Raw genomic sequence first — 288,358 nt, forward strand, 5'->3', positions numbered from 1 at the left:
GTGCTAATTACTGATTATATTATATTATTCTGAGAACAGCTGTACAAGTACTTTTGTGGAAAGTTCCAGAACTACAAAATGCTTCTTTTGGACACGCTGTCATCGGTTCTGTGTGCATTTTATCCATTACGATCCGTACGCACGCAACAATATTTTATTGACGTTGGAAGAGGCCATTTCATTCGAAAACAAATTATCCCTTTTTGCTCCAGATTTTGAAAGAGAAACATTAGTTCATTTTCCAAGCCTGCTGAAACATCGCCAGGAAAATAATTCGATAATTTACTATTTCAAAACAACAATTTTAAATATGCTTTTCGACGGAAGTTTTAGGAATTTAGATATAGTATAGCGACGTTAGCCTTTGTTAAATAACCTCCCAGTGCCGGCGTCCATATAAGTGAATTTTTCTCCCTTTAACCCTTTGCGGCACAATGTGTTCGGTCTGGACACAGCTAAAAATTTCCTTCTATAGGCACAGAAAGATACAATGAAAAAGGTTAGGTTGGGTTAGGTTATTTAATTACGGCAAAGCCTCGAGGGCTATCTGCCTAAGGGGAGGGATGCCTTCGTGGAGGACTTTCTAAGGGAAACTGGCTCATATACACGTTACACATGGGGAAAACCACGAAAACCCCATGCAGCCAGCCCGAACCTTCTTTCGTTACTCTGAACCTTCTTTATTTATAGTAGATGGCAGCTCAACACAAACCAGTCCATATATTTTAGCCATGTTTAGTTTTTTTCAGACCCTCATTTTTCAAAGAAATCTTCCAGATTTTTTTTAGGATATAAAAAGAATTGTTTGAAAAGAAATTTCTATGTTATTTTTTTTTGGCTATATGCTAATATCCTTATTCTATATTAGTTTTAAATTTTTACCTTGAAATCTTGCCTAAAATCAAACGGCGAACCTTAGGTGTGCCCAGACCGGGGTTACCGATAATGTAGGGCAACTGAGAATCTTTATTCTTTGTTTCTCCGCATCTCATTGGTCAGTTCATTGACAACAATGCTCGTTTCAGCACTCTTTTCGAAGCTATATTCAATCAGTGTGCCACATTGGGGACACCCACAAAATTAAAACAATGAGTGCTATCTTCACAAAATTTTACTTGTGTACTCCTCTAGGCCTAATTAGACTGCCTAACTTTTTTTTTTTTTTTTTTTTTTAATATCAAAACTCCGACTTTTGAAAGGTAGCTCCGGCACGCTATATTTATATAACTCGATATATTTATCCGTATTTTGACTCTGGCGCCTTTGATATGCAGTTGTTTTATTTCAAAAACAAAGAATTGTGGAGCACCAATTTTGAACGACTTAATGCTGATGTGGAAAAAAACTGGAGAAAAATAAATGCGATTTAGTTCAAAGAAAAAGTGGTCTACTTTGAAGACCTGGAAAAGGAAGTCATGATAATTTTTAATGTCTGAAACACTATTCCTGACTCATTGATCAGTTACAAAAACCAGCATTTCTAGGTACTGTTATTTTTTCACAATGTTTATACTGGACGACGAAAAATTTCGTGCGTTTCGAGCCTATTAGCCCACTCGAGCTACTAACGGTCTTTTGGGCTAAAAAATAGATAAAAAATTTCTTTTGCAACTTAAATAACTATTGACCATTACATACTACATTGGATTTCATATAATATATCCCTAACTTGTTTGTTTACACTTCTTACACACACAATTTAACCATTTCGCAAGCTAAATTGTATTTGATTATTTTCGGTCTCTTACAAGGTCGGCCGATATTTACCGGAAATGTCCGCAACTAACTTGGGAATTACATTTGTTATTACATTTCCTTTACTCAAGGGTTCTAGGGGTCGGATAAAAATTACTGAAAGTCGTAGAACGAGTCTGACTGATTCGCAATTTTATTTATTTACTACTTTTTTTAAAAATTATTAACACATTGACTGCCGCGCGCATTTTACGTGGTTTGCCCATGACGCCAACTTGAAATTTTTATTATGCGATGTATATTATGTTGAAATATTATCTACAGAAGATAATGTGAGTTATATAATCGTGCTTAATGCATTTTTCGTGCTGGGGGTCACCGGTAACCCCCCGAAACTCTGTAGACCATTATAGCAATTTATAATTTAAAATTTTCCGATTTATTACTCTTCAAACCATTATAGTAACAATGGCACTATTTAAAAATTTATCAGTATCGATATTTACTCTAATTATGTGTTTTACTATTGGTCGCATCGCCGGTCATCGGTGGCACCCACGTCGTTGTAGCCAAGTCGAGTGGAGGTCACCGGTGTCAACGTGTTAAGTTATTAGAGCTTTTACTTAAATACACGTTAGCGTTTTCAGTTATAGGCATAGCATACACTTCTAATTACCTAATAGTATTCGCATTCTAAAAAACGTTTAAACTGTTCCCTAATTTAAAACAAGTAATATAAAACCATTTTTTTAAATCAATTCCTACTTAGGTCAACATAGAAAAATTTTATTTTAGTTACTTTTTATTAACATTTTTTTCATTTCTAATTTACGAAGCTGATGGTGGTCTATAATTTATCATTCTATCCATTTCTTGTAATGCTTCATTATTGCAGGGACCCTTTCCAGTGAGTTTTTTTCGCGCTTTTCTTTAGTTCCGATAAACAGGAATAAATAAGTAGGAATTGACCTTTTTCTTTTCAATTCTTTTTTCACATATTAAATATGTGAAGAAACAGTATTAAACAGTTATCCACTACAAGTTAAAAAAATGTATTTGATCTTGAGTGGATGAATAAAAAGTATTTTATAAACGATTGAACATTTGAGCAAGATATAGGAACAACAGTGTGAACTAATAGTAGGAATTTAAAAATGAAAAAATGTCTTTTATTACTCGCATGTAATTTATAAGACAATTTATTTTTTAATAAGTTTTATTACAAATGAGTCAACTTTCAGTAGATAAAGCTTTTATACGATTTAAACCGTGACGAAATGAAATTTTTTCATCCGATCGAAAAGGATCATGACCAAGAATCATTTCAGAAACCCGTTGGAAGCGACCATATGCCTTCGTTCTGTAAACGAAATTGTTTTCTCCCTAATTTTGCAAAATGACATTCAGTAAACTGATTTAGGATATCGAAGCATTCCCAGGATATCTCATTACGCTTGACGAACTCCTTGCGTTTGTTTATTTAGTCAAATAAATCGGATCTGACTACCAGTCTTCAGCGGTCTTATCCGCTCTGCCACTAGTGAGACAAATTTAGGTAAAATAAAACTTCAAACATACTTTGGCTTCCATAGAAAAGTTCTACGAATTTCAAAGAAATTATGTTAAGAAAAATTATATGAAGCCTTGTTCTTCACAAATGCTTGATTCTGAAATTTGACAACATGCATTAAAATTGTTGTTGTCTTGTTCAAATCATGGAAGAATGGTCGCCAGAGCATCAAGGAAGTCGGACTTCTACTTCCACCCCAGTTTTGAGGGAGAACAACCCGGGGAGGGATAGGGTCCATGGGTCTCCCACTACTCTCCCCTACCACCAAGCCATACGACAGGACATTCGGTTCGCTATATATCTGGAGTGTCCGCAAGCTGCCATGCCTTCTCCGGGACTCGAACCCGGGCTCTTCGGTGTCGCAGTAGGCTTTTCTACCCACTATACCGTCTGGGGGCTTCATTATAATTCTGTTATTTATATAAAATCCAATTATTATTTATCTGCTTAAGGAGCATGATTTGGGCAAAACAACGTGATATATTTTTGCTTTTTTAATAACAGATGATTTTTTTCCAGATTTTTTTTAGTCCAAAGGGATTTGAATCCCGAAGGACTGTTAGTTTCGTTTTGGCATTTTGCGTCGGACTCATAAATGTCGGTTCACTTTTCAAACTGTTGCCACAAAATGTTAGAGTCCTGCATTATATTTGAAGAAATTAAATAATGAAAAATCTGCATAAATGTATGTATATTTCTCGTATTGTGATAAAACAACGGTACATAGAGTCATCTAATTTTGAATAACGTAATCCTCCAACGAATATGAGCATGTGGAAGACCAAATTTGAAATTTGAAATTTGTTTTATGATCGATTTCCTATTTTTTAAAACTTTGACGAATTTTTGATTAACAAACTCAAGGATTTCAAAGCGAGCAATGGCAACGTTGTGCAGAAAAAACATTTTTATCTCCAGCGCGTGAGTCTCTGTATCGGAAATTCTAAAGATATGCTCGTTTTAAAACTATTTTGCGATATTGCTGTTGCACTGGATCTTATAGTTTAAGTGCGAGGAACATGATATTTAATAAAGAAAGGTAACACACAAAATGTTAAAAAACGCCCCTTTGGACGTAATTTAAAATCTGAAACATTTCAGATTTTTTTTTTTTTTTTTTTTTTTTCAAAACGCACGGAGGTTTCCTATAAAACCAACTTCAATCAAGGATTTAATTTTGCTTGATTTTAAAATGAAGTTATTGTTAAATGATTCTGCCGATTGCACTCTTATAGAAATTCCAGCTAAATATAACTTAATTCTATAACTTCAAATTTAAGTCGAACTGAGGGACTCCTAAATTACATTTACGGGTGCATTGTAGTTAAAAGCACACAGCGGGGGGGGGGGAACTTCTATATCTCTCGTTCTACTGGACTGATTGACGAAATGAAATTCACTTTTGTTTTTCATGTCTCGAAAGCGCGACTTAGGATATGTATTAGATTTATATACAGCATTGTACAAATTTAGGTATTTTGACACAACATCGAACTTTTTCTGAAATGACGTGCCAATTTTTTTTCCATATTTCGATTTTACGACTCAAATTATGCCAAACTGCCAAGTTTTGTAAAAATCGCACGAGTAGTTTTTAAAAAATTAGCTCTCAAAATTTTAGCTCCTCCATGTTAATTGAATTTGACATATATTTGATAATACCTCTTTTTTTTCTAAACTTATTTGATTCTTCCTTTCACATTTCGAAGTTTAGGTTCATTCCAAATAAAATTCGACGAATTTTTTCTGATTTATTTTTAAAATTTGTATTTTAAAATAATTTTTATAAACTTTTCGAAAACAATTTTGAATTATAACTTATAAAATTTTTAATATCATCTTAAAGTAAATGTATTTCTAGGCCAACCTGCAAAATATTAAGAGTTTCTTATTCAAAATTTTCTAAGATATACATTAATTTACATATTAGCGCATTTTGAAATTTGGCATATTTGTTGTAAGCGATAATAACGCCAAATGTGGTTTACGCAGTTTGTTAAAATTATTTGAAAGTATGACCTCTTTTTCCGGTCTTCTACAATGAAAAAGGAAAGGAAAATAGGTTGCAATAAATTAAGAAATTCATCAAGTGAATTATTTTTGGCACAAACTGAAAAAAATACGCCAAGTTAAATCTTTGAGTTTCTCCATAAATTTGTCACCAAATTTGACAAATCTTGGCAGTTTGGCATAATTTGAGTCGGAGAATTGAAATATGGAAAAAAACAAATGGCATGTCATTTCAGGAAAAGTCCGACTTTGTAACAAAATACCTATATTAGAACAATGCTGTATATAAATCTAATATATATATCTTAAGCCGCGCTTTCGAGACATGGAAAACGCAGTTTAAGTTTCGTCAATCGCCCAGTAGAACGGGAGATAAAGAACTGTCCTTTTTTATTTCCTTGTACGAAGTAAAAAGGAAGTATTGTAATCGCGAAAAGTTTCAGGCAGCATATTTCAATGAAAATATCCATTTTGACCGCTATCGAATGCAATTTAACGATGTTTTTGAGTGATATCTGTACGTAAGGACAGAATAAAAGACTCGTTTCCTCCAAAAAAATTATAAAACTGCTTTAAAATTAATTCTGAAGAGAATTTTTCGTGGCGTCTGTACGAACGTATGTACGTACGTATCTCACATAAGTCAAAAACGAGTAACGTCAGAACTTTGAAATTTTGTATATAAGAATACTATAACATGTAGATGTGCATCTCGTATTTTGGTTGCAATCGGCCGCACCAAACGTATATAAATATATTTATATATATATATCCACTCTGTTACCCGGCTCAGTGATCTCAGTTTCTTTTATATGTTTGTAAATTGTACATTTTTTGCTTTACAAATGATTGAATTATGTTGTTTTTATCTTCCGGTTAAGGTTTTTATGCCTTTAGTAAATCTGTATGCAATATTCTTAGAATTATCAACAATTTTAAAGTTGTTTAAGTGCCGCTAAGCCTAATAATTTTTTTGATGGCGGCTATTGCTTGTTTACATTCGAAACAGCAGAGTAGTGGATTTGTTGCCAACCTAGAGTAACTTAGCATCGCAACAACAAGGATAACGCCTTCATTTATTATTGTCAATTAAATTATGCTTAATCCTTTCTGGAATTTTTTGGAGGAAGTAAGTGTTTAAGATTTACTTCGTAATTTTTAATATAGATATTTTGAGTTTTTATGTATTTTTGCCTTCTCGTGAAGTGAGAACTGAATTAATTAAATGAGAAATACTCAATCGTCTGTGAAAAACTGTTTCTTTTTTGTTTTGTTTGCTTAATTTCTTTTATACATCATTCTAGCTTTATTATAGTATTTGAATATAACATGTGGCAACGATTACATAATTCTATTCCTCAAATGATATAAATTTTGTGCATTCTGAGTTATAATATGAGCGAAATATAATAATAAATAAGTGAATCTAGCGCCAGAGTGTCGCTATGGTCAACAAATATTAGAGTGAATTTTAAAGAATGCATTTATTCTATTGTGGTTTATGCGCTGTCCGCGAAGTAGATTTAATTCAATCCAATAAGTTTAAATGAAATGCAAGAAAAAATGCGTATAATTTAATATTCAGTACAGGGAAGTCATGTGGTGTACACATCAAGATTTTTTTTTTCGCTGTGTATATTAATTACGTCACATTTAAACTCAACCGTTTAGTCCTATTTTAATCCAATACTTCAACAGGATCGCGAGAGATTAAATAAGAGAACAAGTACAGGAATAAATCCCCACTGTACGCATTACAGTAGCAATCAGGCAAAGTTTATATAGCAGAATTCCGTCGTATTTGTTAAGCTCACTCAGCCACTGTAAAGAATAAACAATATAACTGGTGTTCTCCGATAACCAAGTTGTCAGGAATGAAGTCTTTCTACAACTAAGGTGTCGCAGTTAGTCCTCATCGATGTTTTGTCCAACACGTAGTAACCAGACGCGTAGTAACGAGTCGGACGTGAAATGCAAACGCTGGACGGAGCAACTCAGAAAGAGGCCAAGGACTTCCACATTGCCTAACCAGGTGTAGCAACTCTTAATGTCGGAAGGAGATTTTGTTTCTTTTATTCTTTTCAGAGGTTAATTTACTTCGAACTAGGCGGAAATGTAGCAATTCATTTTAAAGTGTATAGGAATTCGATAGGAGGAAGTTCATAAACGCCTCACAGTTAACAAACCGGCAAATGCCGTGAGAGCAGGTAACAGTTTGGATAAAAACTAGCTTACGGCAAACAGTGGAATCGGTCGCATCTTTTTACTTTTAATCGAGTTCACCATAAGTATTTCTTTTAGACAGGTGGACCTCTTTTCCACCAGTAAAAGCGATAACATAAAAATATAAACAAAGAAGTTCACATTGTTTTTAATAATTCATTTTGTTACAGTGATAAGAAATAAACTACTGTAACTTGGAAGATAAAATGAAAGGCAGCGCATTTTGACACTTTCTCGCCCCCCTTCCTGCTGGACATGATTTGAGCAAAGAAAAGCTGGCAGTTTTATTTTTCCGGTTCCACTTTACGCTGAAAGAGAGCAGGTTCATTCCTAATTAAATGCAGATAATAAGGCGCAGTTTCTTTACATCTCGAAATTTAGGGAAAATGAGATTTTATTGATATTTCCAGTAGTCAACTTAAAATACAAATAAAACACTGTCGCTATTCACCAAATGACCAAGCACTGTTGTTGTTGTTGCTAATGCTCCCTTGTCAACCTATCCTTAGCCCAATTCCACGAAATTCCTCGTGGCAAGGTGTATGGTGTGTGGTGTATTTTAATTATGGCAAAACACACTAGGGCTATCTGCCTAAGGGGAGGGATGCCTTCGTGGAGGACTTTCTAAGGGAAACTTGCTCGTATACACGTTACACATGGGGAAAACCACGAAAACACCCATGCAGCCAGCCCGTTCGCGAGATTCGAACCACGGACCGAACTACCAGTATTCAGCGACTTTACCGCTCGGCCGCTGGTGGGCTCCCTCGTGGCAAGGAGCGCAAGTTTACACCTTTTTTTTTCTTTCTTTCTTTTTTTTTTTTATTTTAGGATCTGTACCTAGGCAGTCTCAACCACGGGGGTATACAAATTATCTTCACAGGACTAGAACCCGAGTATTGTACTCAGGTTGGTTCAGGCTTGGCAGGGACCGTACTGGTGCTGTCGTGTCTGTTCCTTCTCAGCTGTGGTGGAGCTACATGGTGCATTTGTCGACTGAGTTCCCGGGGGTTTGACCCCATTCAGTTTTCGTGGCGGGGACTGACAAAGCGGACAGAGCACCTTAATACAATGTGGTTTTGCTGATGGAGTGGTGCCCGGAGGCAAGGTGACAGCGTTTTAAAATTAGCAGCGAAGCGTTCTGGCCAATGCTTAGTAAAAGCCGGACGGGGACTGCAAGGGTTGCGCCTGCGAGAACGAGGTCCCACGGGTGTTGGATATTTCAAACTCTGAATGGGTCCCGTATAATGAGGACCTGGGATGGAGGTCCTTCACCCGGTGTGTCTGTCGTTAGCAACAGTCTTGAGCACCTTATAGGAGACAGTACGATTTAGCTCAGTTCCACCCCCAATTTTGATGGACAGCACACCAGAGGACGGGTCCGAGGGTTTCCCCACACTTATTTCCCTACCAACAACTTCTCTAGAAAACTTTCGGCTCGCCCCATATTTAGAGTACCCCCATGGTGCATGGATACTATACATTTACAAGCATCCATACCTTCTCCAGGATTCGAACCGGGACCTTTCGGCACGGCAGTCAGTGACGTAACCTTATACCGCTTGGGCGGCGACCAAACATTAAAAATGTTCACTTGGGAGTACGTGTTGAAAAGGAAATATGCTGATATAAGTTTAGTGAAATTGAAGGACATGAAAAATATAAGATTTCTTTTTCAGTACTGTTAGAATCTCAGCAGGATAAAATTCAATGGCTAAAATAATCCAACACATGTAGAATTATATACGTTACCCTTTTTATTTTAATACACGTAACTCTAGCTTTACTTAGGAATGAATCTCACTTAGAATGTAACATAAAGATATTGTTTCTTCTTCCCATTTCTATTTATGTTGTCATTTGAGATTTAACGTAATTAGTACCAAAATTTCAATTTCAACATTTTTACACAAATTATGTTTTTTAACGATCTTCCTATAACTCCTTTCGTTTCTCAAACACCTTTCCATGTGGGAAGGGGAGCATTTTTATAACTTATAATGAAATGTATTGTGGACCACCTTATGCTTGATCCTTCGGAAACAATTTTTTTACCATATATTACTACAAGTATATTAAAAATTTTTTAAATACGATTAATTAAGCTTTATTTAATTTTCACTGGTATCGAGTAATTAAGGTAATTAAAGAAATTTTATGTTGTTTTAATAATTCAAGGCTATTAGAGTTATATAGTTTTCAACTTATTTACTAAAAATTACTTAAATATTGGTACAAGGGTGAACCATCCGATTCTAGCATAGATTAACGTTTGTATGTATTGCTCGTAAGAATCACCGTAGTCGTAGCGCTTTAAATCCCTCTTTGGTGAAGACTGAAGTGGAAAATCTGTAGGTAGGTAACCGATAATAAATTTTATAAAATGCCAGTTTTGGGAGAAAAAGTTATAGACGATTGCCATGTGCATTTTCCAAACTCTGAGATTTTCAGCTATAGTGTAGTATGCACAGTTCATTTGAATTTTATTAAACAAAAAGGGCTATAGTCTCGAAGCACGATTTTGCGTTAATTCACCTTAAATGCCGTCGAATGTAAATATTCTGTTTCACTTTTCATTCGAGTCTGTTACCATTCGGCAAAATGTAAGATATTTATCATTCAAATTTAATCTGTGCGTCACTAAGTTATTTAAAAGTAATAAATGTAGTTATTGAGAATGCTATTTTTTACTTTTAATCTGATTAATTTATATAAAACGCAGTTAATTCATGACGTATCTAATTTTTAAAAATTCAATATTTTTACATAATTATATTATATATAAATTTTAACAAACACGTATAAAAGTAAAAAAGCAAATTTAAAGCCTAAAAAAATTTTTAAAATTATTTAAAAAAATGTGTAAACATATAAAAGATTAATAATAATAAATTTTTTTTAAAAAATTTGATTTTTTAAAAAAAAAGTTTAATTTAATACTTGACTTTACTTGCTTGTTTCTCAAAAGACTTCATTAGTTTTTTCCTTTTAAAACTTTAATTCTTAAATGCTAATTTATAAGGGTACCACTTTATTGGTATTTCTTTTGGGACATTCTTCACATTTTACTTTTGGTTTTGACTTACCCTTGCCTGCATGAATGACGAAACACGAATTGAATGATTGGAGAGTTAGGTTTGGAGGTAACATCCCCTTGATAAGTCTGTCTCCTGCCTGCTCAACAGTCATTCACTTATGCATTTTGAAAAAATTGTTGGGATTAATTTTAATTTGCTAAATTAGTGAATTTATTTTCATGGATTGGTTTTGCACTTGATTTGCTTATGCTTCTGAATTTAAATGATATTGTAGATTAGTTCAAGAGTTAAATCTTTTTAATCTTTTATATGTTTACACATTTTTTTAAATAATTTTTAAAATTTTTTTTGGCTTAATTTTTTTTTTTTTTTTTTTTTTTTTAGTTTTGGCTTTAAATTTGCTTTTTTACTTTTATACGTGTTTGTTAAAATTAAAATTTAATTTGTTTAAGTTTAAATTTCATTCCTTGCAGCAATGGCGCAAAGAATTATTTAATTAAATTTGTATTTAAATTAAATTTATTTAATTAAATTCAATTTTTTCTTATGAAGCAATTACATCATATATATATATATATATATATATATGTAATAATAAAAGCAAAGGAAAGGAAAAACCGGAGCAGTGTCGATGCGTGATTAGACCCCTACTGAAGAAGAATTTTGATTGCGTAGTATTTAAAGAACTTGGCAGTCGAGGCAGTTTTAATTCCATTTTTATTTCCAACTGATATTTGTGGCCACAATCACTTGGCACTCTAGTCGTGCCTTTCCACAGAAGATTTACATTTTTGATATTGTTGGGATAGAAAGCAAGCCAGCGAAATTACATCTTAGCACAGTAGAGAGCAAAAGCTGAAGTGCGTAGTTATGAAAGCTGGAAGCACGCGAAGAGAAAAGTTTTGGTTTGCAATTTGGTGATTGGTCGAGAGGGATCTGCATTATGGGTTAAGTAAGATCGCATGATTAATTTGAATGACGCAGTTTAGACTTAAGCGCTATTTTTAGTACAGATAGAGGAAGTTCTCAAATGAAATAGAAAATAATGGAAGTTATAGTGAATTAAGTTTAGAAGTTTGCTTTCATATTTTTTATCTTACATATTCCCCCCTTCTAAAAGAAAAAAGCGTAGCGACAGTGAAGCCTTTTTAAAGAGAAAGAGTTAAAGCAATAATGTAATGTAGAGTTAATGTAAAGAAAAAAAACAAAACACATAAGTCATCAAATTTTTGTTCTGTAAAGTATAATTTATAAATATCAATTTTTTTTAATAAATTTTTAATTTTTAGAGTCCTATTGAATTTTTCAGCATTTCAGTGCAAAAGTCTTTTTGTTTGAGAGTTCACATAATCATAATTCTTCAGGGAAAGTTCTTGTTATCGCAGAATCATTACTTATAATTAAATATAATGCACATAAATATTTATGATATTAATTTTCATATTGATAAATTATATTTTAATACCATATAATAATAGGACTAAGCTTCAGAAATTATGGTTTCACCGTTATCATCTTTCATTTACAATTCCTGATTTTACCAAACTGGAAGCCTCGCAATACTTCTAAACAAACATATCCATCAATAGGGCTGTCCTCTTGAGCTAACCAGTGTGTTCTCTGCACTGGTGGCCAGGGTGCCTAGGCAGTTACTTGAAAAGGCCTCCGTTCCTTGCATTAAGGTAACTGGCCTTTGAGAACTGCACTAATACATTCCATAATAAAAAAATACATATAATAATAATAATAATAATAATATAAAAAAAATACACACACACTCATAAAATGAGAGCTTCCAACACTATTTGACTTGAAGAGGGTGAAGGGAACAAATGTACAGAGGTAATTACAGGCCTCTGTTGAAGGAACCAGTACACCCTCATCATACTATACTTAACACACAATAACCCATAAATTTTAACATGCATTTACCATAACTTCATATTACATATCTGTAATAATTTCACTTATTTTTTTACACCTTCATTTTTAGAATAATTATAAAATTCGTATTGAAAATTCTCAACAAAATTTCAAAAACATAAAAACTTATCTTCATATCCTTACCTATGAATAATTTAAATAGCTTAAAATTCGTTACTTAATTTGCTCACACATAACTATGAAAAATTAGAAAAATTAATGAACAAGAATTTCAGATTTTCTCAAAACAAATTGCAGAAATTTTAACCAAAGTTGAAATGAAAACTATAGAATTCGCAGCACATTAAATAATTTAGTTCCTGAGCTAGGTTCACACGAATGTAATAATTTTTGAGCTGCTGAAAAAGCAGAAGTGCAAATAATTTTCTGTCGCACATACTTGCAAACACTAACTCAGATCGACCTTGAACCCGCTGTAATGCTTAATTCCTAAACGGTAATTCACTGATGATTTCCTAGGCATTCGAACTTCTCAATTTATCGAGATATTACTTTCAATCTGTAAACACTACGCGTGATTATTTTTTGAAGCACTTGCAAAACACCACAGCAGAAGATTGATCTGTTATTTTTTAAACACTGAAAAAACAAATTTGATGATTCACTTCTTTCACATTATCTTGGATTTATCACAAAACGATGATTTGAAGAGCTCAATTAAATTTTCCATTGAGGTTTCAGGCTGCAGGAAACTATCCTTACCGGCTTAATTGTAATAATAAAAGCAAAGGAAAAGACAGAACACTGTCGATGCGTGATTAGACCCATATTGAAGAAGATTTTGATTGCGTAGTATTTAAAGAACTTGGCAGTCGAGGCAGTTTTAATTCCATTTTTATTTCCAATTGATATTTGTGGCCACAATCACTTGACACTCTAGTTGTGCCTTTCCACAGAGGATTTACATTTTTGATATTGTTGGGATAGAAAGCAAGCCAGCGAATAGAGTGATCTAGAAATGACGCAATGCAGAGAAGTTATTACGATTTTAGAATGAAGAGGAAGAATTAATGTTTTTAGTTATTCTGATTCATATAATTTTATCTTACATATTCCCCCCTTCAAAAAGAAAAAGGTGTAGCGACAGAGAAGCCTTTTTAAAGAGAGAGTTAAAGCACTAGCAAATAAAAAACAAACATAAATCATAAAATTTTGATTCTGTAAAGTATTATTTATAAATATCAATTTTTTTTAAATAATTTTTTAATTTTTAGAGTCCTAATTATTTAATTAAATTTGTATTTAAATTAAATTTATTTAATTAAATTCAATTTTTTCTTATGAAGCAATTACATTATATATATATATGTATACTTTTCAAATATACAGAAAATATACAGCGTGTCCGAATCAAATGTACATACAGTCTGTCTGTTGCCATAGAAACGAGCCTTGACCCATTTTCCGTAGGGGTGTCCTGAAGATGAATGATAAACTCTTTCCCCTCAGCCAACCGCCCACCAGCGGCCGAGCGGTAAAGTCGCTGAACACTGGTAGTTCGGTCCGAGGTTTTCCCCATGTGTAACGTGTATATGAGCCAGTTTCCCTTAGAAAGTCCTTCACGAAGGCATCCCTCCCTTTAGGCAGATAGCCCTAGTGTGCTTTGCCATAATTAAATACACCACCCCTCAGCCAACAGTCGCCAAAAACAAAATAACAGTAAAGCAACTCTTGGTTCGCCCCTATTTGAAATATATTAGCCCTGTTGATGTAGCGACCGCCACCCGCCAGACACTGTGGCGGGTGCTCTTCTTCTCATAGACAGACAGTATATAGCATGCAATCTCAGTTTTCGATGCAGCACACCATGAACAGTTGATCCTGGCACAGATAATTCAGAAGCTGCCTGCCTGGTCGACTGACGAGGACTCCGAACGAAAGCTTGTTGAACATCTTCCACACGTGAATCAAAATGTGAACGCCGATCACCTCCGGATCTTTTCTGTACACTTCCCGTTTCGAGAAACGTTTTGTGCCACTTTTTTATGCTCTTAGCCTGGGGTGGATTTCTTTTATAAACTGTTTGAAACATTTTTTGTCACTTTTACTACGTATTTGTGTTCTGCATACCGGAGAACAGTTTGTGCTTTCTCTTGCGGTGACGCTATTTTTTCGTTTGCCGGCTCAGCAAAAGCTCAGGTGTGTCAGACGCGAGAAAAAATATTTTCTCCAAACTCTACGAGTTCAGCTCCCACATGTGGCCACTATCACCCTCGTAGCACTAAAATTTTGTTTTTAATCGACTGTTCAAAATGAGTAAATTTGATTCAGACACCCTGTATAACAAATATAACAGTCAGTGTAAATACTCATCTAGTATCCTATAAAATATTTCGCTATTCCACCTGGGCCATCTTGGTAATCTCTACTGATACACTTTAAAACAGCCCTTTTGTGCAATTGTTAGAATCTGAACCCTCAGATTTTTTCGTGTGCGATTTAACTTAACTATTAATGTATCCTAAAATGTGTAGGAAATAGTATGTAATATGGTGAAGCATTCCGTGCGTCTAAATATCTAAATATGATATATCCAATTGTGTTGGTGTCACTATCACGTATGCTTTGTATTGGGAGAGATGCTGAAAATCATAATGTAACATAAACAACACTTCCTGAATTCAGGAATTAGGATAAGTCCCAGCTCAAGAATTTTCAACGCTCTAGTGTATCAATACAATCAAGGCTAAAATTTAAATGAATGAATGAACAAAGGCCACGATTAGCATTGGTTATTCTGAGCTATTTACCTTAATGTAGGCTAAGCTCACTATAATCTGAAGTACATTTAGAAACATAAACAATGCTCCCCCTTTCTTATTCTCCTGTAAATCACGAGTAACCGAAATCACCGATACCGAATCTGTGAATAAATTTAGTGCATTTCTTGTAGAATACGATTAAGAAGTAGCTGAGGGCTTTCTTTTCTTTAAAGATCTCTACATACGATTAAAGGCTTTTTCCCACGGAAAGTTGGAAACATTTTATTTATTACTAAATAAAATTTTACGAAATCAAAGAAATTTCTGTTGAAATTATGGTTCACTTTCACAAAATAAGTTGCCCCAGCCACTCACTCTTGTTTAGGACTCCGGTAAACTCCAAATAGTTACAATTTACCCCATAAACTGAGAAGTACTAAAAGCAAGCTTCAATTTAAGCAATTTAAGTGTTTCAACCTTTATAAATACTACATTAAAAATTAGATGATTTAATTCTACGAAAGAAACTAGTAAAATCTACTTATGATAGTTACGATCAGTATAGTAAAGTACAGACACCCTTTCCATTAATACATGATATATTATATTTTTCTTTACCAAAGTAAACTCTGAAGAAGAAATGAATAATATAAACTTGATCAAAGTGAAAGGTATGATGTTTTAGATCACAAACTTAAATAAGAAAAGTGATTATTTTAATTGGATATTAATGTGTTCAGACGGAAAAAAAAAATTCAAAAGATTAATAAACAACAGAGCTTTATTAAATATTAAAACAGTTCAATTAGAATATTGTTTTACATATTACAGTTCATTAAAAATGTAGAATATGAATATGACAACAACAAAATATAAAATCTTATTTACATCTTTCAAACTGCCTTTTTGACATTATACCAGATTATAATTCCCATCTCATGGTCATATTTCTACTTAATGCCTAAAAGTTGCACAAAAGCATCAAGACAAAACATAAAGCATATTTTATGATAGAAATTAGATACTATTTAAAACACGGATTAAAATTCTTGTTAATGTATCACAAAATATGATCACATAACAACTTTGGTATACTCTTCATCTTCATTAAGTGAACTAACAATTTTAATTTCTGTGCCACAAAATATGACATCTATACAAGTTTGTATAAATATTATCTTCATCTGTAGTGTTCTGTTTCATATATCACAATGTTCCCAACGCTGAAGAGTTTATGTACAATTCAAATGTGTGAACAAGGCCTGATGAACTCAGGAATGGGTTAGCAAGAGTACCATGGTCCTATGATATAGCTGTAGTTTCTGTAAGATTTATTTATGGGTTTAGAATCTGGATCTGTTACTTCAGAGTCACATACTGAATTTTTAGTCACTATATCAAAAGCTTTGGGGCAGGGACTAATAGTACAACCTCTATCTTGCTCTAAGTGCTATATATCTGTGAAGTCGGTCTGAAAAGTATCCGATCTTGAGCGTTTTCGTGCCGACGTCACTGTACACAGTGAAAGAACACAGATTTAATTGCATATTCGAATTTTTTTCTCCCCACTTCAGACTTTTGCCGGTTGTTACTTGCTTCCAGCGGAGTGAGGTGCTGTTCATCTTTTTTAACTTTAAGATGACTGAATGAGTTGAACAAAGATAACGTATCAAAGACAATGCAATCACTAAGCCTTTTGTCAAAGCCTTGGTGATTCTGAAAGCAAAACAGATTAGGGAGTGGTTCAACCAATTCAAAAATTGGCCGCACATCAGTAGAGAGTGACCAGCATTCTGGGAGTCCACAGATCACTCACATCTGTTGTTGAGACAGTGGAAAATATGGTAAAGGGATATCATCGTATGACCATATTGCCGAAGAGGTAGGGATTAGTAAAGATTCCAAGCATGCTGATGTGAACATGTGCAGAGTGACTGAGGTATTTGGGCCTAAGAGGTTTAAGGTCAAAATCCCGTCTTATAAGTAACATACACTGAAGTGCCACTGAATTAGGGATAGCTAGTCAATAACGAGTTGGGCCTTCATAATGGCTGCCAAACGACGAAGCATAGATTCAATGTTTCTGGAAGCATTCTACGGGAATGGCTTGCCAAACATCGTGTAGAGCTATCTATAATTTAGGAAGAGTCGCTAGTGTTGTGTGATGAGGTTTCAAACCTTTCTCCCAAACGTCTGAAAAGTGCTCAGTAGAATTTAAGTCAGGGCTTTTAGGTTTATGACAGAGAAGTCAGAAGAATGCTCATCCAACCAGGCAGTAGCCAACCGGGACCCGTGAGAGGTGCAATTATCTTGCTGGAATACTTCATTTCCATGTCCAGAGAAACATAAATGGATGGCGATGATCGCCCAGCAACTCTACGTACCGAATCATATTGAGGGAGGTTGGTACAAGTACCAAAGATCCCAAACACTGCCAAGAGAAAACACCCCAGACCATGAATAAGCCACTATGGCCTTGTACAGTTCCAAGCTACCATGCAGGATTCATGAGTCTGATGGCATATTCTTAGCCTTCCATCGGTGTTAATTAGTCGGAATCGAAACTCATCACTCCAAGCTACACATTTCAAGTCGACTACAGTCTATTCTCTTGCCCAGGCAAGAAGTGCAGATCGATGGCATGCATTCAACAAAGGTACTCTTGTGGATCTACGGTTTCCGAAGCTCATATGGTGAAGGGAGTGTTGCACGAACCTTTACTGACTGTACGACTGTAGCCCTGATTCAGCTGGGTGGTAATTTGAGATAATGTTTGGCTTCGTTGACTGTGTTTGTTCTAGGTTAATTGCCCTTTGAAATTTGTCCGATCGCTAGTTCTTTTTCCCACCACCCGTGTATTCTCGGTATACGCTTGACTCTGTTGACCTTGAAAATTCTAGCATGCTGAGGATTTCGGAAATTGAATAGCCCACGAGTCGAGTGCCTACTATCTGTCCGCGATTGAAGCTGTCTAAATCAGAAGTTTTTCCCATACTGGTAATTGAAAAAACTGATTAACAACAACCATAGTACTAGCTATACGTGGATTTACCACAATTTCCTCACGTGAGCACAGATGCGGCGCAGCGCTATAAAATTTGCATAGCCATGTCTATCCCTAATTCAGTGGCACTTCAGTGTATTTCTTCTGGCCAAAGGTTGAATACTTTTTAGACAGCCCTTGTATACTGGATATGATATGATTTATTCTTTCTTCCTCTCAAAATGACAATTAACAAATTCGGCACTCTTACAGATTCATTTCTCAGCTCAACAGCTTAACTTACTTGTTCCTCTGGATATTGAAGCTTGCACATACGCCCTTTTAATGCAATATGTATGCTATGTACATATGACTGTATTCACCTCATGCAACAAATCCTCCAAATACATCAAAGCTTCACAAACTTACCTCTCAATATATCAGGACTCACTCATGCTGTAGGTGCACTTCTGAATATCACGCTGTGCACAGGGAAGAACTCAGTAGACTATTTGTTTGCATGCAGAACAGAATTTAGTGCCCAAATCCTTGTGCTTCAGACTATACAACCCATAAAACCTGCTATTCAATATTCAGCAATGGAAACTTGATGACCCATTAATATACTGCCATCAAAAACAACTTGCAAACCACTTAACATAATCAAAAAACAGATTTTTTACTATTTGTTGCACTCTGATGTTTTCTTTTCCATTTATTTACATAAATATTGTATAAAAATATACATTTAGTGCAAAGAAAAAGATAAAGATAACGGAAGAATAATTAGAGATTAAATACATAAAAATAGACAGATTTTAAGGTTTAAAATTATAATCCAACTAAAATTGACAGTTTTATATACAGAAAACTGCAAGGAAGCTAAACTGGAATGGAAGACACTTAAAACAAACAGGCATATTCATTTTTCTTAAAAAGGCTTTCTTATCCATCAAACTCTTCTACTTTATTCAAAGAGATTAACAATTATCTACCTGTTGTTTTATACCTTATCACATAAACACATCCACCTCTCCCACATATGCAATCTTCTTTTTATCTTAATAGGCAAGATTGTGTGTCTCTATTACTTACCTAAATTAACAAGGTTTAAATCCAACTGGAACCCAGTTCTGAAAAATCTCAAATTTTGAGCGAAATCTTAATTCCAGTTGCACTGCAGCTCTGAATGAAACAATATCTAATAATGTCAAGTACAACTTAACTGCAGTATTTGCAAAAAATTATGTTATTACTGCAACATTTTATTGAGAAGGTAATAAAACTGATATTGCTACTAGATACTGAGTCTATTTTTCATTATTTCTACAAAGAACAAAATTGTGGGAGGGGGTTTTATGAGCTATATTTGTTTCGTCAAGAGGACTAAGTGGACTAGAAGCCAAAAAATAACTCAGCATCTTTTACCTGATTGAAAAGAGTACTGTTTAGAATACTCACCTTTTATCTTTTTTATTCTCGATACCATGCTTATTTTTGCTCCTCATCTTACATTTGTTTTATATTTCTTTCCATTTTGATGACACTGACAGATGTGTATTTATAGTCAGCAGAATATATTCACTGATAATATGGAATAATATGTAAACAACTCAGAAAAATAAAATGAAGATATATATATATTCAAATGAAATGTTTACTAGTTAGTTAAATATAACAGCTATAGAGCTTAATTTTAGATAATAAATGTGATTACAGGTAGTGCACAATGTGATGCTACAGTTAAATGCTTAATGCATTTCAAAGCAGTTATGTAACTTAAAAATCTTGCAGCCAATGCAAGACAATGAATTAATGAAGCAGAAAATCACCATGCTTTCTTTGCATTGTAAGTGAACAAATCTTTTTTAAAAATTGTTTTATTAATTTATTCACTTTTTATTTTTTAAATTTTATTCACTTCTTTACATTAATTATTAGTATACATCTTTACAACATTTTATTTACTTAATTTACATTAATCCTTAGTATACATCTTCATAAGTTTACTTATTACATCTGATAGACTATCATATTATTCCAGCTGTAATTTTACAAATTAATTCCTGTAAATTAGGACTGCTTACGTAGAATAATTTCAACTCCTGAAGACCAAGCTGTTATCTTTTAAAACTCATCCAACCTTTCATGTTCTACTCACATAAATGTATAAAGTATTATTAACTCCAAATAAATTCTGAATTTAATTTTTGTAACGTGGCATTTTTTTTTTTTTTTTTACTTGAGCAAGGTTATCAAACAGTTATTGATACATAGGCTGACAGAAAAGCTTTGAGACAGCCACTGTTTCTCCTTCCAAATATTAAATATGGCAACCTAATGGTTTTCCTGAAGGTTCACTAGCATGTTTCAACCTACAATTAGACAACCATGGCCTTCAGTATCTGCTTACACTGAATGGAAGCACACTGCCTAGTACATTTTGTTGTGGCAGATGACAAAGGTACACTGGGAAAAAAAAAAAAAAAAAAAAAAGGACAGATCCATATCTCCCATTCTACTGGGCCAATTGACAAAATTCAAACTGCGCTTTTTGTGTCTTGAAAGCACGACTTAGGATAAGATATATATTAGATTTACTTAGCACTGTTCTAAGATAGGTATTTTGACAGAAAATCGAACATACCAATTTTTTTTCCATATTTGATTCGATGACTCAAATTATGCTTAGATATTAAATTTTGTAATTTTTGGTGAGATGTTTTAAGCAGAAATTTTCAAATTTATCTTAGCACATTTTTTTTTTCACTTTGCACCAAGAATAATTCACTTGGCAAACTTTTTAATGTATAGAAACCTATTTTCTTTTCCCTTTTGCTAACTGTGCATGAGCGGGGGGGGGGGAATGCATGGTTCATTCTTTCAAATAAATTTAACAAAGTGCATAAAGTATATTTGACTTATAATTGTTTATAACAAATATGCCAAATTTCAAAATGTGCCAATATATAAATTCCCCTATATGTCAGGAAATTTTGAATAAAAAAACTCTAATTTTTTGCAGGTGTGCCTAGAAATATACCTACTTTAAGATAATTTTAAAAATTTTATATGTTATAAAATAAAATTTTTTTGAAATTTTTTTTTAAATATTTAAAAATACAAATTTTAAAAATAAATCACAAAAAATGGACGAGCTTTATTTGGAATAAACCTAAATTTGGAAATGTTAAAGAAAGAATTAAATAAAAAACAGAGAAATAAATAAATATATACCAAATTCAATTAAAATGGAGGAGCTGGAATTTTGAGGACAAATTTTTTAGAACTACTCGTGTGATTTTTACAAAATTTGGTACTCTGGCATAATTTGAGTCGTAAAAACGAAATATGGAAAAAATTGGTATGTTTATAAGGTATTTCTCCTGCCTTTTTAACGAGCATTCGTGGTGTAGTGGTCTGCACGCTCAGCGGGTAATTGAAAGGTCCGCGGTTCAACTACATATTTTTCAATCTCTCTTGTTTCCAAAAAATCCTAATGTCTCTACAGTGGCCCGAACTAAAATGGTGTTGGATGATGATTCTCCTCAACCAGGATTTGGCGACTGGGTCCCCTAAAAACCCCAGTTGCCCTTTAAAAGGGAAAGGTATTTTACCACCTTCTTAACGAGCCTTTGTGGTGTAGTGGTCTGCACGCTCAGTGTGTAAGTGAGAGGTCAGCGGTTCGATTCCTGGCGAAGGCATTGCATATTTTTTAATCTCTCTTGCTTCCAAAAAATCCTAATGTCTCTACGTGTTATTTCAGAAAAAGTCCGATTTTGTGTCAAAATACCTATGTTAGAACAATGCTATATATAAATATAACACATATCCTAAGTTGTGTTTCTGAGACATGGAAATGCAAGTTGAATTTTGTCAATCGGCCCAGTAGAATGGAAAATACAGAACTTGTCCCCCCCCCCCCAAGTTTTTTTTTGGGGGGAGGGACTCGGTGTACCTCTATGATTATATGAAAGAGATGTGTGGTAATTTTGCATTAAGCATAGGAAGAACTATAATGAAACACTTGAAATTTTATGCAGAAAATGATGGAACACATAGCTGTGCTTCAGCATTTTGATGCTTTAGTGGAGACACTTCAAAGAAAACATGAGAGTGTTACCTTTATTGTACTGAGCCCACTGCAACTTCTGACAGGCCATTCACTGTCATTATGGATGCCAACATTGCCAAATCACGGGCAGACACAGAGCTTTGATTATTGTGCAAGCACCTTAAAAACTATTTGCATGTAGCTATGAGGAAAAAAAAAAGACCATACTTGTTCAAGAAATAGTCATTCTGCTCCATTACAATATTTGACTGCATATTATTGCTGTGGTATCAGGAAGACTGTCTGAACTTGATATTATGGTAATACAGTACAAAGTCCGAAATCCAGACGTCCAATATCCGGAGTCATCTAAAATCCGGACCTCAAAACCACCAACAACACTGTCTTTACACATTTGATTTCCCTCTCCGTGCATAATAAAACATCTGGTGAGTCCCAATTCTTAATTTCACTTAGACACTAAATAATACCTTGTATTTGGAGAAATAATCCTTTTAGCATAAATTTGTACGATCAGTACTGCTTGGCACACATCTCAAACCGAAACATTCCACATATATACATCGTTGATCTGACGCCAAGCTGGCGAATCATTATTTATTATACTTTCCTTCCATCACCGCATGTTTATCAACACATCACAATTTGAGTAATGACTCATGTAGTGATGCCTAAACATTTTTTTATGCTAGTAATTGAATAATAAAGGAATAAGGTAACCTTTTATGTTGACATTACGTTTGGTGATGATTACAGATTTAAATGCGCTAAAAAATGTTGATGAGGAAAAATTTACCCAAAATTTCTTTCCATATCCTAAAAATAGATTTTGTTAATGATACTCATAGACCCAAAGATTACATTTAGGTCTATTTGAATTAAGAATAACTGATTTGTTATTCACATAAAACCAGAACCAGCACCAGAGCTTGTATTGCCTCACCGGATTGCAGAATTTAGGATTCACAGAGAGTGTATCAGGTGGGTAACATATATAGCACCAGCCCTCAATAATGCCGTGTAGAATTTATTTATTCAGAACTCTGATAAGCCTTAAGCATGAGCAAGAAATAGACATAAGTATAATAAATAACTAATACAATTCAGGCTTAATTGTCTCAGTGCGTGATAGAAGCAAGATAATATTTAACAGAACAACTTTTTGTTAGTCGCCAAGTTCATGATGCAAGGATAGCTAAATTTGATGATGAAAGCCACTAATTTTAAAGGTTTTCAGATATCGCAAAACAAAGGTGAAAATTTCCAGTTAACGGATTTTGTAAAGAAATGTTGAGAAGCGGTAATAAATGAAGATGATATAAAAGAAGTTTTTCACTGTGATGACAATGCTTCTCAATCATCAATCAATTAATAAATGGCAAAATCTGTAGTATGACTCTAGATCCAGAAAATACTGCTACCGATAGTGAAGAAAGTGACAGAGAAGTTACTGAAAATGAAAAAATTGACAAGTTAGTCGGAATTCTCGACACACCAGTTACAGGACTTCAACAATGTAACTAAACAAGAGATTATGTCTGTCTACAGAATTAAAGAGAAAGTATTAAAACAAATAACGAAGCAACTTAAACAACTTACATTGAAAGAAATGTTTAACCAATAAATATTATGCTTTTTTATGTAAATTTTAATACCCTTTAGATCATAAGTACTTCATTATTTCATAAATCATGATTTCATATTTTTAATTTATAATTTCTACATGCCATCTTACTAGATTTAAACTGATGATCTAATATCCGGAAAAATCTCAAATCTGGAATCGCCGAAATCCCGATGAGTCCAGATTTTGAACTTTGTACTGTATAAGAATTCCCCACATATAGCCTAGACTTAACGACACGACTGTTGAATCTTTCATCCTTGAAAGGCAATTACAAAAGAAGATCTTCTCTTCAGATGAAGTGAAAAATGCCATACCCAAAGTGCTAATGTGAATGCTGTAAAACAGTCTACTTATATTATTTTAATCATCAGTAAAAATATATCTTAATGTGAAGCACTCAAATTTAGAGGAAAAAATAATGCCCAGAGTCATCTCATTTTACACAGGAGAATCGATGTCAAACTAGCCCACCAGCGGCCGAGCAGTAAAGTCACTGAACACTGGTAGTTTGGTCCAAGGTTTGAAACGCCCGAATGGGCTGGCTGCATGGGCATTTTCATGGTTTTTCCCATGTGTATACAAGCCAGCTTCTCTTAGTCCCCCACGAAGGCATCTTAGGCAGATAGCCCTCAAGGCTTTGCCATAATCATATAAACCAAACCAAATTATCTCAAACTTTTCAGTCAGCTATATAATAGCAAATACTCGATAAAATCAGAATGAAAGTGTTAGTGAATAAACATTGGAAACAATATTATAGCTTATTTTGTATGTTCTTATTAAAATACTGATAATAATTCAGAGAAAATTAAAATAATCATCACTTTTTTTAATTAAAAAATGATACAATATCATATTATTTACCAATATTTCTCTAAAAAGGGGGAAAAAATTAACCCTTTGCAGTAATTTTCAAATTTTCATGTCACTGTTATGCAAATGAAACTGCAATTAATGTGTTTTCACATGTACAAAACTTGTACAGTTATTAATTGGGAATAAACTGGCACGGTTACTGCTAGAATGACTGTAAATATTGATCAATATATATTTTTACTTCCAAGAAAAACAAAGCATGAAATAAACACTATAATGAAGTCTTTATAGATTGTTGGTGGTTGTAGTGATTATGAAGAATTAAACAAATATACATTTACCTGACACTGATAATGAAACATAAAGTGATGATACTGAAGAACATTTTAGGGGAATAATAAGTGATTACAATGAACCTTCTGGAAACATAAATTCAACATGAAAAGATTCAACTTGGAAGAAAATCAGTAATGTACTTGAAATAAAGGAATTTAGAAAAGAACTTGGTATAAATAAATGCTTGTTATGATTCTGTGCACACTATGTGCTAATCCAAAGGTTATTAGAATTTTTTAAAAAATGTTGAAAATGGACTTTTGGGAAATGTTATGAACAGAAATAGGTATACAAAACATGAAATATAGAGAAAAACATCGTTCCAGCAAGAAAACAGAAGGGGAATGGCTGTACTGTTAGCAAAATAAAAAACAGATTTCTCATTATCCATTATTATATCACAAATATAAAAATGTTCTGGTCAAAAATGTCAATAATAAATATATCAATTTTTCAAGACTACGTTTCTCAGATGGTTTTCAGCTATAACAGATTTCCTGCACTTTAAAAATTAGAAAAAAGTGAACAGTAATGATAAAACGAAAAAGATTTCAAATGCATTAAATTACCTGAATGATAAATTTAATAATTTTTACCCTCCAAAAGATATGATATTGAAACATGAATCAACGACGAAATATAATAAAAATCAACTATACCTTTGTGTTGTTTTTTGCTTCCAAGTGAGGAGGATTGGAACAAAATTTTATAAACTGTGTCAGTCACAGCCATGATGCAGCAGCAAATTAAAAATATACATTAATCAGGAATGAATTGGTGATTTGCCCACATCTGAGAGTATTGTGATGGACTCATGGCATATATTAGGGAAGGGATACACTATGTATTTGGACAACAATTCCCCAATCTATTATTAACCGCTTCCCAGATTATCTCGAGTTATCTCGCATTCGCATATATTGCAGTTAATTATTATCCCGAGAAAAGAAGAATTTGTCAATACGATTTGTTATATCATGGTTTTACTCGGTCTGGAGGAAATGAAAGGAAATATTAAGCTTTGACTGGCAGTTTGCAACGTTTTGTTGGTTTTATGGTTCTTTTGACGGGATTGGTCACGTGTTTTCCCTATTGTATAGTATACGTCGGCTTCTGGATTAGTAATGTATAAAGGATAGTTGCATTGAAAAAAGTGAAATAATGGCAATAAAAAATCAAATCCAACGAGACAGTATACACTGTGCTCATGTAAAAGAGATTCCAGAGGTAAGCCAGTAAGAAAAAGAAACCAGATTACCAGTGTACAAAATGTCAGGTATCACTTTGTGTTGTCCCTTGTTTCAAAAACTATCATAGAAAGACTAATATTTAACTTCTTTTTGTTTGCCTGAGATAACTCGGGATAGTAAACTAATATTAAAACTAAGCGCTTTTACACCTGTAAAAAATTAAAAATTCAACTTAAAACCTACATATTTTACTTTGTTTCGTTCCCTCGTATTTAATAATAAAATAAAAAATGTGATGATTTTTTGCAATTTTTTTCAAAAAAATTTGTAAGAGAAGAAGTTAAAACTGTTGAAAATCAATACAAGTGCCATAGGAACAACTTTTTAAAACTGAATCACACTACAGAGGGTTACATAAAAGAAGAGGCAAAATAGATAAGCAACACATTAAACTGAAGTATTGATGTTTTTTAAATGCAAAATATCAATGAAACTTCATAAATTTTTCTATTTTATGAGTACATAATTTATAGTCTAAAGTAATATTATTACTTTTATTACAAACTTCTTCATTTTGACAGCTCACAGAAAATTTAACTTTGTGAAAGATATGAATCTTTTATCAGTCAATTCAATATTAATAATTCTGAGTCCTAAAGTTTAATATCCATTCAATCTACATATTAATACTTTATCAACTGCAAAATGATTTGCAATATCTGCTTTGAACTGACAGAAATAACTAGGAAGGGAAATTGTCATTTTATTATACACAACAAACTGAAATAATAATAATAATAAAAAAAAAAAAAAAAAAAACGAAACTCGATAAAGTGTTTATTATAAAAAAAATAATTTTTTGTTGCAATATATATTTAATGCTTATCTTATATAACATGTATATTTGATTGTTATGCAATAAAATAAAATATCCTACAACTGACATAATTTACAGTTATTTTAAAATAAATTTTCTGTTAAATCTCACAGTTTATGAACATGTATGGCCAAGACACTGCCCTGCTTTTATACTTAGAGATAAAAACATTACTAATATATGCCATTAAAAACAAATGTGACACCATAAATGAACTTAATTTGTCTGCATAAATGAATTTAACTTATCTTTCACTTTTTTCAACACACACTTCATTTTCTCATATGTACCAGTTGAATTAGGAAGATTTTCAAAACTCAGATGAGGTGACACATTTTCAGAAAATCTTTCATAATCTGGTAGTTTTGAATATGAACTGTGTCTTGAAAGGGAAGGAGTGCCCAACATTACAAATTTTGATTTATTGGACTTATTTTCTCCTTGATCAGGTGAAGAGTATTCTGGAGTACTAACTTTTGTTTCTATTCTATCAAAATTGGAGCTAGATTCACTAAAGCTTGATATATCATTGCTGTTTTCTGGTGTAGCAACAGATTCAAGGAATTCTTGGGTTTCATTCTCTTTTAATTTTACAATATCTTGTGGTATCATAATATCTGTAACTAACTTCGAGCTCAGTTTCGTATCATATGAAGAAAAGCCCAACTCTAACACTAGCCTTTTTTTCATCTCTTCCAGTTCAGTCAGAGACGGAGAAGATGTTCCAGAAGAAGGTTCATCAAAATTCTTGAGCTTCAATGTTTGTGGCAGATGTGCAGGTGAATTCATACTAGATCCAGTCACAGATGCATTGGAGCACTCATGGCTGTCCAAATTATTTACATTGAGCAAAATTTCATTACTGTCATCAGATGGTATTGGTGGTGGGGCATCATCTGGAAGTGGGGGTGGCACATCATCATCTGGTAGTGGAGGTGGCACAGCATCATCTGGTGGTGGTGGTGGAGGAGGAGCTTCTGTTGGTAATGGAGGTATAAACTCTGCAGCACAATCTGATGAATCATCAAGTACTCCACCTCCTGAATTTAGATTAATATATTGATATAAGTAAATACATATGCCTATATTCAAATTATTAAATAAGACCTGGAATTTAGCCTAATTAATATAATTATTACAAAAAGAAAAAAAGTATGTTTCAGATCCTTTGACAGTTTGTAGTATATTGCAATGACTTATATTCAAGAACACGTTTCTTCTTCCTTTTATATACTAATCACATTTACGAATATAAGAAATAATAGTATGAAAAAGATGCAAATCAAAAATTATTTGTACTTACAAAAGTAGAGTTAGTAATGTAAACATTGCTAAATATTTAAAATATGCATATCAGCCAGATGAAATACCTTAGCACTGTATAACATAATGACAAGAATAAGCATTCTTGAATGAAAATGATATGCTAATAAACAACAAAATATGCATTATTCAAATTCCATTATACTTCAACATGGTCAACATTAAAAACTCAATAAGAAAAAAATCTAAAATACGAAATGAATTATGAGGTAAGCAATCACTTTATAGAAATACTCTTTGGCAAGACAGACAAGGCAACTTCTTTGTCAAAGACGTTCTAGTTAGAATTGTTTCTGAATTATACTATTTCCACAAATACTGAACTCACACAAGGAGATTGATAAAACTGCTGCAATTCTAGATCTTCTTATAAAACTGTTAGAATTTTGGATCCTGTTGATTATCTCAAATTTACAAACAATCCAAAATTTTAACATAAACCCTAGCAGAAGATATATTCAGAATTTCTACTTTTTGATATTAAAAATAGAATTTCTAAACTAAAATATACCAACATAAAACTGGAATTGAATTAATGTAAAACTGGAATTCAATAAAATAAACTAATTAAAATAAAATGTACCTAGATCTTCATCAACTTCCATATCTTCTTCACAACGCTGTATTTTGGATTGATTACCCTCTTGTAATTTTAACTTTCTTTTCCACCGAGGGCGAACATCCTATGAAAGAATAATACATTTCAGTATGACTTTGAAATATTTATATTTTAGCATATAAGTATGCATTAGGAAGCATGAAATTTAAGATAATGGAGAAATTAGTTAAAAAGTAAGTTTGCAAAAGAAACTAAATAAGACAATATTTACAATTTACTCTACAATTAATATTTTAAAATTCAAAAATACAAACTGAATTTTTAAAAGTTCAAAAAATTAAGTAAATGAAGAAAGATAACATATACTCACCTTCAGAAATTTCAAATCAATCATATAATATTTGTGGAAATTACTTACAGAAAAGTTAGCACAGTACAGTCTGAAATCCAGACATCCACAGAACTAGCCTTTCCTTGCAAAGTCTAAGAACCCAGAAAAAGGCAAGCATGCAATAAAAGAAGCTTTTCTTAAGAGTTATTAAGATTCCTATACATCAGTTTCCAATACCTGCTGGATAGGGAATAACATTGTGGCCAATGACAAAACTTGGTTTATATCATACTGGCATTAGCCATGACCACACTTTCAGCTTTTGAGTGGTTGAGGGAGTTAGTATTTTTCTATCTGATCTAAATAATAAGTAAAGCCACAAGATCTAACCATTTGGAGTGCAATGTTGCTCGTACTAGTTTTTTTGTTTGTTTGTTTTGAATATCTACAGGAAAGGGAGGAGAAAGAATTGAATTCTGAGGAACCTAATTTCAGTTAACATACCAAACTGCACTCTCTTTCCTTAACTTTCTGATTTGAAGCTGTTATTATTATATTCGGTTTATTATTAATTTTTTATCAAAATTACAGTTTTTGTAAATGATAATGCCCCTATTTCACGCATTTGCCAAAACTGTACATCTGTCAATCAGCTAATGGACATTGGAATTATATAAAGTAAAAAAACTGATTCCGAAGTAAGACCATCCATGGATTCTAGAAATATCTTAATGCAAAATCTGATATATGAGGCATTGCAAAATCATGGGAAGATGCACTTGCAGATACTTTTAAAAATGCTTGGCACAATTTATAGTTAGCTACCATATTTATAATGAAAATGAGAGCTGCAAATCTGAAGATTTTCAGATTATCACAAGAAAAGGCAAAATTTTCCTATAAATGAAATAGCAAAAGACTAAAATAAATAACAAATAAAGATGACATAACTGAAGTATCGCATTGTGATGACGCCTCAAATCATCAATCAATTAACGGAACAGTGAATATTGGTAGCACGGTTTTAAATCAAAAAAAAATATCACTATTTGGGTTTCAAGTCGCATTTTAATTTCATGTGGTGGTAATTCAGGGGGTTGGGGGCACTTCCTTTATGCAAAATACCTTTTTCTTAAATAAATATTAAGGAATATTTTCTTTTTTACAATTTTTTATCTAAATTCTGCAAATTTCCAAAATCCAGAATTGCCCAAGTATTGGTGATTCCTGATTACAGATTTTGTACTATATATTATGATATAAACACTGATTCTATTCAAACTATTTCTTTTCCTAAATTTGATGCAAAATTTGTAAGTTGCTACTGTTATGCTTAGAAATTTACTATAATATTCTGAAAATTTGAACAAATCTGTATTGATTGTTTATATGAACTGTCATTAATAAATCAATCAATAATAAATTACTCATCATTAATAATCATGATTACATGAATGACATTATTGTCATTAATAATCAATTAATAATAAGTTATTTTAATTCAAAATATTATTTTGAATTAAAATAACAAATAAAGCAATTGCCTTCAAGTACTCTTAATGCACTTAACCACACAACAAACAATCATTTTAACATATATACAACAAGAAAACTTCCTTTTAGATTCCTAATTCTAATTACAAGCAGTTTTAACTCAGAAAAATCAATATTTTTCCCTCCCTACTTTCATTATAACTACACATTTTTATGAGAAGCAATTTGATAAAAATATAATTTAACTGAAAAAAAAAAAAAAAAAAAAAAGATTAATTGTAAATGTTAAGTAGCAGTGACCAATTAATTTCATTCTTTAGGTATATGCAGATGAAAAAAAAAGCATGAAATTATATATATATATATATACACTTTTAAATGCTTACTGTATCATTTTTATATGTTGGAAGTGCTCATTGATGATTATGAGTACATAAACATAGTTTATTCTACATTGCTACTCTAATATTCCATATCACAGTTATGATTAATAATAATAATAGATACAGTTACATATATAACATATTCCTTTTTTAATAGAAACAATAATAAAATATACATATTCTTTAAAATAATGAGGTTTTTTAACAGTCCTACCAGATCGAGTAATGTAGCTATATCTATTTGCAAAATTTAGTGATACAATACCTCTTTCAGTATTTGGTAGCACAACACTTCTGTTAGGTTTTGAAGAACTTACAGGTACATCTAAATGTGAAGTACTCATACTAATCTCGGGTTTATTCACATCTTCATCTTCATAACTTTCATTTTCATAGTTGTTTTCCATTGCAATCTCTTTCTGATTAGTTCCTTTAAGAACGTCTCTTCGGTTTCTCTCTACAATTCTTCTATCTATTCCTATAAAACTGTATGAACATGGTCTTTCTGCTTTTTCTATAATTTTCTCACTTTCATTTAGTTCTCCCCCTTTCTCTTTTATGTACACATGATGTCATACCTTCAGTGATTTTAATGGTCTTGTATTCCTATCATAATAGCTTTTTTTTTTGTAAGGTTTGTCTCTTCAGTAAATATTGTTTATGGTCTTCATATTGTTTACTTTGGATGAAGTTCTCTTTTACAGGCATCAATGCATTTACTTTTTTTTCAAACATTAATTCTGAAGCTGACTTGATTTCATCTGAAATAGGAGAGGCACAGTATTCCAGTAATACTAAATATGGATCCTTGTTGTCAACTACAGCTTTTCCTAACATCGCAGTTTGAATATTCTTTCAAACATTCTATTAGATTGTTAGTAATTTGGACTTGAAGTTCTGGTTTTAAAATTCCATCTTCTTGCAAATTCTTTAAATTTCCTGCAACTATATTGTGGACCATTATCCGAATATACTATTTTCTGAATACCATGTGTTGCAAAAAATGATTTCAGTTGCTTTATCACTGCTACATTTGACAAATCTTCTAAATATCCAATTTCAAAATATTTGCTAAAATAATCTATAACTATTAGATAACCCCTTCCTTTAAAGTAAAAGAGATCTGTTCCCAATACTTCCCATGGACCATTAGGTATTTCTTTAGATATCATTGGTTATTTACTATTAGATTTTTGTAAACTTAAACATGTTGGACAATTCACTCACAAATCTTCAATTTCTTTTGACATTCCTGGCCAATATACAAATTCCCTTGCTTTGTTCTTGCATTTTACTACCCCTAGCTGACCATAATGAATTCTATTTAACATATCTTTTCATAAACTTCTTGGTACAACAACACAGGAATTTTTAAATATTAATCCATTTGCTTTTGATAGTTTTCTGAAGTTAAAATATGGTTTTACTAATTCTGGAACCATACATTTTTTTATCTGGTCAGCCACTTTTAATTAATTTTCTCAAAACTTGTAGTTCTTTATCTTTTTCTGTTTTCAGTTGAAAATTTTCCATTTTGTCTTTAGACATTGGTATACATTCTACAATCAATCCAACATGGGCTTCTATGTCACCTTCAAAGAAATCAGATCCTTTATGAGTAAACGATCTTGATAACGCATCCGCTATAAAAAGTTCTTTTCCAGGTTTATATTTTATCTCAAACTGATACAGCTGTAATCTTATACACATTCCTTGTAATCTTACTGGGTATTTATTTAATGCCTTTTTGACTGATTCCAATGGTTTATGATCACTGTAATATATTTTCCAAATATATACTGGAGAAATTTCTACCACACAAATACATCTAAGTTTCCTTTTTAATTTAAGCATGCCTTAGATGCATATGCTACTGCTAAATTATTCTGCAGTAAGACTGCTCCTAGTCCTTCTTGAGATGCATTTACAGATAAAACTATTGGCATGTTTAATACTGTAAAAATGCTTTATTTACTAAGACATCTTTTAGGCTTCTAAATGCTTTTTCATGTACTGCATTCTAGTTCCAGATAACTTGTTTTTTCAATAAATCTCTTACACATGATGTCAATTCTGATACATTAGATACAAATCTAGAAACATTTATAATCATTCCTAGGAAAGTGTCTAATTCCTTGACATTTTTCGGTGATTTTATATCTAGAATAGCCTTAATTTTGTCTTCATCTGGTTTTAAAACATCTTTAGAAGAGATATGTCCAATATACAGAGTATTAAATGGAGTACATTCACAACTTGAATCTGACAGTTTAATTTGTCAAAATGCTTTGTTTGGATCTAAAATACTATAAACCTTCACATTTGTCATTTGAGATGAAATTTCTTTAACGGTTGGTATATGATAATGCTTTCTCAATATATTTTGGTTAAGGTGCTGAGAATTTAAACACACTCTTAAATTACCATCCTTTTTTCTTACTACAAATAATTAATTCATAAATTCTGTAGGTTGATTAACTTTCTTTATAATACCAGCTTTTCCCATTCTTGACAATTCCTTTTTTAATGGATTTAATAAGCTAAGTGGAATTTTCCTTCAGGGCTCTACTTTAACAACAGCTTCTGGTTTTAATTTAATGTGATAGGTATATCCAGTTAAATTCCCAGTTCTTTTAAATAAATCTTGATATCTTTTAAAAGATTTTGGTCACTTTTCATTAGATTCAGAATTTACTGTACAATCCATTGTACTAGGTTTAATTTTTACAATGTAGATAAACCTAAAATAGCTGGCACAGTTTTATCACATGCTATTACTTGAAATTCTACATCATCCTTGTCCTCTTTCATTTAGAAAAGTGATTTTTCTTTTTACAGTATAAGCAAATCTTATTATATGTAGGAAAACTGTACAACTTATGAAAAATTCCACATTTTCTACACGGTTTTGGTTTATTGCATGTATTTTCTTGACAGTTTGATGAACATTTAGTACTCTGTTGCTTTTGTTTTACATGATATTTTTTTCTTATAAGGCTCACTTTTTTCCTCTAAATGTAGAATTTTATTCCTTTTGATTACTTCAATTTTATTTTCTTCAGTTAAACTTTTCAGTTGAAGTTCAGCTAATTCAGAAGCTTTACACATTTTAATACATTTCTCCAATGTTAGCTGATCCTTCCTTAACAATTTATCTTTCAGATTTTTAGAATTCCACTTACTATTCTATCTCTAATTAAATTATCTTTTAATTCTGAAAATCCACAGTTACTACTTAGTTTCTTTAAATCTGTTTAAAAATCATCAAATAATTCCCGTACATGTTGTGTTGGACAGAAAAATATATGTCTATCAACACTTTCGTTTGCTTTCGGTATTCAATAATTTTCAAAAGCTTCAATTACTTTGTCAATATCCTTCTTATCTTCTTCACTTAAATTAAAAGTGTTAAACTTTTCAAATGCTTCAGCAATAATATGCAATAAAATAACTACTTTAATTACATAATAATTTAGTAATATCTTTACGGTTATTCACAAGTGACCCTGCATTATTACCGAGATGTACTCAAACATTGTTTTTTCTACATTGCTACTCTAATATTCTACATTACAGTTATGATTAATAATAACAGCAGATAAAGTTACGTATATAACACTTACAGGTTTTGACATATGCATCTCTGTAGCGGAGCGTAACTGATGAAGCTGAAGAGGTGGCATACCAAGTTCCTGAAATTCCTAGAGAAAAAAAAAATACTATTAAAATTTATTAAATTAAATTAAATTAAAAAAAAAAAACCCACTCTTCACTTCTCTTCCCCCCCCCCAACAGAATTTTAGAATTTCCCACAGAATTTCCTTTTCTTTTTTAGAAGGTTACAGTTTGTTTACAGAACAAACTGATATACGAAAAGCAACAATAGGCATGCTATCCAATTTCTCTATATAAATGTATTTTCATGTGTTTTTGTTATTTTTCAGACTTTAATATATGCTATCATGACTGAAGTTACAGTTGTACATGAGATGCACTGGATATTGCTTTGCCAAGATAACCAGCTTTAAACTTAGTAGCTCTGGATACCCCAACATATTACAACACTACTCAAAATAGTACTGACTTCTCTTATGCAAAAACGTTAATATTCTGATAATAGTGACAGCTTGTAAGAGTTGTTATTTGACCATAATCCTGCACTAATATATATTAAGGTTGGTTTGTAATGCATTTTACACAAAAGAGTCATTATTACAAATTGGTCAAATTACACCAAAGCTCTAAACAACACTCAATACTTTACAACCATCTTAAAGACAAAAACTGGAAGCTAACTTTACCATTGCACAAGCATAAAATGACTGGGGAACATCTGAAATCTTCTCCTTCACATACTTGCTCCTTATGAAAAGCAGTTTCCAGATTAAAACAATGCAGTACCTATATCATGCCCTTAATGGGAATCATGCCCATAAAGGCTTTAATTAGAAGGAAACTGAGAAAACTGAGTGTTGGGCTGATAATTATGCATATCCAGTTTGTATTAACAATATATCTCATCCAGACATAAAGCACCTAGTGACACATACTTTTCAACTCAACATAATTATAGCTAAAGTGATTAATAATTATATAATTAATAATTATATTATCCTTTAGCTATAACATAATTATAGCTAAAGGATTTGCACTATACTGAGAAACTGAAGACCAAGAAAAGCCCCATGACTGAAAAACATAAGATGGATATAAATATGGGCACTATGATTTTTAGACTAATCCATAATACGCTCCCCACGACTGAAGAATATCATAAGATGGTTACAAATTGGGCACTATGCTTTTTAGACTACTCCATGTCATCCATGATATGTTGGAAATTAGATAATTTTCATAATTTTTCTGCAATTACAGAACTGTTGCTCAAATCAGAAAGAAACTTCTAGATGTCTGGCATCACACATATTAACTGGGTCTGATACTCAGTTGCCTGAGAGGTATATGTATAATGAGCAGTAATCTACACTTTGCCTTTTTAAGGAATTGAAGAATTAAAGGCCAGAATTTTAGCTCATTCTGGGTAGCATTTATTTTATTTTTATTTTATTTTATTATTATTTATATTTATTTTATTTATTTATTTATTTATTTTGTATGTGTGTGTTTGTGATTTTATCTCCACTGAGGGTTTTTGTCATTTTTAATGGTCTATAATCCAATATTGTGTGCAGTACCCCCAAAGAAATCTATAATTGTTCAGTTTGTTCTGTCATTTAAGACAGTGGTGATGTGTTTTTCTCATTTAACTCGTTCTTTATGAGAGCGAAAGATCTCTCCCATGAACTGTCCTACGAGTTAGATAGTTTTGTTTCCAATTGGGATTCATCAAAACATAGTGCACAACAGTATTACAAACTACATATATCAAAAGAAAAAGATGAACAATCAACTGATGAAAAAAAAAAAAAAAACTTGAAGATAATAAAGCAACCACCGTAAAAGCTGCTATCCACGATGTTGTTATACAATTATATGTAAATATAATATGTATCAAGAAACATATTCAACATTTCCTTTGGCTCCTAAATATTTGCTTATATTACCAATTTCTTAAGCACCATCTGAAAGGTCATTTTCAAAATTAAAATATGTGAAAAATCAATTATGCAATACCCTTGCATAGTCAAATTTAGAAACATTTATATTCATGAAATATGGAATTGATTTATTAAACCAAATAAAAAATTACAATATAGTTAATGATTTATCTAGATGAAGTGAACTTTTTTCTAAAAAACTATTAACGAAGTTTCCTTTCTTGTTGTTTTTAATAATCTTTCTGCAAATTTTTAATTAATATTTTAAAATAGTTTTAATAGATCTGAATCCGTTTTAATTTTTTATTATATGTTATATTTAAGGTTTTATTACACAATAAATTTTTAAAATGAAACAAGTGACTGAGATATGCATAAGTTTAAACCATTTTTTAAATTAAAAGTCTAAATATTCTATTTTGTGTCACATTAGTATTTATTGCCATTTTTAAATAAAATAGTTTGTATACTTGATACTTAATGTACATTCAAAGCAATAAGTTTTGATTTTTGCAACTATTTCTAAAGAAATAATTAGAATACATTGTGATTGTATTTATCTTTGCGACCAAAAGTTAACGTTGCCTGCATTGTAATCAATTTTTTTCTTATTTATTATTTTATAATTACATTTTAATTATCAGTTAATTAATTAATAACACTGAAAAACAGCAATTTTGTTGTCTTGTTTTTGACTAATTTTTAAGCCTCTGAATTCAAAAATAATGTCAGTTTTTGTCTATCATGTCAATTTTTTAAGCTACATGATACCCTATCTTTGTCTCAAAAGACATACAAAATATGCATATAAAAGAAATTAAAGGGAAAATACAAAGCTGTGTTGAAGTGGTTCGAGGAGCATAAGGATGAATTCCAATTAATTCCTGGCGACCTAACTAATATCTTAACCTGATAGAGCACATTTGGAATGTCATAGAATGGCAGTTCAGAGCTCAAACATCACCACGTCAGAATATCTCAATTTTTCATGACAGCTGCTTAGACATTAGGCATAAACTGTCTCCACTCATCTACCAAGAACTTGTGACATCCATGGCAAGGCGAGTTGCAGCTGTTTTTCAGGCCGAAGGTCGTACAATGCGTTACTGAGTAGGTAGTCATAATGCTTTGGTTTTTCAATGTACTTCTCAATATTGCTAAGGTCTTCGACTGCGTTTGGTTGAACAACCTCATATACAAATTCATAATGCTGATCTTCTAAATAATAGTTACAGGTGAGCATGGATGGATCACCATAAATTCACCACTGCTTACTAATTCTTATCCAGGGTTCATAGCCACATTTTAGTTAAAAAAATAAGCACCTATAAGCAATTTTCAAGCACATTTTAATAAAAAGAAATAAGCACCTGTCTAATTACATTATACACAACTGCATAACCTTAAAAATTAGACTCGTAATTTAAAATATGAGAAATGCAGTATTTATTAATTATCTTTCTGCAAATGAATAAGCATTACCTCAACCATGGAAAGAGAGAATAAGTTTACCTCAACCATGGAAAATAATTACTTTTTTAAAATTTTAAATAACAGTTCAATTTACAGAACTAGTTTACAATGAGAGGGAAAAAAAACTATGCAGAACTAAACTATATTACAAGATTTAATGATAAAATTTCAGTTCAAAATTGAGGAAATAAATAATAATAAGGCATATTTATTGTATTGGCTTGGAACTTAATAATAAATACAATTTATTTTTCCACTCATATTGATATTTAACTAATTTAAATCTTAATTCTGAACATTTTCTAAATTTTCATCGTATATCAGTTTTCTTTAACAGATATTGCAAGCAAAGTATTGGGTTGTTCAGAAAGTAATTTCGTTTTTTCCCGTCAGAGGACTACATTACATTTTTTCGAAACCAACTTCACACTTAAGCCGCATAACCATTATATGTCTTGAGAGCTGATATTACAAGGCTTGTGTGTGAAAAAGTTCTACTAATTCTATGCAGTAGTTTTTGGTTGGTGCCCTTTTAAATATGGAGAGCAATAAGCAGCATTTTCGTCATATTTTACTTTTTTACTTCAGAAAAGGTAAAAAGGCTGTCTAAGCGAGAAAAAAATTGACGGATGTGTATGGAGAAGGCGTGTTAACAGTACGCCAGTGCCAGAACTGGTTTGCAAAGTTTCGATCCGGCAATTTTGATGTCGAAGATGCACCACGGTCTGGAAGGCCGGTCGAAGCTGACAAAGATGCGATAAAGGCATTAGTTGATGCAAATCAGCGAATAACCACACGAGAGATCGGTGAGAGGTTAAATTTGTCGAATTCAACTGTTTATGGCCACTTGAAAGGCCTGGGCTTAACCTCGAAGCTCGATGTGTGGGTGCCCCATGTTCTTACGGAGCGAAATTTGTGTCGTCGCATTGACGTGTGTGATTCGCTCCTCAAACGTCAGAAAAATGATCCATTTTTGAAGGGGATTATTACTGGGGACGAAAAATGGGTCGTATACAACAATGTGAAACGCAAGAGGTCATGGAGCAGAAAAGATGAACCGGCTCAAAGCGTTTCAAAAGCCAACATTCACCAAAAAAAGGTGATGCTGTCCGTTTGGTGGGATTTCAAAGGAATCGGTTTTTTTTTTTTTTTTTTTTTTTTTTTTAGCTTTTACCGGACAATACAACTATTAATTCGGAAGTCTATTGTCATCAGCTGGACAAACTGAATGATGCACTTAAACAGAAGAGGCCAGAATTAACCAACAGGAAGGGTGTAGTGTTCCACCAGGATAATGCGAGACCTCATACAAGTTTGGGCACTCGCCAAAAGCTTTTACAGCTTGAATGGGACATACTGCAACACCCACCATATTCTCCAGATCTGGCGCTTTCCGATTATTATTTGTTCTGGTCCCTGCAAAATTTTTTGGATGGTAAAACCTTTACCTCAAATGAAGATGACAAAATGTGCACATACAAATGTATGCTACAGAGATCCCATAGGCAAAGCAGTCAAACTTCTCAGTGCTATATAAAAAGTGTGCTCAATAAAAAATTTACAAAAAAGCTCTTACATGAAACAAGACATTTTTTACATTTTGAGCACATAAAATTATTGCTATAAATTCAAGCCTCTCAATCAATAACAAGTTATTCATTTATAAGATCATGTTGCATCCCATTGTTACAAATACTTGTCCTGTTCAGAAATAGAAAATTAAAACTAACATTAGTTCATTTAGGAGCACTGAAATTGCTGCCATGTGGTTCTTTCAAAACTGCATAAAAAATTATGCACATACATGATTTTGGTATTGCACACATACATGATTTGAAGCTAAATGAACAGAAAAGTTTTATAACAACATTGGAAAAACTCAAAATGCAAAGCTCCGGAAACCTCCTTTCCACAAATCTCCCATTCAATCATACATCTTGCTTCCTTTCTTTCTAGGATGAAAAAAAAGTTATTCCGATCCATAAATGAAATTTTGGATTCATTTATTCAAATTGTTCAGCCAAATTTCATATCAAATTTCTTTGTGCTTTTTGTTTATTAGCATCCCATTTTGAAGGACTGGTTTTCATCCAAACACATAACAGCAACACTGCTCTTCTAAACCTTCCTTTTTTCAGAAGCAACATTCTTGATAAGAAGCTATGAAATTTACAGATTACAAATATTTTTATAAAATATTTTTTTAGACTTACAATTTAACTTCAACGAAGTAATTCTAGTTCATCTGCATATACATTTAAGCAATGATACGTAAAACTGAAACGTAGAAAACTAACAGATATAAAACTTAAAATCTATTAAAAATATTAATTTATAAGTATATGTAATACTAATATTTACCACATTAAGGACAAATGAAAAGTTTAACTTTATGCTTTTAAAATTACATTTTTCGCACTGCATTAACAATATTAAAAACTATAAATGAAAATTTAATTGAGTCACAAATATTAAAATGAATATAACAACCACAATCATTTCAGTATCATGATAATTTCTAAAAATGCTATATATGTATAAATTCCTTTAAAATACTGCTTAGCAGTTTGAGCAAAATGTTCAACATTAATATATGACAGCCTTAATTAATAATTTTGAATAAACATAAATAATTGGCTCCTCTACGCAAAGAAGTACAGTCTCTTTGTAGTTACGCACATATATACCATCAAATTTATGAAATCTATTACTAAGTGCTATTTATTCTCCGTATAAGAATGGCTGTGCTTACAAAGTAAATATGACAAAGGCAAAATTATAATAATCAGATGGCTGACTGAAAGCACTTTCAATGCAGCAAAATTTATTACACACTGCAGAATTTATGCAATATATACTACAAACACACACACACACATAAAAAAAAAAAAAAAAAAAAAAAAAGTGAGTCAACCATTATCATTCAATGCCAGAATAAAGCAAATGCGTATTAAAAAATTATGTTTGAATTGTGGAAACTTCAGATTACAATACAGCCCTTTGAAGCAGAATTTAGCATCAAAAATGTTTTTCAAAACTATTAAAAATAACACAAATGATAGAAATATTCCTTAAGATAAAAACAGTATGTACTGCTGTTAACTCATAGAACTAAATTCTCACTACTGAATAAAAACAAAAATTCAATTTTTATTTTAAAAGTTTAGAAAATTTTATTAGAAAAGTTCTTGCATATGTTTGTGCATTTCTTTTATGAATATAAAGGAAAAATTATTCTAACAAAATGCTAAAAAATGCATCATCATATAAATAAAAAATATAATAAATATCTAGGCTACAACAAAATTTAATCATCATAATTTGATTTTATTTGGGATGCAGATGATAGTGAGCAGAAGTAATCAAAATTAAAAATTTTGCATCAGTATATTACACAGTATCAGAAATTTATTTTACTTACTATATTAATGGCATCGAATAAATTTTTTTCTGAACTGTTATTAGAAAACTCAAACAAATTGTCTTTTTAAATGATTCATTTTGCTAGATTATCAAGTTATACACTTTTTTAATATCAAAGATAAATCACAGATTTTCACTTTAAGTTCCACTTGAGCAAGACAACTAATAATCCTGAGTATCCTCTCCTCTATTTTGGTTTCGTGGAAGGTGATCAGCTCTTTCTTTGCACTGAGTTCTCTGTTCAAATGTTATTGGGAAACTTAAGATCACATGAGACTTTTTTCACAGTATTTAAAATTTTTCTTGTCTAAATTTCTGTTTTGCTATTGAATTTTTTATTTGTATGCTTTGTTTTATTTGAATCTTATAGCTAAAGAACAAGCTACCAAAGGCTTTTGTGCAAAAGAAATAAACAATTTTTCTTCAATTGACAATAATATTTTCTTGTGTTCCTGTCTTTATTTGCAACATATAGAATTTTATCCCTTGCTAAAAATATTAACATCACTTTATAAAGTGTCAATAAATAAAATTCTCAGGTTAAAATTTTCAGTCTCATTTATCCTATATTACCTATATTGTCTTTTCTATCTTATTTTATGAAAGAAAAGCAATAATAATTTTTTTAATATTACATAACATCAGAGTAAATAGAAAACTTACATCAACAAAATGAGGAGGAAGTGGAACATTAAATCCAGGAAAATCAATTAGTTTATCAGGATCATACTGAACTGTGAAAAAAAAATAAACTATTAATAAAATTAATTTATAAATGTATGCTTGCATGCACATTAAAAATACCAATTAGTTTATCACTGAAAATAAAAACAGATATATAATTCTGGAAAAAAAAATCTGAATATACATTCGTTAGTTATCTCTAAATAGTAAAATATATTAAGAACAGCTATTAAAGAGAAATGAAATACTGTCTAATATGAGGAATTATGATTATAATGCTGAGATAAGAAAAAAGTAAGAACTTAAGAAGAATAAAAATGTTTAAAGTCATCAGTATATTTGTAAAATAACTTGATGATAACACACATACTTTGCACAAGCTACATGAAAAGCCGCAAATACATTAAATATGCAATTTTTAGTTATTCTGTTCAATATAAAAAAATATGCTCATTTCCCTTTTCCAATTTCAATTATTAAAAGACATTCAAAAGCAAAAATTTTTACTTCCATAAAAAGAAAAACTAATTATTTATTCATTAAAAACATGATATAACTTTCAAAAAATATGTAAAACTAAAGGATACATTTACAAACTTAGAGAATGTTCATACAAATATAATTTTCAAATAATTACTTCTGATGTCTGTAGTATCTACTTCACCATCTTCACAATTTTCTTCTGCGACAACTAGAAATGAATTTACATTGCATTTAATAACTTATATATATATATATATATATATTAAACATATGGAACAAATTCCGAAATCTGTGTTTATAAAGTGATATTCAAAACCTGGATCTCTGGAAGACAAGCCAAAAAATAAATAAATAAAATAATAAAATATCTTTCTCATTTTTTCTAGTCTAGGAACAAAGAATATAATACCAAAAGAATGCAGGCATGTCAGAAATGGGATTTTCCCCTTCTGCATGTCATTTTTAAACATCTGCTCACTAAGGATCACACAGTGGTCAATTACAATGCCTTGATAGACATTGTCATGATGTTAAAGCATTGTGGTGGAGTATTTGACTTCCAATGAGAATATTTGCATGCAGTATCCATGTTTGCTGCACTGTACCTGTGTGCACTCTTTATAGCACAAGTATATAGACTGAAACTTTTTGTTAAGAAACTCACTTGCACTTGTACTTCACTGTTTCTGCTTGTTCGTGGCCAACATTTGACAATGGCTTATCATCATATATTTAATTTTGTATTTCACTTTTTAATTTTAAAAGATTTAAACATTTTCATTTTAAAAGATATTTTACTTTTTAATTTTAAAAGGTTTAAAGTTAATTTTATTGTTTACTGTCTTCAGTTTTCTTTTTAATGAACCTTCTGGCATGTTTGGAGTATTATGTCACTAAACCATCACCAGATTTGGTGACCAAGAAAAATGCAGCATTTATGCATGGCTAGAGTGAAGTGCTCTAGCCAGAAAAAGGTGAATACTGAGATTCAATGGCAGCAGTATCTGTGCAAATGATTAAATTGTGGAGCTATAAATCTGGAATGTTTCAGTGAATGTACTTATTACTCAGTGTGTTGATGCTGATATTGGATTTTTTCCCAGGTTATCATGTGTTTCAGAATGCAGGTAGGACTGATTCACTGAAATTGATTTTTCTCCTATATTAATGGGTACAATATTCTTTTATATAGTGAATATTTTATATTTTCATTGATATGCATTTTCATTCTAGTGTGTGTCCCTAATAGATATGGATGTGTGATAGGTTTACTATCCTTTTACATTATGTTTTGGTATTAACACTTGTAATACATAGTTGTACGAAGCTGGTTATGTTACATAATGAAAATTCTGCTGATGACATTGCAGCTGAAAGTGCAGTGGCAAGGACACATGTTGCATGTTTTGCTAAAATTATTGCCTCTTTGGAAAACAAGCCCTGCCTTATGGTTTGTCAGATTGGAATTAAAGTTTTCCTTTTACAGCATAACTTCAGATTTAACAAAATTTAACCACGTTGTTACTGCTGTAGATTTTGATATACTTAATTCTGTTGGTGATATCATTTTAAAACCTCAAGCTACTGGAAAATACGGTATAGTAAAACAAAGATTAATTTAGTGCATTTTGAAAGCAAAATCTCGAAAACTCATTTTCTGTTACAAGGTTTAGAGCTTGGCGACCAACACTCTTCTCGGTTATTGGCTCATATGCACACTTTAGCAGGTTATACCTGCTAAAGCACACTAAGATCTTTGTGGCTTTTCAAGGCTTCCTAAGGCCCATATCACACATGCATTTGTTTCATACAAACAACTGTTTTGGACAATTTTTCTGCTTGGTTTACTACTGAAAAAAAGATGCGCAATTTTTCCTTCATTTCGAAAAAAATTGCAAGTTGTTTGTTTTCAACCAATGAGCTAGCAGCTTCCAATGCTATCAGCTTGTTTGTAATGGAGAACCAGTTTCCCCTTTACATGTTAACCCCAAAGTGATCTGTGGTGACTGGCTGTTCTGACAAAGCAAAAAAATTGTTCCAAACAGTTGTTCTTCCGAAAGAAACCGATGTGTGATTGCAGCCAAACACAATATATTTTAGCTGCTTTTGTCAAAGATGATTTCAGTAAATTGGCTATGATTGCTGATAAGATTACTGAGCTTGTATCTCATCCTTATGTGAATATAGCTATTGTGGCCCCTGAACAACGTGAATCTGCTACTACTCATTTGGAACTCCAGGTAGCACAACTGAGTAAACAAGTTAGTGAGTTGACCTCTACCTTGGGTCATAATTCTCACAGTCATAAGAGTAATTTTCAGCACTCGTACTGATATTTCCTCGCCTGTTCCTTTCACCAAAAGGGAAACATATAGGATAACTGCTTTCTGGCCAAAATAGCGACCGTTAGGGAATCGTATCTCTTGCCCAACCCCTCTTTGAAAACAAAATACTTCATTAATACTCATCCAGATATACTGGTATTATCAAAAAAGTATGCTCTGTGTCCTAGGCCTTCCCAAAATTTGGTTTTATTTGCCAATGGCAATAAATTCCTACATTTAGCACTATATGGCTTAGTTTGAATTTAAATTTACATTGTATTTTTACTTGGCTATTTGTTGAAGATATCTGTACTTCTTGGTGATTCTAAATTTGAAAGATTACTAGCTGAGTATCCCGAACTCACTAATCCATCTAATGTAGCCAACAATAACCAGAATTCAACAATTTTCCATTGTATTGAAACTAAAAGTCCTCCTGAGTTTTTTAAAACTCGTCATTTGTTACCAGATTAATTCCAAGTGTCAAGTCAAGCATTTGAACTTCTTATGTCACACAGAATCATTTCACTGTCCAAAAGCCCTTGGGCCAGCAATCTACACATGGTCCATAAAGCTAATGGTGACTGGCACCCTAGTGACGATTATTGCTGCCTATATGCTATGACTATTCCTGACCAGTATCCTATACTGCATATTCAAGATTGTACACAAATATTTTCTGGAAAAGATATTCTCTCAACACTTGATTTGGCTAGGGGAGGGGTAGGCAATCTGCGGTTTTTTTGATGTAAAGTTGTGGCTCTCAAGTTCCATATGAAAAAATTAATAATTTATTGTCAAACCCTACAAAATGAGAAGTTATATATTTTAAGCACCTATTGTTTTTACTTGAATTAATGTTTTGTTCTTAGAGATGAGACTATGACCATGTTTATCTTTCATTTTCTCAGCTCTGCCCCAGCATGGCATCTGCTAAAAAAAGAGAACTGAAATTGAAAACTGAGAATTCAATCAGGATTGGAGAGTCGTTTGCATTCATATGCAGCAAAAATGGCCGTTCGACTGTGCTGCAAACTGGATATGTATATCACTACAAAACATACCCAGTTTGCTGATAAATATCTAGCTGGTGATGCACGAGTAAAAGCTGTTGAAGAGCTCTTAAAAAAAAAAAAAGTCAAGTTCTATGCTAAGGAACTGGGCGCAATCTTCCAATAAGGTAAACCTGACAAGCTTTGCGGGGTATCATTAGAAATTGCAAAAAGAGGAAAACCATTCACATATGGTGAGAACGTTAAAGATTGTTTTATACGTGATGTAAAAAACTGTTTTGTGACTTTAGAAACAAAGCAAAAAAAATCAGATTTGCCATTATCTGCAAAAACAATACAAGACGGAACTGCTAAAATGTCTTCAAATATTACATATATGCAAGTGGAAGACATTCATCTGGCTTCTGCTTTCCCACTTGCTATAGATTATTATCTTGAGACATAAAAGACACTGCACAAGTTACCCTTTTTGTCAGATATATGTCCCCTCAAGGTCCAAAAGAAGAACTGCTAGGATTGCTACCGCTCTCAGGGCAAACTCGTGGAAAAGATATAGCAAATGCTGTGCAAAAATGCCTAGAAGACAATGGAATCAATATAAATAAAATTGTTTCTATAGCAACTGATGGAGCCAGAAGTATGACAGGAATACATAGAGGAGTAACAGCAATTCTTCAGAAGAAAATAAACCCCAAAATTCTAACTTTTCACTCCATAATTCATCAAGAAACGCTTTATGCCCAAACATTTCTGGCCGAAAAAGTTCAGGTGATGAACTTGGTAATTAAGATTATTAACAGCATCTTGGCAAACACACTCTACCATCGACAGTTTAAAGATTTCCCTGACAAAACAGATAACCAGTTTTCTGTCCTACTTCTGGACAAGAAAGTGTGATGGCTTTCCAGAGGTAATGTACAGCAATGTTTTGCTTTATGCTTGTGTGAAATAAAAATATTCTTCAATGAAAAAGTATTGACCATTCTGAATTGGAAGAAGACAAATGGCTGCAAAAATTCAACTTCATGTTTGACACCACAATGAAACTAAATGAACTAAATCTAAAGCTGCAAAGAGAGAGCAACCCAGTCGATGCCTTGCTTCAAGAAGTAGTTTGTTTCGAAAAAAATTACTTCTTGCTGAATACATGGCGAGTAGTAAATTACTTTGTTTTAGAAATCTAAAACAGTATCGTGATGAGACCAATGCAACTATTGACAAAAATTACTTCAGCATAGCTTTAGAAACCATGAAGCTTGAGTTCGCTGAAAGATTCGAGGAATTCAAAAGACACAAAAGTACTCTCATGTTCATAGTAAATCCTCTCAACACAAATACACGAGATCAACCTTGAGCCATTTGGAATAGATGTTGGATCACTTCAAATGCAATTGCTGAATTTGAAAACCAAAGACATGTAGAGTGGCAAGTTGGAAGAGTTGGAGGTTCAGAAATACATGCACAAGTGAACAGATCTAAAAGAAATCCTGTGAGTTAAGGCCCTTATATTCGGTGCATGGAATTGGTTTCCCTCAATGCTACAGTGAGGTGAAGAAGCTGGCATATGGGGTGCTGACAATCTTCAGGTCAATATATTCGTGCAAGCAAGCATTCTCTTGCATGAATATAATAAAAAGTAAAGTCAACTAACAAATAAAAATCTAGAGTCATGCTTGAAACTTAAAACAATAAGTTATAAGCCAGATCTAATCAAACTTTCAAAAAACATGCAAAGCCAATGCTACCTCCCACTGATGTAACTACACTCATGTCCATAAATTAAGGATAATGCAAACTCAGGCAAAGGAAGAGTTAGAAGCAAAACAAATTTGACTTATTTGTAAAGCTTATTTATTAAACAAAAGGTAAAGAGCAAAAAAAGATGCTATATGTTTGATATTATTAAAAAATTGCGATTTTTTCTCCCTGGAGCAAATTACAAAAAAAAAAAAAAAAAACCTATTTACAAAAAATCAATATTACATGGTTGGTATGATTGTTAATACATTGTATGTTTCCCAGACGATGCAATACAGTCCGTATAACGCCTAGGCATGCTGAGTATCAAATTATCGATCTGATCTTGGGAGATATTACACCACTCAAAAAGCAATGCTCTCCGAAGTTCCGATAGACATGTAGGAGGAGGTTGACGGGCTGGAACTCGTCGGCCAAGCATATCCCACACGTGCTCTAATGGATTCAAGTCCGGTGAGAATGCTGGCCAGTCCATACGAGTGATATCCTCCGATTGAAGGCATTCGCTTACGATGTTTGCACGGTGAGGACGGGCGTTGTCATCCATAAATACGAATTCTGCGCCCATGGAGCCCTGAAACAAACATACATGTTCTTCCAGAATGAAGTCCTGATAGATTTGTCTTGTCATAGTTCCATTTTGAACATGCAGGTCAGTTCTGGAACCTAGAATAATTCCACCCGAAGCGAGCACTCCTGCACCACCATAACGGTGTCGTTCAATGATGTTTTCTTGGTGGTAACGGGTACCTGGAGCTCTCCATATGAAAGTCCGGCGAGAATCAGACTGCAAGCTAAACCTGGACTCGTTGGAAAACATCACACAAGCCCACTGTTGCGGTGTCCACAATGCATGCTCTCTATTCCAGGCTAATCGCAGGCGACAGTGAGTTGCAGTAAGTGGAACGCATCTGACAGGTCTATGAGCATATAGACCAATCTGCTCTAAGCGTCTGTACATGATCTGCCTTGAAATTGTCGTACCAGTGGCTGAAGAGAGCTGACGAGACAGGTCTGAGGCTGTGCTCCGCCTGTTTCTTTTGGCAGTAACTGCCAAATACCGGTCCTCATTCGGCGTTGTAACTCTGGGGCGACCTATGCTGTAATGTCTACTCACATTACCATCATCTTGGAATCGTTGCCAAAGCCTGGAGATGACACTCTGGGCAATTCCAAGTTCGTCTGATATTTCCAGTTGGGTACGCCCACATTCCAGACGGCCGACAATTCTACCACATAAAAAATCTTCCAAATGCGTCCTTTGTGTCAGAACTATTCGGTTATTGCACTGAAATGCTTATAAAGCGCCTGCGAACAATTTTACTTCTTTGCCTGTATTCCTTATATAGCACTCTCTCAGAAGCTGTAACTCAAGCATTTTTTACCTAATGGATTGCTAAGTTTTGAGTTCCCACTAACATAAGTACCAATCAAGGCTTGTAATTTGAGTCCTGCATGTTCCCTACTCTTAGTAAAATTCTTTGTGTTTACTGAATTTGGACTTCTCCATACAACCCTGCAGCTAATGGATTACTTGAGAGATTTCATCATTGACTGAAACAAGCGGTAATGTGCCATAATAATATCCAATGGACAATGAGCTTTCAACTGTATTCCTAAGTCTTCGAGCAACATATAAAGAAGATCTAGGAAGAAATGGTTTATAAAACAACCATTCATCTTCCTGCAGAATTTTTGCAACCCACCAAAGTTTCTAATTCTTCTGATTCAATTTCATTTTTACAGAAGTTGTGTGAGGCAGTAAGAGATATAGCATTGGTATCTACATAAGCCCACATTGATAACAGGTATTTTCTGCACCTAGCTTTAGAGCACTCACGTGCTTGTGAAACATGATGCAGTAAAACCACCACTGACTTGCCCGTATGATGGATCATTTAATGTAATAAACAGAACTAATAAAAATTTTACCTGTCTTATTAAAGGAAGAGATTCTGTATTCTGCACTGATCACCTGAAAAAAGCATTTTTAGTTTCAGATACTGTAGCATAGGTTCTTGTTCCTGAGCAGACATCTACACTAAAACCGGATGGCATTATACCTCCAATGCGGACTACCTACTCATTCCAGTAGAAGAGCAAAGTTTAACCCTGGGTATCACTGATCCCTCGTGCCTTTGGCATGTGTGTGTGTGTGTGTTGGGGGAGTACTGTGGTGAAGTATTTGCATTCCGATGAGAATATTTATATTTTAACATTTGCAAGCAAGATACAGGTTTGTTGGGCTGTAACTATGTTCACTTGCTACAGCATGAATATAGAGACTTTATTGTGAGAGACTCATTTGCACTTGTACTTCATTCTTCCTGCTTGTTTGTGGTTGATATTTGACATCAGCTTATCATCACGTATTTAATTTCATATTTTACTATTTCATTTTAAACAGAATTATTTTATAGTTTTTAATGAACCTTTGGACAAATTTGGAGTATTCTGATGTTAAACCATTGGCACCGCATCATATTTTTGGCCCCTGAATGGTTAAAGGAGGCAGAGCTGGTAATACACATTTTGCCACCTGGTCAACCACTGCAGGTCCTGAATTCTGCTACCTTTCTAAATTCTAAAAGTTTTGCCACCCCTAAATTCAATGCCCAGTGTCTCTCCTATATTCTAAAAATTCAAATATACCTAACTTTTGCTACTTGTTGCTCCTCTAAATTCTAAAATTTTTGGCACCTCTAAATTCTGACTCCTACTTTGGGCCTGTGGAGACAGAGCTTAACATTTTTCTGCCTGGCCTAAACAGTAAATGCCAATGTTGCCATTTCTATATGCCAACTTATTTGATTTAAACTAATGATCTAAAATCCAGTAACTTCTGAAATCCAGAACTGTGAAAGTCCCAATGAGTCCAGATTTAAAACTTTGTACTGTACATATATAACACTCAGCCTTTAAAAAATAATATAACATTTGTAAAAAATTGCTCTCTATAACCTGAGATTTAAGCGATAAATATCAAAATTGACTAACGTGGATTACTTTATGGCAGAAGTATTAAATTTGACACAAAATGGTTTAAAATCAAATAAATCCTGCTCAATGGGGGAAAAAAAATTAGATGTTTATGTAAGTTTGTTGCATTTTGCATTAACAATTTTGTTTACTTTTACTCTGACGTACTTCATGTTTCAAAAATTATTTTTAACAATATAACACACTAAATATTTTTTATGCATTAAAAAAATCAAATCTTGCCACAAATTATCAGAATTTTGGTTGATATATACAGAATTTAAAGAATTCGAAATACAATGTTTTTATTGTATGATGTCTATTGTGCAATCAGCTATATTTGTTCATATGTTAAAGAGCTTTAAAACAAATCATCTAAATATAATTCATTGATAAAAAATTTATATTATTAAAAATGGATGCAATAATAATTTTAGCAGCATTAAAATTACCTACATATATATTTTGAAATGTAATTAAATAAAAGTTCAGTGGATTTACTTTTTACAATACAAATGCTTCCAAAGATAAAGTTCATTTGCACAACAAAACTGAAAAGAAAAACTGAAATATACCATTGCCATCAGAACCATACACAGTGATGCCAGAACTTTCAACTGCAGCTTCAGCTAACCACCCAGGTGGGTATCCTAGAAGTCTCATTCGATACACATACAAAGGAATTTGATTTTGCTTTAAATCCAGAGCTTCTCTCAAATCATCACTGGAAAAAAAAAAAAAAAAAAAAGAATACAGAAACAATAAGCTACAAAACAATAATACAATAATTTTAAATAATAAGAGGTCCATATCTTACATGTAGATATAAATTCATGTTATATTCAATTCATACTTTTTCTCAGTAACTATACTATTTCTCATTCACAAAGCCAGAGTTATAATTTTTATAGTTTACATACATTACATATCACTGACTTTTCTTTCAATGACTGTTTTTTTCTTAAATTTTCAAGGACTACCATAACAATATAAAAATTAACTATTAACACCATTGAATAAAAAGTTTGATTCATGTAAATAAATCACAGTTTAGTAATAACTCTATGTTTATTACAGATGTTTTATTATATTTGGTGTCAGAAATGAAAAAGTTTCTGCCCCATATATCAATGTTTCAATTTTATGGATTGTGCTTAATGTAGTTTTCCATGTTGTCAAGAGTAATCCATTAGAAATGTTCAACCATTTTCAAGAGGTTTACAGGACAGCATTTTAGTTTCATAACTTTCGCTTTGAATACATATTTCTTAAAATTTTGAAAAATTAAAACAGCGAGAAACAATTGAAAGAGCAAATATTACTAAACTAATTTCAAGAATTGATGTTGGTTTAACAGATGAAAATGTTGCAAGTGATATCTTAAAGGAACATCTAGAAGTTTTAATTGAAAAAAATGAATAAATTAAAATCCTTAGACAGTCAAATAATACATTATTCAATCAATTAAATTTCTCAAGTTAATAACCAAAACATATTCAGAAGAGCTGAAATATCGGAATTCATTTGAAAGCAATATTGATTGAAATGATTCACTTTCAAATGAAAAATTTGTCTGTTTAAAAACCTTCTTGACTAGGGGATTTTTAAATGTAGCACCTGGTTTTCAATTAACTGATAAAAATTAAGACAACTGTGTAAAGTTACTTAAAGATCATTTCAGTCCTAAAGATATCACTGATTAATTTTAAGAGTAAAATTTTTAATTAGCAAAGCATTAAAAATTTTTCAAATGTTACAGCTTTGAGAAGGTCACAATCCGAAAATTAGATTCAATGCAAAAAGATTAAAATTCCTACAGTCCACTTTGGATAATAATTGTCCTAAATTTATTGCCTGAATTTTTTTTTTTTTTTAAAGATTTTAAACAAAACACAAATTTAAAATGTGATGTTAAAATTTCCCATCTTTTTTCTTTTTCAAAATGTGAAATTGAATGTTGAGAATGAAAATTTTTTGTTTTACATAACTAAAAGGCTTCTCAATAAATTCCAATAATTACATCCAGACATCCCAATGTTATACTGTGATGGATTTGGTCATTTCTCTAAATTTGGTCCCAACAAACATAGAGAACCCAAATGTTTATCTTATGAAATTTCAGTCATAATACTCAGTGTGTTAATAATACTCAAAAGCAAAATAGTAAAAAAAAAAAAAAAAGAAAAAGAAAAAGAAGAACACTGTCACACCAATCAATTTTATGTGCCAAACTTTATCCATAAAGGTGATCCAAACTAATGATTGCTCTCACTGACAATGGAAGTGAAGTTAAAGCTATCAGTAACATTGTTTATAAAAATAGGAAATCCTTCCTTAAGCATATTTTATAATAAATTTGTTGACAGTAAGAAATTACTTATTGTTCCAGAATCAATGAAAACCGATATAATTAAGGATGCCCACCCTTGTAGACATTTCACTCCTAAATGAACTGAAGAACTTATCATACACAAATGTTATATACCTAAATGAAAAAATAGATAACTCTATTTCAAATTGTGTTCCTTGCATATTAATTAATCGTGAATGAGGAAAACAAGAGGGTAGGCTGCATTCTATACCCAAACAAGATATTTCACTTCATCATATTACTCTTCTTACAGTTTCTGGATTTACATATATTCCATATAATTCATGAAGTTATGCAATTTAGGAGCACTCAGTCCTGGATTCTTTTTAATATTCCTTAGAATAAAGCGTTTAATTCCATGAGATAACTTAGATGGTCTTCCATGTCTTTTTTTGTTTTGAATATGATTCTGTACCTTATAACGCTTAATAATACCAAAAACTAGAATCACTTAAATTAAGTTAAATAGGCAATTTTTCTAATAGGTTTCCCTTTCTTTTGATGCAAATCAATAACTAATCTGCAAATTTCTAACAATGTTTCCTTTTGTGACCAAGCCATTGCAAAAAGACATTAAAATAACAAATATTTTTGAAAAAAAAAAAAATTCAAACTATAAAAGCAAACAATTTTTAGAGTTTTGCCGAGCTTCTTTAAGCAAACTTATTTCATAAAATTTCGTGTCTTCATTTATTGCATATGATTTTAATTAGAAATTACGAAAATGCTCGATTAATTGTGTAGTATCTTTTTCTTCCATTTCAATCTAAAACACTATTTTTTAAATTTAGCATTTTGTTTTTCCAAATTTATTCAGTACAAAGAAATAGTTAAGAAAATATGTATTCAAAGGGAAAAAATTCTTTATTAGTTTACTGCAAAGCTTTTCTCCTATTAAGTAAAAATATTCTTGTGCCCGATCCTTTTTGTGAGACCCTGTATCTTGTATATTATCCGAGATGCACACAAAAGAATTATTATTTTAAAATCATATCACATTCCAACAACTTAAATATATATTACTAATTTTTTTTTTTTTTTTTTTTCAAATTTACAGTTTTGAATTAGTAGCAATGATAACTACATATAAAAAAACTAATAACATGCATATATGCAACATTACCTGACCATCAACAAGTATCTGATGCTCATATATTAGATAACATTTAATCACAGATCTTCCCTGCATATTAATTCATAAGTAACAAAAATTTTAAATAAAAATCAATAACTATAATACTAAATCTAGTTCCTCACCTTATACTTCCAGGTCTGAACCCAGCTTCCTTCTTCCCATGCACGTGGTAACGCCTAGAAAATATAAGTGAAATATTTTAATTTTAAGCAATAATTTTGCATAAACTAATTTAATAGGGCCTTAATCCCTTTACTGCAGATTGCAGTTTTGTTATGCTCAAATATAAGACTTATTTTTCTCCCTTTAATGACCTTTTAAAAATTGCATTTTATGCCCAGCTTAATGTTAAAAATACTTAGCTAAAAAATTTAACAGAAATGTAAATGAAGATGTGTTCTTGATTATCTTAATGAAATAGAACATCTTCAACACATAAACCTCATTAATGGGAATATGATGAAAGTGTAACCAAAGATTTTGGAAAGCTTACAGCCAAAAGAGTTAGCAAATTTTATGGCAGGAAAGGTTTTGATGGATAGCAAAATGTTTTGTCTGCTAATGCCAATTGTCAGTATAAATCTTAAAATGTTTAAGTAAAAGAAAGCAGGTGTTGGGTGATGATAAGCAGAAACATTTAAACTTAGATGTGTTGGGAGTCAGAGAGATCAGTCACCTCAGATGAAAGAAAATGCCTCTCAGCTTCAATTAAATATGGTACTACTAGTTAACAATTTTTCACTCAGATATCCAGATTGTCTTGAATACAATCCCATCAGGTACTTTGCTAGACACAGGGATGCAAAGTAGGTTTTTTTTTTTTTTTTTTTTTTTTTAATGGAATTTTATATATATATATATATATTAGAAAATATAGTTTATATGATGTTGCAGGATCAAAGGTGATTTCAGTGCAAGGAAAACACTGTGAATGCATAGGGCAAGAGACTTAATGTGCATACTCAAAATAAGCAACACAAGGTGTTACTTTTTGAGGGGGGTTAAGAAATTTGCAGGCAAATGTGAATTTGTGTTCAGATTTCTTAAAAACAGCTGGCATTAATTAATTTTCAGAAAAACTTGGTACAGTTGGACATGAATAGTTTGAAGAAGAAACAGACAGAGCCATTAGATTCGGACTTGGAGGATTCCCCTCATGGTGAAAAAATAAAATTGGAGCAGTTGGTAAGAAATTTTTCAGATTTATTTCATCACACACCAAAGTTAACACATCTGGTGAGTTATTCAATAGAAACAGGAAATAACACTCCATGTAGAGCAAAACCCTACCACTACACTGCTGACATGCTGAAGAACAAAATAATATTCCCCATGAGTAGTCCCGTCCCTATGCTAGTTCCGTAGTACTATGCAGAAAAAAGAATACTCTACTCCAACTGATTTTAAGGCCTGGTGATTCGTTATGAATTACGAAAAACTAAACAGGATAACAAAATATAAAGCTTACCCCTTACCAATAATTCAACAAATGATAAGGAAAATTAAATGATTATGACCATACTAGATCCCATGTTTGGTTACTTCCAGATACTCGTAAAACTTGAGCACATACCAAAAACTGCATTTTTAACCAAATCAAGGATTTATTCATTCCTCAGAATACTATTTGATTCAAGGCTCCCATTACATTTTAAAGGGAAATGGATGTAACTTCGAAGTCTGTAACTGGCAAAAATGATATTCATGTATGTAGATGACATAATAGTCACAAGCAACATAACTGATGAGCACATTAAGGATTTGCATGAAGTTTTTCACTTCTAAAGGAAGTAGGTTTAAAAGAGAATACAGCAAAATATAAATTTGTGGCAAAGAACTTCGGCAAGATATAAAATATCACAGAGTAAAATATAAACTGAAGATTAAAATTTTCTGTGATGAAAAATTATGTGCCAAAAGAGGTAGCAAAGAAACTGGCCTCATTTCTGGGCTTGTGCTCCTATTATAGAACATTAATCAAACATTTTGCTCCCCTAACAGAGTCTTTATTAAACTTAAAAAAGAAGACCCGATTCAATTAGTCAGCAGAAGTGACTACAGCTTTTGAAAAACTTAAAGCAGCAATAATCCAAACCCCACTCTTGAGATTTCCTGAAGCAGATGGCAAGCTGAAAATCACCACAGATTCATCTGATTTTGTATTAAAAGCCATGCTTATACAAAATGGATAACCAGTAGCATATTTTCACAAAACACTTAATCCAAATCAAAGTATACCACTACCAAGAGAGAAACACTAGCATTCTTGCTAACTTTTCAAAATTTATATTTTATTTTGGCAAGGAATCTGTTACCATACATAAGGGGCGATAAAAAAGTTTAAGTCTGAGAACATTGCTGCAGCATATATGCAAATTAGGGTGTCATTGACGTGAAGGTATATATATATATATATATGCATTAACATCTTGGCATGGGATTATTGTGGCATTCGTCTATTTCCAAAGAGTACCGCAAAATGCTCTAACACTAACAATAAAGACACTACTACAAATGCATCCAAATAGGACTATCATGCTGTTATTCTTTTTATGGCTCCCAAAGGACAAAATCTATGTTCGGTGCTGTTCATGATTCAACTCCAGATGCAAGTTGATCTAGAAGGCATACCACATACATTTCAGACAACAAAAAGCTGGTAGTTATGAGGCAATTAGGGCAGAATATTGCATATCCATTTTCTGAGTTCACAAAGGATCTCAACATAAGCTTCAGTAGCAAGCTATGTATTATCTGGCAGGAGTTAGGCTACTGTGTCCGCAGCCAATGAATATCCCAAGCATTAGATTCAAAACAAAAATCAAACCGGATGGCTGTTTGTCTGAAAAACCTGATGCATTTCAATGCTGAAGACAACACATTCCTGAAGCACATTGTTGCAGGCTACAAAATCTGGTGCCACCACTACAGACCTGAGTCGAAAGCATCGACCTTGCAGTGGTGTCATCCTTCATCTCCTCATCTCAAGAAGTTCAACAGCCAGCCACCTGTTGAAAAAGTGATGCATACCCTGTTCTTTGATTTGCAGGGATCATTGCTTATTGATTTAAAAAATCCAGACGTCTCCTGCTAGGGAACAGTACTGTGAAATGCTAGAGAGATTACAATGTCAAATTAAGGCAAAGCATCCAGAAAACTGTGGAAAAGGGTGATTCTGTTTCATGATAATAAATGTACCCATACCCCAAATGTTGTAATGCAGATGTTACATACACTAAAGTGGGAAACAATCAAATACCCACCATATAGTCCTGATCTTTCCCCATGTGATTTTCATTCCTTCGGTTCTTTAAAAAGTCCTTGAAAGTTTGATGGTTCTGGTTGGAAGGAGAAATGTAACAGGCAGTTTGACTTCTACAAGCAGGGGAGGGAAAAAAAAAAAAAAGGGAGTTTTACCTAAAGGGTATATTCAACCTGGTGAAGCAATGAGATGTCTGCCTAAATGCTCAAGGTGAATTTGTATGAGTGACATACCAAATTTGGACTGTACAGCCTGCAAACAGAATCTTTTTTATTGACTCTTATACATGGATCATGTTTTGATAATACATCTTTCTTCTGGGAAAAATTTGTTATCCATGCTCATAACATGGGCTTTTAAATTACAAAAGTATGACTTAATAATTAAACACCCTGGGGAAAGGAAATGTTATGATGGATGTTCAATCAAAGACTAAGCTATGTGACAAGGAGAAAGAATTAAAATGTGTTAAATGTTCAAAAATTAAAATGAATTCTAAAATTCTTAAATACTTCAGATTTAAGCAAAACAATAACTTCAGATTTATAAGAAGAATCAGAATTTAAAAATATCTATACTTAATTGATTGATCCTGATCATTTTGAACAATATGACATAATGGGAACTGGGAACACAGCTATCAAGATGGAAATCATTGAGAACCATATGTTTCATTCAAAGGAAAAAATAAGAGCAATGAATTATGGCCTGTTATCTCGGCAAGTTTAAGATGAACTAATAAACTATTTTACATGAATGCATGATGCATCATTGTGAGGCGGCTATCTTGAAATAAGAAAAGCAGTTCAAAGAGTAAGATAAGCTATTTAGTTTCTTCATTTATGAAGATTTGTAAGTGACTATATCAAGTCTTGTAACATTGTCAATTAGTTAAAAATTTTAATCATAACCAGATGAATACCTAAATAGTATAAAAGCCACATTTCCTAATGAAATGATAGGATATGATTTGTTAAACCCTTACCTACATACTGAAAAAAATAAAGACAGATATTTGTTCGTGATCACTGATCCTTTTTTGAACTATGTAGAATTAATTCCCTTTAAAAGAGAGTCTGCAAAAATTGCTGCACAATCATTTTTAAATAGATTTATATTAAAATATGAAGCTCCAATAAAAGAAATCTCAAACAGTGGTCTGCAATTTGTAATGAGTAAATAGAAACATCATTAAAATTTTCCATAGTTATGTAAGAAATTACCACCAATGATGGGACAGCTGTGTTAATGAACTTACTTTTGCATTGAGATAGATCTGCTAAACATGATACCAACAGTAAAACATCGACTGAGTTAATTCTTGAGGAAGTTGATTACGCCTTTCGATAAAATATTTTTTGAGGAAAAAGTCAGAAGAATTTAAAATGGAAGACGTTCAAAAATTGGTAGAAGAGATATCGTTAAATTTAGATATGGCCCATAAAGAAATGTTTGTTATGATAAGAAAAGGAATGAGAGCAACAGCATCTACATTGCAGGAGGGGAATCCAAGAATGATGAAAAGAATAAGGAATGTGCCATAGGTTCAAGGTCAAGCATCCTAAGATGTCACAACCACCTGAGTTACAAATAAAAGCAGTTTGAAAGATAGTGCAAGGAAAAGAGTTCTGGAGACAACACTAGCATGAAGCTTGCATTGACAGAGAAATGACTAGCCAGTTACCTAGAAAGCTACAGTGCAAAAGGCCACAGGACAAAGAACTATTAAGAAGAAAATTTAAAAGAACCAGTGATCATAAAAACACAGATGGACTGCAGATGAGATTGTGACAACCATGACCCTCAAAGGAATCTTCCAAGAAAGGGACCAGAACCATCAAAATATATCAAAGATCAAAGAAAATCAACAAGAACCAAGAACCGAATTGAGAAACACAAGAAGCCAGGAGATTTACAGGATAACCCTCCAAGATAAATTCAAGTGAACAGAACTGTGACCTATCCCTCATGGAATTTATTTGTGGGGGGGTCATTAAGGCCATTGCTTTCAATTAGTTTAAATTCTGGTGGGGGAAAATGTAACAATTCTATGTTAATTAACCAATTATTATAAGCTTAATGTTTACAACTTCTTTCTGTAGTTCTCAGCAGAATGCAAATGCAATGTAGTATGGGAATTTAACTTCTGGACAGGCATCTCATACATGTATTCCCTACAAACGTCTCTCATCCATGCGTTGGAGAATGAGCTTCGGAAATAGGTGATGCATATGTGCATTTTAAACAGACAAAGCTCAACTCTTTAAAGTCACCATGTGATATAAGCATTTGCATTTCTGATATCGATCAAATCCTTTTTTTTATTCTTTTTTCACTACTGTGCAGGGTCTTTTAGGGTTATTATGTGGGGTTGTTTTACACTTTGCATTGCTTTTAGATGTTTCACATACTTCTCCTTTTGTTTCGAGAAGCCCTGACTCCAGATTATTATGTTGAGAAAGCATTATTTATCAGAAGAAGGATACACTTGCATGGTAAATAAGCCAGCCAGTGACATGGATGAGAGTGATGATTTTTTTTTTATTTTTTAATGAAGTGTCAAAGAGCGATATTTCTAGTGAATCTGATACTGACATTTTCTCCAAGACTGAGGACTGAGCTCACTGAGTGCCTGTCTTCCACTTCCTGTAAAGATTTTATTACTTCTTCTTGTAAGTAGTTTTTCTGGTATTTTTTTATTAATTTTAAAGTTTATTAATGTATTTTGTCAATGAAAACTATGCAATAATTTGAATAGAGCTTCTGAAATTATTTCTCAAAGTAAGCCCTTTTTTATACATTTTCATGTAAAGTAAAGGGAAATAATAATTAAATGTTAAGTTTAACATATATGAAAGCTTAAATAATAATCTAAAGTGGTACCAAAAATAATAATGTTAGGACTTAAACTTTTGTTCTGTGTGTGATTTTTTTTATTTAATAAAATTAGGCTTAGTTAAACCCTGTCTTATGAGACAATTCGTTTCAACACCCATAAGTCCTGAGGTAACATTTTAAACAAAGGTGCACTGTCTCACATGGGTTAAGCAGAGAGCTTGAATGTTTTAGTGTTGGTACTTTTGGCAGCCTTGCTTGCAGTTTGTAATCTGCAAGCAAGGCCAGCTCCATTTATTTTGGTTTTAGCCATTTTACTACCCAAAGTTAAAACAGTACCATTAAAATACTTGAGTCAGCTTAGACCACTATGTGTAGTCTCTGATTATCTTACTTAAATTTAAACTTATATTATTTTAAATACTCACAAGTAGCAGAGTTTTGTCTTATAATAGGTGCCTTTTGTTAAATTTAAGGGTTCTAGTTTTATATATATATAATATATATATATATATATATTAACCTTCACAAGACTATGCCATTTTGATTCAGACTAGAGCGGTAACTATCTTGTCAGTGTAGCAGGATCTAAGGGATATTAATTTAAACTTCTACATTATTAGGACCATTAAAGGTGTGCATATAGAAAATAAAGATTTAATTTGTAACAGTCCTTAAAGTCTCTAATTTAATGATATTCTCTTTCTTGTCTTAAAAATAGTACTGTACTTATGCTGGAACTTTACAATGCATCATGGCATTTTATAACATGCAATACATACAATGCTGTTGATGAATAAATGCACACAGTGTGTGTGTGGGGAAGGGGGGATTGACAGCACAAAAATCAATACTTGATAACAGCATCTTCTTTTTTGGGGGGAGGGGGATTTAGAAACATTTAGTCAATTTCTACTCTTTAAACTGAACTTTCTTTGAATGCCACATTTCATTTAGGAAAAAAAAAAAAAAAAAAAAAATCAAAGTGTAAATTGAAATTTAGTTGAAGCTGGTAAATACAGTTGAACTGCCAGGCAGTTCAACTGTATTTACCAGCTTCAACTATGCTTAAAATAAAGAACTGACTGAGTTATTTACTGCTGCTACTTTATAATGACATATTTTGTTTTTTAAATACACATATACACTTCTGTGATGCTAAGCCAGAATTAAAGAATTTCAGTTATCCATGAATATATTTTTCTTGTACTATACCACTGACATTATCATACTTTTAACTAAAGTATTAAAAAGAAAATAGTTTTAAGATAAAGAAACACTATTTATATTATGCAACAACAATGGCTATTCATACAAATTTTAATGTGTTATGGTAAAAATGGTTTACTTAAAACAGAACTGATGCACAAATGTCAAAAAGAAAGAGGCAGAGTTTACATCAGTAAAAACTTACACAGTTGGAGGACAAAATGATTTAATCTGTCTCCTAGCTATATTCACTTTCCGATGATCAATTTTGTGTGGACATTGACCCACATTATGATCTCCTGAGCAATTAAAGCACACTTTTTGAAATCGTTTATTTCTGAAAATATAGGAAGATAATTCTAATTCCTAGCACAAGGAATACATACAAACATTTACATTTAAGTAAGAAATGAAAAGAGAATAAAACTTATTTTCATTATATTCAGTTTTTCAAAAAAAAAAACTTTCATTTGCATAAATGATGAATTTTTAATTTTTAAGTATTTCATAAAGAGCTTCCTTCAAGGCAAATGCAAAAAAATAAATAAAAATATGCAGAGATGAGAAAAGATTTCTTATCCGCTAAAAATCTCAGGAGCAGATGACTGACATTTAATTTAAATGCCCACCCAGAGAAATCATCAGTTACAATACAAAAGTCACAGGTGAGATCATAAGCACAGGGCAGAGTGGTGAATTACATACTTTTACTATGTTGCTGCATTTTAATGCTGCTCATCTTTGAATCTAAAATGTAAGTTTGGGGCACCTCAGAATTTAGGGCTTCTTGGAATGGCAGCTTGCATGATACAATCTCTGCACACACATGCACGATCTAGATCGATTTATTCATGGAATAAGGAACATTCAGATGATCCAGCTGCGAAATGTACACTTCGCAAAATAAAGGGGTCAGTTCTATATCTTCTGTTCTACCAATTGACGAAATTCGAATTGCGTTTTTCATGTCTCAAAAACGCAACTTAGAATATACATTAGATTTATATATATGGCACCATTTTAACATAGGTATTTTGACATAAAATCAGACTTTTTCTGAAATTACTTGTCAGTTTTTTTCAATATGTCGATTCTATGACTAAAAATATGCCTAAAATATGAAATTTTGTAAAATCTGGTCCAAAAATTACAAAGAAATTCAAAAACTCATCTTGGTGTATTTTTTTAGTTTTTGCCAAGAATAATTTACTTGCCGAACTTCTTAATTTATAGCAATCTATTTTTGTTTTCTTTTTTTCACTGTAGACGAGCAGGAAAAAAGTCATCGTTTATACTTTCAAATAATTTTAACAAAGTCTGTATTATCATTTGGCGTTATTATCGTTAAAAAAAAAAAAAAAAAAAAAAAAAAAAAAAGGCAAATTTCAAAATGCTCCCATATGTAAATTCACGTATATCTTAAAAAATTTTGAATAAAAAAGTCTAATTTTTTGTAGGTGTACCTAGAAATACATCTACTTTAAGATATTAAAAATTTTACACGTTATTATACAAAAATATTTTTGAAAAATTTATAAAAATTATTTAAAAATAAATTTAAAAAAAAATCCTTTAAAATGTGCGAATTATATTTGGATTAATCCTAAATTTTGAATTCTGGAAGAAGGAATCAAGTAAGTTTAATAAGAAAAGAGATATTAATAAAAATATATCAAATTCAAATAAAATTTTGAGAGCTAATTTTTTAAAAACTATTTGTGCGATTTTTACAAAACTTGGCAGTTTGGCATAATTTGAGTCGTAGAATCGAAATGTGGAAAAAATTGGCATGTCATTTCAGAAAAAGTCCGATTTTGTGTCAAAATACCTATATTGGAACAACCCTACATATAAATCTAATACATATCCTAAGTCACGGATTCGAGACATGAAGAACGTAATTTGAATTTTGTCTATTGGTCCAGTAGAACGGGAGGCAGAGAACTGTATTTTTTTTTCGCACTGTACATCCCTGAGTTCCCGTGTTGATCCTCCAATCACAGTTTGCTAACTAACAACACTGCTAGCTAAATCTGGCAGAATACTAAACAAGGTTGCTTCAGCAGTGGTCAGACTGTACCACACAGTCCAAAATTTAATTAATTTTAAAAATAAATAACAGCATCTTTACCACATAAAAATTACTGATTATTTTGCAGTTATTAAGCAGGTTCTTTCATTTCTCTATAAATGGCAATAATTTCATCCAATATTTATATCATTTCTACCTTTCATTTATGAAAAATAAACACACACGCTTTTAGACTATGTTTTACATTATCAAATACATTTTTAATTTAAAGAAGTAAATTTAAGTAATACGCCACAATTAGAAAAAGTAGGCAATTTGTAATATAAACTTACCTTTTAAATTACTAAAAAAAGTCTGATGTGAACAACAAGATTTCCTTGTATGACCTATTAAATTACACACATTTTTTGCTGCAGTTTATTTAAACTTATTTCCTTGAATTACTCTAATTTTTAACTGATCCCTCAAGGCAAACAAAATTACATAAAAAGTTGCAAATTTTGAAATTTAATATCCTGGTCAATTTTTATCATATGGGAGTCAAATGTCTTATAATTTCATTTTTTTTTTTTTTTTTTTTCATGAAAACTTTGCTAAATAGTATAGGAACCAGAAAAACCCATTAAGTTACATTTCATTATTTGTTGAAAATAAGTTTTTTTTTTTTTTTCTTTTTTCTTTTTTTAAATTCGACACTGCCAAAATATGAATATTTTCATCATTTAAAACACTTCTGTAATTGGAAGTATATGATATAGCAGTCCCATATATGAAATTTCCGTGTTCTACAGCTAATCCTTTGTAAATTATGCGAGATACATACACTGTAAATACTGTACATATGTACAGATGTCACAAAAAAAAAATCTGAAAGCTTTCAGATTTTATATCATGCCCAAAGGGGTATTTTTTCCTTTACACATACGTACATGTTTCGAGAGCAAAACAGCATATCTTTAGAATTTAAAATAAATAATCTGGCATGCTGGACAAAAATATTTTATTCCATACAGTTTATTGCCACTGCTCGCTTTGCAATCGTTGAGTTTCTTAAAAATTTGTTAAAGTTTTAAAAATATGAAATAGATAATAAAACAGATTTAAAATTTAAGATTCGGGCTTACAGGTACCAGTATTCGGGTGAAGGACTACATTATTCAAAATTTGATGGCTCTAGGTACTGTTTTTTCACGAGAAACATATATATATTGATGCGGGTTCTTCATTATTTAATTTCTTTAAATATAATATAGGGTGATAATATATGGTGGCAACAATTTGAAAAGTGATAGAGAGGATTATAGTGATTCGATGCAAAATGCCGTTTCGAGACCAATAGCCTTTCTGGGCTAAAGCCTCTTGGCCTAAAAACCTTTTTGAATCCATTTATAAAAAAGTTCCTTTATTTCATCTGTATATTCAGACATCATGTAAAAAAGTCATCCAAATGGACTTGGGAAGCATCAAATGGTTACATCCACTGAAATATGATACCCAAAATTTTTCGTGATTGAAGTATTTCTCTAACTTCGTACAACAAAGTAAGAATAAAACAACTGTAATAAATACCGGGTGGCCATAATTAAACTGACAGTGCTCAGAGTGTTCTGTAGCATGATCTATTTGCGAGAATGACACCACATTTTGTAGGAAGATTAAACAAGACGAGGAACGAAGGATTCCGCGAAAAAACAAATTAGTTCCAAAAGTCACCGCTAGAGGAATATTTGGCGCTGTGTAATAGAAAATAGAGTGTTAACAAATGCAAATTAATATGGAAATTACCTTTTATTTTGCATTCAAATGAGGTTCAATGTGGCTGCCGTTGTTGTGGACCACATATTGCATTCTGTGCACAGTATGCACAACAGCACAAAGTAACATGTCTGCAGGAATCTCCTGTACAGTCCGTTATATGTTATCCTTCAATGTAGCCAGGTCCTGGTCCACTCCTTGATAGACCTTGGGCTTAAGGTAACCCCGTAGCCAGAAGTCGCATGGGGTAAGATGAGGCGACCGAGGTGGCCATGCAGTTGGAAAGTAGCGGCTAATGACTCTTTATGTTGTGAATTTCTGTCGTAGCATCTGTTGCACCCGTACGTGTGAAGGGCCTCCACCTTGCATGAAAATGATTTCGCCCAGGCATTGTCTTTGCTGAAGTGCCAGAATGACAAAGCTGTTCAACATGTGGTGATATTTCTCTCCAGTAACAGAACAGATTTCCGGTCCTGTTAGGGTAATGTTCTCATAGAAGAATGGACCTACGATAAATTCCGCTGTGAACCCACACCAAACAGTTACCTTTGGTGAATGTAAGGGAATTGCTGTGACTGCAAGTGGTGGTTTGTCATCCCAAATTCGGCAGTTCTGGGTATTCACAGTTCCATTCAGGTAAAAGTGGGCCTCGTCTCCCCATAAGGTTTTCCACAGCTAAGCATCATCCACCTCCATTCTGGCAAGAAAGGTGAGAGCAAAAGTCAATCACTTATCATGGTCGGGGTACAGTAACTCCTGTACACGGCTGATCTTGTACGAATAAAAGTTGATAATCTTTAGTAAGATTTCCATACCGTACTGTAAGGCATATCCATATTCCAAGCTACTCCACGAGCACTAGAGGTGGCAGCAATATTGTCTGGTCCTCTGTCGACAATCGCCGTGGCAACTGCTTCGATTGTATCCTGTGGTACAGGTTTTCGTCCTCTGCCTGACTGAACCTTCAGAGAACCTGTTTTCTCAAATGTCGCAACCATTGCTTTTAGCCCATTAACTGACACAGGACCACTACCTTTGCGCATTTTTTTTGTGCGTTCTAAAAGCACGAAGAGCGGCTGACGCGTTGCACTGGTTGAATTTGAGGTAAAAGAATTTGACCAGTAATGCACGCTCGACTAAAGAAGGAGACATTGCATATAAACTTTCAATCTGATTGATTCGAAACGTAACACATTGCCTTTTAAAACCCAAGCAGTTGGCACTGTGCGAATGGATGTAACGTGAAATTTGAATAAAGAACTTCTTCTGCTCAGCATATGTGATAATGCAGATCACGAGACTTTATCGGTGTTTATGTAGATTTTACGCTTTTTTAAAAGTGTTGGCATATTGCACTTAAACTAAATCAGAAAATGTGAATAATAAAAGGTAATTTTATTCCATATTAATTAGCATTTGTTAACACTCTATTTTCTATTACACCGTGCCAAATATTTCCCTAGCGGTGACTTTTGGAACTAATTTTTTTTTTTTTTTTTTTTTTTTTTTTTTGCGGAACCCTTTGTCCTCCGTCTTGTTTAATCTTCCTGCAAAATGTGGTGTCATTCTCGCAAATAGATCGAGCTACAGAACACTGTGAGCACTGTCAGTTTAATTATGGCCACCGGGTGCATATGTAAAATATAAAAAATAGGACGTCTTTGCTCTATGCGAACCAGCAACCTTTAATTAACTTTCTGCAATTTAGGATCTTCTCCCTAGACCAGTACTTTCCAGAACATTCGAGCTTATTATGTAACTGCTTCTATAATTACAGAATTCGTGCAATTTTGCACCAGAAGCTCCTCTCTCCCTCTGCTAGTAAGATCTATGTTGTTGTGCTTCTCATCTTCCCTTTGTTAGAATAATTAGGACATCAAAAGCCTAGATTTTATCATATTCAGTTCAAAACACTATTTGATACGCAATTTGGAAAAGTTAATATAAAAGAATAATAATCTGCCGTTCAAATGGAATAAAGATGTGCAATTAAATGCTAAATCCTTCTGTGTCATCATTGGATGCCGCTTTAACACTCAGCCACAGCAATGCCCGGACTTTGATGCCAAGCCTCGTCATTCATGTCCACGACTGCTAAAATATCACAGCTTTATTAATTAGCCAGTAGGATTTTATTCTATGTTGGGAAAAAAAAGTCTTCTGGATTTATTTCTAATGCACTTCTAAATTCAAAAGTGGGTCAAGGGCATGGCAATTCATATGCAAACAGAATTTCCCTGTGTTTTGCTTTTCGTCGGCTACGAAAACGAAGTGTCTTTCAAGTGTGCCGTGGTATGCGTTACGTGTAAAGTGATTAGTGAAAATTTTTCAGAAAAGTGATTCAATGTGTGATTCAGATTAATATTTTGATATAATGTAAAAAAATTTTTAGTGATGATTTCATATTCAAGATTGGTGCTTCAAAATTGAATTTTGTGTAAACCGATTATTGGTGCTTATGAATACAAGATGGTACCGATATTGGTGCTTATGAATACAATTATGAATACAAGAGCTGAAGCCGCAATGTAAATTTATATTAGGAGATAATATAATCAATATTTCTTTAGTAAATAAATTATTATTATCTTACTTTGCAGCTTATTATGCAAGTATTAGAAAAACTTGTTTTCAAACTAAGTGAATTTTAAGATCATTCAATATATGTATATATATATATAGTATTATAAAAACTTCTTACATATACAGGTTAAAGGGGGCGACATCATCCGAGATGAGTAAACATAGCAGCAGGGGGGGGGATTTTCAGCAGTGAAAGGAAAAGGGATAATTACTTGTGAGCGGTATTTATACCTAGTAGATGCAGAAAGTACTCTAAGCTGCGACTGGTTAATTTTAAGTTGTAATGTAACATGGAAAAATCTCAAATTTGGGAGAACAGATGAAGGTAGGGAAGAGCATAAAATCTAGAACAGTTAATTATGAGGTTGCCAATCATTTCTTAAAGCAGCTATCATATTTTGTTATACCTTACATATTTATATAATACTTCAACATAAGAATAAATATTGTATTCAAATAACTTTAACTTGAATACAAGAACCAAAATCATATTAAATAACATATAAGAATAAAAATTGTATTAAAACAACTTTAATTAACTTCAATACAAGAACCAAAATCATACCAAAATAACAAAACAGAGAGTAATTTGAGAATATCTCTCTTATGACCATTAATTAAAAACTTTCCTTGACTAAAATGTATTAAAAATATATATATACCCCCTGCATTTTAAATAGTTTAGGTACTATGGTATTCAAATACCTCTTATTTTTGCCCTCCCAATCTCAGGGTGAAAACCAAAATATTCTAACAGAATTGTAATTTATTTTACAATTAACAAAAAAAGAACAATAACTATCTGGTCACACTTTTTATCAATTACAGACACAGACAAATACTACATTTTTTAAAAATATTTATTAATTATCAAGTTTTCTTACTTTCCATCAGAAGCTTCAGATTTAGCATCACTCTCATCTTTCTTATCAAGAATTTCATTAAAACTTGCTTCATACCTACAAAGGAAAAAAAAAATTAGGCATAATCTTCAATCAATGCTTTACTGCAGACACAAACTACTCATACAGTACAGTAGTTTACAACTAAAATAAACCTTGAAACAATACAAGATCATAAAAGTAAAATTTTATTAAAAGAAAAATAAATATTAATATTGAATTCATAGAGAAAAGAATATTCACAATGATCTTTACAGGACCTCAGCAAAATTTGCTTATAAGGGGGCAAGTTGGTGACCTTTTCTAAAAATATTACCAAACTTCTGATATTTATTGTAATTCAGCAAAAACTATCAACATATCTGTAATTAATCAACTACTGTTGATCGAAGTCAACATCCACTGATGAATGCAGGTTCTGTTATTAATCTGGTTTAAAAATAAGAAAAAACTTCATTACCTTTTCTTGTGTGCAAGGACTGTATATAAAAGTTACATTTTATAGTCTAACTGTAACTAAAGACTTAACAGATAAGTGTGCAGGGACTGTATATAAAAGTTATATTTTATAGTCATAACTGTAATTAAAGACTTAACAGCTGAAAAAATAACCTTCTTCAAGGAAATGCAATTTATTTTTTGACATAACATTAAACATTGAAAATGAAAAACAAATAGTTAACTGCTATTTCATAAATGTTGCAGCCTCTCTCTCTATTTCTTATTAATGGCTGTAAAATAAACTGATATGCCAGAGTGCCTAACTTTGCACTTTTCATACAAGCCAATACTTATCACGAACCTGAACTGTTAACACACTGTGTCTATCAAGACCCCCTCCCAAAAAAATTAAATTTTCTTACTAGTGAAACTATTGGCACCATCTAGTGAGGGAAAGAAATACTTCAAAATGAATACCTAACAATATCAAAAGAAAACAACTGAAACACAAATTAAAATTGTTAAATAAAGATTAAATGATACATTGAACATATACAATATTACATGATTCATTACCGTTGTTCTCCTCATGTACACAGTAATCTATTTCACTTGAAAAAAATCAGCGAATTGTACAAATTTGACAGTGTGCACTCCCCTGGCATTGTACACATTAAAAATTACATATATTATATTATAAGACATATTACTGTTTTTCTCCCCATGCACAAAGTGATCTGTTTTCACTTTAAAAAAAAAAACACGAGTTGCATAAACTTTGTAAAAAGATGAATTGCTTTGCACACCAATAAGTAAGGTTACGAGATTAAATTGCCAAATATGCATGCTCCTTATACTTCATTTTAACTAAAAATTTGAAAAAATTATATAAGACAAATTTCTTCTGAAGAAGAAAGAACTTGTCCATTTATGTAATAAAATATACTCAATTTTTTTAACTGAAATCAATAATAAAATTAAGAATGAATGTTGTCAAATGTTTAATTTCAAAGATACATGAATTTTTTTACAATATGCCAGGTCAGTTTAGTTTTCACCAGTATATCTGTTACAAGAAAAGTTCTAATGGCATGTACAACTTCACTGTAAAATTGATAGTCAATATGGCTCCCTCCCCTCAAAAGGAAAGTACAATGAATTATTCTAGAATAGGGATTCTCAAGTGGGAATGATTTCATAGCTTCAGGGGAGGGAATGCAGTTAGCCCTTTAATTATCTGTTAAGTCTTTAGTTACAGTTATGATTACAAAATACAACTTTTATTAAAGTTTTGGTATTTATCAGCATTTGCTTTTTTGTTTAATTCGTGAACAAGTTAAAAAATAGTCTAAATTTAAATGAATTTATGTATGCATATTTCAATGTTGGAAAGGAAAGGGGAATGATCTTTTAACAGTCGTGACAGGAGTATACAGAGTAAAAAAAGATTAAGAACCACTATTCTAGAAGATAATATTCTTTATGTGAAATATTTTCAATATGGAACTTTAAAATAACTACAGTACAAAGTCCGTAATCTGGACGTCCATTATCCGGAATGATCTATAATCCGAACCTCAAAGCCACAAACGTTATGCATGCACCTAGAGAATGCACATACATGCACACGTTAAAAGAAATGTTTAACGAAGTAAACAAATAAATATTAAGCTTTTTTTTTGTGAAATTTGATACCCTTTAGATCATAACTGCTTTTTATTTCAGGAATTACGGTTTCATATTTTCAATAGTATAATTTCTGCATGCCATCTTACCAGATTTAAACTGATGATCTATAATCTGGAAAAACCCCTAATCCAGAATCTCCGAAGTCCCAACGAGTCCGGATTACGGACTTTGTACCGTACTGCCTTTACTCACATATTTCCTTCCCCCATATAGAGATTTTTCGATATACGATTTACAAACTTCTATATAAGTACAAATAGGAAACTCTTCAATGTAAGGAAAATGAATTTTGAAATTGATAAGTCCTCTGAAATATATAATATTTACGTGTCTTTATGTATGCTTTTTAATGTGCTATGTTTATTATATAGGTCATCGCTTTAGAAATGGAATATTCTGTGTATTTTTCCCCTCCTGGCTTTTAAATAGTAAAATTATAGGAAAAGGGGAGAATACATGAGCAAATATGGTGTACACACAAATAAGCTCTCAAAGTTATAAAAGCAAGAAAACATGCTTACTTCTTAAGCATGTTTTCTTGCTTTTATAACTTTATAAAACTTATATAAGGCAAATTAAAAAACTGCATACAGACATGGAGTTAATTTATATATTGTTTGGATTAAGGTCTCTGTAAATTTTTGCCATATTAATTTATGGAAAGAGGAGTACATGACCCAGTAATTTCACAAAAACTCTACAAAAGTACAAAAGGAGAATAGAATACTTAATTGCACAGCAGTTTAAAAGTGCAACAGCCAAAGAATCTTCAAAATATTTACAGAATTAGTAGTCACTCGTCTCTTGTTTTCAATACTGTTATGTCTTTAACCCCTTTTTGGTTGGCACTGCATTTCACACATTCAGAGTTTTTACGCTCCTAAGATGGGCATAACATACTATTTGTCGCTACTCATACTTCACTTTAAATTCCAAGATTGTTTTTGTATTTCTGAAGATTACTAAGAGATATCATGACTAATCCTAGTTTCCTGTTATTGAATATCTGTGTGATACCTGTTAGAATTTCAACTAAAAACATTCAAGATATTTTTGATAATTATAGCCAATTTTCTTTTTGATAAAGTAAGCAAAAAAATAGTTTTTGATTGAATAATGATTTTGGTTTAGTGATAAATGTGGTTTTTATGCTCTGATGGCTAAGACAAGTTGTAAAGCTGCTTTAACGGTAAGGTTAGAAATCCATTTTCTAAAGCATTTTTTACATAATTTTAATAATTATTTTATGCAAATATTTATATTAAACACATCAAAACAATAGAGTTAATAAATACAGTATCACACTGTATATTTTTTTTATTTGTATGCTTGAAAGCAAAAATTTATAAAATTTTTCAGCACAATAAAAATTAGTTTTTATTCAGATAATGAACAAACATAATTCATTGAGAACTGGAAAAAAAATTAAATAATATAAATGTAATATATTCACAAAATTAACTCATGGTGAAACATTTTTATTTACTTACTTAGGTACAACAGTATAACTTGTTTCTGATGCTGTAGAAATATCTAACGAAAATAAGTCCTAAAAGATACAATTAAAAGTAAAATAATTTTAAATTCAAACAATAATTATTTTCTAAAATTGCATTAAAATAATAAAAATATTTATTAATTTGACAGCTATCACACTAACACAATTATCTGATACCATTCTGATACATAAAACACTTAATATCAGATATCAAAGTAAAGTCAAACCCCGCTATCAAGGACCCGCTTCAAGGGACCAAAAGTTTGATTCGTTGTATCTGATCTGATGTGGAAAAAACTAATCATAACACAAAATAGAGTAAAAACAGTTTGATGAACTGTAAAAAAGGCTAATTAGCAATGTAGCATCTTCCAAGAAACACAAATAACACCTCTAACATAAAAATTTAAAAAATCTTATGAATTAATTACTATTATTATTATGAACAATTCTTAATTTTTTTTCTGTTGTTAATTTTCACCATACATTAACAATTTTTACACGATAAAATACTTATTATAATATTCATAGTTTAGACCCATTTCTCCAATTATAAATCTATATCAAAAATAAGTATTTATGAGTAGTATTTATTCAGATAATGAAAGACTGCATTTCTTTGGGTGGTGAACCAACCATTTCAACACTGCTTCTTCAACATCAACATTTTTGTGATTTACTACTTTTTTACTTCTTATATATATTTAATGAGTAGAAAATATCAAGTCTCGGTTTTTCCATATAGTACCAACTATTTGGAGCTTACAGCAGATATCTATTTAGCTACATCCATTCTCCATTTTTTTGAATAATAGTCATCTTCAACACAGAATGCTTTAAGTTTATCATTACAGATGATTTTATTACACCAAAAATTTCTCCAGACTTATGCAATAGAATATGTGAAGTTTCACTTTTCTGGGAAACATGAAAAGTGAAGATAATTTCATAATTTGAAGATAATTTGTCCTACCCAGTGTCCAATAAGAATGTAATCAGTCCCCCAAGATACAGTTCCACAACAAAGCTGCAATAGCATTTACAATGAATTTTTATAAGAATTATAAACCAATTAACTGCTTAATAATAAAACTTAAAATACAAGGTGTCTGCCTCATAGCTATATGAAAAAAAAAAAAGCTCAGGCAAAATCTGTTTGACTAAGAATTTAATAGGAATAATGATGTATTTTTGACTAAGAATTTAATAGGAATAATGATGTATTCTAAGCTCACTATCCTGCCATTACACATCACAAAATAAAGGATACTGATTTTATCACTATCATTACAGCATCAATATACTTCTTTATGGGCATCCTTAGTAGCACAATAGAAATCCAAGCAGCAAGGCTGGCATGATGCTGTTTTTTTCCTGGTGAGTTATGGCACTATTTCATATTTTTCATAAATGCCAACAAATGGCACTATTGTACATAAACAAGTTTCATCTGTATATGTATAGTAATGTTTTCATAACTTGTCCTGCATGCTTATTTTTAATTATAGCTGTACATTTTATCTTTACATATGAAAATTAATTTAATAAATTATTAATTACTATTAACTAAAAAGCCATTTAACCCGCGAGCACACGCGGCGGGTATGTCATACTTATGTGCATTTTTCTTTTTGTATATTTCTCGCCCATTATTTCATAAAAGGTCGAAACTTGGTGTAGCTGAGTTCAAGGTCACATACTTAAATGGGGGAAATTCCTGAGGTGGCAAGTGCAACGGTTTTTTAGGAACAGCATTGTTCGGGCATGTCATACCCGTGCGTGTACTCAAGTTTCTCAGTGAGTCACTTCGCACTTCTCATTTTCAAGCTTTTAGTATAGGTTTTTCTTGAGTTGTAAGCATGGCGCCGTATATTCCTTATGATGAAGAGATGAAAAGATTGAGAAATCTCCTTGAAACAGTTTCTTCTGATGAGGATTCATTTAGTGAAGAAGAGGAAGATGTTGATGATGAAGAATATAATAGTAATCATGATTCACCCATAGAGAGTAGTGATTCAGATACAGAAACAGAATGTAGCAATGAGTTTTTATGTTGGAAAAAATGGAACAAAAATAAATTCCGGACTAATGTTAGAATTGGCACCAAAAATATTATAACTAAACTCCCTGGAAATACAAAGTATTCTAAAGACTTCTCAACACCTTTAGATTCCTTGGCATTGCTTATCGATGAAGATATGTTAAAACATGTAGTTGACAATACAAATATTTATATTGATTCCATACGAGAAAATTTTACTCGTAAACGGGATGAGTACTTTTCTCAAAGCCTTAGGGATGCAGCTAATAGAAAATGTTCAAAATGAACGACGGTGAGCATCTGTGGTTCCTGATTCTGGACAAACACTGACCACTGATGAACATGTTAACAATGAACTGTCCCCCAAAAAACCTAAAATGACTTACAAGAGGTGTACAGAGTGCTCCAAGAAAAAAGATAGAAAGACTAGATTCATTTGTGAAAATTGTAGCAAAAGTATATGTATAGAACATATGACCTCATTTTGTAAACAATGTTCAAGAAGTAAGTAAATAATTTTTCCTCTCCTTATTGTTTCCTATTTTGTCTAAAATGAAGTATTAACTTGGTTTTACATTTAATTTCTTTTAAAAAACGATTAATTTTTTGACAAATTTTTAATTACAATTTTTTTATTCGGGTATGACATACCCGGCGCGTGTTCGTCGGATCGGTGCGTGTGCTCGCGGGTTAAATACCTTATTTAATTCTGCCAATTTTTTCTGGTTTTAACACCAATCTCTGCCAGTGGCAAGGTGAAAACTATTTCTACCAGCAGTAAGACAGCTCAAAAATGAGCAGAGCCATTAACAATTTTTAATTTTTGAAAGCCAAATGGAATTTTATCAAAATGATACTTCAATGTTTAACCAAATTTACAAGCTAAGTTTGTAAATTTTTGTTACCAAACTGTTTATATTTAACTTCTGTTAGGACAGTTCATGAGTTATTTACTGTCTTTGTAACAAACTGTAATTATAATTGAATTTAAATGTGATGCACAAAAACTAGTTATCCGAGACACATAAATTATTAACTTTATTTATTCTAATAAATGTAGCATTGCTTTTTTTCTTCATACTTTTTAAAACAAATTTTATTTTATTACAATCATTTTGTAGCTCCACAGATGTAGACTCATCGGTTCATTAGTTATTAATGATTAATTTTGGTCATTTATCTCATTTAACGATACTTCTTTATTACTTAACAATACAATCAAATTTTAATCTTCATTAACTACTTTATCTCACTGCAGCTTTATGAGCATTTTAAAGTCAATTATGTATTATAATTTATCTTTTGTGTTCATTTTCACTTTCTCATATACAAAAAATACAGATATCAGGGATGACCAAACTTCATAGAAGTAGGAGTCAAAGAGGAATTTGGGACATTTTAGAAGCTGCAATTTCATATTTACTTCATTTTAAAAGTAACACACAGGTTTCCATAAAAAGAAATTTCAATGCATATGCAAAATTTCACATTTTATGGAATTAATATACTTACAAATAAATATAAAATAAATATGTTTTTATTTCTCCTTCTTTATATTCAGAAAACTATATTCCTATGATATACAAATTTGAAACTATCATTATGACGTAAGTGAACACTCAAGACACAAAACAAGATGCAAAACCAAGTATTTTCATCTAGTTTCCTTTTCTGTCTTGTATAAAACTATTGACTAGCTTTAGCAGAAGTAAACAAAAATCAAAAAAAGGATGTAATAATCTCTATGAGTACAATAATCGATAATGTAAAAAGCTTTTCAGTGGAATGAAGAATAGAACATTACATTAATAAACAAATTCAGTGACTTTCTTTTTTTTTTTTTTTTTCCCCCTTCTTCAGTGTTTTCTTTATTTTTAATTTATAACTATTTCTCTAAAATAAGTGACATGAAACAGTTCACACTGCAGATAAATCACTAAATGAGAAAGGAAAACTGTTAAAAATAAATAGCTGGTATTTCAATATTTTGCACATAAAGTAATAATTTAGTTTTCTCCACCCAATTAACACAGATACCAGCATGCTGAAATCAAGCTTAGACTTTAATAACTGACATAATTCTTTAGACATAAATTAGATAATCAGTTGTTTTTTAAGGATAAGATATTCAAAACCTCACATTTAGCAAATTTTCAAATCTCTAATATTAGCACTTTTTTTATCATTCAAATCTCTAGAAGCCTAGCTGAAGAAATTGTTAAATGTTTTAATTTTTCATGTTCTAATTCAAAATCTTGAAAAGTTTAGTTTTATTGATATCCAGCAGAAGCATTCATTTAAATAAGAATACAACTGTTGTAATTTTCACAGTATCTAAAACACCAAAATCAATTTATAATGGCTGTGAGTCTCCACTGTTTCAGTATGGCATGTAGCGAAATCTGATGGACTTTTTAAGAAATCATTTACAGTCTTTTCTCAAAAATTCTCGAAATTAAGAATCAAACAGTTACTCTTTTGAAACATTTTGATAATTCTTGACCAAATAATCTACTATAAGGACTTTTGAATGTTTCCAATACTTCATGCTATAACACATAAAATATAGAATAGTATAATAATTGCTACAATACAATAACACCTCTGTTTATCTATCTATTAAACTCTTCTATCACTAAATCTTTCAAATTTAGCAGGCTTAAAAATTTTCAATATTAAGTAAAAGTTTTTTTTTTCCCTTCTTCTTACCATTCTTAAACAAAGAATTTGAAATTTGAAAATTTTTCAGAATTTCACTTTAGTTAAGCTTTAATCTCTCTCTATATATATGTATATATTTATATATATCTACACACACACATGCACTTTTTTTGGGGGGAAGTAAGTTAAAATCCATACATGTTGACAGAAATCCCCAACAAGATTTGAGATAATTGCAGCTTCTTTAAAAACGCCATTTACAGCAATAACAATCAAGTTCCGTGCACTGAATGGGAGAATAAATGCAAATAGCAGTCATACAAAAAAGGAATCGCATCCATATTCTTGCTAAGATTTCTGCCAAGATCTTGCTAAAAATTATTTCAGATAAATATCTGAAACAAGCTTTAACCAATCATGGACATTTCATGATATGTTATGAAATATTAAACATAAAGTACTGTACATACACATGTTATAAGTCAGATGCCAGTATTATAAATATTGTTTTGGAATCACTCGATTCAAAGCATAAGAATTGATCTTTCTATGCCAGTATCTACTAATAATCCTATGAAACTTGGTAAAAAATTTAGAACATGGTCAAGGATATCTATATATCTGTAAGTTTATGAATATTACATAAAATTTAAAGCATTAAAAATTCTGCTGTTTGAGCATAACACACATATTTTTTTCTTTATTAACACTTTCTTTTCTGTTATACAGAATTCATATCCTCAAGTTATAAGTCTGTTTGAAGTTGAAACAGACAAGTGTTTAGAATACAGTCTACTAGTATCTGGAAGACTGTGAATGTAGAAAATGAAGGATTACACATCAAAATCGGAAGTTTACATATGTAAACCCAAACAAAATTTCACAATGTGTTGCATGACATTTGTAATAATCAGGCAGTGGGACTGTCTTCTGTTAGGCTACCTCTTCCATAAAGTTGTACAAGATGATCGAATGCTAGCAAAACAAAAAGTGTCAACAGTGAACGAAATATGACACATATGACAGTCTAGAAAAGAGAATCACCGGACAGCAAGCAAAGAAATAATACAAGCTTCAATAATTTCATCAGCAAGGACATACCATATTTTGACAAAGCTTTGTAGAAAGATAAAAATTGTGCCCAATAGGTCCCTCATCCTTAATGCAACTTTATTGATATAATGATTTGAAGATGAGGGTAAAAGATTTCTATCTTGAATACTTCCTACAAACAAAACATAGATTAGAGACTTTGAAATCAAAGCTGAAATCATTGTCGAAGCCCATTTTTCTCAAAGACTCCAAAAAGTTTTGTAATCATAAGTGACACAAATAATGGTCTCTGCCTAAGATTACTAAGGAATCATGATAAAAGATGAGTTCATCATAAAAAAATTGTAAATGTGCACTATTATCATGAGTGGTTATGAAAACTGTGCAGAAATATGCACAAAAACCTCTGACTTGCTTAGGGATAGGCAATTAATTTTGAATATGCTAACGAACATCCATATATGCAAGACTGTGACAGATCTGTTGATTTGACAGATCAAGTTTCTCTTCACTTCCATAAAGACCACACAAGTACATCAGACTTTAAACCCTTCTTCAATTTGAAAAAGCCCTCGTGAGGACTGTTTTTCTCGCTGAAGGTTTCTTTAAGCCTTCCAAGAACAACTTAAGCCATTCAAGGACGATTCCATGGCCATTCGAGGGGGGAAGGGTGCCCTGTGAGAAGTAATAAATTTTTTGAGACAATGGATGATGGCTATTAGAAAGTACACAATATGTAAAAGAACTATTAGGAAAAAATAAACTTGAGAGAAAATAATAGGCTATATTAATTTTAAATAACTTCCATATTTGTATTTTGCAGTGTTGTAATGCCATTACCAGCTCTAGAATTAACATAGTCACAGTAGTAGTTTCCAAAAATGGAATTAATTCACTATTCTGTTTCTTATTCTGATGGTTAACACACAACAGACAGTTTGATATTGATTAAATTGCAATATAAGGAATTAAAATACTAATTGATCATGTCATTGGATGATCTCCATTTCAAAAATAAAAGTTTTTCCCCCAAGCAAGTTTAGATTTCAAAGGTCTAAGGGTACAGATAAAGGGCCGAAGAACCACAGTTTGATCATACCATATACACTGAAAAATCTGAAAAATTCAAAAGTAAGATTTTCCTTATTAGAAAGTACAGTTCTTTTTATAAATATGGCTTGTTTGTGGCAAGATAGGATGTTTCAAAACTAATGGTCTTTACCTACATTTATGTGTACCATCTACATTCAGAAGATTGGCTTGGACATCAAGCAAAAATCTATAATTCACACTGATAAGAAATGGTCCAGATATATTTTGTCTTTTCTGATTCATTGAGGTTTGCACAACTTAATGCTGGGGCTAACGTTTAGAATCTCAAAATGCTAGGCACTAAAATCAGTCTTTCAGACTAATTCTTCAAGAACTTATTTCAAGAAAAAGTTACAACCAGCTCTGTTTCCTCACCTGTTACAAAAAATGACACCTGCCTAATCCTCTGTGTTAAAACTTCAAGTCTTATTCTACATTTGGAGGATACTAAAAATTGCTTATTTAATACTCTTTACTTTCTGCTGCTTTGAAAATTTGTTTACCCCATTCTGAAATATCCCATATATGAGAGTTTTTAAGTGTTTCTCATAAAACATGTATAAATTCAATGCACCATCCAATCAAAAAAGGAAAGATTATACAGCAGCATGCAAGAATGCTAAGACCATAGTAAATTATCAATTGTTGAAAAATAATTCTGCTATTATATGAAAATAATATGAGAACTTCTGCTTACAGTATGTGCATGTAGTTTTAATTTTAACGAATATTAGAAAAGATAATAAAATGAATGACAAGAAAATTCATAATTTAAAAAACAAATATGAGAAAAATTTTCAACTACCTTAACTGTTTAGAAGACAGCGGATAAAAGCAAAGTCACAATTAAAAAAAAAAAAAAAATTACACCAAGTTCAAAAGTCTGAAATGAATATTTCAGAATTGGGGGGATTCACATTAATACAACACTAAGAAGAAATAACATAAAAGTTCACCCCAACTCATTTTTCTCTACATATTATACATGAAATAAAATTATAGAAGCATATATATTTAAATTATTTGATTCAAAGTTCATAATTTTAGAAAAAATGTAGAACAGTCTTAACCTATGGTAAACATAATATTCACACAGTTTAGTTCTCTTTTAGGAAAGAAAGCTAAGTTATAAAAATTTTAAGAAATGAACAATTTTGAGAATATTAAACTATGTTAACTTCCACTGTAAAATTGCAAACAATAGTACCAGAGCAGTAGAAAAACAGTTTAAGTACATATTAAAAAAAAGTTCTTCGTGTCATTAAAATCTGCAAATATAACTTTAAAGTACCTCAGGATTTTCCTCAACTTCATTCGTGTTTTGCTTCTTTGATGAAATGAATTTTTTTAACTCCTGTATATCAAGATGACCTGAAGTTAATTCTACAATTAAATCTCTGAGTATCGAAGAAAACTTTCTGAAAATACAAAAAGAAAAAAAATGAGGTTAGTTTATGAACTGCCCTGGTATGTTACAATATCCCTGCATAACAAAACATGTGTAACTAAATAAAGCAAAGAGAATTATTAGACTGAACTTCAATTTACATTTCTTCTTTAGACCAAATGATATATTACAAATTGCTACATGTTCGGTTTGAATATTTTTCATAAAAATTTCAAATTATAAATAAAATTATGCTTTGTTTAAAAAAGCACGCTATTAATTAGGTTCTCTAATAGGTCTGCTTTTTCATATTCATTTATTCTCAAAGGTAGATCAGGTTGGTTCACCTTTAATAATTAAGGCAAATCAAGCAAGGTTTATCTGCAACATGATAAGAATACATTTGTAAAATATTTTGGACTTTCAAGAACCAGGGATGAATTAGCAGTGCTTTACAGATTCAGCTAACCAGCCACTGGTAGACTCTTTAAAAATTAAATTAAAAATGTTTGAAGACAGAAACAAAATCTAAACTTTTCATTGAAAAATATATATATAAATAATTTGGAGTTTTACATATGAAAAGCTCTCTAAGGTAATGATAAACAAACGAAGGAAAAAAACTCAGTAAACAGTTCAACTGAATTCAGGTCCCACTCTTCAGCTCTTTATATATAAGCTTTCAAGATGACCAGCCATTAAAAAAAAATCTAGATTCTGACTCCTAACCACTATACTGATTAAATAAAAGGGTACTCATGTATTATCCCATCGAACATGAAAGTTGGCAGAGATCCTCGCCAAAGTTCTGCCAATGCTTTAGTTCACTTTTCATATTTTGTCTGATTCTTCGATTTTACCAGAAGCTCTATTTAGAATACTATGAGTATGAACTACTCGCAGGTAGTTATTCCAATCTATCACTATCTTGTCAGCTAATATTCAGTTGACCATGCCATATCCATTAATACACAATTTTTTCGGGGGTATGATTCCATAAATTTGAAAGTAATCCACTGACTGCTGTTCTGTAGAAGGCAGCTCCAAATTTTAATCACCTCTTTTTAATGCAAGGAGGAAATACAGCGACAGAAGTTAATATAAATTCTTGTTCATAAAAACAAAACACAGTTTATAAAGAATCAATTGGGTTCGCATCTAATGAAAGCACAGATATTGTGAGTGTGTTAGTGCATTATACTTATCAATAACTGGCACTAAATGATGCTGCTTAGTGACATTTTTAAAGTCAACAGAATAATACACAAGTACCAATAAAAGTTCAAGGAAAGCATATGAGGTCTATCTGCCTATGCTTCAGTTCAACTTTGACAATCCAAGTCTCATATTCCTTTATCTCCTGTTATTTAACCTCTTAAGATTTCAGGCTACCTAGATTAAACCATGCCTAATGGTATGTGCAATTAATTAGCCTTTGATAACTAGTATGCCATCAATGTGGGAAAAAAAGAAATCTGAGAACCTTCAGAAAAGAATTAAATACTACCAGTCTTAAATGAAATATTTCAATAAATAACTAAGCACCTAAACATAAATACTAACAAATAAACTCAGAACCTTCAGTAAACAGTTAAATATTGCCAGACTTGTTGAATTTTTAAATGAAATTTTTCTATACATAAAAAATTTTCTAAAAATATGCATATACAGTCAAAAGTCGTTAATTCGGACACCCATAATCCGGAATGATCTATAATCCGGACCTCAAAGCTAAAAACTTTCTGCGCATGCGCCGCGTTGACTCATGCGCATAGGCGTTTACGTGTGCGCGTAAGACCTCTTACGATTGCGCATTTGCGTGTGCGCAAGCGCAGAATACGTTTTCACGTGCGTGTTTTATGTATAACGAACGGTATAAGCTAAAATTATCTAATTATCTATTTCAGTTAATGTTGATGATTGCGTTGTTCCTTAATTTTCGAATTGGATCTGGCTTATTATTTTTTGCAGACTGTAAGAGTAATACTATAAAAGTAAACTTGAACTTTCGATTATGTCAAATAGAATTTCCGAATCTGGAGCTCCCAAAGGATCGTACAAAACGAAAGCATGTTTCGATGTCCATCAAACAAAAAGTGGAATTGCTGCAAAAAATGGATAAAGACATGAAGAATGTGACAGAGAGGTTAGTGAAAACGAAAAAATTTCGATTGACGAGTTAGTCGGTATTCTCGGCACAGCAATTAACGGGACTTGAACAGCGGAACTTTGTAACTGAACAAAAAATTATGTCTGTTTATAGAATTAAAGAGAAAGTATTATCACATAAAACGAAGCAACTTAAACAACTTACATTGAAAGAAATGTTTAATAAAGTAAACAAATAAATATTAAGCTTTTTTTTTTTGTAAATTTTGATACCCTTTAGATCATAATTGTTCTTTATTTCATAAATTACAGTTTCATATTTTTAATTTTAGAATTTCTGCATGCCATCTTACGCAATTTAAACTGATGATCTATAATCCGGAAAAATCGATAATCCAGAATCGCCGAAGTTCCGACGAGTCCGGATTAACGACTTTTGACTGTATTACAAATATGCATATTTATAAACTAAACATTAATAAATTTTTACAAATAGATATACTCTGCCAAAAAAGAAAAAAAAAAAAAGAAAAGGACAGTTTTGTATCGCTTGTTCTAGTGAGACAAACAACAAAATTTTACTTGCGTTTTTCGTAATTTGAAATCACACCTTAGGATATATATATTAGACTTTTACGTCGCAATGTTCTAACATAGGTATTTTAACACAAAATCAGACTTTGCCGACATATCAAGTTGACATACAGTACAAAGTCTTTAAATCCGGACTCATCGGGACTTCGGCGTTTCCGGATTGTAGATCATCAATTTAAATCTGCTAAGATGGCATGCAGAAATTATAAAATTAAAAATATGAAACCGTAATTTATGAAATAAAGAGCAATTATGATCTAAAGGGTATCAAAATTTACAAAAAAAAAAAAAAGCTTAATATTTATTTCTTTATTTTATTAAACATTTCTTTCAATGTAAGTTATTTAAGTTGCTTTGTTTTATGTGCTAATACTTTCTCTTTAATTCTATAAACAGACATAATTTCTTGTTCAGTTACAAAGTTCCACTGTTCAAGTCCTGTAATTGCTGTGCCAAGAATACCGATTAACTTGTCAATCGAAATTTTTCTGTTTTCACTAACCTCTCTGTCACTTTCTTCATGCCTTTATCTATTTTTTGCAGCAATTCCACTTTTTGTTTGATGAACATCGAAACATGCTTTCGCTTTGTAGATCCTTTGGCAGCTCCAGAATCGGAAACTCTTTTTGACATAATCAAAAGTTCAAGCTTACTTTTTATAAAATTGTTCTAACAGTCTGCAAAAAATAATAAGTCGGATCCAATTAGAAGATTAAGGAACAACGCAATCGGCAACTTTAACTGAAATAGATAATTAGATAATTTTAGCCTAGCTTATACCGTCCGTTATACATTAAACGCGCATGCGTAAACGTATTATGCGCATGCATAAACACATATGCTCATGCATAAAGGTATTATGTGTGTGCATAAATGCTACGCATGCACAGAAAGTTTGTAGCTTTGAGGTCAGGATTATAGATCGTTCCGGATTAAAGACTTTGTACTGTATCAAGTTTTACCCCGTATTTTGATTCAGAGACTCAAATTATGCCAAAGTGCTAAGTATTATAAAAAATCGCATGAGTAGTTTTCAAAACATTAGCCGTCAAAATTTTAGCTCCTCAGTGTTAACTGAATTTGGTATGCACTTATTAATTAAACTTACGTAATTCCTTCCTTCCCACTTTGAAATTTAGATTCAATCCAAATAAAACTTGCAAAAATTTTCTGATTTACTTTTTAAATTTTTATTCTTTAGTAATTTTCATAAATGTTTTAAAAAATTTTTATATATAATCTATAAAAAGTTTACCATCATCTTAACTCATTAACCGCCAAAACTACAAGGAATGTTTCTTTTCTCATGAAAATAATAACAAATATTAAATTAAACATTTACAACATAAATTTACATTGAAAATTTAAAAAAATGCTCTAACCTATGAAAAAAGCGAATGTTGAGTTCGCGCAACGTCAGCGGAATAAGACTACGGATGTTTAGTGAGTAGGATTGTACTCGTGTGATGTTTCTTTTGAGTGGAGCGCAGGATTACTTTTTAGCTGTATAACGTTTTATAAATCTACAAATCACTTTACTTGTAATTAATTTAATATTAAAATATACATTGTATTTCTTTTACAAATACAGATTATTTCATTTGAAAGATTCAAGCATGAAAAGCTTGATTACAATCATGATGTAAAGCTACATTACATACTTTGCATCTATAAACCATCTGGCTATGGTACTCTTTACAACAAAGTCTTTTGTTATCAACGGACTTTACGATAAAATGTCTACCACCTCCATGCAATGGTTTTTGAATGCTGAATTTACTAGGTCTTTCTGTTGCTGATCTATTTCTGGCTAATTCAACACTCTCAATAGGAGTTTGCAAAAGGAATAATGCATTCTCGCATCTGAAATCTAAAAAAGACTTTATATTTCCAATAGTAAAAAGTGGTGATATTTAGTAAGTTTAGATACGGTCTCACCTCATATAATTTATCAGTATTGCCAATTTGACTGTTGTCAAATGCAAATTTTGCTTCATATTCCTGTACTGCAAACGTGAAATCAGTTCTCGTGCAACAGGAACAGAAATGTCCTTATCAAAAGACCAATACATTTTTTCTTGAGGTAAAGAATGATATCTTGTAAGCAATAATAATTCAATAAATCTTCTCATATAGGCTTTAGATACAATAAATTCTGGGCATTTTTTTTTTTTTTTGTTTTGTTTTGTTTTTTGCTGAGCATATACATTTGTCTGTTCAACGAGAAGAGAGTAAATGTCTAAAAAAGAAAATCGAAAATCTTTGCACTAGTTTTACCTTGTATTTTGTCTTTTATAATTTCTCTTCTATCTCTTTCTTCGTGTTCTTCCTGAGACATAACTAACAGTTCCTTTTTTATCCACTTCAAGATTTCAGTCTTCTGCTTTTTAAACATTTTAGTATGACTATAACTGCTTTTAGAAGGCTGAAACTTATTTCTTACGTGAATTTCAACTTCTCAGCAGTATCATTTGGCAAAATATCATTATCATTATTTAAAACATTGCCATTCCTTTCTTCTTCGTCACTAGTCTCTGCAGTTTCTGGGGGAACAACAACAATATCAGTTTCATTCTGGTCATTATTAACATTATCATCATCTGTTTCTTCATCAAAAAATCTTTGAAGGGCTTTTCCTAATGCAAGATACCTCGTTCTAGGCATTTTTAAACAACCAGAACATGAACCAGAACATCGAAAGGAATGAGTGGAAAAGGAGATTGACTACCTGTTTCCTGCTCATGTTGTGTCAAAGCAACACCTGTTTTCCCTTCCATCCCAACACATATATAAACATCTGACTGATGTGATGTTCTGATAAACGGTGACCTTGACTAAAAATAGATCACTCATAAAGACGGCGATTCTTTCGTTAAATATTTTCAGCAAAAATACACGGTCGAAAATTTTGCTTAAAGTATGATATTAATTATTATAAACAAAATGATTGTTGAAGGCAAATACTTTTTTACAGAAATAATCTTCATAATATTCCCTACACAAAATTATTTGCTGGTAAAAAATATCTTAGGTAGTTATATTTATATACGCATTTATTTTGACCGTTGCGTCAACGCAACACAAGCGGCTAATGAGTTAAAGTACATGTATCGAAGCATATCAGCAAAAAATTAGGATTTCTTATTAAAAATTTCTTAAGATATACATGAATTTACATATTGGCACGCTCTGAAATTTGGCACCCTTGTTTTAAGCAACAACAATGCCAAATGTGGTTAATGATCTAAAAATACCAATTATGATTAAAAACTAAAATATAAAGAAAATTATTTGAAAGAATGAATGATGCACATTTTTTTTCCTCTTGTGCACAATGAAAGGGAAAGCAAAGTAGATTACCGCAAATGAAGAATTTTGCCAAATGAATTATTCCTTGTGTAAACTGAAAAAAGTGTAGCAAGATAAATTTTTGAATTTCTCAGTAAGTTTCTCACCAAACTTTAAAAAAGTTAATATTTAAGAAATGCTGAATTTGTGTCAAAATACCTATGTTAGAACAATGCTGTATATGAATCCAATATATAGTATTTTAAGTCACGCCTAATATATATTCTAACTCGAGACAAGAAAAACACATGTTAAATTTCATCAATCAGCTCAGTAAACAGGAGATATAGAATGGTCCTTCTCCCCTTTTTTTGTGTAGAATGTATTTATAATGACCATATAAGTATGGGTCAAAGCATGATAAAATAATTAAAATACAATAAAAGTCAGAAAAATAATCCTTAAAGACAATAAATATCAAGACAAATTCTAAAATTCATTATTATAATCATGCTACTAGCAAAACATAATAATCAGAAAAGTCTTTTGCATTTCAATAAATGATGTCTCTTAACCTTTTCAATGACCAGAATTCTGTTTCTAAAATAGGTGTTTCTATGCCTCATCTATAAAATGCTCAAAACATTTTGTTTTAACACATGTCAAATTATGATTGCATTGTAGAGACTGCTTGCATGTTTTAAGAATTTCATAATGGTTAGTTTAATGCAAATTGCAACAAAGAGTTCCCATACACTACAATCAGGTACAAACTGAAGCAAAGATGGCAGTTCTTTCCCATAGATCAGGGTTTGTACACATTTATGCACATGGAAATTAAGTACTTTTAAGGACTATTGAGGACCATTAACGAAAAAAAAAATTTAAGGACCTACGAGTAAATGGAAATAATATATTTAATTAAAAATATTATCTATGCCTGAACTTCACTTTTTTAATACCATCCTAAAGATAAAATAGATCTGTAAGTAGGATGGATGTATTATTATTAAACATAACTTAATAAACATAATTATTAATATATATTTATAAAGAATATATATTTTTTTTTCCAATGGCACATTGTGAACAGTTACAGTGTAACACAGTTCATTAATCTATACAAGCCCAGATGTGGTGGCCTCTTTATTATGGAGGCACCTAATAGGTAGGCGACCATCGCCTCCTATGAAGGGACAGACAGTTACAATCACGCCTTCTCTGACATTTGAACCCAGACCCTTTGGTATCACAGTCAGGCTTACCTAACCATTATACCATCTGGGCGGCTCGAGAATAAAATAAACTTTATAAAATTTATCAAGTAGCATAAAATATTTTACACTTATGGACATATTTGAAAGAAAATAAGTGACAATTTTATTTATGTTTTACTAATAGTTCACCTTATGTTGATTTTTTTATGTCTCATTTTGTCACATACTTGCTCAGTCTAGAGTTTTAATAAATAGCAGGTAGACTTTACGTCAACCAGTACAGGTTAAAATAAGAATAAAATCATAAGCAGCATGATTCATAACAAAAGACTAGCTGTTGTCACCACTGCTGCTTCCCTAGAGAGGGGCCTACTGATCAGAACACACCTGAAAGCCTGATGTAGGCAAGTTGAAAGGCCTGATGTAGGCAATTGGCAAGTTTTGAAAGTTAGAGTTGGGCTCTGTCTGATGCAGTTAGAGTCGTAGCTTTGGGTAGAGTTCCAGGGGTTGTACTTTAAGGTTCTAATAAGCCAGTAAAGCACCAAAGATGATAGGTTGTATTATTTTAAGTCTCATCAGATGCAATGAATAAGTTTTACATGAATTTTTACATTTTTGTGCTTTTTCTTTTTTTTGTGACCATGGTAAGGATTAATGAAAGTATTTAAAAAAAGTCCTATTAAAATAACAATCTAATAAAATTTCACAGTTTAAAATACATGTAATTTATGACACTGATTCTTAAACAATATTAGGATAATAAAAAAGAAAACTATAAAAAATCCATGAACAAATCAAAAGATCAAACAAATCCATGAACACATTCAAAACAAACAAATCCAACAAATCAAATAAATCCATTAACCCAATCAAAAGATAACCTTGTCAGTGAACTGCCAAAAGTATTTCTCCAAAATGCTAATTCATACTCAAAATGGCAGTCGTAAAAAAACACAAAAATTTCACATTATTAAAGTTAAGGTCCTTCTGTTGATTTTGGCTGACATTAAGAACTTTTAAGTACCAAAAATCACCATCATCTTTATCTTGACAAATTCTGTTACATAATAAAAACTATTTATGATATTGGTAATCTTAAGTTTTCGTTAAGAGTTTTCTCAATTATCTTTTGTTCTTTAAAATCTTTTTAACCATTTTTTAATCACGGATGGTTAAATAACTTTTTAGGTGATACACCAGAAAATGCATCATTCAACCAACAATGCATAGATAAAATTAACTTTCTTTCCTGCCAGACCTCGTATTGATAATTACCTCCAGTCATCCACTCTTTGTAGAACCTTTAAAGTATATCCTTGAAATGTTTATTAAATGATAATAAAGTTCAAATTATACCTGTAGAAACTGCAGCCATACCTATTCATTCTTCTCGAACAACTGTCTGCACATCTCTAGTTAAAAGACCCTGCCTAGTAAATTTAGTTTTGTATTTTCCATGCAGAAAACACTTGGATATTTACTTATTCCTTAGAAAAGCTTTAAAAAATACAGTAGTTTTGTTTTTAGTCTTTAATAAAGATTCACAATAAAAATTTCATTTGTACTTACTCATCTAATCTTTTTTCCTTGAAACTGATATATACTTCGGATTCTGTTTCTGCTTCTGAATGACCCTTTATATTATATAAGGCATTGCTCAATCTCAGATCTATGCTAATTAAGGAAGTGTGCTAAAAACAAATATCAAGTCTCAACAAATATATCAAATCAATATTCAAAACCAATACTAATAGCGCAGATTTACACTAGTTAAAGATATGTGCTGTAAACAAATCTTTTCATATAACATACATCATTTAAATAAGTATACAATTTGACACCTTCTTTAAATGTCAAAAAGTGGTTTATTTCTTTTCCAGATTTTAAAGAAATATATGTGCAAGGCACATCTAGAAAATAAATTTCTCATGACAACAGATGGCTGGCCATAGAAAAAGACAAATGTGTAAGCCTAGAAGTTTTAGGATCAGATATGAAAATAAACACTTCATGGTCACTTATAGGACTGCAGCTGTAGCAGCTTAAAATTAACCCTTTATTTTTTCAACTACTAAGTACGAGGTTAGGTCCACAATAAAAGTTTTTTAATGCACAGAAAGTAACGATGATTGAAATACACTGTGTTGAGTCTGTATTACGTGTTCACCTGTGTCAAGTCTATGGGCTTGTTATCATTGGACATGCAAGTGGTGTGCTGCTGGTGCAAGCAATTTTCCGAAGGCCATCAAGAAGTACAAAATAAAGAGCACATTAGGTGGTCATCCATGATCAATGATGACCTTGTACAGCAATATGGTAGTGCTTTGTGGAGAATCACTGCTTCATAATTTTGAAACTCAATGGCCATTTTCTACATATATCCCATCTATGTTGCAAGAATTTTTTACAAAATAGATTTTACTCAAGAAATTGTGTTCCAGGTGGGTGCCAGAAAGCCTGCATACAAAAACAAACGCATGAGATTAAAACTGATTTTTCTGCAGCAACACCATGATGACGGTGATGAATTCCTTTACAGGATCATTACAGGTCATGGAATATGAGTTGCCCACTTAAACCTGGAAACCAAGTGCAAAAATTGATGTGCATGATATTCTGGAACAGAAAAGGCATTCTGCTCATCAACTTCCTAATCAGAGGTGAAAAGATAAATGTTGACCATTATTGTCAAATACTAAATGAAACTGAAATAGATCATCCAGAACAAAAAGCACTGGATACTCTGCACAGGTATTGTATTAATTCATGTTAATACTCACCCACCTATTTCTCAACACATCTTCTGCAGCAGTTTTGTTGGGAAGTGTTTGGCTATCCATCATATCATCTTAATCTCACCTCCAGAAATTTCCATCTTTCCTTAAACTTCATTAAATTCTTACCTGATCAGTATAATCAAAGTGACAAAGAGGTATTTACAGCTATAAAAACAATGGCTCCAATTCCAGGCAGCAAAATTCTCTGACAGAAAAATACAAAAGTTGATCCCACAGTAATCTATTCCAGGAGTGAATATTTGAAAAGTAGGTCAACAATTGCTGTATCCGTTCCAATAAATGTTTCCAATGAAACTTCCAGACAAACACAGCTGCAGATACTATATAATTTATTGCTGAACAATTCATTCATGATGAGACACATATTTTTATTCACACATTATCATGGGCACAATTGCACTCCTTAATTTTTAGAAGCTTACATCCTCATAGCACAATGGATGATTCAGAAAAGCAAGTGGCGATGTGTAACTTTGATGCAGACAAGCAGGAAAGTGCTTCCACATTCAGAAGAAGTACGAGAGATAAGAAGAAACTATCGCTTTTAACTGAAATCTTTTATCTGAGATTGAAATAGAAGTATCTGCATTGTTGGATTATGTAAGATCTTATATTGTAGATTGATTCTGAAATAATGCAGTTTAGGTTGATATACTGCAAGTAGTAACTATTTTTAGGACAGAAAGGAGAAGAATAGAGGAGCTTTTGCAAAATTGAAGGTAGTAGTTTGCTTTCATATTTTGTTTCTTACAAGAAATGTATAAATAGATAGAACTCATATTTTTTATCTTACACATATATAGATAGATATAACTCATCCAAGTACATTATATATATATACATGGGTAGATAGATAGAACTCCTATATTTATATATACAGAGAGAGAAAGATTCAGATACAAATACACACAGAGATAATTCACCTATTAAAAAATTCAAGACTACAGTTTAACATTTATACACTTAAATATTCCATAAATTTTATAAACATATTTTAACTAACTTTGTCAACAGCACAGATAATTTTTGAAGAAATTGGCAACAATAAATATTATAATTTAGTATTTGATTTTTTTTAAGCATGAAACATGACTGCCTTTTAGTGCTTCTCAAAGTTCAGTTTGTTTAAAGCTTGAATTCTAATGTGCTCTTAAATTGTAGTGGAGTGCGACAAGATAAACAGCACATTTTTTGGCTTGTTAAAATTGAGAAGTAATAGATGCATAAAAATCCGCATATAAGAGTGAATTTTATCAAAAAAAAAAAAATTAACATCCAAAGTATACCCATGAAATAAAATAAAAATAAATGATTACTTTAACTTAATTAACGGTAAATGAAAAATGCTTATTTTTATTAAAATAGTATTCTAATTGCATATCATGTAGCAGAGATATAGGGTGGCCCAGAAGTCACTTTATATTTTGAAAATTAAATAACTTTTTCTTAAATGACTGTATTTAATTAATTCTTTTTTATTTTTTGCTTATTCAGATGTCCATTCAAATGGAAATGAGCTTCATCTCCCATGATCAACTTGTGAATAAACTCATTGTCATTTCTTGCAGTTCTCTGAAACCTGACAGCATAATTTACTCGTTTCTGAAAGTCTGCTGGTTTTAAAGATTGCACTAATTGAACCTTGAAAACGCGTCACTAAGTTCCTTATTGCAGGCCTACTAAGGGGATGTCGAACATTAAAATGGCGCATATAACGATCTTTGCGTTGCAACAATTGACCGTCCATTTTCAAAGTAAAATTCAGTTATCTTCACTCGTTCTGTTGTAAACTTATCCATGCCAAAAATTTCCAGGGATTATATTTTTTAATTCTGAAAAGAGAAAAAGAAATATATTAATAGAAAAAAAGTTATTTAATTTTCAAAATGTAAAGTGACTTCTGGGCCACCCTTTATAAAGCTTTTCAACTTCAACCTCAAGTGGGGTCATGAATGCTTATTGAGGAGGAAGAGTCACTGAAATGTAATATTTAGTTTTTAATTCAATACATCCAGCATGATATTTTTCAATAAAAGAACATCTGATATTTTCAAGTACTAAATACAGTTAACACTGGAAACTATTAAATAAACACCTATTCCAAAAAAATATCCTTGATTACATTACTTGCACAAAAAAAATGGGACAGTTCTATACCTCCCGTTTTACTGGACCGACTGTCGAAATTTAACTTGTGTTTTCATGTCTTGAAAGCAAAACTTCGAATAGATATTAGATTTATATATAGCATTATCCTAACATAGGTATTTTGACACAAAATCAAACTTTTTCTGAAATAATATGCCAATTTTTTTTTCCTATTTCAATACTACAACACAAATTATGCCTAGAATATTAAATTTTGCAATTTTTGATGAGAAATTTTAAAATTTATCTAGGCACATTTTTTTCAGTTTGTGGCAAAAATAATTCACTTGGAAAACTTCTTAATTTATAGCAACATAGTTTCCTTTTCATTTTTCATTGTACACGAGCAGAAGAAAGGTCACTGTTCATACTTTCAAATAATTTTAACAAAGCGTGTAAACCATGTTTGTCGTTATTATCGCTTATATAGTCAAAAGTCTTTAATCCGGATTCGTCGGGACTTTGCCGATTCCGGATTATCGTTTTTTCTGGATTATAGATCATCAGTTTAAATCTGGTAAGATGGCATGCAGAAATTATTAAATTAAAAATATGAAACCATAATTTATGAAATAAAAAGCAATTATGATCTAAAGGGTATCAAAATTCACAAAAAAAAGCTTAATATTTATTTGTTTACTTTATTAAACATTTCTTTCAATGCACGCATGCGTAAAGCATACATTATTATGCATTATATTACATACATTATGCATAGTCGAAATTAGAAAATTGCAACCAGAAAACTATTTGATAGGTATTCGTGATATTTATAATGACGAGAAATTTGATTTAAATCATATCAAAGACGGAGTACATCGAGATGAAATACTACATTTAGTAAGGAATTATAAGCTGAATAAAATAAAAACATCTGCCCTGAAGATAAACTGTGCTGCAACGTTTCTCCCACACACAAGCAGAGCAGCGTGAAATTGATAAACAGATTTCGGAATGGTTAGATAAACAGATAGTTAGAGAAACAAAGGATATGCTTTTATCCATTTTTTTCAACAATTCCACTTTTTGTTTGATGGACATAGAAACTTGCTTTTGCTTTGTAGATCCTTTGGCAGCTCCAGAATCGGAAATTCTTTTTGACATAATCGAAAGTTCAAGTTTACTTTTATAAAATTGCTCTAACAGTCTGCAAAAAATAATAAGCCAGATCCAATTTGAAGATTAAGGAGCAACGCAATCTGCAACATTAACTGAAATAGATAATTAGATAATTTTAGCTTAGCTTATACCGTCTGTTATACATTAAACGCACATGCGTAAACGTATTATGCACATGCGTAAATGCATTATGTGTTTACGCATGCTCTTAAAGTTTATAGCTTTGAGGTCCGGATTATACATCATTCTGGATTATGGATGCCTGGATTAGACTTTGGACTGTAATAAATATGCCAAATTTCAAAATGCGCCAATATGTAAATTCATGTATATCTTAGGAAATTTTGAATAAAAAAAACTAATTTTTTGCAGGTATGTTTAGAAATACAACTACTTTCAGATGATGGTAAAAATTTTATACGTCCTAATTCAATTTTTTTTTCCAAAGAATTTATAAAAATTACAAATTTATAAAATAAAAGACGTACATAAAACATAAAAAAGAGGCATACTTTATTTGGAATGAACCTAAATTTAGAAATGTGGAAGGTAGAAACAAATAAGTTCAATAAAAAAGAGATATTAATAAATATATACCAAATTCAATTCACATGGAGGAGCAAAAATTTTGAGAGCTAATTTTTTAAAAACTACTTTTACAAAACTTGGTACAGTCAAAAGTCTTTAATCCGGACTCGACGGGACTTCGACGATTCCGAATTATCGATTTTTCTGGATTATAGATCATCAGTTTAAATCTGGTAAAATGACATGCAGAAATTATAAAATTAAAAATATGAAACCGTAATTTATAAAATAATGAGCAATTATGATCTAACGGGTATCAAAATTTACAAAAAAAAAAAAAAAAGCTTAATATCTATTTGTTTACTTTGTTAAACATTTCTTTCAACGCGCGCATGCATAAAGCATACATTACGCATAGCCGAAATTAGAAAATTGCAACCAGAAAACTATTTGATTTGTATTCGTGATATTTATAATGACGAGGAATTTGATTTAAATCATATCAAAGACGGAGTACATTGAGATGAAATACTTCATTTAGAAAGGAATTATAAGCCGAATAAAATAAAAACATCTGCCCTGAAGATAACGATAGTGCTGACAGATCAACTTCCAGTTAATTGCGCGCCGCGACGTTCCCCTCGCTCCCCCACGCGCAGAGCAGCGTGAAATTGATAAAAAGATTTCGGAACGGTTAGATAAACAAAGGATATGCCTTTATCCATTTTTTGCAGCAATTCCACTTTTTGTTTGATGGACATCGAAACATACTTTCGTTTTGTAGATCCTTTGGGAGCTCCAGCATCGGAAATTCTATTTGACATAATCGAAAGTTCAAGCTTACTTTTATAAAATTGCTCTTACAGTCTGCAAAAAATAATAAGCCGGATCCAATTCGTAGATTAAGGAACAAGGAAATCATCAACATTAACTGAAATAGATAATTAGATAATTTTAGCTTATACCGTCCGTTATACATTAAAAGCACACGCGAAAACGTATTCTGCGCTTGCGCACACGCATATGCGCAGTCGTAAAGGGTCTTATGCGCACGAGTAAACGCCTAATCGCATGCATCAACGAGGCGCATGCGCAGAAAGTTTTTAGTATTGAGGTCCGGATTATAGATCATTCCGAATTATGTGTGTCCGAATTAACGACTTTTGACTGTACTTCGGCCAAGATGGCGAAAAATTTGTATGTTATTTCAGAAAAAGTCCCGATATACCTATGTTAGAACAATGCTATATATAAATCTAATATATGTAATAAATCGCACTTTTGAGACATGCAAAACACAAGTTAAATTTTGACAATCAGTCCAGTAGAACATGAGATATAGAACCGTCCCATATTTTTTTGTGCAAAGCATATGTATCTATAATGGCTTTTGACAAAACTAATTCTTTGATATAATCATATTACGAGATATTATCTGTATTCAGGGTTGTTCCTAGCGGTGTTGCAGCATGTAAAAGTATGTGGGCGGCCAGACTCTTGTGATACCATGCCTAAATATTTTAAATTCATTGTATGTACTTGTCATATGTAAGTACTTCTTATACAATTTGTCATATGTAAGTACTTGGTGAGTATAAAATAAAAATTTTATTCAGCATTTTTTTTTTTTTTAAATTTGGAGGCGGCCATCTCGAGAAAATACGTGGGCAGCCAATGGCCTAGGAACTGCCCTGTCTGTATCATTGATACAGATATGAAAGAATTGTGATTGTAAAAAACTAAAATTACATTCCTTGTAAAATTCAGCTGATCAATATAACCTGATTTGTAGTATTAACTAAATCTTTAAAACATAAATTTAGAAGGGAAACATGAAAATGTAAAATCTAAAATCAGGCATAAAAAAGTAACCTTAGTTTGGCATACACTTTGAATAAACTTTATTGACTTTCAGGATGATCAAATACAGGTTCTTCTTCAGAAGCAGAAAAGAATCTTACCAGCATATTTTCCTTTTTTATGGGAACAGAGGAAAATTCCTAAAGAATAGGAATCTATGTCAGATTGTCCTTAAAACCAACAAAAAATGTGTATCAAACTAAGATCACCTTTTTGCCTAATTTTAAACATTAATATTTTTGAAAATTTTTTAGGACTAGCATAACTTAATATTAAACCAGATTTTCACAATGGTTTTTTTTTTTTTTTTTACACATATGCATACAATCTGAGATAACATAAATAAAAATTAAAACTGAAAATCTTCTAATAATATAAATAACTTCAAATTGCAGGAGTAAAAATTTACTCTACAGTACCCCTTGGCGAATCGTTTCTTTTCTGACGCCAAGATCGGGGCCAGGAAGGATCGACAACAATTTGAAGATGGCCGTTACAGAAAACCAAAATAAGAAATCAAAGACTTACACAAACTGTGAGTCCATGTACACATCGACCTATTTTAACTTAAAAAACAATCAGAGAATTGCACAAATTATGCATTGCACGCTGCCTAAACTTTGTCCATAAACACACCAATCTATTTTCACTTAAACAAAATCAAGAAGCTAAAAGAATGTCCATAAACACATTGATCTATTTTCACTATTAAACAAAATCAAGAAACTAAAACAAAGTTATAACTATCATGGTAACCAGAAAAAATTCACTGCTGTCTTAACACACAAAGACGAGCAAATAACCAAAAATACACAGAGAGGAATAAATAGCCAAAAATGCATATTTCCTAAAACATAACAACATTAAACAACAAATCTTTTAACAAAAATAAACACACAGAGATGAATAAATAAATGAAATGTCAATTTTTTAACATACCTTTTTTCATATGCATACATTTAGGCTTCCCACCACCATACAGGTAAGCAATTCAATTAATTTTTTTGTCATTTTGGCTCATTCATATCTATCAGCAATCAAGACAGCTTTCATGAAAAAATCAAACGTCTTTCGTCCATCATCCAACCAATACAAAAAACTCAAATTTACAATTTCACCATAATCCAGTCCATCAACATTCATCTTCTTAGTCACCTCAGACATAGTCAAATGATGGTACCCACAGCAAAATAATATGAAGTTCAAAATACAAGAACATACCACACACGTGCAACCGAATACAGTAATTGAACAGTAAGAACCAAGAACCCGGGTCCACATGAAAGGGTTACTATAACAAAAAATAGCCAAAATCTAAATTTATCACAGAACATTTGGCAATATTCACAGAAATAGCCCCTTTTTAACGACAAAAACTTAAAAAAAAAATTCCCCAAGGCTAATTTCGCCAACATTATCAACATTAGGGTTACCAAAAAACCTATTTCACGCAGGAGGCTTCCGGATTTCATGAAAAACCAATACCACTTGGCGATTTTTTCATTTTTCAAACAAAAACCAAGGGGTACCATACAGTAAATATTAGCCAAATGCAAGTTGCTATTTTGAACTCATTTTGCTTAACATCCTCTTAGGGAAGAGGTTGTCAGAAAGCTTAAAAATCTATGTTTATTCAGACATAAAAAAGTTCATGCTTTTATAAATTATTAAGAAATAAAATTATATCATATTTATTTAAAATTTGGTGCTTTTTCGTTTTGCATCCACCACCCATTTTGCAATGTGTCTGCATAATGGAAAAGTATACCCTCATGTGTGTGTGTGTGTGATCTATAAAATATTCTTAGAAATAAAAATTACTTAGAATTAAAAAGTCAACTAAAATGCATCACAAGTGCATAACAGAAAAGTATCTAAAATTCGATTCTGCTTGCCATTCAATACTTTGCTGAAATAGTGACATTCAACTTTTTGATAAAATCAGATGTTGTAAATTAATTTAATTGGCTCTAGTGTAGAATTGGGTGCCCCTTCGATTATCGACAATTTTTTTTAAAATTTTGGCGATGAAATCTCACTTCTGGTTACCACGATAGTTTTAACTGTGTTTTAGCTTCATGATTTTATTTGAATGAAAATAGATTGATGTGTACATGGACAAATTCAAGGCAGTGCACAATGCCTAGTTTGTGCAATTCTAGGATGTTTTTCAAGTGAAAACAGATCGATGTGTACATGGACACAGATTTTGTGCAATTCTTTGACTTCTATTTTGGTTTTCTGTAGCGGCCATCTTAAAATTGTGCCTCCTGGCGCAGATCTTGGTGTCAAAAAAGAATCGCCAAAAAATAAGGGGCACACAATTGTAAACTTTTACCAGTTTTTATAGCATTTTACTGCAACAGCTAATGAAAATATTAGAAATTATCAATGTGAAAAAAGATGAGTACATACAATTTAAGCTGAGCCTTAATGCTTGTCACATGAAGTATTTTGAGAGAAGAACAAACTGCTCTATAGAAATATTTGAAATCTTAAAACAGAAAAATCACCTCAAGTAACTAAATATGGAGCAATTGAATACTATGGATTACTCTGGCATACTGCAAAATTACCGAATACATGTAGACAAGCAATCAGTTCATATGTATGTATACTTCCAGAAAGTATTATTAAAACAAATTTATATCTATTAATAACTATACACTATCATTTGGACTTATATATTTCTATAACAAGGATATTTTCTTCCGTCAAATAAGAAACCTGTTTGCTTAAATATTCAACTTCTTGTACAAGATCAGTATTATATTCTTCGTGCCACTCAGAGGAAAAACGACTTTCATTGTCAATATAGCTTTTAGGTGCAGAGAATTCATAGCCACGATTTACATGCCTGCGCATTGTATCTATCTTGAAATGATCAGAATTTGAAAGAGTGTGTGCATGTTTAGGAGATTTGTATTTACATTTACTATGTTCGAATGATTTTCTTTCCTTAGTATTATCTGGCACATGCTTATCTTTTGTACTAGAATCCGCATTAATATGTCCACCAGAACTGTGCTTTTTACGGTTAGATTTATGCTTCGAATCTTTCAAATGCTCTTTTTCGTGACTGTAGATTGAATTCATTCCAACTTCACACGCGGTGGACATTTTTGGTAAACAATATGCTCTCAGTTGCCAATCATTACTTACAAATCTTATCATACACAAGACTTTCCCACCTCGACTACTTTTGAAAATGGAGAATACATATAAGCATAATTTTTAACATTATTTTATGAAGGAACACTTCCCTAAATCAATAGAGACTCTTAAAATATATATGTAATGACTACAAGCAAAATATTTAACTTCTACCAAATTTTAAAAAAAATTCCGAAAGGTTTTTAGATTTTAACAGTCGCCCAAAAGTGTTTGTTAAGGTTTTTTACACTTTTGGCTGAGATCGCAGTCAGTAACCTCTACAAAAGATAATGGTTATCGTGTGTGAATTCAGAATAAATTCAGTTCTCAGCTGAAAAGTGTAGGCAAGCAAGGCATTTAACGACGTTCCGGATTCTATACCAATACAGAATGCTGAAGATGTTGAAGTTCAGGATACGAGAATAAAGACCGCAAAGCCCGTCGGTGAACAGCAGGTTCGCTATTCTAGCCGTTGAAAGTGAAACTGCACCCTGTCTTACTGAAATTCTCTCATTTGAAGAAATCTAGTATTTAGAAGACTGTATTTTAAGTGAAATAAAGGATAGATAACCCTTCTTGAGTCTACGTCTTTAGTTATTTAAATTCAGCGATAAGTCACTTAATAATTCACTTGGTTCCTCGACATTTATCGCAAATTCAATAAATATAGCTTAGCAAACTCAATACTTATCTGCCATGATACTTTTCTTAGAAAACTTTTTGCAGTTAAAATTGCTACTTCGTGTTCACCATTTTGAGTCTTTTGATACAACAAAAGAAAATATGCTCTAAATTTCGAAAGGGTTTCCTGAAAATGATTTTCAATTACAATCTATGATCAATAAATAGAATGAATTACCGATTTTGTCATTTATTTGCAGGAAAGACTGTACGTGTATGCAGGAATGCAGCTTATTATTCTTCAAAATATTTGCCTCCCATGGTTATGCCCATCTGATAATACGTGTAGGAGTCTCACATACTTTAAACGAAGGCAGCCTTTAATATCGTTACGAAATGTACAGGCGCCGTAAGATGGCTTCCCAGCAAAGCAGTTTTAGGGTTGCCATAAAATAGCAAGGAATGTAGGGTTGCCATATTTGGCGAGAAATCGCCCATTTGGCGACAAAATTGGCAATATATCATGGACGGAAGGAGAATCTTCTGGAACGAATTTTTACCGGTTTAGCCCAGAATGTTTTCGAACACAAGCCGAAAGCAATATAAATCCTGCTGGTCCGCAGTCAGTTAGTGTGCTTCGTCGGGAGGGCGAGTCAGAGTACCTCGTCTGGAGTGCGAGTTGGTGTCTCGTCTAGCGAGTCAATCCCTGCGGAGTTGACAGCCTTGCAGCGAGTGCCGAGTGGGTCGTCGAGTGCACCAAAAGAGTCTCGTAGTGTATCGCGGTTAATGCCTCACACACATGACACATGTGTCCACATGTTTCAAACACTATGACTTATTCCATTATTAACTGTCTCTTGAACTCTCTTGACTGAAAATCATCGACTGAGGAGTTGAATGTAGGAGGAGAACACATGAGTGTTGCACAGAATTGCTTATTCAATTGTAATCAAAACGTTGAGCAAGCGTGAACTATGTATAATTATTGCCTCACGACTGCGGACCAGCAGGATTTACGAGTATATTGCTTTCGGCTTGTGTTCGAAAACATTCTGGGCTAAACCGGTAAAAATTCGTTCCAGAAGAATATATATATATATATATATATATATATATATATATATATATACGTGCAAGAGAGTTCAAGAGACAGTTAATAATGGAATAAGTCATAGTGTTTGAAACATGTGGACACATGTGTATATATATGCATATATATTGGTATTTGAAGTATCTGAGTCGAATTAAAATTTAATAGAATGATAAAAGTATGTATTAAATATCACAACTATTGTAGTGCATAGTTATCATGTAACTAATTGATACTCTTGGTTTAAAATTGCAACAATAGTATTCAGGTATTGATAGGTTAAAGAAGTTAATAGTAATGATTAATGGGAACTTTGCTTATGGTCTGCTGTAAATCTAACTTAATTCTGCTATTTTACGGTAAGATGCATTTAGAGGTTTCTAGAATTAAATCTCTACGTCCTTTTTGAAAGAAAAAAAAAAAGAAAAAAAAAGATTTGGCTTAAAATTGACTGGTGTACCAATGTTTTCCTTCGTATCCCTAAGATTCTAATGTTAAATTGCATATAATTGTCTGAATAAGAAATGTCTTATAATTGTATATCTAAGATGCATGTTTATGTAGACTATTTATTTTTCTGAAAACCCTGGTCAAAGGAATATTTATAGAACTGAGTAAAATTGTATGTCTGAAATCAATATTTATGGCCGAAGTATGTCGAATAGGACTGATTGTAAATTAGCTGTGATAAATGTCGTATGTATTAGAATAAAAATTGCAAATCCAGACTATGTAATGAAACCTCTGTTGCACACTGGTTTTGTTTGCCCATGTATGACTTTGTTTCAAGACTAGTAATTGAAGTCTCACCTACCACCCACCCCGGTTGTGGTGGAGCGTGTAGTAGATATCTTCTGGAGGCAGAGGCTTTAATCTGTGTAAGGCAGTCTGCTAGAGTGCAAGGCAACGGAGACCCTGTTCTCTGGCGTATAATAATAATTGTTATGGGTGACTTATCACCCATAACAATCAGTTCAGAAAAGATGGAGTCACTATTCCCATTGTCGATTAAGTATCTGCACATCTAAATCCTATCTTGTTTCTGATCAGGAGTCAAGTCGTGAGGCAATAATTATACATAGTTCACGCTTGCTTAACGTTTTGATTACAATTGAATAAGCAGTTCTGTGCAACACTCATGTGTTCTCCTCCTACATTCAACTCCTCAGTCGATGATTTTCAATCAAGAGTTGGCGAATTTTCCCAACGTTTCCACCAGTCCAAAATATCATGAGCCTACTTGGATTGGATTGGGTTATTCAATTATGGCAAAGCACATGAGGGCTATCTGCCTAAAGGGAGGGATGCCTGCGTGGAGGACTTTCTAAGAGAAACTGGCTCGTATCGTTACACATGGGGAAGACCACGAAAACGCCCATGCAGCCAGCCCGTTCGCGGGATTCGAACTTCGGATCGAACTACCAGTGTTCAGCGTCTTTACCGCTCGGCCGCTGGTGAGCCTGAACCTACTTGGCAAATGTATGTCTCTGAAGCTATCCCAACCAGCACGGAAGCATTTATATTATTTGTGCACACAGCTTTTCAGTAAAACGCTATTTCTGTTGTGCAGTCAAACTAATTTAACTCATTTAAACCATATTCCGGATTTCAGCTATACAATAGTAACTTTAGTTAGGAGTGTTAATTTTTTTAAGAAAGATTTACCAGTTCCTTATTTTTAGAAGTTTTCGTTAATTAATTTATTCAAGTTTAGTTTCCTTCTTATTTTGGAAAACTCAGTTGCTCGGCTTTTAGTTTAATTCGATTAAAAGAGACACGCGTGTTATGTAATTTTTGAGTATTGTTTGAATTTAAACTATTGATTTATGTATTTGAAATTTATATACAGTACAGATAAACATTTTGCCTTTCTGGTGAACTTATATTTGCTAATCTAGATTAATTAGTTGTTAAATTATTACAGAGATATATGATTTTTCCTTGGTTTCGTTTGCATCAAAGAAAAAAGGGGGATTGAACTGCAGGAACAAAACGGTAGAAATTTTTGTATTGTTTTGCTCTTGGCGGGGATTCTGTGATTCTCACCTCTTTTGAAACATTGTCTAGAATATGGAAGCTTTCACATTTTAAAAGCGGGGTGCACGTTCATCTCTATTTGAATTTTCTGTTTGTGTTTTGAGTATCTATTTTTAATTAATCTCATATTCCAATCCATTAGGACTCTAGTTTGATCTCTCAAACTTAGGAGAAAATATTCTCTCTTCCACATCTCTGTTCTGGGAATCTCACTTGATGTATTTTTACGTGAAGTGCCTTTAGCGGAACATTTTTATTAAACCGGATCACATTGCGAAATTCGAAGTATCGCGGCATATTGTTACCGATATCAATTAAAAAGCAGATTTTCACTAATTTGCGCTGGTAAAATAACTGCTCTAAAGCAGTAGCGTCTTGTCCTAGCATGGTTAACGCTTCATTTATGCGCAATAGGAATATTTTCAGCATTGTAAGCTTTGTCGCTTAGCCAAAGAACATCTATGTATGTTTGCCTTGGCTATGAATTCACAATTCAGACATCAGCGAAGTGAAGTGCTGCGGAGTGTGTGAAATGTGTTCCCTTTATGCCCAATTATGCAAGCAATTATTTACTGGGGACTTAAAAAAAAAGCGTATGGGATGAGCTTTGTGTCCAAATATGTGAGAATTTATTTACTAGGGACTTGAAAAAGCGTATGGGAAAATAGAAATTCTTTTTCACTCGCGTTGATGTTTATGAACAGTTTAAATTAATGCTGTAGGTGCTTGTAACATGCAATAATCAATTAACCGTATTTTATATTTATTTCCAAATGTATTTTTGTTTGATATTTCATCTTATATTTACTGTTATCATAAAATTTCTTTTCAAATTCATGCTCTCCACAAAGGCATGTCTCATCCTAGGCAAATAATTCTCGAGAGCTTAACATAATCAATTAATTTAACCTCATTTTAGAAATTCGTTTTTTTATTTCATATTTACAGTTATCATAAAAGTTCATCTTTTAACAGGCATTCAGCAAAATAACATACTTTGGTCCTTTCTTTTCGTATTCTTGATTACATTACAGTGGTAATCCAAAAGGTAATCGAAAAATAGGTCTTCCAACATTCCAAACATACAAAATTAGCTTTCATACTAATCACGCTAAATATAATAATTCAGTAACTCCTTCAACGCTTCAAGCTTCTTATTCAGGCTTAACTTCCGCAACGTGACAAAATTTAATGGAATAGCATGTTTTTAGTTGCCAATCTGTTATACATCGCCAATTCTGTATAACGGATGCAAGCCAATAATGCCAATGAAACTTGCCATTGCGCATGCGTGAAGCATAAACCATGCTAGGGCTGGACGCCACTCTTAAAAGCGAGCCTATTGTGTGAAAGTGCGGCCAAAGGGTGTACTTTGGCCTCCACAGTATGAGGTCGATACTGACCAACCAGGTATCCCAGGGTTATACTGCTTCCTCGCTGTCTTTCATGTTAGCCGGTGATTTCTAAAAGATCAGATTCTTGAATTCAACACTCTGGCCGTACTGTAGCTATGTCCCGTCTAGGCTAGTCGTCGACCCGTGAGGCAACTGCTTCCTAAGAAACACACCAGATGAGCGGAGGCCTTTTTCAGTGGAAGAATTTCCAGTCAGCCAAGTGCATTCCCAACCAAGAACCAAATTGCCAAGCCTACCATTGCACCGGAGACAAACGTTTCATTACCAGTCAATATGGTCTGCAAAATTTTTCCATGAATTTCCTTCATCTTGTCAATATGTTAATAACTCTAAACTTCTCGTCTCATTGTATAAGTTTGCAATAAGTTGCCTGAACGTCGCTTATTAAATTAAATTTAAAATAACAGTTTCTCCTGTGGGAGTAAGTAACCGCTTTCATGCAAATAATAGTTTTTCAAAGAATAGGATTTCAATGCAACGTTTGTTGAATATATCTCCTGAGAGGTTTTCCTTTTGATATCTGTTAAATGATGCAACTAAAAAAAATAATAAATAATTTAGTTTGATTTATTGAAACGAGCAGATTTTATTTTGTTTTTCTTTACTACATACATATAGCGGTGTTTTGTCTTCATTTATCTGAACATTTTAATTTCCACCTAATTTAAGGATTTCGAATGGTTTTTTGACGTTTCGACACACATGGTGCACAAGGCTGAGTTTAGCATTAAGCAATATAAGCACGTGCTTATAGCATCAAGGAATGAGGGCGCTAAAAAGTTTCCCATTGCGGCTTTACCATGGAATGAATGATGTAGGCAGAACAAAAACGGGGAAAGATAGAAGAAAAAGCCGGCGAAACTTATGTGGGGGCACCAAAATGGTTTTCGTGTTTAGGTCCTCTAAAAGTCTTAATCTGACCCCGATGGCGCAGCATGTCATGACATTCTACTGACGTTCCCCAACTTTCAAATAAAATTTCGTAATTAAGACACAATAACACGCCGAATAAATACTAATTCAGAAGTCAAACAACAAAAATCAGCGTTATATTTACAAAATTTTCACAGGACTAGTTTCGATGGTTTTACCGAACCACCATCTTCACCTGCAAAACCGCAAATGAACATGATAGCAAATAATGATTAGATAAGATAAGAAAGCCTGGACAAGAATAAGCAAGTGGCGCCATCTGTTGGCGAAACCAGAACTAAAACATAATTTCTCTAAAAGCCGAAGGCAAATTTGGATTGGAATTAGGATCGTTAACTAGAACAGAAAGATTTCTATGAATGTGAAATGCCTCTAGAAAATCCAGTTCTCCAATGGAAGATGTTTTTTGAATAATTTTGGCAACAGAAAAATTGAAAGTGTGATTTTCGGACCAACAATGTTGAGCAACAGAAAACTTCTGTGTTTCCTTTTTTCTAACATATGCCTCATGTTCTTTGACGCGAAATTTTAAGGCTCTCTAATATAACGCTGATTTTTGTTGTTTGACTTCTGAATTAAAATTTCGTATTCATACGTTGCTCCATTTCACCTGCTCACAGCGCTATTGCGGCCCACCAGCGGCCGAGCGGTAAAGTCGCTGAACACTGGTAGTTGGGTCCGAGGTTCGAATACCATGAACGGGCTGGTTGCATGGGTGTTTTCGTGGTTTTCCCCATGTGTAACGTGTATACGAGCCAGTTTCCCTTAGAAAGTCCTCCCCTTAGGCATCCCTTCCCTTAGGCAGATAGCCCTCGAGGCTTTGCCGTAATCACTCACACAAACACACACAGCGCTATTGCACTACGGTGGCTTGGCAAATGCGGTCAAGAGCAAGAGACTGACGTTAATTACGGAAGGGGAAAGTAAACGGCTGTGTCGGGGATCCTAAGGGGACATATATTTTAAAAGAAAAGTGTTTTTAGGTCTCATTCAGTATCAGTAGATCAGAAATAAAATCTTGAATGGAGCTCTACTCTGTTTTTCACTGTAAGTCAGTAACGCGTACAAGGATGCACACGGTACCGGAATGGAGACAAATTACATAGGATACGAAAAGTTTTGAAGTGCTCTTTTACGTAATTATTAAACAGCTCAATAATATTAGTATGAACTTTTTTGGTTTATTAATAAATAAATAATTAATATTAATAAATTATAATAAATTTATTAATAAATTAATAAATACGTTTTTTAATAAAATAGTACATAAACATATCAGTAATAAAGTATTTACAATTATTTTAGTAATAATTAGTAAATATCCATATCATTAATGTAACTAATGAAAGGCATTTGAAACCAAAATAGGATTTGCATTAATAAATTATAGTTAAGAATAGTGGCTCCCATTGTTCTGATTATTATTGGAATAATTTAAAGATTAAATCCGAAATTAGCTTAAGATGGTTTTGCAGTTGGAAAAACAAGAATATAACTCATTTTGATTCATTTTTCTTTTCTTTATGATTGACGAATATCCGTTTCCCATACACGTGATCAAATAGGGAGTAAGTGTTTAATCCATAAGATAATAAGAATTGATTAACATTTCCTACAACTACTTCTAATTAAGGCTTCCTAAGAGCAACCCCCTTAATTTTGACTCGCAGCTTTTAATTGTAGACTAAGATACGAGCATAGGATCTACCTTTAAACAATGGGATTTTTTTTAAACACTGTGCAATTACAATGCCTAGTAATAATAGTTTTAGAGTCACTAAGAATCATTTTCTGGATTCCCATACTGATTTTTTTTCCAAGAGATATTAAAAGTTGCAATTGACGAGTATGAGCAATGCATAATACATACATATATAACGTACGCATACCATAAAGAAAAATAAACCCCAACAAAAGCTGATCGACTGTTATTTGAACTCTAAAGAGGGGTTTATCAGAAGAAAAATGGCAATTAAAATTCCATTTAATTGATTTTAATTATTATTTATTTACTGTATCGATTTATTACTAATTGTAATGGATTGGAGTATTTGAATATGAATTAGCTGAATATTTAAGAAAAATATTATGAGTGCGAGAATAGAAAAAAAATTTTTTGAATATCTGCTTTCTTATAGAATGCAGATGAATTCATTTTTACTCAATGAAAATCAAAATTTAGTAGCTGATTAATCTGTCCTGTATCGAGTACCTTAGTTCAGTGATCCGTATTAATGTGCCCTTTTTTTAAAAAATTAAATGCTTCAAGAATAATTAGAAAAGGACATAATTCTCTTCTTACCCTTAAATTCTTCTACAAAAAAACTGCATTTTCAGCTATAACCAGGTGAAATAATTCTCTAAATATAATTCAAAGCATAAAAAATAAGGTACATAAACGGCTTGGAAATGGAACTAGCATTGAGATTCTCTTTAAGAAATATGGTGAAGCTTACAAAAAGTCTACGAAGTGAAGTAATTCCGTAGAATATTTTCTAACTCTTTGTGATTAAATTGCATTCAATTATACTTAATAAACGAGATGTAAAGATAATTTAATGTATATGTGTGGACGTGTGTGTGTGTGGCTTACTAGCGGCTGAGCGGTAAAGTCGTTGAACTCTGGCAGGTCGATCCGGGGTTCGAATCCCGATGAACGAGATGGCTGTATTGGCGTTTTCATGGTTTTCCCCACGTGTAACGTGCGTAAGAGTCAGTTGTGCTTAGAAAGTTCTCCGCGAGGCCCCCTTACCCTTAGGCAAATAGCCGTCGAATGCTTTGCTATAATCAAACAAACCAGACCAAACAATAGATCTATAAATAAGTAGCTTAAAAAACTGCTATATTTTATGTATACTTATAAAGTAGTATTTAAATATATATAATGATTAAAATAAAGGAAAAGTCGGATCTTAACTGATTGCATATAATGTAATCCCTATAAATGCCCTAACAATTCTTTCTCACTTAAAAGTCGTAACCCAAAAGGAGAACAAGTAAAATTAAACTTCAGGTATGTATAATACAAAAAATACAAAATATAAAAATAAATTATATGTTTACGAAACCTAACTAACCATTTATATTGATATTACGTAAATATACGTATAGTAATGAACATTGTATAATAAAGATATTTTTCTTTGATATTTTATACCTTGTTCTATATTTTGTTCCGTTTATATATACCTATACATAGATATATATAATTTAAGGACTCCATATTAACTACTACATATAAAACCCAAAAGTGCACCAATAATGTATTTTTAGGTATTATTTAACTTCATTCTGAAGAATTTTTTGAAATCTAGTTTAAGTTATTTTATTCATAAGTCTCAAATAAAAAAAATTATTGTTTATATGTCATTAGAAAATTAACCAAAAAGCAGCGACCACAATGTAATTGAAAAACAGTCCTTAGACGTGAAAAGGTTGAAGGTCATTCGAATGAAGACTATTTTTTCAGATACTCAGCTACTTCGCATACATGGAACATAGCATTCGAAATGAAAAACTCAATATTTACTACAAATTCATTGATGTAACAAATATCTGTCTTTCTACTCCTATGGTTTAAAAAAAAAGATGTTATTTGCCTTACAGTTTATCGTTCAATAATAAATTTTCATTGTACAAAATTCCATTCATTAGAAAAATTCAATTTGTTCCTCAATTTCAATTCAATTCCTCTGTATAAAACTGAATGTAGAGAAGTTACATGTTTAAACGGCCCCCTACATTTTCTCAAGACCCCGAGCAAGATTATCCCCTCCTCGTCAGCTCTCCCCCTGAAAAAAAGGATGGTAAATTTACGACCTTACCGCATATGATGTGATTTCTTGCACTACACCTTACTTCCACAGCATGTACACATAAACTGCATGTCTAGACAACCCCAAGCTTTGCGAACGATGATTGATAGATCTCGAGCTTGATTAACCTGACCGTCAATCAACAATAACAACAACAGCACCCCAGCAATTCATTCACTGTATTTATTGATCATAGGTTGTACGTTTGAAAGATTAAAAAAAGTACTGGCATAAATGAATTGTGGTTGGAAAAGATTAGGTTAAAGATGTAATTAATGTTAAATTAAAATCTTGTGTTTTATGGGTTATTATTTTTACTCATAAAATTACAAACAAAGTTACATAAATTAGGCAATAAAGGTACTTGTAATTCAAATAGACCGAAAACAAAGATTATCTAATTAATTGTTTAATATTTAGCTATAATGAAGTACAGCAAGATACTACAGACACAATATTATGAAAAACATTAACACGAATAATGGAATTTTAAAATGAAAAGCGGTAAATTACTCCTTCTTTTGTTTTAGAACCTTTTCAAAAGTCTTTGCTGAAGTACAAAGCTGAGCAGTTGTGGGCAATGTACTCTTGAGCTTGCGGAATTCTTCGAATCTTTTTTTTAGTGTGTTGAAACTTGAACAGAGAATTCTAGGAAAAATCCTGACTTCTTGAGGAGTGTAACCTTTCTCATACAGAAAATTAATAATCTGGAAAACAATTTAATAACATAAATTTAAAACACATTTTATACTTACATAATGAAATGCCAGATAAAAGTCAAATGTTATTTATTCCACAAAACTTTTCTTATTCAAGAAAATACCTATTCTCAAAGTCCCAGGAAGTAGGAAAAAAAAAAAAAAAATAAATATTAGAAAATATTGCTACACAAACGGACCTTTCATTAAAAATAACTAATTAGCTGAATTAATACACTTGAATTCATTGCATTAACAGGAATTTGAACATTAGAACCCCTACAAACACGGCTGAAATACTTTAGAAAACTTTTAAGTGAGAACATAAATGTTCTTAAATTTAAGAAACAAATTAAGACGAAAATGTAGTGTTGGACAATCAACGATTTCAAGCATTAAAAGGAGCAAACTTACACTTTTAAACTTCGTGTCACTGCTTGAAAATGAAGATGGAAGTCCTTCAAGAAAATCAATGAAGGCAGCAACAAAACAAAATTTCAGAAGATGTCGTTTTCAAGTGATTTTTGCAGCAATGTTCTATGGGAAACCCAATATCCGATTCTTTGTGAAAAAGCTAAGATCTTAGCTCAGAAGCTTGGCTGGTCATCCTTAAAACCATGTAATGGGTGGCTAAGAAATTTTAAGTGCAGGCACGGTATCCGTCAAACTACTTATTCTGACCGAGATGTTCAGCAAGCAATGGCTTTCAGCATTTGTAAGTACAGTAAGACCCCGCTTAGCGCTGTTTCGGTTTAGCGCTCTTTTATTTCAACCCGGGGATTCTCCGAAATTGTGCGCAGCGCTAGGTTTCCAAATAACATATCCGAAACAGTGTAGTTGTGTTTCTTGCTTGGTGGAAGCATTTTTATCATTTGAAACATTTGTTGACATTATTGTAAGTTTAAATTTGTATAATACTATAACGATTAATACAGTGACAAATATTATGATCTTTAGTTTTTATCATGGGTGATAATAAAAAACAAGAAAAGAAAGCAACCAGAAAAAGCATTTCACTGGAAACTCAAATGCAAGAGATTAGAAGATTAGATTCTGGTGAACGTCAATCTCAAATTAGTGCTGCATTGATTTTGGCAACTTCAACAATAAGGACAATTCTTAAGAATAAAGAAAAAATACTGTCATCGGCAACTGCAACTACGTCAAGCTCTGCAACTAGAAATACCCGTTCTAGAAATAACATTACAGAGGAAATGGGAAAACGACTGTCTATATGGATTGACGACGAAATTGAACGCAATATGCCATTAAGCCAATCTATCATAATGCCTTCTTGACAAAAAGGCAGAAAATTGGAAACCCAGAATAGACTGAATGATCTGACTTGAGAATTTTATTTGTTTTTAAAAGTATATGCGTTTATATTGTTTTTATTTTTGTAAGAAATAAATGTTTGATTTTATTTTTATTAAAAAAAACATTATTAAATTTAATGCCTAACCATTTTTTATCCGTCTTTCCCTAACCCCATTATTTACATGTTAAGATAGCCTCGCTTAGCGCTGTTTCGCATTACGCTCTACTTCGATGGAACGTATCCCCCGCGTTAAGCGGCGTCTTACTGTACTGTAGAGTACGCTATCAGGGTACTCTGCACACACATTTCTGCACAGGAAAATTAAGTACTTTTAAGGGCTTTTAAGGACCATTAATGAAAAAAATTAAGGACCTATGAGCAAATGGGAACTGAATAAATCCAATTAAAAATATTATTTATGCCTGAATTTCACTTTTGTGATACCATCCTAAAAATAAAATACATCTCTAAGTAGTCTGCATTATTACTAAACATGAATTAATTAACATAATTATTAATAAGTTTGAGAATAAAATAAACTTTATGCAATTTATCAAGTAGCATTAAATATTTTACACTTATAACAGATGGACATATTTGAAAGAAGATAAGTGACATTTACGTTTTACTCGCAGTTAGCTTTATGTTGATTTTTTTTAAATGTCTCATTTTGTCACGTACTTGGTCAGTCTAGAGGTTGAGTAAATGGCAAGTAGATTTTATGTCAAACGGCATAGGTTAAAATGAGAAGTAAGATCATAATCAGCATGATTCAGAACAAAACACTGAATGTTGTTACTGCTGCTGCTTGTCTAGAGGGAGACCTGCTCATTAGAACAAACCTGAAAGGCCTGATGTAGGCAGGTGTCCTGATGCAGTTTCGCAAATGTTGAAAGTTAGTCGGGCTCAGTTTGATGCAGTTAGTGTCGTAGCTTCGTGTAGAGTTTCAGGGGTTGTAACCCAGTTAATATACTTTAAGGTTCCAATAAGCCATTAAAGCACCAGAGGTGATAAATTGTTTTGTATTATTTTAAGTCTCACTAGATGCAAAGAATAAGTTTTACTTGAATTTTTACGTTTTTGTGTTTTATCTTGTGACCACAGTGAGTATTAATGAAAGGCAATAACTCGCTTTAATACGTAGAGATAATTTTTAAGGGTAAGCATATGTTATAAATAATTAAATTAGGTAATTAGATAACCTTAGTCATTATGGATTTACATGGCCACAATTAAATTTTATTTTTTAACAATATTTGTTAAAAAAGCCCTATAAAAATCAAAATCTAATCAAATTTCACAGTTTAAAATGCATGTAATTTATAACATTGATTTTTAAACGATATTAGGATAATTACACATTAAAAGCTACAAAACATTTATGTTTTGTAACAACAACACTCAACAAAATATTTATCCGTTATTTTAATTTGAAGCCTTCCCAAACATTTTGGCTAGTTTATATCGATTTCCTTCTCTTTAAGCATCTTTTCTAACAATTAGAGATTTGTCTCAAAATACAAACCAATGCTCTCGCTAGTTTCTGCATCAATCTAACTGCTGTATCTCCTAACTTGTCAACCTCTCCACAATGTACCTATGAGCGTTTACTTGATCTGGTGGTGTATGGTGTATTGAGAATACGGCAAAGCACACTAGGGCTATCTGCCTAAGGGGAGGGATGCCTTTCGTGGAGGACTTTCTAAGGGAAACTGGCTCGTATACACGTTACACATGGGAAAAACCACGAAAACGCCCATGCAGCCAGCCCGTTCGCGGGATTCGAACCTCGGACCGAACTACCAGTGTTTAGCGATTTTACCGCTCGGCCGCTGGTGGGCTCAATACTTGATCTGGTAAAAGTTAAATAGTTGAAAATCTCCAACTGATGTAAAGCAAACTATCGCTATGTCTGAAAATAACTAAAATATCAGACACAGGTTTAAATAAGCCTCTTATATAAAAAGAACAGAGAATACAAAGGCATGTTCTGATGCTAACAAAAATCATTTTCAGCTCACGGTGATGTAATTAAACAAGAACAGTCAAATTCAAACTAAAAGTGTGGACTAGTGGTCAAAGATTATATAATTTACTTTTAATTTAATCTAGCTCAGTAACTCTATCATATGAGGAAATAGAAATGGGAAATTATAGTAAAGGCTGAAATCGTAAACAATTGGGTAATTTACATAGTAATAACTGCACATTTTCTTTGAAGAATAATTTTCTTTGTCTTTATTATTTTCTTTCTTCAACACGTTTCCTTTTCATTTTAGAGTTTTTGGATTTAATTAAAGATTTCCGTTATTCTAAAAAACATGAAATGCATTTAGAATGTATAGAAAATGGCTAATTTTATTTCTTTAGTAATATGAACATTCAGAAGAAATATATATGGTAAAGGCCGGTTACAGAGCCATTGTGGCAGAATTTTTAGAATTTAGTGACACACCGAACAACAAAATCTGGAAATGGCACAACTTTTAGAATTTAGAGCAGGCATTGGAAGCAGAATTTAGGCTCCACAGAGATTGCATCAGGTGGGAAAATGCCTAGTGCCAGCTCTGTGTATGATGCATTAAAACATATTAGACGAATCTTTTAAATTGTAAGTTTTCAATTTCTTTATTAATAAAAAAATCCCTTCTATAATTTGCCTGCCCATGTGACAAGATTAGAAGCATTTTTGTTACTTTCCATGCTTGTGTCTAGTGAAAAGTGGAGAAAATAAAGGGAAGATAAACATGTTAAGAAAATGATTCTAGTATCAAGAGTAAAACATTCAAATATTAAGTTTTCATTGTTCTTCCAGATGTTCTCCAAAAAGTAAGAAATTCATCGCAAACTTTCTCTAAAATACATCCGTTACGTGTTAATACCATGGAGACATTTTTCATTTTGTCACATATTTCTCGAATCTTCTAGAATCGTGGGCTTATATATCTTGCCTTCAAATCCTTCTAAACTTTCTAAGCTGCAAGGGTTAAAATACTAAAGAAACATTATCCCTACCAATTCAATAACAGCAAAAAGCCAGAAATATTTTGGAAAAAAAGGGTGAAATTAATTTTATAGAGAAAACTGATACATATTCTGAGAATTTTGAATATTCCGAGACAATTACACGGGAAAAAGTTTTACTATGAAACAATTAAAAAGAAGATATTTTTAACTAATCACATAGCTAATTTTGCTTTTGCTAAGAGCCATTTCCTAAATTGTGCTTTATAGCATTATACCTTCTTTATTTTTCAGAGTCAAAATATTGTATAATAAGTTGCCAAAATGAAATTTTATAACATGACGGCAAAAATTAAAAATGTTATTTTTTAATGTTATTTTTTAAATACAATTTCAATATATTACCACTATTTTAATGAAATTTATCAATGTTAGGATGTTTAAAAAAAAATCGTCCAAAAATTCTCAGATCTCGGAATTAAAAATTTTCTATAGAAACTGATCTTAAAATCGCCAAAATGTTGATAATTCGCCAAATTTAGAACGTTTAATAAAGAATTCACATCTCCAAAAGCGAAAAGTTGTTTAAGAACTCTTTATTAGAGAAAATGAATTTCGAAATGCTTATATCTCACTTCTTGCTTAGAAACTCGAGTATCCCATCATTTATATTAGAAATAGAAACAAATTATAACCCATAAACCCATTCAAAAGATAACCATATATGCCAGTGAATCACCGAAAATATTCCTCCAAAATGCTAATTCACACTCAAAATGGCAATTGTTAAAAAGAGACAGAAATTTATGATGATTAAAATTAAGGACCTTCTGCTGATTTTGGCCAAAATTAAGGACTTTTAAGGACCAAAAATCTATTTCAAAAAATCTAAGGACTTTTAAGGACTCTTAAGGACCGTACGAACCCTGGCTATCTAACATGTACGTAAAAGGTTGCTTTTTCATTTTAATTAAAATCACTTTTTCTTTAAAAATAGATTTTTTCTGTCATTTCCAACATACGGTACATACAGTAATTAACAAAACTGTACGTAGACATGAAAGTTTTCAGATTTTTAATTCTTTTTTTAGGTACTTTAACGAATATAATTTATCTTTACAAACGAAGTTTAACTGAGATATTATTTACGGAGTGAGTTGTTTGACAGATGTGAATAAACTATTTAATGATCTAAAAGATTTACCTTGTCAGCTACAGTAACTGCAAGCCTACTATGCAACTTCAACTGTTTGTACAGTGTTTTGTGACTTTTCTTTGCAAATTTTCCTTCATTTCCAACAACTAGTTAGAAATGCTGCGAATTCAGTTTTACTTTTTATAATTATGCTTGGTTACACACGTTTTTAACATGTTCGCTTCCAACCATGAGTTATTTCGTAGGTCAAAGTTTGAGCTTAGGTACAAGTTAATTCGTAGAAAATTTTTGTTTTACCTACTGCGCATACGATCAAACTCGTAATACTTTCATGTTCTCTGAAGATATCTGGCTTTGAGGATTATAAAAAAATACCATAATTTGGCACAATTCAAGAGATTTACTATAATTAATATAAGTGTAATATAAATAATTATAAATAAAGTAAATAACAGAAGAAATGTAACAATAATCAAGAAATTTATAATGATCTTTGTTATAAATAACTGTTGTAAAAAATAATCAATCTTTGTTATAAGCAACCGTTAACTACAAATATACTCAATACGAGTATACTAGTAAGTTGGTGCTGTCAGAAAACATTTTATCGCAAAAACTGACTACGATATAACTCGTCTCATTAATAAAGCAATTAAAAATTATCTAAATTAAATATCTTTCCCATAAACACATGTTTTGTATTTTGATTTTTACAATTAATTAATTAAAACTTGATGGCGTGGTGGAACTGTTTATGAAAATCTCGCTCCTGCGAACATGGTAAAAAATTATAAAATATGAAACAAATAAATCAAGTTTTATTATATTAAAATTTAAATTGCTGGGAAAGTTGAACGTTACGTAAAAGTTTATAAAAGAAAAGCAATAAATCTTATTTATTACACAAATTCGCGCTATGTTACAGAAATAACACATTCTTATTTCATGAAAGTTAAGAAGTTTAATAATATGATGACATACATATTATTATTTTATAATTATTATAAATATTATTATTTTATAATAATATTTATAATAGTTATTTCTCTGAAGATTAACTAGGAAATATCAATATAAAAGACACATTAAAAATTAAAAAGCAAAATATTACCTCTTCTATTTTGGGAATATTGATAGACTTCAGGGATTCCTGCTTTTGCATGATATATATTACATAATCTTTGCTACAGTCGAGCTTCTTTGCTAAATAGCTCACTACATCTTCCCCATTTAAAATCCTTTGTGTCTCTGAATATTTTCCAAGATGAGATTCAAAAGTTCTTTTTGAGCAGCGTAACATCCAAGGCTTCAATTCAATTCCAGCCTTTTCAGCTGCCTGTATTCTTGAAGCAAGTAATTTTTCATTGTAGTTGAATATCCACAGATCTTTAGCAATATATTTGGGAGATATTTTAGCATTTTTTAGAACATTCATTTTATGCTCCAGCCTTTCAAATTTCATTGTTAAAAGTGTTGAATGCTTAGAAAGAACACGCATCAGTTCTGCACTAGACAGTTCAAAATGGTAACATAAATATGCAATACGATTTGGAAAGTTTTTAATCTCAGTTTTATCTTCCTGGGATCGTTTAGCAGCTAAGCGTAAAGAAGTAACAGACAATGACATAAGTGGCAATAACTTTAAAATATCTGAATCAATTTCAGGGAGTAACATGGTTTTCACGTATGAACAATCAGATTCATTAATATAGTCAATGCCTTTCTCTCTGATGTCTTCAATACTGCAACCATGAGATACAAGGAAATTCAAAACTTTTATTAATTCAGCTTTTCTCTCATGATGATCACCTTTTGGTGAAGTTGTTGATATAAAAGTTTCAGCCAATTCATGTATTGCATTTTGATTAGCATTTAATGTTGCTATGTTGCACAGATCACACTCTAATAATTTTTTTATGTTTGATAAAATATTAGAATGTTGAGATAGAATTCTAAATTCTGTGCAGAAATTAAGAGGCATATCTTTTGACAAATATTCAATCTCGGAATAATGCCTTACAATACACTTGGCAGAGTTTCTAGATGTATATACGCATTTTCTAATATTTTTGATATGCGAAGAATATCTAAGTAATTTTTTCCCAATCATTCTTCAGTTTTAAAAAGTACGAACATCTGTAAGGAAAGTGCAAACAAATATATTACAAAAATATTCCACTTAAAAAAAAAAAAAAAAAAAAAAAAAAAAAAAAAAATTAAAGTTTAAAAAAAAATTAAAAGCTTCAGCAGGGGTGTTCAACCCAAGGCCTACATGCGGCCCACAAAACGCTAAAGAACGACTCTATAACGTATTTAATGAAATAAAATCGTTTGTGATATTGAAAGCAAAATATGTGTCAGAAATTGACCATGCCAAATGGGGAAAAAATAAGCAGCCTATTTGATACAAGAATTTGAAAATAGATTTCAATATTTTAGAAAAATAATCCAGAATTTTGTATTTTCATGATTCTATTTATAATCGATATAGATAAGCTGCCAGTGAATTTTCAAATAGAATGCATAGAGTTGCAATCTGACGGTCAAATTAAGGAAAATTTTGATCTCGTTTCTTTGCTGGACGTTTATAAATCATATCGACAGAGACAATTATGCCTTGGTGCACATTCTTGTGTTACATATGTCATCATTATCGGGCAACATGTACATTTCTGAACAACTATTTTCAAGAGTGGAGACACTAAGTATAAAACTGGAAGCAAAATATAGAATAAACACCTTAAGAACTCCCTGCAAACTGCAACCACTTCAATCGAACGAAACAGTGATGTATTAGTTCCACAATTCAAGACCAAATATTCCCTTAATTTTATAATTTCTTTTTTTCTTTATAATTATAAATAAAATTTGTAATGAAATATTATGCATTAAAAATATCAAATACAGTGTTAAAATAATTCTATGTTGCTGTCATTATATTAATGTAATATATATACAACATGTTGCAGTTACAGCATTTCCTGAAATGTAAGATTCAATAATCAACAGTCATATTCAAATTGCAGGTACATTAGTATATACACAATGATTAATTAAATCTGATATAATAGGCCTATTAATATGAAAGCTTTATCAAATATTCGGGCCGCAGCCAAGCCACAACTAAGCAATGAAGAGAAGACTGCTGCAGAATGGGTGAGTCAAGAATTTTAAGATGTTTTTTCCCGCTCAAGTTTGGCTCAGCACAGGAGATCATCCACAAATCAAGCAACATCCAAGATGTTTATAGATTGCAAAACAGAAGAAGATAGGAAAACTTCTAAAGGACATGTAAGAAAGCGACATTATCGAGCCTTTAGGAAGTACTTGGGCCTCCCCTATCGTCCTGGTCTGAAAGAAAATTGGTTTCACTAGATTTTACGATTACTGTCACCGCTTGACGAGGTTACGAAGAAAGACAGCTACCTTCTTCTAGACCAAATTGATATCATCCTGGATATTCTTTTTGGAAAGGTTTTCTGGAAAGTGGTTTTCGACGCTCGATTTAAAGAGTGGATATATAATCACCGAGAAAAGATGGCATTTACTACTGGAAGAGGACTTCGGCAGTTCTACACTGAAGTGACAAAAGTCATGGGATATCTCCTAATATTTTGTTGGTCCTCCTTTTGCCCGGCGAAGTGCAGCAACACGACGTGGCATGGACTCAACAAGTCGTTGGAAGTCGCTTGCAGGAATATTGAGCCATGCTGCCTCTATAGACGTCCATAATTGTGAAAGTGTTGACGGTGCAGGGTTTTGGGCACGAACTGACCTCTCGATGATGTCCCATAAATGTTCGATGGGATTAATGTAGGGCGATCTAGGTGGCCAGATCATTCGCTGGAATTGTCCAGAATGTTCTTCTAACCAATCGCGAACAATTGTGGCCCGGTGACATGGCGCATTGTCATTCATAAAATTACCATCGTTGTTTGAGTACGTGAAGTCCATGAATGGCTGTAAGTGATCTCCAAGTAGCTGAAGGTATCCATTTCCAGTCAATGATCGGTTCAGTTGCACCAGAGGCCCGAGTCCCTGCCATGTAAAAACAGCCCAGACCATTATGTAAAAACCACCAGCTTGAACAGTGCCTTGTTGACAACTTGGATCCATGACTTCGTGGGGTCTGCGCCATACTCGAACCCTACCATCAGCTCTTGCCAACTGAAATCGTGACTCATCTGACCAAGCCACGGTTTTCCATTCGTTTAGGGACCAACCGATATGCTCACGAGCCCATGAGAGTCGCTGCAGGCGATGTCGTGCTGTCAGTAAAGGCACTGGAGTCGGTCTTCTGCTGGCATAGCCCAAGGAAGAGAAATTTCGCCGCACTGTCCTATCGAACACGTCCCTCGTACATCCCACATTGATTTCTGCGGTTATTTGACGCAGTGTTGCTTGTCTGTGAACACTGACAACTCTACGCAGACGTCGCTGGTCTCGGTCGTTAAGTGCAGGTGGTCGGCCACTGCGCTGTCCATGGTGGGATGTTATGCCTGAAATTAGATACTCTCGGCACACTCTTGACACTGTGGATCTCGGAATGTTTAATTCCCTAACGATATCCGAAATGGAATGACCCATGCGTCTAGCTCCAACTACCATTCCGCGTTCAAAGTCTGTTAATTCTCGTCGTGCGGCCATAATCACGTCAAAGCCTCTTCACATGAATAACTTGAACACAAATGAAAGCACTGTCAAAGCACTTCGCATTTATACATTTTCTATGCGATACTACTGCCATCTGTATATTTGAATATTGCTATCCCATGACTTTTGTCATTTCAGTGTATATGATATCGCTTGGATTACGCAATGCGCCTGCCTCCACATTCGAGCATCTCATGGAGACTATGTTGAGATGTCTTTCCTCCGAAGCTTGTCTGATATAAATAGGTGACATCACCATCGTCGACAAGAGTTTTGAAGAACATTTGGGAAATATAAGAAAGGTGCTTCTGAAATTGAATGAAGCCAGTCTAAAGCTAAGTCTTGATAAATGTAAATTATTCAAACAAGAAGTGACTTCTTTGGACATGTCGTCCTTGCCGAAGTTCTTGGTACGGATCTAGAAAAAGTGACGGCAGTTGAAGATTGGAGATACCCCGAAAATGTTTATCAACTGAGAAATTTTCTGGGACTTTGTATCTGTTATAGGAGATATGTCAGGGACTTTTTTTCCATCGCACTTCACCAGCTGACAAAGAGCAAACAAAAGTTCTTGTGGACAAAAGACACAATAGAGATTTATTGTGATTCCGCATGTATAATCAGCTCGCCAAACCATTTATTCTTGACATGGATGCGAGCAATGAGAGTGCGGTGCTGTTTTGTCCCACGATATAAACGCTCAACGTGTCGTAGGAAACTGGAGCAAACGTTTATCTAAACCTGAAATGAATTACTGTGTCAATAGAAAAGAGTTGCTCGCTGTAATTCAAGCCGTAGAACATTTCCTTCTACGGCAGAAAATTCCTACTCCGTACAGACATCGTCGACCCGGCTATTAAATTTCAGGAATCCCAAAGAGTATATAGCTAGACGGATACATACACTCCACGAACATGACATCGCTATCATTCATCGGAAAGGATCATCGCATGGAAACGCCGACGCCCTGTCTAGAAGTCCTTGCCCAGAAAGCTGACGATATTATTCCACAGTTGAAACGAAATACGAGCCTGGCTAATCTGGTCGCACGTCGGGTTACAACTTCAACATCGGCTGATAGAGACCCATGGAGTGACGAGAAAGTCAGGAAGGACCAGTTGGAAAACGGTAACATAAAATCCATAGCTGATTTAATAGAATCTACAAACAGGAAACTTACCTGGAACGAAATTTGGATCTATAGTTCTACGAGGAATATAAAAAAATATTACGAAAGAAATGAAATTTGTATTGTATTGGGAATATCTCTAGGAAAAAAAGATTGGGCTCTCCATATTCGAAATGGCGTCTTGTACCGAAAGTGTAAATCAGATGATGAAAAGGCATTCCGATGGCAGCTCATACTTCCAAAATGCCAGACGTTCTTAAAGAACTACATAGCAGTCCGACTGGAAGTCACTTCGAAATAATGAAGACTTTGTATAGTGTTTAAAAGCGCTTTTGTTTCTTCAACAGCGAATAGTGCAAGAGCCGACGTGCAGAAGTAGTGCCAATCTCGCGATGCCTATATGAGTCGGAAAGAACCGAAGAAACGCAGCCGAGGGAATCTGCAACGTTACCATGAAGCAGAGCTTTTTGAACTCAATGGCTTTGACATTCTGAGACCTCTGCTATGAACTGCTCATGGCAACAAAGTGGCAGAATCATATCCTATCCCTCATCAAGGGGTTGTCACGATAACAGAGGTAATAATACAGCATTGGATTTTCAGTTTTAGAGTGCCTCTTTAGTTACATTCCGATCAAGGAATGGATTTTATTTCAGCTGTAATTAAAGAACTCTGTAAACTATTCAGCAGAGACAAAATCCAAACGACAACTATACCACCGCAGTGAGACGGCACGGTAGAGGTTTAATCGAACCACCCTTAATAACTTCTCGCTGATGGTTTTCAGAATGAAAAAGAGACAACTGTAATCGTCTCCGACTGAAATTTAGCAAAAATGTAAGTTTAATTCATTTCTGACCTTGTTAATGTATCATAATTATGTTGTTTTTAAATATAACATACACTTTTACTATTTTATTTTATTTCAGTCTATTGAGAATATATTAATCTTTTATTTTATTTAGTTTTTGGATTGTTTTACTATGATCTGCTGTAAACATTTTTGCGACAATAAACAAATTAGCACACTAGTCGTGCCTTTTTATGAATATTTAAATTTTTTTTTTTTTTTTTTTTTTTTTGTTTGTATTATTGTGGCAAGACGAAAACAGAGAGCCAGCGGTTTAGAGGCAAAACAAGCAGAAGCAAAATCTACCAGACCTTGTGTTCAGGATGAAATATTAACCCAGAATGAGTTAGTTTCGGTTTTAATGCGTTTGATTAGGTAATTAATAATGCTGTAAAATTATTATTGGTTGTTTTAGTTCCATATACGTCACCAACGTTATGCAAGGGTCATATGACACAGATTAGTCTGGAAGTGACGTCGTGAGGAAAAAGGTATTAGCATTTTTAGAATAGAGAGGTAAAGTACCCATATTAAAAAGAGAAATCTAGGGCTATTACTAATTTAAATTATAATTTATATTTACATATGTTTTATCTTACATAATATCCAATTAAGCATTAAGGGGCTATTGCTAATTGAATGTATAATTCAGAGTTACATATTAGAAATTGTAGCTGTAATTCAACAAACAGTTCATCTGATAATAGCAAAAGTATTTCCAATCATGCTGACATTTATGATTATTCTGCCACTTATCTGAAAGAGGGAGGACGCTAACTTTTTACAGAAAAAACTCAAGAGAAAAAATGACACTACTGCATTATTAGCCAATTCGCAAATGTACAGAATACCTTTAGAGAAAAATATCACAAAAAAAGTTGTTATTTATCACAAAGTTACCCGGTTTGAAATATTTCAAGTATTAAAGTATCTTATCCACTTGGCTACTAAAATGGGCGAAATTCCTATTATAGCAATATACATTTTCTAATTAAACTTTAATTGTAATTTTTTTAAATTTAAATTAATGTTCTTAGCCTGATTTACAATTACCTGCTAGCAACAAACATCATTAGCAGTAACATTTTATGTCTGAGAAAAGGTAAATAACAAAAAAGAAAACAGTAAACAGAAAGTTTGAAAATTGTTAAACTTGAAGGATGTAACATTACACTAACTATAACAAGATAAAACCAGCAAGGAAAGCTTGGAATTCTACTTTATATGACACTCCTTATTTTATCCATTTTTACCTTCCTTAATGTTTTACTGACAACTTCGCAGTTGTGAAAATTGCACAGTGATTTTGTTAGAAATGAAAAAAAAAAAAAAAATCATTACAGAAATGTATTTTAGTGTTTAGAGGGAATAAAAAATTAGTATTTTCCATAAAAAATAAATTGGTACATATATATCAGTTTAACACATTTTACTTTTTCTTTGTTTTTTGGTAGATCCTTTCAGAAACTTTCATTCTCAGAGTTTCATAAATAATATATATACTACATATTTAACAAAATGCTTCATAATGAAAGACACTGAGCACACATAAAATTGTTTTGCATTAGTAACTCTGTCTGATAAAATGCAGATAAGAAAGTAGCCTTGAAATATTTTTTCATTTAGAGCATCTGATATCTTTCGCCTTTTCACTTCGAAATTCTTTCTGATTGGAGTAGTTTTTATTCCAGTGTTGTGCTTGTGGGTTAAATGTTGATCTTAGACATATACTTCTTGATATGAAATTTCTCAAAACAAGGTAAAGAAATTTATGGGAACAATTTCAACATCAAGGATGGAATAATCCTGTTAGTTTAAGATCTAACTTTTTATACAATGCTCCTAGAGTATAAAATCCCAATAATAAATTCTCCCTCCTTACAGCATGCCCTAGTAGTATAGCGGTTAGCACACTCGGCGCGTATTCAAGAAATACAGGTTCGGGTCCCGGCGAGGGCACTGCTCCTTTTTCATGTCTCCCTCTTTCAAAATAACCTAATGTCTCTACAGTGGCGCCCGAACTAAAAAGTAGTGGATGATGATTCTTCACCACCAGGATTTGGCGATTGAGGTCTCCTAAGCCCCCCAGTTGTCCTTTAAAAGGGAGATTATATTTTCTCTCTCCTCACAGCATGTCTACGTGGTGTAACGGTTAGCACAGTCGGCGAGTATCCAGAGGTCCAGGTTCGAGTCCCGGCGAGGGCATTGCACATTTTTTATGTGTTCTGCTTCAATAAGTAATATAAAAAAATTAAAGTCAATTCCTACTTGGGTCCACAAAGAAAAAATTTAAAAATACAAACAAAGAAAAATGAAATTAAAAGTTTTTTTACATTTTTAATTTGTGAAAAAACTGTATTAACATCAAATGTCATCTACTACAGGTTTAAAAAAATGTATTTGAATGTGAGTGGATGAATAAAAAGTATTTTATTAACGATTGAAAATTAATTAATTAATAATTAATTAAATAAAAAAATTAAAGTCAATTCCTACTAAGGTCAACAAAGAAAAAATTAAAAAAAAAAAAATAAAAATACAAAAAATTTAAAATTTTAATATGCGAAAAAACTGTATTACATCAAGTGACATCCACTACAAGTTTTAAAAATGTATTTGAACTTGAGTGCATGAATAAAAAGTATTTTATTAACGATTGAAAATTTGAACAAGATATAGGAAAAGTGTGAGCCAATAGTAGAAATTAAAAAAAAAAAAAAAAAAAAAAAAAAAAAAAAAAAAAAAAAAAAACACCTAATGTCTCCACAAAACATTAAATAACTTCGTTAGGAAAATTTTCAGAATTAGTATTAATAGTTAACAGGAGATCAGGTAAAATAATAAAACTCAATTTATTAAATCTAATCAGATCCAATATAATCAAAATTAACAAAAATGCTGTGTTACCAATAAGGGGAATCATTTTCATCAAAACAAACAACTTTTGTTCTGATTTTTGTCTTAAATCTCACAAAACTTTGCTCTATATCGCTTAAGAGTTGGTACTGAAAGTGATATAAGTCAGCTAACAGCAAAATTTTTCAAAAGAATTACTTTTATATTATAATTTTGACAAGTATAAAAACAACTAAGTACCAGTGAAGAAGTTTTGAAATACCTTACTACCTTGTAAAATGGCTTAAAGAAAGAATATTTGTTTTGTTTTTATTTAAAAATTATTTTGCCAATATATTTAATCATAATAAAAATTCAATAACAGTTATATTAACAAAGCCATAAACTTTTATGCATATTTTCTTTCTTAATATCTAAGAAAGAAAATATGCATAAAAGTTTATGGCTTTGTTATGAGGTATTTCTCCCGCCTTCTTAGAAATCCTTCGTGGTGTAATTCAAACTATGTGTGGTGTAGTTCGAACTATGTGTGTATGTGGGTTTATAGAACCCTAAAAACCCAGTCCCCCTTTAAAAGGGGGAGTATATAAGGTATTTCTCCCGTTTTCTTAGCAATCCTTCGTGGTGTAGTGGTCTGCACGCTCAGCGCAGCGCGTAATTGAGAGGTCCGCGGTTCGATTCCCGTCGAAGGCGTTGCTAATTTTTCATCTTGCCTGCTTCCAAAAAAATACCTAATGTCTCTACAAAGTTGTTATCAAAAACTCAACATCGAAGCCAAATAATACAAGATGATATTCATCAGATACCTATGACATCTTTAATACTTAATCCCGCTTTATTCTAAATTTCAGAGAATAAAAACAATTACAATATAACTCCAATTATCTGGATAGCTTATTCTTTTGTCCAACTCGAGTAAAACCAAACTTCTTGTTAGTTTACTTATGTGTTTTCATTTCTTTGATTTAAATAATATAAAAAGATAATACAATGTGCACTTCTTTAAAAATCATTAAATCATATAATCGAGCAATTTACACAAAAAATATAATAAAAATATAATTACAAAGATAATGTATAACAGAAGTTAAAAATTTCTGGAAATCATAATACGTAACACTGGATGATGTATAAAATAATATAACCATACAAAATTAAGTTATAGTTTCATATACGAATAATTTAAAATTCGTTTTTATAGAAAAAATAAACATTATTATATATTATAAATGTTATATAAATATATTATTACATATTATAAATTTGAGAATTTATTCAGACATATTGAAACTAAATTTTTCCTTAAAAAAATGCTCAAGACTTATTAAGTTTTAGCTGCTAAATACAATAAATATGAGATACATCAAAATAAATTTATACTTCCATAAGCATTTATTAACTGTCATTATGAATGCTTTTTATAGGAAACTTAAAATATCATGAATAATTACCAACGGCCACGTAGTTGAAGATACAAAATACCAATAACCTTGCCAGTTCTATTTCTGAAAGCAAAACAATTTAGTTGCATAAGTATTTCGGAGTTTTTACTTTCCATAATATAAATACATGTAAATTTAACTAAAAAGGCTTCTACATAGGCATTCTCTCTAGATAGACAATCCTCAATGTATAATGTATTGTTGTAATTAATTAACATAACTTAAAACCCCTCAGAAAGTAATTAGATTAATATAAGGGTGATTCTAAATAACTTTTACAAATTAAGAGGGGTGATAGTACTCATTCAGGTGAGCAACAATTACCGTAGAACATAGAATCGCATTCCACTCTGAGAGGCAGAAAAGAAGAATATTAGAATTCCAATCTGAACTTAAACAGTGCTGCTGGGAGAACGAATGAACGAGACCAAATGTTGCGCAATGAGTTTAGTGACAAACTCACAGAGAGTGTAAAACGGATAAAATCGAAAACGCAATCAGTTTAGTGACAAACTCACAGAGAGTGCACAAAAGGGATGAAATTGAAAACTTGGCGTTCGAGTGTTAATTCAAGCTCTGATTTTGATGGCAAACATTCAAACGCACATTTTCGGTTGGTAAGGTCTCAACCTCGCAAACGATTGCAACAATTATGTAATCAAGGGCTGAATATTATCAACTAACTCCAACGTCCGCTGCATGCCGAGATTAGCATGAAAAGCTCATGCTGCGTTCCGGCTGTCAGAACTTCGTATCCCATAGAAGGGCGCTTCAAGTAGAATGAGCACAGTAGAGTTAAGTCCAGAGAAACAGGATAGAAGATGGCTAAGGAAAAACAACTGCTACCTTGATACTTGATATCAAGGTAGTTCCTCCCCCAATAGATAATTTCCCTTTAATAATTTAGGCAATTAACTTGTTGCAATCATTTGCAAGGTTGGCACCTTGCCAACCAATGATGTGCATTTGAGTGTCAGCCATCAAAGTCTCAGCTCTAATTAACATTCGAACGCCAAGTTTTCGGTTCTATCCGTTTTGTGCACTCTCTGTGAGTTTTTCATTAACCTGATTGTGCAACATTTGGTCTCGTTCATTCGCTCTTCCAACACTGTTGCAAGTTCAGATTGGAATTCTAATATTCTTCTTTTCTGCCTCTCGAATGCGACCCTATGTTCTATGGTAATTATTGCTCATCTGGTTGAGTACTATCACCCCTCTTAATTTGTAAAAGTAATTTAGAATCACCCTGTATATTTTTGATATTAAAATTTTTTTGCAATATTTTGTGCAGTTCTAATTAAAAAAGCCAAATTTTTAAGAAACTCTTGAGAAACAATGGAAAATTATTACAGTCTAATATACAAATATACTGTAAAAGTTCAACAATTCAGCGCACTTAATAATGAAGCATCCCTTTCAGTGATATTTCAGTCATTAAATGGTACTATAATCATTTCTTCACAAAAGTTCAGCAGCTTTTCTCATCTTTGTTCAAAACTTTGGTTTTTATGTATCAGTTGCTTTTCTTTATTTTCATTTATTTAGAATATTTTCCAAGCTTGATATAAGAATAAAATAGAGATAATTTTAACAATTCAACAGAAGCTGTTAATAGAACATATCGATTAAAAAGTTATTCGAAACTTCTTGAATAAAAAACCGAAATTCATTCGTGAAAAATTTATTAAACCTTGATTGCAATGTAAAGGACGGCATCAGGGATACACAAATTCAGTTCAAAATAAAAGATGCAATTATCATAGCGGCTATTGCTTGAAAACCACAGACACATTACAAAAAAGTTTGGAAAAAAATTTGTGGGTAAATATTTCATAGGAAAATTCTGTCGAAGGAGAAAATACTGATGATCCAATGACCAAACAGTGAATTATTGAAGGCAGCTGAAAGTCTTTCGTGAAGCAATCTATTAATGAAATTATTAAATGGATCGAAAGTGATAAAAAATGTTGCCTTATAGCATTATAATTCAAAGTGAGTTTAATTCCATGCAGCGAAAATGAAGAAGGACAGCAAAGATTTAACCATTTAGCATGTAAAAAAATTCACTTAGCATGAGGATGGTAAAAAACACAATATCACAGAAATAACAAAAACTTATATTTTAAAGAATGCTCTTCCGCCCTCTCCCCTCCTCTTCTTCCTTTTTTTTATAGAACAAAATCTTTGAATCAACTGCACACTTAAACTTTAGTTTTTAATAACTCATGCATTGTTATTATTAAAGATTTCAAAACAAAAACATATTAAATGTATTAAACTATGAATAAACTAATATCTTTTTTAGTCATTAAAATAAATTTGTAAAGTTACAACTTTAGGTAAAGAAAAAGTCATTTTTATGGCATTATACAATGAGTCTGATAAATTGTACAGTTTACGTCTGCCACATTATCGAACTTTTGGAGACAACTAAAAATTCATATTGCATTTTCTGCATTCGTTAATTAATTATGATAAAACTTTCAAATACTCTTCCCCATACAGAGGCATGCTTTCGCACAGAACCTTCTGGAAGAAACTGTCTTATAACTACACATAGAAGAAATCAGAAATCAAATCCATTGCCAACTTTTTGCAGCTTAGGTGCTTTTAGATAATTTAATTTTTACTTTTGCAAAAAATAACGGCAATGATAAAGTGAAACTCTATATCAACAATATAATAACCAGTTGTCTAAGAATTTAAGAAAATACCATAAACACTTTAAATCCCCGGAAATCGAGGGGAGGCTTTCATGCGTGAAGGTTGTCTGCTTCTACGCTACGATCTGGTTCTTACTACGTGTTTTTTCAGACGTACGTCCCATGCCTTGCATATTCGGTATGCCTAACGAACATCGCTCGGTCATTGTTGACCAAGCGTATGCTATTCTTAAGTTGTTTGGAGATGAAATTGATGATCCTGACAGTAAAGAAATTTATGAAGCTCTACATAAAGTAGATGTTTTACAAGAGGAATTACGAAACTGCAAGCCTGTGAAATCGGCGCTCTGAAAAGACCATAATGTTAGAGGAACATTGTGTCGTGAAGCAATTTTACGAAAAAAATTACTTGGAAGGATTATCCGAAGAGTGACCCGGTTGTGATGGAATTTACTAGAAGGCAAGCTGAAAGGAAGAGAAAGCAGTTTCTCAAGCCTTATAAGCCTAAAGATGACGAGTGTAAAACTCCGACCAAAGTAGCGAAGATTGTCACTGCTCCGGCTCCGGAACCGCTGAAATCTAATAACAAGAAGATTCCTGATGCTGCCTCGACTTCCGAAGTAGTCACGAAGAATAGCTTTGAAGCTCTTACTACAGTTCTTGCTCCTGCTCCCATGGACTGTGCTGAGAAATTGAATAAAGAAGTCATCGATCTTACGCATGACACGACGAATAAAGCTAATGCAAAAAAGGAAAGACCTCCTCCGATCAATCTGCCCGAGACCGGAGAGGAAATGGAGCGATCTTAGAGGAAAGTTCAATAGACACGGCGTCATGGATTATGTCGGCGTCCTCAGTAGAGACAAAATCACTCTGATTTTTAACTCGATCGATCACAGGGAACGAGCAAAACCTGTGCTCATGAAGGATGAGGTGCAGTTTAGCACGTTTTAGACAGAAAAAAGAAACACCGCTTAAAGTTGTTATCCGCGGCCTACCTGAAGATTCAGCAGTTGAAGAAATTAAAGCTGAACTAATAAGAGATAGATTTCCTGTACTCAGCGTCTCGCAGTTTACAAGAAAAATCGATGGAACAGAAGTTAAGCTCCCAGTTTTCTTTGCCTCATTCAAGCGGAATGACGAAGGTAGGAGCATTTACTGAAGAAAAACGCTACTAGATCTCTGGGTCAAGTTTCGGCGATTCAGAACCGAAGCACGACGATATGTTTTAGATGCCAGCGCTATGGCCACGGCCAGATTTTCTGTAATAATGCACCAAGATGTCTCAAATGCGGACAGGGTCACCTGACCTACACCTGCAAACTTGCCAAAGAACTGAAGCCTACTTGAGCAAACTGTAAAAAGGAACATACAGCCACGTTGAAAATGTGCGAATTTCGGCCGAAAATTCGAGAACCCGCTACCAAGAAGAAATTGAATCCAGCACGGAAGACACTGCCAGAAAATTCCCCTCCGCTGTCTGAATTCCCAGCTTCGAAAGATGAAAATCTGCCATCAAAATCCCACTCAGATGCATTACCTGCTAAGCCGGATATTACGATGGAAAAAAACCTACAGTTGATTGCTCTCAAATTTTTATTGTGGATAAATGCAAGAAAATTGAATCTCCGCAAGAAAAAGTTCTACTTGCTCTAGGAATGGTAGAACAGATGATGAAAATGGACTTGTAATTTCTCCTTTTCACGGTAAGATGTTTTATTAGTTTCGACTTTTAGTTCCAAGGCTTCCGATGGATGGCGCCACCTAATGGACTTTTCGGCTGAATCACGGAGGAATTCTCATGGAGAAATCTTTGTTCTGTAGGGATGGAATTTTTAAATTTCAGAGGTACTTAATGCACACTCCTGCTCAGAAAATAAGCAGAAAGAAAAGGTATGGCTGTAAAAAAGTGGAATTAAAACATACAATTTACGTATGAAGTAGAGACTGCATCGCCGAATGCAAATAGCCAACCAAAACTAGCATTAAATGCAATCCCGCAGTCAAACCACAACGCCTTAAAAGGGGCACATGAGACCTATGCGTTAGTTCGCAAGCAGCGATATTTTCGCGTAATCCGAGATAGCCAAAACGGAAAGCATGAGACGAGGACCCCTTTGTATGAAGAAATGGGTTGGAGGGCTGTCGGGATGTTATAAGGTGGTGCCAGACAATTCGTTGTTGCGTTACAGCTCAATGTGCATCGTAGTGCCATCAACAGGTTGTGGAATCATTACCAAAGGGATCGGAAAACCGAGTAGAAGATGTCATTTTGAACACCGGAGGATTACCACAACAGCAGACGGTCGTTCTTGTTGCTGTGTGCAAGACGCCGCAGATCACTAACAGCACGATTGCTGGCGTCGCATCTCTCTGCTGCTGCAAGAGTCATATCTCGCCAAACTGTGCCGCGTCGGCTGATCGATGGTGGACTATACGCCCCCCGACCAGTGTTTGTATTCTTCTGTTCCTGCATCACAGTTGAACATCAGAGCAGTGGGGTCACGTACTCTTTACTCAGGAGTCTCGATTTAACATTCAGAACGATTCCTGAAGGAAAATGTTACGCCGAAAACCAGGGACACGCTATAGGGGGCCAAATACCGTCGAAAGAGACCATGGTTTGGGATAGTAACGAACGGCCGCCCCGACTTCTAGTTGTTTCCTGGTGGTTCCGTCAGAGCCATCCGATATTGCAAAGAAATTCTACACCCTCTTATGCGTCTTTTTATCGTTGCAATGGATACCGACGCGATATGTATGGATGATAACGCATGCACGTATAAAACTGGAGTAATGCAGAGTTCTCTGGAGAGTGAAATCCTTCCACATCTGTCATGACCTGCTTCATCATCGGACCTGAATTCCATACAGCACGTTTGGAACATGTTGATACGACGGACAGCAGGCCGCAGTGTGCTGCCAGGCACTCTTTACGATCTCCAACATGCGTTACTACAGGAATGGAAGCTACTGCCACATGAAGCAATCAACGACACTATTGCCAGCTTGCCTCGGCGCTGTCAAGCATGCATTTCAGCTAGAGGATATTATACCCGTTATTAGCGTAATGTTTCCATTGCACATTTTCCCGATCTATTTAATCTTTTGCAATGTGATGGTCGTAATACATGTGTTTTTATAGTTTATTAGTAATGCCACGCCAACCTCTTGGATCAGTTGTTACTTGCGTATGGACATTCTGAGTCTGAGCCTGAAGATAGGGAGTTTTACCAAGCTCTATAAAATGTCGATGAGTTGCAGATAAAGCTTAAAGATGAAAAGCCAGTAAAAGAAAAAGTTAGGCATGCTGAAAAGAAATTTTACGCTCTGCAATTTTCGAAGGATCACGAGTACACCATAGAACTCGTCAGAAGGCAAAATATGCGAAGGAACAGAATGATTGAGAAATCGCGGCCTGCTAAGCCCTCGAAACGTACTGATGAAGAAGGATGGGAGAAATCCTCCAAAACTTTCAAATCGACGCCCGTATCAAGCAAGACGCCAGTTAAGGATACTTCTGCCCCAGCAGCCGCTTCTGTGGTTCCTATGAACAACAATTTCGAAGTGCTGAACGTTTTGCCGCAAGAGACTTTTCGAAGTGCTGAAGGTTTTGCTGCAAGAGACTGAAGTCATGGACTGCGCAAATGCCTCTACGTTGGATGAAAAGTAAGAGACTTCATCTGATCCCCTGCCAGTACAGGAAAAAAGATCGAGTGCCTCCCATTATTTGCCCTAGGCCGGAGGTTACGTGGAATGAATTGCGAAGTTTGTTCTCTAAAAATGGAGTTCAGAATTACAGTGGAGTGCTGAGTAAAGAAAGAATCACTTTTCATTTTGAGTTTACGGATTCTAGAGATAGAGCACTTCCGATGCTTATACAAGAAGAGACTGAATTCAGTACCTTTCGTACCAAGAAAGAAACACCACTGAAAGTAGTGGTTCGTGGACTTACCGATTCTTCGGCTGATAAAATCAAAGACGAGTTAAGTAAAGAAGGCTACCCGGTGATTAAAGTTACGCAGTTCACCAGGAAATCCGAAGGTAAAGAAGTTACGCTGTGTTTTTTGTGTCGCTAAAGCGTACAGATGCAGGAAGAGCTATCTATAAGAAGAAAAAGCTGCTCGACCTTCGAGTTACGTTTCGTAAGTACAGAAGTAACCGGAACACGATGATGTGCTTCCGCTGCCAACGGTTCAGTTTGGTTTATTAGATTACGGCAAAGCACTCGAGGGCTATCTGCCTTAAGGGAGGGATGCATTCGTGGAGGACTTTTTAAGGGAAACTGGCTCGTATACACGTTACACATGGGGAAAACCACGAAAAGACCCATGCAGCCAGCCCGTTGGCGGGATTCGAACCTCGGACCGAACTACCAGCGTTCAGCGACGTTACCGCTTGGTCGCTGGTGGTGCCCACCAACGGTTCGGACATGGCCAAATTTTCTGCAATAACCAACCAAGATGCATGAAGTGCGAGTAGAATCATCTGGCCTATACTTGTACCCTTCCCAGCGCTAAGGAAATTTCCAGGTCGAGGGTCCTGGTTATGGTGCACTTGTACCCTTCCGAGAGGAAAGAAACCAACTTGTATAAATTGCAAATTGGATCACGTGGCTTCAGCTAAGATTTGCGAATCTCGCCCGCAAGTTCGCAGCAGAACTGTTCAGAAGAAGCAAGCCCTGCCTATGATGAAACAAACCCCTCCCACAAGACGCGCCAATCAGGGAGCCTTCGATGGAGCAACCTACCTCTCGTACCAATCGACCTTTACACGGACTGTATTTCTTCATTAACTGGTAAATGTGCATCTCTTCTTCGCCCTAGAGTTGATACTATTAAGCCAGATGCCAGTGTTAAGCCTAAGCTTAATAAGCGTAAAAATGAGGGGAATCTCAGTGATTCCAGTATCGAAGATTTTGTTTTTAAAAAACCACCAAAACTAGTAAAGCTGTTAAATGTACTCCTCCTAAAGGTGATATTACACTGAAAAATAGATTTGCTAAGTTAGCTGATAATAGTACTGTAAATGATAATACCTCATCTGATAATAATATAAATGTTAACAATACTCCTAACAATAGTATTTGCAGATATTCTTGTAATAATGTTTCTCCTAATGAGAGTTCTAATCCTAGTAATAATGTTGATTCTGGTAACGTGATTAATAATAATGTTCCTGTAAACTCTGCTGATAAGAATGATGCTACTCTTCGTAAGGTACCTCCCATCATGGTTAAACCCCCGCAAGGCACAACTTATTATGACTTTTTAAAATTACTCTCGAAAAAAATTCCCTGCAAACAAGTTCTTTGGCCGCACTAGCAACGAATTTCTTAAGATTGAATCTGCAACGCCAGATGACCACCGCATTCTTAGTAATTACTTTGATAAAAAATCCATTGCACTACCTAATTAAGCCTAGGCACGAAAGGCCGGTTAAAGTTTTAATACGAGGTCTGCCTTCAGACTCTAACATTGATACAATCTCAGAGTCCCTTCGCAATCTTGGATATAATATCCATAAAGTTGTTCAGTTAACTAAATACAAGACCAAGGCTCCCATGCCTCTATTTCAGGCGCAGTTAATTCCCAATGACAAGATCGAACATATTTATCTTGAAAAATATCTTATGTATTTTCATATTTATATTGAAAAATATGTGTCTAAAACACAGGTTCCCCAATTATACAATTGCCAGAAATGGCATCATTCATCCGAGAACTGCCACTTTGCACCTCGTTGTGTAAAGTGTGCAGGGTTCCATAAGACTGGCGATTGTGACAAGGGTCACACAGATAAACCCATTTGTGTAAACTACCAAGGCCGCACGTGGCCTCGTACAGGGGTTGCTTTAAGTTTCCTAAGGCTAAGAAAAGTCTAAAAATATCCGCAGTTAAGTCAGGCACCAGTTACGCACAAGCACTGCAACCTAAACCCACTTACTCACTGAAACTACCAGTAGTCAAGCGGCTACTGCCGATCTTCCATTCACCAGTAGCAATGCAGTACCCAGTAATAATTATGCTTCTGTGTTACATTCTGCTTCATCCAATTGCACGCAATTCAATGTTTTTGAGTTATTAAATATCATGAGAGAAGTAGAAAATATGTTTGGCCATAATATCAGTAAAATTATTTCAATTTACAAAAACAAAATGGATGAACTTAGAAAGTGTGACAGTATATTAAACAGAATTCAAATCATGTACCTCATATTAGAGGAGATACACCAGCTTGATAACAATACACCCTAATTTGTTCATTATTTCTACTGTACTCATTATGAGTCTCACTAGTTAACTCCACATTTCACCTTATTTCTCTTCCAGTAAGCTACACCTAAGTCCTTGATCCCCAAATTACTTTAATTTTCCCCTCAGTCTTCTAATGCGCTCATGCAACTTCTTCCGCACATTAAATATAATTGACAGTTACTTGCATCATTGGCACTTCTTTATCTCACGGTTTTCACTTGCACACTTACCCTTCGACTTCAACGGTTATTGCACGCGGCAGGAGTAGATGTACCTTATTTGTTTCCTCACTCGGAAGTATGTGTATTTTATGCACAATTCAAGTTCGAACTTTTCTCCTGTACTTTCAAACACTATGCGTTCGAAAACCGCCATTTAATGTTATCCTGGGATTGCGTCACGTACGCGGGTGCCCGTCAAAGCAAGCTGCAATGCTGCCTGAGCTGAAGACCGCCTGCGAAATCCTACTCTGCCGCGTTAAAGAAGCAGGCACCGGATTTCAACGTGGATAAACATATGAAGATTGTGTTCTACAAATTCGTAGATAAATGTAAGCAGCTGAGCTTCTCTCAAGAGAAAGTGCTTCTCACCCTGGGTATCGTGGAGGAGATGATTAAGATGGAGTGGTAATTTCTGCCAGGACTTAGTTTCATGACTTTATTAACTTTTCAGTTGATCTAGGCTACAAGAGATGGAGCCACGTTATAGGCATTCTTCAAAGGAGGATATTCTAACCTCCTTGCATTCTTCTAACTTAGGACTTTTCTCTGCCAGTGAAGTTTGAGGCATTTCTCTTGACCTCCCCACGGATCGGGCCTTGCAGCTTGTTAGCGATCATTTTCTACTTGCAGATTGACTTAACGTGATGCGCCTTCATGGCAAATGTTTATCGCTTTCTAAATGGGAAAGGAAATTTCATTAGTGGGAGGAGCGAAACAGCTCCTCCCACTTTGAGCAAAGTAGTAGAAGTGGGATGTCCTGTTGGCTAACTGTCTGTGTCGGCTAACTGTCCCTGTCGACTAACTGGTGTCGGCTAAGTGTCCGCGACCGCTGCTGTCTGTCTGCTGCTTTCTTGCTACGAAGTTATAAAAAATGTAAGCTTTTTGGAACAGTCACATTTAATGTGCCGACTTGTGTGTAGCCGCAACATTTTGCTGAAAATAAAACTGAAGATTTAATCTGCTTTCGCCTCCAATTTCCTAGTCATTATGAATCAACAGGCCTACGCCATCGAAATTCTTGCTCTTCAGTTACTTTGTTTTTATAACAACTGAGTCGTAAATGTATATAATTAAAACACTGAAAAAGTACTCAATAAATGTAATAAACATTAAAGAAAGTTGTAAAATACTATAAATAATAGTATGTTGTTATGTTTAATTTTACGGATCGCCTTTTGTCTTTATTATATTTATTGAGGAAAACAAGAATATAAATTTGTTTAAGTTCATGGTTTATTTCTACTGCTGGTCCTTTTTTTTTAACATGACAGCAGCCAAAATACGCGAAATTGTACTAAAGATAACGGTATTATCTATGAATATAAACAATATTATATATGAGTATTTTATATGAATTATCTATGGATATTTGGTGTTATCTATGAATATTTTTCCTTCTTTTGGATGGATACCATATAGTATCCAAAAGAAGGAAAAGGCATCCTTTTTTAATTAAAATATAATATCCTCTTTTTTAAAAGTGTTCGTGCAGTGTAAAAGTATTATTTTAATATACATACATTTGTTTCTATAATTATAGTGTTTTTATATTTGTGTACAGCATGAATCGCCACGAATGATTCTCACACATGGAAACTATACGACGAATTTTGCAACCTGTCTTTTCTCGGATAAGTCCATCGAAGATTATTATCTGCCTGAATAACGGACGATATTTTAAAAATTTTATCTTAATAGCGATTGTTTTCCGGAATTATTGAAAAAAAAAAAAAAAAAAAAGATAAGCCCCCCCCCGAGCATTCCTGTTCATAATGCCAACACCGAAATGGTTTTTTAACTGAAAAACGCTCAATGTACCAAGGAGAGTTACAGTAAGCAATAATACTTACACAATACAATTTTAAGAGTGTGACATGCTCGGATTTTTATACGAGGCGTATTCGGAAACTAAATACCGTTTTGAAAAAAGAAAAAAAAAAAAAAAAAAAAAAAAAAAAAAGTAAAACAATTTTTTCGAATCCAATTTTATTTTTACATGAAAGTACATGTCTTAAACTATTTTTCAACATAGTTTCCACCAATGATCAAACACTTGTCATAGCGGGTGACCAGTTTTTGCATACCATCGTCAAAGACACTTCCCGCAAGTTTCGATAACCACGACTCCACAGCATTTTTCGTGTCATCGTCAGATCCAAAGCGCTTGCCACCAAGCTCGCGCTTCATGTGCAGGAACAAGTGATAGTCGGACGGCGCCAAGTCCGGGCTGTACGTCGGGTGATCGAACTGCTCCCAATGAAACTGTCGAATTAACGATTGAGTGACACCAGCAGTATGGGGCCGAGCATTGTCATGGAGCAACACAATTCCTTTACTGAGCATTCCTCTTCGTTTGTTTGAATGGCACGCCTTAATTTTGTTAAAGTTTCACAATATCGTGCCGCATTAATGGTTTCACCTCTGGGAAGAAATTCAGTAAGCAAAACGCCTTTCCTATCCCAGAAGACAGTGCACACGATTTTTTGTGACGACATTGTCACTTTGAACTTTTGTTTTTTCGGAGAATGAGTGTGTCTCCACTCCATCGATTGTTGTTTCGATTCTGGTGTGAAATGACACACCCAAGTTTCATCACCTGTCACAATTTGGTTTAAAAAGTTTTCTTTCTCATCACTGTACCGCGTGAGAAATGTCAGGGAACTACCAAGTCGGTTTGTTTTGTGAACATCAGTGAGCATTTTTAGAACCCATTGGGAACACAGTTTGCGATAACTCAAGCGGTCAGACACAATTTCGAACAAAACAGTACATGAAATTTGTACGTGCCTCTGAAAGAGTTGGCATTGTGAAGCGTCTGTTCTCATGAATTGCTTCATCAACTTTCCTTACCAAATCATCGGTGACAACAGAAGGCCGACCACTCCGAGCCTCGGCGTGGTGGACATTTGTTCGACCTGCATTAAATATTCTTACCCACTTTCTCACCATTCCATCACTTATCGCGTATTCACCGTAAACTTCTGTCACTTGACGATAAATTTCGGCCGGTTTAACATTCCTCGCGTTCAAAAATTTAATCACAGCACGAATCTCACAGTCAGCAGGAGAACTAATTGTCTTAAACATTTTGAATGTGCACAGCAAACTGAAAACACAACATAGAGCAACCAAAATGGCGACAATTGAAAGTCAGTGAACAAGAAAGACTAGTGCGCATGCGCAGGACGCTTACCACAGCGCTGTGACGGCGCTAGAATGAAACGATACTTAGTTTCCGAATACGCTACGTAGTTATTTATTACGAAATGAAGAGTTTTTGACAATAATAGGTAGCTCTGAGAAGTATGTTTAAATCTCTAATTGGTCAGAGCAATATGCTTTCTCATTTTAATGCCTGAAGTTTTCTTCATCATAAAGGTTTATACAGAATTTTATATGTATTTTGAAACATCCTCCTTTTGCACTTTTTTTTACATGATAATCCTATGTATGAACACAGCCAATCATAGCGACTCATTATTCCTCTTGAATCAGTCACATTTTTATGTGAGAATTTTAATTTTTTTTAAGCATGATTTATTTTATGACTTGACAGTTGCCAAATTATGAAGAGACTGCTATTAAATTTTTCCAGAAAAAGAATTAGCCATTGTTCAAATAATCACAAAATGAAATTACATTTTAGTATTAATGTAACAAAATAATATTGCATACAAGACTTATTCCAAGAGAAGAAGTAACTATTACAAATAATTTACTTCATGAAGCTTTCATTAAAGCTGAAATATTGTTCTAAAATATTAATGGATGATTTTATTTTTAAGCAGTAATGTGTCTCAACACCACAGCTGTAATTACTATTACAAGTTATACTTTACTCCAATACTTTCCCTTGATGTTAACTGCTGTTACCTTGATGGAAAACAATTTTTTTTTTTCATTTTTTACATTTCACATGATATATGACAAAAATTTTCAGGCAATGCGTAAAATCATCGGAAGATGATATGTAGAGTTGCAGACATGATGGGCCACCTGATCATTAATTATTAGCAGTGTTAAAGAGCAATCTTTATACACACAAAACTGTTCAAGAACTGGGTTTCTAATAGTTACATAAAATAAATTTCGACTATAACTCTTTAAAATTTATTATATACCACACTCAATTCATTCTCAATTTATACATTTTATGAAAGATTTCCTGGATTAAATACAATTTGAAATAAAAGAGAAATTTTAGTTTAGTACTGTTTTTCAACTAAAACTAATGAAATTTTACTTTTGACTTATCATGATGTGTTACTTTGTTCACATTGCTACATAAGACTATTAATATAAAACAGAACATCAAGATAATATTAAATAAATTATTTTGAATCTATAATTTCCAAAATAAATCATGCATTCTGATCTTTCATTTCATTTTGATATTTAAAAAAAAAAAGTGTCTTCAAAATCTGGGTCTTTAAAAGGCTCCAAATTTCCAGTTTTCACTGTATTTTATAAACTGAGTGACTGTATGCCATTACTGAAAATTTTTAAAGTTACTTTTCTGACTGCATTGGATAAAAAAACAACTGAACATTTTTAAAGTTACTTTTCTGACTGCATTGGATAAAAAAACAAACACTATGTTATTTTCATAAAAAAGATTTTTCAGAACAATGTGTTAAATGTACTAATAAAAAAATATGGAAACTCCTTAAATTAGCAGTTGAATTTTCTATTTGATTACCTTACAAACTTGCATGAAGATCTCGTACGTCTTATGATGTTTCCATTGTATGTTAAACAGTCTATGGAGATTGAAATTCCAAGGTCAACTTGAGAGAATATTAAATAATAAGCATACTGATGAGAAAATTCAACATTGAAATTTAAATTAAAGATATAAGATCAATTTATTGAAAGTTTTACTTTGATTAGTGTTACAATATATTGATTTTTACAATAACATCTAAAAGTAATATAGATAAATATAATCATTTCACTATATAACTTCAAGGTACAGATGTCTTTGTTACTCATCATAGCTATGATATATAAAAAGGGTAATGATGTAGTAAGCCACTAGAACTTTTAGTTATTTATTTCTTCCTTAGAATGCACCACTAAAATGCTGTTTTAAAATTAAAATGTGAAATAAAATGGCAGGAAAAAGAAATAATTAAAACAACCAATTTTAGATCCGCCATCTAAAAAATAATTTTAGTTCTGCATCTAAAAAGTAACTAAAATTGATAACTCTACTAAAAGTTGACTGCACACTACATCATTACCATAAAAAGAATACAGAGAAAGTACTCCAATTCTTTAAAATAAACTCCTTTTTTTTTAGTTAACGCAAGGCACAAGTAAGTGGAATACTTGAAAAAAATTTTGCATATAGTTTTATTGAGTAAAAACTCTGTAGTTTTGTAGTGGAGTATAAGAAAAGTAAATTGAATTATGGGTAACAATGAGAAAAAGAAATATGTTCTGTGGTTTTATGCAGACAGTAAAAGAGAAAAAAAAAAAAAATAAAAATAAATAAATAAATAAATTTTTGGTATTTTAACATAATGGACAGAAAATTAATGAAAAAATGACAAAATAATAAATTTTTTAGGCTATTAAATACAGACTTTATAATTTGCTACCTGGAAACGGAGGAAAAACAGAAAAATTAATTAAAAAAATTAAAATACACTCTGATGAAATTTACACATTTATACTGAACAAACTGATCAGAACTTTCACAAATTACATATAGAAAGTGCTTTAGTTAAGAGTCTAAACTATCTTAAAGCTAGTTTATAAGCTGAAATAACACTGCCATAAAAATTGAAATTAATCACGAAATTAAAACATTATATGATAATCAGATGAATGTGATTGGTTGTTCTCTTTTATTTGAAAGTATATAAATAACCTTCATTCATATCATAAGCTCAACATTTCCTTTCATTCTCCAGAAAAAGTATTTCAACTACTGATGGTTATTTATTCATAATGTTATCTTGCACCACTTACTTAACTAGGGCATTAGGAAGTACAATCTATTTAAATCTTAAGTTATGGAAAATATGTCAACTTGTTAACTCCCGAGTGGCATGACTGCCCTCATATGTTCACATTTTTTGTCATATGGTTTAGATTAGCTTACATTTTAAAATATTTTGATTTCTTACTTTCTTTTATAATGTAAATATACATTAATGAATGGAAATTTAAAGTAATTATAGAAGTTTATGTAATGAATTCTATCTAAATATAGGTTTTATAAGCAGATTCAAAAATCTGTGCCACTCAAAAGGTTAAATAACAAACAGATCCCAATATACATGACATTATTCTTAATTAAATTAATATTAATAAAATACCTGAAGCATTACAAATTAAATCAATCATAAATTGAAATTAAAAAAAGACCCCCCTTAAAAAAAGGACAGAAAATGGCCCTAAGGGTTTAGTTGGCTCAATTGACCTACATGTTAGAATATTTTTAGCTTAGTGAATTAACTGCTTAAAATTGAATTGTACCATTTATTTAGGCAATTTTTAGGAGCTAATTTTATTGCTCATTTAAGAAGTGAACTGGTTCTAAAAACGTTTTTAAAAAAATATTCATTTATACAGAAGAAAAAGTATTTAGGTAAGGGTATTAAACAAAGGTAATTAAGATAAATGATATTTATGGCTCACCAAAGTAGCAGATTTAAAGATTGTTTTATGATGGATTTTTTAATAACACCATTGGTTTAAAAAAAAAAGTGTTCATTTAGGCAAAAGGTACACTTTGAAATGCAACATTGTACAGTTTAGAAGATACCAAGAATTTATGCGAACAAATTCAGAAATTAAAATCTAAAATGAAGTCATACCAATTTCAAATTCCGTTAAATATCAGGGAGTCATTATTGATAGCTGTCTCACCTTTAAAGATCACATCGTAAATCAAGTTAACAAAGCAAACAGAGCTTTTATGGTTGTATAGAGTTTAATGGGATGAAAATCAAAACTCAGCATCAAAGTAAAAAAAGAACATTATACGTAACCTTAATTAGACCTATTTTATTATATGCAGCCCCAGCTTGAACCACTGCTTTAAAAACAGAAAGAAGAAAAAGTGAAGTTTTACAAAACAGAATACGTCGGGCAATGGTAAATGCCCCATGGTCGTGCGGGACTCAATAATAGATTCTGACTTAAAGATCAACCCTATTCAAGAAAGATTCTAATAGGAGCCCATAATTTCTTCGAGAAAATGAAAAATTCATCTTATACTGCTCTAAATAAGAAATAGTTAATGATGATCCTATTGTAGAGAACATAGTGAAAAGGGTAAAAGTTTACAATTGGGTGCTCCTTATTTTTTGGCAGTTCTTTTTGACGCCAAGATCGGTGCTAGGAAGGCACAATTTCAAGATGGTCGCTACACAAAACCAAAATAAGAAGTCAAAGAATTGCACAAACTCTGTGCCCATGTACACATTGATCTGTTTTCACTGAAAAAAAAAAAAAATCCCAGAATTGCACAAACTAGGCATTGCGCACCACCTTAAATTTTTCCATGTACATATCAATCTATTTTCATAAAAAAAAATCAGGAAGCTAAAACATAGTTAAAACTATCATGGTAACCAGAAATGAGGTTTCATCGCCAAAAGTAAAAAAAAAATTGTCGCTAATCGAACGGGCACCCAATTCTACACTAGAGCTGTGAAAAGACTAAGGTCTATTCAACACAATTCTAAGTAGTAACTGTATATATGCACATATTTCACTGACAAAACATTACGGACTTTGCTTCCTGGCAAAGAATTGGAACTTTGCTCAAATTCTTAGTGATTTCAGTTTTTACTACTTGCTTTATCTACTATACTTCCGGCAAAGTTTGTGAACTTTGTTGCCTGGTAGTAAAGCAGGCTTATGGACACTACTTATTATTTTTAGCTACATTTAATTAATTATCTTATTATTGTGCTACTTAAAATTCAATATGCCTCCAATCTTCAATCCTAATTCGACACTTCGTACAATGTGACTAAAGTGATAACCAATAACATTGCTGCAAATTCAAATTCTCTCACTTTTACATTCAAGTTACTTCACAAGTTCAAGCTAAAATAAACTACAAGAATTATTTTTATCTAAATGAAATCTAAGATTTATTCTTAATTCTTCAGAAAATTATGCTAACCACAGTGCACATTAGTGCATCTGCTTAGATTACGAACTAAATCCCTTGACTTCACCTCTTCCATTTTCACCTTTGGATGAGCGATTCAACTGCAAACCTACAAAAACTAATTACCATGAGGGGCTGAGTGGCCTTATGGCATAAATTTGAATGAACTGGTTAAAATTCACAGTAACTGCACACCAGAATTAAAAGAAACGATTTGCCAATTGAGGCAAAAGAAAGAAAAAGAAATACAGGTAAGGGTATTAACCAAAGGTAATTAAGATAAATGATATGGCTCAACAAAGCAGTACACTTTAAAACTGTTCTATGTCAGAACCACATAAAAAAATGAGATCTCAAAATAAGTTTGGTTAAGTAATAGCAGATGAAACTACTGATGTTTCATACACATAGCAACTGGTATGTTTATGAACAAGTATGAAACAACAACAACTGGTTGTTGTTTTTTGATAAGTTTTACATAACGAACAACTGGTTGAGAGATTCTGGGAATTCATGAATCCACCTGGGCATGATGCAAAATGTATAGCTGAGTGTTTTCAAGCAAGTTTGAAGCACAAACCCCAGAAATCAATATCATGACAGTGTAAGCATGATGAATGGTCATCACTCTGGTGCTCAAGCTTTTATTCAATGTGTGCTAACGTTGGTGAAAAATGCATGATAAATGACATACCAAAATTTAATGAAAAAAATTATTGATTTGTTTGTCTCAAAAAAGATAAAATTTAATATACAAAAATTATACTTGACCATTTTTTAACCAACATTCAAAGATATACTGTAATCAATATAATGGTTTTATCACATTCCACAGTAAGAAATAAAATGTTTTAATTTTGTTACTTATGTTAACTTGCTTTCTTTTAGCTGCATGGTTTTCCTTAAATATGGGAACATGCAAATGTATTTAATTAGTAATTTATGTCATACCCGCATATTTAATTTTTGAAATCACATTCTAAGATCAGGAGTACATTATACGAAACTCTTTTTGGTTGCAAAGCTTAAGTGGATTTTGCAATATTTTATTGCTGTTTGTTATTCACGTGACAAACAAAAGTTTTCACTTACATGGAACTGCTAAAGAAATTTAAAACCAACTCTATGCCAGATCACAATTTATGTTCTAAGGGCTTACTGACAGAGCCATTCCCTACCACAAAACAGATTCCTAATCAGTCACTTCTATTTAGTCTATGGGTAGAGGGCATGGATTCATAATTGCCAGATCAAGCACTGAAATTTGAAGTGTTTTCGTCTGAGAAAGCTAGTATGTGCACTACCTACCAGCGACAAACAGTTTAGTACTGTCTTTTTTCTTTCTTAACCCTCTCAGTATTATGGACACAAAATTCCATATAGAAGGGCAGCTTTCTTATTCATTAAGCATGAAAGTTTCTGCCAAATATTACTGTATCCAATTTTGGGTTAGATGTATACCAGAAGAAAAGGAATCAAAGTTCAAAGTGAGAGAGTTATTTCTTAATTATAATCCAGAAAATACCATTTATTCATGACATTTTGAAGAATTTTAAAATTTCAGAACTAAACCCATAATGCTCTGAGGATTAAAAAAACCTATGACATATATTTTCATGTGCATCTTAAAAGCCTTTTTCATATTATTCCAAAACAGAATTTTTCATTCTATATAATGTCCAACAAAACAGGTAAATATTAAAATTAGAGATCTTTCATAGTTTGCTTAAAAATATCACATATTGTATAAAATGCCTGATTTTTACACTTTTCCCATAAGATATAAAACAAGAAGTATAAAAAATAACTGGAATTATTCCTAAGCAATTTAATTATACTTTACACAGCGAAAGTTTTTGGCTGTGGGTCAAAATCAACTAAAATATGTGTATTAAGAAGATATTTTGGGTCAAAATCAACCAAAATGTGTATATTAAGAAGATATTTTGGGTCAGTGGTATATTTATTTTAAAAGTTTTTCTTGGTGAATAATAAGATAAACTTTATTGAGAAAATAATTACAATATACCTTAAACAATAAAATTATAATTCTATGCACAATTAAACTTTTATTTTTCACATTGCGGTCAAATCAATGGCTTCCCTGAAGCTTAACTTGATGCCAATTTAGTCAAGATCTAGCTTATATTTAGTTAAGATGAATGCAATTTGAATCTAAATTTTCGGTAGTTAATCTGCTCCTGTTTTTACTTGAAATAAATTTCCTGTATAATTTTTTCCTCACATTTATAAGTTGAACCAAATGCAGACATAATGACAAAGCTAATTTTTTTGAATTATCGATCCACTTTGCCAAACTTATTAGTTTCTAATTGAAGTTATGTTATAATTTTTATTTTCTAAAAGTAAAAATGCATGTTCATTACTGTAACTTCATAATTAAACAATATTGTTGTTATTTGCTTTTGGTTTATTTTTTGATGTATTCTTCAAGTACTTGTTTCATACTTATGTTTTATAATTTATTTTACATACTATAGTACAAAGTCTTTAATCTGGACGTCCATAATCCGGACCTCAAAGCTACAAACTTTCATACGCTTATGCATTTACGCACGTACATATAATACCTTTATGCATGCACATATGCATTTATGCGTATGGATAATACTTTAACGCATGCGCGTTTAAGGTATAACGGACTTTATATAGGCTAAAATTATCTAATTATCTATTTCAGTTACTGTTGAAGATTGCATTGTTCCTTAATCTTCTAATTGGACACGGCTTATTATTTTTTGCAGACTGTTAGAACAATTTTATAAAAAAGTAAGATTAAGAAAAAGTAACTTTTGATTATGTCAAAAAGAGTTTCCGATTCTGGAGCTGCCAAAGGATCTACAAAGCAAAAGCATGTTTCGATGTACCGCTTCTGATAGTGAAGAAAGTTACAAAGAGGTATTTGAAAATGAAAAAATTTTGATTGACAAGTTAGTCGGTATTCTCGACACAGCAATTACAGGACTTGAACAGTGGAACTGAACCAGAAATTATGTCTGTTCATAGAATTAAAGAGAAAGTATTAGCACATAAAACGAAGCAACTTAAACAACTTACATTGAAAGAAATGTTTAATAAAGTAAACAAATAAATATTAAGCTTTTTTTTTTGTACATTTTGATACCCTTTAGATCATAATAGCTCTTTATTTCATAAATTACGGTTTCATATTTTTAATTTTATAATTTCTGCATGCCATCTTACGAGATTAAAGTATTCCTCACCAACAACCAAACACCTTTCCTAACATTTTGCAGACTACTAGAATACCATGATGAAACAGTTTTCTAAGTAAGCAAAGTACTTGTATCTCATCTACATCACTGAATTGATTTCTGACAACTTTCTCTAGAAAGAAAAACAGCCTCACTGAGCACGATTTGGTGAGTACTGTGAGTGAAACATATGCACCATGGTGTTCTCCAAGAAATATTAGACAGAGTGTTTCAACAAAAATCTGTTCAATGGTCTTCATTTATAGCCCATCACACTTTCTTAATTTTTCTCATTTCGGCTCATAAATGGATGTCCTACTCATAGCGAGTCTTCATGTAATATGTCCCTATTTTTGAATTCAAAAAACCATTTGTAAACTTTCAATTTACAAAAAACATGACTCTTCACTCCCAGCAACCAAAGAACAAAGTTTCACCATGGAAGTGTGACCTTGGAATGCTGAATACCCTCGTGTGCTCAAGCATGTTCTACAATTGAACCTAATATACAAAAAGCATTCCTACAAAATCTGCTTTGTATGAAAATATTTGAATTCTTGCATGTTATTTACACATTATTATTATTTTAACAATATAAGCAGAAATTCCAAATATTTATGCTTGAAACAAAAATAAAAAGTAAGTTATAGCCCATTATTAGTAATATAGATTATGATTGCATATTTAAATTATTTCGATACAATAATTAAGCAGAAAACTTAAGAATTTAAAGATCAGCATGTATTACAGACTACTGTCATACTTCCATATAATATTTTAAGCTGTTTGCACTGAGTGAAACATTTCTATAATTTAAATTTGCATTTTACATTTGAAGAATTAAATAGAAATTAATACTTATAACAAGGTTAATACTCAAAAAACATTCTATCCAATTAAGTTTTACAGCATTCTAACATCATTTATTTAAGTAAAATATTCCATTTTTTTTTTCAGCACATAAAACATAGTACAGTGAACCATCAGTAACACTTCACTCCAGTATTACATTTGATATGGTGGACCCATGGAAGGAAACTCGAGTGTATTATACGAGATATATTGGGAGTGAAGAGATTAAGTTTCAGCTGCAGTTTTCTTAATAAAAAATAGAATTTCACATACAATCTTTGTGGTGACACAACAATAAAATTAAGGATACCGAGAGAAATACAAATCAGCACGCAGAACAAACTGCTCTACTTAAATCGATGTGATTTGACAAAGTTTTTAAAGGCACAAGATTTTGAGAAGGGGCACACACAAATCAGATAGAGAATGACCCTCTCTACTCAAATTTATGCAATTTGGCATATAGACATGAGCTAATAAAGCTTAGCTACAAAACTGTTGTTTGCAATGTTGGTTATTCCAGTCATTTTTTAATATCCCTACGTACATTGAACACTTTTTCCAACACCTTCAATGAGTAAAAAATGTTTGCTTTTTAACTGACACTACTCATTTGGTAGAGGGACTAATGACGGCAAGAGGGAAAAAATTCCATAAAAGCAAAATTAGGTCCAAAAGTTACCGATAAGGGGAAATGTAGCACCATTCTAGTTTACACAATTGAAATGTTGCATGAAACCCAGGTAAAATTTGAAAATTCAAATGCTTGCACTTCAGTTTGGTAGAGGGCAGAAACCGGTGTTATGACTGCAATAAAAAAAAAAAAAAAAAATCATTGCTGGCAGTAGCAGTGCTTGGGGAATAGTACAACAACTGGATTTGAATTTTTAATGTTAGGGCACATCTTATGGAAAGTTCTCCACTTCTACCCATACAAGATAAGCCACGTGCAGGAATTAAAATACAATGATTATGATGAACAGATGGCACTTGCTCTGACATTTCTTGTCAGGATAGAGAGTGATGATGCTCGAATATAGAAAATTCTGTGAGAAAATGAAGCCCACTTGTACCTAAATGGGAATGTTAACACTCATAATTCTTGAATTTGGGCATCTAAACAATTCTATGCAGTTCAAGAATTCACCAAAAGTTTAGTGTTTGGTGTGGCTTCATGGCAGATTTTATCAGCAGACTATTCCCTTTTGAGAACATTACTCTAACTACACCACACACCTGTGCCATTAACACACAAAGGTATCATGGCATGATGACTAGTTTCGTCATTCTCCAATTTCAGCAGAAGCAAATAACTATTAGGCTGCAGCACCACTGCACATAGGTCTATTGGTACAGCAACTTCACTTTACAGAAGAAAGGCTCATTAAGTTGCTTTTTTTCCACTAATATATCTGCCTCATTTCCTGGATCTAACTCCACGTGGCTTTCCCTGAGAGGCTGTTTGAAGTTCAAGGTCTACATTGTGAGGTCCAACTTTGATGACCTTAAAAGACAATATATCACGGTCTGTACTGAGCATCTTGATGACATGTTATATTTGTTGTTGTGTACAGGGCAATTTGTGATCCATGAGAAGGGTGGTCACATTGTATGATGTCTCTTAATGAATCAAGTGCTATGATACACTAATCATCTCTGTAATCCTTCAGGACAGTTCATTTGCTACATTAAACTTGTGTTGCACTAATATTTCTATGTCAGAGATTTGTCTAATTCTTAGCTGGAATAGAATTACTTTTTTTTGGTAATGGATTTGTCCAATTCTCAACTAGAACGGTGCCAAATTTTCCCCTAGTGGCAACTTTCAGAATTAATGTTTTCTTTACAGAAATCTTTCCCCATCTCATCATTAGTCCCCCTACCCAATTTAGGAATATTCCAACTGATAGATCGAGCTATACATGACTCAGAATAGTGCCAGTTAAAAAAAAAAAAAAAAAAAAATATACATACACGATTCTTGAAACATGACCAAAACATTACAGCAACATATCACAGGAATACAAGTTTGGGCATAACACGAGAAAGGCAATTTGGAATTACTACCCAGAAAATATGCCCTTGCATGAAAAATATTTTTTTTTTCACCCAGTTTAAAATTGGAATTAAAGTAGATTATTTTAGTTAAAAATTATTAATTATTTTTAATAAGACAATCAACTAGATAGTAATAAACACATATCAGAAATTTGACAGGAGGGGCAGAAAATTGAATTGAATATTTTTTAATAGCTATTTGCTTGAGGAAAAGAATGATTTCATGGAGGATTTTCAAGAGGAACCAGGGCTAATCTTTGGAATATGGTAACAGGTAGTTTGGCGACATTTTGATAAGGCGATAAAGGTTCCTAGCTAGGACTTTAGCATTGTACATGGATAAAGTCAAGAGTGTGCGCAATGCCATTTTTTGTGCAATTCTGGGATGTTTTTTTAAGTGAAAATAGGTCGACGTGCACATGGATGGTACTGTGTATGTGCAATTCTTAAAAACGCGGCAAGCAGTGGGCGATTCTGCACTTTCTCCCAATTTTGCACCTAATCTTCGTCATGATTCAGCACTTTTGTTCCATAAAAGTTCTAGCATAAGCGCAATTCGGCTAGCAGATTGTTGGAAAAAAATGTTGAGTAAAAAAAAAAAAAAAAAAACATGGCTTTAACTTCGTGAAAACAAAATGGCGCCCAAACAAAAACTAGCAGGTTGCTGTAGCAGGGTTGGTCGCCAAGTTACCATAATCCAAAGATTAACCGTTTTTTTAATAGCTATTTGCCCGAGGAAAAGAATGACTTCATGGAGGATTTTCAAGAGGAACCAGCTCATATTTATGCATGTACAAGGAATAACCACTTAAAAGTTTCAACACAGCCAAACTGACAGTGAATTTTTGTTTCATATCATACATGTTTTTGTGTTATAAATTGAGCACAGAAATTTTCACGTTCTTTTTTGTGTGTGTGTTATGACAGTATTGCAACAGTATGCAAATTTCGAGATTTGATACATGACTAGAAACACAAAGAAATGTTCAAACTAAAAAAACTAAAAAATTATTTAACTAAACTAACTTTTAGTTAATAATTTAACTAAAAAAAGTGATTTTTTGAATAAAAATTTGTGGTTTAAATTTTTTTTGACTGGTAATAAAATTTATAAAAGTTTCATATTTAAATATAAGTAAAACACTTTCATTCAATTACAACAGACGTTATGCTGGTAAATTATATAATTTCCCAGAAAATTATACATTAATTTGACAAAATTTACAAAATATGGCATGGGTTTTCCTAATCACTAAATTTTTGTACATAAAAATAAGGGGGAGTGACAACAAAGATACTGTTGATATGTAACAACTCAATAATATCCAGTTTAATTTCAACTTGGTTAAACATGCAGATTTCAAGATGATACAAACTCCAGGTCTACAGCCTTAAGATGTTTTTGCAGCAAAAATAACTCGGTGCAAAGCTACTTTTCTTGAATACTGAGAAACAAGATTATATTTTCAAATAATATTTATAAATACAAGTCGAAACCTGCCAAAAATATTTCCTAAATTCTAGAGACCTTAAACATAAATATATTTAAACATTCCAGTAATTTACTGTTTACGGAATTTCACATATGCTTAATCTTTTTACTTTATTTGACATTATCCAATAAAATAGTATATAACTGCTAAAAATAATTCAAAAGCTACTATAAAACAAACTTCTAGCAATAAATTCTGACAAGAAAATTAATTAGTAGAAAAGGCATATAAATATAGTATAATCAGTTTTTATATATTATTAACTAAATAAAATATTTGAGGAAATAAATTTATTTCAAAAGAGGATTTGTTTTATGCACAGAGAATATGAACGACAGCCTATGCAAATATGAATTAGTATCTTTTTAATGATAGTTCAAAGTATTGAATAAAAATGATTTACTACTTAAGTACGAAAACTATATGTATACAATTAATCTTATTCTACTTTAATATATTTCTTACTAAAAATGTACTTAATGTTAACAGAGAAGGTTCTTAAAATAAAATGTACTTAACACAGCCACTTGCATTCAGAAATGTCATTTCTAGTTCTAATGAATTTCAGCACTTAATTTTAGTACTTTTAAAACTTTAAAATACTATATCATGAATTGGAAAACTAGAATATGATATTTAATATACAGAGTATTTGATCCACAGACTAGTTGCAATGCTTGATGATTACTGATACACTGTATGAAGACATTTCACTGTAAAATTTGTTACAGTACTAAGCCAATTAACACAGTCCACAGTGCAATACTGTATCTACTTGGAATTATTGTATACACCTGAGAGTAAAATACTTGATAACCACAAATTCTGTATTATGAACAGCATTTTAAAAGACAACTAAATATCTTAAAATGCTGATTTAAGTACAAATTTTACACAACTTTACAAATGGCAACTTTGTTCTATACAATTTGAACCAGAAAACTGTTACTTCATAACAAATAAAACTGGTCCCTGTCATAAAATGAGTAATGAACTGAGAGTATCAGGACTAATTACTACTAAATATGTTAATCATATGGCTGCAAGGGAAATATATAGATGTACCTTTCCCAGCTTAATTTTAAATAATAGTATTATACTTTTATGGTTATAATTACATGTCATCAAAATCGTTCATAAGAAAATGAAATATAAATGTGGCTTTTTTCCTCTCTGTAACTTGCTGATTAACTTTTTTATATGCTGCAGAATTCTGAGTATCATTTATAGGTTCTCGAAGCAATATGCCACCAAATATGGTTGCAAGCAACTTTCCATCTAGTCTATTTAACGTGCCATGATTTAAAATCTCTCGCAAAAATGCAACTATATATCGAAACACACTTCTGTGAATTCTTGGAATTTCATTGACAACATTTCGACAGCTGATGAAGTTGTTAGAACAATCAAGAGATTTATAATAAAATTCATATGGAATAACTGGCTCTGCCAATGCTTCCAAGAAAAGTAGAAATGCCTCAGCTACTGAATGCACAGAACAGGAACCGAATTCATAAATTCCGCTGTCCAGTTTGTCTCTAATTTTCTCAATTTCATATCGAAGACCAGGTTGAAGAAATAAGTCTTCTTGAGTTAAACCAAACTTATACAAGTGGTCAATTAGTACCCAAATTTCTTTAGGTATTTCAAACTGCTGTGGCTTAAGTTTTGTGGGATTTGACACATTATTCTCCAATTCAAATAGTTCTTCAACTGGAACTTCAGATACAGGAACAGAAATTCGAACCAGTGCTTCAAGAGATGCACCAAAACAGCCAGGGACATAAGAACCTGAAACTGTTATGAATAAATCTTTACCACCTTCTAAATGCAATACTAAAATATCATAAATTTTGTCTTTCCCTGCATTTAACTTATAAGCTATTCTTTTATCAACAAAAACTTCTAAATCAACATCACATTTTTCACCAGGTTTCAAAAATGACATGTAGGGTTTGATACTCAGCCAGTCTTTACAATATCTGGTATCATTCAACTTTTTCTTAAATTCAAACTGAACTGGAACCTGACCAGTATTGGCAATTGTTATAGTTTGGACTTTTGATTCGATAAAATGAACTTTTTCAAAATTTACTTCTAACTTATCCAGGGTAACTTGAGGTAAGAATTCATTTTCTAATTTATCCAGTTTTTTCATTACTTCTTCATAGATCTTTCGATATTTTGATATATCCACTACTTTAACTTTCGATTCAAATACGGCACTAACTGGCTTGTGATCACTATATAAGAGTTTTGGGTGGCTTCTATAGGCTAACTGCCTCATATTTGTTCCTTTCCATAAAATTCTATCGCACCATGCAGGTGGACGATTTTTTTCACTGGAATCCCAGTTACATGTCCCAACATCATATTTATATGTTGGTGCGAAATCAATCACCCCTTCATTGAAACCTACAAAAACTTTTTTCAGTTTATTCTGAATGGTTAGTTGATCATGCTCTAACAGAACTGAATAACATTTTTTCTCTATTAGATTTTTAACCTGTTCATTGTCGAAGTCCATGATTCTGTAATTCATGTCACCCATCCAATATATATGATCATGATCTTTGATGTATTTAGGGGGCTTAAACTGAGTAAAGGCTATCCTAGCACAAATATCATTGTAATCTTGATTACGACGTTCACATTCTTCCATGTGGGCAGCTAAATGGCAATTCACAAAACATATTGGCGTCCGATGAAAGTCAAGTCTAACAGCAACTCCACCTTTATTTCCTAGTTTTCCCATTATACCAGTTCCAACAGTTTCTGCAGCTACATTTTTGACATGTTCAGCTAATTCTTCTTTAATAAAAACTATCATCATAATTCCCACTAATCGTATAAGTTTAACCATTTTATAATTTACATTAGAATTTAATCCAGCTTTAACTGCTTCTAACCATTCTTCTTCTTTTGGAGTATCAGTGAAAAGATACACTTCTTTGCTGAGATCAAGTTCTTGGAATCCAACAACATAAAAGTCTGGTGGCACATCATCTACTGCAAGCCAGTCTTTTAAGGATTCCTTTGGAGACATACCATTTACATTCCATGTACCCATAAACACAGTATATGTTTGCAAGAACACATAATCATCTTCACGCATTGCCATTTGAAGTCGAATAACACTTTCTCTTGCAGCAAGAGGTGTAACACCCATCGCTATGCTTTGCCTGGGCAAATTATTGAATTCTGGTGACTGCATCTGACCTTTAGTTAGATCTGAATCACTATGAGCTGCCATCAATTGTGGAAAATAAGCACTATCTAAATCTGTAAAAGTGTCATCACAGTTCATCGAATTAACAGACTGAGAGTCAAGGTTCATTGCATTCAAACTATCAGCATCATCAAGGAAAAATGTGGATTCCTTTATAACAGGTAAAGGCTGATACTTTACAAGCCACTGGAAATCAGACTGAGGTCCCATTTTTAAAAAGTATGATTCAGATGCTTTTGAAATTTGAGAGGCAAAATTTTTTGTTTTGGCATTATATGGCAGCTCAAATAAAAATTTATGTTTTCCACTTGTAATTTTCAGATACACATTGTCATCAGTATTTGAATCCAAACCAGAAGTTTCAATTTCACATCTAAAGCTATCATTGATAGCTACAGCCTTTTCAATGGTTAAATAACCGGGATTAGAAGACGGAGTCTGTACCAAAATAAAAACTGCATGTTCACCTGAATGTTCAACTAGAGCCAACACCCGATTGGATTTAACCCAATCCTGGACACGACCCGCTTCGATGGATAATAGAACTTTGTCACCTGAGCACAGAAGTCCCTGAATAACAGCTATTTGATCCATTTCTTCGGTTTTGAATTAATTTAAAAAGACATGCAACATTAGAAGAAAAAAACAAGAAAAAGAGTTCCGGGTAGATTCGGAAGTTGTAACCAGATTCATATTAATTTCAAATACAATAGTTTATCATGTTTAATAACTTACATATAATTGCAGGTAAAATGCATTTTTCAGCACTTTATCCTGCATGCATAATCAATCGACTGTCAAGTGGAACCCAAAGTTTGCTATCTAGAATTCCGTCACCGTCGTCGTAAATTCTTAATTCCACCCATTATATCGAGTTGAGTTGTTTGCAGGTAGCTTGCTAACCACGTGTTTTGTTTAATATTTCTATAAATTCCTGAAATGCTTCACGTTAATGATGAAGTGGGTATTTTATGCTAATCTTTTACCCGCAATAAACTTTTAATTCTTTAAATTAATAAAATTATATCACACGAGAACTTAATAAAAAGAACACAACACGTTTATTTTTCATAAATCAAATCCCAAGGATCACTACTTTCAGCATATTTATATAACATTTACATTTATGATATTCCTAAAAAACATTGCTCTTTTCGCAGATGAAACTACAATTTTATGACCCCAAGCTTCTACAGTTACAGTTGTCCAGCTCATTTCTTCAACATTACCTCAATTATCTAGAATTGGCTCACTCTTTGGAGGATTTCAATTCTAGCGATCTCGAAAACATCTCAGCCCTCGCAAATTTGAAAGAGCTTGAATTCTTAAACCTTGCTTCACCAAATCACGTGATCGCAACATTGGTAACCCGGAGAACTACAGACCTGATGACCAAAGCCCAAGAATATGCCATTGCTTATCACTAATTTTCGCCAAAGATCTCCTTTCCGATGTTTTCTCACAGAAACTTCTGGATTTTTCGATTATCTACATGAACGACCTCAAGTAAAGGCTAGAAGCAAAGGTCTCACAATCAAAGGCTTCTTATATGGCCGACTATCCGTGAGAACTACAGACTCTTCCCTCCAATGAGGACACATGGCGTACTATCTCAAGGACGACGCGACGATCTCAAGAACATATCAGCGCTCGCAAATTTGAAGGAGTTGGAATTCTTGAACCTAGCACAACAGAGGTGTTTTGGGCTAGCTGTAAAGAATTGTACTCGTGGTAAACAAACCCAGGTTCGGGTCCCGGCTCATGAGATGCAGCATTTCGTACCGGTGTTAATAGATGGTGACACGGGCAGGCAACTTCTGACGCTTCACCGAACCACGTGATCGCTACACAGTTAATACTGAAAACTCAAAAGCAATAATTTTTCAGAAAGAACAGACAAATTTCACAGCACCAAGACCTCTTCTGTTTGATGAAGAAATTGGCTGGATTGACGAAGTCAAACATCTAGGAGTCATTCTAGATAAAAAATTGACTTTTCAGAAACATTTCAGAGAAACTTTGAAAAAAATTAATATCACGCTTTCAACTATGCTCTCATTTCTTCGCAGAAGGAGTCATTAGGACGCTTCAAATAAACTCCTCTTATATAAATGTATACTTCGACCAGCATTACTCTATGTCAGTCCTGTCTGCGGCCATTCTGCCAAAACTCACCTTCAACACACCTAAGTTCTTCTAAGATTAGATTAGACAGATTATCAACGCACCACGATCTCAAAATAGGCGCAATTCAAAATTATATTAAAAAAGTTACCAGAAATTTCTGTTCAGTTCTCACTCATCCTAACAACTGCATCAACTCTCCTAGATGTTCTCCATTTCCCAGATAAAAACACAATTATTCATCTGACATTTTCCATCCTTAACATTTTTTATTCATACTATAATCTTCAGTTCACTGATTTGGACTTTCCACCAGAAACTCACCTAATTCATCGACTGATGGCGGCCACTTATACTTTCGTCTCATTTTATCCATACTACTCATTTTGTTTTACCAATGGTCTTCACCAGATACAGAGTAAAAGGAAGCACTGCTTTCTGAAACTCTAATTCACTATATATTCTTAGTAAATAATCTATCAGTTGTTGGTGGGCAACACTATTATGTCAATGGATGAACAAAAATATTCTTTCCGTGAAGAATATAGCTACAGTCGGTGAGGAACGGTAGAGGATATAGCTCAGGAGTGGAAGTATTATTAAGAGCTCTGTAATCTCCTCATGGCCTGCAATCACATGGTTTCTTTAGGGTGAGATGTAGAGAAATGGCCTAACAACTTTTTGAAGGCCTGCAAAGACTTTGCTGCAACAAAATCTCAAATTCGGCTTTTGCTGCTTTTAATTTTTCGGCTGAGAGTCTTCTGACCGTAGTCACAACAAGAGATCTCTTAGTTCAATGAAAAGTTGAATGTTGTGACTTTTGATTTTATTATTGACGAGTGTTGGCAGCAAAAGATTTGGAAATTGTTTGAGGATTACTTCGTACTGATTCTCTACTGCATGATCCATTGGTGAAATGACACCATAGGAGGGGTCACTGATAGAGGACAATGAAGGGAGGCATAAATTAATTCACAATTTTTGTTTTCAACCAAAAGGTGAAAGAGAGACAAAAATTTTACACCTTTTTGTTGGTTTATTAACATTAGCGGAACAGCTTCAGTATAGCCCACCTTCAAAGTCTGGCGAATTTGTTTTGGCGCCAAAGCACATGAAATACGTTGTTTTGAAAAATGGTTGCTATCCAGATTTTCGAGGAAACTCTGTGTTTTAAAAAATGGTGGCCATCTTGATTTCACCAAAAGTCGTGGATAATAGAAATAAATTTACGACTATTATACACGATTTTAAGAGTAAGAAATAGTAAGAAATGATTAAATAAAAATGATTAAGGTTATATCAGTAATGTTCTAAACCTTACAGAGCTAACATTTACTGATAGCTGTTATTCTTACAATGTACGGACTTCTGGACTTCTGCGTTACTACACTGTTAATTTATAGAAAAATTCATTACCAGCAGTCTTGAGTGCACTTTCATTCCCTCTGGTATAAGAAGAAAGATATTAATCTTTTCTTCTCTAAGCTTCAAAAATTAACTGTGATTTTATTTACACCAACATGTATTTGTATTTTACCCATCTGTAATTTAGCTTAAAAATTAGAAAGAGCAGAAAAATATTCGCTGAGTCCGACAGAGAACGCACATTGCAAATAAGCGAAAGCATAATCATGTAAGCAATGAAGTTAAATACATTTCATGAGAAATTAATAATAAACGAAAATTTTTTAGTAATTCATAGCATTTGCAAACATTTTTTGAAAGATTCTCATACTTACCAACTTTCTAATGATACTCCGATATCCTTTCCCAGTATTTTGAGAAACAAACTCAGGAACGAAGCTCAGTGTATCACAGGAGGTCAGAAAATTAACAAGCATGTGAAAGATTTATCTAAGTTAACATAGTTTACAAAAATGCGACGCAGATCAACTGAAGGTCTTAAGAAAATTATTGAAGATCTCCTTCAGTAATGTTTTTTGAAGGAAGACCTCTTCCTGAAGGAGTAGACAGAATTTTCTACATTGCACTTCAAGCCATTTTATAAAAATGTAAAGCTTCTGAACATTAATACATAAAATTCATGTTGTGGACTAAAGATCGAAAATGCCTTTACCGTGTAACTAATATACATCCGTCTCTGACGGAAATATTTACTCGTAAGAGAATTTTCCTATTTGAAATATCAATATCTGAAAAAGTAGTAATTTGGTCCCTGAAAACAACACATGACGGTTCAACAAAGCATTTAGCTCAGCTTGATCCAGCTGTTCCATATTCTCTAGGAAAACCCATATTTGAGCTAATTATTTTACTATCCTCCTGGTTTCCATATTGACCTTCTAATTCTTTCGTATTATTCTGCGTTTTAAATTTTTAACATTTAAAGTAACTATTCCGCTGCTATAACGTTTGAAAGAAGTGAAGCTACAGTCATATTTACGTTTCTTTGATTCTAACTTCTAGTAGTTTTTTTCCAGTAATGTCATGCCTAATTTAGTTTTCATGGCAACAAAACCTCCTTTAAGTTCTTTTCTTTCACACGGAAATATTATGATATATTATCCAATTAATATTTTGTGATATCTCATCTATTAATATTTCAGTATTAATTGTTCAATTAATATTTCAGCATTCAATTATTCTTGTGATACCTGATCCAATTAATATTTCAGTACGACTTATGTCCTTTTGCATGTGACTAATAATAGCATTAGAATTTCTAGTTCTTCGATATAGTCTCCATAGCTAATTCGAAGATGTCGCTACAGACCATTTCTTGGTTTAATGGTTCAAGATTGCATAGACACTTACCATCAAGACTATCTAAATAAATCGCATAAAATTTATGTTTTGAATCCCTCTAAATAAAAAATGTTGCAAAATTTTTTAAATTCGCTTGTAATTAATATTTAAAATTTAATTACAAGCGATTTTTTCTTCTTCATATGTAATAAATGCTTTCATGTGTAATTTTTCATATGTATTATGCTTGTAATTAATATTAAGCTGTAGATTTAATAGTATATCATTTCCGTGATCCGTATCAAATAATGCACGAACATGGCACTCAATGTATTAATTTTAAAATGAGTGTCACCTGTTGATCAACTATTAATTTTAAAATGAATGGTCTGAAGGAAAAATTCAGGAGTAAAAAACGAGCTCGAAGTATCAATGCGTTTTACAAGTGTGGGGGGAAACTAGTTCCCTATTTTGAATTTGGAATAGTTAATGATGCGTAGATTGCAATGAAAGTTACCTTGTTTTGTAGACTGTAGTGTGGCATCATTTGTAATATTTTTTCCCTTTTTCATATGCCTAATATTTTTTCCTTTTCGTTCCTCCCCCCCCGGAGCCTCTGAATGAGAGATGCCACAAAGATTAAGTAATTCAGGACAGAGCGAAAATTGCAGTGAGGTATGAAGTGTGGCAATCTGTAACGCATGTTCAACGATGGTGGAGGGGCGAACATGGAAAACATGCTGTTTTGGATGCAAAGCCAATTATGTCAATTAGACAATCTCTTTGGGGAAAAAAAAAAAAAAAAAAAAAATTAGACACATGAGAAAAAATATTACAAATGATGTCACACTACAGTATACAAAATAAGGTAATTTTCATTGCAATCTACACATAACATCAATAGCTATTCCAATAAAAATAGGAAGTTACTTTCTGCTCCACCCCGTATATTCTCCTCTATTGACTCGGTTGACCCGAGGGGCTTGTTTTCGCTAACTGAATTGCTTTTGTTTTAGTTGTTATCATTGTTTGTTTTATGTTGTTCTGGATATATTACCATAAAATGTCTCTTTGAACATAGCATACATTTCACTGACACCTTACAGTTCTTTGGATTATATCCGGATTTCAGACTACAAAAACAGCATCTTTTATCAAATAGTATTTTCACTTTTTTTGCACAAAGTAAAGGGAGTACTGTAATCGTGAAAAATTTCGGGTATCATATTTAAACAGAAATGTCCATTTTGACCGTTCGCTAACCCATTTGGACGATTTTTTTTTACGTTACGTCTGCTTGTATTGACAGAATAAAAGACTGGATCTTGTAAAACGGACTCTAAAATGGATTCAAAATGTATTCAAAAGGAAAATTTCGTGATGCATGTACGTACCTAAGTATGTATGCGTGTATGTATTTCGCATAACTACAAAAACGATTTGCCGTAGAATGTTGAAATTTCGTATATGAGACTCTGTAACATCTAGTTGAAGACATTTCATTTTCGCTACAATCAGCAGAACCAAACCATAAGTGTGTGTACATACACACCCACCCCTTTGCCCGCCATAAAAATCTTTACCCGGTCTTTATTTTCGCCAATCGATGGTCGTAAATCATATATTTTCAATTATAGAAGTGATTTAAATGACAAAATTATTCATGTTTTGCAAATGTGACACTTAATTTTCAATAAATAATGAAATCGAACTTTAAAGCGGTCTCTCGTTTCTTATAATTGGGAAAGTTTTATATTCATTATGAAAATTTAAAATTGTAAGAAGTTTGACTTCCGCACAACAAAAATTGACCGAGATATTTAATTTTAAAATTTGCAGTGTTTGATGTCATTTTCAACTTGCCTTGAGAGATCGGGTAATTAAGCTCTAATAATTTGAGGAAATAAGTTTAAATGAAGTGCAGTAAAAAATGGTGTATAATCTAATAAGCCATACGAGGAAATCATATTCTTTTCTTTTGTGTATATGACTTATTTTAACCGGATTTACGACCACGTGCAGTGCTGATAACGACCACGTGTTTCTGAGACTTCTTTGCCGATGCTTTGTTCTTCTTCCTTTTCCCCCTTTCCAGTAATTTCGTTCTCCTGATGAGGAAGGACCTTTAGTTGCCCTCGAAATCAATTGAGTGTTTTAATATATGTACGCTAAATACAAGGTTGTTATTGTGATTTTGATTGTCACACTGGCGTATTTCTTTTCTGTTCTATTAAGTATAACTTTTTGTTGAAAAGGAAGTGTATTCTCGATTTTTGGAGTCACTGTATGCACTAAAGTTCATTTTGATTTTTCTAACTAGTTACCAGTGCTTATTGTGAACGTCTTAGTTCATTCCATACAGGGCTTCTCAGTTCACTTTACAAAGTGATGCGCAGAATAGAAAACAAATAAAAAATAAAAAAAAAAACAAAAACAAAAAACAAAATCTGAAATGTTTCAGATTTTAAATTACGTCCAAAGGGGCGTTTTTTAACATTTTGTGTGTTACCTATCTTTATTAAATATCATATTCCTCGCACTTAAACCATAAGATCCAGTGCAACAGCAATATCGCAAAATAGTTTTAAAACAAGCATATCTTTAGAATTTCCGATACAGAGACTCACGCGCTGGAGATAAAAATGTTTTTTCTGCACAACGTTGCCATTGCTCGCTTTGAAATCCTTGAGTTTGTTAATCAAAAATTCGTCAAAGTTTTAAAAAATAGGAAATCGATCATAAAACAAATTTCAAATTTGGTCTTCCACATGCTCATATTCGTTGGAGGATTACGTTATTCAAAATTCGATGACTCTATGTACCGTTGTTTTATCACAATACGAGAAATATACTTACATTTATGCAGATTTTTCATTATTTAATTTCTTCAAATATAATGCAGGACTCTAACATTTTATGGCAACAGTTTGAAAAGTGAACCCACATTTATGAGTCCGACGCAAAATGCCAAAACGAAACTAATAGTCCTTCGGGATTTAAATCCCTTTGGACTAATAAAGCGTATTGAAAAAGAGGACCCGGCAAATGACGTAGGATTTATACAAATGAATTGGTACATATAAATGAATTCTTACCGAATGAATGCGTACATCTTCGTAATACATTCTAGTGAAGAGAAACTGTTAAATACAGCATCTTAAATTTTGTAAAACAGCTTCAGCATATTTCGAAGAAATGATGTAAATATGAATCTTTCAGAAATTTCTTACGCATCATGAAGTTCCCTTTCATGAATTAAGAATTTTCAGTGTAATTAAGAACCAAAAATTTGAGACTTAGGTAACATTAGTTTACTCCAAAATATGAGTTTTTAAATTTCGCTATTTTTAAAAATTTACGTTTCATCTAGCATAATAATTCATTTGAATATAAATATTAAAAAATTTCTTTAGTTCCGTTATCAACATGAGTTTCCTAGGAGCCATAATTAACAACTTATTGCTATATATATTATGGATACAGAAAGAGGAAAAAAAGATTTATAAACGGGAAGTTGCAATTCTGAATTTTATATTCTTGCTTTCATCAAAGCTTAATAAAATATCAATATTTATAAAACAAAGGTGGATTGTTCCGCTGCTCTTTTAAGACGTATTTAGGTGCTCAGATACGCTTGCGTTGCAATATACACAAAGGCCCTAAGGGGCACCCTAAGGTTTGAGCATTAATCCTCTTTGTTAAATAAGCTTGAGTTCGCATTCAAAGTTAAATTCTGCTCTAGATTTTTTTTAGTTTCAGTCTAACCATGTTTACTTAGTTTATTATGCTTTTTAAAATTAATCACAAACCTTGCCCTTATGAATAACTTTTATTCCTTTTAAATTTTGATTTAACTTTAGAATATTTTATGAATAAAACATAACAAGTTCTTGCAATTAGAACTTGGTTCCTTACTCAACGCTGTGTTCCAGTCCTTGTTTTTTAACACCTAGGGGGATTAATGATTTATTTTAGACGTTTTGGAAATCTGCAACAAATAAGGATTAAAAATTTGTTTCTTATTGTGGAGACAAGGCTTAACAATTTTAGCTTAGTTTCCACATCAAAAAGTGTCCGTTCATTCCGCTTATTTCTATTTCTTGATAATAATTTGCAAGAAGTAACATTTTATATCATTTATGTAATATATAAAATACATTTCCAGCACCATACACAAAGGATTTCCTAGTTTACGATTTTTTAAGGACTGAGAAAAATAATTCCTAAAATCGAAAATGCATAAACCGGAATGCCATTAAAAATTAAATATATATACCTATGCCCTTCGCGATTGCACTTATTTGTAAGACATCTGCAAAAATAGTACTACTTTTTTTCGTTTTATTACATATTGCTGATAATCAGCTGATTATCTCATATCACTAACGTTAGTAGATACTTCTCTCCCACTTTTAATTTTCATTTTTTTTTAACTTCCTAGAAGAAAGTATTGTATATTTCTCTCGCCTTCTTAGCATACCTTCATGGTGTAGTAGCCAGTACACTCGAGAGTAAGGCATTTCTCATTGTTCATGTCTCCTGCTTCAAAATAACCTTAATGTCTCTACTGTGGCGCCCGAACTAAAAGGGTGGTGGATGATGATTCTCCACCACTAGCATTTGGCGATTGGGTCCACTAATCCCCAGTCGCTTTTTAAAAGGGGTAGTGTGTAAGGTATTTCTCCCGCCTTCTTAGCATGCCTTCGTGGTGTAACGGCCAGCACACTCGGCGCGTATGCGAGAGGTTCGTGTCCTGGCGAGGGCATTGGTCGTTTTTCGTGTCTTCTGCTTCAAAATAACCTGATATCTCTACAGTATAAAGGAAGTATTGTAATCGATAAAATTTTCGGGTATTCTATTTCAACAGCAATATCCATTTTAACCTTTCCAGAACCGATTTTGATTATTTTTTTGTGGGACGTCTGGATGTATAGATGAAGCAAAAACTCGACTTTCCAAAATGGATTGTAAAAGGGATGCTTACATGCGTCTTTGCTCTTCCTTTTTTAAAGCCGTTTTATTATCGAATATATTTCTTATATATGGTATATGGTCTCCGTTGAAAATGAGTACTATTGTATTGCTTTAAATTTATCTTTTGTAGAATGGCAACGAAAATAGTATTCATTTGGAATATTCTAAACTCTGGAGTTCTAAATGTTGAATAAAGATATAAGCCTGTTCTAATTACGTGTCATATTTTATCTTTAGACAAATATTGCAGATTCAAAACAACCGAAATTGAAGAGTAATTGAATAAGATAGATGACTATGCTCTTAAATTTTATATAATTAGAGAACAAATTCAGTCTTTACACAAACGTGAAAACGTTGAAGTTTCTCCTTTGTGTTATTCTAGAAAGGTTCAAGTCCAATTATCTAAAATTGAATTGAAGAAATCTGATGGGGGAGTTTAAAGGATGGATCGGGTTTTGGTCTCAGTTTCCCAACATTTCTAATGATGAATCTTTTAACACCTGAGGATAAATTTGATTTTTTATTTCAATGCATGAAACCAAAGTCACCAGCTTGGGAATTATTAAATGGTTTCCTCGCTCTAAAGAGAATTATAAAAAAACTATTAGGGCTTTTAAAATTTAGATTTGACAAAAAAAAAAAAAAAAAAAAAAAAAAGTTTTAAATTGAATATTACGGTCAAGAACACATAAGTTTAGGTAAAGAACAGATGAAATCTGCAGTTCTTTTACACCATAGTTTAGAAGTATTTGGTGTTCCTCCCTTTTACCTGATGACTAAGTGTGGAGGAACCTAGTGAATGACGCTAACGCTAAGCGAATAAGCGTTAGTTGGCCCCTAAATATCGAATTAGCTAGCGAAGCTATCAAGGGCCCGTAGTACGGCCAAGCGTAGCAACAGATGTGGCCAAAAGGCAAACTCACATTAGTCAGAAACTATGCTTCTTTCTCTTGAAGTCAGTGAAACTTAAATACTACTCCTACTCATTTGCATTAAACGCGATTCTAAAAACATATTCTGGTAAGGAATTTGAAAGCTGAAATTAGGAAAGGTAGGAAAGGAGCTTAAAACTAACAATTATAAACTTAAGATAAACCTTACAAGTTGAATTGACAGCATTAATCTCTTTGGGTATGATAAAAGTCAAGTACTCAGCTGTGATATTCCCCTTTGAGGAATTAACGTTGCCAGAAACAACAGTGAAAGCTTTGGATCGCTATCGTATTTCTAAGAATATTTGTAACTTAAATCATTCAGTCTGCATTCGGCCTTCTTAACTTTTTAAGACTTGATGTAGAAAGTGAGGAAAAATTAAAAGTTAGCTTTTTATTTAATTGGGAAATTAAATATTATTCTAACTTTAGTTAACTAAAGGTTAACTAAGAAAAATTAACAACAGAAATAAAGACATCCCTACGGCTGCTGCCTTAATTTCAACAGAGAATTCGAGAATTAAAGAAAGAGTTTGCATTTCTTGTGATAGAAAAACTCGTAATTCACAAGACTTTGCTGCAGTTACTAGTTCTTCAATTGATAAACGCAATAAAATACTGAAGAAGATAGGAACCTGTTTTAAAGGTTTAAAGACACGTTATCTGATTTCGAAATGTCGAGATTTTCTAAGCTGTGTATTATGTAAAAGTCAGCCTTACTCGCTAATGCGTTCCAAAATTAAAAACTCTAAAAACGTGTAAGGATTATGTTAATTTTATTAACAGTTAAATTTTAAGTTCCTTTCCTGCCAAATTCTTAACTGCAACTTACTTCTTCCGGCCAGAACGTAGTTTTGGAATCTTGCTGAATATTGAATGAGGAGGAGCGGTATTTAGACCACGAAGTTACTTACTGAGTCAGAGAGAATCAGAGTTTCTGATTCATGTGCTTCTGCCTTTTTGGCCACACTCTCTCTCAAAGCTGTTATTACTTTCGGCCGTACTCGGGCCCTTGCTAAGCTTCGTAGTCAAATAAGTTAAGGGGCCAACTCAATTTGAACCTTGATAGCTTCGGCTATTACTTCTTTAGTTAATCTTAGTTTTAGTTTAATTCTTAGTCTTTTAAGTTCAAGTCCAAGTGCTTGTACACGCCCAGGCGGAGTTTTGTTAAACCTTATTGGAATAATAAAGGGTTAGTTACCCTTCTATCTTGTTGTTTCTTGTCACCGAACTCAAGCGATTATTCGCTTATGAGTTCTTAGATTCTTCACTTCCAACATTAACTTAGAATTCCGAAGTGAGGAACTCTACAAACGATTAAACGTCACTGAATTAAAATGAAACAGAAGTAGTTAAAACTTTATCTATTTGATCTAAGAATTCGAGTTTATATTTAGAAGCTTTGATTCCACATTTTATTGTTGATAATAAAACATAGACATGGGTCTGGTGGAGTATTATGTGATTCAAGCTCTCAGAGAAGTTATAGTAAGAATTCATTTGCAAAAAAAAAAAAAAAAAAAAAAAATGTAATTTGATGCCACAGGGCAGGGTAACTTTATTGCAAATACTGTTTGGTAGTAAGAGGATTACGTTTTCAACACATGATGTGCTCAAAATTAAGTTATCGTGTATTGATTCTCAAACTGCTTTTGAATTTGACGTTATTGGATCTTATCATATTTGCATTAGCCTACCAAAATTTAGAAATGAGAAGATTTAACAGACTCTTAAAAATCAGAGTTTGGATGGCATTCAGGTATTATTAGGTGCTGATGCTTCTGCGAAAATTGTAACGTTTGATATGGTTTCTGTTGAAAAGAACTTAATGGCACTCAGGACCACTATAGGATGGACTTATTTAGGCAGTTACGACATAACTTCTGGTTTTTCCAATTTGCTAATTTCAGTTGCTTGCTGTGCCGAAACATTGAAATTTAGAAAGCTAGGAACACTGGGCATTTCAAATTCAGTTGAACGAATTGCACACGAAGAAAAAGATAAAGAAGTCGAAATTTTTTTTTGAGAATATTAAACAAAAGAAAGGTGCTGATCGTTACGTGGTAAGTCTTCAGTCGATTAATGGGTAACCTTCCTTAGAATGTTGTAATGTTGCTGAAAAAAGACCTCGCGGTGCATGGAAGAAAGAGGAAACTGAACAAGTTTCAAGAATATGACTATGTAATTAAAGACTAGTGAAAAATAGCAATAATTAAAACTGTAATAGAAACAAATGGTTATGAAAGGCCTTATTACTTACCACATCGAGCTATTTTTAAAGAATGTAGCACCACGAAAATTAGGACGGTATTTGATGCATGAAACCAATAAGAAAATGTACATTCTTTGAATGACAGTCTGGAATTAGATAAAATTTAACAGATTAAATTCCAATAGTTTTAACTAATTTTAGAACTTATGCATTCGTTTTAACATATATAGAAAATAATTTTCTGCAAATAGAAACTGATTTAGCAGATAGAGGGCTTCTATGTTTCCTTTGGTGAGAAAAAGAAATATTGTTGAATCCAGATACTGCAGATCAGTTTTTGGTGCTCTATTTTTTCTTTCAGTTTGAGTAATTAATTTGTTAGAAAATTCACTTAAATGTTTAAGCAAAATCGCCGATAAGTTAAGAGGCACATTCTACATGGATAATTTCTGTTGTCTCTGAAAAAGAAGAAATTGATTAACGTATTAATGAAGCTATGGAGCTATTGCCTTCAGCTAGATTTAGCATTAGAGGTTCGAAAAGTAGTTTAGATTAGATGAAGGTCCAGAAAATATGCTACGTAATCAGTGTTACTGCCCATCAGATGAATTGGGATGTCGAGTAATATCTTACACTGAAGCGCACACAAGACGAATTTTACTCTCATGCATTCAGAAAGTTTTTGATCCTATAGGAGTTCCATAACTAGCCATTTTTATTACAAAGATTGTTTTGAAGAAGACTTACTGATTAAAGTCTGATTGGGAAGAAGAACTACCGAAAGACTCTCAGAAAGAATTTACATAGTAAATGGTTTAAAGAAATATATGTTCTGAATGACTGTCGAATCTCAAGAAGAATGTTTGCTATCTCTACCGGCTTCTTGCACGTCTTCTGTGATGAAAGCAAATTAGCGTATGGCGCTCGTATACTTTTAAGAGCTGAAAAAAATGAAGAAGTTTTCTTGATTCTTGGCTTAAAATTCCGACTTGAGTCCTTTAAGAAGATCACTTTATCGAGGCTGGAATTGATGGCCGCACTTCTAGGTACAAGGTTACATCGGCTTAAGAGTTTGAACAATAAAAATATGAAACTCATTTCTTGTCAGATTCTTCAGTAGCTCTTGCACGGTTAAAAGTATGAAATAACTGATATACAATATATTGTAGAAAACAGAGTTTAGAGATTCAAAATCGCAGCAAAAAAGATGTTGGAAATGTACACCAGGCATCTTAAACCCTGATGATTTATTGTCAAGAGGATTGCAACCTCTAAAATCTCAGTGGTGAAAAGAACTCAATTCGAAGAAACCTTCAGGAATCAGAACTCAGACCTTCAAATGATCCTAATTCTAATATGGAAAAAACCAATTGAGACCGACTTCGAACTGTCCTTTCAGCGAATAATTCCCTGTTTGAAACTATTCTAGGTGCATCCAGATTTTCGAAATATTCTATGATTGTTAGAACTATTGCTTGGCTATTAAGATTTCAACCCAACTTACTTGACCAATGAAAATCATCGAGATAATATATCTGTTGAAAAAATTTTAGGGAAAAAAATTATTTTCCCTTATACAGAAAGATGCTTTTGACGGAGAACGAAGAAAGTTTGATCAGAAAACTCTTCAGGTTTTCGTTGATGAAAATGGAATTTTGAGAATGAAATCTCCAGTTTTGGAATCTCCATATCTACAGTATTTCCTAAAATGTTACCTTCAAAAAGTAATTGTCGAAAGAATAATTAAGCAATTACACTTAGAGAATAAACATGATGGATTATAAACACTTCTAATGATTCTGAGAGAAAGAGTTTGCATTATCAAATGTAGAAAAATCTGTGGTGAAAAGATGCCAGAGACACCTAATCAAGGCCTTAAAAGTATCCCTTCCTCTTTTACCTGAGGACAGAATAAAAATGGCGAAAAGATTTTTGTAGATACATTAGGTATATTTTTGGAAGTAGAAGAATTGAAAAATTAGCAATCGCCTTCGCCGGGAATCGAAACACGGACATCTGAAATACCGGATCAGTGTGCTGACTACTACACAGCGAAGGCACGCTAGGAAGGCGGGAGAAATACCTTATAATTTTAAGTGACAGGAATTGATCTTGCTGGCCCAATTTTCTTGAAAGAGAATTTAAAGGCTTGGATAGTAATTTTCACAAGTACAGGTTTTAGGGCTATTCACCTTGAAAAGCTACACAAGTGAAAATTACTACCCAAGCCTCACTTCTTTGAGTACCAGCACCTTTACAGATGCATTTATTTCACGAACAGGTCCAGCTGAAATCGTATACTCGGACAATGGCTTGCATTTCATAGGTTTAAATAAAGATATGAATCAACTGGATTGGACTGATATCGAAAAGAAATGTGCTTGAATAACGAAAATAAATGGAAATTCAGTCCTTCCACAGTATCAAGATTGGGAAGAGCCTAGAAGAGGTTAATAAGAATTTTAAAAGATCTTTTTCGAAAAAAATTTAGATACGCTTGTTTAGCATATGAATAATTTCTAACCCTTCTGTGCGAAAGTGAAATTGTAATGAATGATAGACCTTTGATTTATCTGTCTAAGAAGGGAATGATTTGACACCTTTAAAACCCTGTATATTCCTACGAGCTCAACTGGGAGCAATGTGTATGGTTTAAATGAAGCTGAGAGGATTTAATCATTAAATATTCGTTGATGTGAAACATTAATTAGATTGGTTTAAAATATAATTTCTGATTCTAAATTAGGCTAAATTTTAATTTTCAACTCCATAAAGCAAAAGTGCAGAAAGATATACTGCAAAATCTTAATAAAAATACAAGTAGTAATTTTGTAACTGAATTTTTCACTACCGGAAATTAAGGCTGCAAATAAGACGTTTTTTTAACTGAAAGCGTCTGCATATTTACGCTCAGCTCCTTCAACAAATACATTTTTAGTGGTGAAATACTGCATAATATCTTAGACAAATATTTTCTAAAATTATCTTATAATCTTGGGTAATATTTATCAAACTATTATTCAAATAAAGAACGATAAGAAATTTGGTTTCCCCTTCAAAATTGATATACTTTAACAAAGCCTGCACATTTGATTCTTAGATTGTTCCCTTGACAACGAAATTATAGTAAATATAAATAACAAAAATTAATTTTACTTTCAAAAGGAAACCGATATCACTTCCATTCATATTTATCTTTGTCAGATAAATGTTTAATGAAGTGGGAGTATGAAAAGCTTAAACTGCTACGTTGCTAAAATGAAAAAAAGATTATCATTACTGATTATACTATTAATTAAAAATAACTTTGAGTGGTATAGATAGTAAACGTATAAGGTATTTCTCCCGCTTTCCTAGAGTGCCTTCGTGGTGTGGTTCTTCACGCCGGGCCGGTATTCCAAAGATCCGTGGTTCGATTCCCGGAGAAGGCGGTTCCTCATTTTTTCAATCTCTCTTGTTTCCGAAGAAATCCTAATGTCTCTACAAACGCAGAAATTCTTCGTAAGATTTAAAAAATAAACAAAATTTATTGTTCATTGCAATTTTGTTGAAACTTATACAAATGAATAGTATTTGAAATATTATGTACTTCTTATCCTTTGAATTAGTCAAAAATTAAGTTTCTTATGCTTAAATTATGGAGTATCTGATATTTGTTTACGGGAGTTTTATACTATTTCCCGGTAATGTTGTTTTGCATATAGCATAAACTTACATTTTGTTAAAATTCATTATACTTGAAGCAGTGACCAGCAGCGGCCGAGCGGTAAAGTCGCTGAACACTGGTAGTTCGGTCCGAGGTTCGAATCCCGCGAACGGGCTGACTGCATGGGTGATTTTGTAGTTTTCCCCATGTGTAACGTGTATACGAGCCAGTTTCCTTTAGAAAGTCCTCCACGAAGGCATTCCTCCCCTTAGGCAAATAGCCCTCGAGGCTTTGCCGTAATTAAATAACCTAACCTAACCATTATAATTGAAGGTTATTTGATACGTAAAATAGAGAGAAGTCAAAATTTAGATAAAAATCATAACTTTCGGTTTTATATTTTACAAAGGCAACAGTTATTATTCACACTAATTTTTCCATTCTCCCACCAAAAATCTGGAATTCGTAGAAACTTCGAATTTTTTTTTTTTTTTTTTTTTTTTTTTTTAGTAATTTCCTGAGCCGTTGGTTTCAATTCTACTAGTAAGTCTCCGATTTCTAACGCACTGGTGTCAAACTCTTATTGTGTATGAGTTACATGCATGATCCAAAAACAACTGAAAGGCCAGAATTATAATTATTATTAGTCCAAAGAAGCAATTGGCTCTGAAGGACTATTAATTTCGTTTTTGCATTTTGCGTCGAAAACTTTAAAAGGCTGCATCACTTTTCAAATCGTTGCCACCATATATTATAGTTCTGTCTTATATTTAAGGAAATTAAATAATGAAGAATCTGCCTAAATATATGTATATGTTTCTTGTGTTGTGTAAAACAACGGTACCTAGAGCTATCAAATTATGAATATCAAATCCACCTGAATATGGGCATCTAGTAGCCTAAATTTGGAATTTGTTTTATTATCTATTTCATATTTTGTAAAATTTTAACGAATTTTTGATTAACAAACTCAAAGATTTCAAAGCAAGCAATGGCAACACTGTGCGAAAAAAAAAAAAAAAAAAAAAAAAAAAAAGCATTTTTTTATCTTTAGCGCGTATCGGAAATTCTAAAGATAGGCTCATTTTAAAATTAATTTGCGATATTGCTGTTGAACCGAATTTTATAGTTTGAGTACGTAGAACAGGATATTTAATAAATAAAGGTAACACACAAAACAATTTTGTTAACAAAATCAAAAATCTAATATGGACACCACATTACTTCCTTATTCGGCCTCTTAATTTGTACATATTTCTTGTTGCATTTCATTTAAACTTATTTCCTAGAATTATTCTAACTTGAGTAACCGATTCCTCAAGCCAAGCTGAAAATGGCATCAAAAACTGCAAATTTTGGAATTTTTGTTGTAAGGAAATCAAATTTTTTGTAATTCTAGTTTTTCATAACAAGTATAAAACTTTAAAAATATTATTATATGACTCAGAAGACCGCACTGACCGTTAGATTTCGTTATTTATCATTTGAAACACTTCTGTTACTGAAAGTGTATGACTACAACCAACGATTGGGAAAATAAAGGCCGGACAGGAACTTTTAAGAAGGGTAAGGGGATGGGTATATAAGTTTGGTAGTATCGATTACAATCAAAAGAGAGGTACAACTAGGTATCTATCGTAGTAGTCCAACATACAAAACTTCAACTTTCTAACGATTAATCGTTTTTGACGTATCTCGCATATTTCAAAACGAACAGAAGTAACGAAAAAAATCCTTTTGAATCCATTTTAAATCCTTTTTTTCAATCCGTTTTGAAAAAAAATAAAAAATTATTTTATCTTTAAATTTTTATTTTATTTTATCTTTTTATTTTAATTAATTTTATTTTATCTTTTTACTATACCTTTTTATTTTAATTAATTTTATTTTATCGTTTTATTTTTTAAAAATTTTATTTTATCTTTTTATTTTATATTTTTAAAAATTTTATTTTATCTCTACGTAGAGACATCCCTAAAAATATCGTCTAAATAGACTTAAAAACAGTCAAAATGAATATTTCTATTGAAATATACGAAATCCAAAATTCGTTGCGATTATCGGCCCACCAGCGGCCGAGCGGTAAAGTCGCTGAACACTGGTAGTTCGATCCGAGGTTCGAATCCCGCGAACGGGCTGGGTGCATGGGTGTTTTCGTGGTTTTCCCCATTGGTATCGTGTATACGAGCCAGTTTTCCTTAGAAAGTGCTCCACGCAGGCATCCCTTCCGTTAGGCAGATAGCCCTCGAGGCTTTGCCGTAATTAAATAACCTAACCTAACCGTTGCGATTATCGTACTTCCTTTACTTCGCACAAGGAAATAAAAATGTTTTAAACAAATTTTAAATTTTGCTCACTAAATATTTAAAGAAAATGTGAAATTAGGTACTTACAAGAGATATTTGCTGGTTACACTTTGGGATTCAAACTGACAGTTAAATATTAAATTCTTAGACTGAAAGTTCTTTCAAATAATTCTAGCATGTTTAATTAACCATTAAATAATTTATCTAAATTTAAATTAAAAATAAAAAAATTATTAAAAATTTTTAAGTTTTCAAAAAAACTTTCCTAAGTGGGGCAAAATTTGAGAATAAATAATGACAACCTAATTTCTTTCTCTTATTTATTAAATTTATCTTATTTAATATGGATCCTGTAATATATTGTCGATAAACATGATTTAGTTACTAATGAACCCGAAGAACTTGCCCAGCGACTATTCTATCACTTTGAAATACATACGAAACTAACCAACATAGCTTATATGTACGAAGGTACAGTAAAATAAGAAAAGCTTATCTATAAATGTAGAAAATGTGACAAAAAGAACGGATAATGTTGAGAAATTGAATATATGAGTTCTGGCTATAAATGAAATAGAACAAAACTGCAGTTCGCCAAAATGTTAGGAGGTTGTTCTCTATTGAGTTCTGAAAGTGATATAATTTTCTTAATTTTGCTTCAATACTTCATCACAATGAAGGATTAGCTTTTCATTTATTTCGATTTCTAAAAATCCATCCTTTCCTTGATATGTCAGATATCTTATTTCCACTAAGAATAAATGAAGAAAGGCTTCTCTTGGAAGCTAGCCGGATTCCATTCATGTGACTTCCGTTAAATTTTTGCAAACCTTTACACATCCACTGAAACACAAATACTGATTATACCTGATGCAGGATGATTAATTTATTCGTTTTGACTCGTAATCTGGAGAACTAAATTTGTATTAGGAGATAAAAACTTTCTTCGTGAGACATTTGTCAACTTTAGGAATTTAAATTTATAGCATTGTGATGTTTGGAAAATTATTGAGTTAGAAATTATACTTTTTTAATACTGACCTTTTTGAACTTGAAGTACTTCAGATATTGCTTACATTGGAGATCTGCTTTCTCTCTTGAATACTCCTCATTCGCGTATTTCAGCAATTTTATGAAGCTTAATTAATTTAATTGAAACATTGGTACACACAGAAATTCAAGTAACAGTGATTATTCAATGTAAAATTTGAAACCTAGTTTGCAGAACGTCTTGGATATCATGAATGTTTGCGCAAAATTTGTAAATGTATTTTGGCCTCAAAATATTCTGATTTATTCAAATTGCGTGAATACTCAAAAGTATAAGAATGCTTCTAGGTATTTTTCTCGCAAAATAAGCACCATTCCAAAAACGCATTATTCAGAAAAATGGAGGGGAAAAAAACTACGACGAGTTTTGCTTATATATTTGCAGAGCCCTCAATATCGACAAAAGGTGTGCGAAGAAGTTTTCAAAGACAATAAATCTGCTCTGGATCTAAAATTATGCAACACCATGTGTATTGAGATTATTGTCAATAGCATCCTAGATCCTTATTTTGAGGACGATTTTAAAAGAAATCTTAATATTAGCCTTATAATTATTCCAAAAGCAATGATGTTTAGGTAACAAGTTTTCGGTATTGCATTTGATACTATCCTCACGTAAAAATATAATTGCTTTTCTGTTCTACACAAGAGTTGGAAAGAGAAACAACAAACTGATGTCTAAGTCTATTTAAGGATGTTTTATCACAGAAATGGCTTGATATAAACAATATCTTTGGAGAAGTGATAATTCTTTTGATATGGTAAGTGTCCATAATACAGCCTATATAGTTTAAAAAATATATCTTCATCTTATGAGGTGTGACAGTCACGCTTTATAATTATACACTTTGTGTGCATTTAACAGAGTATTTGAAATTACTCCATAATTACTCCAATCCCTATGTTCTGTAAAGTGTCAAACAAATACAGGAAATTATATAGCACAATAAATAATGGAAATTTTACAAATAAGTTAGACACGAGGGTTTTTAATCGAAATTACTGTAATACGAGTTTCGCAGATGTGGTATCAGCTCGGAATACATTATGTATGCTGTAGTAAGAGATGTTTCATTTAAGACAAGTTATGTTTGATGCATAATGATGAAACAAGCTTTTTATTTCTCTGGTACTTCCTTGTTAAAGAGACCATCGCTTAGGTCACAGACTAAAACATAACGGAAGAAAACGCGGCGGGAGCGGACGAAAACATCGTCGTATAAAACATCGTAGGAGAAAAGAAAGCGAGGAAAAACATTGTGGCAATTATATATTGTGGTGTAAAACATCGTTGGCCGCCCAGATGGTATAGAGTTTAGGGGAGTAAACCGCTGAGTTGGCTTCCGACTCAGGTATAGATATATCCATGCAGAATTGATTACCAACTCAGCGGGAATCAACCACTAGCTGCCAGGCCGCAGCCCTGGGCAGCCCCGGCTGAGCAGACGACATTTATAAAATGCAAAAAAGAAATATACATGAGCATACAAGGCACTTAAAGAAGAGAACAACAATGTAGAAAGAAATATGCATGTGCTTACAAGACACTTGAAGAAGAGTACAATCAAAATATATGTACAACATATAAATACCAACTCAGATACAGATACATACACACGTACATACATATATATTCCAAAACAAATAAAAGTATACATACTCTCACTCATATTCATATATATATCTATACATATACGTTATCATGATAGTTAAAGTTTACATGAAGCATGCCATTGAGGTACGTGTGATCCTTAGTATAAATTAGGTACCATAAATAAAAGATATAAACATGTACAGATACAGTACGAACTTTGTGTATGAAAAAATGGCACAGCATAAATACAAAATTACATATTGAACATACATATCACATACTCTGTTGTTGCCATATTAAACTAGCTTTTATAGACTTTATGGCTACTATCTTCCAGCGTCAGAAGATTAATTGCTAGTACAATAGTCAATTATTGTTTTCAGTTTCCGCTGGGCAACTCTGTTACTTTGTAGATTCTGGAACCAAGAAGGGCCTGGGTTTGAATCCCGGGGAAAGAATGCATGTAACTGTCTGTCCATTCATAAAAGGTGAGGTGGCCGCCAGTTAGGCACCTCCACAATAAAATGGCCACCACTTCCGGCTTTATGAGTGGTCAATGTTGAAAAAAGGCAAGAGCCGGAAATGATCGAAATGATTTTGTTGCCACTGGACAGTAGATAAGACACCGTAGGCTACGAATTTATCTTCCTTTTTCACCTTTCGAAAAGAACAAATCTCTCCCATATTCTTTCACCAAACCTCTGCATTCTGTTTTAGTGATAAAAATTCCTCCGCACGGCAAGCTGTTAACTTAAACTCCTGCTTTGAAAATAAGGTAATTTAAAAAAATACGCAATGGATGCAACCAAATAAAAAAGACAATTTTTTTCAATATAAAGCTGGAACCAAATGAAAATTCAAAATTATAATTTTTGCTCCTAGAAAAGTTTGCATTCGAGGGAAAAGTTAAGAAAGGTTGAGCAGAGGAATGTTGAAGAAGCATTTCTGAAATGGGTCGCCACTCAAAGAAGCCTTCGTGTGTGAATATCTGAAAATTTAACTTCAAATAAAAGCCAATAATGGAAAGATCGAAAAAGGGAAACAAGTTTAATAACTGTGCATAATAATAATTGCAATTAAATCCTAATATGACTTTTTAAAATTGGATTTGTTATTTAATTATTTTAGTAGACGTGACAATGTTGATGAGATTTTGTTTTTCTTTATTCATCATTCCGTTTTGACATGTTTTTGTGAGACAAACTATTTTTCTTATTGGATCGTATATAGCCAGCGAATATAACGAACCAACCTTTCGTTCTCTTGAAGTTCGATATACCGGTTGTACATTGAATTTTATTTCAAACATTGTAAAAAAATTAAGTTACATATAGGAAGCGAAGGGTTCTTTCGTTTTTACTAACAATATTTATCTCCTATAAATAGCTCTTATTATTATTAGTATGCAAGTTTAGAGTCTTAAATATGCATGCGTGTATCTAATTCTTCAGATTCCAGAAGACAGATATAAAGAACTGAAGCGTAAAGTGTTTCAGTATGAATGAGCATTGAACTGGCTCAACGCGATATTTGGATGGAAGTTTTATTTCCCGCATTTGTAAACATCACGCATGAAAAAATAATCGTTGATTTTTAGTGTAAGCTTTGCTTCAAAATTGATCTTCCTTGTAAATGACGTGTGTCGCTGAAGTGTGCACGATTTATCCGTGATTTGATGTATGGGTTGCAGAAAGAAATCGGAAAGAATGTAATCAGATAAAAGATTTAAAATATTTAGATCGCTGTTTGTTACTCAAAACAGTGTACCTTTATGATAACATTATCGAATGCAAACTGCTTCATTCTGTTTACATTGTAAATGTATCGGAGTTTCTATTTCTGAGCTATATTAAAAGCATTATATAAAAAAATTCTTTTGCTTTATATATTTCATTTGAATCGAGTTTATGGAAAAAATAATCAGTTGCAGATCATAATTAGAACTGTTGGATATATTGTTAATTAAAATAATTTTAAATGATAGTAATATGAGATAAATTATAAAAAATTAAGTAAAATTTTAATTTACAAAGAAGTGCGTTTGCTGTTAAATCGTTCAATTTGTGAAGGATGATAATTGAAATCTGAAAGGTAAAAAATAAATTTCATGCGTGGATGAAATGCATTCTAGCGTAGCGTAATTTAATCGCAATGTTAAAACTTTTTCTAGTGCCAAAATTAGAAATGACTGGTTTCGGAGTTCATTGATTTAATCTTAGCTTATCTCATGTTTCAGTTAAGTAGGATATTTCTGTATTCTAGGAAATAAATGCTTTTAAACATTATTAGCCCAAAGAGCGTTAGCTCAGAAAGGTTATCAATTTCGTTTTGGCATTTTGTGGCGTTTCACTATAAACGGCTTTTCACTTTTCATATTGTTGCCACCAAATATTATCGCCCTGTATTATATTTAAAGAAATTAAATCATGAAAAATCTGCATAAATGTATGCATGTTTCTCGCATTGTGATAAAACAATACCTAGAGGCATGAAATAAGGATAATTTGAATAAGGTACGTCTCCACTCGGATATGGGCGTCTAGAAATCGAAGCCTGGAATTTGTTTTATTATCTATTTCATATTTTGTAAAGCATTTATGAGTTTTTGATTAAGAAACTCAATGATTTAAAAGCGAGGAGTGGCAACAATGCTCGGGAAAAATAGTTAATCTCTGCTTGAGACTGTGTTTCGGAAATTCTAATGATATGCTCTTTTAAATATTTTACGATATTGCTGTTGAACTGAATTTTATAGTTTAAATGCGAAGAACATGATATTGAATAAATAAAGGTAACACATAAAAAATTAAAAAAACCCTTTGGACGTAATATAAAATCTGAAAATTTTCAGTATTTTGTTTGGTATTTTTTTGAAATTTTAGCCAAAGCACAGCTATTAATAATTTCAAGAAATGGTTTATTTTAAATGCTTTAGATCAGTGGTCCTCAACCTTTTGAGCGTACCATCTAAACAAAAAGTGAAAACCTTTAGTAACACCACTAGAAAGTACTACTAACACCATAACTCTTGAACAAAGCTCAGATCCCGTAAATTTACGAGTGTTAGAGAAAATACTCAATCAGGATGTTGGGTTTTAATTTTTGAATTTAATAGTTAAAATTATTTTGCTTCTTTGCGTACAACCTATTTTCCTCTTGAGTACCACTGGTAGAGAACCCTGCTTTAGACCATGTTTATATTAGACTAGAAAGCCCGGGGGTCATACGAAATGACCGCTGTTCTAGATAATATAAATTATAATTAAAATGATTTGTGCAAAGGTGTCTGCTAATTTAAACTGAATTACACAGGGCCGACGGCGAGGACTCCCCTTTGCTTACTGCACCACGGAGTTTCCCCCTTCTACTTGCTTAATTGCTTAAAGTAGAGTGCGATGAAGGAAACCACTGGCGGTACATTTCTTAAGAGCCCACCGCTAGCTCAATCTATAAAGGTGATTTAAATAATGAAATGTTAATTCACATGTCAAAGATCTCTTTGTACACAACATTTCTTGTGCAGATCTTTCCATCATTTTTAAGCTCACCTTACAGAGGACCATCCATTATTTTTAATTTTGCGTCCGTTCTTTCACGAACTCTTGAACAGGCAACATAAAGTTGACCGTGTCCAAATGCAGGCTCAAGTAAAAAAAATGCCAACACGCTTGGCCCTGAGACTTATGGATGGTCATATTAAAGGCAAGTTTTACTGGAAATTGTCTACGTCTCAATTGAAACGGCAACCCTGTGCCGTGGCAACTTCACCCCATTGGCTAGTACAGTTACGCAAGCAACCAATAAACTATCGGCGACAAACAGACACTTAAACCGCATATATATATATATGAGGTGAAGTAAGATCATCTCCTCCGAAACGGCTGGCTCCCGAGCTTAGCGAAGCACACCGTTGGATTCCGCAGGTCCGTAGCACGCTATTTTGACCCTTCGCGTCTTCGTGCGACTTTAATTAGCCGAGATATTAATTAAAAACTATTTTATTCCCTACATTTTCCACTTTCTTTCTTGGGTCTTCCCTATTACAGGGATTTGGCTACGTGTCACATTCTTTTTCTCTCGAATATCTACGGAACGTCGCCGAGTTGAAATTAGAGACGCGTATCCTCGGATTCCAAAAAATTCTCCGAATCCATCGATACCGTTCTCATCTTCGTACGACTTTACTAAGCCGAGATATTAATTAAAAACTGCGGAAACGTTAATTTCCGCGCTCATTTTTCCGAGTGGCAACAATAAACTATCGGCGACACACACTTTAGCCGCTTATAGTATATATAAAGATGTTTCAAATTATCTCTTGAAAAACTGTTTGAATGAGAAGGTGAAAGCTTTCTTCAAATTAATATAGAATGAAAAACAAACGAAATTTCTCAATGAAGCACAAGTTTAGTAAGATTTTAAGAATAGGTCTGCTACGACACAGCGAAAATTTAATTTTCTGTATTTTCGTAGCATGAATTGTATGCATATTAATCTAAAATATAGTAAAACATTTGCAGGTTTCATCTAAAATTTAAATTTTCAATAACTACAAGAAGAGAACGAATGAAGTTCAAGCTAAACGCCCTCTTTGCCATTACATTAAAGTTTGTCACACACATCGTTTAATATTCAAAACAAGTTTATTACAATAACAGCAGCTTGCACTCCAGCAAACCAATTACCGATGGTAATGCATCTGTTCCGTGAAGATAAAACTAATCAACCTTATGATTGGGCAGAAGATTAAAATGCACATGTATTAACGGAAGCGTTTCAGTTCACGCTTGACCTGACATTAGTTTAAGGGAAATAAACATAAGATTTATGCAGACTTAATTAAGTTAATTGCGCCACATTTGCATTTAAGGTCAAATGTAAGCGCGAGAGAGAACAGAATGATTTGGAAGCTATTTAATGAAATGTTTGTATTGTGAAGAGATTAAATATTAGCACTGGAAATAGCGAATAATATGTAACCAGCAAGTTCATGATTTTACATTCAGATCATGATTCTGCTTTTGCTTGCTGTTAATAGACATGAAATTTCTTCATATTTGGAAGAGATTTTCAAATTTTCTTTTTAAAACAGAAGGATTTTTTAGCACTTTATGGGATATTTTTTAGTTGCAAGTGTTAATTTATTAAATATAACCATTTCGTTAGGAAAGAACTGGGAATGAGGTTTACTAGTTTTATTTAAAAATTATAGAACTTTATTTATAAAATGCTCTGAATGAGGTTTACTAGCTTTATTTTAAAATTATAAAACATTATTTATAAAATGCTCTGAATGAGGTTTACTAGATTTATTTTAAAATTGTAGAACTTTTTTATAAAATCTCTGAATGAAGTTTACTAGCTTTATTTTAAAATTATAGAACTTTATTTATAAAATGCTCTGAATGAGGTTTACTAGCTTTATTTTAAAATTATAGAACTTTATTTATAAAATGCTCTGAATGAGGTTTACTAACTTTATTTTAAAATTATAGAACTTTATAAAATGCTCTGAATGAGGTTTGCTAGTTTTATTTTAAAATTATAGAACTTTATTTTTAAAATGCTCTGAATGAGGTTTACTAGCTTTATTTTAAAATTATAGAACTTTATTTTTTAAATGCTCTGAATGAAGTTTACTAGCTTCATTTTAAAATTATAGAACTTTATTTTTAAAATGCTCTGAAAGATAGGGCTGTAAAACTTTGACTTTATTAATTGAAACCTACCTTTGTTAACAGTAACTATTATAAACAAACTTAGGAATCACGAAACTAGTAAACAGGATGATATCAAAAATCTTGCTCTAAAACAATTCCACTCAAGAGCGGGCCCACCAGCGGCCGAGCGGTAAAGTTTAGCCCACCAGCGGCCGAGCGGTAAAGTCGCTGAACACTGATAGTTCGGTCCGAGGTTCGAATCCCGCGAACGGGCTGGCTGCATGGGCGTTTTCGTGGTTTTCCCCATGTGTAACGTGTATACGAGCCAGTTTCCCTTAGAAAGTCCTCCACGAAGGCATCCCTCCTCTTAGGCAGATAGCCCTCGAGGCTTTGCCATACTCACACACACACACACACCACTCAAGAGCACTACAATAATCGTTAAGGCTTTCTTTAAACTCAGTCACGTTTTTACCTACTGGAAGCATGTAATAAAAATAAAAAAAAAAAAAAAAAATTCAAGAACACCAGATTTTTAACATCGCACCATAATTTTCTCGAACGTTCTAGTATGACTCTCCCTCTCATATATAATACTGCGTATAAGAGTTATAAAAATAAGTTAAATGTAATGTTTTATAAATGATATTGGCATTATTCGGGAAAAATAGAGTAATATTTATAAGCATCCATGCGTCATTTGAAAAATGATACAGAGCAAAAATAAGATAAGTTTTATAAGCATTATTTGAAAGTGAACATCACCAAAAATGATTCGACGCAAAAGTAGGGATACGTTACAAGTGTTATATGCATTATAAGCGATATAAATTATTGTCTGAGAAGCAAACACTAGACAGCATCATATTTTTTAGCGTCATAAGTGTTACGGAAATAAATTATAAACATTACAAATGCCACTGACAGATTTTAAATATTTACAGATCTTTAAGAGAATTGTTTACTCTGCGCGCGCATGTCAATACTTGCGTCTGCGCATGCGTCTTAAGCTTTTGGAGTTTTGTTACGTGAAATTGTGAGTTAAGAGTTTCTGAGGAAATTAGTGGCTTCCATCAACGGCGTAAAATTGAGAATAAAGTGTCAAATATTACTACAGTCCACTATGAAGTGTCAAATATTACTACAATCCACTATGAAGTGTCAAATATTACTACAGTCCACTATGAAGTGTCAAATATTACTACAGTCCACTATGAATATATTATGATGCATGTGCATAACAAGAATATTGATTTATAAGCGATTCTATAGAGAAGGGATAGCCAGCTCCTGTATCTGCGTATATGATCGATTTTTGCTTTGGAAAAAGATATACCGCCAAAGTGAGGATCAAGAGTAATAGTCTGTATGGTGTTAGTAATTGTCTTTCACGTATCAAAGTAAAATCGGAATCAGTCAATTTCAGGTTACAACAGATTACTTCAAAATAAGGTTTACATTAAATAATCCATAAAATTAAAATAATTAAAAAAATATGAAGATCATAAAAATTTCTTGCTCGAAAATAGATTTAAAGTATTTATTTTACTATGGTTTAAGAATTAATCTGCAGGAATTTAAAGCTTCGTTCACACGGCGTTTTTAAAGCTATAACAGGTTTAAGTCGAGCTTTGTTGCTAAGCGATCAGACCTTGCTACGTCACTAAAGCTAGTTTAAGGATTTTGTATAAATGTTTTAAGCTTTCCTTCAGCCGATGGTTTTGCTGTCTTAAAGCTTTGTGGTTTAAGTTATAAAAGTCATCCAGTTCATTCACACCTATTTAGTATGGCTTAAGCCAGAGCCAATTAGTGAAAGAAAAGTTGCGCAATGTAAATAAATGTGTAAATAAGGCAATAATTCAGTGAAACTATTGACCAATGTTTGCTTCGTTATGTGCTTGGTGAGTCTTATACCAACTTGGCAAAGCTGAAACGTTAGATTTTTTTAGGTAAAATCCTTAAAGCAGGTTTTTGTAACGTATCAAGGTCCGGCTGCTTAACAACGAAGCTCGGCTTAAAATGCTTATGGCATTAAAACCACAGTCTGAAAGGAGCTTTTCAACTTTATGCCAAGCTGGTATAAGAACCACCAATCATAGAGAAACAAACATCGATCGATGGTTTTGCTGAGTCAGTTACAGATTTACGCATGTGAAACTCACCTTTCCTGACTGGTTATGTCTTATTCCGTGCTAAACAGATGTAAATGAGCTTAATCACTTTTATGTCTTAAATTGCAGACTTTTAAGACGACAAAACCATCGTCTGTCCAAAACCTGAGGTGCCGATGTTATACATTTAAAATGAACTGTAATGCGAAAAGATAAAAGTGGGTAGGGGTAAACTTGCTATAATATTATTCCATAGCGAATTCACACTACTTATGGACATTTGGACTTCAGTAGTAAAGAAAAAAATTATTCAAGACATAGGTGTGAATTTTGAAAAGGACTATTTTCACAATTTCAGTTGAGAGACTCAACCACGAGTAAAATACACATATGTGGATAATATTTCCCTTTCTTAATATTCAGTATCATTGAATGGCGGTGTGCTAAAATGCTTATAAGAGGATTGCTAAATTTCATCTATTTGTTTTGCACTAGCTGCGTGGACTAATATTGAGGAAGATCTTTTACTTTCTTTATTGAAATTATAGTTTAGTTCATAGAGTCAGGATTGCGCAGATTATCTGATTATGATAAAGTATTTTAGGGCTATCTATATAAAAGCATGGATTTTTTAAAATGACTTTCTAAAGGAAGCTAAGTCACAATCATTGTGCATGAAGAAAACCTGGAAAATGTCTATGTAACAGTCTGTCCACTGATACTAGAATCTATGCTTAATTACCGATATTTAGTGGTGATATCCCCAGAGTCTGTAGCTTGAGTCAGCTTAGAAACTGAAAGAGAAACATAAAAATTAAAAGTAAAATATAACACATTCACAAAATTAAAAAGCGAAGATAAGTCTTTCTTAAATCTAGTAAGATATTAATAATTTGAATTTCAATAATACATCTGTTCATAAAATTTAAACTTCAACACAGTTCACAGCATTTGTGTTTCGTAAAGTGATGTCAATAAGTGACATCATTATATTTTTGTCAAATTATAGCGAGTGACGAACATCGGGACCCATCGGATATTACGAAAATCTTTATTTTCTTTGCTATTTAGAAAGCCTCTCTTGTGTCGGGTAAGACTGCCGGTTAAATCTGAAATTTTATTTTCAACTGCGAAATATTTTTAGACCATGACATTATGACAGAATCTGCGAGTAAAACTTCGATATTAATAAACTCGAAGTAGTTTCATCATAATGCTTTATTCTCAAAACACGAGAAGAGAAAAATATGAAAAAGTGTGTTGAAATAAGACAGATGTTTTAGACATCCACCTGGCAACTGTAAGTGTTTCAAAGAATGCTCATGCACCGGTTCTAAGTTCCATTTGAATTATTTTGAAAAAACTGCGGTCAAATTTGTTTCAGAATAAGGCGTTTCTGAAGCAGTTTATAGTATTATATTAATTGAATTTTGTAGTTTCGAAGAAGATATTTTAAAAAGCGCGAATATTTGACGATTTGAAATGTCTAAACATTACACATGGAGACCCGAGTTTATTACATTTGTTCCATAGTGTAGGTATTAGTGTTCGTTTCTTTGCACATATTTGCCTCTGAAATTGATGATAAAATCTCTTCTCTAGGAACAGTATTTTATAGAAAATAATATACTTAATTTTACAATTTAATTATACTTAATTTGGACATATTTGAATTATTTGCAACTTAAAGAGGCAATTTGCCCAGCAGAGATGTTAATTTCGTTTTGGCTTTTTGCGTCGGTACACTATAAATGTCGGTTAACTTTTCAAATTGTTGCCAACAAATATTAGAGCACTGCATTATATTTAAAGAAATTAAGTAATGAAGAATCTGCATGAATGTATGTACGTTTACTCTGAAAGAAAACAAGGGTACATAGAGACATTAAATAATTTTGAATAACGTGTTTCTCCACCCGAATATGGGCATCTGGAAGCCCAGATTTGGAATTTGTTTTACTATCTATTTCATATTTTGTCAAACATTAAAGAATTTTTAATTAACAAACTCAAAGATTTCAAAGCGAGCAAGGGCAACACTGTGCGAAAAAAAAAAATTATTTCCCGCACGCGAGACTGTGTATCAAAAATTCTAAAGATATGCTCTTTTTAAATTACTTTCTGATATTGTTTTGTAGTTTTATGATTTAAGTGGGAAGAACATGATATTTAATAAGTAAAGGTAACACATAAAACGCCCTTTTGGGCGTAATATAAAATCTGAAAGCTTTGAGAATTTTTTTATTAGTCCAAAGGAGCTTTGTCCCTGAAGGACTATTGTTTTCGTTTTGCAATTTTGCGTTGAATCACTATAAATAACCGTTTCACTTTTCAAACTGTTGCCACCCAATGTAAGAGTCCTGCATTATATTTGAAGAAATTAAATAATGAAAAATCTGTATAAATGTATGTATATTTCTCGCATTGTGATAAAACAACGGTACAGAGAGCCATCGAATTTTGAATGAAGTAATGCTCCTACGAATAAGGGCATGTAGAAGACCAAATTTGAAATTTGGAATTTGTTTTATTATCAATTTCATATTTTGTAAAACTAATGAATTTTTGATTGACGAACTCAAGGATTTCAAAGCGAGCAGTGGCAACACTCTATGGGGATAAAAACCTTTTTATCTCTAGCGAGCGGAACTATGTATCGGAAGTTCTAAAAATATGCTCAATTTAAAATTGTTTTGCGACAATGCTATTGAACTGAATTTTATAGTTGAAGGGCAAACAACATGATATTTAATAAATAAAGGTAACACACAAAACATTAAAAAAACGTCCCTTTGGACGTAATTTAAAATATGAAGCCTTTCAGATTTTTTTTTTTAAATTTTATTTTTATCTTGCTGATTTAGAAAGAAGTTTATGGAGTTGCGCAACTTGCAATTGTGAGTGGTTCGGCGTTCCAAGGCTTCTCAAATCTTTAAGCTTAAAAAAACAAGAAACATAACTTGTGTCTTAATATGAGGTGTTTCTAAAAGTCTACTTAATAGGAGTATCAAACATGGGAAATGCTAAATTTGTTTTTTAAAATTTAAAAGGAAGAATTTGTACCATTTAGGGTTACAATAGTTTAGAGATACAAATTCAGGACCACAAGAGCTCATAAGGAATGTTCATGGAACTAGACTTTTACGAACTTTTAACACTGTCCTCGATATCAAAAGGTTTAATCAGTAAAATATTAGTCATGTTTTAATATCGTAAATAAGAAAATTTCATATAGGAAAAATGCAAAATTCGAAAAAACACTAGCGATGAAAAGTTTTAAATAACTAGTTAACCAACTTAACAGGAACTGAGAGAAAAACAATTCCTGTTTCCTAAAACTAATAAATCTGATAAAAATTTGCTGCAAATAGTTTAACAACTGGCACTAGAAACTAATTAAAGTCAGGAAATTAGTTTTCAGATATCTCCTTAAATAAAGCTGTAATATTTCACTAAATAAATCGCAATGTACATTTTAGAAAATTAGATATTTTTGTTTTAGTTTATAAGGATAGCATAAAAGAGTGTTAAATTTATCTTTATAAAGTCTTTCCACTCTCAATGCTTAAAATGTCTTCATGCTATCTGCTTTTCTTTTTATTTTGAGAAACTTTCTAATTAAAAGTACATTTCTAGAATCAAAATGTTTAACAAAATAAAAGATTTGTTATCACCTTTCTCAAACACATGCAAGTTCGTGATATGAACTCGTAAACCATATGTGGCGTACTTACGTATTAACGCAACCACCGTGATTCAGTTTGGCTATTTTTTACAGATGAAAAACTAAAAGCTAAGTAACGGTTGCAAGTGGGTGGTTTTCGACACATTTTTAAAAAAAGATTCCCGAATTGTTGATATTATTGTAAGTCGGAAAACTTTATCAACATATGAAAAGTCAACATACTTCAGCAACTTGAAATATACATTTTAATTGCTAAATAAGGATTAAGTGGTACATTAAAAAATAAAACGTTTACATTTGTCTCCAAATCTTTCTGTAATATTTTTTGCACTGTTTTTCTCCCCAAATACACAGCAATCTGTTTTTGCTTAAAAGAATGTTAAAGAACTGCAGAAACTCAGAAATGCACCAACTACCAAACGCCATCATTCGTTGTTTTCTTTAGAGATTTTGGGGCAAAACTCTATATTCCTACAGAAATTTTACCTAAGTTTCTGCTTAGAAATGCACCAACTTCGGCAACACCGGCTATCCACCAAACGCCATCATTCGTTATTTCCTTTAGAGATTTTGGGGCAAAACTCTATATTCCTACAGAAATTTTACTTAAGTTTCTGCTTAGAAATGCACCAACTTCGGCAACACCGGCTATCCACCAAACGCCATCATTCGTTGTTTCCTTTAGAGATTTTGGGGCAAAACTCTATATTCCTACAGAAATTTTACCTTAGTTTCTGCTTTTGCTGGCAAATTCCACAAGCACATATTTTAAAATTTAATTAATCAAATTAATTAAGGCCAAAAATATCACGATTTGCATACAGAAATTGCTGGAACTTTGAATACAACAAAATTAAAGCATGCGAAAATGGCAATGTTGCTCGACTGTTGGACTGTTATGAGAATGGTTGCCAGAATTAGTCCCAGTCTGAAAATTTGGCAATTAGAACTAAGGTGGTTGCGATAATAAGTAAGTACTATACATTACTATATTTTTCTCATTAAAAATGCATTTTCAAGGGAAGGGAATCCAATTTCTCATTTCGGCGATATTGATTTCCCACAAGGCTATGTACATTCTTTTTTGAGTAAGCGGAAGACAGCCTTATAAAGAAATGACGAATAATGTAATTTTTTAAACATTCTGCAAAACGAAATTTGAAACGATATGCACATTATTCCGATGTATGCTAATTTAATGAAAAATCTATTAGGTAAATGATAAAGAAAAATCTCCCAGCCTGTATGATATTTAAAACAGAATTTAAATCAAAATATCATACTTTATTTTGAAGTATGAAAATAGAAATGACAGAAAACATTCCTTTTTACTTCTTGTACGATGCAAAGGAAAGTACTATAATCACGAAAAATTCCGGGTTTCATATTTCAACGCAATTATCCATTTTAACTGCTACCGAATGTAATTTAATGGTGTTTTTGAGTGACATCTGTACGTAAGGACAGAATAAAGGACTCTTTTTCCCCAAACGAATTATAAAACAGATTTAAAATAGATTCAGAAGAGATTTGTTTCGTGGCATCTGTACGTACGTATGCATATATGTATCTCCCATAACTCAGAAACGAGTAGCCTCAGAACGTTGAAATTTTGTATATAACATGTACTTGTGCACCTCCCGTTTTGTTTGCAATCGTCCGCACCATAAAGTATATATATATATATATATACCCACTCTGCTACTCGGCTCAGTGAGCTCAGTTTTTTTTTATTCTTATATGTTGGTAAATTGTGCATTTTTTGCTTTAAAAAGGATTGAATTATGTTGTTCTAATCTTCTGGTTAAGGTGTTTACGCCTTTAGTTAATCTGCATTCAATAATTGTAGAATTATCAACAATTTAAAAGCTGTTTAAAAGCCTTGCGGCGAAATGCTAACGGAATTAATTGCATGAAAAATTTATCTCTAATAAATTCGAAGAAATAAGTTTAAATGAAATGCAGGAAAAAATGAGTATAATTCAATATTCTGTACAAGGAAGTCATGTTGGGTACAAATCAGCTTTTTTTATTTAAAAATAAACAATTAAACTATTAAATAATAGTAATTTTATTGGTTTTTAAATAAAATGAATAAGGTGAATAAATTTGTTGGAAATTAATGAAATGAGTTTCACCTAAATTTTTTTTTATTAGTAACAGTTATGTCGTCTATCAAACATGAAAATATCTCGCATTTACGAATTAATTTGGGTACTTAGTACTGGAGCAACCATTTCATTAAAAGTCACCGAATTTTCAGAATGTGCAAAAATCAAAGAAAAGTGGATATTATAGTTTTTCAGGAGATCATGAGCAGTACATTTGAAGAATTTTTAAGAACTTTCTTAAAAGAAATTCTTTGCAGCAATTTTTCAGCTTTAACAAATAACGTCGCCATTTTCTCATGTGTTTCTTTTTGTTGTATTCCAAGTCCGAATAGTTTTTATGGATAAATTATGATATATTTTTATCTATATTTTAAAATCTTGACTTAATTTAAGAAATGTTCGCGTATCGATTAATAGGATTATTAACTAATTAGCATATAAAAGTTTTTATTCTTTGCAGTTTTGTTACCTTTATAAACTATAGCTTGCATTTATAATTACTAGCCGTCATTTAAGGGTTCGTAATATACTTTTTCACCTCCAGATTTTCTGAAAAATGATTCCCTACTCATTAAATCTCGGTTATAGATGGAAATATCCTATTCCGATGAAATCAGTAAGTCCTATAGGAAATCGTTTAACAGTCACAATATCGCTTTATCGAATGTCTGGGTGTTATGTAGATTTTCACGACTGTATCTGGAATCAATAAATCTAACTATGGTTTGTTGTCAAGGTTATGTATGTCATTTGCTTTGTTGTTGTCAGTTGGAGCTTCTAAAAAAAAGGGTTAATGTTACTTCTTTAGTTAGATCATTAAGCTTATTGAATACTATTTTCGAACTATACATACTTTTGAAAGTTTTAAATTATCTGATTATTTTTTGGAAGGTTTTACTGATAATTTTGGTTTGCACTGGTCTAGCTTCTTTTAAGATATGCAGCAGTAATTCGTTTGTTTGGCCTTTCATTATATTAATAAATAAATAATCATTGCGGATAAATAATCATTGCTGATTATTTATCCGTTATAAAAGTAATCAATTATAATAAACGTTTTACAAATTGTTGGAAAATTTAGTGCAATTAAGTGATTTTGCATACAACATTGAAGTCAAGCATACAGCAGTATACCAGTGTTCAGCGATTTTACCGCTCGGCCGCTGGTGGGCACATTATTTAATTCGTCTTGCTTTATTTTAACAAACATTAAAGAGTTAAAAAAATAAAGTATTTTTTACTTCGGCTAAAGATGAAAATCACATTAGCTGTTACAAAAGTGGATAATAAGATTACTTTTTCTTTTTATTTAAAGATACGACACTTTTCTCTTCTTTCAAGTATAAACAAATATTTTTTATTTACACAGAAGTCCTAAAAATAGTAATTTTTTATATTTTTGCACAAAAATAAAATTTAAAAAAGAAACCTCTTCTTACATATCTAAATACATAATTTATTAAAGTTTACAAAAATTAAATTAAGTTGTAAACTTGTTTGCAACATAATTTATTAAAGTTTACAAAAATTAAATTAAGTTGTAAACTTGTTCGCTCAGTTCGTTTTTAGAAAAGAATTTATGGCTAAGGATCTATGGATTTGAACATTAAATAAAGAAGTAGGGCTTTTAAAGTAAAACGTGACTGAATGGAGTAAGAATTTTAAAATTGAGTGCGGGGAGAAAATCGGAAATTAGAGTGATAATATAAATGAAATAAGAAATAGTAGTTACAATACACATGGAATAATTTGTTTTCCAGTTAAAAATCTGAAACGATAAGAAAAGCAAAACATTACTAATATATAATTAAAATTGAATTTCAATAATGTTGTGTCATTTGTCACATTCAGCTCTATATCATGGGACAGAATATAACATTGGGGGCATAATAAGTGAGTTTTAATATTTCCTGTCTGTTTTACATATTTCATACTAAGGACGTTTTATTTTTTTTCTCTCTCTTTTTAAATATTTTTTGAGAGTAATTTTGATACATTAAACTGAATTATAGAATTCGAATAACTCATGTGACAAGTGATAACTGCTTGTATAGAATTATTCATAACTTTGACTGTCCATCGCCTGCCTATTTCGTTTCAAGCACGATGTCTCACTTTTTGAAACAAAACAAAACAACAACAACCAACGATGAATTTGGTGGCTTGTTTTGATATTACTGTCAGACAAGTAAGCTAAGTCACAACGGTATTCCACTTCGTTCCATTTCACTTCATTCTATCCCAGGAATAGCAAGAACTTATAAAGCATGGTAAATAAACCGGGTAATCTTATTGAAGTTTAACCAAATAAAAGTACTCTCATTCAAGTTTAACCAAATAAAAGTTCTAAAGTTTAACCAAATAAAGTAATAAAAGTAAGTAAGGTTTAACGAAATAAAAGTACTAGTATTGAAATTTAACCAAATAAATGCAACAAGTACTTTAAATTTTGTTATGCTAATTTGTACAAGCAGTGAAGAATAATGACCCACTTTGAGACTTATCAACATTGCTACAGACTAGAAATTAGATGGTCGTGATTTTACAACAAAAATGCCTGAAAAATTAAATCAAAATTGTCATATGTTTAACCAAGGGTAATAGCAGCTGTCTCTTTCTCTAGGTTTCAAACCTCATGTGCCGAATGGTGGAAAGCAGCACCCCCTGTAACCGGCTACTTCCTTCTGGTCCGACTTCTCTTATATTGTAGCTTAGCTAATGTGTATCTGTTAATGTTTTCAAAAGCTGCATATGTCTCATATGCTATATGATAGCGATTCATTATTTTTTACTGGTATACTAATGAAGTAAAAGAGGTCAATTGCAGGAGAAGTTTGTTTGCTTGTAATAAATTACAAGCAAACAAACAAGTTACTCTTTATTACAAGCCAAAAACATATTATACACATTTAATTAATTTTTTAAGCTTTTAAAATATATTATTATATTATTTCCCGTGTTTCTTAAATTAACAGAAAATTTTGTAATCTTTTAACTAAAATTATTAAGATTTCTGCTTGTGCGTTTTCGCATATTTATTAAGTCATTTGTAGAAGGAATAAAACTGGTGGTTACGGCACAAAATACTCTATTGGTATAGATTTCTCCATGTAAAGAACAGCTTCTAGTATGAAAGGAATAATTGTAAAAGATTATACATTACGTACTCATATAGAAAAAGAGATATAGATTAACAGGTATACAAATAAATAGAAAGGAAGAGCTAGAAAGAGAGGCAGCCGATTGGGTTCAATTTTCGGCATTAGGGCTAAGTTATAAGGCATCAGAAGTATAAGAAGTGGGTGGTACTTAACCAAACATGTTGGCCTCATAGTCATAACAGGTCACGCACAATTCAGATCTCCGAAGTTATAAGGTATTTTTTCCTGCCTTCTATGCATGCCTTCGTGGAGAAACGGTTGCACACTCGGCGCGTATTCGATAGGTCCAGGTTTGAGTCACAGCGAGGGCATTGCTCATTTTTCATGTCTCCTGCTTCAAAATAACTTAATGACTCTGCAGTGGCGCCCGAACTAAAAAAAAAAGGATGGTGGCGATTCGGTCCCCTAATCCCCAGTTTAAAAGGGGGATTTTATTATAAGATATTTTCTCCTCCTTCCAGCATGCCTTCGTGGTGTAACGGTTAGCACACTCGGCGCGTATTCGAGAGGTCCAGGTTTGAATCGCGGTGAAGGCATCGCTTATTTTTCACATCTGTAGCATAAAAAATCCTAATGACTCTACATAGTACAAGAGAACTATCTGCCTTATAAAAGGGATGCCTTCGTGAAGAACTTTCGAAATCGAAGTAGATTTGCAAAGGAAAAAGTCACAAAAACTCGCATGCAGAATGGGAAAAGTCACGAAAACTGGCATGCAGCAAAGCCGATTTCCGAGATTTGAAGCAGGGGAAATTACTAGCGTTCAGCAATTTTATTGCTCAGTTACTGGTGGGCTGAGAGAGAGAGAGAGAGAGAAAGAGAGTGAGGCTGAGTACAAGAGCAGATATAAGATCTGGCAGTAAAACTTCCTCAGTATGAAATACATATTACAAATGATAGCAGAGATGTAATGTATGTGACTATAGAAAACACATATTTTGTGGTCTCGCAGTTTTAAATTTAGAGATTGCACAAAAGCAAAGCGGAACACACGAGGGAACATTTTGCAGCATCTTATATGACGTTCAGCATAGTGTATGCTTAGGAAACCTTTAGTTTGCATTTCATTGAATTCAAAGGGCCTTCAAACGCACGCGTCGATTTTGAAGAACTCACAGATGTATTCCTACAGGACATAACGAAAGTTTTTTGGAAAACAATGAGGAGTGTTATCTGGGAATTCAGGAATAGGCTTTACGAAAGCATATCAGTTTAAAGCAAGCATTTGGACAAAATCATCTCTCTGCTCAGGTTATCTGATAGTGTCCTGTACTGAAATTTAATTAGCGAAATGATCAAAAATAATTCCGTTGATCATTACAAATGGCACATCGCTCCTTCTGGTCGTGAAATAAAACTGTATAGAACCAGAAATTGATGTACGTGTGTTATCTAGGCCATACTGGGGAGAATTTCCAGCTCGGCTCCTATATGGCACAAAACTGTTGAAAGTAAAACAATTATTGACCAGTCTTTGATAATTGCTTTATAAGTTGTGAGGATTTAGCTAGTTTGACTAACAGTTAATTTTTAGTTAAAGCAACTTCCTTTCAGTCTCGGTTCCTCTCGCGCTTTCCTGACAGAATGCTAATCAGATCGCTTGCGTGTATTCAAGTAAGGTAGAAAGACGAGCTATTTAAGCGAAACTTTTGGAAGGTGATTTTAGGGCGTGTTTGGAAGGTGATATAGGTTTGAAGGCCACGTTGTTAGTTTGAATTACCGGCGATTTGGTTCTGTGGTGCTGAGTGCTTCTAGCCATTAAGTTTGTTTCCGCCGGGTTCTACGAGTCAAAGCCTTCGTGCGCGTTAAATATTCCTGAGAGCGGTTAGGCTAGTTTAAGCCTTTGCGGCACAGGGTGTCCGGTCTGGACACACCTAAAAATTTCCTTCTGTACGCACAGAAAAATTGAATGAAAAAGGATTTATAGGTTACTCTGAACCTTCTTTATTTATAGTAGATGGCAGCTCAACACAAACTAGTCCACATATTTTAGCCATGTTTAGTTTTTTAAGACTCTCATTTTTCAAAGAAATCTTCCAGATTTTTTTAGGGTATAAAATGAATTGTTTGAAAAGAAATTTCTATGTTATTTTTTTGGCTGTATGCTAATCTCCTTATTCTTAGTTTTAAATTTTTACCTTGAAATATTGCCTAAAATCAAACGGCGAACCCTAGGTGTGCCCAGACCGGGCTCACTGATAATCTAGGACAACTGAGAGTCTGTATTCTTTGTTTCTCCGCATCTCATCGGTCAGTTCATTGACAACAATGCTCGTTTCAGCACTCTTTTTGAAGCTCTCAGTGTGCCACTCTGGGCACACCCACAGAATTAAAACGATAAGTTCTATCTTCACAAAATTTTACTTGTGTACTCCTCTAGGTCTAATTAGACTGGCTAACCTTTTTTTTTAAAAAAAATCAAAACTCCGACTTTAAAAGGTAGCATACCGGAAAGGGTTAATTACATTTTATTTAGGTTCAACATTACCTGCTTGAGTTAAGCCAGAAGCGTTAGATTTATGTAAACACAAGTGGGGCCATCTGTTCAACTATATGTGATTGAATAAAGGTTCCTTTACATTCTTCTTCTGACTTTTCTGTCCGGAGGATAACAGGACAGGATAAAGTCCTGAGGATTTTATGTCCTGAGACCTGAGGATAATTTTTTATACAGTTTTAAGAACTCGTTAGTTTAGGTTACCAAAAAATACGAGACTTTATAAAATGAACGGTTATGAAAAAAAATTATAAGAAAGTAAAAGAGTATAATTAATTCACTGAGAGTTCAATGTGTAATATAGAAAATTTCATATTTATTTAAAAATTTATATGATGCTTATACATGTGCTTATTTACTTTACTCAGCTTAGAGTTCATGAACATAATAATCGTATTTTAAGTGGATCTTTTTGCATTTTCGAAAGTTTTGCACATAAACTTTTTCACACAAAGGAAAAGAAAACTATTCTTTTGAAATGTTATTTAAAATAATAGTAACAAATAAGAATTTGATTCATGCAAAATGTTTTAATATAATTAATAAGAGAATACAATCTTCTAGAGATATGCAAAAAACATTCATGAAATTTTAAACAAATATAATATTTTAAAGTTCTTTCATTTACTATCGTGATTGTTTCCGTTTTCAAGAGCATATGTTTTCCGCGATAAAAGTATATTTTTTACTTTTTTTTCACTCGCCTTGCAGTATTTTTTTTTTGAGGGGGGAGGGATCTTCTGCCTCAGTTTTTCAGCCTTTGCATCGCGTTTTATTCACGAACAGGAACTGTAAGTTCAAGCATAGTTGGCTAGTTAGTGATAAGGCAGAAAACATGTCTTCTGTTGCATAAAAAAGCTTTCTTAAAAATATCTACTATGCTTTTTTCCCGTAATATTTTCGTATCTATTTTTCGCAAAGAAGTATTTTTTCGAGAAGAAATATGTCGCTATCCGAGCTTCATCTGATGACTTTGCATCGAAGCGTCTAATAATATTTTTTTAGTCGATTCATTTTTTATTAGCATTCTGAAAGAAACTTTTGAAAACGTTCTTTGCTTAAAAAATATGCTATTTATAACGTGTAGTGCTTATAATGCAAAACTAATTAATAAACAAAATATTCTTTTTTTTTTCGTATAAAAAATAAATCTATTCTGTAATAGAATCTTTCAGATCTATTCTGAAATAGATCTGAAATGCTCTAGACAGCATCAACATGCGGCTTACCTTAAAGTGAATATATTAAAAAAGTTAATTTAATAAAGCATATAGAAATAAATAGCGAAATAATTTTCATTAATATTTATACCTATTTGCAATTTTTTGTTTCCGAGATTTTAAAAAAATTAAAAAGTTTTGTCTTTAATAAATTTTTCCGTTATTAATACTTGTAAGCGTTCATGTACGCATTAAAAGATAGTCAAAACAACAACAACAAAAAAAAAATAGTCATTTTAATGTATTAAAATATAGTCTGACAAAAATATGCGATGTTTTTATAGCTGTAATAGCAAATATGATAGTAATAACAGCAATAACATTAATGAAAGACTACTTGTTCAGAAAAGTTGCCACTTCTAATAAAGTTATTTAAGTGAAGCATGATCATAGATAAGATAAGATCATCTTTTATTTAAATTATTACATATTTAAATTACGTCATTACATATTTTATGTAATTATTACTTAATGCTTTTACATATTTTATGTAATTATTATTTATTTTATGTTTTTACCTATTTTATGGAATAAATAAACCATATTACTTAATTAAAGATTAAATAATTTAAAATTAAAATTATGATTAAATAATCATATTAATTAAATAAAGAGCGCGGATAGAACTTCATGTTCCTTTTATTTGTTTTGCTCATTCATTAACCGTTAAATTGCCAGTTACACAAAAAGTTGGTCACAACCGATGGCTTTGTGTAATTATTTATGATAATATATGAAAGTTAATTAAACTTAATTGGACTTATTGATTGCGGAAAAGCACTCGAGAGCTATCTGACTGACGAGAAGTGTACCTCTAGGAAGAAAGTTTTCAAATGTAGGGTTAATAATCATATATAACTAGGTAAAATATAGGTAAAAGCTTTTAAAATAAGCAAACTTGTTATTATGTAATAAAAAACGACGATTTTGTACATGATATGTGATATTAAAAATACGGTACTATTCCGTTTTGAGGACCGTAAAAAATCGCCAAACTATTGTTGATGCCAGTGCTGCCAAAAATAATTGTGGCAACCCTAACGCAAGAAAGGAAGTATAATAGTAAATAACTATTTAAAGATTATTGTTTTAATTTATATGAAAGGTTAATTTCATATAATACATTTTTATTATTTAAATTCATATAAAAAAGGCTAAACATGACTGAATGGAAGCATAAGAGTAAATAACTATTTCATATCATTATTATAATTTATACAAAAAAAAGGCTAAACATAACTGAATGGATTCCTGCATCGATATTTCGCTACCGAGTTATCGCTAAAGATAATTTCATCTCGTTAGTTGTTCAAACATAATTTTCTGTACTGAATGATGCCTTTTCTTTAAAAAAATTCTATTGTAGACTTTTTGTCATGGGCAATTCCGAAATTGCTAAATCCATATGATATCTAAAAAAGGATTTAAAAATTAAACTAGTCTTTCAATGGCGTCTTAGGAAATATAGAACTTACGCAATCTGAAATCAGCGTGTACGCTAGATTTGGCGCTTTTGCGCGTACATTTTTGCTGCAATGTTTTACGGTCTTCAAAACGGAATAGTACCAAAAATACTTTTATTAATTACACTCTTGTTACAAATTTTTATAAAAATTACTAATTAGGTATATTACAGAAAATATGCTTTAATTTCATTACAAATTGATTCTATTAGAGATATATTAAGAAATATTTATAAAATTTGAATCATATAATCAGTAATTTGTAATGTTGCTATTATTTTGCATAACCAGTTACTTAAGAATTTGTATCTTTACTGTCACTTTTCTTTGCCTTTTTCCTGTCAAAATGCAAATTTAGTTCGAGAATATTTAAGCTGAGGCTTTTTAATATTAAGAGAGAGCATGCTTCTGCCTCTCAAGACCACGTTACTAGATTTCGGTAGCTATAAAATTGTAATTCTTCGGCTTTGCATTATTGATTCCGACATTTAAATCGTTACGCTGGTGAAAGTTTTGAGCCAACTTCCGATTATATCAATTGTGTAGCCGTTGGCTAATAGACTTAGTTTAAATCTTGAATTAAACTATTACTTTAAGTTAAATTCAAGATTTAAACTAAGTCTAGTAATTAACTAAGCTCAACCGCCTTGCAAGTAGTAGTTGTGCTTGTCAAGCACAAGATGTGTGTTTCATGTTCAAGCACAGATTTAATAAAAATGTTTGTTTTCAAACATTTTCAAGACTTTGAAATAATTCTTTTCAGACGAGGCGATGATTTGCTCCAAGTCTGCTAGGAATTTGAATGTTAGTGTATGCTGCAAAAGCAAACCACAGTCCATAAAGTAGCGTAAGAGTTTAATTTGAAAATTAAGTTAAAGATCTAAGTCACATCGAATGACCACACTTCTAGAAATTATCACTTGTCAGGTAGCATGCAAAGTAAATTAGCACTCTGAGTGCCGATCACTACGACTGGAATAATTAGACATATCTTGCTAGTGATCAACCATTATTATCTGAATGAGTTTACCACAGCTGTGAAGATATTTTGGGTATTAAAACGGTCAATAAACCAAACTATTTGGCAGTCATCGGTGCCCAAACAGTTTAGAAAGTTTACTGTGCATATAATATGTTAAGATTGTAGGGATTTATATTTATTTTAAATAAATAATTTTATTTAATTTGTTATTCATTCCTATAAGACTTCATTTCCCTAATTGTCAGTGCCAGAATATTTATATTTGGTATCAAGTAATGCAAATTCCACCTTGAAGATAGAGTTTAAAAACCGAGGTTCAGTAGGAAAGGAAGAGAGAGTTAGATTATTGCCGTCATCTCTGTTGCTTAAGCGTCTGCTCCCCAGAGTTACTGCTGGTTCCCGTGGCTTAATTACATTTACTTGCTGCCACTAGTTTTCGACGGGAGTTTAAAGAAACAGGAAGTATTATGAGCCCTTTGGTTTAGTTTAGCGACTTGCACACATCATCAAATATTTGATTAGTTCTTTTGATTCAGTTATCGCCCAAGCAGAGGCAGGCGTAGTTTGTTAGCGTCGAGTTCACGCATCGTAAATTTTAAAGAGTTAATAAAGGGTACTTTTAACCCTTCTTTCGTGTAGTTACTACTGTTACAGTTTTCATATACTCTAGTGGACTCTACAAGATAATAAGCGTAAAATGTTTCTGTAAATTAATTAGATGTTCACAGCCTTGATGATGAGGCTGGTGTTACAGCAAAGGGAGCCTTTACGATCAGAAAATTAAATTCAGAGAGTGAATATGACATTACCATCTTCGAAAAGGCAGTGAGGAATGATATAGGCACTTACAAACAAATAACATTATCAAGCATCAGCAACTGCCGGTACTGGCTCCTGGATATAGGAGTTAAAATAAATGGTCGGCAGCCCAGTCACCACTAAATGTAGTTATTGACAGTCACCGTATTAAAAACTTGCTCTTCCAAGTATGACAAAATTGCTCCTCCATGTGAATGATAATACCTTATTAAAGTTGCGTAATTAGACAGGAACAGGAAACGAGAAAATGTTTCTAATATGAAAAAACCCAAAACTGTACCACCGGCCTTTTTGAGCCATCGAATTCAAATCCGAAAACAATGTTAAGTGGTTTTATCCAGTCGTTTGCTGATGATCCGCAAATCGAATTCGAGCAGAAAATCTCTTGAACTCACACCAAATTCTAACTTTAGTAACTAGATAAGGTTTATAAGTTTTACTTGTTCCGCATCTCATTTAAGGACACACTACAAGGCTCGCCCATATAGTTACTCTTCATTTCGGGAAGGAATCGATGGGCTCACAACCATCCCTTCCTGAAATGGGGAAACTTGAATGAAACGATCCCTTCCTGCGTGGTGCCTCAACGCACCAGGCAGGGCGAAAAGTCGAAGGGCTGGTTGTCAAAGACGCTACCAAGCAGTATTGCACATGCTGCCCGTCGCTTCAGGATATTACCCAGTAAACTTGGTGCCGTTCGACACCAAGCTACAAAACCATCAATTCTAGGTACTACGCCAGTCCCTCGAGGTCAAACCGTATGAAGGATCTAGCTCCAGGTTCTTAAACCACTAGGTTCATGAATTTTATACCCCCGTCTTGTCATGGGTATAAAATATCTATTTATACCCGAGTCTATGTCTTGGCGACGGGGGATTGCCAAGAGTGCTTAGGTACAGATCCTAGCCAGTAGCTTCACATAATTCTCTGTGTCAACCCCCGGGGGAGATAGCTTTAGTAAAATTAATTTCAAATTCAGGTCATCTCATTGGCGTCAGGATACCAGCAAGGAAGGGTGAACATGACTAGATGGAAGACACTTGGCTGTCCCAGAATAAAACCCAGGAGTGTGACAGAGAAAAAAAAATGCAAAAATATTTATTCGAGAGCGGAAGACTAAAATAAAGTTTAAATTCCCATTTAACCTCTAAAATTAAAAAATTAAAAATGAATAGTTTCCTTATCCTGCTTTCAAAAAATATTAAAGCTTAGCCATGAATCAGTGCGAGTGACTGTAGTGTAATTCCTTTACCAGTAATTCGATCATGAGACAACTATTTTATCGATAGTTACCTGTACGTTTCTATGTTTTTCTTTAAACATATTACGTACTTAATAAAATAATTTTGTAGTGAAATAAATTTCTTTCATATTGATTGATAAATTTTGAATGATATATTAATTTGTTACATGAATATATATCTATGCCAAATATATATACATATTTAACTAACAGTAGCATATTAAAACTTCATTGGTCAATGGGATTGTCTTGTATTTATTCAGTTATGTTTACACTGTTGACTATATCTCTAAACGATGCATCAAAATTAAATAACAAATTAAGTTTTAAAATTATTTTCAAATTTCTAAATCTGCTTGTTAAATATTTACTTCTCTATATTGTTAAATGTCTCCTAGCGTTTATATATTATAAATGATTATATTTCCTTTCTGACTGGTAATCTTTAAAAAAATAGTTTTAAAAATATAAAGATCTAGGAGAATTCTATAATATACCCTTATGTCACTTTTTCATATACTACAGTAACGCTTGTTTTTGTAGTATTATAATTTTCTTTAATGCTTCTGTTTGTAAGGATTATGTTAATTTTATTAAGAGCTAAGTTTTAAGTTAAAGTTCCTTTCCTGTCAAATTCTTAACTTCAACTTACTACTTCCGGCCAGAACGTAGTTTTGGAATCATTCTGAATACATGATGAGGAGGAGCGGTCTTTAAACCGCGAAGTCTACTTAGAGAGTTAGAAAGAATCAAGAGTTTCTGATTTGCGCGCGTCTGCCTTTTGGTTACTCTCTCTCTGAAAGCTGTTATTACGCTCGGCCGTACTCAGGCCCTTGATAAGCTTCGTAGTCAAATAGAGTTAAGGGGCCCAACTCGATTAGAATCTTGATAGCTTCGGCTATATTTCGTTAGTTAATCTTAGTTTTAGTTTAATTTTTAGTCTCTTAAGTTCAAGCCCAAGTGTCGGTTTTTATTGTACACTCCAAGAGGGAGTTTTGTTAAATCTTATTGGAATAATAAAGGGTTAGTTACCCTTCCATCTTGTTTCTTGTTACACGAACTTAAGCGATTATTCGCTAATTAGTTCTTAAGATTCGTCACTTTCTACAATAACTGAGAAATACGCTAGTGAGAATTTTACATGTTGTATTATAATCAACTTAAATTTTATCTGCAAGATTTTTAATTCACGGTTGCTCTTGCGAATTATCTTTCTACTTTGAAAATTTGACATTAAGATAAAAAATTTATCGAAGATAGTTTCAAGCATTCGATTTTAAATGTTTGATTAGTTTAATCATTATAATATAGTATATCTCTGATTTGAGGAATGACATATGCATTAATTTAAAAATAACACTAAAATGAACGACACCAGCTTTAATTTGTGTTATTATTTTTAAGGAGACAGTAGACTTTAAAATAAGCTAAAAAATCAACCAAAATATGGATTTGTTTTTTACTCTCGTAATACATCGTATACGTAACTACATCGTATGCAAAAACCGAGTTCAAATATTCTAATTTTTAAAGAAGTTACAAGCATTTAAAATGTGTAAACAACGAAAATTTTGCCCTTTATATTTTGGAGAAAATGTAAAAAAATGTATTTCAACAGTTATTTACTATGTTTACAATTTATATATTTGACCAAAAGAAGTGTTTATTTCTGAAAAAAGGCTAGAAATGTCAAGCATTGACATAACTATTAATGAATTTAACTAGCAACTATTAATGAATTTAACTTAACTATTAATTTAACTTTGATTATATAAATGCTATACCGTAGAACAGGAGGGAACAAACTCTTTTCCCTACTTGTTGCAAAAGGCGTGATCTAAGTCGCTTGAACCAAAGCAAAGAGAGAAGTTTACCTTCTTGGAAAAAAACAGAAATAGTAAAGCATATTGGAAAGCATTAAAAGATAATGTAAATGCAATAAATGAAGGTAAAACATACGATGTGGGTGAATTTTAAATGTTTCATTGGATATAATGCATAAATTGCTTCTACCTATAACTTCGAATCACATACCAATTTGCGATACATTTATTTTTTCTCATATTTAATAATATGGGATTAAAATAGTTAAATGATACGAAAATCTAATCTAATGTTTACATATTCATATATAAAGTTAATTTGTTGTTTCTCATGATAAGGTATTAAAGGAAAGTGTGAAGGAAAATCTTTTCTCAAAACAAATGTTTTCACAGTTCGTAAATGTCTTGAAAACGCTCCATGCGTCTCATTTTAAGTTAAAAATGAATGATATTTGGAAGAAAGTATCTTGTTATATATTACCGTAGATCTAAATATGCATTTTTTGGATATGAAGTTATTAAGAAGTTCAAACTTGTAATAATGTTTAACAAAATGTGACATTTTCCCAAAAACTGGGTTTAAGTTCACAAAATCCCTTTTTAAAAATTTTTGATCCATTATATTCACTAACGGATACATAAAAACTTTTGTTAAGTCTTTATAACTAGCTGAAAGGAAAAATTAGGAAAAAATATTGAAAATTAGTGCGCAAGGAGCGTTTTAAATCTTTAATTAAAATAATTAATTATTTGTCTTAAAAATCTTTAATTTAAAATAAATTGAAGTTTTGCATACATATTTTATAAACTGATGTTATAATATGTATATGTATAACATTTCTTGTTGAAAACACGAAAACTTAAAAAACTAAGTTTTAAAGTCCACCGTCCCCTTAAAACCAGAAAATGAATGTTGTCATTCGAGATCATGACGGAAATAGTATTCCAATGCGCAAAGAATCGATAGAAAAGCTTCAGAGACTTTTCGAAATTTGACGATGAAAAAGGAAATCTTTCGTCATTACCAGAAAGAAGTTTAAACAAAAACACATTGTCGACCTTGAGCTGCAAGGAAATGCTTTTCTGCATGTTTATTTCCTTTCTCGATCAAGAATAGTAGTATGTAAGACTTCCTTTTCAAGTTATCACGTTCTTTTAGAGCTGAAAATAAGTTATAAAAAGGACGGAAATTTTATTCCAGTTTAGTTGAAAAATATATTCCTAGCAATGCATTTAATGTAGATGCGTTCTAAATGATGTTTTATGTGAAGAATACAATATATGAAGCTCTTTAATGAGATCACGTTTGTCCACACCTCTTTTGGTGATATTAATATTTAATCATAATATTAAACAATTTAACCTTTCTCTATCATAAGTATTCGCCAAAACTATGCCTGATATTTTATAACATTTTTTAATGGAAATACACTCATGTCCATAAATTCAGGATAATTCGGAGTCACGCGGAAATCGAACTCTAAAATAAATATATTACCTGTAAAATCACTACACACATCTTCAAGAATCATATGCAAATATCAGGAAGTAACCAGATGACACCCATGGTACGTCACAATGACGAGAGTGTAAGAGAGGGAGATATAAGGAATACAGGCAAAGAAGTAAAATTGTTCGCAGGCGCTTTATAAGCATTTCAGTGCAATAACTGAATAGTTATGACACAAAGGACGCATTTAGATGATTTTTTACGTGGTAGAATTATCGGCCGTGTGGAATGTGGGCGTACCCAACTGGAAGTATCAGACGAACTTAGAATTGCCCAGAGTGTCATCTCCAGGCTTTGGCAACGATTCCAAGATGATGGTAATGTGAGTAGACGTTACAGCACAGGTCGCCCAGAGTTACAACGCCGAATGAGGACCGATATTTGGCAGTTACTGCCAAAAGAAACAGGCGGAGCACAACCTCAGACCTGTCTCGTCAGCTCTCTTCAGCCACTGGGACGACAATTTCAAGGCAGATCATGTACAGACGCTTAGGGCAGATTGGTCTATATGCTCGTAGACCTGTCAGATGCGTTCCACTTACTGTAACTCACTGTCGCCTGCGATTAGCCTGGAGTAGAGAGCATGCATTGTGGACACCGCAACAGTGGGCTTGTGTGATGTTTTCCGACGAGTCCAGGTTTAGCTTGCAGTCTGATTCTCGCCGGACTTTCATATGGAGAGCTCCAGGTACCCGTTACCACCAAGAAAACATCATTGAACGACACCGTTATGGTGATGCAGGAGTGCTCGTTTGGGGTGGAATTATTCTGGGTTCCACAACTGACCTGCATGTTCAAATTGGAACCATGACAAGCCAAATCTATTGGGACGTCATTCTGGAACAACATGTACGTTTGTTTCGGGGCGCCATGGGCGCACAATTTGTGTTTATGGATGACAACGCCCGTCCTCACCGTGCAAACATCGTAAGCGAATGCCTTCAATCGGAGGATATCACCCGTATGGACTGGTCTGCATTCTCACCGGACTTGAATCCAGTAGAGCACGTGTGGGACATGCTTGGCCGACGAGTTCAAGCCTGTCAACCTCCTCCTACATGTCTACCGGAAATTCGGAGATCATTGCTTTTTGAGTGGTGTAATATCCCCCAAGATGAGATCGATAATTTGATACTCAGCATGCCTAGGCTTTGTACGGACTGTATTGCATCGTCTGGGAGACATACAATGTATTAACAATCATACCAACCATGTAATATTGGTTTTTTGTAAATAGGTGTTTTTTGTAATTTCCTCCAGGTAGAAAAAGTCGCTAATTTTTTTAATAATATCAAACATATAGCATCTTTTTCTGCTCTTTACCTTTTGTTTAATAAATAAGCTTTATAAATAAGTCAAATTTGTTTTGCTTCTAACTCTTCCTTTGCCTGATTTTGCATTATCCTTAATTTATGGACATGAGTGTAGTTATATGTCTCACTCCTTAATTATGGACATGAGTGTAGTTTCACTTACGTTTTCATCAACTCCGAACAGAATGCAAATTAAAGTATAAACAAAGATGGGGGAAAAAAACTGAAAGGTTTCAGATTTTAAATTACGTCCAAAGAAGCGTTTTTTTTTAACGTTTTGTGTGTTACCTTTATTTATTAAATATCATGTTCTTTGCACTTAAACCATGAAATTCAGTTCAATAGCAATGTCGCAAAAGAATTTTAAAATGAGCCTATCTTTAGAATTTCCAATACACAGTTCCGCGCGCACAGTGCTGGAAATAAAAATGTTTTTCCCCCCTCCGCGTAGAGTTTTGCCATTGTTCGCTTTAAAATCGTTGAGATTCTTACTAAAAAATTCGTTAAAGTTTTACAAATATTAAATCGATAAAAAACAAATTCCAAATTTCAAATTTGATCTTCCACATACCCATGTTCGTAGGAGCATTCCGTCATTCAAAATTCGATGGCTCTAGGTGCCGTTGTTTTATCACAATGCGAGAAATATACCTACATTTATGCAGATTTTTCATTATTTAATTTCTTCAAATATAATTCAGGACTCTAACATTTGGTGGCAACAGTTTGAAAAGTGAAACTGACATTTATAGTGATTCAACGCAAATTCTCAAAACGAAAACAATAGTCCTTCAGGCACAAAGCTCCTTTGGACTAAAAAACGCTTATTTCTTGAATTTGCTTTCTTTGCTGAACGTCATTTTATTTTACTTCCTAGCTAAATGAAATTAAATCTTATTCGCATTAGCTTTGGCAAGTCGCATTTTCTTCGCGAGTACTTAGAGCCGAGACGAGACTTATGTAGGCAAGTGTTAATTTGTCTTTCTCCTTTAATTTGATAGGAACATTTGTTCCGAATGACAGTAAATAGAGGCGATTATATTTCTGCTATACTATTGACTTGTGTATATCTATCAGACTGATATGTTAATGAATAAGCTCTGTTTTACTGTACGATGGAAGGGTAACTCGTCTGACTTTCTTTGCATTTCTTAATAAATTGTAGCTTGGAATTTTAAAGTAGTGAAGATCTGTACAACTTTACTAATTCAAGGGAAGTTTGTTGAAAACATATAAACGTAAAATTCTAAATAAAAATTTAAAATATTAGTAGTAGTATATAGTGTGTATTACCAGCAGGGTGGAAACAATAAAATTGCTTTTAAATTTCTAATTTTCATTTTGTTGCTGGAAATTCTTTGACTAAGGTTTATACTTGTAATTTTCATGTGTACCGATTCCCTTACTCTAGCAAAGAATTCTTTATTGATTTCCTTAAATTAATAAAGTTTCTCTTAAGTTGTGTTCGAACAAGTCCGAGTGATTTCAGTTCTCTTTCATTAATGACTTTTGTCTGCACATGTGTGATGTTAAGTGTTTCATTATCCTCACAATTCATGCTAATTTTAGATGTTACGCTTCATTTTCCATCTTATTTTATTAAACGATTTATTAAAATACTTCCACACTCGATAGGTTTTTCAGTAAAATTTCTGTAATGCATTTGCAGAAAACATTCAGCAGATGTAGCATATCAAAGAGGTTACGTTTTCTTGAAAACTGAGTTGCATTTATATCTGCATCGTCTTCGTTATGAAAGATTATAGCGCTCATCTCACAATTATAATATCTTTTCGTGATCAACCCATCAATTCATCTTTTGATCAATCGGATGAACTGTGGACGTGATTTTTACTAGAAAACATGCAGCTGAAATATGGTTTAGGTCAAGGTATTTCAACCTTTATCACTACTCCATTCCGACTTCTCACTAGTGAAAGAGTGTCATTCTTCCTTTTTAAGTTCTTCCTATTTCTTTTATTTTTCCTTTTTTAAATTTTTGAAATAATTTGTAATAGTATGTTAACAATACATATGGCTACAAAAGTACACGTGAATTTAACGTTTATTACACTGAAAAATATTATTACTTACGTAAAAATCGAATTCTTTTCTCAACTGTCATATAGTAATTGACTGCAACCGTAATTAAGTAGAAGCACGTTGAGTTATGGGATTAAAAGAACAATGTTAATGATGGTTTGTTAGCAATGCTAAATTGGAGGATATCATGAAGCTTGAATTATGATTTAACAGAAAGTCTTTCTATAAATATCCTTCCATTAATTCAATTAGTAGTTAGTAGACGATGATTAAGGTTTCATATTCGTGGGAACCCTTGGAGATACTTTTTAAAAATCTTACATTTATATGCGTATTAATACATCAATTTTTAATTTAATTTATAAAGAATAGTTTTGATTAAATTCGTAGTCCTTATGTGATACATAAATAAAAAATCTGATGTGTACACCACATGACTTCCTTGTACAGAACATTAAATTATACGCAATTTTTCTTGCATTTTATTTAAACTTATTAGATTGAATTAAACCTACTTCGCCGACAGCGCATAAACCACAATAGAATAAACGCATTCTTTAAAATTCACTTTGTTTACCATAGCGACACTCTGCGGCTAGGTTTACTTAACAGTATTATATTTCGTTCATATTATAACTCAGAATGCACAAAATTTATATAATTTAAAGAATTATTTAATCGTTGCCACACGTTCTATTCAAATACTATAATAAAGCTAGAACGATGTATAAAAGAAATTAAGCAAACAAAACAAAAAAGAAACAGTTTTTCACAGACGATTGAGTATTTCTCATTCAATTAATTCAGTTTTCACTTCGCGACAAGGCAAAAATACATAAAAACTCAAAATATCTGTATTAAAAATTACGAAGTAAATCTTAAACGCTTATTTCCTCGAAAAAATTCCAGTAAGGATTAAGCATGATTTAAATAATAAATGAAGGCGTTATCTTTGTTGTTTCGAAGCTAAGTTTCTCTAGATTGGCAACAAATCCGCTACTCAGTTGTTTCAAATGTAAACAAGGCCGCCATCAAGCAATGGCAGCCATCAAATTAGGCTTAGCGGCACTTAAACAATTTTAAAATTGCTGATAATTTGAAAAATATTGCATACAGATTTACTAAAGGCATAAACCCTTAACCGGAAGATAAAAACAACATAATTCAATCATTTTTAAAGCAAAACATGTACAATTTACAAACATATAAGAGTAAAGAAACTGAGTTCACTGAGCCGGGTAACAAACAGAGTGGATATATTTATAAATATATTTATATACGTTTGGCGCGGGCGATTGAAACCAAAATACGAGGTCCACATCTACATGTTATAGCAGTCTTATATACAAAATTTCAACGTTCTGAGGTTACTCGTTTTTGAGTTATGCAAGATACGTACGTACGCACGTACGTACATACGTTCGTACAGACGCCACGAAAAATTCTTTTCAGAATTCATTTTAAAGCAGTTTTTTAGTTTTTTTTGGAGGAAAAGAGTCTTTTATTCTGTCCTTACGTACAGATATCACGCAAAAACATCGTTAAATTGCATTCGAAAGCGGTCAAAGTGGATATTTTCGTTGAAATATGCTGCCTGAAGCTTTTCGCCATTACAATACTTCCTTTTTACTTCGTACAAGGAAGTAAACATTTTCTAACCTTTTCGGCTTTAATCATGCCTTCGTCTTTCTTAACTGCTAGCTTTTTGATACAGTTAGAATCTAACAACTTGAAAGTTGAACAATTCAATCTTGAAGTTACCCGTTAGAATGCTCTGTTCAAATGTTAGTCAAAAGAAAGAAATACGCAATTTTTCTGTTCATTATTCAGTCTCCCAATTAATTCATTGAAAACAGCTAGTTGCTATTAATGTCATGGCGTCATTCTCGTCGTAGATCATAAAGTTTTAACAGATCGAATTGATATGTTGAGATAACTATATACGCATTTTATATGTCTATATATTTTATATGGAATTAAAACTGTTCCTCGTATATGGTTAAAAAATTTACATCAGTAGCTTTTTGGTCATACTAAATGTCTCCTTTATTTTAACAGACAGTGAATTTTAGGATACAGACCAGAATTTGACGATTCAATAGCCGTATTTTAATGACAACATTAACAAAGAAAATGATAAGCAACCATTGATTTATAATGCTGAAGTTAGTGTTCAGTTCTTCATGATGAAATGATCACAAGTAAATTAAACAGGATTTTGTTAGATATAGGAAACCTTGTATTTAGCAATTAATAAAAGCTGTTAATTTTTGAAATATATAAGCAAGTGATATGCGAAATGTAAATCGCGATCCAATATAAAAGTTGGAAAAAAAAATTTTGATAGATTGCGAAAATTTTTCGTGTTACTTCTTTTCTTTTTCTTTTTTTGGTTCTTTTTTTTCTTTACGTAGTTATATAAATTTGTTTATGATTATGTATACTTCTGTTAAATTATTATTTTAGCTTTAATAATTATAAATATTTTACATAGAAATAAGTATATTTATGACCTTTAAATAATTGCATTCTAAAAGGTAATTCATTTCCCATCATACTTTTACTTCGAGGGCCCTTATATATCTGCGAAGGCGATAAATTTGAACTACATGTGTGGAGAATGCAATTCTAAAATGTTTCTAAAAGTGCTTTAGGTTATTAAAAAAAAAGCAAAAAAAAATAAAATTCAGATTTTAAATTACGTCCAAAAGGGAGATTTTAAAACAATTAATTTTGTGCGTTACCTTTATTTATTAAATATCTTGTTCTTGGCACCTAAACTGTTAAATTCAATTTAACAGCAATATCGCAAAATAATTTTAAAATGAGCAGATATTTAGAATTTCGGATACACATTCTCGCACGTTGGAGATAAAAATATTTTTTCTGTACAACATTGCCATTGCTCGCTTTGAAATCCTTGAGTTTGTTAATCAAGAATTCGTTAAAATTTTGCAAAAAATATGAAATCTATAATAAAACAAATTCCAGATTAGGGCTACCAGATGCCCATATTCGGTGAAAGATTACGTTATTCAAAATTTGATGGCTCTAGGTACTGTTGTTTTATCACAGTGCGAGAAACATACATACATTTATGGAGATTCTTCATTATTTAACTAATATAACACAGGGTGATAATATTTGGTGGCAACAGTTTGAAAAGTGAAGTAACGCAGAAAGTAAATAAAATGCCAAAACGAAATTAATAGTCCTTCTGGGTAAATTGTCCCTTTGGACTAAAAGCAAAGAAAAAGACAAGAAATCTGTAAAATAGACAATTTATAATTAGTCGATTAATTATTAATTTTTTTTTTAAATGGACTGATGTTCTAGAAATTTAAATAGAACAGATTTAAAATTTCCAGAAAATGAGAAACATTGCAAAGTTTGAATTTTAGAAAGAATTGGAAATAACGCGCCCTTTTACACAATGAAAATTATATTACATTTTCTGTTGTGCTTCCAGTCTAACGTTATGTTATTTTCTCCAGCTAAAAAGGAATTGAATGTTAAATGAAAATAAAAATTCTGCCGTTTTGAAATCCTTTAGTTTAAGAATCATTGAGTTCTACTTCACAGTTAGAAAGCTATATTACTTAAAAATTTACCGAAATAAGAGGTAATAAGAATCCACAGGAATTATTTATTTAATTATTTCTTTTTCTTCCACCAAATAATTTTTTTAAAGTATGTATTTATTAACTATTTCACAATAAATATTTTCTATTGAAGGGTAATTTATAATTTAACATCTAATAATAATTTATAACAGTTTAACATAATTATTAATTTAACATTTAACATCTGATAACAGTGTAAGCTATTTTTGTTTACCATGTTAGAAAGTTTCAAGCGGAAGCTTTCTTATAAACAAATAATCCTCAAACAAATAATCCTTATAAACAAATAATGTCTTGATGTCCCATGTCTTGATTAGTCTGGGTGCCGGGTTTGGTGGCATTTCGGCTGTTGGATTGCACTGCAGGGCGCTCCGGGCACTGTCGCTTCGGAAAAGATCACCCTGTACATGAAAAAATTATTATTTTGATGTCAACATGGCAGATATGATTAATAATATGAATAGTATTATCATTAATTTAAGCAATAGTATTGAATCTTTATATATTTATAGTAAATTATGGTTTTAATATTCGCATATAATCATTGTTTTGAATCATTGTATTTTAGAAATTGTATAGAATTAATCTTTTTATAGTGTATTTGTAGTCTAATTGCAATAATTATTCATTTAACTGTATTAATATCCAATTTTAATATAATAACTGTATCTTTAGTAGTAAGCTGTAATATAAAAGTTAGCAATGACATTCAGAATAATTAGAGACTTATGTGAGATCTAAGCCTTTTTATACTTCACCACTATAAATTTTTTAAGTTGGCAATGTATGAAATATAAGCATTTGTATGTTCTTCGGTTTTTGTATACTGAGTTTAAATGTTGAATTTTGCATTAGTAAATTCATGTTGACAATGTCGTCACTTATCAATCACAACAGTATAATATAATCATTATGTATGATATATCATCTTTATGTATTGACTTGTAAACTGTATATGTAACTTGCTAAAATTACTTGCTAAATAAAATGCCAAAACGAAATTAATAGTCCTTCTGGGTAAATTGTCCCTTTGGACTAAAAGCAAAGAAAAAGACAAGAAATCTGTAAAATAGACAATTTATAATTAGTCGATTAATTATTAATTTTTTTTTTAAATGGACTGATGTTCTAGAAATTTAAATAGAACAGATTTAAAATTTCCAGAAAATGAGAAACATTGCAAAGTTTGAATTTTAGAAAGAATTGGAAATAACGCGCCCTTTTACACAATGAAAATTATATTACATTTTCTGTTGTGCTTCCAGTCTAACGTTATGTTATTTTCTCCAGCTAAAAAGGAATTGAATGTTAAATGAAAATAAAAATTCTGCCGTTTTGAAATCCTTTAGTTTAAGAATCATTGAGTTCTACTTCACAGTTAGAAAGCTATATTACTTAAAAATTTACCGAAATAAGAGGTAATAAGAATCCACAGGAATTATTTATTTAATTATTTCTTTTTCTTCCACCAAATAATTTTTTTATTATTTAAGTATGTATTTATTAACTATTTCACAATAAATATTTTCTATTGAAGGGTAATTTATAATTTAATATCTAATAATAATTTATAACAGTTTAACATAATTATTAATTTAACATTTAACATCTGATAACAGTGTAAGCTATTTTTGTTTACCATGTTAGAAAGTTTCAAGCGGAAGCTTTCTTATAAACAAATAATCCTCCGTTTTATTTTGAAATCAATTATAGTTTTCAGAATGTGCCCATAGATGGCGACACTAACTGCCAGTTCAGAAGCTTCCCTCGCTGTGGCTGATCCGCAATATTTTTACTTCACATAAAAAAGGTTTTCACTCCATTTTTTTCTCCCTTTCACAGTTGCTAGAAGCTCAATTCTCCATCTTTTCCAAAACGCGGGAAATATATACATTTATTTAGATTTAGACTTAGATTATTTTTTAATGTGTTTTATAAATTAAAAAATAAAAAATATAGAAAATGTTGATAAGTACTAAAACTTGAATAAAACTGGTTTTTTTAAAGTCAATGCTTTAATTATGCTACAGCTAGTATTCCTGTACCTAGAAAACAACTATTTCTGTTTGATAGTGCGGTTAAAAAAATGCAGAAGTTAATGAAAACTATTAATTTCTAGCAATAAAATAATCTTTCAAAGAAGTTTTTTTTAAAATAAGTATAGTTGCTCAAATTTTAATATTAGCAATGAAGTTTCGCGTTTGAACTTCATTTAATCATTGAATCCAAAATGTCTGTCTTCTCGAATTTTTTCAACAGCAGCATCTTTTCATTGATCTTCATAACAGGATAATTGGTACTTTTCCGTTTCGCCGGCGCAAATCTCGCCAAGCAGACTTTATTGGCGACAACATACAGTATACACATAAAAAATATTTAAAAAAAAATGTTAGTTTTAAGAATTATTTTTTTAAAGGCATAAACATTTTAATATCGCTTAAAATTTTATAAAAAACCGATAAATAAAGACAATAAATTTGTAAAAAGACATTAATTTAAGAATTTACTATGCTTTCATGGTTCAGTATCCTGATTCGCCGGTTCATATCACGTGACCCCAAGCGATCTCATCTCATGTAAACTACTCTCTACAAAAATCTAATGCTCTCAGTAATTATCTACATTAATTTCAAGTTAAATCTTAATTTGGAACACAAGTTTAAATGCAAGAAATATTTCAATTCGTACGAATAGCTTACTCAGAAATTATGTAAAACTGCAGTGCTTTACTTCGCTAATGCATTCTCATTAGAATTGATGAATTTAACTCTTGACTTTACCTTTTCTATATTTTCGGCTTCGGGTAAGCGCTGTGATTGCATCCTAATTGACTTAATTACCGAAAATGGCCTAGGACATAAAACTGAACTATCTGATAAAAATTCTATGTAATTATATGTCAGTATTGAAAGAAACAATCAATCTGATAAGAAAAAGCTGCGACTTGTTTCGAAAATGAGGCGTAAATGGTTACCAGCGAGAATATTCCGTTTGGCATCTGTTGCACCATTATTAGCGACTTTATCGCTTGCGCCGGCAAAACGGAAAAGTACCGGATAATTTATATTTTATAATAAAATAAGTAGTTTCCGTATGTCATATGCAGAAATAGTGAACTGCGATATTTGTATGAATTTTCAGATAAAGATGAAACAGAAACCTTTATTGGAGCTCCAAACGAATTATTTTTACAAATTATTTTTTCAAATTACAACATTATTTTTACAAATTACAAAATTATTTTTACAAATTACAAAATTATTTTTACAAGAACGAATTATTTTTACAAATTATTTTTACAAATGATCAGTTAAAAATAGGAGAAATGAAGAATAAATTTCTTACAGAATCACTAAAGATTAGATACAGAATCACTCGCACAGCAAAAACATTAAACGTTTAGGGCATCATTCTGCGCAGATTAAGTCTCAGTTAACTCCTCCCTCCTCACAACTTTTTCATCGTAGTCAGGGGTGTATATTGAATTATAAAAGTCATGCTGCTCAATATCAAATGAAAAAAAAATTATATTAAAAAAGTAAATATGAAAGCTTTCTGATTCTATATTAGGTCCAAAGGGGCATTTTTTTCATTTACACACACGTACTCGTTTCGAGAGTATTTGAGCTAATACCGCTTTGGGCTAAAAGTATTTTTAGAATTTTCGCTTTGAAATCGTTGAGTTTTTTAAATAAAAGTTCGCTAATGTTTTACAAAATATGAAATAGATATAAAAAAAAAAAAAAATCGAAATTGAAAATTCGTGCTTTTAGGTGCTCATATTCGGGTGGAGGCCTGCATTATTCAAAATATGATTGGCTTAGCTATCGTTGTTTTCCACAATGCGAGAAACATATACATACATTCATACATATTCTTCATTATTTAGTTTCCTAAATATAATACAGGACGATAATATTTAATGGCAGCAATTTTAAAAGTGATTCAACTCTTTTAGTGATTCGATGCAAAATGCCGTTCCGAGACTAACAGCCCTTCTGGGCTACAAATAGAAGAATTATATGTATTAAACATTCAGCTATTGCATTTTCATGTATTGTTAAATATTGTACACCAATTAAGATAATGAAATTCAGGTAATAAAATTTTAAATACGCCAGACTTAAGGTCTGAAGTGATCAATTTTCAGATAAGGTCGGGAAAGAGTTAACACCAGAGAATCATAATCAAGTTTTGTTTAGTTCATTTAGACTTCGTTATAATGTATTTCTAAATATAATCAGTAAATAAATTACATTAATCAATTATTACTTCGTTTTCGTCTAATTATTACTTACTTCATCTCTAATGAAAGGCGACTCCGGCGCCACTAATGTTGACACTTGCAACATCCATATATCTTTCTTGAACTTTCATTTACAAATGAAATTTCATTCATTTCATTTCATCTTGAAATTTCATTTCAAGTTGAAAGTACTGCGGGTATTTATTTATAATACAATTCCCATTCAAGTTCATTTTCAAACTAGAGGAGAAAATAGAGAGTATTCAATTCAAATTATTCAAGGACTAATGTTAAATAATTTTAATAAAATTTCGTTAAAACTGGAATTAGAAGAAGGAAATTTGTGCGCAGTCATAAAGCTCGTAAATTCTTATTAAATATGCTTATTATTAGAATCAGGTTTCTCAGATATTAATGTAATACAATTAAAATGAGTTCATATTTCTTAATATACATTCTGTCTGGGGGCCGGGAACCATATTTTTTTCCTTGTGTAATGGCTGATTGGTTTTTTAATTGAAACAAACCGAGGAATCGCTATTTCCTTTTTATGACGTTCATATGAAATTTTTAATTGAAATTCATAAAACCATTCTAAACAGTAGGAAATGCCCATGCAAAATCATGCTAATCATGCTTTCCTTCTCTTATTTAAATTTATAAACTTTATGTAATTCTAGTTATATGTGGGACCAGTAGACTAATCAAACTGTAAAGGAACAGCTCTTCTTTTATGAAGAAATGCATATAATTTATTTATAGGTTTAAAATTTTATTGCTTTCAATAACTCTTTAAAACTTTACAGATATTTTCACTCGCTTACTTAGTTGAAAGAAGGCCTGGTGACGCAGTGGCTGGTGCATCTCGCAGCAGCACCACAGGTCCGGGGTTCGATTCCCGGGCTGGGCAAGGTCGACTCAGCCTCTGCAGCTCTTGATTTCCATCTCTTGGATCGATAAAATGAGTACCGAGTTCGCTTGGGGGCTAAATACTGAGGGTCCTGCGACTAGTTGTCCACTTGTTCAGGGCATATGCTTACGCACCCCAGAGCCAGTACCTCCTACATACAAACTTGACGAAGTAGAGAGACTACTTTCGAGACGTCAGAGCATTCAAGCAACCCTAGAGCCTTGGCTTTGCATGTAGGAGGTACTGCCAGAGCCCACGTTCAAGAAAGCAGATTTCGGGCCACTGCTGGCCTTGGACCACTACGGCTATTGACCCACTGAGTTTAGTTTAGTTTACTTAATTGAAAATCTTTCCTTGATCCTTTTTATATGATAAATTCTATAATTATTCTAACCTTGCAGCAAGATCTTAGTTTCTAAGTATCTAAAATTGGAAGGTTGGAGTTCTACAGAAAGCTATCAAGAATGATGAATAAAAGCAAATAAATGACACAATAATAGAAGAAAATAAATAACTGATAACTGATATCCTTATAAACAAGTAAAATATGAGTTAATTAAGCTAATAATAAGTAATTAAATAACAAATTAAAATATTGATAAAAGTAAATAAAAATTAGTAAATTAAAATAAAATAATGTTTTAGTTCTGGTTTCATCAACAGATGGCGCCACTTGCTTATTCTTGCCCAGAATTTCTTATCTAATCATTATTTCCTATCTTGTTCATTTGCAGTTTTGCAGCTGAGGATGGTGGTACGGTAAAACCATCGAAACTAGTCCTGTGAAAATTTTGAAAATATATCGGTGATTTTTGTTATTTGACTTCTGAATTAAAATAAAGTCATAAAAATTAAGAGAAATATTTGAACATATGTAAATTGAGCAAATTCATAATAACAAGGTTTGTTAGAGAGGATAGAAAGGTTTTCCTAACCCCCCTTTTTTTTTCAAATGACCGGACACTTGCTGTTTAGGCATTAAGAAGGAATGGCTAAACCTATCAGTTATTTAATTGTCTTGTCCAGGGTGCATCGCTGAGATAGTCCGATATTGCCTCCGCAAGAATGGGAAAGGAGATAACTACTAAGACTTACTACAGAATCAAACCTCTTCTGCAAATCAGACTGGTAGTCAGCTTCCGTTAATCTCTACGGAGTTCAGGGAAACGATAAAAGAAAGGTAAGTGTTCTGAGTAGTACTTTTCGCACTCGGTTAAAACTGAATCTTTATTTTAGCTTCTATTCTGTTTAAGGACATTTTGATCAGAGGAATATTAGCCGATAAAAATTCCTTTTCTTAATGGTATCGCATTTTGACAAGCACGAAAATCTTCTTCCGAAATCAGTATCTAATAACAATATCAGTTTTATCAACTGCTGCATAAAATAGTATTTTTTGTTCATATTGCAATTCAGATGTACAACTGAGTTCGTTTTACTTGAAGCTCCAGTGCGCTGAGCCTGAAATTAACAATTTCACTCAAAAACTATAAAGGTCCACCAGCGCCAAGCCCACCAGCGGCCGAGCGGTAAAATCGCTGAACACTGGTAGTTCGGTCCGAGGTTCGAATCCCGCGAACGGGCTGGCTGCATGGGCGTTTTCGTGGTTTTCCCCATGTGTAACGTGTATTTCTAAGGGAGCCAGTTTCCCTTAGAAAGTCCTCCACGAAAGGCATCCCTCCCCTTAGGCAGATAGCCCTAGTGGGCTTTGCCGTATTCTCAATACACGCACACACTCCACCAGCGTCGAACGATAAAATCACTAAACACTGATAGTTCTGACCTGGGTTCTATTCCAGCCCAATGAGTTGGCTGCATGGGCGTTTTCGTGGTTTTCTCTATGTGTAACGAGTAAAAGAGCCAATCTCCCTTAGAAAGTCTTCCACGCAAGCATCCTTACTCTTAGACTCTTAGACAGAAGCCCTAGTTCGCTTTGAAATAATCAACTAAACCAAAGCAAACTAAAAACTGAGAAGCACCAAAATCGGGCTTCGGCTGAATTTAAACCTCGATTACAGTGAAAACTTTCAAGTCTTTAAGTAGATATTTATAACGCACTGAAATTGTTCAATTCAGAACTTAAAATTCACCATGGAAAAAAAATTTTTTTTTCTTCAACATCACAAAATTATTAACTAGTTAGTTTTCTTGCATTATGTAACCTAAATACTTCTCAGATTTTTACCTTTCTATTTACTGCACATGCCCGTCATTTTCTAATCATTTTTCCTTTTGCATGAAGATTCAGAATACAAATATATGTCGAATACAATAAAAAGGAATATAGACAATAAAAATTCCTTTTGTTAATGTATAAAACATATGTTGAAATATGAACATATATATAAATTGTATAAAACATATGTTGAAATATGAACATATATATAAATTGTATAAAACATATGTTGAAATATGAACATATATATTGTATAAAACATATGTTGAAATATGAACATACGTTGAAAACTAAATTATACTCTTTAAAAGTGTCTTGTTTCATTTTCACAAATGTTTCAGGTTTCTGAAAAAGCTCAATTTAATATTGCTACTCTAATACATTAACATACGGAACATAATGTACAGAATGTAAGTTTCATTGTACAGAGTGTAAGTTTCATTGTACAGAGTGTAAGTTTCATTGTACAGAATGTAAGTAATGTGTACAGAATGGGAATGTAAATTTCACTTTACAGAATGTAAGTAATGTACAGAATGTAAATGCAAATTTGTAATGTTAATTTTACAAAAAAATTTGTAAAATTAAATGAATGTACAGAATATAGAATCAGAAACTTCGCCTTATGTCTTGACTAAAACATAATAATAAATTGCTAAAAATTCAATAGTAAAAATAATAATAATAATAAAAAATCTGAAAACTTTCAGATTTTATATTATGCTCAAAGGGGCGCTTTTTTAACGTTCTGTGTGTTACCTTTATTTATTAACTATCATGCCCTTCACATTTAAATCATAAAATTCAATTCAACAGCAATATCGCAAAAGAATTTCAAAATGAGCGTATCTTTAGAATTTCCGATACACAGTCTCTCGCGCTGGTGACAAAAGTTTTTTTTCCATAGAGTGTTGCCATTCCTCGCTTTGATATCATTGAGTTTGTTAATAAAAAATTCGTTAAAGTGTTACAAATTATGAAATTGATATTAAAACAAATTCCAATTCAGGTCTTCCAGATGCCCATATTCATTACGTTATTCAAATCTAGGTACCGTTGTTTCATCCTCATGCGAGAAACATAGATAGATTTATACAGACTCTTCATTATTTAATATTTTAATTATAACACAGGGCGATAATATTTAGTGGCAAAAATTTGAAAAATGAAACGAACATTTAAAGTTTTCGACGCAAAATACTCAAACGAAATTAATAGCCCTTCTGGGCTAACGCCCTTTGGGCTAAAAAAAACTATTTGCCTATTATTCTATTTGCCTATGAAATTCTATTTGGGTTAAAAATTCTATTTGCCCATTCTATTTGCCTTCGAGTTCCAGTTGCCTACGATCACATGCAGCTAAAGAGAAAATCAGCCCACACTCGCACATTCTTGGGTGGAAAAGTGGAGAAGGAAGAAGTTTCTTTTAACTAATACTGTGTACTGGACAGCATGTACCAGTACACAGTATTAGTTTACTGAGTATTAGTCATCTTTCGAAGGTTAGAATCGCAGCAGGCACGACAGCGTGCAACTCGTTTTGTTTTTAATTTCTTGTTCTAAATAAAACTGAAGATTAAGATACAATAACACGCCGAACAAATATTAATTTAGAAGTCTAACAACAAAACTCAGCGTAATATGTTTCAAGTAGCTGAGGATGATGGTTCGGTAAAACCATCGAAATTAATTCTGTGAAAATTTGAAAAATGTTACCCTGATTTTTGTTGTTTGACTTCTAAATTAAAACTGATGATTTAATGTAATGTTGTGTATTTAAATTCAGAATTTAACTTAAAAAATAATAATTGCTTTTTTACAATTTTAAATTTATAGGCATTCTGCTCTAAGATGCATCAATTGCTCTAAGATGACCCCCATTGTTCGAAGCTAAAGGAAAGGATGGCACTACGATAAAAATGTCGGACTTAACGTCAAAACAATGGCTTTCTGAAAACTTGCCAAATGTCACGAAGTTGGCGAGAAGTCATGAAATACATCCAAAAGATAAAAATGTATCATCAGATCCTCTCTCGACAGCCTATATCTTTCAGTTCTTGAGTTATTTTCTACCCGATCTTTTTCATTCATAAAAATATTGGTATTTTATTATAGGAGCTTCAAAAAGATTCGAGGTCTCGTCTTCCATTAACTTAGCAGATTGAATAAGCAGCATGAAGTTGTAGAGATATTAGGTTTTTTTTTTTTTTTGGAAGCAGGCAAAATGAAAAATTAGCAAAGCCTGCGCCAGGAATCGAACCGCGGACCTCTCAATTACGCGCTGAGCGTGCTACACCACGAAGACTCGCTAAGGTGAGAGAAGTAACATCAGCAGAATAATGTATAAAACTGCTGCTACTCATTATCAATAATTGCAATTTGTATTTCGTAATCTTTCACCATTTTGTATGACATAATTAAGTGTAATTGTAAAACTTATAAAAACAGGTAATACGCCAAACACGTGTAGCCCATAATCTGTACAAATTGTTAATACTCTTAACAGGAGTTTACATGTGTATGTGTTTGTGTATATGTAATGGTAAGTTAAGTATATGTATTGTATCCTTGCAGCATCATGTATGATTTGAATACATTTGTATAAGCGTACTTGTAGGATTTAAATTTCAAATAGTAATATGTACAAAGTGAATAGCCCTTAATTTGCAGAATAATGTATTAATTGTTATAACTCATTTTCAATGTCTGCATATTTGTATTTTGTAATATATATCTAAACAACATGACATATATAAGTGCAATTGTAAGGTTTATATTTAAAAGGTAATTTGTCAAATACGAGTAGCCGCACAAATTGTTACTACTATTAACCAAATTTTGCATATGTATGTTATTGTAATAGACCTACTGTTTGGCGGATAACCAGGTATCTTTAATGTCATAATTTTATAATCTTATTGTGATCAACTATGTAATTGTATGTTAACCTATGTAAAGATTCTGCCTTTGTTTGGCACTGTACTTTTTATTCCTGGAAACAAATTAACACTGGACCTGGCATTTTGGCTTAGAGTATTCCTCGGGAGCACTTTGGTCGGCTGGACTGCTACCCGGATGAATAGGGTGCTGGGTCTGGGCGTCTGGTGCGAGTCTCACGTGTGGCCTTATTCTGGCCTTGCTCTGGATATTGGAGGACGTGGCGCTAAACCAATTAACGATAACGGTAAAGGGATGGTGCCCACGTCCCCCGTTCCTAATCCTAATCCTAATCCTAATCAAATGAAATTTCCTTACCGTGTGAGGAAATTCGGTTTGGTTTACTTAATTATGACAAAGCAAACTAAGACTATCTGTTGAAGGGTAGGGACACCTTTCTGGAGGACTTTCTAAAGAAAACATGACACATGGGAAAAACCGAGAAAACGCCCGTGTAGCGATCCCTTTCGCTTAAACTCGAAACCAGTTCGGCACTTCTGTGATTTTACCACTTGGCCGCTAGTGGGGTTACGAAGAAATTGGTCAACCGTGTACTACTGTCGTAAACAATATACTGAAAGGGAACTTTTAGAATTGCTACTTAAGGTATGTTCTGAGTTTCTTTTTAATTTTTGGTCTCTTAGAATTATTATTTTTTTTTTTGAGTAAATAATGCGTTTAAGTTGATGTGCTACTCACATGCGTCATATGTTCTTTCCAGTTCATTACGGGATATTGATTCACTGATTTAAAAAGAAAAATATGTAATTTGTAACTGTATAAATTATTTCTGCCGCCTTCCTAACATGCCTTCATGGTGTAGTGGTCTGCACTCTGGGCGCGTATTCAAAAAGGGCCGCGGTTCGATTCCCGGTGAAGACGCTGCTCATTTTTCAAGTTTCCTGCTTCCAAAAATACCTAATGTCTCTACAACTGTAATTGTATGTAACTAATATTATATGGTCTAATTCCTCACCGGGTAAGTTAATATAGAAAATAAACATTTAAAAAAAAAAATCTGAAATGTTTCAGATTTTAAATTACGTCCAAAGGGGCGTTTTTTAACATTTTGTGTGTTACCTTTTTTTATTAAATATCATGTTCCTCGCACTTAAACCATAAGATCCAGTGCAACAGCAATATCGCAAAATAGTTTTAAAACGAGCATATCTTTAGAATTTCCGATATAGAGACTCACGCGCTGGAGATAAAAATGTTTTTTTCTGCACAACGTTGCCACTGCTCGCTTTGAAATCCTTGAGTTTGTTAATCAAAAATTCGTCAAAGTTTTAAAAAATAGGAAATCGATCATAAAACAAATTTCAAATTTCAAATTGGGTCTTCCACATGCTCATATTCGTTGGAGGATTACGTTATTCAAAATTCGATGACTCTATGTACCGTTATTTTATCACAATACGAGAAAGATACATACATTTATGCAGATTTTTCATTATTTCATTTCTTCAAATATAATGCAGGACTCTAACATTTTGTGGCAACAGTTTGAAAAGTGAATCGACATTTATGAGTCCGACGCAAAATGCCAAAACGAAACTAATAGTCCTTCGGGATTCAAATCCCTTTGGACTAATAATTTAACTGTATGATTGTATGTCTTGATGTCCCATGTCTTGATTAGTCTGGGTGCCGGGTTTGGTGGCATTTCGGCTGTTGGATTGCACTGCAGGGCGCTCCGGGCACTGTCGCTTCGGAAAAGATCACCCTGTACATGAAAAAATTATTATTTTGATGTCAACATGGCAGATATGATTAATAATATGAATAGTATTATCATTAATTTAAGTAATAGTATTGAATCATTGTATATTTATAGTAAATCATTGTTTTAATATTCGCATATAATCATTGTTTTGAATCATTGTATTTTAGAAATTGTATAGAATTAATCTTTTTATAGTGTATTTGTAGTCTAATTGCAATAATTATTCATTTAACTGTATTAATATCCAATTTTAATATAATAACTGTGTCTTTAGTAGTAAGCTGTAATATAAAAGTTAACAATGACATTCAGAATAATTAGAGACTTATGTGAGATCTAAGCCTTTTTATACTTCTCCACTATAAATTTAAGTTGGCAATGTATGAAATATAAGCATTTGTATGTTCTTCGGTTTTTGTATACTGCGTTTAAATGTTGAATTTTACATTAGTAAATTCATGTTGACAATGTCGTCACTTATAAATCACAAGAGTATAATATAATCATTATGTATGATATATCTTCTTTATGTATTGAATTGTAAACTTTATATATAACTTGCTAAAATTACTTGCTAGGGTACTGAATTGTAATCTTATGTTTCACTTGCTAAAGTTATGTTCATAACTCATAAGTACTGTGTTCACACAGATGTAACCATTTTTAATATCTATGTCTTGTGACAGTAATCAATGTGCCCTATGAGTGGATTTCGTGGGGCCCGAAGTTGGGTCAACTTTAGATAAGGGTGGACATGGCGCTAAACCAATCATAATGGTAAAGGGGTGGTGCCCACGTCCTCCGTCACTAAACTAAACTATGTAAGTAACATTAAATATCTAGAATTAGCTATCATTAGTTTTTTCAAGCAAGTTAACACCCTATATGATTAAAAATCAGTAATTTAAAATAAACTAAAAAAATTATTCAAGGAATATTCTCTTGCATAACTCCAACCTTAAACTGACTTAGATTTTTATAATAAAGTTCTTTTGATTTTGTAGGAAACAGGCATTTTCTCCTTGAAGAAGAGTGACTTAAGTTAGTCGGCTTTGAACCCGGCAGAGTTTTATGTAAAATCTACGCCAGTTTTTCTTTCTAGTATATGAACACAGCTATAAGATACAGGTAAAATTTTATTAATGTGTAGCGTTGCGCGCCTCCAACTTGCACGCAACCAAGAGGTGACTGTGAAAACTGGATAAAAGACAGAGTCTTGTTAAGGGTTTAAGTCCCTTTTTATTCAACGTAATAAATTACAAGTGCGTGCTCTTGACGCTCACAAACTGCGCCAACTCGGCGGTCAAATAAAAATAATAACCTGAAAAGAAACTAAAGACAAGACTCTAACTACGAGGCTCTCTAAAAGTAACTAACTCACCGCGTTTTACAATACCGCTGCTAATTCAGCAACTTGAAGATCACTTGAACGATTAACACTACTTCCAGGCAAGCACACAGGCCGAAACGCGGGGTTCTTCAATTTCTGGCCAACTACCTCCGCGCTCGTGAAGTAAGAATATCACACCTCGAACTCGTTTCCTTTCTATTTAAATCAGAATACTTCCGCTGATAATTTGAATCCTTGCGCGTTCTACTAAAATTTACATACTCTGGCATTGGCAGTTCCAGGGGAAAGTAAGGCTTGACAGGAAAGATAGTTTAAACTTAAAATAAATGTTAGTTAAAATAAATATAAACCCTACAAATGGTAATTTAGCAAATTAGCTTAGCTGTACAGCAACTAGAGTTTATAGATTGAAAGATGATAATTAATGCCAAATTCTTGACGAAATTTCTCACTAAGCTAAAGTCTTAAAGAAACTTCGCCTAACTTAATAAAACTTAAAATAAATGTTGTAATTTTCAGTAGCTCATTGGTAGAATCAGTCGCTTGCAGATGTAAATCTTAAAAATAGTCAGTGGCAGCGGTATCTTAATTAATCGTGACAACAAATGCTATGCATTAATTCTATAAAAATACAATTCATGAAATTAACAGATTAAAGCAAATCAAGCATGACTGTAGTATTGATAGCTTTTACAAAAATAAAGAAGAGATTAGAAAGGAGGTGATTAATAAGGAGAACAAATACGAAATTAAGGAAAGGAATAAAACATGATTTAAAAGAAATAGAAGTATTACATTTAAAATAAAAATTTTAAAAACTTAATTTTTTTTCAGTTAATGATAATGATGTTTTAGATTACAAAAATAAAGAAGAGATTAGAAAGGAGATGATTAATAAGGAGAACAAATACGAAATTAAGGAAAGGAATAAAACATGATTTAAAAAAATAGAAGTATTACATTTAAAATAAAAATTTTAAAAACTTAATTTTTTTTCAGTTAATGATAATGATGTTTTAGATTACTTTATTACGACTGAAAAGGAAACAGAAAGCTTAAAAATTGAAATTTTGAAATTTATGTCTTCTTCGTAACATTCTTTTAACATAATCTTACTGTCAAAAATAAGTTATAGAAAAATAACATATTAAGGTATTTTTATTATGTAAGAATGTGAAGCATTTCCACACTACGACAAAAAAATATGCTTTTTAAAGCGCAAGGTTTGATGACAATGCTGATCGATTTTTTAAGTAGCTAAATTCATTTGAGTTTGAAAAAAAAAATAACTACTCGTGATAGTTTATTCTGATAATGAAAAATTCAGTATCTTTTTGTCTCATGCAGGAGTAGTTTTGATGAAGATGCTTCTTCTGTTATAAAATTTTGATGACGGCAATACTTCATGTTTTTCAAACTCCACTGAAACAACAGCAGTGTTTCAATATTTCATAGAAAGATAATAATCTTCTTTTATCGAATTTCTAAAAATACGAATTGATGTCTCATTGCGATGCAATTTATTAGTGCTTTTTTGATCACAAATAAATAATAAAGCATTATTATTTGTTTCTAGATCCTTTGTAAAACTGTTTTCTTGAATACCCGCAGTAATCTGAAATTCATCAGTGAGTAAACTCCAAAATTCATGATTGTTATTTGTTATTAAAATTAACCTTTTGTATTAGTTAGATTCCATTTAGAAGCAAAATAAGAAAAAGCGCCAAATAGGTCTGAAAAACTGATATGGCAAAGTGATTCTCTGCTTTGGAAAGTGTACATATATATGTAAGATGTAACAAAACACGATGGCTGCTTTAAGAATAATTGGCGGCCTCAAAATTAACTATTCTGGATTTTATGTTCTCCCCTCTAAATTTATCTGATATTTCCATGTTACATAACAACCTAAAATTAACCAATCAGAGATTAGTTGTATTTAAGCATCCCCCAACCATCAGTAAGCTGGTACGCTGATTTTGTTGGAGAAGACATGACAATTAATCGTCAAAGTATTATTGTGTTATTTAGTATTGCATTATATTATTATGCTTTTATATTGAATTTTATATTGTATTAAATATGTGTATTCACAGTAAGAAGAACTTATTCAATTAATCCTAAATAGAGTATTATATTTATACATGAAAGTTGGCAGCTCAATGAACAAGAAAAATTTGAAAACATTAGAACGTTGTGGAATTATTTCGTCAACTTTTCAAAATTTGCATTGGACATTCTAAGAAATTGAGAACTTTAAACATTATATTTGTGTTAATTTTATTTATAAACTATATTGTTGTTTTAATACTTGTAAATTATATGTTTAAGTAATTCATAATCTGTATAGGAGGAAGGTCATGAATAATGACAGGGCATAAAGAAACCTGTAGGCTATGTCCTTGATGCTTCTACATGTCTTCCCTCACATGATAAATTTTCTCTTGCTTCACTAATATACTAATGCTTTCCTTCCACCCTGCTCTCCCAACCTTCATGTAAGATATAACAAAATACAATGGCTGCTTGAAGAATAATTGGCGACCTCAAAATTAACTAATCTAGACCATATTTTCTCCCCTCTAAATTTATCTGTTCTCCCAAATTCGAGATCTTTCCATGTTAAATAACAACCTAACATTAACCAGTCACAGATTAGCTGTACGTATGCATCATACTTAGTATAAATACTTTTGGCGCAATAAATTCATCATTCCTTTCTCTAGCTTCCGCCTTCCAACATCTGCACGATGCTATGCCCACTTGCTTAACGTAACGTCATATCTCTCTGCCTGTGTAAATAAAAATTATTGTAATTGCTTATGATCTAGATGTATTTTATCTATTCAGAAATGATTTGATATGTTCGAAAATAAAGATTGGCGATTTCTTGAAATGAAATTTTGTTATCTTCATCAGTACGCATTATATATATATATATATAAATAACATAAAAAATGTAAAACCTTCTAAGTTTAATTGGCAACAACACATCTTACTCTGCATTTTGGTTACTTCCCCTTTCTATTCTAAAATTAGTAACTATATATAATACGAGGCGTATTCGGAAACTAACTAGTACTAGTACTAACTAGTATTGTTTTGGAAAAAAAAAAAAAAAAAAAAAAAAAAAAATAGTAAAACAATTTTTTCGAATCCAATTTTATTTTTATATAAAAATACATGTCTTGAACTATTTTTCAACATAGTTTCCGCCAGTGATCAAACACTTGCCATAGCGGGTGACCAGTTTTTGTATACCATCGTCAAAGAAACTTCCCGCCAGTTTCGATAACCACGACTCCAAAGCATTTTTCGTGTCATTGTCAGATCAAAAGCGCTTGCCATCAAGCTCGCGCTTCATGTGCAGGAACAAGTGATAGTCGGACGGCGCCAAGTCCGGGCTGTACGGCGAGTGATCGAACTGCTCAAAATGAAACTGTCGAATTAACGATTGAGTGACACCAGCAGTATGGGGTCGAGCATTGTCATGGAGCAACACAATTCCTTTACTGAGCATTCCTCTTCGTTTGTTTTGAATGGCGCGCCTTAATTTTGTTAAAGTCTCACAATATCGTACCGCATTAATGGTTTCACCTCTGGGAAGAAATTCAGTAAGCAAAACGCCTTTCCTATCCCAGAAGACGGTGCACATGATTTTTTGTGATGACATTGTCACTTTGAACTTTTGTTTTTTCGGAGAATGAGTGTGTCTCCACTCCATCGATTGTTGTTTCGATTCTGGTGTGAAATGACACACCTAAGTTTCATCACCTGTCACAATTTGGTTTAAAAAGTTTTCTCCCTCATCACTGTACCGCGTGAGAAATGTCAGGGCACTACCAAGTCGCTTTGTTTTGTGAACATCAGTGAGCATTTTTGGAACCCATCGGGAACACAGTTTGCGATAATTCAAGCGGTCAGACACAATTTCGAACAAAACAGTACGTGAAATTTGTACGTGCCTCTGAAAGAGTTGGCATTGTGAAGCGTCTGTTCTCATGAATTGCTTCATCAACTTTCCTTACCAAATCATCGGTGACAACAGTAAGGCCGACCACTCCGAGCCTCGGCGTGGACATTTGTTCGACCTGCATTAAACATTCTTACCCACTTTCTCACGATTCCATCACTTATCGCGTATTCACCGTAAACTTCTGTCACTTGACGATAAATTTCGGCCGGTTTAACATTTCTCGCGTTCAACAATTTAATTACGGCACGAATCTCACAGTCAGCGGGAGAACTAATTGTCTTAAACATTTTCAATGTGCACAGCAAACTGAAAACACAACGTAGAGCAACCAAAATGGCGACAATTGAAAGTCAGTGAACAAGAAAGACTAGTGCGCATGCGCGGGACGCCTACCATGGCGCTGCGACGGCGCTAGAATGAAACGGTACTTAGTTTCCGAATACGCTACGTATGTCAATCTTGATTGCGTAATATACAAATTAATACCTATCATACGATTTTACGTAACGCCGCAATGCAGGTATGTTATAACCAATCAATTTTTTAAGAACCAAAACCTTTTTACTTTTCTTTTCCACCTTTTTTTCTGAATGCATTACTTCTGCTTCGCTCTTATAAGTTCGAAATGCTTGTTTTCAGAGGAATATTTCACAAGTCTATCGATACCGATGCAAAAAATTTTAAAATCCAAGCACTGTAGCACCCAATTTATTTGTGTTGGATTAATGAAGAATGTGTGCCAGCCATAAATATAAATGAAATAGTTAAATTCGTCTAGGTTTTGCAAGTTTCTTTATCGTAATGCATCTATTTGTCCAAGTTATTGCATATATATATATATATATATATATGTAATAAATTGGACAAATTTTTTTATATATATGTATATAAATACATAAAGAAACTTAATGAAGGGAAAAAATTAAAAACAAATATACATACACACAGTATTGTAGTTAAAAATAAAAAGATCTTAAATTTATTTCAGCTCAAACTGCTGCCGAAGAATTAATGTAGTATGTAAACATGTAGATATATGCAGTATTATAGAATTTTTTTAAAAAAAATGTCTAAAACAGTATTTCTGCTCAAAGTGCTGCTGAAAAATTAATTAATTCAAGGCTTAAATGCTAAATAATTTTGAACCAGCTTATTCAAAGACTTGAAAGAAAATAAATTGAAAGTTAGAACTATTTTGAAATAAATTTATATTCAAGTGTTTGAATAGATTGTTTCAAAATTAAACAAACCTTTTTAGTCTTAAATTATATATATATATATATATATATATATTTATAATTGTAAGATTGAAATGAAAAGGACAGTTAAAATTAGCTAAAGCTTTAAAGTACATTTGATGCAGCTAATCCCAAAGTTTACAAGTAACACCAAGTAAAAACATTTACACTTAAGCAGTTAAATTTTATGTGAAAAAAACCTACTGAAAATACTACAAAATTAAAAAAAACTTATACAACAAAATCAAAATTGGTACTATGAAAACATTAAGATAAATATATACAAATAGATATTATATATATATAAAAAAAAAAAAAAAAAAAGGTCAATTTATTTAGTTTGAGGTTTCAGACAGATTTTATCAAGGAAAAAGTGCCTGAAATCTCCAATTAAGCTAATGTCATCGGCACGTTTCGTCGAACCAAAGCATTGAGACTGAAAACGGTAATCCATTTATAAAATTATTAAATTAATTCATCTTATTCTAGCGATGTCTCAATAGTTTTGTTCCTTTTCCCTACGTGCCTGTATTTTAAAATATAGAATTGAAAAAAAATATATATATATAAAAGATAAAAATATGTAAATCAGCTTTATAATTTAATTTAGTAACAGCCATTTAATTTCCTTTTTTAATTTGGTTATTTCTTCTTGATTCTAAAAAAATTATAACATTTCTAGACTGCGTCATTTCTAGATAAATCTATGAGAGCTTGCGCACCGCTGATGACGTAGTTAACTGGAACCTAAACACTGAGAATTAAAAACCTTTCTAACGTAAAACAAAACCTTTCTCTTGAGAGACTGCCATATTGGAGAAATGAGCACTTTTAGCTTGAACTTCTCTACTGCTTGGATGCTAATTCTGCCGCTCTCTTTCTATCGCAGAAGTATTCAAAAATGTAAATGTTCTGGAAAATTCTCACGATTAGAGTGTCAAGTAAATTGTGGCGGCAAATGTGAATTTAAATAAACCATTTTTTACCACGATATTTTCGATGACGATGGTTTTAAATTGCGAAGTTTTTGAACCGCTTTATTTTTGACCACGATATTTTAGGACTGCGACGTTTTCTCTTTACGATGTTTTCTCCTACGATGTTTCGTACCGCGACGTTTTCTCCTTGCGTTGTTTTCCTCGTGATGTGTTCGGCTGTAACCCAATCAAATGGTTGCTAACTTTTCACGCTGTTGTTTTTTTACTCATGGTTGGCAGATCACTCTAGTTAAACAATACGCTCATTAGATCTTGGCGTAACTTTGCATTAACAAATGTAAATTTCATGGTTGGAATTTTAGACGGTCTAAGCATTGATAATTTTATTCCTTTTTTGATCACTTTTTTGAGATTATCTCAAGAAAACATCTTTCATTACGTCCGTGTGTGTATATATATACATACATACATGCATATATATATGCACACACATACATATATGGCTTGCTTAAAGATAATTTCAAACGCATCTTCAAAATTATCACAAATTGTTTTAAAAATTTTATTGTAATACAATGAGCAGGCAAATTTATCCAGCTGCATTATGAACCGAAAGGTAATATAGTCATTCTAGTTCTTTTTCAAAGAATCGCCACTTCTTTTTTTAACTAATTCCAGATTCAATACATTAGCCAACACATCTTGGTAATAAAAACTGAAATTTTCAAAAGAAACAAATTACAAATTCAGACTAACGCTGAAAGCAAGACATAATACAAAATACTAATATAAACAAATATACCTTTCGCTGCTGAAAGGAGAAGAACACAGGTGTTACAGCTAAATTAATACGAAAAAAGGCAAAATGAAGGCTTTTGCCTTTCAAATGCGAAGAAAGAGCATAATTTCTGAGAGAACTCATTTTGCTTGATATGATATTTGTTTAGACAGAAATACAATTTGCGTTACATAGTTTAATAAAAAGTCAAAAATTTGTTAACAGACCACGTCTATTTTATTGAATGTAATATAAATTGTTGCTAGGAAAGACTTGAGATGCGCATCTCTTGAGATCTCTTATTCTCTATTTCTTATTCCTCTTTGGAGCCGCCTCTCTGCCTGCCTCTCTTGAGACAGACATAAATGTGGAATTCAAATAAAAATAGAGTTATCTTTTATCAATGGGACAAGTAATTACTTTCGATAATAATTTTGGATACATAATTTTCTACATAATAAAACTGAACGACAGATTTTAACTTAAGTCCTGTAACCTTGGTTCTAATTAAACCTCTTCATAGAATTTGTGACGTTTAAGATAAAAAGATAAAAGTAACAAAAGGAATGAAAGGATAATTAAAGCTGATTGAAAATTAAACTCCTAAAGATAAAATTCTGAGGACTTAATTTTAGGTGATAAATTTGTTAACTAAATGGTTAAACTGATTCAATGTCTTTATCAGTTTCACATGATAGAAAGTTTACTTTGTATAACATTATAGAATATATGAAATAAAAAAATATATATTTGCGTTACTTTCGAAATAAAATATAATAAATGATAAAATCTAAAAGTTTCATGTGATCATATTTCAAGAAATATTTTTTAAATAAAATAAATAATATGTGGGACTGAAAAATTAAATTAATTAAAAATTTTAAGTAATATATGTTTTCTAATAATTTTAAATTAAAAATAATATTTAAATAATAAATTAAAAATAATATTTAAATAATAAATTAAAAATAATATTATTTTAAAATCAAATTAATTTTAAATTTATAATAATATGTGTGACTGGCATAATTAAAAGGCAAAGAACATACATATTCAAGCTTTAATGTTTATGCAATTCCATCACGCATTTTCTTTACTGAAGTTATAAGGTATTTCTCTCACCTTCTTAGCGTGCTTTCGTGGTGTAGAGGTTCTACACCAGAGGTCCGTGGTTCGATTCTAGGCGAAGGCTATTGCTCATTTTTTATCTTCCTGCTTCCAAAAAATTACCTAATGTCTCTACAGTGGCGCAAAAGCTAAAAGGATTATGGATGATGACTCTTCACACCCAGGATTTGGCGAATGGGTCCCCTAAAAACCCCAGTCGCCCTTTAAAAGCGGGAATATATGAGGTATTTCTCCCAGCTTCTTAGCATGCCTTCGTGGTGTAGTGGTTCTACACGCTGGGCTGGTATTCCATAGGTCCGTGGTTCGATTCCCGGCGAATCCGATTTCTTATTTTTCATCTTGCCTGCTTCCAAAAAAATACCGGATAATCTTTGGAATATGGTAACAGTTTGGGAACATTTTGGTAAGGCGATAAAGGTTACTAGCTAGGACTTTAGCAATAATCTGAGAAGTACACAGTATGAATCACAGATTATTTTGTCTCAGAGAAATGAGAGATCATGAGACATGTAATGTGACATTTTCCGGAAAATTCCAATCAGGATTTTAGCTAATAAGCACTTAGAAACAATTTCGCTGCTAAAGTGCAGAATCGCCCACTTATTTGTTTGGCGCTTTTTACAAGAGTAAGAACAATTGGATTTTTATCAATTTTCTTTGACGTTTTAAGTGAAAATAGGTCGATGTATAGATGGATAGAGTGCGCAATGCCATTTTTGTGCAATTCTGGGATGTTTTTTTAAGTGAAAACAGGTCGAAGTGTACGTGGATACCATGTATATGCAATTCTTAAAAACGCGGCAAGCAGTGGACGATTCTACACTTTCTCCCAATTTAGCACCTAATCTTTGTCATGATTAAGCACTTTTGTTCCATAAAAGTTCTAGCATAAGCGTAATTCGGCTAGCAGATTGTTGGAAAAAATGTCGAGTAAAAAAAAAAAAAATGCCTTGTTTTACTTCGTGAAAACAAAATGGCGTCCCCCCCAAAAAACTAGCAGGGTTGGTCGCCAAAGTTTCGCCAAAAATTCGCCAAGTTACCATAATCTGAAGATTGACCAAAATACTTAATGTCACAAAATTAATAAAAAGTTGCCAGATACAAAGAGCAAAAACATGCATCATGAAGCCTTTACGCCCTCTTTAGGCAGTTAAAAAGATTTTCAGACAAAACGTCTTATAGAAAATGCGCTGCAACTAATGCAATGAATCCTCTGCAAGACTACTATACGATTACAGATGGTTTGGATCTACTGATGAGGTAATCGTCTCAGGGAATGTTTAATGTCGGTGACTACTTAAGTTCTCAAAAGTATTATTCACTTACAAAGGTTGTTGTTTTCGAAAGGTGTTTACTGTGAAAGGGCTCTTTGCATTTTATATTAAAGACAAACCTTTCACATGCTATGAAGATCACAACATTAGTTTTTGAATTTGTTGCAGAGTTTAGGGAACAAAAAGCACATGAATGCTTTCACTTAGCTTTAAAGCTCTTAATGATAACATACTACAACTTATTTTGCTCGAAATGACACTTTTAAGTTATTGGTAGTGCCTTGTAAAATTCAACATCACTCTTATTCCGATAACACTTGGACTGAATGCACTAAAGCAGTTGTCTTAAACCCAGATTACATGCTGGAAGAATGGAAGATCTGAAAACAACAAACGAGACTCATTTTATTAGTCCAAAGGGGCTTTGTCCTTGAAGGACTATTGTTTTCGTTTTGCGATTTTGCGTTGAATCACTGTAAATGTCCGTTTCACTTTTCAAACTGTTGCCACCAAATGTTAGAGTCCTGCATTTTATTTGAAGAAATTAAATAATGAAAAAAAAAAAATGAAAGGTTTCAGATTTTAAATTACGTCCAAAGAGGCGTTTTTTTAATGTTTTGTGTGTTACCTTTATTTATTAAATATCATGTTCCTTGCACTTAAACCATAAAATTCAGTTCAGTAGTAAAGTCTCAAAATAATTTTAAAATAAGCATATCTGTAGAATTTCCGATACACAGTTTCGCGCCTGCTGGAGATAAAAAGGTCCCACCCCCAGTTGAGTATTGCCATGGCTCGCTTTTAAATCGTTGAGTTTGTTACTCAAAATTTCGTTAAAGTTTTATAAAATATGAAATCGATAGTAAAACAAATTCCAAATTTCAAATTTCGGCTTCAACATGCCCATATTCGCAGTAGGATTACGTCATTCAAAATTCGATGACTCTATGTACCGTTGTTTTATCACAATGCGAGAAGTAGAAATGTACATATATTTATGCAGATTTTTAATTTTTAATTTCTTCAAATATAACGCAGGAATCTAACATTTGGTGGCAACAGTTTGAAAAGTGAAACAGACATCTATAGTGATTCAACGCAAAATCGCAAAACGAAAACAATAGCCCTTCAGGTAAAGCCCCTTTGGACTAAAAATACAAAATATCATATAATGGAGAAACTACAAACTATGCAAATCAAGAGTTTGAAAAATACCAGGGAAATGTTTCCCCAATTCAAAGAATTTTTTGGTTCTCTTTGGCAACGAAAATAGGAATGTATGCTTCACACACTAACAACATAAGCGACAGGTAATTAATGAATTAACAGCTTTTTCCGTGATTTTGGTTTTTAATATTTTGACGATTTATTTATTTATTTTGACTAAACTTAATTTATAGTTAAAGCTACTTTCCTTTAAATGCCAAAATGTAAATTAGATAGCGCTAAGTTATTCAGATTAAAGGAGAAAGAAGTGCTATTTAAGCGAAGGTTTCGAAAGTTGATTTTAGAGCGTGTTCTGCCTGCTTGAGGCCACGTTGTTACAGTGATTTAATAGCGTTTTGATGCTGTGGCATTGAGTCCTTCTAGCCATTAAGCTTGTCCCTCCGGCTTCTACCAGCCAGAGCCTTTCTGTGCGTTTACTTTATCCTGTGAGCCGTTATGATAGTCTAAATCACATTTTATTTTAAGTCCAGCACTTCTTAAGTCAGAAGTGTTGGCTTATGTAAACCCAAGTGGGGTCCATTGTCAATTCTTTGTGTGCCTGCTGTTAAGGACCTGATGATAATTCCTCTATAGTCTTTCTAGTGCTCGTGAGTTTATGTTACCAAAGTATACGAGATTCTATAATGTGAATTGTGTCTTTTTAATTTTTAAATTTAGCTCTTCATATTTTGTTACATTTGTGAAGCACTCTTACAGTCTTTTCAAAACAAAATGTTTCTTTCCCACCACATTTCGTTTCCTTAAATGTTGAAGTGAATATAGGTATAACTCGATTTTATCAACTAATATTTTCCTTGGAGTGATTCGTAAAGCGAGAGTGCATAAATGTATAATAAGTAATTCGAATTTTGCACTTGAAATGAAGCAACAGGACATGAATATACTTTCAAACGCTAGTTTTAAGTGGGACTGAAAAGTTCAGATAGGTTTCATATTTTAAAAATTAACTTTGTAAGGATCTTAAGTTTTACTAACGTTTATTTTATTTTAAATCTTTACTATCACTTCTTATTTTCTACTTCCGGCCAGAATTATAAGCGTGAAGGATTTTATGCAAAGTTTGTCTGGCGAACGCCAAGTATTTAAGTGTGGCCTTTTTGCCAAGCGAAAGAGAGAGGAAGCACTGAGTTCGAAGCAGGCCGCTTACCTTAGAAGTTACGCAGTTGCTATTTGCCTTCCAGGCCAGAGGTTTTAATCCTCTTGATAAATTAAACGTATTGTAGTGTTCACAGTCTCTGTGCTACATACGCTTCCTGTTATTATAAGGCCAATCTTATTCTAAAGTTAAATTAGAGTTTAGTTTTATTTTGATATCTTTTACGTTAGACCCCGAGTGGAGGGTCATTGTATTCCGAAGTACGGAAGTCATTGTATATAAAGAAAAATAAAGGGTTTTGTATACCCTTCGTCTGTATCCTGTCTACTTACTACAATTAGTGAACATAGCTTTAGTAAGCTCTCTGTTCCTAGTCAGGTCCTTGTATGTTTCCGAAGAAGGTTAGAAGAAACATTGAACCTGATAGTGGCGCCCAACGTAGAAGAATAACCATGGCCGAGTTTCAGGAAGAACCTGTGCTGCCTGCAGAAACGGCTCAGAATCCAGAAATGCCAGCTGCCGCCCTGGAAGGATTTGGGTACATCGTCCAGACCATGCGCGCTTCGATGAAACCAGAAGCAACATTTAATGGAAACTCACCGGTAACCAGTTTTTTGGAAAAATTGGATGACCACTTCATGCTCTACCCCGTGCACGAGTTTCAAAAAGTTACCTTAGCTACCAGCGCTTTGAGGGGCCAAGCGCTTAACTGGTTCAAATGTATCGGCAGAAGTCTCTTGGGTCAAGCAGGAAGTCCCACCTATACTTACGAAAATTTCAAGACTGCCCTACTAAAAGCCTTCCCTGTTGTAAGGGATCGTGCGAAATTAGAAACAGAACTTTTCAGTATATATCAACAAAGAATGGAAAACCTCTCGAGCTTTATTTTAAGAAAAATTCACGTTTTCAAGCTCTTGTATGGAAACCTGAAATAATTCCGGATCCTGAAATAATTCAAGTGATTTTGCCGAGGTTACTACCCCAAGTGCAAGACTTTATTGAATTACGAAATCCCACTACACTGGAAAAGTTATTTGAGCTAGCAATCCAGTTTGAAAGTAGAAGAACGGCGGACGTCGAAAGAAGACGCCAATATCAACAGCGAAACCAATTTGGTACGCCAAGACTACAACAAACTCAAGCATACGGCTACGGAGAAAAAGCGAATCAGTGGGCAAGGAAACCCGAGCATTCAAAAACAGCCGGCGAACGTCGACAGTTCAATAGCAACCCAGGAAAAAAGTCTCAAGGCCAGGGGAAAAAGAAGGAAAGCACGGAAAGGAAAAATAATTTAAACTAAAACGGATTTCTGCTGACGAGAGGGTGCGGAAATCCGAAGGCCACGAAAACCCCTCTTCCTTCAAGTTAAATACAGTAATGGTGAAAAATTTGACTCTTCCGAAGATTGAAGTGTTGGTAAATAATATCCCGGCCACCGCACTCCTGGATACCGGCGCGCAGTGTTCCTGTGTGGCAGAAGTCTTTTTTAGAAAGTATTTTCGCAAATACCGCATATATAATGCGGATAATACGACAGTATTAGCGGCGCAAGGAAAAGAATGTAAGTGCGTAGGTAAAGTACCTTTATATATCCGTATCAAGGACGAACAAGTAAAGGTGATGTTTTTTATAGTAAAGAATTTGTAAGCACATTTAATCCTAGGAATAGACTTTCTTTCAGACGCACAAGCTACACTGGATTTTAATGAAGCGTCCCTTAGGCTGACAATGAAACCAGTGCGTGTAGAAAAGGTTGAACCGCCAAGGTTAAATCTTGACCACCTGCCTAATGACGAGCAAGATAGAATCCGACAAGTGGTAAGTGAATTTGCTTCCTTATTTAGTGATATTCCAGGATTTACTCAGGTTACTAACCATAGTATTGACACCGGAGATGCATTGCCGGTTCGTCAAAAACCATACCGGTATGATAAGAATAAGGAAAAAATTATAGAATGGCATATTACCGATATGCTACGTAAAAAGATCATAACGCCCATCTCAAGTAATTATGCTAGCCCGGTGGTTTTATGTAAGAAAAATAATGATTATCCTTTGGAGCATCCAAAAAGGTGGAGATTCGCTATTGATTACCGTAAATTAAATTCCATAACGAAATATCCGGTATATCCATTACCGATCATAGAAGAAATTTTAAGGAACATAAAATCAACCAAATTTATGACGACTTTAGACTTAACGAATGGTTATTTTCAAATAGGGGTCAGGCCTGAGGACGTGCCTAAGACTGCTTTTATAACCAAGTCTGGCACTTATGCATTTTTGCGTATGCCGTTTGGCCTTTCAGGCGCCCCAGCAACATTTCAGCGATGCATGGACATTGTGTTAAGACCTGTTCTTGGAAAGTCCACATTTATCTATTTAGACGATATCATTATTACTAGTGATAATCTCGACCAACATATACAGGATTTAAGACAGGTGTTTTCTTTATTAAATGAGGCCGGTCTAAAAGTTAATGTCGAAAAGTGCAAATTTGCAGCCCCTGAATTAAAATATTTAGGTTACAAAATATCGCAAAAAGGGATCGAGACAGATGAATCAAAAATAATCGCTGTACAAAAGTATCCGACTCCAAACACGGCAAAGAAGCTCTCTTCTTTTCTAGGACTTTGTTCATATTATAGGTCCTTTATAAAAGATTTTGCGGCTATCGCTGAGCCATTGTTAAAATTAAAAAGGAAAAAGGCAAGATTCTCGTGGACGGCCGAAGCCAATAGTGCTTTCGAAAAATTAAAACAAGCATTAACGCAAGCCCCTGTGTTGAAATTTCCTGAAAAGGATGAAAATTTAGAAATTTCAGCGGATGCTTCGGATTATGCGGTAGGAGCGGTACTTTCGCAAAATCAGCAGCCCGTGGCATTTTTTAGCCGAACTTTAAATCAAACACAAAGAAACTATTCCGCGACCGAGAGAGAGGCACTTGCAGTTCTGTTAGCAATGCAAAAGTTCCGAGTCTATTTTGGAAAGGCGCCGATAACAGTATATTCTGATCATGCGGCGGTAACTAGATTGTACTCAGGGAAAAATTTATCCCCAAGGTTAATAAGATGGGCACTCAAGCTGCAAGAATATAATCTGGTAATCAAGCATACCCCCGGAAAGGAAAATATCGTAGCAGATGCCCTATCACGAATTAAATTAGATGAACAGGGTAATACCGTAAAAGTTGCAATGCTGACAGCGTGTACAATAAATTCCCGAGAAACTGTAATAACCGAACTGGGTAAGGATCCTGAGTTTGGAAGTATTTATGAGTATTTGAAGGATCCTGAAAATTTTAGCCACCAAGATATTGTGGCGATAAGAAATAGGGCGGCCCATTACGAACTAATAGATGGTCTATTATTTTATACAAAAACTACGAATTCCAACAACGAATTTCGACCTGTTATCCCAGCTAGTCTTAGATTAAATATCCTGCAAGAGCTCCATGACAGCCCTTTAGCTTCTCATGCTGGTATTCGAAAAACTATCCAACGCGTACGCGAGGCAGTCTACTTTCCTGAACTGCAAAAGTTAACAAGGGCGTATGTCCAGTCCTGCCCAACATGTCAAGCCGTTAATTATATTAATTTCCGCCCGGCCGGGTTTCTAAATAGTATTAAATCCGAATTTCCAAATGAAATAATCGGCATCGATTTATTGGGCCCTTTCCCAAAAAGTCAGTTAAACAAAAGTCGCTATCTCCTTGTTATGGTTGATCATTTTAGTAAATGGACCGAAATTGTTCCCTTAAAACGAGCCTCCGCGAAATTAGTTACCGATTCTATTTTAAATAAATATATTTTAAAATACGGGGCGCCCCTAAAAGTTATATCGGATAATGGTCCTCAATTTGTAAGTAATATATTTGAAGACATGTGCCAAAAACTGGGCATACGTCATTTAAAAATGGTCCCGTATCGGCCGCAATCAAATATAGCGGAACGGGTCAACAGAAATATAGTGAAAATTATCCGTAGTTATGTTAAAAATTTTCATAAAAGCTGGGATAACTATGTCAATGAATTTGCTTTCGCCCTTAGGACCGCAAAACATGATACAACGGGAAAAACTCCTGCTGAGTTATTTCTAGGCAGAAAGATTATAACACCGTTAGATAAATTATTTTATGTGCAACAAAGAGCCCCAGAATTTAAAATGGGTGATATAGAAAAACTATTTAAGGAGGCAAAGAAGAATACTGAAGTAGCACAGAGAAAACAAAAATTGTATTACGACTTGAAACGACGGGGAGTAACTTATAAAGTAGGGGATGAAGTACTAAAAATTAAGCATTCACTTTCTTCAGCACCAGAAGATAAAACTGCCAAATTTTTTCCACGATTTGAAGGACCATATGTTATAGAAAAAATAACTCACGCTGTTGTAGTGTTAAAGGCCAGAAATGGTGAAATCTGTTCCGCAAATATTGATCAAATTAAGCCCTACTTCGATCGTAATAAAATGCAAATCTTTTCAGATCTTTTGCAGGATCCGGCACGGCAGACACCGCAGGTACAAGTTCCAGAGGTGGGAAAACGACAAGTACAAGGGAAAGCCAATGAGAGACAGAAGCAAGTGAAAAGAAAATTGCCCCGCGGAAAAATTGAAGGTAAAAAGAAAAAGAAGCCGTTCCACCGTCCAGAAAACAGAGTTCACGAACACCCCCAGAATGAAGAAGGGAGAAGGACGACGTATGTGAAGAGGACCAGGAGAAATGACGGCAACTATAACCCGGCTTTAAAACGGAGGATCGACTCATCCGACAGAACTCTCCGCAGCAAAAGTCGCCGAACTGCGGAAGGGCCATCAGCGGCGGAGGAAAAAGTACAAGAAAAATTTGAACGGCCAACAACGAGGTCCAAGCAAGATCACGACAGAAGTTTCCCGGTTCCACCAAGACCAGCTGCCTTCAAACGGCCAAGACCACAAGCAGAGGACAAAAGGAAGGTGTTCAAGGGTGGCCGTACTGGTGAAAAACGGAAGCTTCCAGAGGAAAGCACTGAAGGGCGAGCCCGTACAAGAAGGAGGATCAACCAAGCTACTATCTGCTATACCTTTAAAGACTGGGCCCAGAAAAGGATGTCCGAATATTACAAAGATAAGTAAAATTTTATGTTACTTTGCAAACTTAAGTTAATCTTTCATTCTTACTGCAAGTGGCAGATTTCAAGAAGTTTTACCTCATGCGAGGTCTACCTTTATCGCCAAAAGGGCGAGAAATGAGTTGTGACCGATTTTCTTATTATGTTTTTAAATTACTCGTGCGTAAAACTAAAGTTGATGTATAATAGCGTTGTGTAAAGACTTAAATCTTGCAAAAAGTTATTGTATAAATTTTATTTAAAACATTCTAGCAAGAAAGAAGTTTTAGTCTGAAAGACTTTTTGAAATGTAGTATTATTTCAATGTAGAAAGAATTGGCACTTGCTTTGAAAAGAATAGAAGTTAACAATGTACTACTAATGTATGTTTTCAAATGTGTAAAATTAACGGCAGGTTGATATGTTCTTATATACATGTGAACTGTTATTTTAAATGTTAAGAAATACCGTGATATGGTAAAAGTGAAAGTAATGTTAAAAATTTGTTATTCGTGTGACTGTAAAGATTAAATCATGGTGAATATGTGGTAAAGGTTGAATGATGTAGTTAGGCTCTCTGACGCTACACTTTAGAGTTAGCCACTTTTAGAATAGTACCTCAGGGTTTAGAATTGAAAGTAGGGTGTGTTAAGAGGTCTCGTTATGTTGAATTTTAACACGTTAGTGTTTTGATTGTAGGAGGAAGTGTGGCACACGTAGACAGAAACACATTCGTGTTTGGTGTTCTTTTACAACACATGTCAGAGAGCACGGGGAGAGATAATTAAAATAGTCATGAATGAAATAAGAATGTTAAGAGAAGTATATTCTATATGTTATTTGCAATGTCATTGTGTAACATTTCATTAAACTAGTTTTCCTTCCAGATCTCTGGAAGGAAACAGAATTGAATAAAGCTCCTGTTTAGATGCAGTACAGATGAAAAAAAAAAAAGATTGTTGTAGATCCTGGGAGCTGCTATTGTAACAAATTTCTTTCTTTTAAATTTTCTAGTTTCTAACGAAGTTATGATTGTAAAAGGTTGGCCTCGCGTTATATTCTAGAGCTAAAAGTTTTCAACAAGGTCGTTTTAGACCTCAGTTTCAAACTAATTAACTCTGGCGGGAAGTATGTAAGGATCTTAAGTTTTACTAACGTTTATTTTATTTTAAATCTTTACTATCACTTCTTATTTTCTACTTCCGGCCAGAATTATAAGCGTGAAGGATTTTATGCAAAGTTTGTCTGGCGAACGCCAAGTATTTAAGTGTGGCCTTTTTGCCAAGCGAAAGAGAGAGGAAGCACTGAGTTCGAAGCAGGCCGCTTACCTTAGAAGTTACGCAGTTGCTATTTGCCTTCCAGGCCAGAGGTATTAATCCTCTTGATAAACTAAACGTATTGTAGTGTTCACAGTCTCTGTGCTACATACGATTCCTGTTATTATAAGGCCAATCTTATTCTAAAGTTAAATTAGAGTTTAGTTTTATTTTGATATCTTTTACGTTAGACCCCGAGTGGAGGGTCATTGTATTCCGAAGTACGGAAGTCATTGTATATAAAGAAAAATAAAGGGTTTTGTATACCCTTCGTCTGTATCCTGTCTACTTACTACAATTAGTGAACATAGCTTTAGTAAGCTCTCTGTTCCTAGTCAGGTCCTTGTATGTTTCCGAAGAAGGTTAGAAGAAACATTGAACCTGATAACTTTATTTTCAAAATAGAATTCGCAATTATGAGGTGTCGTCAAGCGAATGTCAATATAGAAACTATAGTTATAGTTCCTATATTGCATATAGTAATATATGGGATAGTAACTATACTTATTGTTATTCACTTTTTCATCTACTTATAATCTTGTGCCCTTTTATGTTAAATCTAACATTGCAGTAACGATTCTATGTTAAACTAGACGTTTTCTACTTTTATGACAACTCTGAAATTTTCTCACAATGTGATCTTTGTCGAAAGATACATTTGTGATTTTTTAGTATCCTGTACTTTCAAGATTCTCATTACATGAAAAGAAAACTAGCAGGAACAATTGTTTTGACTAGCATATTTTGCTGTTCATGAAAGGACGGGCCATCAAATAAAACAGCAGCTTTCAGTTTATCATGTGCAGTAGATGAAAGACTTCTCTTATCATGTTCTTCTAGAAGTTACTTGAAACATTTAAAAGAAAAGAAAGAAAGAAAAATACTGCAGCGAAAGTTTCAATGCAGCCTATTTTATTCTTTTCAGCAATTTTGAGAAAGTTGGAAGAACAGGTGTAACAGGACCCAGGAACGGAGAAAGGGTGAAAATAATGACTTCAATCTCGAGATCTGTTAGACGTGCGAGCATTCGAATGGTAAGCTTTTAGTTTTTACTTTTTTTGTATAGATTTTATTTCAATTTTTAAAATATGTTCTTAGTTTTGTAAGGTAGTTTCTTCCTCCTTCCACTATGCCTTCGTGGTGTATTTGAGCGCGTATTTGAGAGGCCCAGCCTCGCGTCCCGGTGAAGGCGCTGCTCATTTGTTATTTATCCTGTTAAAAAAATTCCTAATAACTCAACAGGTTTAATTTTATTGCTTTTTTTAATGACGTATTACTCAAAATATTCGTGTTAGACTAAATGGAATGGTAAACCCTGTTGACATCTGAAACATCTTCATAATTATAATGTGCTTGTCGTATTTTCTTAATAGGAATTATCGTGTAATGCAGGTATAGGAAGTTTATGTTTTCTTTCTAAAAAGATCACATGATTAAAATATAAAATATTTTCATATACGCTTTTTCGAAAAAATTAAACAATGCAATTATTTTTAGTACCAGCCGAAATTAATTTATAGAATATCGTTGGCAAGAATTATGTTGTGTAATGTATCGAAAATATTTTTTCCAAGGCAAGAACTGATCTAACCTTCCCTTTTGATTGAGTTTATTTTCAGAGGAAAATAAAATGCATTTATTTGCTGAATTCTAAATTAAATATTAAAAAAATAAAATAAATAATAAAACCTGATTTTTTATTTCTGCTTGTAAGTACACATATAAAACATCATTACATCATTAATCCGGAATCATTTTTTAGTCTTGTTATTATTAAGAAATTATTTGAAGAATGAACAAAGAACAGTAGATCAATATGTAGTGAGTAATAATTCTCCCAAAAAAGGATAGATATTTACCGAGCATTATATTATAGTGTACTTTCTCTGCATAGTCATCTAAAAGAATTTAATAATTACTTTAAAATACGTACCGTCTTGTATTATCGTTTCCATCTATATCTACGAAAAATTGCACACGCATAAATAAATTAATAGGGAGGTTAATTTTATCTAAGCAATAAAGATGGACAAAAATGAGTCATGCAAGATCTGTGGACATCAAGAATCCAGATTAATAGAGCTCTATTGTAATGTTCTTTCATAAACAAGAATATGAAGAAAAATAAATAAATTACCTACAGTTAAATGAATGCTTACACTATAAAAATCGATATTCTGAATGCAAAATATGAATTTGGAAGCTTTCATACAAGTGCAGAAGGAAACGTTAATGGCGCTTAAAGTAAATCAATATATTTTAAATTTGTATTAATCTTCCAAAAAATCCTGGAATAAATGCTATAACTCAGATCTGAGGTTCTTTATTCTGAGTTAAGAAACATCTAAATATTACAGGAACTGTTTAAATTTATGTTTAAATTGTAAGGATTATGTTAGTTTATCTAACAGTTAAATTTTGAGTTAAAGTTTTTTTCCTGTCTTCTGAATTTCAACTTACAACTTCCGGCCAGAACGTAGTTTTAGAATCGTATTTGAATGCAAATGTGGAGAAGTATTTAACCGTGACGTTCTACTGACTTCATTAGAGAGAACCAGTGATTCTGACTAGCACGCGTTCACCTTCATAGGCTATTCTCTCTTAAGCTATTATCTCATTCGGCCGTACTTTAGGCCCTTGATAGCTTCGCTGTTATTAGGCATTAAGGGGCCAGCTCTGTTAGAATCTTGATAGCTTCACAGCCGAAAACATCGCGGCAAAAACATCGCGGACGAAAACGTAGCGGAGGAAACAACGCAAGGCAAAAACGTCGTGCTGCAAAATATCGTGGGAGAAAACATCGCAGTTCTAAAACATCGTGGTACAAAACATCGTCGTCGAAAATAAAGCGGTTCAAAAACTTTGCAGTTTAAAAACATCGTCGTCGAAAATATCGTGGTAAAAAATAAAGTATCTACAAATCATTGCATGACGATAACATCGCAGACATGCTTTTTTCAGGCTTTAATAACTATAAATGTATAGCCCCATAATGATTTGTGAGCGCAAGATGGAAAGAAGGATAATTTTTACTTTCATATTCTTTATTAACAAATAAATGTTTGCTAAAAAAGTAAGAAGGAAACTTAAACATAGAAAATTAAATGCAACTTACAGATTATACTTTTCATGAAAAATTAACAGTAAAAACTTTATAAAAAATGGATTTATTAATGGCCTTTGTTAGTTAAATATGTCGGCTTAAAATTCTATCAAGTGCTGTAAGTTGCATTAATTTTCTATGCTTTTCTATGCTCCTTTTTTATTTCCTCAACAAACATTTATTAGTTAATAAATAATATGAAAGTAAAAATTATCCTTCTTTCCATCTTGCGCTCACAAATCATTATGGGAATATCCATTTACGATTATTAAAACCTGAAAAAAGCGTGTTTGCGATGTCATCGTCATGCGATAATTTGTAGATACTTTATTTTTTACCACGATATTTTCGACGACGATGTTTTTAAACTGCGAAGCTTTCGAACCGCTTTATTTTTGACGACGATGTTTTGTACCACGATGTTTTAGAACTGCGATGTTTTCTCTTTTGCGATGTTTTCTCCCGCGATGTTTTGTAGCACGACGTTTTCGCCTTGCGTTGTTTTCTCCGCGACGTTTTCGTCCGCGATGTTTTTATCGCGATGTTATCGGCGGACACCGCTTCGGCTATATCTTTTTAGTTAAGATTAGTTAAGTTTTAGTTCTTAGTTGTTTCCTAAGTTCAAGGCCGAGTGGCGGCTTTATTGTAAAACTCCACGACGGAGTTCTGTTAAACATTATTGGAATAATAAAGGGTAATTTCACCCTTCTTAAGTGTTATTCTCTATCTCAAGAACTCAAGCGATTATTCGCTGATTAGTTCTTAAGATTCTTCAACTTCAACTGTAACTTAAAAGTACACAGCACAGAATCTTACAAAATAAATAAAATTTATTGCTTAAATTTCAAAGCAGGTTAAATTCTAACATTTACGTATCAGATGAAATAATCACTTGAAAAATTACATTTTGAGAAATGCAAAGATTTTGAGATTTTGAGATCTAATTTGAGAAAAAAAATAAAAATATTTGCATCCGAAATTAAGCTTTAAAAGTTAAATTGAAATAATATGACTTTGAGAGAAGTTTAATTTTTTTAAAACCGGTAATCTGAAAAACTTTGAGTCGCTAGCAGATATACAGAATCAAATATAAAAATACATAAATTTAGCAAAAAGTCACTTTTCTGATTTTTAAATTTCTCAAACAATATGCACTGACTTTTGAAACTCAGAGAAATTTTCCCCTTGGGGCTTTATCTTGAGTACTGATGGACAGAGTTTAAAGAAATTTGGTATGGGTGTAAGTTGATATACTGCAATAGAGTATATATACATGGCGTTACATGGGAGCGTAAATCACATTTAATGGGCGAAAGTAGATGTCGAGAGGACAGTGAGCCTGACGAAGGAATAGCCTAACAAATTCGAGGATTAGGAGCACTGCGGTTAGGAAGAGACCTTTTATAATCAGACACTTGTGGATACACTGGGGGATCTGAGATCACGGATCGTCATCTCTTCAACAGACATCGCGAGCCTCTGAGTATGATTGAACGTGTCTGGCAATCTTTTGTCCGTCGGTGTCGGCTGTACTCTGACCTTCGCGGTCAAAAATAGGAACAATTCCTATAAAACTGCCTCCTTTCTGCCGTTGAACTGTGATGCATTGTAAATTGGCCTTTTGTTAGATGTCACATCCTTCACAACAATTTTCTACCATTAAACCTAGTTAACCCCATGTTTCATAGAAAATTTTCATCCTCTTGATATCTACTATCAATTTGTCGGCTGAATTCGCAGAATACATTGTCTTGGGATCAAGCATTAGTGTTGAACGTTCTCTTCACCAGATGAGTCCGTATTTAGCCTAACCACTGATTTTCGACGTTCCTTCGTCTGGAGAGAATGAAGAACACTTTACATGTCTTCAGCCCTCCAACATCCAAGAAAGGGTCCAGTATGACAGCGGATGCTTAATGGTCAAGCTGGACGGGCTCACAGACCTGCATTTGTTTGACAGAAGCTCCCGATACTACTGCGAAAAACATGCAAGAAACCTTACAGCTCTGTGCCCGCCTTTTGGAGTGAGCAGTTGGCTATCAGTTCATTCTTTATTGACATCAGGCGCCCGTCCACAAAGGTTTAACCTGGTGGATGTAAACAGGAGGGTATATAGGCAGCGAAATCTTCAGACATAAACTTTGTAGAACATATCTGAAACTCTCTCGAGAGTGCAATTGCCACACGTCTCCCCGCTGTCAGGACTTAAAAACGGTTATGTTGTAGCAGGAGTGGGACAGACCGGGTTTCTGGTATGAAGTATGACTGTAAGAAAGGAACCAGCCTCTATTTTGGTCGATCTTGTACCTGTTTCAGAACTTCCTGCATTGTTTAGCCTTACGCATGATCATACGTGTGTAACAAGACTGCTGCGTGGCGTATTTTTTTGTGCTGTAATATATATGGGTCCATTTTAAATATCTGTAAAATCTATTCTGAAGACACTAGAAAACATGTGTAAACTTTTGTTAATTTTGAACTTTTTGAAACTTGAAAGTAATGAAAAAGTTACTTTCAAGTTTCAAAAAGTAAGGAAAATACTTTTGTGTGAACAAATATATCCTTATTTATTTAGGAAATTTAAATCTTATTCCCTAAATCTTTTAAAAATTTTGCAAGGAATTTTATGTTAATCAACCAGTTATTCTTAGTTTCAGCTTTTACTATAACTTCTTCTTTCAGTATCCCCCACCCTGAAATTTTTTATTCTGACTCTCCAGTAGAATAGTGAGCCAGCTTCTAGGATGGAAATTAATTATGTTCCACGGTTTTGTTCAATCAAATGTTTCCCCCTTTATTTTCGTTTAAGAAAAACAGTATTTTATTGGACAGCTGAATAATATACAATCAAACTGGCTTTTACGTAAAAATGTTAACTATTTATAATATATCAAAAATAAGTGTTTAGAAACCAATGCCATAATTTGATTTCTTCTATGTTATTCCTACATTATTAACAAAAGCTAATGTGTATGTGAGCACATATAGTTAATATTTTACTTTGTTTCAGAGAACAGAACGCTGAGTAATCAGTAGGGATGAGTTCAACTTTTGTTTCGAAGAACATTCTGTTTCGGAGATAACATTCTGTTTCGGAGAACAGAATGCTGAGTAATCAGTAGGGATGAGTTCAACAGAAAATTAATGAACGATGTGATAAGTCAGACCATATTAATCCTCAAAATTAGAAAAGGTCCCACTGGACGAAGTTAAAATCTGAAACTCTCCGGAAATTTTTTTCTTTTATTTTTACAATTTTATTCTCAAGTTCTACTTTCTTTTTCATTTGCTTTTCTGCTTTGACAAAACAACGATTATTGCATCTAAAACGATAACAGATTAGCTCAGAACAAATCTCACGAAGTGACACAATATGACAAACCTATCTGCCAAACTTTTACTGGAGTGATTCTATATTTTTTCACGAATATGTGTTAAGAGTTCCAGTGAAGTTCCACTTCCAGTTTATCGTACATTGTCAAAATCTAATATATAATATATCATGAGTTTTAAATATGAAATTTGAGAAGTTTCGGGTTATATGATAAGACATATTCCCACGAAAATCTGTTCACAGCTTCAACTAAAGTATCAGTACCGATTAATCAATTTCAGCTAAAATTTCATTGATATTCATCCGGAGTTTTAAGTACTAAAATTGAAAAATTTTGGTTTATACTTTATAAGGTATTTCTCCCACTTTCCTAGCGTCCTTCGTGGTGTAGTGGTTCTGCACGCTGGACCGGTATTTCAGAGGTCCGTGGTTCGATTCCCGGCGAAGGCGTTTGTTAATTTTTCATCTTGCTTCTTTCTAAAAAATACCTAATGTCCCAACAGTGGTGCCCGAACTAAAAGGGTTGTGGATGATGATTCTCCACACCCAGGATTTGGCGACTAGGTCTCCTAAAACCCTAGTCGCTCTTTAAAAAGGGGAATATATAAGGTATTTCTCCCACTTTCCTAGCGTCCTTCGTGGTGTAGTGGTTCTTCACGCTGGGCTGGTATTCCAGAGGTCCGTGGTTCGATTCCCGGCGAAGACGTTTGTTAATTTTTCATCTTGCTTCTTTTTAAAAAATACTTAATGTCTCTACAACTTTAATGCAATTATTCATTAAAAACTGTTATGAATTTCGAGTAAAGTATTACATCTGGTCCAAAAATCTAATTAATGTCTTATATCAATGCAGAGAGTTTAAATACGGAAATAGAAAATATTTGAAAGCTTTATGTAAAAGTTATCGTGGAACAAATAATTGTCACAAACAGTCAGATAGACAGACAGGCATCATTGTAAAAATAGTAAAACATGTTGTGAGGATTCTAATTCGTGTTTATTCTCTGAAAATTTACTATCGAATTTTTGGATCGAAACGATTACCTCTCGTACCAATTCATATTAGGTTGGTGGGAGGCAAAAGTCTAATAGATATTTTGTATGGATGCAGAAAACCGAAATACTGAGAATAAAAATTTTTGGTAGCTTGATATAAGGTAGACGAAAACATCGTAAACATAGATAGATAGACATCATTGTATAGCTAGTAAAAATGTGTTGTTTAGACCCTAATTTGTGCTTATTCATTGAAAACTTCTTATCGAATTTTTGGACTTAAAACAATACCTCCTTTACTTACGTTGGAGGTTAAAAATCCTGTCTCACACTTCAAAAACTTCCGAGTCACATGTGGTGTCACACGGTTTGCCTTTAGGAAAAGAAGAAAAATATAAATTAAAAAGTATATATACACCGAAATGCATAAGGTCCTTGAATAACCATCACTTCGGGATGAAAACAAGCTTTACAAGCTTGATCATAATCTTTTTAGAAGAGTATGTTTTTCCTTCGAAGTCGAAACATTGCAACCCCACTTTGTTATGAGCTCCCTTATATGTTCCTCTTCTCCACATAAGATGGTGGTGTGGTGTATTTAATTATGGCAAAGCACACTAGGCTATCTGCCTAAGGGGAGGGATGCCTTCGTGGAGGACTTTTTAAGGGAAACTGACTCGTATACACGTTACACATGGGAAAAACCACGAAAACACCCATGCAGCCAGCCCGTTCGCGGGATTCGAACCTCGGACCGAACTACCAGTGTTCAGCGACTTTACCGCTCGGCCGCTGGTGGTCCTCCACATAAGAAGTTCAGCTGAAACTATAACTTAAAAAAATTTTATTTTGGCTGATTTTTGTGAACTTACAAGCTAAAAAGTACACGAAAAGAAAAGAAAAAATTGTATAAGATTTTTTTTATAATAGTTTTATATAAAAATTCAGTTAGATTTGAAATTTTTAAATAAAGTAAATTAATTTACGGTGAGGTCCATAACAACATCTGGCAAACTTAACAGAACGTGTTACCAAAGATAAGAAAGGCTTACAACATATGTTATAGTCAACTGAAGATCATTTATGTATTTGGTGAAACTGTTCAAGTTGTTTTTTGGAGTAAAATTTCCATTATCATTGAAATGTTCCATAATTTTCTTGTATTTTATTAATATGCCCTCTTTAAAAAAGACGAAAAAAAAAAAAAAAAAAAAGGATACTTCTTTTACCCAAACTCCTAACTATAAAGTTTATAGAAACTCGAATCTAAAAGTTTACCTCCTACGGCTTTAAACCTGATAATTCAATAATCACATATATTCGCATAATTAAAATTTAATTAATATGTTTGAAAGAAGATCGCAATTTTTTATTTAAGTATTTCTATCGATTACTTTCTCCGCTTTTTTGAAGCGTTATTGAAATCGTGCATAATTCTTTGAGTTACTTTGCTTAACGGTCTAAATATTTAACACTTACCCTGGTGCTAAATTATTCATTCCTAATTACACAATAACAAGTCTATGTCCTATCCGACAAGTATTCTTTTCGTCTAGTTTTATAACAAACAATATAAATGCTATCTGAAATCCGTTTTATGAAAGAGAGAGGTATTAAGGAAACATTTAGATATTCATTTCTAATGATAACTTTCTCTTTGCACTCGGATTCTTCGATTAGCGACACGTGCTACAAAATGTTTTAAACTTTGTACTATTGTATGCACTTTGCTTGCTAGTGTCTGGAGTGAAACCCAAATTATTATTAATGTCATAATTATTCAACTATTTCTTGCCATGATTTGTATGAAAACGGAATGAAAATTAATGAGTTTTGTTTTTCTTTTTTTCCTTCTTCTGATTAATCGTTCAATATTAGGAAAGGGAGATAAATTTCATATACCATACATTTGCGCTAATTAATGACATAAAATCCCTTCCATGAAATATTTTTAAAATTAGTACCTGTACATGTTATAGTTATCAGGACTTGTGTTCCTCTTGACTTGCTTTGGAAACATGAACTGTCCTGACTCGGAACAGGGAGCTTACTCAAGCTATGTTCAATAAATTGTGAAGTAGACAATACACACAGGAAGGATATACGACCCTTTATTTTTTCTATCTTTACAGGTATTTCCGGAACTTCGGAATACAGAGACCAACCACTTGTGGTCTGAACGTAAGAATACAAAACTACTAACAAAAACTAACTTTGAATTAGTATACAAGTGCCTAGCATTAAGATTGGCCTTTATTTAACAAAGGTCCGTATGTAGCTGCTAAAACTATGATACGTTTGAAATTATCAAGAGGACTAAACCTCTGGCCTTGAAGGCAACCAGCCACCGAGTGAAAACTCGTAAAACTACTATGGCAAGCGGCTTGCTTCCAATAACTCCTTCCTCTCTCTTGCTTGGCAAAAAGCCACAACTTAAGTACTTGGCGTTAGCAAGAAAATTTGCATAAATAAGTTAAAGCGTTTAATTCTGGCCGGAAGTAGAAAATAAGAAGTGATAGTAAAGATTTAAAATAAAATAAACGTTAGTAAAACTTCGGATCCTTACATAGTTATACAGTAATTGGTCCATGTAATAGCTATACCATAGGTTAACAATCTCATTAAGTTCCCAATACTTGCAAAGTAAAAAAAAATATAGAATAGCATAAATCCAGTGAACAAAAAATAGTAATTAAAATTTATGTTATGATATAAATAAAACCATTTTGTAAATTTATTAGTTAATTAATGGTGAATGGGTTTTGGAAATATAAAATTTAACTATAAATACTTTTACTGTAAATTAAAATGCTCATTGAATCAAATTTTTAGTGATTTTTAATAAATTAAGTACGGAAAAGTTCATACCTTTGCATGCAAAATTCTTGGAAATACTAGAGAGAGATTTTACTGATTTAGATCATTTTTCAGTGTCATGGAATTTACCTCCATCAGTCAATTACGAAGCGAAGATTTAAGGAAAAACTACAAAGCAAAATACATTATTTTGTTTGCTTTACGATTAATGGCTGCTACTTGAGAAAATGACACTTGATAATTATGTATCTGTCCCTACGTAACTGTTAATTACAAAGGAAGGAACATTATGTGCATAACTTATCAAAGCATGATGAACATTTTACCGATTTGAAGTTTTGTTGTGTGGGAACTATATACAAGTAAAAAGTTAGATTTTGTATCTGCAGCACTCTCTTACCTCCTCCAATTCTGAAACTGATTTTGTATTTACAGAGCTCGTTCACCCCCTTGCCGAGTTATGGAACTACCATCAGAAAAATTCCCTAATTTATTTACAGAAGCATTATGATTAGAACCTTATATGTAAAACCAATATTTAAGAAAATAAAGCTTGTAACTACCTTTTCAGTACCCCCAATAACAATATAGCTGGACATAAAAGTAAAGAAATATGAACCAGTAAGCAAGTTCGAATTAAATTTTTTTGAAAAGACAATTGATTTGAAATGATTTTGCTAAAGCAAAAACATTGATTTACTTTCTTACATATTGTCTGTTATTGCATAGCAGCAGCGCCACCTAGTGAGAGTTTTGGAGTCAGTGTGTGTAAACAAAAGCTATATCGGTGGGGTATGTGTTTACTTCTCTTTAGAGCTAAAGCGAAAATAAAGAGTTTACAGTCCACCGTGTGGTGAAATGAATCCTTAATTAAAGCATATTATCCGTAAACTTAAAATTTAGTTGACAAAATTTTCCAAATTTTTATTAGCATTTTGGTATTTAGCTTGTATAACATAGGTGATTAAAATTTCATAACATTTATTTCTTTTCAAATGCTATGGGTTCTTATAAGGTATTCCTCTCGCTTTCTTAGCATGTCTTCGTGGTGTAATGCTCAGCATACGCGGCGCGTATTCGAGAGGTCCAGGCGAGGGCATTGCTCATTTTTCATCATTTCCGTTTCAAAATTACTGAATGACTCTACAGTGACGCCCGAACTAAAAAAGGTGGTGGATGATGATTCTCCATCATCAGGATTTGGTGACTGGGTTCCCTAATCCCCAGTCGCCTTTTAAAAGCGGGAGTACATAAGGTATTTCTCCCGCTTTCTTAGCATGTCTTCGTGGTGTAATGGTCAGCACACTCGGCGCATATTCGAGAGGTCCAGCGATCGAGTGCTGCCGAGGGAATTGCTCATTTTTCATGCCTCCTCTTTTCTTATGCTATGAGGTGTTAATGGCAATTTATTCTAATTCCTTTTCATTTCTGTTAGATCTTATAAAACGTTTCCGCTTGACATCTCCGAAATTGTTAAATTTTACTGATATTGGTACAAACATATATATTTAGAACAATAGGCATGAAAAAAATTAAAACAAGCCCAGATTAAACCTCTAATACTATGAAAAAGAATTTTAAAAATGAAACAACAACAACCAAAAGTAGTAAAATGTGCTGATAGTTGTACGAAAAGTTTTAATCAATAAATCAACGAAACCGAAACAAGTTACGATAATGGAAAGGGGGATTACTGAGAAAAGGAATATTTAATTAAAGTTGTGTTTATGACATTTAAAAAATATTTGACTAAATTAATAGCCGATAATCCTCTCACTCCCCAATGATATTTGTTTCTTCTGTAAATATCGATACTGGAGCGATAATGATATAATTCTGGAAGACTTTAAATAAAAAAAAAATAATGAAATTATGAAATTACAGAGGATATCTTAATGAACAATTAGAAAATTTTACGTTAATGATTTGACTTACTGTGTAATGAAAAACTGAACATAGTAATTGTCAGAATTATAAATGATTGATTAAAAACACACCAAAGTATGAAATTTGATTAACACATGTAATTAAAAATTTAGAAAGTTTAAAAACTGAAATATAAATTTAAAATGTTACTCCCTAATAGGATGCAATAAAAAATTTTCTAAAGGAAACCCCACGAAGAGATTTCAAGGTAACCAAGAATTATATTTAGTTTGGGACAAATATTTATACGGCTTTTATGCTTATTAACTACGCATCTTATTATTTTTCATGTTCTATCATTTCTGCTTCCTCAGTTTTCACCAGCATGTAAATTAATTAATATATGTAAGAAACAATTCTTAAATGTAAGAGACAGCTTTTAGCAGCGACTACTGACCGTCTCAGTACTATTTTCATACATCTTCCCAATTTACTTGAATCTATTTAGCCTTTGCTAGCCACATTTGTTTCCGTGAATCGAGTGTCCGAGCCAGAACTAATATCGCAGGTCTCGGAGTACTTATAACTGCGCGAAATATGTAAAGTGTTAGGCTGAAGAATGATATGCATTCTGCCATTAAAAGACTAAGACTGTCTGACTGTCCACGTAGAGCCGGAGATAAGATTTAGAGATGTTAGGTTCAGTACACTTTTAAATAGTTGGCTACACACATCGTTCGTACACCAAAGATTAGTTTACAAGAATAACACATTAAATACCTATTTATAAACCAAAATAAGAAGATAATTTATTTCCAAAACTGTGCATGATTTTACTGCTGTATTACATGTTGTAATCCTCGTATGTTTTACTATCATAAACTAAGCTCGACGTTGAAGACTAAAGTCAGGAGAAGTGAGTAAAGAACCCTTTATTAATTCAAATAAGGTTCACAGATTGCACCAACTCGTGTTTACAAAAGGCCAATACTTTTGGCTTAACTCAAAAGGTAATGATTAATTTAAAGTTAAATGAAGTTAAGTTACCCTAACGGCTTTACAGGCTACTTGGCCTAAACAAGCGTAATGGCAAGAAGCGCTCAGCGTCACAGAAGTGCAATCGCGAGGAAATCAAAGATAACAACGTGGTCTTCAGGCAGGCAGAACACGCTCTGAATTCACCTCTCAAAACCTTCCCTTAAATATTAACTTCTTTGTACCTCATTTGGATACACGTGCGATAGATCAATCCCATTCTGGCAAGAAAGTGTGATTTGAAAGCAAGAGGTTTCTTCAAAACAAAATAACTGTTGAGTAAGTTAAATAAATCATCACAATGTCATCAAATAGTATAATTTCAGTTCAAAATCTTGAACTACGGTTGCAAGAAAAGCACTTACTTTCAGTCAATACTTATCCTTTTATAACAATTAGCATCATTGATGGTTCTATTTTATGGCCCTTCCCGCAAAGAATAGTGTAAATATTCTTCACAGATACCTCGTTCCTCTTTATTTTATTTAACTGTCTTTGCTTGCAACAAAGTAGAGGGAGTTAGCTACCTTTCAAAACTTTCTGAACAATCTAAATTCGTATATACTAATACGTGAATAAATATGAAAGACTTCAACAAGCAGGATGATTAAGTAAGTAAGTTTAACATGTCAAAATTCTTGGGGATTATTTCCTTAGAAGGAAGAATCTCAAGATATTTGATTATTCCCAAGAATTTTGATTATTCCTTCCTTGATTATCTCCTCCTTCCTTCCTCCTTCCTTAGGACAACTTCGTACAGTTCCAAGCTTTTATCTGTTACGTACGGGTAAAATGCTAAACTTAAAGCTGTTTGTTAACAATGTTGCTTCTTTCAGAAAGACATCAACTACCGTCAAAGAAAATCCTAATTTGGCATTTTTATAAAAGCTGCTTAAAACATTGCATACATCATTTTAAATTTAAGTTTTGTGCAACTTTACAAATTGCATACTGGGTCGATCTGATTGGAGGTTCGATAAAGGCAATTTTACGCTCAATTCGAGTACAAAATCTTGTAGTTATACCAGGAAAGCAGTCTGCTTGTTGACGTTGTTGACTAATGCTCACTTGTCTGACCTATGAATCACTTGTCTACCAAAGCCACGAAATTCCTCGTGGCAAGGAGTGCAAGATACCCGTAGGCACCAGCCATGGACCTTATAAGACATAGACTAACCCAGTGGGAGGAGCGCGCGTCACCCACATGTCCTTAAGAAGGCCTCCCCCGGGGGTTTGACTCAGGCGAACGCTTAGAAAGTACTGGTTAGGATCTGTACCTAGGCAGTCTCAACCACAGAGGTATATAATTTGACTTCACAGGACAAGAACCCGAGTATTGTGCTCAGGTTGGTTCAGTCTTAGCAGGGACCGTACTGGTACTGTCGTGTCTGTCCCTTCGGCTGTGGTGGAGCTATGTCGAAGATCGTCGACTGAGTTTTCGGGGGTTTGATCCCATTCGGTTCTCGTGGCGAGGACTGACAGAGTGGACAGAACACAAACTAACAATGGAATTTTTGTCGATGGAGTGGTGCCTGGAGGCAAGGTGACAGTTTTTGATTTTGAAATGTTTAAGTTCTGCCCAATGCTTTATAAAAGCCGGGCGGGGACTGCGAGGTTGTGCCCGCGAGGACGAGGTCACACGGACGACGGATATTCCAAACTCTGTATGGGTCCTGCAGAATATGGACCTGTGTCGGAGGTCCTTCGTCTGGTGTGTCTGTCCGCAAGAAGGAGTAGGGACGAACTGGTTTACTTTAACCCTAAAAACCTATGGCGTTTGTATCATATAACTGTTTTTAATTATTAAATATGATACGTTGTACAAATGATGAGATTATGAAAATCACAGTTTTTGAAAATAAGATATAATATATCTCTTTAAAGCATTTTTTACTGCATTTTGCGCATTTTTTTCACGCGTAATTCTTGTATAAACACCTTTACTTTGCTAAAATGATAAAAACTCTAAACATAAAGTTTCTGAACTTACTTTTGGGTAAAAATAAAGCAAAATTAAATAAGATTGATAGTGCATGATGCTTTGAAACAAATAAGATAAAATTAAACAAGATCTGATATATCTTTTAAAATTTTATGAGTATTTTCAGGTAGTGGTTTTTAAAATTATTATAACATTAGTAGACGATCATTTATTTGATTATATGATCATTAATTATTAACATTAAAAGATGATCATAAGATCATTATTTATTTTAATAATTCATAAAACTCGGAAAATAAACTTTTCTGAGCGTAATAAAAAAAAAAAAATCTGGAAGCACTCAAATTTTATACTACGCCCAAAGGGACATTTTTAACGTTTCGTGTGTTACCTTTATTGATTGATTATCATGTTCTTCGCACTTAAACCACATAAAATTCAATTCAATAGCAACATCACAAAATATTTGAAAACAGGATGTCTTTAGAATTTCGGAGCTGGAGTAAAAAATTTTATTTTCCTCATTTTCCGTTAAAAATGTTATTTCCGAATAATAAATTTATAATAATAAATTAATAATATAAAAATGTTTTTTACTACATTTAAACCAGTGGGCGGCTACAGTCTATTTAAGTGCGCATTATATTTATTCTTTTGAAATCTTTGGCATCCAATTAAACCTTATTGCCTTATTATTGTTTCTTTTATCTGTCCTAGATGTAATTATTAAATTTTAAATTAAATGTAAATGAAAATTAAATGCAAATTTTATTTCCTTTTGTTGAGAAACAATCGAATTGTTGGTTACAATTGTCACACAAATTAAAATGTAAATGATCTTCATAGACACTTCTTTGCTGTTCATTATATTTGACTTTCACTACATTAAGGAACCGAAATTTAACTAAAAATATTATGCTGAACATTAAATTATATATAATTTTAAGGGAACATAAAATTAGAAAAACATTTAATTTAATATTAATGTAACTCCGTTCCTTTGTCATCACCCATAAGAACAAAGTAGCAATTTTGTGAACTGCGAAATGTTATTTCTTAAACAAGGAAAAATATTTGAATTAAGAAATAAAGAAAAATATGAATTAAGGAGTTTTTAAATGTAAAAAGACATTTTTACTGGATCGGTTATTTTAATTGTTATTTAGTTCTGTTGTTTGAAGAGTAAGATATCTTAATGCTATTAAAGACCTGCGGTAATAAAATTTCTAAATTCTTCTGACAGATGGCAGAAAATATATTCACATTTCCTAATCTCTTCGATGTCTTAGAAATTGTTCAAGATTTATGATGTTTTGTATTTGTATTCTTCATTCGGAAGATGCATCAGTTTTCTATTCAGTTATCTTTTGAGATCAGATTTTTTTTCTGTGCGTTAAATTTAGAAAGGAAATTTTTCCAAATAGAATTTCTTATGATAGAAAGATCGAAATGCTAGCAAAGTAAACAGTCCGAAAAAATCTTAAGGGAATTTTAAACCCTAAATAAATAAATCATACAATAGATTTCAACTTTTGGGGTTTGACTTTATAGGTTTTCTTTCATGTAGTATTCCAGGACGACTTTACAAGCTTTTGAGAGAATTTCTTTGAAGAACCTTAAAGAAGACGTTTTGAACACTTTTACAAATTTTCTACGAAGAGGGAAAAGAAAAATTTAGCAGACATGAAAAATAAGATATTTCGAGTTTAGGAAGTAACTAAATATTTTCAGTTTCTTTATCAGATTTAACCCTTTTCAGTATTTATTATGCATTTTATTTAATAAACTTTTATTAACGATTTTCACTTTCTTTATCAGACTTAACCCTTTTCAGGACATATCATGCATTTTCTTTACTAACATTTTATTAACAATGTACAAGATACATATACTGCAACAGCTTAAAAAGTCACTGTTAGCCAATAAACATTTAAATGATTAGATTCATGTTAATTGTTTCCAAAAGTACTTCATAAATTTAATAGTTCTCGTATCAGATAGAACTTAATATATTCATGGATAATTTTTATTTTTGATGTATTTAAATGACTAGTTAAAGTTTTAATGTATTTAAAAGACTCTTCATAAATACTAATCACTTGATTAGTTAAATAAGGGAAACCACGCCAAGATTATCTGCCTAATGGAAGAATGCTTTCAAGTGTTTGTATTCATGATACACATAACGAAAGATTCTATGTAGGCAGTTTGTTTACCAGCATACGACCTCAAGTCGAACTAGCAGTGTTCACCTCTGACATGACTGAATATTAGCCTATATGAGAACGATTCTTTATGAAGAGAAATCTCTATAAAAATGAATTTCATTAGGATGATAGGGTAATAAAATTTATTTTATCAAAAAAAAAAAAAAAAAAAAAAAAAAAAAAAAAAAAAACACTTCAAAGCTCTAGAATTTTCCACAGAAATACTCGTAGTTATTATTTATAATTACAATGTTATAAATAAACAATTACAATGTTAATTGCAATATTAAGATAAATAATGGTACAGTATTACACAGTATAATGAGTAGTCATGATTCAAACTACTAAGAACGTTAAACACAAAGCAATGAAAAGCGCATCTAAAGAGAAAGCCAATGGAGATATCTCAGTTCACGCTCAACTAACAACTCGCAACAACAATAACTAAACAACTGAGAGCAGATGGTCTCTTTCCGGCCTTATACATATTTCAACCAAAATATTTCTAATACTTTCTGTTTCTCGAAACAACTGGAAAGCAATATGAGGATTGAATACGGTTACAGCTAACAAAGCTGTAACAAAGTGGTCAATTACGTTTATTCAGGGGTATCAGAAACCCCTATACCGACAATGTTAAATTGGCCATTTTCGAACTACCTTTTCTCAAAATCTGCTGTAGATACAAGCTTGAATTTTTTTCTGTAATTAAAGTATACCTATCTGATTATACTGAAATGAGCTTTTGAAACATTTTGAATTTTAGAGTAAATTACAGAATATTTTGTTAGGCATACTAAAATTTAGCACTTTTCTCACACAAAAAAATTAAAAAACATTTTTTTTCTAAGATAATTACAAAAAGCTCATTTCAGTAAATATTAGGGAACCTAATAAATAAGCCATAAAAAGTTTAGATACTTGTGAGTAGTTCCTGAGAAAAGGTACATCGAGTATAAAAAAATAACGTTTGGAGAAAAACGCGTTTTTATGTAAAAATCCTCATTGATCAAAGCAGTAGATGACAAATTAAAACTAGATTTTTTACAGATCTAATTTTCATAGAGATTAAAAAATGGTATTTTTAGAAAGATAAAAGTGTAGAGAATTTGAAAATGCAAAAATCCGAAATCACAATCTGTTGAAGATTTTGGGGTTCCAACACCCCTTCAATTACAATACCCATTATGGTATTAGGATCTATTACCTATTACGGTACAATACATATTAAGATACAGAGACCGAACCATAATGTCGCCAAAAGATCGCCACGCCGAATTTGGCGACAAGATAAGTCGCCAAAACCGTTGTTAGTTTGGCGATATCTCTCCAGCATACCGAGATACCCATTTATTCAATGTTAAGATGCACTTGCTTCTGTATTCTTACGTTTCGGCATAGCTTCTCTCTTTAGATTTTTCATGTTACATTACACAGAAAAATACAACAATTTCACATATAATTGCGCTAAAATAATCTATCTATGTACAAAATTCGTAACAATATTGTTGCATTTCTATTCGTAAATCACACGCAGTCTGAGATAAGCTGGATATCATTGAAAGCAAGAAAACTGCTTTAATCTTCTAAATTATATTAGTAAGTGTCTAACATACCGAGCGATTTAAAAACAACAAAAAAACTTCTTATCAATTTTTGTCTTTATTTTATTTTCCAATGATGTATTTTAACTGATATAATTCGTGTTACATCCCACTCATATATTTTTTTATGAATATTTGTGCTATTAATATAAATAATGGAAAATCTTTCTAAAACCATACCTTACTTCGATAAAGAATAATATTGTTACGAATTTTGTACTTAGATAATTAATTTTAGTGCAGTTATATGTGAAATTGTGGTATTTTTCTGTGCAATGTAACCAATTTTATGAAAAAGCTGTGCTGGAAAAGTAAGAATACAGGGGTAAGTGCATTTAACATTGAATAAATGGCTATCTCGGTAATTTGGCGAGATATCGCCAAGATGACAACAGTTTTAAGGACTTATTTTGTCACCCAAAGTCGCCAAATTTAGCGACATTTTGGTTCGGTCCCTATATCACCGTAATATGTATTGAAATTGAATAAATGTAATTGACCATTATGTTAGCTGTAACTCTAATTCAACTCTTGTATTGTTTTCCAGTAATTTTGAGAAGCAGGAAGTACTAGAAATATCTCGGCTGTCGGTTGGAAATTATTTAATGCTGAAGAGAAAGCATATGCATCAGTTGCTTAGTTAATGTTGTGGGAGTCATTAGCTCTGCGTGAACTGAGATATATCCGAGTTATCTTTCTCTTTAGATCTGCTTTGTATTGCTTTGTTAACGTTTTTAGTTGTTTGAAGCGTAACTACTGATTGTCCTGTGTGATACTGTGACACTTGTACGAGTATTTCTACAGAAAATTCTGGAACTTTGATGTGTTTATTTTGATAAAAAAAAATTTATTAACCTATCATCGAACATGTGTGCATTCAATCTATTAAGAACCCCTACGCACACAACAGTATCTTGCTTCGTCAGTTTTTTCTTTACTATTAAATTTTTGTCAGACTTTACTAGATCTGAATAGCTTAACAGTTACAAGCGTAAATAAGGTATTTATTTTGAATATAGTTTCATTTTTTATTACTATTAAAGTGAAAATCTAGCATAAATGACACACTTATTATCGAACTTCAGGCTGAGAGGAAATAAAAAAAATAAAAGAACCTTGTGACTCCATAAAAACAAATTATTTTTAAAAGATTGCTGTTTCATAGTATATAAATTGGAAAATGGATACAGGTTCTTTAAGTGCTTCTATGAAGTAAAAAAATTCCGAAAGCTGATTTTATGAGATGTACCCCAGAAAAAATGAATTCTTCAATTTACTTTGAAAGCTATAAAGTTACATTTTATTTCTAAAAGTGTTTGAATACGTATAAAGTTTGCGAATAAATTCAAATTTGATGTATAATATGAATAGATGGGCAGAAAAATAAAAAGTAGCGCGCATTTGTTTTTGCAATGAATAATTTCTTGAATATCGATTTAAGGAAGTCATGTGTAAAATAAAGAAATCGGATGCAGCGGCTTGCATAATTTCCTCCATTTTTTTTACTTTGCTGCCTTGGGAAGACACACCAGAGTAATTACATGTCATAAAAATATTCTACATAAACTATGTACTAAAACTGTTTTGTTCAGGAAAGTTTACACGTTCTATCGCCTGACTTGCTGCTTGATTTTAACGCTATATATTCTGTGTAAAAAATGATTTAATGCTTGTTTATTATAGAAAACGTGACGCAGAAATAAATTCAAAACAAAAAATACATTTCTGCCAAAGCAACGTTTTTTGAAATATTATTATTGTATATTATTGTAATAACTAGAACATATTTAAAAGAAGCGTCTTAAGGTATGTTTGTGATATTAGTCACAATGTTCTATTAAGAAAATAGCGCTGCAGTGTATGGACATAAAGGCTTCAGTGAGTACATTTAATGACTTACCTAACTAAATTAATGGAAATTTAATTGAAATTTAAAGAAAAGGGCGAGTCGATTAGACTTTTGAATACTGATAAATCGACAGTGCTTAAAATTTTGGTGAAACGGCATGGCTGCTTGGACACTTTTGTGGTTGTTTCCGCGTCTTACATGGGTGAGAGGTATTTTCGCCTATAATGCTTCTTCTCTTCAGTGAGATAGCTCTTATGTGCTTACTATAATTTCTTAAAGAAATAAGGAAAAACAGCAACAACAACAGAGATTTAGCATGCAGAAGTAGGTATCTCTTGATTATAAAATTAATTTCGCAGCAAAATGCACAACTTTAAAAAGACTATCATTTTAATTTGAAATTTTCGAAATTTTGTTTATATATAGATATATTCAGGGTGTTTCAGCAATTCGGTTACAAACTTTCAGAACGATGGAAAATCACCTTGACGTACCCTCACAGAAAGAACACAATGCAAGCTAGGTGTAGCGGTCTTGGTGGCCAATGTTAAATAGAAATTTTTTTTTAGTTTTTATATACTTTAAACTTTGCTGCAAGGTGCCGGACAAAATTAACAAAAAAATCAAATAATTCACATTCATAATATTCATCATTCATTTCGACATTCTTATAAATTTTCGTATAGTAAATCTATCAATCAATCGTATATCATATCTATCAATCAATCGTATAGTGGTAGTACAATTTAACGTTTAAGGTTTGCGTTGTGAGTAACCTATGTAAAAGGAAATATCAATAACTCCAAATTCAATTAAACTCCATGTTTCTTAAAAGCCTCCCGGCTCAAACAAATGGAGGGACATGACAGACCACAGTAAATTATACGCTACATAAATACACAAATGCAATTAAATTTTAAACACACATTTATTAAATTCTTGAATATATTATATAATTAAATAATGGATAACTGATCAGTATCCTACAACATATTTTTACTCTGTAAAGTAACACATAATGTCACACGCATTTACATCTTACAAAAATTAATATACCTTAAGATGGAAAGTAACACATGTCTCATTCCAAAATTAACATACTCATATTAATTTGTAATTTTACTATTTTTGACGTTCAATAGCTCACTAATTAAGCCGGTAAAACAAATCTTTAAACCTTCCTTTACTGAATTTAAATTAATTAGTCATTATTCAAAATATTCTAATCATTTAGTAGTTTACATATATAAAATAAATAATTTCCGTTTAAGTAATTTGAAAAGATAGAGAGGTAGACAAATTTAAAAATCACTCACAGATGGAAGACAGTTTTTCTGGATTGAAGAATCTTTAGTGTCCAATCTACTTGGAAATGAGCTAAAACAATTTTTTTTTTCAAAACACTTTCAGAAGCGTCCATTGATTCAGGATTCGCCTTAAATATGTCCATTAAGTGAGAGACAATTTTCGAAAGAAAAGATCTTTAGTGTCCAATCTTTTTTCTATCAAAACACTTTCAGAAGCGTCCATTGATCTCAGGAACAAGGAAAGCATGATACCTCCTTCTGAAACAAATCTGTATCTCATGACAAATTTCTTCAACTGGAATGTCTCAAACATGGTTATTCAAGTTCTCCAAAATACGCGATGAAGCGGCGAAACTAAATTTTGGGTAGAGCACTTTTGGCACAAACTTCTTAGTTGTAACCAATCTCTCCTGTCTATGACGAATAATTCTAACTGGAAAGCCTCTAACATGACAATTCAAAGATCACAAAATACACGATGAAACGGTAAAATCAAATTGTGTGCAGAGCACTTTCTCCGTGCGAACAAATTCTCAACAGCGGGAAAGCGGCGAGAAACCTCGCCTCAGACCGAGTCGGAAGCCCCCCGCATGAGGTAAAGCCGCACCGAACTTTTTCTTTTACTGCCTTACATCTTCGCAACTCAAATGTCTCCAAATCCGACGCAATAGCCGGCGCCCGCGAGAGCAAGACCCGCAAGGGGTCAAGCCCCCACTCCTCTTCTTACTCTTAGCTTGAAAGAATCAGGAAACAGAATCAGAATGAACTCTAGCCTGGTGCAAGCACCCAGGTAAACTCGGTTTCTCCGCCTCTGTGAGTTCATAGGCTTTCAAAAAAATCATAAAATTAAATCTTACCAATCCCGGAATTTTATGTTATCTAAATTGAGAAAATGACACACCCACGACGAATCAAACACCAGAAAATCTGACAATGAAATCCGAAAAACATCTGCACACATAACGTGAGAAAAAGAAGTAGACCCCCCAAAGAACAAGTGAAACTAGCTTTTACGAGCAACCAATTATCTAACTTAGTACACCTCCCACTGTCTTGAAGTAAGAAATCTGCAAACTTTAAACAAAGCGACAGGAAAGCGATTTCCGTTTCACACGCATTAGCTAAAAGGGCGACACATATACCCTACTGCCCCCATTGTTGGAAAAGGCCATAAACCAGATGTGTGTCCTCGCAACCGTCTCTCGCCTTTGTTACAATTCCTACTCAAGAATAATGAGTTAAATAAAACCTTAAGAGCTTAAGAATACTTTTTTCCAGATTAAAATACACATGAATACAAATAAAAATATTAGAATAATAACAAATTAAAACACATATTAGTAATTGAAATTCGCGACATAACACCAATGCCACAGACCACCCCTGCCTAGCAGCCCCTGCCTGCTTGTTAAGAATACGTTACATTCAGGTAGAGACGCACATCAAGGCTGTTAATGTGTGCAAAAAATTAAACATTCCCAATATTTTAGGTGCGCTGAGCATTATAAGTATGGTTTCTTATCCTTTTCGTGTCCATCCTTCCTTGCGTTTTTTGTTGTCACTACTGCGCTAAGATACCGTTGCATGCATTGCTATAAGATTTTCCATCGTCTAGGTCTTTATCTTTCCTGAGAGTTTATAACCGAATTGCTGAAATACCCTGTTTATACACTGAAGAGCCAAACAATTATGACCACCTACTTAATAATACGTTGCGCGATCTTTGGCTTGCAAAAACCTGCAAATCACCTTGGCATGGAAGCCACAAATTCTTGGTAGATGACTGGAGACAGGTTGTAGCAAATGTCCAAGCAGCCGTCACGCAAAGTCGAGATATTCCGAAAAGGTGGTGTTTGAGCTATGAGCTGGCGCTCAGTGACATACCAGTGTGCTCTCTCGGATTAAGATCCGGCAAATTAGGTGGCTAGGAAATTAATTGGAATTCGTCCTTATGCCTTTCGAGCCACATACAGTTCGAGTCTTGTGACAGGGGCGTTGTCCTGCTAGAAGATTCCATCTACAGTTGGGAAGACAGATGCCATGTCAGGATGCAAATGATCCACGATTATGTTCAGCTAGTCCGCAATTTTCATGACCTGTTCTAACACAACTGAGAGATCCAGAGCTGCTCATGAGAACGTTATCCGAAGCATAAAACCGTCACCACCAGCCTTCGTATTACCTGCTGTGAAGGGGGAAGCGACTGTTCGCTTGGGAGAGGGACCCAACCATCTACGTAATGAAAGAGAAGTTGCGATTCATCAGGCGGCCAGGCTACCACTTATCCATGGACCAGTCTCGATGATTCCGGGCCTACTGTAGGCGTAGTTGAGAAATACGCTTGGTCAACAGGGACACACGAGTGGGAAGTCTGCTGCGAAGTCCCATATCCTATAGTGTCCACTAAACTGTGTGTTACGAAACACTTGCACTCGGACCTGCATTCTATTGCGTTGACAGTTGAGCTACTGTCAACGCAATAGAATACTACGTTGACGCCGATTTTGCTCTACTAAGCGGGAGAGTTTCCGTCCTTTTTGTTTGCCCTCTCTCCAATTCGCTTAGATCAGCAGCCTTTCTCATCACTCGCAAAAGTAAGCTGAAGAATGATTCCTTACCTTCTCCAGCAGTAGTTAAATACCATTCCCACTTAGTTATGTACCCTTCACGTCATCCAGACGAGCTCTTTGAAAAATATTGAGATGGTCATAATGCTTTGCCTCGTCGGTGTAAGTATAATTTATAGGTTTAATTGTAGTTGCCATTCAGAAAATATTTTTGCATACTTAAAATATTTGCCTTTGTTTATAATAACATATACTTATGAATAAATGTTTGCATAGGAGCGTTTCAGGTAATTAAAAAGCAGAAATGTTTCTGACGGAAATGCATTGGTTTGTGAAGCATTTAATTTACCTCTTCTTCATAAATATACACTCATGTCCATAAATTAAGGATAATTCGGAGTCACGTGGAAATTGAACTCTAAAATAAATATATCACCTGTAAAATCACTACACACATCTTCAAGAATCATATGCAAATTTCAGGAAGTAACCAGATGACACCGATGGTACGTCACAATGACAAGAGTGTAAGAGAGATATATAAGGAATACAGGCAAAGAAGTAAAATTGTTCGCCGGAGCTTTCAGTGCAATAACCGAATAGTTGAGACACAAAGGACGCATTTGGATGATTTTTTACGTGGTAGAATTATCGGTCGTCTGAAATGTAGGCGTGCCCAACTGGAAGTATCAGACGAACTTGGAATTACCCAGAGTGTCATCTCCAGGCTTTGGCAACGATTCCAACATTATGGTAATGTGAGTAGACGTTACAGCACAGATCGCCCCAGAGTTACAACGCCGAATGAGGACCGGTATTTGGCAGTTACTGCCATAAGAAACAAGTGGAGCACAGCCTCAGACCTGTCTCGTCAGCTCTCTTCAGCCACTGGTATGACAATTTCAAGGCAGACCGTGTACAGACGCTTAGAGCAGATTGGTCTATATGCTCGTAGACCTGTCAGATGCGTTCCACTTACTGCAACTCACTGTCGCCTGCGGTTAGCCTGGAGTAGAGAGCAGGCATTGTGGACACCGCGACAGTGGGCTTGTGTGATGTTTTCCGACGAGTCTAGGTTTAGCTCGGTTGGGGTGGAATTATTCTGGGTTCCAGATCTGACCTGCATGTTCAAATTGGAACCATGACAAGCCAAATCTATCGGGTCGTCATTCTGGAACAACATGTACGTTTGTTTCGGGGCGCCATGGGCGCACAATTTGTGTTTATGGATGACAACGCCCGTCCTCACCGTGCAAACATCGTAAACGAATGCCTTCAATCGGAGGATATCACCCGTATGGACTGGCCATCATTCTCAACGGACTTGAATCCAGTAGAGCACGTGTGGGACATGCTTGGCCGACGAGTTGCAGCCCTTCAACCTCCTCCTACATGTCTACCGGAACTTCGGAGAGCATTGCGTTTTGAGTGGTGTAATATCCCCCAAGATCAGATCGATCATTTGATACTCAGCATGCCTAGGCGTTGTACGGACTGTATTGCATCGTCTGGGAGACATACAATGTATTAAAAATCATACCAACCATATAATATTGGTTTTTTGTAAATAGGTTTTTTTTTGTAATTTGCTCCAGGGAGAAAAAATTGCTAATTTTTTTAATAATATGAAACATGTAGCATCTATTTTTGCTCTTTACCTTTTGCTTAATAAATAAGCTTTACAAAGGAGTCAAATTTGTTTTGCTTCTAACTCTTCCTTTGCCTGATTTTGGATTATCCTTAATTTATGGTCATGAGTGTATTTACACATACCATATCAGTATTAAATTTGCATGTAGACTTAACCTAGTTCATTTTTGGACTTTTAAATTTTTAGTTTTCCCTTTTCCCTGTCTTAACAGGGAAAATATTTTACTAAGAATAAAAAAAGCTTTGCCGTTAAAAGGAATTAGGAGAATTAATTGTGACGCTGGTTCAAAAACTTTATTTCCCGAGAGCTTGTGCGATGCTTTTGTGAGCTTTTCTCTCTTACTTTTTATTCCTAAGGCCAAAAAAAGAGCTAGTGGGGAAGATGAAGGGAAAAGAAATTCGTTTCCGCTTTATGCTTTACAATGCAGGTGTTAACCATGTCCTATCTACTTCGAGAAGTAAGGCTAGTAATGTCGATCTTCTTCTAACGTTAAAAGTAAGGAAATATTTTTTCATGCAATTTTTTTAGTAGGGAAAAAAAACTTTATCAGGCTTTATCCTTTATTTACTTTCAGAAGGTTTTTTTTTTTAAAGAAACTTTATCTCTGTCTTTTGAGAAAGTTTCACAGAAGTTTTCTATTTCACAATTGTGAAGTGATGAGTTTGTGATGCTCAGAGAGATATTTAAAGTCACAAGGAAGTAAAATAATTAGCATGCTATCATCGAAACTTTCAAAGTCATTCGTAAATATTTCATTGAAAGTATAAATGTTCAAAAGATGTTACCAACATTGGATTAATATTTAACATGGCAATATTTTCTACATTTAACATCGAAAGTTGGAACTTTTTTATACACTTATTATAGAACACTGACATATCGTTAATACTAACACCGACATACAACACCGAAATCATGGATCTGAAAAATCTTTAATATAAAAACAAGTTTAGCGTTTTTACAATTTCAGTTGCTAGATTTATATAAAATTTGAAGTCGGTGATGACCAACAGACAATGCAGAAATGTATGAGTTCAAATCCTGAATAAAGATGATATCCTAGTTGAACAGAGGTATTTAAACCAATCCACTATTCCTGAAGTGTTTTTAAGCAGTTGATGATGTAGAGAAAGACACTTGGCCTCCTTAAAATCTCTTATCAAACAAGATGTTTAGTTGGAAAGATTTGCATTACTACTTAGTAACGTCTATTAGGATTGTCAATGCGGAAAACGAGAAAAATCAGAGATACATTCACCGGCATTCGAACGCTGGTCTTCTCAATTGCTAGCTGGGCGTGCTTTTAATTATTCCGGACATCTCAATTGCTAGCTGGACATGCTTTCAATTACAACACGAAAGTATGCCTGCTTTGTAAGGGAAGAGAAAATTACTTACATTTCCCACACTTAAAAGGCAACTCAGCCACATTTATCACCACGCACCAGTTATAAAATCAAGTGGTTGATTTGGGAGGAGAAAATATGAACAATTAGTAGTATTATTACCGCGATTCTAACACCGGACCTCCTTATTTCCAGTCGAATGTGCTTCAAGTGTCACCGCGAAGACATAGGTAAAGATGTGGCATTATGTTTGAGTTTCATTTATAAATTCATTTCATTTACATATCTCCTATTATCTTATAGAGATATTAGGTATTTTTTGGAAGTAGGCAAGATGAAAAATGAACAATCGCCTTCGCGGGAGTCGAACCACTGACCTCTAGAATACCAGCCCAGTGTGCAGAACCACTACATCACGAAGGTACGCTAGGAAGGCGGGAGAAATACCTTATAGACTCCCCCTTTTAAAGGGAGACTGGGGTTTTCAGGGGACCCAATTGCCAAATCCTGGGTGTGAAGAATCCTCCTCCAACACCTTTTTAATTCGGGTGCTACTATAGAGACATTACTCCCCCCCCCCAGCGGGTTGACTCAGGCGAACGCCTGGGAAGTACTGGTTAGGTTCTGTACCTAGGCAGTCTCAACCACGGGGGCATAATAACAGACTTCACAGAAGGCCTGAGGGCTCTCGGGACAGAGTAAGGCTCGGCAGGGACCGTACGGGTACTGCATTGCCTGCCCTTGCTCTATGGGGTAGCAACATAATAGATTGTTAATATGGCGGGGCGGCACTTAATTCTGATTGGCGTCTTCTGGGCAGCCTTAGGAAAGAAGCGGTCCCTTCCATCAGCGTTGTAGAGACATTAGGTATTTGTTTGAAAGCAGGAAAGATGTAAAATAACAACGCCTTCGACGGGAATCGAACCACGGACCTCTGGAATAGCCACCCAGCTTGCAGAACCACTCCATCACGAAGGCACTCTAGGAAGGCGGGAGAAATACCTTATAACCTTATTTCGCACATTGCTGTGTCGAGACATTAGGTATTTTTGAAACAGAAGAGAGGGAAAATGAGCAACGCCTTCGCCGGGAATCGAACCACGGACCTCTGGAATATGCGCCCATCTTGCAGACCACCACATCACCAAGGCACGTTAAGAAGGCGGGAAGTAGTACCTTATAGCTGAATTTATGCAGATTAGAACAGTAAGAAGTTTTAGTATAATGATAGCTCTTAAACGCAAGTAAGAGTTTTGGTCAACCTGGACTGCCTTTACTTTGTCTCTCGGCGTCTAACAGTTCTCGCATCGGATTGGAAAGCTCAAGATAAACTGGGTTTGTTATTTCAGAATTTTGTTTCTCTATGAATAGTGATCAGTTAAACCTGAGTACTCTGTTACTAAGGAGAATTTTTGTTTAAAGTCAGTCAGATGGTGTTGCGTAAATGATTTCACTTTTACAACTGGTGAAGTAAAATAAATTTAAAGTACACCTGTGTCTGTTTGCTTGAATAGCTTAGATATTCCAGCTACGGCATAAAAGTAACATCTAGATAATATTGCTTTTGAGCTAGTTGAGTTTAGTTAGGCTCCAAATAGATGCTACCAAGAAGGAGAAAATTCCTTACAAATTTAGATGTTCAAAGTTCAAGTGAAGGCAGGATATCTTTAGTAAACTAAAACTCCTGTCTATTTGGCTAATCTTGAGATTATGAACAAGGAGCAAAATTACAGTTTTTTAAAATGTATCTCGAAGCATATGTAGAAATAGCCCCATTATGTCTTTTTATAGTGTAAAATATTAAAAAATAACATAGTAAGAAAGTTAAGATGTGTGTCCAACTCATCAGCAAGAAGACATGAATTTCACCAAGTATTTGTAATATATGAAAACAGCAAGGTAAAAATCGAAAAAAAAAAAAAAAAAAAAAAAAAAAAAAAAAAAAAAAAAACTAAAAACATATGGTAATGCTAATGCATTAAGTAAAAATTAAGATTCTAAAACTTATAGTGATCTTATTGCATAAAATAAAAGTTAAGAAAGTAAAAATGCATGGCTTAATCTCCCTTGTTTGGAGATCCATAAGAGAACTTGTCAAGGAAAAAGCGTTTTGAAACTCCACATTTGGTTGTTTAATAGATAGCTAAAACAAGTTTCGTTCCGACTAATTCACTGAGACCAAGAACGTAGTAATTAATCAATTAGTCAACGAATTAGTAGAATTAAGAGTCTCATTGAACTGTCTCTTTTCCCTACTTGTTTTAGCTCTCCAACACAAAATTATGAATTGTGAAATACTTTCAGATAAGCAAGTTATAAAAACGTGCTTAGAAATGATACCAAAAATTGATACATAAAATTGAAAAAGCCTGTGATCATTCAAAGAAGTTTTACAATGCATAAAAGAAAAAAAAAAAGTCTGAAATGTTTCAGATTTTAAATTACGTCCAAAGGGGCGTTTTTTAACATTTTGTGTGTTACCTTTCTTTATTAAATATCATGTTCCTCGCACTTAAACCATAAGATCCAGTGCAACAGCAATATCGCAAAATAGTTTTAAAACGAGCATATCTTTAGAATTTTCGATACAGAGACTCACGCCCTGGAGATAAAAATGTTTTTTCTGCACAACGTTGCCATTGCTCGCTTTGAAATCCTTGAGTTTGTTAATCAAAAATTCGTCAAAGTTTTAAAAAATAAGAAATCGATCATAAAACAAATTTCAAATTTCAAATTTGGTCTTCCACATGCTCATATTCGTTGGAGGATTACGTTATTCAAAATTCGATGACTCTATGTACCGTTGTTTTATCACAATACGAGAAATATACATACATTTATGCAGATTTTTCATTATTTAATTTCTTCAAATATAATGCAGGACTCTAACATTTTGTGGCAACAGTTTGAAAAGTGAATCGACATTTATGAGTCCGACGCAAAATGCCAAAACGAAACTAATAGTCCTTCGGGATTCAAATCCCTTTGGACTAAAAAAAATACAAATTTCAAGACATTAGTCTCAATTAAAGTAAATAAAAGAGACAGTCCTATTTACAACTTAAAAACAGGAGTGTCTCGAAAGAACTGAAGAAAAAACGTTTTAGAAAGAGTGTTAATTTTACTTGAACGCGAATACAATGCTTGTGTAATTTCAAGTAATTAGTTAAAAATTAATAAAAGGAAAATACGAGCTGAAGAAAGGAGAACAGAGCAGTCTTCTTGCTGATGAGTTGGATACATATCTTAACTTTCTTACTTCATTCAAATTCACCTGTGTCTAAAAGTACGATTGTACCTGTGTCTAAAGTACAATTGTACTTAAAGTTAGAAATTAGCGCGAAGTGCTAATTTCTAACTTTTAGTACAATCGTACTTCTCCTTGCCTCACAAACTACTTCTTATCTAAAAAAATTACATAGAATATATGTAGTGCAGGCTCATAATTTCCGTAAGGTTATATAAAATTAACTAGAGAGAAAGACCGTATCTTGCGACTCAAATAACGATGAAAGAAAATGCTTCAAGAGAGAAACAGAGGATGTAAGAATTAGACACTTAAAGAAGCAGAGTTGAAGGGCTGATATGAAAACTGCTTGAAGTATTGTAGTTAGACCAAAACGGTCGCTTATTGCATAAGACCATACTTCAGACTCTATTAATTATGAACACAAAAAGAATAATTGTGCAAGCAAAACTGAAGGTTTAATAAACTTCATTCAGCAAATTGTAGATTTTGTTTTTGTGCGAAGCGCCGTTTTTTATCGCTACGCAATACATACCAGTGTTTGGAGATAATGACAGTGAAATGCTCTCTAATAGCTACGATGAGGATGCTTTCATTACAACTGTCATTAACTAAGACCAATTTATAAGATAAAAATAAGATACCAATTTATAAGATTAAGTACCATAAATAAGATACCAATTTATAAGATTTTAATGATCTCCAATTCTTAAGATACCATCATTTCTTTTTGATATAAGTTTATCATTAAGGTCACTTCCTAGTTGACCATTTGCTGTTATACTGATACAAATGTTTGTAAAAATTATATTACTAATCTGGAACCCCTGGGAGATGCAAGGTTACTGAAGGATTACATTATGACGCATTGAATCAACTGCGTTTATTTTCAAATTCCCTTCAAATGAACACATGTTACTTAATAAAAGAAAAAATTAACTAAATTGAAGTACATTTTTAAAGAAAAACGGGTAAAATAAATTAATAAATTTCAAAAGCCGAATTAATATACTAGTAGTTCTGTTAATGGAAGTAGTTGTAGGCGAACTGGTGCTGATAATTGCCACAAGCTTCGTCTAGAGAAGTCATTATCAATTTTTTCAGTTCTGCTTTATTTGCCGTGAACAGGATTGCTCTTATTATGAGCAACACTTTTTTTATTTATGGGAGCTATGACTGGGGCTAAATGTTAGCAAGTTCTGACATAGATGCACAAAGAACAGGTGGAAATGCCTCAGTGTCTGAAAGTGCTAAAAACAAGTTGGTGCGAAGATAGTGACATAAAAGTTAGAAATCTCTTACTAGTGTTGAAAACGCTAAAAAATATCAGCTACAGAAGTTATAGCCACAAAATAGTTCTTGTGTAAATTAAGCGGCAGAAGGGAACATCTGATATTTCTCAATGGTATTAGCGCTGTATGACTGAACGCTACATTGGTGATGGGAGACTTGTAGATGCAAACGCCGTTGGAACAACTTCTCTACTTCCTCTTTTACTGAGAGCGTTTGACGGCAACATTATTGGTATTGCAACTGTCTTTAGCTTTTAATCATTGTAGAAGGTAACACGACATAGCATAACATGATATATAACCTTTTCTTCAACCAAGTTCAATTAAGGTGACACCCCTTGAACTACCTCCGTGTTAGGCGGGAGGGCCGTGTGATGTCCATAGAAAAATCCTCAAAAGAGGGATTAGATAATCTCGCTTACTACGCTATGGGGCCACAATCCCACAAAGCATACATTTCTCAAGAACTCGCTTTTTCAACCCCCAAAGAACCGAGACACTGGGCGCTCATCAAGTTCCCTAGAGTCTCAGATACCACGAAGGTGGAAGTCAATTTCTAGTCTGGTTGTCACGCTAGCCCACTTGGATGGCCTAAGCCAAGGATGTCTAGGACAGCACAGGCTGCCTTTTCTGGCCTTAGGAAATTCTCAAGGAACTCGCTTTTTCAACCCCCAAAGAACCGAGACACTGGGCACTCAGTTCCCTAGAGTCTCAGATACCACGTAGGTGGAAGTCAATTTCTAGTCTGGTTGTCACGCTAGCCCACTTGGATGGCCTAAGCCAAGGATGTCTAGGACAGCACAGGCTGCCTTTTCTGGCCTTAGGAAATTCTCAAGAACTCGCTTTTTCAACTCCCAAAGAACCGAGACACTGGGCACTCATCAAGTTCCCTAGAGTCTCAGATACCACGTAGGTGGAAGTCAATTTCTAGTCTGGTTGTCACGCTAGCCCACTTGGATGGCCTAAGCCAAGGATGTCTAGGACAGCACAGGCTGCCTTTTCTGGCCTTAGGAAATTCTCAAGGAACTCGCTTTTTCAACCCCCAAAGAACCGAGACACTGGGCACTCAGTTCCCTAGAGTCTCAGATACCACGTAGGTGGAAGTCAATTTCTAGTCTGGTTGTCACGCTAGCCCACTTGGATGGCCTAAGCCAAGGATGTCTAGGACAGCACAGGCTGCCTTTTCTGGCCTTAGGAAATTCTCAAGAACTCGCTTTTTCAACTCCCAAAGAACCGAGACACTGGGCACTCATCAAGTTCCCTAGAGTCTCAGATACCACGTAGGTGGAAGTCAATTTCTAGTCTGGTTGTCACGCTAGCCCACTTGGATGGCCTAAGCCAAGGATGTCTAGGACAGCACAGGCTGCCTTTTCTGGCCTTAGGAAATTCTCAAGAACTCGCTTTTTCAACCCCCAAAGAACCGAGACACTGGGCACTCATCAAGTTCCCTAGAGTCTCAGATACCACGTAGGTGGAAATCAATTTCTAGTCTGGTTGTCACGCTAGCCCACTTGGATGGCCTAAGCCAAGGATGTCTAGGACAGCACAGGCTGCCTTTTCTGGCCTTAGGAAATTCTCAAGAACTCGCTTTTTCAACCCCCAAAGAACCGAGACACTGGGCACTCATCAAGTTCCCTAGAGTCTCAGATACCCCGTAGGTGGAAGTCAATTTCTAGTCTGGTTGTCACGCTAGCACACTTGGATGGCCTAAGCCAAGGATGTCTAGGACAGCACAGGCTGCCTTTTCTGGCCTTAGGAACTGGTCCATATTGTTGTCAATCCAGAGTCATTACTATCATAGTATAATACTAAGCCAGTGTACGCAACCCGGGGGGGGCAATATAGAGGGTAAGCATTTAAATTTGTAATTTAGTACTTTTAGCAATGGATAAATATTTTCTACCGTTGGTATTTTTTCATAGGATTAAGTACGAATTCTTAGAACAGAACAATATGCAGTTTTATAGTTCTTAAGTTCTTTTTTTCGATCAAACTAAGCGCGGATTTGGAAAAAACAAATTTTATATATATATATATATATATAAAAAAATCTGAAAGCTTTCAGATTATACATTACCCCCAAAGAGGCTTTTTTTTTAACGTTTTGTGTGCTACTTTTATTTATTAAATATCATGTTGTTCGCACTTAAACCATAAAATTCAAATCAACAGCAATATCGCAAAACAATTTTAAAATTAGCATATCTTTAGAATTTTCGATACACAGTATCGCGCGTTGGAGATAAAACTGTTTCTTTTTTCGTACTGTTGCCATTGCTTGGTTTGAAATCTATGAGTTTGTTGATCAAAAATTCTTTAAAGTGTTACAAAGTATGAAATTGATAATAAAACAAATTGCAGAATCCAAATTAGTGCTTCCAGATGCCCATATTCGGTGGAAGATTACGTTGTTCAAAATTTGATGGTTCTAGGTATCGTTGTTTTATGACAATGCGAGAAACGTACGTACATTTATGCAGATTATTCATTAATTAATTTATTTAAATATAACACTGGGCGATAATATTTGGTGGCGACAATGTGAAAAGTGAAATGGACATTTAAAGGTTTCGACGCAAAATGCCAAAACGAAATTAAGAGTATTCTGGGCTAACGCGCTTTGGGATAAAAATAAATATTTTCAATAAAGAAACTGAAAATTCCGAAAACAATGCGAACAAAATAGAAAAATAAATAAGTAATAATAATAAAATTCCAGTAGCATAACTCAGATCGAAACGCCTGTAAATTCGGGACGTATAATTCGTCTTCTTTGTCGCCGAATATTCATTATGGAGAACCTTTCAAAGCAGCTCGTAGAAAATAACAAGATGTACCTGCAAGAGCTGTCCAGAATTTTACAAAAACGTTCTTCGATCTTTTATCGTGACATGACAACGATCATATATTCGTGTTCTATAAACAATTATTTTCCTTATCTAAATACAAAAATACTTTTACTTCAATAACTAGATCAAATATCTTTATACCAGAATGCATTTTCCATTAAAAGGTCTGGAAATGAATTAGTGAGACAAGGTTACGTTTCATATTATAACGAAATGTCCAGGTACGGTAAGATAGCTTCCCCGTAAAGCAGGGTTGCCAGAAAATTACAAGGGAAGGAAGGATTACCACATTTGGCGAGAAATCGCACATTTGACGAACAAATTGGCGATATGCCATAGATGAATGGAGAACTTCTGGAACAAATTCTTACTGGTTGAGCGCAGAATGTTCCACGAACACAAGCCAAAAGCTATATAATCCCTATTGGTAGGCGAAGAGTTAAGTTAGTCAGTGTCTCGTCTGACGAATTGATCGGAGTTAGTGAGAGTCTATCAAGTTGATAGTTGGTCAGTGAGTGTCGAGATGGTTGTCGAGTGCACCGGAAGAGTCTCTTAGTGTATCGCGAGTTAGTGCATCGTCGAGTTTTATCTTAGAGGGTGTTGAGCTTCGGTAACTACTGAACCGAGGAGTCGGGAGCTGTACTCTAGTGTATCGTTGAGTGCATCCCGAGTTGTAGCGTGGGAGAGTCTCGAGAGTACGTGGAATTCCGAGAACGACCGAGCAGATTCGGGAGCTGTACTCTAGTGCTATGTCGGGAAGCTGTCTCCAGTTATAGCTTGATAGGCAGGAGTCTGTGTCGCTGATTGTTTCAGTGTGTTTATAGTAGGTCTTCGACGACTGTAAACGTGATTTTGGAGCTGTCTAGAATAATACTGGCCAATAAAGTGTGTTTTGATACTTCATCAAGTGTCGTCGTTATTCACTCCAAATTCGCACGAACCCTATACGAACGTAAAGGAAAAAAATCTGATGTATGCACCACATGACTTCCTTGTACGGAATATTAAATTATACGCATTTTTCCTTGAATTTCATTTAAATGGATTGGATTGAATTAAATCTACTTCTTTGACAGCGCATAAACCAAAACAGAATAAATGCACTTTGTTTACTTTAACGACACTCTGAATGCACAAAATTTATATCATTTGAAGAATTCTCGTTGCCACATGTTCTATTCAAATACTATAATAAAGCTAAAACGATGTATGAAAGAAATTAAGCAAACAAAACAGAAAAGAAACAGATTTTCACAGACGATTTAGTATTTCTCATTCAATTAATTCAGTTCTCACTTGGCGACAAGGCAAAAATACATAAAAACTCAAAATATCTGCATTAAAAATTACGAAGTAAATTTTAAACACTTATTTCCTCGAAGAAATTCCAGAAAGGATTAAGCATGATTTAATTCGCAATAATAAATGAAGGCGTTATTTTTGTGTTGCGAAGCTTGGTCTTTCTAGATTGGCATCAAATCTACAATTCTGCTGTTTCAAATGTAAACAAATATGTCCGCAATGTTATTTAAAAATTAACCGCACTTAAACAGCTTTTAAGTTGTTGATAATTGTACAAATATTGCTTCCAGAATTACGAAAGGCATAAAAACCTTAACAGGAAGATAAAAACAACATAATTCAATCATTATTAAAACAAAAAATGTACAATTTACAAACATATAAGAGTAAAGAAACTGAGATCACTGAGCCGGGTAACAGAGTGGATATATATATAAATATATTTATATGCGTTTGGTGCGGCCGATTGCAACCAAAATACGAGGTGCACATCTACATGTTATAGCAGTCCTATATAGAAAATTTCAACGTTCTGAGGCTACTCGTTTTTGAGTTATGCGAGATACGTACGTACGCACGTACGTATGTACAATTTTTCGTGGCGTCTGTACGTACGTACATACGTTCGTACAGACGCCACGAAAAATTCTCTTCAGAATTAATTTTAAAGCACTTTTATTATTTTTTTGGAGGAAAATAGTCTTTTATTCTGTTCTTAAGTACAGATATCACGGAAAAAGATCGTTAAATTGCATTCGATAGCGATCAAAATGGATATTTTCGTTGAAATATGTTGCCTGAAATTTTTCGCGATTACAATACTTCCTTTTTACTTCGTACAAGGAAGTAAAAATACGTAAAAATATTCACGAACACTATTTTAGATCCCGAATATGTATTATTATATTAAAAATTAGCATTAAAGAATAAGAATGGCATGATTTGACTATGATTAGTTGATCCGAACTTAAACTGATTATCAGCTTTTTTGCGCAAAGTGCCTTATATTTTAAAATAACCTTTGCATTTCTACCTAGTGGCTTTTATTTTCACGTGAAGTTGGATGATATCGTGAAGTTGGAAGATTAAATTACCAGTCTGGCATCCAAGGGGTTTGCAAGGTTACTGAACGATTATATAAGAATGCATTTAAACAATTGTATCACTGTGGGAACTCTAAGATGAATGTAAGATAAAGTTATCTTAGTGATCCTGCAACTTTTATCTCAGGCACAAAGATTTATGATTGGAAAGAAAGCAAATTCTATTAAAGAGATAAACTTTTAAAAGTTTATTCTTAAATTTGGAAGAAACTGACATTGTTTCTGGGCACTGTTGGAAACTAAAGAAGGCTGTCTTTTGATTAAATGGTAAAGTCTTAAGCTTTTCCTAAATTAGAAACTACAGGAAGGAAATAAAACCCACTTTTGTGAATTTCGGATTATATTATGTAGTACCATAATTAGAAATAAATGAAGCTGATGATATTTTAATTAAATACGAAGAATTGACAGCATTTTAGCTTCAAAAGTATTATTTCTCCTAACGTTAACAGTCCCCTTTGACATTGGTTAAATCTTGCTTTTATTGAAACTAAATTAAAGACTATTTAGTCTTTTGTAAAAGAATTGTATTTCTTGATTCCACCAGAAAACATGAATATAGTGATAAAACAATAGCTGGGAGAATGTCATTTGTTGCCATTTGTTTTGAATTTAATTAAGAATTATTTATTGTTTCATGAGAGTTGTATTAAGTTAAAATGTTATTGTTCCTTTAATTACTGCCAGAGGCACATTTATGCTTTTAACTAATATCTTTACCAAAGTTTTTAATGAGAAGCTCATTATTGCTGATGTATTTATTTTGCTTTAACAATGGATGCCTATATTTGAATTTGTGCTTGGCACTTGAGTCACCAAGTATTGTTTTAACATTTTATTCATGGCAATAGATATTTAGATTTGCAACTTGAATAAGACGTTTTCTCTTAGAGAAAAACATTATTCTGAATGTAACGTAAGCAAAGTTATACTTAAGAAAATCCTCAACGAAAGCATTGAAGAGAAATATTAAAAATCTGACGTTATCTTTTTTGGCGGAAACCGTAAATGATACTTGCATGCTGCTGAGAGAAAGCATTGTCTGGAAACAATTTTAATGGTTAAAACATTTTATTTCGTGAATAAAATCTTGGTATTGGAATATGTGGCTGTTCTACGCAGCTGGAATTACAAAAGATCTACTTTTGTGAAAGAAAAAATGTAACTTCTCCTCCTGTTGATGTGATGTTATGTATTTTAGTGGGCAAATTTTATTTCAGTAGTATAGAATGCAATATCAGAGTAAGAAAGTCTATTTAGAAATGTTATAAGTGAATTAAAATAACAATATTTAGAATGCCTACGTCTTCTGTGAAAGCATGTATATGAGCTAAGTGAATGAAAGTTTCACCTATCTACTGAAAGTGAAATTTTCAACAAATTGTATTTCAATGTTTATAGGGCCTCAGTTAGTTCTTTAACCAGTTACTTTACGTTAATTCGCTTTCCTATTCTCTTCATTTCCATTAATATGCCAAAATGTAAATTTATATATCGATGATATTCAAATAAGGTAGCAAGAAGATAGTATTTAAAGGAAGATTCTGGAGGGTAGAATCAGAGCTGTTTTTGCTGCTGAAGGCCACATTGCTAGTTTGATTCTTCTCAGACTAGAACCCCTAACACATACGCTATTTGTTGCTGGAACACGACGTCTAAAATCATATTTCTCAGGACTGCGTTTCCTGGAAACCGGGTTACCATCTTTACTTGGTAAACAGACTTGATAGCCACACAGGAAACAGTTATCGCTCAGATTGGCGAAAGAGAGGTTTGCTTTCAAATTCCATTTATATACAAAATATATAATGTAATTGTTTTAACACTGTTGGCTCTAAACCTTGGTAAAATTACATGTATTTACATACTCCGATTCTTCTAATGATCTGCTCTATATATTTTTGTAAATACTTTTACATCGTACATTTAGTGATTTGTCATTTCTGATTTTATTATTGCAAACAATATTTTTGTATCCATATATTTATTTAGTAACTTTTATGTGCACAATATAATGTCATTTAATGATATATGTTTTGTTTCAATTTTGGCTAAGTTATTTGTAGCCCAGTTTTAACTTATGGACCAATCGGTTTATATTCAGAGATATATGGTAATTGATTTTCCATTATTTTATAGCCCAAGGTTCATATTTTTATAATTTCACTGTTATTCCCACTTGACGTCCAGCCGGTGCAGTGGTTAGTATCGCTGGCTGCTGTACTGATGGGCCTGGGTTCGAATCCTGGAGAAGGCACGGTTGTTTGTAAACGTATCGTATATGTGTGCCGAGAAGGCACTCAAAACATGGCTAGCCGAAAATTCTGTCGAGAGACTAGTTGTAGGAGGGGAAGAGTGGGAGACGCTTGGATCACCTTGTGGGATGGAACTGCACAGGTAGGGAGGCGTAAATATACCTATACGACCAATGGTTAATTTCTTATGTGTCTCGCCCACTTCTGCTTGTATGTGTTATTTCTTATTGAGAGTCTTCAGTTAAGGAAAACATTTATCTATAGACTTTGAAACTCTGTTTCAAAAATATGATTGCAAATTCTGTCTAAATAAAATCAATTTAAAGGCAGCGTCCTTTGTTAAATTAATTACATATCCTTCAATATGTTATTTACAGTTTTATTATTAACTTTGCATATATAAAGTTTTTCAGCTCAAAACGTTTGGCTGTTTAATTACCATAAATTACGGGAAACATATTAAATTTAAAATGTAAACTGCATAGAAAACAAGATATGACAGGTGATCAATTTGCAAACAGGTGACGGAGGAAGGGGACGCCCTGGCGTATAACATAGGTAAACAGGAATATGTCCCACGTCCTCCACTATCTCGAAGAAACAACTCGCTGGAGCCCCGCGAGGCTGCACCGGGATTTTACATGGCCACACAGGGGCTAGATTTCAAGTAGATTTTACATAGGACGTTGTTTATAAAACAAAGTAACTTAAAAAGAATATAAAAGATAGCATTAAAACACTAAAACACACATATAAGCTAAAACACATAGATATACAAAATTACACGTAAAAGCATAAAAACACACTTACGTAACATAAAGATATAAAAACACACACGAGAAACAAGATATGAAAGCAGGGACAAGAATATAACGAAAAGGATAAATATGGCAAGTGTTTGTCCATAGGGATTAGTATATTTCGAACAATTTGTCATAAGGCCACTCTCAGTACACCGTATTTACATAAAAGTGACCTGTATTAGCTCTTACAGTAGTGAAATACCAGAACTTAGAAAAATTAACTCAGAAATAAACACAGATGGCCAAAACAAAAACTTCTAGTTGTAAAATAAAAAAGCAGTTTGAAACAAGATCAATTTGCATATCTAACAAGTATTTCTGAATCAAATCTAAATAGAAAAGCACCAGATCTAAATAGAAAATTAATATTTACTAAGCTGAAAATTATTAATAGCTGAAAAGAAGCCAACAAAGATGAACGAAGCGCCAAAGGAAACTCAGGTTTGGTAGTTAGATTGCGACAGCAACAAAAAAGCAATAATTTGATGGATTGGAGTTTGCATCTAATTCTCTACAATAACGCCATTTAATTGGAATTCATTGTTCAACAATATTTTATCACAGTACTCATATTTCTTGAAGATAACCGTGAAGTTCTTGGCCTTTCATTCAAATTACCGTTACATTACGTGGTTTCATGCTAAAATTTGAAATTAGCCTTGAGTTTTATTATTTCCCATGCTCATTTTTCTCTTGCTTTCCCAATTCATAATTTTTATAAATATCTGCAACATTATTGTAATTAATAAAAATAGCTTAAACTCCTTGCATTAATTATAATTAACATAAAAATGTGCTCCAGTGTATTTTATATTAGATTTCAGTTTAGATTCAGTTTTATATAAGGTTTCAGTTATTTAAAACCCTCAAAGCGGCAAGGCGGTATATATACGGCCTAGAATATTTATTGTGATATCTGTAAGAACGTATATATACGTGCATATTAAAATATGTCAACGAAATTAAGGCAATATATCAAAAGAAAACAAACCCAGGTATGAAATACCAGGAGAGTTTTTACATTAAAATCAAAAAAATAATTTCTTCTCATAGTAGTTTTGGGAAATTTATGCTTTCTTAGCGAAAACCCTGGCCGCCCAGAGGGTGAAATTTTTTTTATCTATATTTTTTCTAATGGCGGGCTCTCAGCCGACTTCGGCTTGGTCACTACCAAGGCCAGAAGTAGTGGTCACTTTATTAGAGGAGTAGACCATCTTTGCTTCTTATATAAAGGGGCGGATAGTTTCAACCATGCCTTCTCTACGGTTCGAACCTTGACCCTTTGGTATCGCAGTGGACTCCCCTAACCTCTGTACCATCTCTGCGCCATTTTCTATATGTAGTCTACATAATTAAAGGAATTCTAACTTTAAACAATAATTTTTAGTACTAAAATGGGAGACTAAAGTGACCATTTCCTCAATCTTCATCATTTAAAATTAGCATTCTGGAGTTACTACCTATGTACGGAATTTTATAAGCAGTACTTCGAAGAATTCGATTAGTTTAATCACAAGCAAACTGTAATTTTGTACACTACGAAAAAAAAAAAAAGAGGCACAGTTCTATATCTCTTGTTCTACTGGGCCGATTGTCGAAATTTAACTTGCGTTTTCCATGTATCGAAAGCGCGACTTAGGATATATATTAGATTTATATATAGTATTGTTCTAACAAAGGTATTTTGACACAAAATCGGGCTTTTTCTGAAATAACACACCAATGTTTTTTCATATTTCGATTCTACGACTAAAAGTATGCCTAGATATTAAATTTTGTAACTTTTGGTGAGAAATTTAAAAATTTATCTTGGCGAATTTTTTTCAGTTTGCGCCAAGAATAAGACACCTGGCAGATTTTCTTAATTTATAGCAACCTATTTTTCTTTGGCTTTTTTCTTTCTGCACGAGCGGGGGGGGGGGATAGTCATCCTTCATACTTTCAAATAGTTTTAACAAAGTGCGTACACCACATTTTCGTTATTACCGCTTATGATAACTACGCCAAATTTCAAAACGCGCCAAAATGTAAATTCACGTATATCTTAGGAAATTTTCAATAAAAAAACTCTAATTTTTTGCAGGTATGCTAAGAAATACATCTACTTTAAGATGATTGCAAAATTTTATAGGTTATAACTCAAAATGGTTTTCGAAAAATTTATAAAAATTATTTAAAAATACAAATTTTAAAAATAAATCATAGAAAATGGGCGAATTTTATTTGGAATGAAACAAAATTTCGAAAATGAAAGGAAGAATCAAGTGAGTTTAATAAAAAACGAGATATCAATAAATATGTATCAAATTCAATTAACACTGAGGACCTAAAATTTTGAGAGCTGATGTTTTAAAAACTACCGTTGCGATTTTTACAAAACTTGACAGTTTGGCATAATTTGAGTCGTAGAATGGAAATATGAAAAAAATGGCGTATAATTTCAGAAAAAGTCCGATTTTGTGTAAAAATACCTATACATAAATCTAATACATAACCTAGTAATTCGTGCTTTCGAGATGTGGAAAACGCAAGTTGAATTTCGTGAATCGGCCCAGTAGAACGGGAGATATGGAACTGTCCCAATTTTTTTTTATACAGTGTACATCTAGTGATGAATCTCAAATGATAAATTGAATTTGATGCATGTAGAAAATCATTTAAATTTCATAGCACTATTTCAGTTTTCTTAGAGAATTAATATGTTGTGCATGTTCAATAATACTTCATTGTATTGTTATTTAGGGATCGATGCAACAAAAAGTCATTTTAAGTGCTTATACATGAGAGGAATTTTCCGTAAACCTGCGTTAAGAAAATTTTTCCTCATTAAAAGTAAAGGATATGAGTATGTCAGCGACAAAAGATTAAATTTAATAGTATATCATTTAATACATAAAATCGTTACAAGAAAAGATTAGAAATTTTAATTGCAGTTTTAATGAAGGGAAAGCTTAAGTATCCTCCTAAACATTGTCAACAGATAGTACCGATAAATTTCGCTTTTTAGTTTTTTTCGCTAATGTTATTTAACTATCGCATGCAACACGTTTTTAATTATTTTAGTAATGTATAATCCTGTGGAACATATTTTACCCATTAATGGCATGCTCTGCTTGGAACAGAATATCGAAGGAATGATTATCATGGCATTTTTTTGTAATTAGATGAATACTGAAACATAAAGCAACTTTCGTCATAAAGAATAATAAATAAGTTAATACTGAGAATGTCTTGAATTTTTCCAGAAACAGTAGAGAACTTTAAAAATAATAACTGGAATACACTTAAACTACACTTTTAGGAGGCTGCGATTTGATAACTCTATAAAGCATAATTTAATTAATAACCACTTATTTTATTCTAATTTTTATGCTAATCCTATTGCCCCAGAATATAAATTTTTAGCTCACTCTATACTTAAATGAGGGAGGAAGAAGGCTATTCAAAAGAAAAACACAGAAGTTAGAATCAGAGCGTGTTCTGTCTGCTTGGAGGCCACGTTGTTAAATTTGGTGTTGAGCTGTTCTTGCTATTAGTATTGCTTACGCCGATCTTAGGTCAGAGTCAGCTTACGCGCTATTTAAATTATGAAGCCGTTAGACCAGCTTATTTTCATTAGCTTTAGTTCATCCATTATCTTTAATTTAAGCCATAACTGTTGGTTTCTGTAAACACTAGTTGGTGCCGACTGTTAAACTTTATTTGAGTCAATTAAAGGGTGCTTTACATACGTTTCCTGCCTTTGTGACAGTTGTAATATATAGCGATAATTCGCAACGTCTCCCAGAGCACAGGATGGCCCCGGGATATCCTATTTCAGTCTCAATATCCCGGAACATAATTAGGAAATCCTGAGTACGTTGATTCTCAGATATCCTAAGGACATCATAATTTAACATCCTCAGAATGTCTTGTTTAAGTCGCTATGTCCCGCTATATGTGAGTATATCCTGAAGATGTTATTTCTCAGATGTCCTGAGGACTTCACCAATTTCACATCTTGAGGATATTCATGCTGCATTTTCCGTAATCAAACATTTTGAAGATATTTGTTCTCAGATTTACCAATTTTAGTTTTTTTAACACTGCACATCTGAAAGCATGCACATTATTTAATTTTCATACACATTTTGCTAAGAATGGTTTACAGTTTCTGGATTAGTATTTACTCAATTCTAAATAACATATATTTTTTTTTATAAAATATTGTTTAAATTGCTTGTATAATTACTTGCATGTTACAAACCTAACTATTGCAGAGTTACAGATTACAAACGTCTAATTTTATGTTACTTAAGAAGACCAAACTCTATACCCATTTGACAGTAGTATATTTAAAAAGTATATAAAAATAATCCACCATATTTACAGAGATTTAAATATTAGGAAAATTATTCTTTTCTTTATTAATTAATAACCAGCTATATGCAAGCTGTATTTCCATACCAAAAAATGTGAAATTTATGAAAAATGTTATTGCAGTGATTATAGAAATAGTTTCAAATTAAAATTTATCTTACCCTGAAGTTAAGTTTTTTGAAATAGAAAAGAAGTTATATTGATAAATGACTAATTATGAGTTATATTGATAATTAACCTTTTTATTTTTAAATTTAAAATGTTTCGAGCAAGGAGTAATGTATAACACAGCTAATGTAAAAAAATTAAAAGAATAAAAATAATTCTATACAATACACATGTTTCTATATAAATACACGTAAATATTTTACCCATTGTAAACTACTGTTCATTGTCAAACGTGAAAGCATTAAAGCATTAAAATATTTTCTCTTAAAACAATTTTTTAGCCACTTACTTAATTGCCTAACTTGGAACTTTGGAGATAAAGTCTGTTTATCCTTCCTAATTAGGGCCATAGTATTACAGAAAATCGCATAGATTATTCTTTAAAAT

At 32.8% G+C, this 288,358-nt stretch overlaps 3 protein-coding genes across 5 annotated transcripts; all 3 read right to left on the reverse strand.

The window, feature by feature from the left end:
- Positions 1-15,945: 15,945 nt before the first annotated feature.
- LOC118195979 (zinc finger CCHC domain-containing protein 8 homolog) lies at positions 15,946-99,606 on the reverse strand. Its single transcript, XM_085813775.1, has 13 exons — positions 99,182-99,606; positions 89,595-89,692; positions 80,722-80,848; positions 72,576-72,634; positions 68,938-69,012; positions 61,889-62,020; positions 54,500-54,553; positions 51,447-51,595; positions 42,952-43,005; positions 42,294-42,364; positions 34,800-34,877; positions 28,993-29,092; positions 15,946-28,126 (listed from the first exon to the last, which is right to left on the reverse strand). Exons 1-13 carry the CDS (start codon positions 99,596-99,598, stop codon positions 27,303-27,305), a joined length of 2,238 nt encoding a protein of 745 aa, XP_085669901.1. The 5' UTR covers positions 99,599-99,606; the 3' UTR covers positions 15,946-27,302.
- Positions 99,607-109,935: 10,329 nt separating this feature from the next.
- On the reverse strand, positions 109,936-155,620 carry mTTF (mitochondrial transcription termination factor). 3 transcript variants are annotated; one of them, XM_035367332.2, is made up of 5 exons: positions 155,487-155,620; positions 140,449-140,536; positions 126,618-126,671; positions 116,790-117,814; positions 109,936-110,249 (listed from the first exon to the last, which is right to left on the reverse strand). In XM_035367332.2, exons 4-5 carry the CDS (start codon positions 117,786-117,788, stop codon positions 110,052-110,054), a joined length of 1,197 nt encoding a protein of 398 aa, XP_035223223.1. In that variant the 5' UTR covers positions 117,789-117,814; positions 126,618-126,671; positions 140,449-140,536; positions 155,487-155,620; the 3' UTR covers positions 109,936-110,051. The 3 variants fall into 3 exon arrangements, with proteins under 3 accessions (XP_035223223.1, XP_085669927.1, XP_035223222.1); XM_085813801.1 differs by having other exon boundaries at positions 140,449-140,509; positions 155,487-155,597; XM_035367331.2 differs by lacking the exon at positions 140,449-140,536.
- Ocrl (Oculocerebrorenal syndrome of Lowe) lies at positions 140,596-155,489 on the reverse strand. The gene has a single exon (XM_035367330.2). It carries the CDS (start codon positions 155,343-155,345, stop codon positions 152,637-152,639), a length of 2,709 nt encoding a protein of 902 aa, XP_035223221.1. The 5' UTR covers positions 155,346-155,489; the 3' UTR covers positions 140,596-152,636.
- Positions 155,621-288,358: the final 132,738 nt, after the last annotated feature.

The sequence above is a fragment of the Stegodyphus dumicola genome, chromosome 1, assembly GCF_044657685.1.
Source record: "Stegodyphus dumicola isolate Sdum_Otavi_A_Nest chromosome 1, ASM4465768v1".
In the NCBI taxonomy this organism is placed as follows: domain Eukaryota; kingdom Metazoa; phylum Arthropoda; class Arachnida; order Araneae; family Eresidae; genus Stegodyphus; species Stegodyphus dumicola.

Bases quoted from the DNA above. Each gene is read 5' to 3' on its own strand.
- mTTF (XM_035367331.2), bottom strand. From the start codon at position 117,788: ATGATTGGGAAAAAATTACTTAGATATTCTTCGCATATCAAAAATATT. The intron at 110,250-116,789 runs GTAATATTTTGC...ATTGTTTTCCAG, and splicing joins ATATTCCCAAAATAGAAGAG to ATTATTAATTTTCTGTATGA.
- LOC118195979 (XM_085813775.1), bottom strand. From the start codon at position 99,598: ATGTCCACCGCGTGTGAAGTTGGAATGAATTCAATCTACAGTCACGAA. The intron at 34,878-42,293 runs GTAAGTTTTCTA...TTTTTTCTCTAG, and splicing joins TTCCTCCTCATTTTGTTGAT to GAATTTCAGGAACTTGGTAT. The intron at 28,127-28,992 runs GTACATTTTATT...ATCTAAATTCAG, and splicing joins GGAAGTTGATGAAGATCTAG to GAGGTGGAGTACTTGATGAT.
- Ocrl (XM_035367330.2), bottom strand. From the start codon at position 155,345: ATGGATCAAATAGCTGTTATTCAGGGACTTCTGTGCTCAGGTGACAAA.